A 273,481-nucleotide genomic window follows, 5' to 3' on the forward strand; every position below is an offset into this window, starting at 1 on the left:
GTTGTTTACTGGGATCTGATTGTTGGCAAAGAAGAGTAGGAGAGGCAGCAAGATGAATGGGATCACGGCTATATGAGATGTATTTATGGGCCTTCTGAATACCATCTAAGAGTAATAAAAAAAGCCCTCCTCTTACTCCTCCTCTAGACAGTCTTCAGAAGTTTTAAGCTCGGTGAGAAATGAGGGATTGTTTTAATTAACTTCCATCTATTCCAGGTGCCCTGTTCAAAGTGAATCATGTTGCATTTATGTCTCAGTCCATTAAAAATTACACCTGGGCTTCTGAATGCAATGTGTACACCCCCATCCTTTCCACTTCTCCCTCATGCATATTTTGCCTAAGAAAGGATTTTGGAGAGGAAAAAGGGATACAGCCTGCTGCATTAATAACATAAGAACGTGAAGTGAGCCTCTTGGATCAGGCCAATGGCCCACTCAGTCTGGCACCTTGTTCTCACAGCAGCGAACCAGACGTCTCTGGGAAGCATGCGAGCTGAACATCAGCACAACAGTCCTCTGCCCACCAGAGATTCCCAGCAAGTGTTATTCAGAGGAAAAACAACTGACAGTGGAGGTAGAATGCAGCCTATAATAACACTGGGATCTGTACTTTCACAAATAATAACTCTTTTGGCCCTCAATCATGTTCAGATTCCCATTCTGCCTGGGAGTCCTATAATAGCCAAATACAGGAAGTCCAAAAACAAACCAAGAGCTTTCCCACGTGGCTCGGGTTCAGGCACCTCGTTGAGGAAGTTCTGCATGGAGATAGTGTTCCCAGCCTCCATAGTCTAGGCCAGGGGTGAGCAAACATTTCCAGCAGGGGGCCGGTCCACTGTCCCTCAGACCTTGTGGCGGGCCGGACTATGTTTTGGAAAAAAATAATGAACGAATTCCTATGCCCCGCAAAGAACCCAGAGATGCATTTTAAATAAAAGCACACATTCTACTCATGTAAAAACATGCTGATTCCTGAACTGTCCGCGGGCAGGATTTAGAAGGCGATTGGGCCGGATCCGGCCCCTGGGCCTTAGTTTGCCTACCCATAGTCTAGGCCATTTGGAAGTATCCTTCAGTTTGGGACATATGATGGAAGGACCTCATCTCTTTGCCACCATCACAGCCTCCCCCAACCTGGTGCCCTCCACATGTTCTGGACTACAACTCCCACCAGGGCCATTAGGAAGGGATTGTGAAAGTTGTAGGCACTGTACTACTTCAACATGGTAAGGCTAGTCTAATTTCCCCTCTTCAGTACACATCTTCCCTGGTTTTTCATTTAAAGAGAGGGCAACAGGAATCAAGCTATCCCTGCAGCACTGCTCTCCTCCTCTCTTCCACACTTCGGTAAACCTGGATGAATATCACAGTATCACTTATTTACAAAGGCTAAAATCATGTTGTTGGAGGCATCTATATTTTTGATCATCCAGAGAAGCCCTAAGGCATCCTGATGCTGATACACAGGAGCCTTTTTTTGGCCAGCATATCTGTAGAAGATGCTTCTTTCCATGATCTCTTTCTTCCTTAAACTAAGCAAATGTTTGAGCCAGCATGCTGCTTGCTTGAGAAGAAAAGAGACCAGATGTTTTGGACTACAACTCCCATCAGCCCTAACCCCCGTCGGGGGCTGATGGGAGTCTGAAATATCTCGAGGGCACCAGGCTGGCAAAGGATGCATTCAGTACTAATAACTGGTGACTAGAGAGAACCTATTCCATGTACATGACCCTCCATTTATGTTCACTTTAGGATAGTCCCTGGCCCTATGCAGAGAAGCAAATAAGCGCACATGTTTATGGGTTTTTTTGTTTTAAACTCCACATTTATGTTTTTTCAACATCACAAAATCTAAGTGAAAAGAAAATGCCATGAGCATTCAAAGCAGCCCAGAGAGAATGTGGATTCCATGCATCACCACCTAGTAACGCCACCTCCGTTAGTCAATTACCAGGACTAATTAGGCTAATTACAGTCAGGTTCCTTCCAGTAGTTAGGTTAATTACACCTAGATGTTCCCTGTGGCCACCCATTCCCCAGCAATGAGAGATGGTCCATTGCTGTGTGTCAGTAGCAAAAGCCAGGGTGGGATGGAAGCAAGGCAGGTGGCCAGACATCTCTTTTGCTATGGTAATGCACAAAAAGGTGCAGTCGGACACCTTTCAGTATACTTCTGAACACTAGATGCTGGGGACAAATAAAAGGAGAAGCGTCATCACTACCTCCATGATCTGCTTCTGAGCTTCTAGAGGCATATGGTTGACAGCTATGGGAGAAAGAATGTTGGGCTCAGAGGGCAGATGCAACCCAGCAGTTCTTCTTTATTAATACATTTATATCCTACCAAGTGAGAAGTGAGAGCTGGACCACAAAGAAGGCTGATCGCCGAAGAATTGATGCTTTTGAATCATGGTGCTGGAGGAGACTCTTGAGAGTTCCATGGACTGCAAGGAGATCAAACCTCTCCATTCTTAAGGAAATCAGCCCTGAGTGCTCACTGGAAGGGCAGATTCTGAAGCTGAGGCTCCAATACTTTGGCCACCTCATGAGAAGAGAAGACTCCCTGGAAAAGACCCTGATGTTGGGAAAGATGGAGGGCACAAGGAGAAGGGGACGACAGAGGACGAGATGGTTGGACAGTGTTCTCGAAGCTACAAGCATGAGTTTGACTAAACTGTGGGAGGCAATGGAAGACAGGAATGCCTGGCATGCTCTGGTCCATGGGGTCATGAGTAGGACACGACTAAATGACTAAACAACAACAACATCCTGCCAAAGGAGCTCAAAGGAGCAGTCATGATTCCTGCCCACATTTTCTCTGTCAAACCTTGTGATGTTAAGCTGAAAGATCATTACTGGCCCACGGCCACACAGTGAGCTTTGTGAATAAGGGGAGATACCAGTCTGGGTTTCCCTAGTCCTAGTCCCACACTCGAACTCGTACTTCACACTGGGGTGCAGCATAGGAAGTGTTGCTCCACCATAGCACTGAACTGTGCAACCAGCTACACATTCCCCTGAGCTGGCTGGTGCCATTGCCAGCAGCCAAAGTAGAAAAACACACTTAAAAAAAAGAGAAAGATTTGATTTTTACTGTATATGGTCCCCTCTCCCCTTCACACTGCTTTGGAAACATTCATCGGGAAGTGGTTTACGGATCCTTAAATAAACAGACATTTAAGGGTACAGGTATTACGTTCACGCAACAGTAGTCCCCAGCCCTAAGAAGCAAATGTGAACGAAAGAAAAATGAAAGAGAAGCGGAAACAGCTTAAAAACAAATAATCCTGGGAACTTTCCTGTTCCCAGTTGCTGTCGAACCACTTTGATTTGTTTGTCTTCCAGTTGCACTGATGGGACTGGAGTGGGAAGAAATTTTGGAGCGTGTTGAAGTTTTGGCATAAATCATAGGCTTTCTTCTGCTGCCTCTTTGGTTGGAAAGTAAATGCGCCCCTGTTTCCTGGTGATCATCCAGGTGATAGCCTCTTTGGAATTCCACAGAAGGACCTTCTGTCCATGTGTAACAAATGATGGCTATAAAAGAAAGTGATCGCAGAGCTGATACAGGAGGAGGCATTTGTTTATATTCTTATAGTATGTATCTGATGGAATAGAAATTATCACTTAAAATTGACAAATGGAGAGGTACATTGTGGAGATGCCAGAATTCAGCGAGGGCTAAGCTGGCTGCGAACCTTTTCCTCCCCAGGAGATGTCCAGAAGGAATCAAACTGCCAAGACAGCTTCAGCTTAATGTTAGAGCAGGGCTACCAGGCACCTCGGAGAATAATAATCCTTTCAAGGCCCTGAAAAATTGCAGGCTGGATGATTTGGGAGCTTTTCACCTCAAACGCATTTGGTGCTTAGAAATATGCAAGGAATCATGAGATCCAGAAACTTGCACATGGCATGTGACGAATGCACACATTTGTGGAATGGATCGTTGCGGGAATGCTGCAATTAAAGCAAAACGAAAGCGGAGGTCAAGTATGAATGTGGCAAAGGAAGTTTGCTGAATTTGTCCTTCAAAAGGTGCAGGCTACGTTTTATATAATTGTGTACATCTTGTCTGATAAGCCACCACAGTACATGCTGAGCCAATCCTGTGTTGGCATAGAAACGTCTGTTCCCCAGGGCCTCTTTCTGAAAGGGCTGTGTCAGTCAGTCAACAGCAACCTTCACGTAAGAAACTTTGCTTTGCCCATAAAATTACGGGTTTATAACTCCCCCAGGCCAGCGAGAGGGAGAGAATCTAAACGGCTGTGTAAAAACAGTAATGTACTTATTCGGCAGTCTTTATTGATAGCATATTTTGAGAACCAGGGGGATTTTCAAGGTATGTTTTGAATGGAAACACCCGTGGCTTGTTTAAGTTCACTTTATGATTGGCTAGGAACAGTTTATGATTGGCTAGGAACTCGGCAACTGTTTCATGTAGTGTCTCGATTTCATGGATCTGATCTTGTTTCTTTCTTTGGGAAGTGGCAGAAAGGATTAGTATGGTCGGGGGGGGGGAATGGACTTTTGAAGATTCATTTAGTGGCAACCCCTAGTGGGTGATATCACCTAGTGGATGATATCTGTTAAGTCGTGGGTTGACATAGCAGCCGGCACAGCGATTTCTTCAAGTAGCTCTTTATTTTAGTAAGCTGGAATAGAACTGACTGCGAACAGCTCAGCCGGCCTGTATTTATAGGCAGCCGGCTGTCAACATTGTAACCACAACAGCCCAGAGTTCCCGCCTAAAATAACTGACGCGGACCTGAGTGAAAACTATCTACAGACCTGAGTGAAAACTATATACAGTATCCCCCTGTTGGCCCAGGGTGAAACTACACTACATAACACCCCTCCCCACCGAGATAAGGCGTTAGTTACAATCGTAATGGTTTCCTTATATACAGCAGTACGCGTAATGGTTCAATTAGGCACAAAAGCATATCGGTTACATTTCCCATACTTAGACCAACAGTGATACCTGTCCAACAACATAGTCCTTTAAATAAGTTGGGCGCTTGGAAACTCTGCCAGACCGCCGGGGACTGGTAGCCAAGTCCGGAGGGCCACACAGTTCTCGCTGAGGCTGTGGTGCGACCCTAGGTGGCGTTGGAACCAACTCCCCTGGATCCGCTGCTGTGGGTGGAGCCTCCGCAAGTGGAGTGGTCTGAGTCTGTTCTGAAACGGCTTGGTTCGGCTCCACGCTGGCAGTTTGCGAGGGAGGTGTAGGTGGGGCCTCGCCATCTGTACGTGTCTCTTCTGGAGCCGCAAGTGCAGTTGGGGGCACCTCGGTAGTGTCCAAGTCCCCAACCCTGCGCCTAAGCTGGTCTATGTGCCGTCGCCACAAGCGTCCGTCTTCGAGTGCCACCTGGTACGAGCGAGGTCCAGTGACTCCCACTACTGTGGCTGGCACCCAAGGGATGTCCCCCACATAGTTCCGGGCAAAGACCTGGTTTCCTGGGACAAATGACCGTGGTGCGTTGGCACAGCCTGGGGGTTCAGCCATGGCAAAGTCTGGGTGTAGCCGGTCGAGCGGTGACCTGAGGCGGCGGCCCATAAGCAGTTCAGCAGGACTCCTCCCTGTGGCCGCATGAGGGGTGATGTGTTGCACGAACAAGTATTCGGCGACCCGCTCATGCCAGTCTCCCCGGTCCAGGCGCGCCAGTGCCTCTTTTGTCGAGCGCACCATTCTTTCCGCTTGCCCGTTGCTGGATGGATGAAAGGGTGCCGTTAGGGCATGGCGGATGCCCAGTCCCAAAAGATACCGCTCAAACGTGCCTGACGTGAACTGCGGTCCGTTGTCAGAGACAAGGACATCAGGACACCCATGCGTTGCAAACAGGCCTCGCAGCACCCGGATGACAGCTTCGGTAGTGGTGGAGGGCATCAGGGCGACCTCCAGCCATTTGGAATAGGCATCCACCACTACCATAAAGGTCCGGCCGTGAAAGGGGCCAGCCAGATCAATGTGCACCCTCGACCAGGGTGTCTTTGGCGTCTCCCAGGTGTGTCCCTTAGCTGCCGGTGGTGCAGGCCTCGACTCCTGGCACGCTTGACAGGCGGACACCCAGGCAGTGATGGCATCGTCCATATTAGGCCACCAGACGTAACACCGAGCCAACGCCTTCATTTTGACAATTCCCGGGTGGCCAACGTGCAGAGCCTCCAGGACGCGCTGACGGAGTCCCTGGGGAATCACGACGCGGTCTCCCCACAGCAGACAGCCGCGATGAGCTGAGAGTTCATGTTGTCTGGTTGCGAAGGGCTGGAACTCTGATGCAAAAGGCCCTTGTGGCCACCCCCTCCACACCCAGTTGAGCACCCGGCTGATGGTGCGATCCTGGGCAGACGCGGAGGCCACAGTGGCAGCCGATACAGGCGCTGCCGGAAGATCCTCAATCAGAAGGAGCGATGAAGCTGGAGCCGGGTCTTCCACAAATGCTGGAAGAGGGCAACGGCTGAGGGCGTCGGCATGGCCCATCGATTTCCCCGGGCGATGGATGAGCCGGTAGTGGTAGGCAGCCAGGAAAACAGTCCATCGCAGCATGCGTGGTGAGAGGACCGGTGGAGTTGGACGATCACCGGCGAGGAGGCGCAGGAGTGGCTTGTGGTCAGTGATGAGGTCAAAAGTCCTGCCATAGAGGTATTCATGGAACCTCTTCACTCCAGCCACAAGTGCCAATGCCTCCTTGTCGAGCTGGCTGTAATTCCGTTCCGTCGGAGATAGTGTCCTGGAAAAGTAGGCGAGCGGTGCTTCTCTTCCATCTGGAAAACGGTGACTAAGGACAGCACCGATGCCAAAAGGTGAGGCGTCGCAGGCAAGGACCAGCGGCCTGGATTCACTGTACTGTACCAGCACACTGTCTGAAGAAAGGAGAGCCTTGACCGCGTTGAAGGCCGCCGTCTCCCGATGACCCCAGGCCCAAGGCATCTTAGTGCTAAGGAGTCGGTGAAGAGGCTCAGCCACTGTGGCTTTGTGGGGCAGGAACATGTTATAAAAGTTCAGCAGCCCCAGGAATGCCTGCAACTCCGTTTTGTTCTTTGGGGTGGGGGCCTGCTGGATAGCGCGGATCTTGGATGTGGTTGGATGAAGACCGGAGGCATCGATAAGATAGCCCAGGAACTCTACCTGTGGAACGGCGATCTGGCACTTCTCCCTCTTTACCTTGAGCCCGGCCTCCTGGAACCTGGTCAGCACGGCACGGAGGCGCTCGAACAGCTGCTGGTGTGAGTCTGCAGACACCAAGACGGCATCAAAATATGGTACCACGCCCGGAAGCCCTTGCAGGAGACGCTCCATAAGGCTTTGGAAGATGCCAGGAGCCACACTCACCCCGAACTGCAACCGGCGGCAACGGAATGCCCCCCGGTGGGTGACGATCGTCTGGGCTTCAGCAGTGGCATCATCGACTGGCAGTTGTTGATAGGCTTGGGCAAGGTCCAGCTTAGCGAAGACCTTACCCTCACCCAGGGAATGCAGCAGGTGTTGGACAACAGGAACCGGATAAGCGTGCTGCTGAAGTGCCTTGTTGATCGTGCACTTGTAGTCAGCGCAGATTCTCACCGACCCATCTGGCTTGACAGGCGTGACGATGGGGGTTTCCCACTTTGCATGGTCAACCGGCTCCAAAACTCCTTGGGCGATCAGTTTGTCCAGTTGTTCGTCCACCTTAGCCTTGAGAGCAAAGGGAACCCGGCGTGGCTTTAGCTTGATGGGGGCGACTTGTGGATCAAGGCTAAAGGAGATGGGCGTACCTGTATATTGGCCCAAGGTGCCGTCAAAAACCTCGGCAAAGTCTTTGACCAGACCCTCAGTCTCTGCGTTAGAGATGCAGTTGATGCCGGTGACTTCCAGGCCGAGGGCATCAAACCAGTCTAGCCCTAGGAGGCTTGGCCGCTGACCTTCGACCACCACCAACCGGAGCAGGCCCGAAAAATCCTTGAAGGCGATCCGGAACCGGCCAACGCCTACCACGGGAATGTCGTTTCCCTGGTAGTCTCTCAGGTGTACGCGGTGAGAGTCGAGTTGCCTTTTGGACACTCTGGGTACCAGTCTTTTGATGGTGCTCCATGACACGATGGACAGGGCAGACCCGGTGTCAATCTCCATGTCACATGGAGCTCCTTCAATGAGCACCGTGACGTTCAGCTTGCGTCGCGTAGGCGAGTCGGTTTGGCCAATCGTGGTTCCAGACGGGCAGCGGCAGTTGGTGAGAGCGAAACAACTTTCCTTGGCAGACTGGAGTGAAGACTTGGACTTGCGAGTCGATGAAGGGGGGGTGTCAGACGGAGCCGATCGGCAGACCTTAGCGATGTGGCCCCTTCTGGAACACTTCCTACAGATGGCGTCTCTGAATCGACACTTGGCACGGGAATGGTTGCCTCCGCAGCCAGCACATTCCGGTTGGCCCTTGGACTTCTGTTGGAACTTCCTGCGCTCCCGCTTTGTCTGGTGCACGTCATCGTCTTCACTGGAGGATGCCTCCTCACTGCTGGCCTCTTCATGATGCACCGGAACTGGCTCCCTAGCCAGACGCGGGCTGCTGGACTTGCGGATCTCCTGGGCGGAGCGTTCAGCAGCTTCTGAGGCCACAGCCTCCTCAATGGCTTTCTGTAGCGTGAGGTCTGGCTTGGCTAGGAGGCGCCGTTGCAGATGGATGTCCCGGACCCCGCAGACGATTCGATCCATCAGGGCATCGTCTAAGTCTCGGAACTCACAGTGCATTGCAGCCTGTCGCAGGGCGGTGGTGTAGTTGTTGATTGACTCCCCCTCTGCCTGGTTCCGGTGGTAGAACGCATGGCGGGCAGCAATCTTGGACGGCTTTGGTGCGTAGTGGTTGCGGAGCTTCTCTTGGATCGTGTCCCATGGTGTTGCCTGGACTGCTTCAGGCGCAACCAACGCTCGGGCCGTCTCAAACACCTCAGGCCCACAGAGGCTGAGGAATAGGCCCCGCTTCCGATCCTTTGATACTGCTGTCAGCTCGTTGGCTTGGAGGTAGCAGTCGAACCGAGCGAGGTAGGAGTCCCATGATTCAGAGGCTGGCGCAAACGGCGGTAGAGGCACAAGTGAAGCCATGATTCCGATGCCGGCGTGAAGGGCGATGGATGGAACACAGTGCTCTAGCCAGAACAGTCAGCTCTGAATTGGTTCTGCCCAGTGATTTCGCTCAGTGATTTCGCTCTGTGATTCAGCTCAGTGATTCAGCTCAGTTCAGAGGCTGGCCGCATCTGGCTGTGCTCTGATGTCCATCTATCCCACCTTCGTCGCCAGTGTTAAGTCGTGGGTTGACATAGCAGCCGGCACAGCGATTTCTTCAAGTAGCTCTTTATTTTAGTAAGCTGGAATAGAACTGACTGCGAACAGCTCAGCCGGCCTGTATTTATAGGCAGCCGGCTGTCAACATTGTAACCACAACAGCCCAGAATTCCTACCTAAAATAACTGACGCGGACCTGAGTGAAAACTATCTACAGACCTGAGTGAAAACTATATACAGTATCCCCCTGTTGGCCCAGGGTGAAACTACACTACATAACAATATCCAACATTAGTCAAAATCTGAGTAGACTCACTGAAATCAATGGACTCGTGAGCTGTTTGACAATGGGCCAGACTCCCATGAGAGGTGGTGGGATCTCCTTCCTTGGAAGTTTTTAAGCAGAGGTTGGATGGCTATCTGTCATGTATGATCTAGTTGAGATTCCTGCATTGCAGGGGTTAGACTAGATGACACTCAGGGTCCCTTCAAAATCTACAGTTCTACGATTCTGTGTCCCACTGGTTTCAGTGAGTCTGCTCCGACTGATGTTGACTATCACTCACTAAAGGTACAAAGATTGGTTTGAGCCCTTTTTATAGCCGATACTTCGTTATCAGAACGTTTTTAGCAAACATGCTGTAAGTGAATCTTTCAAGTCAGGACAAACAGTGGCAAATTAGAAAATGTGATTTAGCACATATGGGGGGCGGGAATTGATCAAAAGTTTTACTTTAAAATTTTGTATTAGAAATGGCATGCTCAGAACTGTCCTTTCTCTGCTGTGTCACACACTGACTACTATGTACAAAACACAGAATCATAGGATTGCAGGGGGCCTGAAAGTGAGATGAGTGCCGCAACCCCATAGTCCCCTTTGACTGGACTTAACCGTCCAGGGGTCCTTTACCTTTTACCTCTAGAGTAGGAAGAGACCCTGAGGACCATCAAGTCCAACCCCCTGAAATGCAGGAATATGCAGCTGTCCCATACAGGGATTGAACCCTCAACCTTGGCATTGTCAGCATCATGCTCTAACCAACTGAGCTAACCTACTGTGATGCAAGCACAGAAAAGCACAATAGCCTCCTAAGTGTGGAAAGGCAATTGAGATTCTGTTTGTACCTTATCATGGAAGAGCGGGGCCTGGATATCACGAGGAGTTACCATTCTGGAAGCACCCGTATATAGTAAAGGCAATAACGAAAGGCAGAACTTACGAGTCTGCTCATCGCTCAGTGACAACATCAAAGTTATTGATGTTCTTCATCGCAACATTGATCAATTTCCTGTGGATTGTTTTTATGTCTGCAACTTAGCAATGCAAATAATTAAGCAGTATATAAATGTCTTAAACAAATAAGTAACTAATTTAACTGCTGTGGTTTCCCAAATTCTTGGAAATTGTCATTTGGGTGATAGGAATATGCCGCGTGGGACCCTTATCAATCTCTCACCCACAAACTATTGTACCTGGGAGACAATAGTTGATGACTGTTGGAAAATCGTTGCAGGATAAAACTGCACCGGCAAAGCTTTCATTTTACCTCAGATGCTATATTTTGCCTTAGGATTTTAAAATAAATATAAAACGATAGACAATAAAAAGTAGAATAACCAAAACAATGAAAGACAATTACTAAAGAAATAAAGACTCTCACCGGCTACCATCAGTATATCCTTAGTTGGGGAATTGTGGTCAGTAAAAGCACTATCATGACAGCCACCATAATCACCACTACCCCTGGAGAGTCCAAAAATACGGCCAGCTGTGTGGATCCATCATATATACAGAAATACAGAAATATCCTGTCCCTCCAAACCGCATCAGTACATAGCATAATTCTGAAGTGATTAGAATCTGCACGACTGCAACCTAGATATAGTTCCTCAGGTGAGCTACGTTGAATTTCTGACTGCGCAAGTTCAACTTTTAGGGCACATGGCACTTGAAAGATCTACAGCCTTCAGCAGATGTGAACAGTCCTGCAAAGAAATGCTTCCATCTAAACTGTCAGCATGAAGCAGGAACCCCATCCAAGAAACAGAAAGATGTATCTGGCCTCTGCTTGATTGTTTTCCTCATTCTCTGAATTCCTCTATGGTAATCGGTCACAAGCAAAAGCCTCAGTAGCTCCGCATTCACTTGCCAGAGGGAGGAAGTTCCATTAATTAACTTTGTGCTCCAGCAGATGACATCAACGTTCCTGCTCTGAAAAAGAAAAGTTCCAGAGCTGCACTCCATTACAGCCCCACCTCCGCTGCACCATTGATTCTTAGTATATCAATAATCCATCTTTTCAACAGAGGCAGTTGTGATTCATTGACTGCTAATACATCATCGGGTAACTTACAAGCGCATGCAACTCAGCCCTGAGAAACCACAATGCATATGATCACACGCAAACCATAGTATACACAACCAGTAATCTGCATATGAAGAAACCCCTTATTTACTTTGCAGAATCAACCTGAAAGAGGGAGGTAGAGAGCCTCTCAATAGTTGAGGGCTCACCTTTGCTCCACCTTAGGAATAAGTGACAGCATAAACAGTAGAATTGCGATTATGCCAAGTGTCCAGAGGTGGACGAACCTGTGACAAAGACACAAATCTTTACGTGATTGACTAATTGCTTTTAATATAGTGAGCCATGTATTCTGCAGGGACAGGAGCCTAGGAACGCTTCAGGACTATACGTGCAATAGAGAAGTAACAAACAGAGCACATTGGTAGGTCTCCTGTCACCTTTCAGCATTTTGGAAAGAAATACAAAGGGAAACTTGAGCTGCAGTTCTGCGTAAAGTGCTGCCACCAGCTTTATTATAACCTCTTCCTGTCGCATTTTGGCTTTCCTTGAGGCATAGATGTAACAGGAAAGATTTCCTCAATGAACTCAGCACCTGAAACTTTCAACGTCAATGACTGAGAAAACCATTGAAAGTGATACCAATCTACTTAATGCTCTCGTGCTGGAGCAGGGCTGCTGAATGAGCAGCACACGGCCAGGAAAGCTGCCAAAAGCACAGGAAGAACGGACCTATAAACATATAGCTTGTATACTGTTTGTTTATTAGGCAAATTGCCATTTCGTTGGCCTCAGTGCAGTGCATATATATATATACCTCTTTCAAAAGGCCCATTAATAAAAACTTATTGAGTCGGATGGTAAAAGCATTAGCTGTTCAGCTTCCTCTCAATAGACAAAAGTGTGGGACACTGGACTCTCTCTCTCTCTCTCTCTCTCTCTCTCTATATATATATATATATATTCCTTGACATATTTTCAAATACTCCACCTAGATCTATTCAAAATTAGGGCAATCTAAAAGGGGGAGCACTTTCCACGAACATTCTCAGCAGTGTGAATAAGTCTCCCTCCCCTTTAAGAGTTATTTTTCATTTTTTTAAGTATTGTGCTGAAAGACTTAACTCAATCAAAGTGAGGGCAATCTGTGACCTGACTGGCTGGGATAACTCTTGTGATTATGCAGGAAGTGTTACCTTCACTCCTAAATTGCTTCTTTGTCCTCAGTGATATTGTCACATAGCCAAATTTGATTGGCTACATCCTGCTGTAATGTCATCTTGTTCATGACATCATCCCTGATTAGCTGGAATCGGTCTAGGGAGGAGAAAGGAGCTCTAACCAGGACATAAAGTAGTGCAAAAGTTATCCGTATTGAGGGGGAGCAATGACAATGAACAAGGGGTTGCCATTCTCCCTGCAAGGGTTATTTTCAACCCGGAACGTGAAAGTGGAGGCAAAGATTTGACGCAGGACTATTCTAAACAGAGGGTCTTTGGAACATTAAACTAACTGCAGGCAGTATGGAATACAGTGAAAGAAAACCTATTCCCTTTGTCAAATGGTTGCCACTGGGGAGATTACTTCCTCTATGCTACTGCTTTGGCTAGCTTTAGCGGGTGTGTTGTTTCCTCTTCGAAGAGGAAAAGAAGCTTTGAGTTCACTTCTTCAGTCAGGTCCATTTACCTACCCATGGCATCACCAGAGGGCAGTTTTTGAAGGCTCTTGCTTTGTCACTTTGGGGCAGTGGCGTAGCGTGGGTTGTCAGCACCCGGGGCAAGGCAAGTAATTTGCGCCCCCTAACCCGTGGATTTGCGCCCCTAACCCTAACCCCCAGATGTTGCGCCCGGTGCGGCCGGGGCCCCCTGCACCCCCCACGCTACGCCACTGCTTTGGGGCATAGTCATAACAGATGGGCAAATTTCCCCTTGCTCATTTTGAAAAGCATCCATTTCTCTGGACTATCTCAAAAGATTCTGAGAATAAGCTCAGGAAGTTCAGACTACTGCAAATCATATTCTGGGCCCTGCCTGAACATTGCTCCAGCCTAGGCTGTGGAGCTGGGGTCCCTGACACACCATATCCATTTGCTGCCATTCTAGGTGGAAATTAGGAACGAAGGATCACGTGACACTGATTCGCCTCTGCATGCCAGATTCTTGTCTGCCTCAGCTTTCCTGTTTCTAGAACTGAGGGCAAAAGCAGCAAACTTTGTAGACTTTCTGAACCTCATGCCAATAATTGAATGCAGACCAATATGGGCAGGACTTTATTGAAGTTCTACAAGCTGGTGCTCACAAGCTGACCACAGCTCACTGCAGCACATAAGAAGAGATCTGCTGGATCAGACCAAAGGCCCATGTAGTCCAGCATCCTTTTCTTTCAGTGGTCAACCAGATGTCTCAATGGGAGGACCACAAGCAAGAGGACCTGATTGCAACAGGGCTCTCTCCATTTGTGATACCCAGCGATGGGCATTTGGAGGCAAAGTGTCTCTCTTTCTGTATTTTCTTCTCATCCATTGTCAGATTTCTTTTAAATCTGGTTTTCCTCCAAGCTTCAGAGTGTGTTAAGTTAATTGCGGATCATTTCTCTTTGTCTCTTTAAAGACTGATCATATACTTTCTATAACCCACCCTTTCTGGGCCCTCTGTTACTCCCCTCTGTGCATTTATCACCATATTGTAGCTGCAGAGCACCTACAATGCAAAGTACCTAGGCTTGCAGCTTTGGCATAAGGCCACCTCACACACCCCCCGCCGCCCCCCACTGCTACTAAGAACACGCCAAGTGCATCGGGAATCAGCCAAAAGGACAGCAATAAAAATAATAGAGCTGGCACCATCTCTCCCTCCTCCTGCTTTGCCAGGGCTCCCTGAGCAGCATTTATTCATTGTTGTTAACAGGGATGGGGCCTCTTAGTCCCTCTGCAGTGCTTGGGAAATGTTCCCTCTATGTTATGTTAGGCTTTTATCTCACTCGCGAGCCGTTGCCTCCTTCTGTCATGAGTTTCATTGTTAAATCTCTGTGAGCAACCTAGACATTTTCCTCATTATTTCCCCTTTGTGGTGGTGGTGGGGAGAACCTTGGAATCTCACAGATTTTCTGCCCCTCACTCTTTTGCCCAGTAAGGTAAAGGTAAAGGTACCCCTGCCCGTACGGGCCAGTCTTGCCAGACTCTAGGGTTGTGTGCTCATCTCACTCTATAGGCCGGGAGCCAGCGCTGTCCGCAGACACTTCCGGGTCACGTGGCCAGCGCGACAAGCTGCATCTGGCGAGCCAGCACAGTACACGTAACGCCGTTTACCTTCCCGCTGGTAAGCGGTCCCTATTTATCTACTTGCACCCGAGGGTGCTTTCAAACTGCTAGGTTGGCAGGCGCTGGGACCAAACGACGGGAGCGCACCCTGCCGCAGGGATTCGAACCGCCGACCATGCGATCGGCAAGTCCTAGGCGCTGAGGTTTTACCCACAGCACCACCCGCGCCCCCCTTTTGCCCAGTATGAATGAACAAATCCAGCTGTGTAGGAAGGGCTATTTTTTTAAAAAAAGGGGCCTATATCCCCATAGTACTTGAGGGAGCTCAGTGTTGTTTATGTGGGGGGTTTTCTGCTCCTTCATTATTCCCAGAATAACTGGGCAAGGAAGGTTAGGCTGAGAGATAGTGACTGAAGCTCACCCAATGAGCTTCATGGTTGAACAGGCGTTTGAACATAGCTCTCTGTGGTGCTAGTGCATGACCTACAAATGTTGCAGACTACTACTCCCAACCTAAGAGCCTGCTGGATCAGGCCAGTAGCCCATCTAGTCCAGCATCCTGTCCTCATGGTAGCCAACCAGATGCCTGTCAGGCTTTGGGGGCTCGGCTTCCTCCCTGCTTAGCCATAGATAAGCCGTACAAAGAGAAAGCAGTCTCTTACCAGTAACAGAAATGTTTAATGAACGCAGCAAAAGAACAAGCAACCATTCTCAGAGTGCAGGTGTTCTCAATTAAGGTTCCTCCTACTTCCCTCTAGTCACTTCCGCCCTCTCATCTCCTAGCAACCTGATTTCTCAACCACTGAGTCTTTTGCAAAGTTACCTTATCTAATCTCCTAGCCTTGGGACTGAGAGGCTGCACATCTTCCACTTAGAGAGAGTCTGCTAGCTCACTCTCTTCCCGTTCTTCTTCTTGCTGTTCCCCTCCCAGTTCTGCCCAACTGTTGTCTTCTGAACTGTGCCCCTCAGCAAACCATTGTTCCAAATCAACACTACTCCACTGCTCCTGTGGAGTTTCAGGATCCTGGCCATGAACAGGGGGAGGGGGAAGCTCCCACCATTCCTCATCAGAGTTGTACTCTTCAGCCTGGTCTCTGACAATACCTGCGGCAAACATGCAAGCACGATCCAAGCACAACAGCACTCTCTCCTCCTGTGGCTCCCAGCAGCTATTATTCAGAAGCATTATGGCTGAAGTAGGTCAATGAAGAATGTTGGGGATGCAGCTCATCTTCAGCCCTGCTCTGCCTTGACCAAAGTATCCATTCCTTGACACTTATAACAGTCTTATTTGAGGTTGGTCAATGACATTATTAATCCTTTAAGTGCACAGAAGCTATGGCAGAAAGAGCAGGCACATAGCAAATAATAGTTTTGATTTCCATTTGCAAAACATCAATCATCAACTGCAACATCAGGTGTTGAAATGTGTGAAATTTTAGGGCAGCTTTTTCAACATCCAGTTTTCTCAAGGTGTACTGGGGACTTTTGGTGTATTTTGTAATCATCTGGTTATTTTCAAATGTACAGGTTGACCAGATGGGGAGCAAGCATGCAGGTTGCCAATGATGATGATGATAATAAAATTTTATTTATACCCTGCCCTCCCCAGCCAGGGCGGCTAACACCAGATATAAAAACAATTGATTGAAATACAGCTTAAAAAACAAGATTAAAATACAACATTAAAACATTAAAATAGTATCCTAACAACAAAAAAACCCAGCACCCTATAGCCCCTGAGCTATTTCTGTCCGTCAGATACCTTTTAACAACCTTCCTCCAGAAAATTCCGAAGTTTGCTGCTGTTGTGTCTGCCACTTACATTCAAACATCAAAAGCTGGTTTTAAATGGGCAGGGAATGCACAAAAGCTTGCAGTAGCCACCAGCCATCAAAATACATTAGGCAATGCAATACACTGTTGTTGCTCATCAAGTAGCAGGCTGTAGAAAAGCCTGGAGAGACGAATTCATTTTGCTTAATGAAAAATCACATTGTTGACAATACTTTCCAAAATGAGGCACTTCATACATTCAGCTCCAAACCAATGACTGATAAATCACTGGGTGATGGGACACGGAAAGATGTACATGTCATGATTCCAGGGTCAGACATCCCAGGTTCAGCAAATGAGGCTGTGACTTTAGAAGATGTGTCAGAGTGGAAAGAGGCATCAACACTGAATCCGGGTGGCCCCCATTTCCAAGAAGCACTCCACAGCCACAGTCTCCTACGAGTCCATGGCAGCTGAAGCAGGCAAAGTCCCTTTGACAACTATCTGACTTTTAAAAGACAGCATCAGATGGGCACAAGATATTGGTCGTCCCATAATGTTGGCAGAATGGGAAAGCTTTTGGAAAACAACTATGAATTTTACGGCATGTTACAATATTAAAGAGAACATGCTAAAGATGCAGTATAGATGGTATCTTACCCTGTCAAGGCTTTCCAGGATATATAAAAATATCGTGAGTAATGGTTGGAGGTGTGGGGAAAGTAATGGAGACATGTACCACATGTGGTGGACGTGTAGGAAAATAAGAGAATTCTGGGGCCTCGTCTATGATGAGCTGAAAAAAATCTTTGGAACAACATTCTTTAAAAAGCCAGAAGCATTTTTGTTAAGCATTGTTGGTAAAGATATCCTGAAAAACTTAAGAGAAATATTTCTATATGCTACGGCAGTGGCCTGAACACTAGCAGCAAAGAACTGGAAAGGGGGAAATGTTCCGACTATAATGGATTGGCAGAATAAGTTACAAGAATATGTGGAAATGGCGCAATTGACCAACAGCCTAAGGGGCAGTTCAAGACAAGAATTTGCACAAAAATGGGAGAAACACAAGAGATATGTACAAAAATATACCAATGGTTTTTCATCTATGGCAGCATTTGAATGACCTTGGATAAAGAAATATAGGAGAAATAAGATTAACGGTACAAATTGTTGTAATAATATTTTAGAGAATATATAAAGAATAGATTAATAATGGTAGGTACATTCACTATTAGAATAAAAGCATACAACGGGAATTGACGGGCAGTCCAAAGTTTTTATGATATTTTTTGTTAATAACTTTTGTTAATAACCACATAAAAGGTAGCATAAACACAGTTGAAGCTTAAGGTTCATAACTATGTAAGAAAAGACAAGTATATGTTTTGCGTGTGTGTGTGTCTATGATTGAAATCTCAATTTACTCTACTAGATGCACTATATATATGTAATGTATTGTAAGACTATTAATAAAGCTTGTTACATTGCAAAAAAAAAAAAAGACTTCTGAAGACATCTGAAGGCAGCCCTGTTTAGGCATGTTTTTAATGTCTGCTGTTTTATTCTGTTTTTAATCAGAATGGCTGGGGAAAACTAGCCGGATGGGTGGGGTATAAATAATATTTTTTTAAATTATTATAATATTATTATTATTATTCCCAGTGGAGGTGGTTAACCACTCAGAAAGCCCTACTTAGGTCTCAGGCAGGGGTTGTCTGTTGCTGAGGCAATGGTAAATGTAGCTTTACAGTCTGAGCTCTGCATGGAGCTGTCCAAGGTGCTTCCTGGAACTTTACCTTGCCTTACTGGAAACTGTACTTTGCCTCACAGTATACTGAGCTTTGGGATGCGGGTGGCGCTGTGGGTTAAACCCCGAATCCCCACAACAGGGTGAGCTCCCGTTGCCCGGTCCCAGCTCCTGCCAACCTAGCAGTTCGAAAGTACGTCAAAGTGCAGGTAGATAAATAGGTTCTGCTGTGGCAGGAAGGTAAACAGCGTTTCCGTGCGCTGCTCTGGTTCGCCAAAAGCGGCTTAGTCATGCTGGCCACATGACCCGGAAGCTGTACGCCGGCACCCTCGGCCAATAAAGCAAGATGAGTGCCGCAACCCCGGAGTCGGTCACGACGGAACCTAATGGTCAGGGGTCCCTTTACGTTTATATTGAGCTTTGCCTTGGCTGGCCTACTGAAGTCTTGTTTGGAACCCATCACCTGACTGAGACCACCATCTGGGACAGAACAGTATGTGAATGTACGAATCCTCTGTCCCAGAAATGGGAGCAGACTCCAGGAATTTTTATTCCCAAAGGCACCTCTCGAATTAGCTTCCCTGTCTTGCATCTCCAAACAGGCAATTATATCCACAGAATCCACAGCTCCACCTGCCTAGGCCACCCTACGCAGTGCAATGTTCTCTCTTTCTCCATGGCCTTGTCCACCTTCCTTCTTTCATCACCGCTTCCCTTTTGAATTTAGCCCTGTTCCCGTCATCAGCAGGTGAGCTCCGAAAGGGAGAAGCTAATTGCGCAATAAGTCAAGGTGGGTATCTTCTCCCCTCAACCCAACCTCCCCTCCCCCCTCCTGTCCATACAAGATTGATAATGAAACCGATACCTTTCGCCAGCGTAATTTTCATATTTAATGAGCGTGACTCAGAAACTATTACATTAATTAGTCAAATCCCACAAACCGTTAATAGTGCATGGTGTAATTAATATTGTATTCAATTAAAAGCTGACCCATTTCAGGTGCCTTCCCCTGGTTTGGGGGGAGGGGCTCTTTGGAAATGGCGTATGTCACAGTGCCCGGGGCCAATCCTTTCTCTTTCCTAGCAGCGGGTGAGGGAGGTATCCATCTTCTCCGTTTTGCTTCTGTGCTTCTTTTCTCCGCAAACATATGCTGGGTTCTTTCCCTCCCCATCTCTGAACGAGGCTGCTCTTGCTGTACAGACAACCTGCTTGCTGTGATTTATGGGGTAGGCCTGTACGGGGCTCACAGACTGGAAAATTTCCAGTTTACACAAGAATTCCCTGAAAAATGAGCTTGGCTAATTTATTTCTTTCATTAACAACTTCTAGCTGTGAGGTAATCTTTCGGGAACCCCCTTCTCCCCCTTCACAAACCAAAGCCCCACTTGCACCACTAACCCCCGACACACACACACACACACACACACCCTCAATACACACTCAAGATGTCTCTCAGGTAGTTATAAACAAAGCAATAGCGGATGAAACTTCCTTTACAAATGATGATGACAGGACAAACTAGGTCCTGAGCACAGTTTCATCTCTGAACATGAGCTTTGTGACCAAGGGATTCAAGCTTTCCTCATAAGCTTCTTATATACCACAAGGAAACACTGATATCCCAGACTTAAACACCACCTCATCCTTGGACAAAATGCGTGGTTTGAGCAAGTCACTTTCTCTCAGCCTAAGGGCTTTTTTAAAAAGCTGAAATTTTTGGGAAGGGGTCCAAAATGTTATGGAAGGGGCAATGTGTCCACAGGCCGTCCTTGGTGGCCTTGGAAGTAGACAGGAATATAAACATCCATATTTTGAGTAACCAGAAAGCAGGAAGGAAACTTGAGAGTTCTTGGTCATAGTGGACTTCACCCACTAATGCCTAAACTTATCAATATATGCAGCATCTGTTTTTGGATATGTGCACCAGCTTTTATACATAGTTATGCAACCCCCAAGCCAAGGAGATAAGTAACTATACAACTTTTAGAAGACTCCTGAAGGCAGCCCTGTATAGGGAAGTTTTTAATGTTTAATTATGGGGTGGGGGGTTGAAAAGAATATCTCAAAGAGAGGGGGGAGAGAAAGAAAATAAAATAAAAAGATTGACTTCCTTCGACCACTATACGGTTCCTATATCTCATATCTTGGTTGTCTGTAATCATTTTATACATTGTGGAGAGACAATTTGTTTACCTGTGGAGTTTTTAGTCTAGGCTAAGCCAATCATAATTTTGGGAACCTGCTTTCCTCATATAATTTGCAAAGACATCCCATTCTCTCCTGATTTCTTCACTTGGTTAACTTCTTACTAATTCTGATAGTTTTGCCGCTTTGAGATACTTGCTTAATTTTAATAACCATTCTTCTTTTGTTGGAATTGTGTTGCTTTTCCAGTATTTTGCAATCACAATCCTAGCGGCTGTTATTGCATATGGAAAGACTCTTTTATTATCTTTTGGGCTGTCTGTTGTGAAGATACAAACATTTTGATTTTTTTTTAAAGAATTAAACATCCTTAACATTTTAACTTTTGACAACTGAACATTTTAAACAATTTGACATACGTTTGTTAAAACATTTAAAACAAAGTTACAGTATGCAGCTTCAATTTTTTTATAATGTATTCTAAATGTTGTTTATGTAGTTATCATGTAGTTATCTGGTAGTTTTAAAACAGTAGCTTTTAAAATACACTTATTCCATTTTAATGTCATATTTTGTATGGATAGTATTTTATTGATTTCGATTTTAGCGATATTATTTATTCAGCTGCTCTGAAAAATATTTTCTGAAAGTGGTTTATCCATCTTGTAAGAAAGAACCGAATAAAGGTACCTCAGTATGACCTAGGCATAATGATTTATTTGTTTATAAATGCATGTTGCCTGCCTCTTTAGGTGAAAGAGACCTTTCAGTTGCTCTGCATCAAACAAGGGGTCATTTGAAAGTCCACAGTATGTTGCCATGGATGAGGGGTTTTATTTCACAGAGGATGCTCATTGATCACGAGAACAGATTTTAAAGTTTCCACTGCCTAGAACCTAAGTACTCTGCTGCCCAAGAGAACAATAGCCCCCTCCTGTGTGACATGAATAAGCTGAGCCAATGGCGCTCAAAGGGGTCGTAACTCCCTCCTTGCCATCCTGGGACCACTGTGACTTGAGGCAAAACGAGAGGCAGGGCTTTTCGTAATCACAGAGGAGGCAGAGGCGGAGGAAGAAAAAGTCAAAGTAAGGGAATCCAATGTTGGCATCACACCTCCAGTGTTACAGGCAGAACTGAATCACTTGTACCAGTCCGGGTGTTATCTTCAGCTTTGGCAAAAAGAGGTAAACAGCAGCACAAGTCACCATGTAGTTATTTTCTAAGTGTGAGCATGTGGCACGGGGTGGCAGAGCTCAAAGTGGACCAATATCCCATTATAAATTACATTCAAAACTGTATTGAAAATACACAACAATGAGACCTGTTCAGGGTGCCAGCCAGGCAGGAATACTCCCTTCCAAGACACTCCATTCCAGCCCACTTGTTTTCTACCCTCCCAATAGATTTCCAGCTTTCAGTTGCCTTATTGCAGTGATGGCAGACCTTTTAGAGACCGAGTGCCCAAACTGCAACCCAAAACCCACTTATTGATCGCAAAGTGCCAACATGGCAATTTAACCTGAATACTGAGGTTTTAGTTTAGAAAAAAAAAACCACACCAATACAGTGGTACCTTTGGTTACAAACACCTTGGGTTACAAACACTTTGGGTTACGGACCTGGAAGTAGTACCTCAGGTTAAGAACTTTACCTCAGGATGAGAACAGAAATCGCACGGCGGCGGCAGGGGGAGGTCCCATTAGCTAAAATGGTACCTCAGGTTAAGAACGGACCTCCAGAGCGAATGAAGTTCGTAACCAGAGGTACCACTGTACACAGATAGGCCTAAATGGAACATACAAAGAAAATCATCAAACCAAACATGTAGGGGCATATAACTTCTATTGTAGTGCCTACCTTTAAACTCCGCTAATGATATAATCCTGGGGGAAATTCCATCGGCCTCTACTGCCTATTCTTCTACAAAAGGAGGGCGACAGTGCATTAGACACACAGTTACGCTGGATGCTAAGCCTGGACTACACTGCTGGGTTATGGTCACATATGCTTATTCAGTTGCTCCCCTGCCAGTATGGGGAAAGGGACACAGGACTACACTAGTGGCCAAAATTGTGGAACCTTCTGGAAAAAGTGTATTTCCAATTAATGAAGGCTTATTGAGTCATTGGGCTGTTTGGGGGTTTGTTTTGAATTTTTGCGTCCTTATTCCCAGCGCCCCCCATATTTTTTCAAACTTCTGCAAATCCCGAGGTTCCACCAAGTCTACTTGCTGATACCTCTTTCTTGTGTTTATGTGGTGCTGCTATATGTAAGGACTTCTTGCTCCAGAACATTGCTAATGTGTCCAGAATGACCGAATACCTAAAGGCTCACTGTTTAGGGCTTGGTCTTCTGAACCTCAGCTTCGTCTGCCTATCTGCCTGTAATAAGTGTGGGGAATCTTTGACCCTCCAGATGTTGCTGAACCACAACTCTCACCAGCCCTAGCAAGCGTGGCCAAGCTCCCAAGGGCTGTCGCTGATCTTACCTGCCGAATCGGATCTGATTGGATGCTTGGAAAATCCAAAGAGAGATCTTGCTTAACTCAGCTCCAGTTCAGTGGGTAAGATAGGATATTTTGACGGCATCACAACAGAACAAGGAGAAAGCTCTCAGACCCAGGGGGATTAATTGGTACACAATATGATCAAAATATGGGTTAAGCAAAAGGGTGTGTGACCCCCACCATCTCTCCCATATGCCTTCACTTATGCATGCTTACACACAAGGTGGAGGCATATTTTCTTTCAGGTATGCCGGTTGCCCTGCCCTTCTTTTTAGCTGGAGCTTAAGTAGATCAGCGTCAAAGGAAAAGCACCCCCCCACACATTCTGCTCCATCAGGGAAGCCCTCTTGAATTATAAGGAGACACCATATGAATGTAAAGTTGTCAGTTTTACAGCTTCTTTCATCAAGAGCGAGAGAAAGCAGGAAGCGAATTAACCAGACTTCCTAAGCCAGGGGTAGGCAACCTAAGGCCCAGGGGCCGGATGTGGCCCAATCGCCTTCTCAGTCCGGCCCACTGATGGTCTGGGAATCAGCGTGGTTTTTACATGAGTAGAATGTGTCCTTTTATTTAAAATGCATCTCTGGGCTATTTGTGGGGCATAGTTTTTCGTTCATTTCCCCCCCCCAAAAAAAATAGTCCGGCCCACCACATAGTCTGCCCACAGCTGAAAAAGGTTGTTGACTCCTGTCCTAAGCTCTCAGTGGATGGTTTTCTCAAAAGTATTAAGAGAAAGGGTCTTTTTGTTTTTCTCCTTAATTCAAAGTTTTCAAGAGTTTAAAAAAATACAAGTTGATGAAGCTTGCCTTTTGCAAGAACAGATATCTGTATATTGCAGCATCTGCAAGCATTGGCAGGGGGGGGGGGCTCAACCTGTTCCCCAAATTAGGCCTGGTGATGCAACTGAAGTCTCAGCATTCCATGGGCTTGGCATTCTCTACAATATATGTGACTTCATTCCCCAGGTTTTGACTGTTAAGTGTAAAGATGTTCCATTTTCAGACTTTTCCAGTAATCAGTACACCTGAAGGAGTGTCTCCACCCCCATCATTCAGCCCGGACACTGAGGTCCAGCTCCAAGGGGTTGCTGGCAGTTCCCTTCCTGTGAGAAGTGAAGCTACAGGGAATCAGGCAGAGGGCCTTCTTGGTAGTGGTGCCCACCTTGTGGAACATCACATCAGATGTCAAGGAAATAAACAACTATCTGACTTTTAGAAGACATCTGAAGGCAGCCCTGTTTAGGGAGGTTTTTAATGTTTGATGTTTATTGTGCTTTTAATTCTGTTGGGAGCCACCCAGAGTGGCTGGGGAAACCCAGCGAGATGAGCAGGGTATAAATAATAAAGTAAATATAATAATAAACCCAGCCAGATGGGTGGGGTATTATTATTATTATTATTATTATTATTATTATTATTATTATTATTATTATTACTTCTACTACAACGTATACAGCACATTTTTAGCTTTCTGGGTATATTTTAGTTATACTTCTTGTCCTCCTCTTCTGGGGAGAGGCTTCAAAGTGTCTTCCCTTAAGATTTCAGGTTCCAATTCCAATTAAACTTTTTATGGCACTAGCCATTGGCCATGGCATCATTCAGAAGGAGAACAAACAACAACAACAATCATAAAAATCATTGGGCACAGACATACAATAAAACCACCGTCATGGCTACTAAAATTATTTGTAAGATTTCAGGTTGCATTTGAAGTATACTGAATATGCATGGGATGAATGTGGGGCCTACCACCATAATTCCACTTCCCCTGCGTATTCAGGGTATGGCACTGCACACCACTAAACCTCTGCATAGGGCTAGTCAGTCAGACACTAGGGTGGCCTGGTGTAAAAGCAGGCAGGTCCCCCACAACTTTAATAGCGCTGTAGAAGAGAGAGTGAATCAGCCTGTCACACCAAGCCGTACCTGCTGAGATTCTGTATTCTGTATTTAAAGATGAAAGAGCCCCGTCTGCTTTTGCATCTCCTCACCCTTGTCAGGTCTGAGCATCTGTGGCTTCTCCAACCCATGACACAGTTGAAAGAAATAACGGCTGCACTTACTTACTTTGAACCAGTGCCACTTTTTTTACCCAAGTAAACCTGGCTAAGATCAAGGTGAGGCAGTGTGAACTTGTTGAATTTTACTCAGCTGGAAATTGGATTGGAACTTGGCCAAGCAGGGGATTTTTTGGGAGGGGTGGGTGAGGAAGGGGGCGGGGCATCTTTCTGAATTGTTTTCTTCTTAGCTCAAAGGCCATGATAGTCCAAAGGCCAATTTTAAATTTACATGAAAGTTAATGACTTGGCCCATGCCAATGGATAGCGGCTGGTTTTCTGTCCTGGGGGAAATGGCATCCCCTAAAGGGAAACGTTCAGAACTGCAGGGCAGGCCGCATGCATATTCTAAAACCCATCGCACCAAAGAGCCATTTGCCAGATTAGGTCTTTTCCAGGCCGATGGCAAACCAGTCTGGTTGTGCCTGAGCCTCGTGTGTAGTCCAGGGGGAGAATTCAACGATATTTCACCCAAATGAGAAATGTTATTCTGCAGATTAAACCCACGCAGTGCCTGGTTTTGTCTTTATTTATGCCTTTCTATTTCCTTCTCTGCTGACATGGGTGCACATGCCGGGAAGCACTGAAGGACATAATTGGCGTTGTGAAAAATTATTGGGAAGCCAGGACGTTCCCTTGCAGTGATCCCCCCCTTCTCTTCCCCATCTGTCACCATCTAATGTGACAAAGTTTTTATCGGGCATTGAGGCAGAGGAGATTAAAAGTAAATACTGCAATCAGGAAGCAGCTGGGGGGAAAATGTAACACATTTCACACTAAGCTGAACAGCTCATCAACTTAGCCTTGTATATCTACAGCAGGCAGGCAAAAGGGAGAGGCCATGGGTTTTGGGGAGGCGGGGGTGGAAAGACAGCTTGAAAATGCTCCTCCACACCAGGAAGGCTGGAAATGGGTTACGTTTATACTATATAAACAGAGATCCCATTCACTTAACAGATGTTTGCTAAAGGGATCAGGCTGAAACCACCCCACCCCCTGCAATTCTCCCCTTTCTTTGATTAAGCAGCACTTTGGCTCCCAGGCTCTGATCCAGATCATGAAGGTACCTTGTTGTGACTGCTGGGAGCAGGGTGGTTGATGCTGAGCACAGTGGTTAATTCCCATGCAGCTGGCTCCAGTAATGTTGGAACAGTGGGAGGGGGTGGGGAGTTAGCAATGTTGCTCCTTGGTGATGTCCATGCAAAGTAGCAACTGCATCGCCAGACCTTCCCTTAATTAACTGGTTAAATTTGTATTCTGACCTTCCTGTCAAAGGAGCCCAGGGTGGCAAACAACAAAAGATAAAGCAAGAAACATCTTAAAAACAAGTCCAGTCTAGGTGCAGACTGCGGAAGATCTACGCTTAAAGGTTTGTTGGAAGACGACCGTCTTCAGTAGGCGCCAACAGGACCACAGAGGTGGAACCTGCCTAATATTTAAGGGGAGAGCATTCCAAAGGGCAGGTACCACAACACTAAAGGCCTGATTGGCTTTAGTGTTGGCTGGCAGGATGTCTAGAAGGAATGGGAGTCAAAAAATGATTGCCAAGTTTCCCTTGGTGTTGATGGCTGACACCCACCACCATAACTGGCTATAGTGAAAATAAAAAAAATCCTTCCAGTAGCACCTTAAAGACCAACTAAGTTAGTTCTTGGTATGAGCTTTCGTGTGCATGCACACTTCTGTGTATCTGAAGAAGTGTGCATGCACACGAAAGCTCATACCAAGAACTAACTTAGTTGGTCTTTAAGGTGCTACTGGAAGGAATTTTTTTATTTTGACTATGGCAGACCAACACGGCTACCTATCTGTAACTGGCTATAGTGAGATTGTGATTTGGCTAACATTGAGACGGGGAGCGAAGAGGTCAAGGTTAAGGTCTCATTAAGGATCCCCCTACTTAACAAACCTGTAGTTTAAGGACTGGTTGAGCTCCTTTAAAACCTGATCACATAATAAGGAACAAACTTCAAGCCAAGCTAGAGAGTATGAATTTCAGCAACTGAATGGTAAGTACTGGGAATTTCTATGACACAACTGCTCCTAAGCTCAATAAATCAAGCATCTGCATGGATCTGCTAGTTTAAAGCATTTTAAACTGTATGTAATAAAATATATGACATGAAAGAAGTAACATTTTCAATATTTTCAATGAAATGAATAATTCACATAGAACATAGGACAATGAAAGAAAGAACTAGGAAGTTGGACATTGTATATTAGGTGTAGATGCAACAAGTACTCTTGGCTTAAAAAGGAATGGGACGTGTATGTTAAGTGGATAATTACTTGATATCTGGGCATTGCCAAAACATGAAATGGCTTTTCCGAGAGGTACATATGGAAAAGTGCTGAGTGCCAGAAGAATGAAAAATTGCACACTGGTGATAGAGAACATCTGATTTACTGGAATAGGCAGTTAAAGGTGAACTTGTTTTTAATTGAGGAGAAGCAAAAGAGGTTGCTGAGCAAATGGCGTGGGCAACCCTGAATCTCTGCACTGAATCAGGGATGGGGAAGCTGTGGTCCTCCGGATGTTATTGGACTACAGCTCCCATCATCTTTGACCAATGGCCATGCTGGCTGGGAATGATGGGACTTGCCATTTGATGGCACCTGGAAAGCCACAGGTTCTCCGCTCCTGCATCCGATGGGTGGGGAATCTCAGGACTTTCTATCTCAGGACTTTGGGACTCTTACCAGGCTGGACCCTTCACCAGCTCTGCTCCACACTCTCCTCATTGACTTTGCCTGGCTGGAATTCATCTTTGAAGTGTGACAAAGCCTATTGCTTGCCTGGAAGAAGGATTATTTGCAGCTTGATCACTTGAGATCATCTGCAGGAGCATAACTGATTGTCCCCAGAGTTGGTGAGGCTCTTTTGACAGCAACAAGAAACTGAGCCTCTCCTGTTACTGGACCAGTCGTGTGGAATTCTCTGCCAACAGAGATTCTGCAGATACCTTCTGTTTTAATCTTTCAGCATCTCTTGAAAGCATTTCTGTTGTTGTTGTTTAGTCATGTCCGACTCTTCGTGACCCCATGGACCAGAGCACGCCAGGCACTCCTGTCTTCAGCATTTCTATACCACCAAGCTAATGCCAGTGAGTAAGAAAACTGTGAGGTTTTGTGTTTACAGGGTGTTTAAAGCTGTCTAGTTTAGAAGAACTACAGCGTGTGGACTCTCTCTTCACTCACACGCCAAGCATGCACTGTGCCCGCTCTGCTACGAGTCCAGGAATTGAGTTGCTGTGGAATGGAACCGGACCGGTCAAAAACATCATTCGGTAGTAATTGATTTCTGATTTTTAAAACTGTGTATTTTTTTATTATTGTATGGTTGTATGTACAACTGTTGTAACCTGCTCTGATTTTTTAAAAATTGTTTTTATTAAAGATTTTCTTTGGTTGCTCTGATTTTTTTTAATGAATAACAGTATATGAATAATTTTACCAATAAATAATAAAAAAGTGTGTGTATGAAAGCTTTGATTTCAGCATGGCTGAAATGTGGCCTACTGCAGAGGTAAGAGTCATAACCCTTGCTCCGCCCATGTTTGCCTCTGACCCCGCCCTCCATTGGCCTGTGGCCCCTGGAAGGTTGGCCATGGAGCTGAAAAATATCCTCCACTCCCAGTTTAAACAATACCCCCAGACCTCCATCATCCAGGTTTTGATTCTCCCTTATCCTTTTCCTATACCTATTCCTTCTTTCTATTGTACCTATGTGTCTTTTTTGCACTGGCATTATATTTTAAATATTATTTTAAAATATTAATAACTTGTATTAGTAGGTAGAAGAGAACCGAGATGTAAGCGAATATAAATTGAGATGTATTGTGTTTTTTACCCTGATGCAGCTCAGAGCCACGTGTTTCCCCATCTAAATCTCTGGCTGAGGAACTGCATGTGTGAATCGGTGCCATGTGTGTGTGGTTCATATTTGTATCCCAGTAGCTGGTGCTATGTGCTGTTTGGAGGGCTGGGTTTTCTCCCTCCTGTTCCTCCCTCCCCACCAAACAGATGACTTACTATGCAATTACTGGGTTTGGAAGAGAACGCTTTGCTCACACACTCAGTTGAATCAGAGCAAATCTATATTTGTATATACAGTACATATGTATATATAAAACTCATTTATTCATCCATTCATTTTTTTTACCCATGTAATTTAAAAATGCAATACAAATACAATGATGATGAGAGGCGATGTGGGGGACGGGGGAAGCACTGGGAAAATTAATAGTAGAGAAATGCATTTGGCTGTGAGGTTACATACTAAAGACTGCTGCAACAGGACAATTTTCTTATTCATTCATTTCCTCATCCCTATGCTTGCTACCTAAGGTGTCGACACTATTTTCAGCAAGTTTATGAGACCATTCTTATGTTTCTTCAGTTTGAGATACAGGATGTCTGTTTCTAATACATTTATTTTTACAAGGCTTCATGCTGGCAAGACTGAGAATAACTCCCTTGTTTTAAAATGAGATTAAAAAGCTTAACCCTGGATTTTGACAACTCAGTATGTATATTTGCAATATATAATTTTGTTGTTGTTGTAATTGTAAGTATTTGAAACTGTTCTTAATGCTGTATTTTAAATTGTTGTACCTACATAGAGACCTTTCATGAAGGATGGACAATAAATAAATAAATAAATAAATAAATAAATAAATAAATAAATAAGTAAGTGTACTAATTTCATGGCCTCTCCCTAATGACAACGATTTCCTGGATCTCTTTAGCAGATGAATTCAGTCTCTAGCTTCTTGCAAAAGCTCCTATAGAATGTTGCTGAGAACAACAGTTGTCTACTGTGGAAACAGAATGCTGGACGAGATGAATCCAGCAGGGCCCTGTCTATGTTTGTGTGTTCATACAGCTCTCCTGCCTTTATGTGCAACCCACAGAAAATCACAAGTTGCGATTTCCATCTTATACCTGTGACTTTGTGACAAATCCTTGTCAGTGTGAACATTTGTTACTGTATATTTGAAGGGTGATATACAAATTAAATAGGGATGCAGGTGGCGCTGTGGGTTAAACTACAGAGCCTAGGGCTTGCTGATCAGAAGGTCGGTGGTTCAAATCCCCGCGATGGGGTGAGCTCCCGCTGCTCGGTTCCTGCTCCTGCCAACCTAGCAGTTCGAAAGCACGTCAAAGTGCAAGTAGATAAATAGGTACCGCTCCGGCGGGAAGGTAAACTGCGTTTCCGTGCGCTGCTCTGGTTAGTCATGCTGGCCACATGACCCGGAAGCTGTACGCCGGCTCCCTCGGCCAATAAAGCGAGATGAGCACCACAACCCCAGAGTCGGCCACAACTGGACCTAATGGTCAGGAGTCCCTTTACCCTTTACCCTTTACCCCTTACCTTTATATAAATTAAATAAATTTCCCGTGTGGCACAATGGGTCAGTGCATCTCGCTGTTAACCAGAAGGTGGTTCAAAACCCACCCGGGGTGGCTATGGGCAGGATTCCTGCAGGACTAGATGACCCTCAGGGTGCCTTCCAACTCTATTGTCAGGGACTGGACTGAAGAGGAAGAGGAATGGTGGAGCCCCCCCCCCCTTCTCCTGTAGCTTGCAGAGAAGAGGAAGGCAGTCTCGAATTACAGCAGGCCTTTGAGGAAGAGGGCTTTGAGGGCTCAGAGACAGGTGAACAGCAGAGTTATGAGGAGAAGGAGGTGGGGAGGCAGAGCAGCTAGCTGACATGTAACTGGACAGCATAACCGACCCCTCTTCTCCCAAAACGTGGTGTTTGTTAAGGGTGCAAGAACAAAGAGCACAGAGGCAGTTGTCCACAGATGGACGACATAGAGGCCGGTGTTGTTGTTAAATGAGAAGGGGGTGAGGAGCTCAGTGCGAGAAACGCCATCATTGAGGAATTACCGTACTTCTTTGTCTTTCACCGTGATGACTGAAATACATCATAAGTAAGAACTTTCTTGTTTCCTCACTGCTTCTTGGTGCCATCGGGGGAGAGAGAGAATTCCTCACGCCTGACATCTACAGTTCTATAATTCAATTATTGTTTTTTCATTCATTAAGAGAGCCAATGTTGTGTAGCGTCAGACTAGTGTCAGACTAGGACCTGAGAGACCAGGGTGCAGATCTTCATTGGCTCCCAGGACGTTTCCAAGTACAGTTCAAAGTGTTGGTGCTGACCTTTAAAGCCCTAAATGGCCTCGGTCCTATATACCTGAAGGAGTGTCTCCACCCCCATCATCCAGCCCGGACACTGAGGTCCAGCTCTGAGGGCCTTCTGTCAAGTTCCCTCACTGCAAGAAGAGAGGTTACAGGGAACCAGGCAGAGGGCCTTCTCAGTAGTGGCGCCCGCCCTATGGAATGCCCTCCCAGCAGATGCCAAGGCAATAAACAACTATTTTACTTTTAAAAGACAACTGAAGGAGGCCCTGTTTAGGGATGTTTTTAATGTATGATGCTGTATTGTTTTTAATATTCAGTTGGAAGCTGCCCAGAATGGCTGGGGAAACCCAGCCAGATGGGCGGGGTATAAATAATAAATTATTATTATTATTATTATTATTATTATTATTATTATTATTATTAAAACTCAATGGGTAGCCTTGGGCCAGTCACTGCCTGCTAGCCTAACCTAGCAGTTGCTGAGATGATTAAGTGATGATGGGGAGAATCATGCATGCCACCTTGAGCTCTTTGGAGAAAATGATGGGATATAAATAAATGAATAGTATGACAGGGTTCAGTGGCAGGGCCCATATTCAAATTCCAGATAGCAGGACTGGGAAAGTCCTTTGCCTGAGAACTTGGAAAGATGCTATCACTCTTCTAGCCAGCATAGACAATCCGTGATTAGATGGAGCAGTGTCCTGGCTCAGTCTAAGTTCACATCATATATCCATAGGAAGCAGGCCATGTTGCTTTATTTAACAACTTCAGGGGACTGAACCACTGTGTCTAAGGTGTTCTGCCCAAGTGCAAATCTGAGGATCACTGCACATCAAATGTTCACCAGTGTGTAACCAACCTGCACAATCTGCATTATGCTGTTGGTTGGCTGCACAACAGATGCACAATCAGCTGACAGGATCTGCACCGCAGAGGCTGCAAATAATGTCATTACTGCTGCCCTGTGTTTGGGCATTAGTTTGTCTGACATGGTTCCTGTTTTTAGAAGGGTTAGGAGCACCTAAGCAGACACCTCATTCATCTCTGGAGATTGGACTTTGTCATCACAGTAGATTTGAAACGGGTCCTGAACACTGTCCTTTCAAATCGTGGCTTCACCACCCCCATCCTAATTCACATAAGGAACATATAAAGGGTGAATAGTTTTCTCTTAAAAGCTTACTTCTGGATAGCTGCATTATCAGTTGAATTTCCTTCTGTGGCTGTCCAGATGCACAGAATACAGTGCTTCTGCGCCTTTCCTTGTTTTGTACAAAACGTAGTTTTCTGAACTGGGATAATCTGAACTCTCTCAGTTTCAGTTTTGTGCCCATCATTGATGATTAAGGACCAGTTGCCCTTTTTGCTGCACGTTCTTGAATATTTGTGCTCATAATGCTATCAAGGAAGTCAATAGCAATCCTGTTTTTCAATACTATTTGCACCTCCAGAAGAAGTACAGTTTCATTTCCAATCAGCGCACATGTTGCGACTTCCTGCTGAAATCCTGGTAACTTTTTATACCACAAATGAACTGGTTTATATTCAGCCTGTATCTGTTCCACTGTAGCCCTTTGAGACAGCAACAATGTGGTAGCATTGTGGAAGCATTGCTGGATAACTAACAGAGCAGAATAAATCTATCACTAATACACTATTATTGTGTAAAGAACATGTTGCAGAATACACCTGCCCCCCCCCCAAAAAAAACCATTCGAGAGGGCCCTAAAGACAGTGCTAAAGTTGCAGGTGGGATGTCTTAGGTTCGAATCCTTTTCACCAATAAAGTTCAGCAGATGTACTCGGCAGTGCTCAAATTATTGTTTAGAAGACTACAGGGCAGGGGCGAAGGAAGAGGGGGCGGTGGGGGCAGGCCACCCCAGGTGTCACCACTGAGGGGGGTGACAAAATGCCGGGCGGCACTCACCGCGGGGCCTGCAATGCGCCTGAACCACGTGTCTCTCCTGGGAGTGACGCGGTGGCTTGGTTGCCCACAGGCTCCGCGCTGCCCCAAACGGTCTGCCCACCGCTTCCCCCTCAGCTGTAGGGTGGCTGCGTGGGAGGATGCAGGCAGACTCCCCAGTGGCCCCGCGGAGCATCCTTCCCTGGCTCACCCTGCTCCCGCGGGCAGCTGGTCCCACCCCTGGGCGCAGGGCATGCACACCGCCCAGGTGCCCAATCGGCTTGCTGCACCGCTGCTACAGGGAGTCATGATTTAGGTAGAGTTAGGAGACATCAGGGTGCAGGGGTGCTGACTTGGGCCCCAGATTATGGGTGCCCAGTGGCACCCGTGACGTAACGTGACATCATGACATCAGCGTGCCACAGCAGTGCTTCCGAGGCCTTACGAAGCCTTGGAGGTCACATCCGAGGCCTCACGAGACCTCTGACGTGACTTTCGGTAACACAATGGGATTTAGATGAGCTTATGGACTGGAGAATAAACTCCACTGTTTTCATAGTAAATCAATTTGTAAAGCGCTTTGGGATCTTTCAGGATGAAAGGTGCTATATAAATGCATGCCGTGACCATTCATCATTATTTAATATGAAATAGAGATACGCACTCTATCAAGCCAGCAGCAATAGGCTGAGGATCATGATTGCTTGCAAGCTCCAATCAGTCATTGGCTTCACAACACCATGCAGTGAAAATAAAATAGAAAAAGCCAGCAGATCATTCCAACCACTGTCGTCAATGGCCAGCCCTCCAAAATGCAAAGTTTTGGATCTGATGAACGAGCCTCATGGACTTTCACACAGATTCAGTTAAGTCTCTCTAAGCACAGAGACAGCAGTTAGTTTCACTGCCAAAAGTAACCTTAGGTAGCAGAGAAAGAGAATGTTATATCTAAATGTCTAGATAGATGGCTGGTGCATTTGCTTTAGATTAAGATGGAACATAGCACAGTGTGACCTGTCAGCTCCCTCATCTACCTTCCTGCATTAAAAGATGAGGTTGCCCATAATTTGCTCTATTACTTGCCAGCTGGGAGCAGGCTTTTGGTCTTCCCTGCTTTGAAGGCTGGGATGTTGGCCAGACTTTTAAAATACTCTTCAGGGGTTGTAGCTTAGTCACAGAATAAGTGGTACACACTCAACAGTCTATTAATTAACCTCTCAGGGAAACCTAAATGCATAAAAGATCTATGTTACATTCCGTCTCTGAAGTCGTTTTTTGCATGATAGATCTCAATGGGCTCACACAGCAAAAACAGCAGCAGAGTGGGGTGGATCTTTGGGTCATCTTCTTTGACTCATCATCTCCCTAGATTGGAAGCGACGCTATTCCAGGTCAAGGAAAACTTACATACTGTGCATTTCATAGCCATCACAGCCTGTTATCCATATATTTTATGCATGTAGCCATCCAAGATTTCTATTTCAGTGGGGACATTCTATTGCTACGGGATGTAATATGGGGCAGGATATAAATTTAACAAACCAACAAACTAACAAAGTCATAAGTATGAGCATGTGTTGAGCCATCCACGAGACCGATGTTCAATGCATCTAAATGTGTTGTGCCCAGAAGGCCTATGATGCAGTTACCTGGCTGGAGTTAAGCAGGTTTGGGTCTGGCCAGTGTCTGGATGGGAAACCAATAAGGTAGGTTGGCAGGAGCTGGGGCAGAGCAACAGGAGTTTACCCCATTGTGCAGATTCGAACCACCAACCTTCTGATTGACAAGCTAGTATGTTTCCAAGCACAATTCAAAGTGTTGGTGCTGACCTTTAAAGCCCTAAATGGCCTCAGCACAGTATACCTGAAGGGACATCTCCACCTCCATCGTTCAGCCCAGACACTGAGGTCCAGCTCCGAGGGCCTTCTGTCAAGTTCCCTCACTGTGAGAAGTAAGGTTGCAGGGAATCAGGCAGAGGGCCTTCTCAGTAGTGGAACCTGCCCTGTGGAATGTCCTCCCATCAGATGTCAAGGAAGAGAGCCCCTTTCCTTGTTCTCCTTGATGGCCTATCACCTAGGCTATCACCCCAGCAGGAAGCTAGCCTGGTTATGCCAGGAACTAGAAGCTTAAAAAAATTCCGAAACTAGAACTTTTAATGCTTGCTGGATCCAGGGATTAGAAGGGTCTTGGCATGCAGCCTAGCACTCCTCCCCTGCAAACCCATGAGACTATATTTCTATAGATCCAGCCAATGCCAATACTTCTAAGAACAGCAAGTAGTCCTAGTGCAAAAGGTGCAGAGTCAACACTATGCATTATCATCCTGATAGCTGAAGAGGAATATTTAACCCTGGGCAAGTTTCTGAAATAATTACACCATAAAGTGTTTATTGTGGTGGTGGTGTCGGATGTGTGTGTGAGGAATGATTTTAAAGGTTAGAAAGATGTTTGAAAGAAACACAGCCATGTTCAAATATATAAAAGGATGTCGCATAGAGGAGGGAGAAAGGTTGTTTTCTGCTGCTCCAGAGAAGCAGACACGGAGCAATGGATCCAAACTACAAGAAAGAAGATTCCACCTAAACATTAGGAAGAACTTCCTGACAGTAAGAGCTGTTTGACAGTGGAATTTGCTGCCAAGGAGTGTGGTGGAGTCTCCTTCTTTGGAGGTCTTTAAGAAGAGGCTTGACAACCATATGTCAGGAGTGCTCTGATGGTGTTTCCTGCTTGGCAGGGGGTTGGACTCAATGGCCCTTGTGGTCTCTTCCAACTCTATGATTCTATGATTCTATGATTCATTCCTTTCTTTGTCATTCCTTTCTTTGGGACACCTTTATCCACTGGCACTTGTACCACTGAAATGTGATTTCTCCTCTCTATAATTCTTTTCTTGGTACCTCAAGATTGTAATTAGTGCTTTACCCAGCAGTGATCAGTATCCTCTCCATCCACTTTTGATAAACTGATGAATTAGGGATTGCAGCTAATTATGTAGCTCTTTGATTAAATGATTAGCTAATGATCACACAATACTTTGGAAAGATTACAGTTTATGTAAGTGCAAAATAATATTGTATTAATCATTAATGTTAATATTATTTTCCATTTCAGTGGACCAAATCAATTTGTTTATACTGGGTGTGTTGAATCCTGGATATGATCTACATTTTTTGAAACAAAATATCAGTCCAAGGGAAAGTCAATATTTTTAAAAAATAAATTATTTTTGACTACGTCTATATATTCTGTTTTTATTTATCTCACCGTGCAATCTTTAAAAGGTCTTCAGGGCAATTTACATCTATTAAGAAAATAATATTAAAAAGTGTCAAATAGCCACCTCTTACCAACTAATTAAATCGGGGTGGGATACCTGTGCCTCTCTGATGTTGCAGAAGGAGAACTTGCATCATCCCTGACTATTGGCCACATTGACTGGGGGGCCACAGATTCCCCATCCCTGAATTAAATAAAACAAAAGCTGGAGAGAAAAATGCCACCATGCAAAGAAATAAAACAGATCAACATCAAAGAGCATCAAAGAGTGTCTGCTATACTTTTTGCTTTAAACCAAACTTTATTTCCAGAAGGTGAGTTAACCTTGAGCACATTGGATAAAATGGTGGAACATAATTGCAATGCAACACAATACAACACATATATAAATAAAATGTCCTGCCTCTGTGGTTGGGGGCAACAATGCTTCTGAATACCAGTTGCTGGAAACCATAGAAAGAATTAAGAGTTCTTGTGCTCAGGTCCTGCTTGCAGGTTTCCTACAGGCGTCTGGTTGGCCACTGTGAGAACAGGATGCTGAGTTAGATGCTGAGCCATGTTCTTCTGTGTAGTGATGGAGAGATCCATTAAAGTCTGTTCCATCCCAGTTCTACATGCCAGTGGTAGCAAGTCTCTCCTGTTCCATTTCCATGCAGATTCTAAAAGGAATGAATGGAGGAGGAGGAGGAGGAGGAAGAAGAAGAAGAAGAAGAAGAAGAGGAAGAGGAGGAGGAGGAGGAGGAAATGCTTGCAAGGTGGTTCAAAGGCTTCAGTGTTGCTTCTGTCCTTGTTTTAAAATCTTACCCCCCTTTTAAAAAAGCTCCATTCTCCATAAGTCTTTTAACCTCTTACAGCCTGGAGTGGCTAGTGCGCATCTTCACTAGAGGAGCAAGTCCTCTTGCGAGTGATGGGATTGGATGACCTTCTGCCACTGCCAGAGAGAATTGTATAGCAAATACATAGCTGCTGCCATGGGGGCAGCTGTGGGTGGCTGTAAGACTTCTGAAGACTGTGGTTTTTTGAAATTATATATATATATATATATATATATATATATATATATATATATATATATATGACAGAGACCAAAGCCCTTTGCTACCCTCATGAAGAAGCCCGTCAGACTGCTGATTCCAAAGTGGACGGATGATTTCATGAGCCACCCAGATCAAATTGGGCGACTCCACTTTGGAAGGTGAGCTTGGTGGATTCTTCCCCCATCCCTACTTTTGTGCAACTGAAATGTAGCCTACTATACAAAGTTAAGAGTTGCAACCAGTTCTCCACTTGCTTTCTCCTCTGTCCCCACCAAGCGCTGAAATGTGGCCCCAGGAAGCTTGTCCACAAGGCAATATGGCCCTCGGGATGAAAAATGCCTTACTTCTTTCACTACCTTAGGTTCTGGAATTCCTGCAGAGGCTACAATCGTATGATGTACTTCAGAACATTGTTGGTTTACGGCCTTCCCGCGTAGACGCAGCATGAGATCTTAGGCCTTTAAAGGACCGTCGTCAGTGTCCCAGCAAGCTGCTCCTTTAAGTTCTGTTCAGCGAAGTTTAGATGACCCTGAACTGTTAAGTCACCGCCTGTGCTGCTTTCACTCTTCTCCGACCGGAGGCCAGAGCTCTTTAGATGGTGCTTGACTGGTATCCTTTCGTCAGGATGGAGGAACCTGTGCTGTGCCTGTGTGAGACTGCCTGTCATTACAACACTAATGGAAATACTGCACGGATCACAACTCTCAATTAGCTCCTCAGGAGATTGCTGTGACAGCCAGTTACTAAACAGCAAGGTCTGGAGGAATGAATTAATTTGTAGTACAAGGCAGTTAGAGCCACAGTGCTAGTGACAAAACGAGACAGCAATAGACCTTGATTAGGCTCAGCCTGTGAGATGCAATCGGCTTGTTACCTGGGGAGATGGCCTTTCCCTCCTGCTGCATCCCACTAGGACTAAGAATGGTCTCGAGCCAGAAAGGAATATGTTTGGGGGCTTACCGCTCTGCACTTGGAATTCCAGTCTGCCTGAGGCTATCGGGCAGCCGTGCATTTTCATTTGACTCAGAGGAAACTAGCATTCTGCTGACTTGGAGCCAGGCTTGGCGAACAGTGTTCAGGGAGGATAGCTCTGCCTTCCTCTTGGTCTTCAAATGAAAGCTCTCTTTCTTATTAAATGCGCAGCACTTCTTGCTTCCCGGTGCCACGGGGCTGAAGGTTGCTGGGTTTTTTGTTGAGGAATCAGGAGTTGTGCGGACCAAGTAAATCTCTGGAAGACATTCACTGGATTGTTTGGATTATACATACCTCAGAATGCCTCATTTAATAGACTTAGGGTTGTTTTCAGCACAACACTAAGGCTAGCATTCTGTCAGTGTAGGGATTGTTCCTTGTGCAATGGAATCTTCTCCTCTTCTCTTGACTGCCCCTAAATCTATTCTGGAGGTTCCCCCAACCCTCCATAGCATATCTGGGGCTGGTGCTGGGCATATGCTGGGAGAGGGAGGGAAAAGTGCATAAAATGCATGTACTAACTGCATTCTATTAGTGGAAATTGCATGCAAAAATGTGTACCTGAGTCGAAACTGCATACAACAATGTGTTCATTAGGAGAAATTTGCACTAAGATGCTAGCAAGCTTCAGGCTTTTTCTTTCTTTCGTTCTTTTTTTACATCCAAAAATTGCTGAGGAAAGGTGTTAAGATGGCAAAACAAAAACCGACAGATTTGTCCATCCTTAGCTTTTGCCCTGGCTGTCATCCAAATCCAGACAACAGAGAAGCTTACTTGAAAGTAAAGAAGTCAACTTTCATTGTGGCAGTCTAATGGTGCAAACTCAGCAGCAAGGAAAGAGCGGAATCTAGTCCTGGTGCTCTTACAAGGCAGAGGAAAATGGCAGCAATAAATCCATTCCAAGAGCAAAGATCAAGGTTCAAGAGTCCAAGATCAGTAGGAAGGCTGCACTGGAACTGCAGGACTTGGAGATGGGCGCTTCTCTGAGGGGTGTTGAGTCTTCTTCCTTCTCTTGATGAACCACCTTCCCCTGGGAGAGATCACTGGATGTGTCGTTTCCTCCTCCGAACTCTTCTGCCCTGTCACAACAAGCTGTGCCACTGTGCAACCCCGCCCCCCGGCAGTCCACAGATTGGGAAGGGGCAGTCCTGAGTCTCCTGCCTCATCAGGTGTAGTAGACACATCTAAAAGTGGCAGGAGGGGGGCTTCATCAAATGGGCTCTGCTACAGACCCTCCCCTTCCTCATCCTCAGCTTCATGTGCCTCCCGCTCCTGATCAGAATCTGGGGCCTCAGGGAGAACCATGGCAGTTTTACCCTATGTTGGTGCAGCAAAATTGATTTGTGTGTGCATGCTCGACACATTTGATGGGGTGCGCATGGTGTTCCTGCTTGACAGGGAAATGTGCACAGCACAGCACTTTCTGAGCTTCTGTTCAGTAGTCTCCCCGAAGCCCATGATACTTCAGGGTTCAAGGGGTGAGGTGGCAGGCAGGAATATGGTATCTTCCCTGAAATTAAAATTGTTGTTGTGCTTTGGATATTAACTCCCCTGCTCCCCACAAAAATAAGCCAGGGATCTAGGCTAATATCTCTGTGATACTGAGGACTACAGACACCAGAGAAAGGAAAACACAGCAGAAGGAAGCAGGGAGTGTGGAAGAGAAGAAAACTGATAAATAAAAAAGGGGTTTAAAGCAGAGAGATTCTCCCCTGATTAGAATTCATGAACTCCATTCTTACATTAAGTCTATGTATGACACCTGGCCTTTAATGTGGAGCTGCCTACGGACATTAAAAATTAAAAGCAGAAGGTAGGATCCATCCATCTCGAGTGGCGCTGCTCCCCTCCTATCTGAGCTCTGCACAAAGCTATTACACATTGATAAATTATTTTGGGTAATAGCTGAGATATTACATTGTTTCTGAGTGAAGGTAAAATCTCTCCATGACATGGGCATTTATCAGGAGCGCATTTCATGCTATTTATTATGGCCGAGACGAGATCACAGCTGTGGGCAGAGCTGGCATATTGGGCTGATCCCTCCCCCCCCCCAGCCTCCCTTCCCTCTGTCAGGCGGATGATGGGATATTGATGGAGTTCATGACAACTTAATTATTAACTAAAGATATGCAGTTCACCTTTGTCGAGGGAGGGGGCACAGAGTGGTGTTTTCAGTATTTGTGTGTGCGTTTGTACACACCCCTTTTGGATATTCCTCCCTCTGTTCTTGCCTGGCGTTAAGCTACTGCATCGTTTTTTGGATCGGGGCACAAAAGGAAATAAACTGGGGACCCACACACACTTTGTTGAATGTGCAGAAACAGTCTTCTTTCTCACTCTTTTTCAACTGCTCATCTTCCACACCCCTTCCCCCATGGCTTAATTAGTGCAGTGTTTCCCAACCACTGTTCCGCGGCACACTAGTGTGCCGCGAGATGTTGCCTGGTGTGCCGCGGGAAAAATTAAAAAATTCGAAAGATAGCTTCATATCCGGAGAGGCGGCCTTCAGGCGAGTTTTAATTTTAATTTTCCTTCTCCCACTTAATGCCCCACGCTCGCCCGAGCAGCTTGCAGTCCTCGGTAACCACGGCGACCCGAGGGAGGGGAGGGAACAGGGAAGTCGAGGGCGGCGGCAAGCCACGATGACGTCAGTGGGCCGCGCCGCCTCGCCCTGGCACGGTGTGAGAGCCCCGGCTAGTGGCGCGAGCTTCGGAATAAGTGGGATCCGCGTGCGCGAGACCGAGATCGCGGGTAAGGAGCTCAGCCCTGGGCAGGAGGAAGCGGGGCCGCGCGTGCGGGCCACATCCCCACAGAGAGCGAGCCTCCCCCAGCCCACCACTCCGGGCAGGTCCACTCGCATGAGGGGGCGGCGATGGCGACGGCCGGCAGCTTGCCTGCAATGCCATCCCTCGAGCAGGCGAGGAGCCCGGAGGCTACCAGATGCGAGTCCTCTTTCCCACCCTGTTCGGGAGTCCAGAGCACTTGGTCGCATTCAGGATCTAGAGTGGGGAAGCGGGGCTTGTGTCTGGGCTGGACACATTGGGCTGCCTGTGCCGCTCAACCTGCAGGGAGAAATCAGGGTGGGAGTCACGACCGTGAGGCAGGGCTGCCAAGTGTGGCAGAAGAGGACACGGCCGTCGCACCTGTCCTTAGGTAGGAGCTTCTTCCGTGTCGACCTGCTGCCCTAAAGTCTTGGCTTTTTTCTTGGCTTTTTGGCGGTTGGCACAGAAGGAAGGCAAGGGGGAGGGGGAAAAATTGAAACTTACACTTTCGTGCGTCCCTCCCGGTGTGACGCTGCGCGCTGACGTCACGGGGCTGTAATGGTGGTGTGCCTCGAGATTTTTTTCATGAAACAAGTGTGCCTTTGCCCAAAAAAGGTTGGGAAACACTGAATTAGTGGATGGGTCAAAAGGGGACAACAAGTGTGCAGCTCTTTACCTACTTTGTTAATGGGTTCTGGGCAGCACAGTTTAAGAAGGATATTGACAAGCTGGAACATGTGCAGAGGAGGGCAGCCAAGAAGGGTGATGCCATCCACATGCTCATATGCTCAATGACAGAAAAAGTGCAAACATTTCATAGAGGATATGTTGTGCAGTTTGTTACTCCTCTCTCCCTCCTGTGTAGGATTGTTCAGGAAGGCTGTTGCTTGCACAATTTTTACGGAAGAAAAGGCAGGTTTGTTAATGCATATGAGGAACAAAGTTTGGGTGTTTTCGCTAACAGATACATCTTTTTGGAAGGATTCTTTTGCTACTGGCTGATGATTGCCAACCTTGTTTAGAAAATTCTTTCCCCAACATTCAAAAATATGCCCTGATGGGACGTGGGCAGAAAACAGGAGCTATCAATGGAAGACTTCATCTACAGCAGGGATGGCCCAATTTGGGCCTTCAGATGTTTTGGAACTACAACTCCTATCATCCCTAGCTAACAGGACCAGTGGTCAGGGATGATGGGAATTGTAGTCCGGAAATGCCTGGAGGGCCAAGTTTGGCCATGCCTGATCTACAGGGCTGAAATGCAATTCCAGAAAAATTCAAAATTGGGCAACATTCCAAGATTGAAATTCTGATTTTGCACATATCATTTTACTTCAAACTGTGTACAACTGCTTTAGCCTTTTTCCAAATCCATTTATTGTTTTTGATTTGGGCTGGTGTTAATTGTGAAATCTTTTTGTGGGGAAGGTCATAGCTCAGTGGGAGAACACATGCCTTGGAATGAAAAGTCCAGGACTGGGGGGAAAATCTCTGCCTCATATCCTGGGGAACCATTATCAGTCAGAGTAGACAGTATCAGGAAGTGGGGGTAGATGGACCCATGATCTGACAGTGTAAAGAAGCTGCATGAGGAATAATAATAATAATAATAATAATAATAATAATAATAATAATAATAATGCCCTGCCCATCTGACTGGGTTTCCCCAGCCACTCTGGGAGGCTTCCAACAGAATATTAAAATACAATAATCTATTAAAAATTAAAAGCTTCCCTAAACAGGGCTGCCTTCAGACGTCTTCTAAAAAACTGGTAGTTGTTTTTCCTCTTTGACATCTGGTGGGAGGGCGTTCTACAGGGCGGGTGCCACTACCGCGAAGGCCCTTTGCCTGGTTCCCTGTAACTTGGCTTCTTGCAGCGAGGGAACTGCCAGGAGGCCCTTGGCGCTGGACCTCAGCGTCCGGGAAGAATGATGGGGGTGGAGACGCTCCTTCAGGTATACTGGACTGAGGCCGTTTAGGGCTTTAAATGTCAGCACCAACACTTTGAATTGTGCTCAGAAACGTACTGGGAGCCAGTGTAGGTCTTAGACTATTGACCCATCTAGCCCATAATTGTCTGCTCTCTCACTGGCAGTGGCTCTCCTGGGTCTCAGGCAGAGGTTTCCCCCATCATCTGCTCCCCACTTCTGACTCCTTCTTCATGCAAAAGCACATACTCTGCCACTGAGCTATGGTCCCTCTCTAAATTGTGCCTTAGCTTTATAGTCCAACACTAAATACCACTGCATAACTATTAAAACTTTCAAATGCTGAATACCACTGCATGCCAAATATCCAATACCAGTGTTTGTTAAATACTTTGGGTGTGCCTGGCCTCAAGATTTGTCTTGCATTTGTGCTTAAAGTGTGTGTGTGTGTGTGTGCTCTGTGTGTATGTCGGGGTCTAATCTGTTTCTGAGTCACTCTGTGCTCTGTCCTTTTCAATTTGAGCCACTCTGTGTAAAACAAAGCTCTGTGTTCCCTATTCACTATTATGGGGGAATCTCAAATGCCCCTCTTTTGAGAGAAGCAGGCACAGGAGCCCCTCAAGAGTGGATCATGCTTTCTACTATAAATAAATAGGTCCAGGGGCTTTTGTGGGAGAAGTAAAAGGGATACACTTTCCTCCATCATCCATATTATCATTATTAGCTTTATATCTTTATTAGGCCAACTAAAATTCAAAAATCCATATTAATTTAATATTTTTGAGGGGGTGGAGCTAGAGAGAGGCTGTCTCTTGCTCTTTCATACCTTAACATAACTGAGAGATGGCAAAGCTGTGCATCTTCTTGCTTATGCATTATTATTATTTTTTTGAAAACAAACAAACATCCGAAGCTTCTTTTTTTATATAAGATATTTATTAAGATTTTTTTAACATATTACAATGAAAATGGAAAAAGAAAAAGAAAAATACAAAATAAAAACAGTTAAAAAAAACAGATTAATTTTCCGTTTTTTATTTTCCTCAAGCTTATTTCCCCGGACCTCCTCATACCTCCCTTTTTTGTATTCCACTTAGATTTATTAGTTCAGCAAATCCTTACCATTAAGCTTTTACCCATTTATAAGCCTTTTTTCATATTCTCTTAAAGCATTACAGCTGGAAACCCCTTAATTTCTGTCCAACATCATTCTAACATTCATTAATTTTACAATATTTCTGTAAATAATCTTTAAATTTCTTCCAATCTTCTTCCACCGACTAAGCATCAGAAGCTTCGTCTCTGACACTTGTTTGTGACAATCTGTTTCTCTCACTTTCTCATTTTTCCAAACTTAAGTTCAGTTCTCCACATTTCCACATCTTGGCTTGTGATTATTATTTCTAATAGTCAGTATTTTAAATAGTGACTATTAAAAATAATAATATTCAGTATTTAAAATATGAAGACAGGAGTGCCTGGCGTGCTCTGGTCCATGGGGTCACGAAGAGTCGGACACGACTAAACGACCAAACAACAAATTTAAAATATTTGTTAGTATTTTAGAGAAATTTTCTCTTCATATACACATTTCAGTATGAAATTCTGCCTAATAAATATATTTATTCCAAAGCAAGTTCCCCTAACATTATGCATTTTTGTATGCTATATTCACTAACACAGTGGTACATTGGTTTTCAAACATCTCCGCTGATGAATATTTCACTTTTTGAACACTGTAAACCTGGAAGTAAATGCTTCAGTTTTCGAACATGCCTCAAAAGTCGAACATGTCATGCAGCTTCCACTGAGTGCAAGATCCTGGGGCCTAGCTGTCGGCTATTGAGTTTTCGGTTTTCGAATGTTTCAGAACTCGGACGGTCTTCCGGAACGGATTATGTATGAAAACCAAGATACCACTTGTAATGGGTATGAGTTACTTGTGCGTAAACTGGTGCCTTTCTGGGCTAATTTGCCTTATTAAACCTTTCTGACTGCACAGCCCTTTCTCATCGTGGCTGCCTCAGTCGCTGGCAGAATCCGTCAGTGGGCGTTTCTTGAACCTCTTCCAACATAAAAGTTGTTTGACACCCAGTCTCCTCCTCCTCTCACTGCACGGGAGTCTTCTGCGTAGGGAAGGCATGGGTAGCGGAGGACCTGGGCTCTCCTCACTGATGTCCAGTGAAGAGTCTTGGAGCCCTCTCTCCGATTCCCCCATCTGCCCCCCTTTATCCCTGGTGTTGCACTGATTTGCTTCCCCCTCTACTGAGCTGTTTCTCCCCCTGCTGCTGGGTCCTTCACCAGCATCATCTGGGAGCCTCCCCTTTGCCTCTCGCTCCGATGTCAGTTCCCTGACACCACTGTATATGCATTGTTGTACATAATAGTTACCCAGAGAACTGCAAATTTCAAAGGCTCACAGAATTATCCTGTAGGGCAGAGGATGTACCTCAGTGCCAAACTAGACATATTTTTGTTTTCTATCTTTCTGCATCACACTGTGCTGGGAACACAGCATGAGGGTGAAGGGGGCTTAGCTCTTCCCTACTCCGTAAATCAGAACCGTCGCCACCCCACCCCTACAGCTAGGAACCTTGAGGGGAGGGCGGAGAAGGGTTGTCTCCAAAGCAGAGCCAGTGGAGTCCTGCTGTCTCAGCAGCTCTTCCATCTGAAGGAGCGTCTCCACCCCCATTGTTCTGAGGTCCAGCTCCGAGGGCCTTCTGGCGGTTCCCTCGCTGCGAGAAGCCAAATTACAGGGAACCAGGCAGAGAGCCTTCTCGGTAGTGGCACCCGCCCTGTGGAACACCCTCCCACCAGATGTCAAAGAGAAGAACAACTACCAGACTTTTAGAAGACATCTGAAGGCAGCCCTGTTTAGGGAAGCTTTTAATGTTTGATCCATTACTGTATTTTAATATTTTGTTGGAAGCCGCCCAGAGTGACTGGGGAAGCCCAGCCAGATGGATGGGGTATATTATTATTATTATTATTATTATTATTATTATTATTAATAATAATAATAATAATAATATCATCATCATCATCTCCTGTCCTCACATGTCCCACAATGTCATGGACTGGTTGAATGCAGAAGAATGGTAGGAGGAAGCAGTTGGGGAACTGCCAAGGGAAGAAGGCTGAGAGCCCAGGGATTGGTAGTGGGACAGTGCTGAGTGGTCAGAGCGAGAAGACTGGGAAGAGAAGGTGTTGGAAGCTGAGGAGGTAACAGGGCTTAGTGAGCTGGGAGAGCTGAAGCAGGAGGGTGGGAGGAGGGAGGCCAAGAGGCAGACATGAGTCAGGCGGGTGAAAAGTCATGGGTGTCTCTCCCTCCTGTTGCGACAAGCTCCCCTCCCCCTCTTGTCTCCCTGAACTAGAAGAGGCATGAAAAGGGTGGAGGAGAGATGGCAGAGGGCCTTCTCGGTAGTGGCGCCCACCTTGTGGAACGCCCTCCTGCCAGATGTCAAGGAACTAAACAACTACAGTGGTACCTCAGGTTAAGTACTTAATTCGTTCTGGAGGTCTGTTCTTAACCTGAAACTGTTCTTAACCTGAAGCACCACTTTAGCTAATGGGGCCTCCTGCTGCTGCTGCGCTGCCGCTGCATGATTTCTGTTCTTATTCTGAAGCAAAGTTCTTAATCTGAAGCACTATTTCTGGGTTAGTGGAGTCTGTAACCTGAAGTGTATGTAACCTGAAGCGTATGTAACCCGAGGTACCATTGTATCTGACTTTTAGAAGACATCTGAAGGCATCCCTGTTTAGGAAAGCTTTTAATGTCTGATGTTTTATTGTGCTTTTAATTCTGTTGGGAGCCACCCAGAGTGACTGGGGAAACCCAGCCAGATGAGCAGGGTATAAATAATAAAGTGTTGTTGTTGTTGTTGTTGTTGTTGTTGTTGTTGTTGTTGTTGTTGTTGTTGTTGTTGTTATGGCAACGTGCAGATACAGTCTCTGACTGCTTGGGGGAAAACCCTGGAGAGGAGGGGACTTAGGGAGCTGTGGGGAGGTGAGGAACTTCAGTCTCGGCAACTGCTACATGGGGGCAAGCCTTACCGGAGATGAGTGTTGTGCTAATTAGGCCCAATGCTTCTGGGTTGATTGTATCTTTGCTAATAAAAAGTTAATTCCAATTTGCACAGCGTGATTTACTGCTAGCTTGCTGCTCTCTCTCACACACACACAAACATTGATTTTTTTCCTGGAGGGTCTCCCCAAACCCCCGGGAGCTAATTTTGAGGGCACACAGGGGCCACAGGACAGAGGAGAGGAGGGGAAGTTCCATTCTGCTGAGTGGCTCCCTTGTGCTAGGACCCCAATTCCCCATTAGTGCCAATCAGGACTTTTCCTCTAAGACTCCTACCCATGCCCATGGGTGGTTGTTTCTGATGATGCTGGGAACAGAAGAGACAACCCCTGCCCCACCCTCACCCAGGAGAGGAGGGGCTAAGGGTTTTCAGAACTCCATGATCAACATGTGGTAAAGAGCGGGAGGAGGAGATGCTGCACATTCATTGTAACACATATGCTTTGTTAGCATAAACAGTTTGCAGCTCTCTCTTACTGTTGAGGATAGTCACAATCTTCCTTGTACAAAAATAAGGCATTATACTTTTGAATTTCATAAATATGCCAAGTCATACCATTTGATATGCTAACTAAGCTTCAAACGATGCATTTTGCATTCTATAGCAGTAAAGGAAGTTTAGGTTTCATAAGAAAGCAACTATGAGATCAGGGAGTAGCTATTACATATACATTTCAGTTTTCCCCTAAATGTTATTTTTTCCCCGGGGGGGGGGGACTGGTTCACTCCCCCTATGGCTTCAAAACTTCCTGAAATTTTACATCTCTAGCTGTGAAAGTGATACAAAGCTGAATTCCATGTTCCAGATAGTCAGATGGTAAGATTATTCAAAAGATCCCTTCCAGCTCCTAGGAATTTCTGACTTTTTAATTACTGATATAACCAGTATATATTGCTTCATTCTGGCATGACAACACCGACAAATACATTGCATGCTGACATGAATCGTCAACATGCATATTTATTCAGGCATCCTTTACATCTTTCTTGCATTGCATCACAGAGAGGGAGACCGTAAGCTTGGAATTCTTTGGAGAGATTCAAAAAAAGAGAGAGTTAACCTTACAGTAATTGTATGTGGGAGGAAGGAAGGAAGGCTGCACGACGGCAGCGGAGGAGTTCCCATAAAGCCATTGCCTCCGCTCAGGGAGCCTGCTATGGGGCAGTGGTCAGAGAGAAACAGAGGGAGAGAGAGAGATATCAAGTGTAGTAATCAGAATGAAAAATGGAGCTCCGGTTACTTTAAACAAGAGCTAATTTATCACAAGAACGAGTGGATAAGTAGCTGAGTTTCAGGCGTTCAGTAAGTTCCCCGTTCTGCTCCAAAAATTATTCCACCCCTGTCTCCATGCTCCCATAAATCATCCCCTTCTTCACTTCTGCTCCGATTACCAATTACTCCTGCCTACGACACGCTTTCCCCTGCCCAACACAATCTGATGGGGCCCTGCTTTTTAATTTTACAAATGCTTTCCTCTCCCCCTCCCCCAGCCTCCTTCTTGCCTTCTTTCCTCTTCCCCCTCCTCTTGTCTCTCCCCCCCCCATGTGGAGAGGTAGAGGGCAATCTCCCCCAATACCTCCCAAAAACTGGAGGAATGGTTATTTTTCTCTGTGCATGGACCCTTAAGTATACTAGATTGTTAGTGAAGGTTCCTTTCCCTCCTCAAGAGGGGAAGTTGACACGGCAGATCATCTGGTTGCAAGCATGCACTTTGGTTATGCAAAATGTGTGCACACGTGCTCTCTCTCTCTCACTCTCTTGCTCTCTCTCTTTCACACGCACATTTTGTATAGTTTGATCAGCAAAGAGGATTGCTTCAGTGACTGGCTACTCCAATCCCATAACATTTGTGCCTTGTTCCCACCTCTGTAGGTGAGGACTAAAAGAAGTGATGCAGTTGGATTCTGGCCAGAGAAAGGAAACGCCACCAGAAGTCTCTGTAAACTAAATGATGTCTAAAGAAGAAGAAAACACAATCCCAGTGGCTGGACTGAAAGGCAAGAGGTTTTTTTTCTCTTCTCATTGTTACAGCAAGAATCATCTTATGGGTGTTTTATGTGCCAGGATATTTTTATAAGGAAACAGAAAATAATTTTATTATCAGCAAAGGAATAAGAATAAACATTACCTTAGGACAAAGCCATGGAAAGTCAGTGAGGAAACATAGGGTCACAATGTAAATGTCAGGAGTGCTCTGATGGTGTTTCCTGCTTGGCAGGGGGTTGGACTCGATGGCCCTTGTGGTCTATTCCAACTCTATGATTCTATGATTCTATAAATTAAATAACTATTTGCTGCTCTTTAATGACATCCTAACACAGGTGCCCGAGGCAGCTGCCTTACTCTGCCTAATCTTGGAGGCATCCTGGTGCCTTTGCCTGAAGGATCTCTGCCTCCACTCAATATCTGCATTTGACTTTGAAATATGGGACCATCCCATATTATACAGGATGAGTAGCAACCCTAATAGGGGGCCCTGCACAACCCTACTTACAGATAACACACTCAGCTAATATAGTTTCCCCAATCTGAGGTCCTCCAGATGTTTGGCCAATGGTCAAGGCTGATGGGAGTTGTAGTCCAAAAATCTGAATCACTATTATGTTTCATGCACAAAAGCTCTTAATACATAGAATAAAATGTCCCTGTCCCAGTTCAGAATTTGTCCCAGAGAGTATCATTTCTCTCTTAGTTTCCTATTACCTGGTTCTTTCTTGGACTCTCCCAATTTTATTCCCTGCTACTAAGGAAACGGTGCAATCTTATATGCCTACCTAAAAGTAAGTCCTGCCAGGTTCAATGAGGCCGATTCTTCAGAATGGAGGTATAAAACTGTAGCCCAAATTAAAGAGGAAAGAGATCAAATAAGAAGAGGAATTGGTTGGGTCTTGCTCAGGTGACCCAGGGCTGGCGACATCATCACTGCGCGAGGAGAGCCTTTTCCGTATCAAGAGATCTCCAAGCTGCAGTAATGTTTCCTGCCACAGTCATTCTGTGTCTTGAAAACAAATCTCTGCAGGGAAGGTTATCTCAGGGGCTCTTTAACCAATCCCCTCGTGTGTCCATCACAGTGGGAGACCAATTAGGCAACCCCTTTCGCCTGCCTGAGCCTTGTTTGGAAGAGGGGAGAGGACGGAGTATTTTGGGTCTTATACAGATATGGAGAGTTACATTCACTCAGAAAGGTCTCTAAAGAGCAGCGTTGCTCTTTTTGGTGAGAGAGAGAGAGAGAGAGAGCGCGCGCATAGGATGGCAAACATGGTTACTCCTCTAGAAACAATTAGGAATGTATCAGTCAGTGCCTTATAGAATGAAAGTCAACAGCATGACCCACCCTAAGTGAAGCATTTTTTTGGGGGGGGTGAATACGCACAGAGCCAAACGTCAGGAGGAGATGAATGTTGTTACGGAAAAATCTGGGTGCGGGGTTACTCTGCCACCCAGCTCATCGGACTAAGTCCGTGGGTCCCTGCGGAAGAAAATGAGCTCAGCCGGACGCAGGAGCAAACTGCAGAAGATCCAAGTTTATTGCGCAACAGGTTCAAGGCGAGATTGAACCCAGAGAAAGGGGTGGCATGAACTTTTGAAATTTCCCTCCATATCCCAGAATACAGTGCATGAAACGTCACGAATACATTATGGGAAGGTTGGGTTTCACAAGTTACATCATGAATATACTTTACACGTCATGAATACATTATGAAAAGGTGGGATTACATTAATTAGCATTTTCGGATGAGGGAGGGGGGATATGCGGAGCGGGAAATATACATAGATACACATTTATTGAGTACCGGTGGTGGCAAGACAATGGGTCAGAGATATGCATCGTCTGCCACCTAATATTGCCTAGAGGGAAGGTTTGGCAAATTAAGAAGTTCCTGCGTACGTGACCTGCTGCTTCGGGGATTATGGAAGTAGGGATAGCATTATGGAGTCCACGGGGAACTGAGTTGAATGACACTGAGAGCGAAGAAATTGGAGTTACGGTTGATTTTATATCAATTTTTAAAGATTTCAATGATTTCAAACCCATTCTGTACTATAGGGCAAAAGCAGAAACAGAATGGATACATTGTAACAGGAGGTCTGTGATTGGCTAAAGCGGGGCCATAGGAATAAGCGGGGCCTCGGATGTTCCTAGAAGGAAGGGGGAAAGGAGCCCCCCCCTTCCGTTCCGTATCAGTCCCCCATTCGGAGATAGATTTGCATTAAAGTTCTGTAAGAACTTGCAAATCTTTTCTCCGCACCCTAAACCTCGGTGAATGGGATGTGTGGCTTTATGCAAACCTGAAAGGGACTTGCAAGCCATGCCTCTTACGGTCATTTGCAAGTATAGCAGTGCAGGTAGCTGCATATAGGGTATTATATAAAGAACACCTCTTGTATTTTGTTGCTAAATTAGTTGTGGCATTCTCAATAGTGTTTTATGCTTTACACCTAGCAGGAAGGTCTAATTGACTGAAAAAATGCAGTTGGCTTCCCCCCCCCCCCCCGCCATTTGTGTGTTCTCAGGTGTCAAGGTAGCTCTTCTGTGGTCTCACACTGACATAGTGCTACAGCAACACATCCTGTCTGTTGAATCCCCTCAGGGCTTTCATTTAACCATGTCGCCTGGCATTCACCATAGCTGGCACAGGTTTGGGCTAGTCGTGAGGGAGAGGTCTTCGCCTTGGCCTTTAACTATGGGATTCTATTATAGGCTGTGGTTTTGCACGCATGGGGGTTGCTCACTTGCACTTAAAGGACCAAAAGGCTAATTGCAGCCTGGATACACTTGCCCAATTCAAACTGAGTCCAATTTGAATTTATCTTGCCCCATGGTTCTCAACTCTTCAAACCAATCTGTTAAAAGAAAACCATTCTTAACAAGGGCAGTTGTCCAAATAAGTCAATTTAACTCTATAAGGGATCATTCCTGCTAAACCAAAGCATACGCACCTTCATGTACCTGGTGTTTTATGGATCCAGAAGCTTGTCCTTGGCAAAACGAGGTTTAACACATTTTAAAATGGATAGGGAAAGTTGGCGGTGGAACAATTAAATGTGGTTACAAGTTGATCTAAACATTGGACTACACAATAGTGTGAGCTATCAGAAAGTATAAAATGCATGAGAATTGGTGTGCAAGCAATAAGACATTAAACATAAAAATAATTACACAGAAAATAGCCCCCCTTTGTCAGGCCCACTCCCCTGGCAGTCTATATCCTTTGAAAGAGATAGCTGTGGGCACTTGAAAACTCTGGTGTCTTGTGATGACGGAAGAACTGAGTTGAGGGGTTGTTGCTGCTTTTCATCATTGCACATCTGTATAGGTGATATCCTGTAAGGGGCAGGGTTTTGGGGCTTAAAGACAGTTAGAAAAGGGAGGGGGCAAAAGGCAAAAAGGATGTCCTTCGGTTTCTGTTGGAAGCTGCAAATAATAAAAATCTTAGCGAATTAAGCGTTTCATTCATTCCAATATTATTATCACATTTTCCTATAACTACTGTTATTATCTGCCAAGTTCATTTGCTTTCCTTCACTTTGGAGAGAAAGAGAACTGTAAAAAATACAAAGGTTAAAAAATACAAAAGAAAGCAAAAAATTAGATTACCAGTTAGATGAAAACAAACTTGACACAAAGACATCAGATTTAGAAAAGAATTATTATTAAATATATTATCAAAACCACGCAGATTACTACTAGACTGAAAAAAAAAATGGGAAAACCATGGGGAAAAAACTTTAAATTCACCATGTGCTATTTGATAAAAGAACTTCATGAAACTGACTTTCAACATGTGATGAACATGTCCCCAAAGTAAAACACACACACACAAAATGACCTATGAGGAACCAAATAAATAAATGCTAAAACACACAATTAATAAGTAACCTGAAGTAATCTGTTTTGGCATTCTAACATCGCAAATGAAAATAAAATAGTGTTTCTTGATGTGACAACATCAACTGTAATGTTAATACTGGGAAATGAGTTAATACCAAGAAAATGAATGGCAATTTAAAGTTGTGCAGGTACCTTGCACTAGCCAAAATGACAGAATAAGAAATGCTCAGGCAAAAGGTAAACAAATACCATTCCACAAACAATGTTTGGTTGTGGAAGTCACTAATATAGCATGGATTCAGACTTGTTTCACAGAACAGAAAGAAAGTTGCTGTGGGAGGAAAAAGGGACAAACACTTTGTTACCGGGGTTCACATATCCTGTTAAAAGGGAAAATTATTTCATGTGAGAAGCTTGTCAGGAAATGCTGTTCCTAAAATTCCCATTGAGGGGGGGGGATGCTTTGATATTTACCTGTGAAAAGAATTTGGCATGTTAAGATTTGAAACCTGGAAGGCTCTTGGCTTTTGATGGGCTAGTTTTTGTTTGTTTGTTTGTTTGTTTTAAAAACCTTTTGTCTTACGTAGCCTCTGGAGCAAAGAAACATTTAGGGTGATTTCCCTCAATGGTTCAAAGTTTTTTGCATTTGGATAAATTTCTCTCTGTAGTTCTCGAAGAAACCTCCTCTCCCCCTTACAGTTCCCCCCTTCCTCTCTCTCTCTTCTTTAGCTAATCTGGCCTCTGTGCATGTGCAGAGTTCATGTCTCAGCAAACGTTTTATACTATTGAAATGTTGCATCCTTTGGCTAAATTACCATCCTTTGGCTAAATTACCATTTGAATAAGGGAAAGGAAGGGTAAGGAGTAGATTTTGAAAACAGGGTTTGATTTTAAACAAAAAAAGAGAAACTCAGCAATTTAGGTATTCACCAAAGCTAGCAATTTCAGCCCAAGCAAACTGAGACTGCTTCCTTTATGTACAGGAAAGGGCTAATATCCCTCTGGCCATTCGCGGAACAATCAACCGCTCTCTTATTTATGAGTAAAAATGGCCAGAGTTAGAATTCATAGGATTTTATTTTTATTTTTATTTTTTTAACTTCTCAGCCATTTCAGCCTTACCATTTGCAGACAAAAAAAAATATTATTATTATTATTAATATTATTATTATTTCCTGCCCTTTATTTACAGGAATGGTCAAGGCTAATTCTACTTGATTATTCATTTGTATGTGCTTAAACTTTGAGTAGACTTTTAAGTCTGATTTTTAAATAGTAGACAAAATGATAAACACTGTAATCACTCAAATGCTTGGTATTACCAGTTGGGCTTCACCTCTCACCTTTTAAAACTAAAGAGCAAAGCTAGGCTGAATTTCAACTCCATTACCACACCAGAATTTAAGAATTACCCTCCAATGCTTGCAGACACATGGTCTTCCACACAGCCACAAATTGGGAGAGTTGAAAGGGACCCTGGGGTCATCTAGTCCAACCCTCCAAAATATAGGGTTCACAGCGAGATTTCACAGCAAGATTTGTACTACCAAAGAGGCATACACATTTAAGTACAGATTTACAGCTGGGAAAGGAAACATCTATACTCCTGAGAGGATCTCTTATAAAGCACAGTTAAAGCTGCCCTAGATTTGATTTTTTTTTTTTTTAAAGGGAATACACAAGTGTTGCCCCCTCTCCTCTTTGCAGTTTCCTTTAAAGGAAGCTTACTCGGGAGTAAATTTACCTAGCACAGAAGTAAGAAGGGAGAAAACAACTGAAAGAGGCAGAGTGAAACAAGGGGGAGGGGGGGGCATTTTCTAACAAAGGAGGCCATGAAGTCTTATAGAGACTGATATCAGGAGCCTTACAATAACTCTTCTGTCCAACCAAATCAAAGTTAAAACTGGACTCAAATATTTTTTCTTAGAATGAACACCATACTTTTATAGGCATACGCTTAATGAAATACATACACTGCATTTTAGCTTGAGCGAGCAGTTGTGCTCAACTAGGCTTTTGCAGCAGAAACATTAGGTTATCATCACCTTCCAAAATAAGACTGTAGACTCACAATCTCAAAAGTTGGGGCAAAGCAAGAGGTGGGGTAAACATTTGCACACTTCATTCTCATCTTGTCTTATTTAGGACTGCTAAGATCCAGCATGGCTTCCTTAGATTTAAATTTTGAAGCAAGCTTGCAGTTTAAACTATGCACACTTAAGAAAGGCAGTCTGCCAGAGACAGAAGGAACAGACAACACACATAACAGACAACATGTAAACATACATATTCTCATATATGTATTAACAGACAACACACATAACAGACAACATGTAACATATAAACAGATATATTCTCATCCTTTAGTTGGTTATTGCAAGGAGTTGGGCCACTACCTCTGGCTTCATTAAGTGAAATTAGTAGGAAGGTCCCACATGGTTTTATGAGCCTCCTTGCCTCTTCAAACACACCACCAGTTAATCAAACTGGTAGGGCTCATAACGCTTGGTCGACTGGGTACCCCTTTATAGATGCATGCGTTGCGGTTGTTGCTTTTTTGCTTTTTCCTTTTTGGGGGGGGTGTCTGGGATAGAGAAGGGGGAAAGAGAGGGGTTGATTAGGATTGGTATGTCTAGGGGTTTGGTATGCTTAGTACAGGGACGTATAGTAAAGAGGAGAAGGGGCTTCTAGTTGCCTGGCAACTTCCTTAGTGGGTTTTAGAGAGCTCTAGCTATCCGGTTCCTTGCGTTCCCTTTTCTATTTCCTTATTTCCTATTTCCTTATTTCCTATAACCTGGGGTCTCTTTCCACTCTGCCGGTCCTGCCCAATTCCTCATGGGCTATCCCTCCTGGCAACCTCCTACCTATCGTCACATCTCAGGAAAAGGGGCCCTACTGGACGCCCGCGCCATGCAGTGCCAGATCGGGTGGTCCCTGGATAGAATTTCGAACTGAAAATCCCCCTTGCTTTTGGAAGCGGGCTCACGCACGATACACGTGTTACGTGGCACAGACCAGTGCGGCTGGGATTGGGATAGAAAGCAAGACCACTTCCCGCCCCCTTGCCGGGCGCTAGAGAAGTTCGGAAAGAGAGCTCCAACCCCTTGCTTTCAACTGGGATGTCCATTGCGGAGAGTCGGCTGTCTTTCAAGTCGGGTCTCTCCGTCTTACTTTCGGGCTCCCAATTGGTGCGGCTGGCTGGAGATTTTAAGGAAAAGAGAAAGAGCTCAGAACCCCCCTTTCGGGTTGAGCAGCGGTCCACGGTCTCTCTCACTAACCGGACCAAGAGAAAGGCAAGAAGGAGCGATAGAGAGGAGGACAGAGAATTCAGTTGCCAGGAGATTCCACCCCCTTCCCACCAGTGCACTGGATTTTCCTTTTTCCTTATACTCACGCGTCTTCTATGATGATCCCGGGATCGATGAATAAGCCGGCTGGATCCCTCTTTTGCTCCCCGGCTGAACTCCTAGGGCTTTCGATTACCGCCCAGAAGATGGCTGGGGGTCCAAAAGGATCTTCCCAGGCAAAATGGCCCGGAGCCGGCTGAAGATTTCGGGGCCCCCAGTCAGCAGCTTGGGAGAACCGCAGGCCCCACGTTGGGCGCCAACTGTTACGGAAAAATCTGGGTGCGGGGTTACTCTGCCACCCAGCTCATCGGACTAAGTCCGTGGGTCCCTGCGGAAGAAAATGAGCTCAGCCGGACGCAGGAGCAAACTGCAGAAGATCCAAGTTTATTGCGCAACAGGTTCAAGGCGAGATTGAACCCAGAGAAAGGGGTGGCATGAACTTTTGAAATTTCCCTCCATATCCCAGAATACAGTGCATGAAACGTCACGAATACATTATGGGAAGGTTGGGTTTCACAAGTTACATCATGAATATACTTTACACGTCATGAATACATTATGAAAAGGTGGGATTACATTAATTAGCATTTTCGGATGAGGGAGGGGGGATATGCGGAGCGGGAAATATACATAGATACACATTTATTGAGTACCGGTGGTGGCAAGACAATGGGTCAGAGATATGCATCGTCTGCCACCTAATATTGCCTAGAGGGAAGGTTTGGCAAATTAAGAAGTTCCTGCGTACGTGACCTGCCGCTTCGGGGATTATGGAAGTAGGGATAGCATTATGGAGTCCACGGGGAACTGAGTTGAATGACACTGAGAGCGAAGAAATTGGAGTTACGGTTGATTTTATATCAATTTTTAAAGATTTCAATGATTTCAAACCCATTCTGTACTATAGGGCAAAAGCAGAAACAGAATGGATACATTGTAACAGGAGGTCTGTGATTGGCTAAAGCGGGGCCATAGGAATAAGCGGGGCCTCGGATGTTCCTAGAAGGAAGGGGGAAAGGAGCCCCCCCCCTTCCGTTCCGTATCAATGTATATGCTTAAATCTCCCCAATTCCATTGAAATCAGTGGGATAGAAAATGTCATTTTTGGCTGGATTGCATTTTTGCAAAAGGCTCTTGAGGACATCTTGCTTTCCAGACAAATTCTTTCTTCGGTTTTCCCCACAGTACTTAAACCTCTGAATTAGACTGTAGTTTCCATGTTGTTCTAAGAGAATTACAGGAACAAAATAGAAAGGTAATCGTGCCTCTCTTTTTTGAGCCAGTATCTGTATGGTCTGGGTGTGAATTAGGGACGGGGAATTTTTCTTGACTCAGCTTTCATTTAATTGTTATCCTAACTCATTCCTGCTTTCTAAAACAATGCATGGATTGAAACACAGGCATCCCTGTCCTGAATTTTGCAATGCAGCTCTCCAGCCAATTAATGCGTGTTAAAATGCACATACCAGGGCAAACTGTGCATAAAAATGTGTATTTGGTGAATGAAAATAACATATAAAAATGCATTATTTTGAGGGGAATTCCTTTGTAAAATGTGTATATTACTCAAAATTACATACAAAGATGTGACTGACAGATGAACTCTGCCCTAAATGCTGCTGAATTTTGAAGGAAGGAAGGAAGGAAGGAAGGAAGGAAGGAAGGAAGGAAGGAAGGAAGGAAGGAAGGAACTGATGTAGAACTGCAGCTCTCCATCCCACATAACTAACTCAACAATTTTCACTCTGGAACTTTTAAGAGCAGTTTGCTTTGGGCAGGTGGGACTGTAGTTCATTGGGAAGCAGGGAGTCAAAGGTCCACCTGGATATGCATAAGCCCAGGGGAATCCTTAAAATAGCTCTTTCCATCTTGTGCCTGGAAGGGCATACTTAGATGGTCATCTCTATCTGGATGTGCAAGTAGATATGAAACAAGCCCCTTTCTGTTTTCCCGGAAATGCGGATGGGATGGTGCCCCCCCCTATCTGCTGCCTAAAGCCACTGTATGTCAGTATCTCATGCTGACAATTGCAGCTTCTAACTCCGATTTGTGCTTTACTTCTATTTCACGCTCCTGCTTGCTATTTTCATGGCTGATATTTAATTGCAATGTAACAATACAGCAGATTGAGGCATTTAAAACTTATTTTTTTAAAAAAGTTAAAATTGTAACCTGTCTTGAATGCCCAGGCAAAAAATGCAACATATAGATGGAATAAATAAATAAGCAAATAAAACTACTCATGTTACTAGATCCATGTGGCATTCTGGATCAAAGTATCAATATAATACACCTTGCAAGTTCACATACTTAATGTTATTACTGTGCCATTTATGCACAAACCTGAAGGGTTTTACTTATGTTATAAAATATCCACGGTCAAAGTTACAAAGCAAACTTTGAATGAAAACGTTGCTGTTGATGGTGATGTTACAAATATTGAATTCCAGCAAAATATTGTTTGAACTCTTTATTATGATTACCTATCTTGATCCTAGAAAATTAAGGAAGGAAAGAAATATAGGTGGTTTCCTTTGTGAAGTCATCAAGAGGATGAATTCTTTTACAGTGGTGCCCCGCAAGACAAATGCCTCGCAAGACGAAAAACTCACTAGACGAAAGGATTTATCGGTTTTGCGTTGCTTCACTGGACGAATTCCCCTATGGGCTTGCTTTGCAAGACGAAAACGTCTTGCGCTTTTTTTTTTAAAGCCGCTTGAAGAGGTGCAGTTGTGACGGTCCATGCTTCGCAAGACGAAAAACATCGCAAGACGAAAAGACTCGCGGAACGAATTATTTTCGTCTTGCGAGGCACACTGTACTTGTTATGTGAATATAGAAGTTGAATTTATCATGCTAAGAACCAGAGCATGAGACTCTTAATCTCAGGGTTGTAGGTTCAAGCCCCATGTTGGGCAAAAGATTCCAGCATCGCAGGGGGTTGGACTAGATGACCCTTGTGGTCCTTTCCACCTCTACAATTCTACAATTCTATGAACTGCAGGGAACAAAACTCTCCCTCCCAAGCTACTCCCTAAATCCATAGGATCCTCCTAAGGAGGTTAAGAGGTAGTGAATGGCCCAACTTCAGCTAGCGAGCTTCATGGCTGATGGGGGATTTAAACTCCCATCTTCCTGGGTCTAACCACTACACCACACTGTCTCTGACTTTCCATGAGCAGCCACAGACGTTGATGCTGGCCATAGCAGCGATCCTCATCCACTTCCCATATGAGCATGTATCCAGGGGAAACCAGGCCTGTTCACGTGGATCGGAAGAGCTGTCTTTTTAATTTATGCTTTATATTATGAATGGTAAACATTCTTGAGTGTTGTTGTTTTTCAAATCAAATTGTGTACTTATGCTGAAAGTTTTTATAATGAGATGCATTGTATAAATCAAAACATAAATCTTTATTTCTGACACTGTGCTCTTCACAGAACAAATAATTTGTTGGGCTAGTTTACCAGCTAATATAACAAATTACATTTACATCCTATATTTTCCTTTTGCCATTTAGAAAATTCATGGTAATCAGGGTTTTTGGATTTGTTTGTTTTTTAAGTTGTTGTAAATGTTCAAACTGGTTATCAACTTTTGTTCTAAAGTATAACTCACAAAAACTTAATTTAGTTTTTTTTCTAAGCAGTTTAGAGTTTCAGAATTGTGTAACAGTGTGTTGCAACTATGCCATAGGGGGAGGGCAGAGGGGCAGTGATCCTGGGCGCAAAATTCTGAGAAGGCCACAACCAGGTGTGGCTGGATAAGGAGCTTACAGATGAGCTGAGATTTAAGAAAGGCATATATAAGAAATGGGAGAAAAAGGAAATGATGAAGGAAGAGTATATGTTGCCAACATATGCAAAGAGAAGGTCAGGTGGGACAAAGCTCATAATGAGCTCAGAATTGCAAGAGAGGTTAAAAATAATAGTTTCTTTGGCTATGTCTGAAGCAAGAGGAAGAAAAAGCAAGTTGTAGGTCCTCCGTGTGGGGAACACAGAGAAATGATAATGGGTGACAGAGAGAAGATGGAACTGCTCGACACATACTAAGATTCTGTCTTCACCCAAAAGGAAAGCAGTGCTTAATCTGGTGATGACAGAATAAATGATGTAAGGAGGGAGCTGCAGCCAAGAAAGGAAAAGAGGGGGCAAGGGAACACCTAGCTACTTTAAAAAAATTCAGATCTCCAGGGTCTGGTGAGCTTCACCCAAAGGTACTAAAGGAGCTTGCAGATGTACTCTCAGGGCCTCTGTCTATAATACTTGAGAATTCTTGGAGAACAGGTGAGGTCCCTGCAGATTGGAGACAGGCAAATGTTGTCCCCATCTTCAAAAAGGAGGGGAAAGAAGACCCAGGTGACTACTGACCGGAGTTGGGTACGTTTAGCCTGGATTAAAGGAAAGAGAGAGGAGATATGATAGCCACCAGATCTCTAAAGGGCTGTGAAATGGAAGATGGTGCAAGCTTGTTTTCTCCTGCTCTGGAGGGTAGGACCTGAACCAATGGATTCAAGTTATAAGAAAGGAGATTCTGATTAACATCAGGAAGAACTTTCTGAAGGTAAGAGCTGTTCAACAGTGGAATGGACTCCCTTGGAAGGTAGGTGGTGAACTCTCTTGGAGCTTTTTAAGCAGAGGTTGAATAGTCACCTGTCATGTATGATCTAGGTGTGATTCCTACATTGCAGGAGGTTGGATTAGGTGACCTTGGGGTCCCTTCCAACCCTACAATTCTATGATTCTACAATTCTACTTTCCACTTTGAGTGTGAGGCCTAATTCACTTATGTTTGCTACCCTAGCCTATTCTTAGTGACAGATCTTTCAGCCATGCTACTGGCTACAGCAATCTGTTTGGGCGACTCAAGGAAAAGCAAGGAAGGTGTTGGTGTTGTGGAAGGAGTTCCCGTCTTCTGCCTGAGCCCTGCCCTCTCTCATTTCTCGCACTCTGGAATTCCACCTACTCCAGTTCCGAAAACACTTCGCAGACCCCCTTATCAGAATTCAGCATGGTAAAAAGCTGTTTTTAATCCTCCCCATATCTCCCTTATTTCTCCCCCTTGCCAAGCCGGCTGGGCTGTAATGTTTCCCTCCACGTAATCCATCACAGACACCATGTCGCTTGTGCAAATTAAAATGCACCTTGGAATAATAAAAAGGGGGCCTTCGCCCCCCCTTTCTTTTCCAGCAGCAGCACCTAAACACCATCCATTTGTCTCAGAGCAGGAATTCAAAGAAGTTAACCCCCTGCGTGCTTCCCTGGGAGGAAGGTGTGTGTGCCCACCTGATGAGGGGTCAGACAGTGTTGACCACACTCCAGCAGATTTGGACAAGTACGAGGCTACCACTATAAGCTAGGAATGAGCAACATAGCTGCTCTCCCTTTCAGTTGCTTCTGTGCTGGTCACTTAGCATAAAAGAAAGAGTCGACTATCACTTCACTTTAGTAGAATCATTAGCCATGCAGATTACTTTTCACAGTGCATTAAGTTGCACATGTAGCTCATATTCTTGGATCTCGATATGGACGCTGGACCTCTGCTGGTATGGCTGTTGGTATTTCTTAGATTTGGGGATGGGAGATTTGATCCAGTTCACACTTAAAGGTGAACCTGCCTGATTTTCAGTTCCCGAAACAACATGCCAACCAAAACAGAGCAATCCATTGGTTTTTGCAATGTTTGGATTTTGCAATGCAGTTTTCCAGTCAAGCCATTTGTATGAAAATGTGTATACTAGGGTAAAGCGAGCATTAAAATGCATAGTAAAGATCATGTACAAAATAGTATGCGCAATTGCTTTGCAAAAATTAGGCAAAATTTCATACAAAAATGTGTATATTAGGAGAAACCCGCACTAAAATGCTGATGAGTTCATGAAGATCTTTTTTTTTAATGCAAACTGATGCAGAAATGTGGGGAACTGAAGATTGGGAGAATGAGAAACCGAGAAGACCTGAAATTGACAGGGTCACACATGTCTACATATATCTGAAAAGCAGAGTTCTAGAGGGTTATATGAGCAGGCCAGCAGAGTGCATGTTAGAAATGTGGAGATATCACTGAAGTAGCATGGATAGGCTCTGAAGGCTAACATAGGGAGCAACCAGGTACAGAGCAGTAGGAGCAGGGGAGGGGTCATGTGCCTTTAAAGCAGGGCTGGCTGAAAAGGTGCTCCTTTTGCTGCTCAAGGTGAAGGACAAAATGGCAGCCTCTTCCATTCTGCATACAGATATCCACTGTATCAGTAGTTGAATCTTACTTATTTTATTTCTCACATTACTTAATATACCACTTAGCACTGAAGTCTCTAAATGGCACACAGAGTTAATATCAGTTAAAATTAGCCATAAAATCAGGGTGAGGTAGGGAACTTACTTAAAATGCCTGCTGAAATGAAAACAGCTTTCATTTGAGGCATTCACCACGAAGGTGGCTTGTCTGATCTCAGACAGAAGGAAGTCAACAGAGTTGGACCCCATCCAAGCTATTGGGGGGCACTAACAGTGCCTCCCCTGAAGTCACCAGGGATGAGGTGGGAATATAATGGATTAGGTGGTCTATAAGGTACCTTGGATCCAAGTTGTTAAGAGCCAGGTAAATGAATGGAAGAACCTTAAGCTTGGTCCAATAGCCTATGGGCAGCCGGTGCTTTTAAGCACTAGGGTTATGTGGTCCTGGTAGTCTGTCCCCACCAACAGTCTAACCAAAACATTTTGCTCCAGCTGGAACTTCTGGACCAGGCCTAAGGGTAGGCCTGTCTAGAGTGTTACAATTATCCTGAGGTACCATCACAGTGGCCGGGGGTGCGTCATGCAGGGGAAGTGGGGGCAAGTCCCACTGCAGAAGCAGAAGTTCTTCCGCTTCTGCATATATTTAGTTGAATATCACCCAATCAGTGTGCCTAAAAATGGGCTGAAGTCTACATCATGGGAGTTTAGCTGGGGTGACAGTGAACAGAGAGAGCCAGACCCAGTGTGGATTCCCATTATTTCTAATCATTTTTGGAAATGTAGAAATAACACAATCATTTCCAGAATTCTAATTAGGGCTAATGAAGAATAATGAGACTGTAACTGTTCCTTCTATATGTCCAACTGAAGCAAAATGCACAGCTATTTAATTCACATTAGCAGTGGCATTCTGGTAGGCAACACAGACTTAAATTCTTTTCTTATTGGAAGATTTATACAGGGATTCTCAGCATAGTCCGCAGATGGATTCTTCTGCACTGGTCCCATTCCCCAAAGCTTTTGGGGATTATGTTTACTGGGAAATGTGGCACAATTCCTTCTTTAGGGAAGGATTATGTACATATTCTCTACAAAGGGTGTGTGTGTGAGAGAGTGTGTGTAGATGTGCTCTCTGGGGTTTCAGGCAGAAGTCCTCCCCAGTCCTACATGGAATGGTTGAACCTGGGATCTTTCGCATGCAAGGCCTGTGTTCTCTTACTGAGCTCCCATTGAGTTCTACACAAATGATCAGGATCTGTTTGATACAGTGGTACCATGGGTTACAGACACTTCAGGTTACAGACTCTGCTAACCCAGAAATAGTATTTCAGGTTAAGAACTTTGCGTCAGGATGAGAACAGATATTGTGCGGTGGCAGCGGGAGGCCCAATTAGCTAAAGTGGTACCTCAGGTTAAGAGCAGTTTCAGGTTAAGAACAGACCTCCAGAACGAATTAAGTTCTTAACCCGAGGTACCACTGTACATCTACCCAAATATTCCAAATATCTGTCCAGATTCCCTCACAACCCTTACTCTACCTCCACATCCCTCACACACATGGGCTGTTTACCCAGGGGCAATCTTGCCCCTTGTCACCTATGCACACCTACTGCCCAGATTAGAAAGGCCTACCCGTAACCTGTATAGTTAAAGCCATGGTTTTCCCAGTAGTGATGTATGGAAGTGAGAGCTGGACCATTAAGAAGGCTGATCACCGAAGAATTGATGCTTTTGAATTATGGTGCTGGAGGAGACTCTTGAGAGTCCCATGGACTGCAAGAAGATCAAATGTATCCATTCTTAAGGAAATCAGCCCCGAGTGCTCATTGGAAGGACAGATCCTGAAGCTGAGGCTCCAATACTTTGGCCACCTCATGAGAAGAGAAGGCTCCCTGGAAAAGACCCTGATGTTTGGAAAGATTGAAGGGGACAACAGAGGACGAGATGGTAGGACAGTGTTCTCGAAGCTACAAACATGAGACTGACCAAACTGCGGGAGGCAGTGGAAGACAGGAGGGCCTGGCGTGCTCTGGTCCATGGGGTCACGAAGAGTCGGACACGACTAAACAACTAAACAACAACAACCCGTAACCTTGGATATTTACAAGGTTTCAGCCCTACACATACCAAACTGCCTGGGCACTGCAGGCACTATGCAAGCTTCTCGTTCAACAGAATACTAAATTATTTCTGGCTTTGACTAATTTGTCGTCAGAAGTCCTAGTGGACATGACTGCACCTTTGTTTTTCCATTGTCTAGAAGTTAGGTTCCTTTTCGCTTTAGTGGTCCTTTGTGGGTTTATTTCTTGGCCATTTAACAATAGTGATTTTTGCAGCCTCTCCAAGCTTATTTTCATTTAATATTCATGAGCTCTCCCGTTTCATGTGAGCAGAGCAAGCTTTTAGCCTTGACATTCTATCCTCTTTTTGTCTCCCCATGTGCCTCCAGACCCTTTGCAGCAGGCAGACAGTTATCTCGATAGCCTTTGGTACAGGACAGTGCCGTAGGTAGGCTCATTCAAGCCTCTGGTGTGATGTTATGCCAAGCAGGCCTGCCTCAGAAGATTCACATGGAAACAGGGGCTCCCATAAGATATTCCTGGCACTCCCACTGAGGTCAGCAGGAGGAGGCTCCTTTGTGGGTCCTGACCCCAGGCCAAGGTGTGATTAGTGGGGAGGCGAGAGAGGGCCTTCTCTCGCACCACCGATCCCTTGGAAACTCCCAGCCCTGGGAGATTCAATCGGCCATGTTGGGTTTATTTTATCAGTTGTGCTCACACCATGCATTTCAAGCACGTTTAAAGAATGTGACTTTCTCTCAAAGAGTCCCTGGAACTGTAGTTTAAGGGTGTTGGGAATTGTAGCCCTGTGAGGGGTAAACTACAGTTCCCAGGATTCTTGGGAGGAAGTCATGTGCCTGAAATGTGTGGCATGCACGCAGCTTTCCTTTAGTCTCTCAGTCTTGCTGCTGTTTTCTACATTTCTCCCTCTGCTCCTTTTGCATTTGTTTTATATTGTATTTTTAATCAACGTTGTTCAACATCTTGGTTGGTTTCTATCTTTAGAAGCAGCAAGTAGTATAAACGTTCTTATAAAACCAGATTAAGTATAAGTAAGTAAGTAAGTAAGTAAACAGGTGGGGCCAACGCTCTTTAGCACAACTAAACTCAGTGCAGTCTTTCACTCTATGCTGAGTGTCAGAGGTGATGAGCTCAACCCCCGTGGCTTCCAGGCAGATCTGAAACTACTCAGAGATAGATAGATAGATAGATAGATAGATAGATAGATAGATAGATTCTTTATTGTCATTACACTAGTGCAACATTGCACAAGTGCAACGAAATTGGATGCCATCCCTTAAAAACAACAAAAGCAAAACAACAACAACAACCAAACAAACCACCTTCCAACCACACCCACACCCACACCCATCAAACTCCCAGGTCTCACTATCGAGTTACAGCATTCAAAAAGGCCACAGCTCTTGGATAGAAACTGTTTTTCAGTCTATTTGTCCTTGACTTGATGTTTCTATACCTCCTGCCAGAAGGCAGTAGTGCAAACAGACTGTATCCCGGGTGAGATGGATCCTGCAGGATGTTGTTTGCTTTCCTAAGGCAACGGGAACCGTACAGTTCTTCCAAAGGTGGGAGAGGGTGACCAATAATCCTTTGGGCTGTGGTTATGACCTTCTGGAGCACCTTCCTCTCCCTAGCTGTACAACTGGAGAACCAAGCACAAATACAGTATGTAAGTATGCTCTCTATGGAGCCTCGGTAGAAGGACACCAGCAGTCTCTCACTCAGATTGTTCTTTTTTAAAAGTCTGAGGAAATAAATTCTCTGCTGGGCCTTCTTCACCAGAGCAGTGGTATTTGCGCTCCAAGTCATGCCCTGATCCATAGTCACTCCCAAAAACCTGAATTCCGCCACCCTCTCCACCCGTTCCCCGTTGATATACAAGGGCTGAATGTCCGCCTTTTTTCCCCTGTAATCCACCACCAATTCCTTGGTCTTAGCCGTATTAAGAGCCAGATTGTTCTCTCCACACCAAACACAGAGCCGCTCCACCTCGTCCCGATAGGCGGACTCATCCCCTCCTGAAATAAGCCCCACCACCGTAGTATCATCAGCAAACTTGATGATTTTGTTGCTGGAGTAGATGGCTGTACAGTCATACGTATAGAGAGCATAGAGCAGGGGACTCAACACGCAACCCTGTGGTGAGCCGGTGTTAAGGCTAAGGGCTGTGGACACATGTGACCCTACTCTAACCCTCTGAGAACGTTCTGACAAAAAATCCAAAACCCAGAGACAGGTGGAGTTGGGGAGTCCAATCGTCTCTAGCTTGGACACCAGTCTATGGGGGAGGATAGTGTTAAAAGCAGAGCTAAAATCCACAAACAGCAGCCTCACATAATTCCCCGGCTGCTCCAGATGGGACAGAGCAGCATGGAGAGTGGTGGTGATAGCGTTTTCTGTGGATCTATTTGCCCTGTATGCAAACTGGTAGTTGTCAAAAGTTGATGGAAGACAGGAAATAATATGACGGCGCACCAGTTTCTCAAAACACTTCATGATGATTGGAGTCAGTGCAACTGGTCTGTAGTCATTCAAACTACTGATTGTGGATTTCTTACTCAGAGGTAAGTAGAACTGTTCACTTTTGAGAGAGAAAGCCAATACGGTCCAGCAGATAAAAGACTGGTTTAGATCTAGACAATCTAGGCCCAGGGTTGTGCCATGATCTCACCTATGCCCTGTTTGTGCACCTCTGATCTGGATCTGAACCACACTCTCCCAGCACCTATTGAGTTATGATAGACTTGAAGGAAAAGCTGATCTAGATGCATGGGCAAGGAGGCTAAGGAAAGGGCTGCCAAGATGGGGCTCAATTTCCTGCGAAGAGCTGACACATTTACTATGCTGCACACATCCCAAATCAATTCCTTGACCTCTAGGTGGGTAGGAACATATGAAATGTATGAAGTTGCCTTATACGAGTCAGACCATTGGTGCATCTTGCTCAGTATTGTCTGCACTGGGGGCCTTTTCCTGAGTTGCTGGGGATTGAGCCTGTGGTCTTCTGAACACAAAAGTTTGTGGTCTATCACTGACTCATGTCTCGGCCACAGACAATGTGGTGGCTGCTTATAAATGGACTATGGGGCATCTCTTGGGAGGCTGTGCAGAGCCCAGCCACATGGTGAACATACTTTGGCCACATCCAGGTCATCTCCCTTTGGTTGTGAGCCTTTCCATGTGGCCAAATGTCTAAGCTGACCAGAGAGACAAGATCCCGACTTTGTTGTATGTGCCCTAGGATGAATTCACAAAGTTGCCCTCCCCCCCCCCCAGTCAGCTGCAGGTAGCCACCTTCCCCCCCAGTTTCAAGGGAAGCTGTGGAAGCTGCAGAATATGAATTGTCTCTGTCCAAAAGTGACTTGATATTCTGAGCTCTTTTGAAGCACAGTTCTGTCCTGGAACCAGATCTTGTTATGTGCCAACTTCATTGCTCTGACAGCATGAAGGATGCTTGGTTTTGTTCCTGCTGCTCTTGACATTCATCATCTTCTTGTAAAGCCAAAACCTTCTGCTTGCTCCTCACTAGTTTAATGTTCTCCTCCTCTCTCTTTGCCACCAGAGGCTTTTATGACCAGGAAGCAAAAAGTAAACAAAACGTCATGACAGATTTGGGGAAAGCTGTTTGGTACGCATGTAATTATGTCGCTTTTGCTGAATAATTTGCTGTCATCAGTAAGCAAGGACATCCCACTGCTCACTCTTAGCTCCAGATCATTTGAGAACAATTTAAAAATTGTTCCTTATTCATGCAGGAACTGGGAACACATATCTATATTTGTAATATTCCTCAGGAGTTAAGAAACTTTGTACTAAAATGTCAATCTTTCTAGCAGAAAATTCTGGGCGATCTCAAAGTGACTTGTCCCCCTGTTGTGGAGATGTATGACAGGAAGAAACTCAAAACATATTTTGGGGTGGGGGACAATATTAACCTCAATTCTGTATTGAGGTTGCTCGCTCAGCTGTGTGTCAGAGACTGGGCAGTGGAGGAGGAATGGTGGAGACTGCCTCCCCATCCTGACCCTTCCAGTGAGGAGGAAGAGGAAGACAGTATAGATTTACAACAGGGGTTTGTGGGAGGTCACAGCTCAGAGGCAGATGGGAAAAATTGGGAAATAATGGGAGAGGAGGAGCAGGCAGCTGGCTGACACGTTGTCACTAGAAAGCATTCCAGACCCATCATCTCCCAGAACATAGCAAGCCTTAGAAGTAGGGAGAGCAAAGAGCTCAAAGACAGAGGGCACTCAGCGGCACCCATAGAGGAGGTGATGATGATGACAAATGAGGAAGTGGAAGAGATGGGGGGCGGGTTGGAGATTCACTCGGGACAATGCCATTATCCAAGAGGCTGGGTTCTATAGCCTCTCTCTGTAAAGTCTGAAATAAAAAAGGACTGTAAGAAACTCTTCCTTGTCTTCCTTGTCCTGGGCAACCAGCCGGGAGCCACTGACAGCATCCTGAGTAAGGAACTGAGTAAGGTGTAAGGAACTTATAACCCACTTTAGCCTTATTTTGCTTCCCAATAAATATGATTGGTCTCACAGTCTTTCTTAGAAGGAAGCTGGCATATAATATTTTCTTATCTGAAGGAGGCAAATTGTGTCATCATAGTGCAAATACTCATCAGTTTCATCTGTCCTACCTTCTTGGTATGATATATCTGCGCCTGCTGCTCTTATCCTCTGAAACTTTTTGTTCTCCCTATTTTCCACTTCTCTTAATACCTTCCAAAGGAAACACAGAAGCAAGCACACTTGTAGGCTATCTGGGGAAAGGTCACTGAGATGGGACAGAAGGGAGTGTTATTCCTGTGCATACCAACTGTCCCTGTTCTCAATTAGCTGCTACACTATTGGCTGCCTGGAGATTTTAGGAACATGGGGAACTGTCTTATATTGAGTTATACCGTTGTTCTATCCCACTCTGCATTGTCTACCCCAAGGGTGGAGTATCTGTGGCCCTCCATATGGTGTATGACTACAACACCCAACATCCTTGACCATGCTAGCTGGGGCTGATGGGATTTGGAGTTTAGCAACAGTTGGAGGGGCATGGATTCCCCAGCCCTGGTTTTCATTGACTGGCAGTGGCTCTCCAATATTTCAGGCATGGTTCTCTCTCAGCCCTACCTGGAGATGCTGGGAATTTCATCTGGGACCTTCTGTATGCAAAGTAAATGCTCTACCACTGAGCTCCTTCCTTCCTTCCTTCCTTCCTTCCTTCCTTCCTTCCTTCCTTCCTCATCACACTTCTGCTTAAGCTCAAGGCAGCTTACAACAACTTCCAAAGAAGACAAGGGCTATCTATAGTTGATTTTTCAAAGAGTTAAATGCCCTGGGTAACAAGCAGAGAGGGAGGTATCAACAACCATACAGCTGGCCAGCATGAGCGTGTCTTCACTCCGAGTGTCACTTGAAAAAAAGGGGCTTCTGAAAGCATCTTTTGTCTTCTGATCCAGATGCCAACTTCTTCCCTTTGCTTCTGGGGCTGCTGGTAACAGCCTCTTATTACCCTTATTTATAGGGTGCCATAAACATTCAGAGCACTTTACAGACACATAAAAGGCAAGATTCCTGCTCTCAGAGGAGATGACAGTGTAACTCAGACATACAAGATAGATGCGGGATAATAATTCAAAGTGATGGGGTTGATGGGGAATACGCTGAATGGAGCCTGTGCATCCAAGTGCTTTGCATCAATGGAGAAGAAGAGTGAAATTATCTGGATCCATGAAAATAATAATAATAATAATACTGGGAACGTTCACAACAAAAGGGAGCTGCATGCCAAAGGATATGAAGTGTAAGAAGGTGACGAAAGAAATTGGATGGGAGGCCATGGAAGGTCCATCCTGGATGAAAGCAAAACCCATTCATCAGAGTGCCATCCAGCAGTCCCCCCCCCCCCTTAAAATACAAGTTGCAAACAGCAGTGCAGCTACATCTTGTGGCATCCATCCTCTGCGCCTGACCTCTTCCAGGGTGCACCTGATCATACTGGAGTGGGAAGTGCTGTGTCTTGCCCCTAGTGCAGCAATGGAGCATTTGGGGATATGACAGCCCGTGTGCAATATGGTTGTGGACAACGAGGAAAGTTCACAGGCTTGAGCAGTGACCAAAACAGTTTTTTAAAAAACATAATGTGCCCCCAAATTGTTAATAACAGTCCAATGGCTGAACCACGCTAGGCGTTTTCAGAAACGTTTATACCGGAGGTGGAATCTTTTGTAATACTATGTGGTGATACAGGAGAGAAGGAAAGTTGCTATGTTCAATAATAAGGAACGGCTGCATCTGAAACAAAGTGTTTGCATTGTATTCTATAAAGCCGAGTTGCCTTGAAACTGTGCTGAGGAACCTCAGGCCCAGGAACTAAAAGCAGGACAGAGCTCCAGGTGTCCCACCCAGGGCTGCTCCCTTCTTCCCACCTTGCCGAATATCAATCTTTCACAGGGCAGAGCTATCACCAGCCCATCAGTGCTGAAGACATTCTCTGTCGCTGGCATTAACTTGATTAGGGCAGCAAGGAGCAGCTTAAAAGGGAAAGCTCTTCCCCACGGTAGGCATTTGCATGTAGTGATTGATGCCGATGTGTCCTCTAAACACATCTACATTTTGCATTTTAAACAAAGCTATTGCAGCAGAACTGCTCTCTGTCAATCAGGGCAACAGACTTCAGTTTGCTCCTGCCTTCCTTTCTTGAAGGGAGTTTCCCTCGCCTCCAAAGAAGGAATGGTTCAATAGAATGGCAGGGGTCCTCTGAAAGTGACAAGGCAAAGCGACTTTGCATGATGTTGTAACACATTTGTTAAAGGGAGGATTCTCAAGGATGTGGGGACATCTGCTTTGATAATTGTAGAAGTGTAGAGTTGGAATGGATCCCAAGGGTCCAAACCACTTGCAATTTAGGAATCGCAGCTAAAGAATCTCTGAAAGGTGACCATCCAGCCTCTGTTTAAAAACCTCCAATGAAGGAAAGTCCACCATCTTCTGACGTAGTCCATTGTTGTTGCTGTTGTAGTTAATTTATTAATCACCTTCTAAACAACCATCTCAAAGTGATTTACACTAAAAATAATTTAAAGGAGTTGAAAATACACACAAAAATACATTTAAAACAAGACTAAAACCACACAAAGTAGACACCTGTGGCAAAGACCCATTTGTTCAGCTAGGAAAGGCGGTCACAACAAAATGTCTTCAATTGCTTCCAGAAAGTGCGGAGAATGGGCATGTGTGGTATCTTGAATACTATTCCACAGAACAGGAGCAGCCACACCAAAAGCCCTGCTGGAAATTACTGTGGAGAGGTCTTCTCAGATCTTTGGAACTTGCAAGAGGAACTCTCCTGGAGACTGCAGCGATCTACTGGATGTATAAGGGCCAAGTGGTCTCTCAAGTAACCTGGTCTGGAGCTGCGTAGGGCTTTATATTTTAGTGCACACACCTGTTAGCAGATTGGCAGCCAGTGCAAATCTCACAACAGAGTGTATTATGCTGGCAGTAGTTTCCCCGCAAAGGCAACCTGGGCGCCATGTTCTGCTGCAGCTGCAGCCTTTGAGCCAACTCCAAGGCACATGGAAGAGTAGCACTCTTATGACTAAAGGTGCATCTCAAGGATGCTTATGAAAAGGGAGACAGGATCAGACACAAGAGGCTGCAGAGGTGTTTAAGCAGTGCTTAAGCACCCGCCCTGTGGAACGCCCTCCCACCAGATGTCAAAGAGAAGAACAACTACCAGACTTTTAGAAGACATCTGAAGGCAGCCCTGTTTAGGCCCAGTATACCTGAAGGAGCATCTCCACCCCCGTCATTCTGCCCGGACACTGAGGTCCAGCACCAAGGGCCTTCTGGCGGTTCCATCACAGTGAGAAGCAAAGCTGCAGGGAACCAGGCAGAGGGCCTTCTCGGTAGTGGCACCACCCTATGGAATGCCCTCCCACCAGATGTCAAGGAAATAAATAACTATCTGACTTTTAGAAGACATCTGAAGGCAGCCCTGTTCAGGGAAGTTTTTAATGTGTGGCATTTTAATGTATTTTTAATCTTTGTTGGAAGCCGCCCAGAGTGGCTGGGGAGACCCAGCTAGATGGGTGGGGTACAAATAATAAATTATTATTATATTATTATTATTTAACAGACCACTGTATTTTAATACTTTGTTGGAATCTGCCCAGTGTGGCTGGGGAAACCCAGCCAGATGGGCAAGGTATAAATAATAAATTATTATTATTAAGCAGACGTTGCATGCATTGGCTTTCCTCCACACACACTTTTTTTAATCTCCTTGAATTTTTTCAGAAGCTTCCTTTTAAAAAAAGGAAGAACAGATTTGATGCTGGCTGTGAAGGGAACCATTTTTGAACCGTAGCCAAAAGCCACGGAGGGCACTTGTGTGCTGTTTGGTAAATTGTGTGGGACAGAGATGAGGTGAACAGAAAGGTCTCTGTCTTTAAAGAGTGGAGAATGCTGACAGGGCTAAGTAATGATAATAGTAATTTGTATTGCATTATCCACAAAGCAGCACAGTGACAAAGCCCCAATAAAGAATGTGTCATGGCAAGTGACATTCATCATTTGTCCCTGGCGGGCATTCTCCTCACACATGACTCTTTGCTGTGAAGCTGGAGTTTAATTTCCCCCAGGTGAAATTCATGGAGGCCTCCAATGGGTCACAGTTCTCTTGAAGCTTGCTTCTCCTTCCTTCCCTTCACTCCTGCTAAGGTGGTCATGTGTCCTCCTTCACAGAGGACAATCCTCTGTTTGAAAGAGTCTTGAAAACCTAAAAGGCTGCCCAGTCTCAGTCTGGCTTAACGATAATGAATCCCCATAAGGGAGAGGAGGTTGCAGGAGCATGTGGGGCATTTAGTTGAGAGAAAAGGCGATGATTAGGTGATGTGATAGAGGTTTGTAACATTATGCATGGCATGAAGAAAGAGGATGGAGAAAATGTTTTCTCCTTCTATCATAACATTTTGTTCAGAAAAGATACCAGTGGTATAATGGAAGGGAGCAAGTCCACACGCTTTAGCAGAACAGGGACGAGGGATCCAGCCTGTGCTGGATGGGGGGTAACTTCCCCTTAAGACACAGGTTTGCAGTTTGGGTGGTCTCTGCAATGGCCAGGCCTGCACTTGCACCATTAAAGCTCGTGTGCCAGCTTCACCTGTTCCTTGTGATTTCTGATTCAACAACAGTGGTGCAAGCCTTAGCTACACCCCGTTTGGAGTAGTGTAATGCACTCTACGTGGAGCTGCCTTTGAAAAGTGCTTAGAAACTTCAACTGGCTCAGCTGCAGCCAGATGGTTGACCAGGACGGGTTATAGGGAGCCTAGGATTCATTTGCTACAACCATCCCACTAGCTACTGGTCTGCTTCTGCTGCTGGGTATGCCCTATAAAGCCCTATATGGCTTAGGTCCAGCCTGTTCTCTCATACAAGGGTTTTGAGATCTTCAAGGGAGGCTCTTCTTTCAGCCCCACCACTCTCGTGGGCATGCTTGGTAGAGATGTGGGAGAGGGCCTTCTCAGTGGCTGATCCCTCTAGTGGCAGACTTCAGGCTCTCAAATTTCACCAGGGAGCACGACCCTAAAACTCCCTCTGCTCCCTCCCCTGGGAAGCTCAACTGGCTCCCTCCTTGTTGTCTTTCTACCAGCAAGTGAAGCCTTTATCCTTCTAACAGACTTTTGGGAACTGGCTGCTTTTAATGACGGGCCAGATGCCACGCTGGTTTTTGTTGTTGTGATTGTCTGTATGTTTTTAATAGATCTTTTATATATTTAAAGAGTTTTAATTCTATTAATGTTTACTTGTTTTAAATGATCCACCCCCACCAATGTCTTCAGCACTGCTTATTTTATCTGTAAGCTGCCTTGAATCCCTTGAATAAATAAACATAACGACAACTGTTGCATGACCCACCTTTAGAACGGTTGGATGAACTGAAAAAATGAAAAATATTCCTAAGATCAAGGGCTGCTTCTCATACTATAGTGGAAATCACTATTAACAGTAAAGTTAAAGCTTGATGTTACATTTTGGTCATCTATTAATTGGTGCCGTTTTGAACACCTGAATTATTATTATTATTATTATTATTATTATTATTATTAGGGCGGGTTATAACAATTTATTTTTTAAAAACACACACACACAAACACATATTGCAATCACAAGGATAGAATGGATACTGAAAACATACAGATGTCAAAGGCCAAGGAAAGTGTGTCTTCCATATTTGCTGAAAGCTGTATAGAAGTCGGATGCCCTGTGTGGGGATGGATCCTACCATTCCACGATTCCCTAGATAACTGCGTGTGGCTGTGACCTGGTAGAGCAAAGTAACAGGGGAAACCATCTTGGAAAGTTGAGGAGCTGCTGAAGGCTCCTTCTCCACCGCTCCCCACAGCGTTACCCAATGCTTGTGTGCCCCCACCAACCTTTGCTTTCATTCAAGCCTTTCTTAGCTGCAACCTGCTGGTCATGAGCAACTATCTCGTTTCTCAATCGTCTCCAGGAGGGAAGCCAACCTCCTTCTTGAAGGGCAACCAGACAAGGTTGTTCATCCTGCGTAGCTGCTTCCTGAAGTCAGCCCATCCGGTCTGGCCCAGCCTGGCTATATCTTGTCAGAATCTCTTTGATCCATACAAATTGCCGAGGCTGCTTCTCTTCCACTTCGCTGTCACCTGTGAAAACAATATTCCAAATCTGCCCGATAATCTTTTACCACCAAGGACACCATGGCTGCAGCGAGCAAAGGAGCCCCCTGACTAATGAATGGCCCAGGTTAGCTGGCTGGGAGACAAGCCACAAGTGTTCTGAGATGCACTGTTTTTCCCATATTATTTTATTTATCTCACAGGCCAGTGAAACATTTTGATGCGAAATCCAAACATCCCTAGGGGACCTACCTGCCATGAAAAGTCTCCCAGATTCTCAGGCTTTTAAAAATAAACTCCATCAATATTAATTTACTTCACTTGTTCATAAATTAGACACAGATCTTTGGCGACTCAAAGCATATTTTCGCCTGGGACAAAGCATATATTTAAAGGCTTCTGTTTTTTTTATTTTTAAGAGTCCTCGTAGTACAAAGAGGACAGACTATGAGAACACACAAGCAGTTTCTGTTAAAACATTCTGGCCCTGAATCACAAATCAATATATTTATGTTACCATGAGTGAAGATGGACCACCTCAAACAGACAAATGATGTCAGCTTTGACACCTAGGACAAAAACTCCTGCGCCGAAAGGATGGAGTGTTGTTATGCATTGTTTGCAACATGCACCAGGAGGCAGGAGGTGGTTTGCTCCACCCTCTTAAAAACTCTCTGCCCCTAAAGTACGGCTGTCACTGGACTTGATATGTGGAGAACCTTTTCCAGCTTCAGGGCCACATTCATTTCTATGCAACCTTCTGGGGGCCACATGCCAGTGTTGGGCATAAGTGGGTAGAGGAATGATGGATGCAATTTTTTACTTTGTACGGTAGACTAGCAGCTACACATGTGCTCACACAACCATCTTTCCTCTATGCAGGCAAGCAATACGCTTGTTAGACTTCCAGGACACATCCTGTCCAGTCAGAGGCTCTCAGGGATGGTGCAAAGCAGGACAGCTGAGGGATGTGGCATGGAGAGAGGCCTGTGATCTGTGGTGGGATGTGCTCAGAAAGGAGGAAGAGCTCCACTCTTTCCCAGAATTAGAATGTCCCTTTGCCTCTCCTTGCTTCCAATAGGCTGCATCCCACCCTGATATTTTGTCCGTCTCAGTGCTGAGAAGTGTGCTTCCTCCTCTTCCTCCTCTTTTCTGCCTTAACCTTTCCAAGGTGCCCTCCACCAGCCTCTTCCAGCCTTCTCTTCATCGCTGTGGGAAGTGCTGCTTTTCATACTCACAGGATCACTCACCAACCCACTGAAAGAGTCTGCTTATATTGGGAACATGCAGGTGGAAGCTATTGATTTCTCCATCCATTACTTATCACGTGAATTAATGCATGGAAGTGTTTCTTCTTCTCTCTTGCCCCACATTCCTGAGGATGCTTTTATCGTGTTCATGTAGACGGTCGTAGCTCGTTCGAAATCGTTTGCTTGTGTGTCACCAAGCAGAGAAGAAGCCCTTGAAAAAGTCTTCAATTACGAGCCGATTCTCTGTCTGGGACTGCAGGGTCATCACCAGTTTACATACTTTCCGATTAGCACCCATCTCTCTCTTTCTCGTTGTGTCTGCGTTAGGTATCTTCTAAAACCTTTTCTTGCGCTCCACACTCCCGGTAGGTGGTCCACAGCTGCTTTGAAGCAAAGACTTAAGGGGGGGGGAGATGAAAATGTGGAAAGCCATATATAAAAGCAGAGCATATTTTTCAATGCGCTCATACATTTCCCCTGCCACTGTGACAGTTCTGACAGCATACATTACACACAGCAATTCCATCTCCTGACATCGTACTAGTCAGCCCTCCATCCTCCTTGAGAAGCGTCTGGGATGAGCTACACTATGCGTAATTGCTCAAAGAACGGCTGCAGGACCTCTGAAGCTTGCCAGATGTCACTGACATAGGTGTCAAGGGGGGGGGGAGCCTTAAATTAAACATTGGCATTTGCCAGTCTTAAAGGCCTATGTTGACACTTGTATAGGTTTTTAAATCCCTGAAAAACCTACTTGTTGAGTGCCTAGGGATGGGTTAATCTGTCACTTTCTGTTTCACCCAGTTTCTCATTTTTCTCATATTAAATTCAGTTCTCCACATTTCCATACCATTTTGTGACTTTTTAAAAATTAGTCATCATGAAGCTTCATTAGCACTTTAGTGTAAATTCACCCAGTACAATTTCCCCCCAATACAATGGCAGCAGCAGGCGATCCATTGGGAGAGAGATCTGCCGCCCGCCTGGATCTTGCCCCTGAAGGCAGCTTCATATCACCTCATTTAAAAGCCAGCCCTGTATGTGGTTTATTTCCATCTTGTTACTCCCAAAATCTCAGGTACGGGACTTGAGAATTCTAATGTGTGTGTGTGTGTTGTGTTAGCCCTCGTTACATCTTGTTCTCAGCCAGCTTACTCACTGTGTAATGTTCAGGGAACATAGAGATGACATTGTAATTTCAAAATTATTTCCTGGGTATTGTTTTTTGCTGTTGTTAAAATGGCCAGACCCTCCCTAGAATATCTGGCACAGAAGTGGCTTCCGTGCATGTTATTATATTTGGGTTAATGTGTGTGCCTTTAATAATGTAAATGGTAATAAACATTATTTGCAGGATCGACTGACTTCAATATTAAAATTGAAGTGAATTTACAACTCTGAAAATGGAATTGTTGGAGATGATATAATCTGGCTTTAGATCATTTTCTGTCCAAAAATAACATTCTTCACCCTGGTAAGATTATTCATAACCTGCGTATTGCACTCGATTTAATTGACAGGCTGCGTAAATTACCCCCCTCATCTCCCCATGAAAACAACATTTATGTGATTTGTTTTTTTAACTCAGCTGTTAAATACAGGCTTTAGTTTCTATCAGTCGCTGCCAGTTTAGCTAAAGTGGTTTTCCTCTAGCTTTGCTCTTTCTTATCTGATCATTGCTCTCCCTTTATTGCTTCTGCATTGGAGACACATTTGTGTTACAATAAAGCTGCTGAAATCCAAAGACTACTCACTGAAGCAAAGGCTGTCAACAAATCCTTGGTTTTTGGCACAGAAAATTTTTGGGCTGGGGGAACTTTTCTCATCTGAAGAATAAAAACTAAAAAAAAAATCAACAACAGAAAGGTATTTTGCTTCTAGATACACTAGGTTTATGTTCCGAAAAGTGGTGCCTCTAGAATATTTTAATTTGTTCCCCTTTATTTTTGCTAATGTTAAAGAGGTATTTATTTATTTATTTTATATACAGCCCTATACCTGGAGGTCTCAGGGCGGTTCACAGAATAAGATGAGAACCCGTTCATCAGTCTTAGTAAGGCTGCAACTATAAACCCACTAGCCTCACTGAAATCAATAGGATTTACTTCAGAGTAGACATGTATAGGATTGTCCTGTAAAGGGCAAAAACAGAGAAAAATGGGTACTGGTTAATTTTGCCTACTCTTACATTGCTTCTGAAGGAAACTCATTAATAAATCCTTTGCAACTATGAGCTGTGCATATACAATATGTGTAGAGCACGACAGCCCAACTTAACTAAATATTGCCCTTGGGGGTTTTGTGTATCATATACACAAAACATTTCTACCTGACACCATGGGAGACTCTTGTGAAGCTTAAAGTTGATGGTATGATTTCTGTTGCAGGGGGTGGTTAGAACTAAAACTAATTGGATAGTTCAGATTTTGGGGAAATATAGTGGATTCTTCCTGCTGATTTGAGTGGAAATTCTACTATGAGATATTATCTGTGTGGACCTAACCCTCCACAGCTGATTTTGAAGGTGCACAGGGACCTTGTAAGGAAGAAGCAGATTTGTCGTGTGCCCCTGCCCCATATTTCCCCCGTAGTTCTCTGATTGTGCTTTTAATTGTAAGTGCGGTGTAATACGAAGCTTACATGTAGGCGTGACTTAATATAACTTTTTCATTAGCTGGTTTCTGTTTTTACTAGGGCCTGTGCCCCTACTTGCTACACTTGTCAACTCCACCAACCTCCATAGCCCAGTTGGTTAGATCATGGTGCTGACAATGCCAAGGTTGCAGGTTTGATCCCCATGTGGGCCAGCTGCCTATTCCAGCATTGCAGGGGGTTGGACTAGATGACCCTTAGGAACCCTTCCAACTCTACAATTCTATGATTCTAACTCCTTGCCCCTTTATTTACACTTCACATAAAAAGAAATCAGACCTCACCACACCTCTGCAGCTCATCTTGGGCCACCTGCCTGATCAGCTGCCTGCATCTGTGTCCTCTGGATCCCTCTTCCTCACTTCACCTGGGTTGCCCACCTGCCCACATCTCCCTCCTCCAGTTCCTTCCTCCTCACATCTCCTGGGCTTGCACCTCCGTTATCCAGATCTGTCCACTCCTCTCCTGGACCACAGACATCAACTGGATCCAGTTCCCCCTGGTTTATGGTCTGTGAGTAATCAGAGAGAAGGTAAACCACATAGGTTTTTGTGCTAGCCAAAACACAAGAGAGGCACTCTCTTTTTTTTATTTGTGCACATTTTTTTCTGTTCAGCAGGAGTTCTGGAGCATGTTGCAACTGGCATCCATTGTGGTTCATGCAGGTTTAGATGCACTATGGCTAGCAGCTGTAAAGGCTTGCCTCAGCCCTGACTGTTGTGGACCTATTGACACCATAGAGTTGTAAGATGGGGAGTGCTGAATATAATGTCCTTTTATCATTGTAAAAGGTGGACTCCTGATGTGGTTTCTACAACTAGAAAGCGATGGATTTCCCCCCAAGGTTTAGCTATTGATTAAAGCATTCAATAAATTTCAAGTTTTACAAAAAAAAAATCTGCAACGTGGCTAATGATATTTAAATCAAATACAATTTAAATCAAATATATACACTGCAAGTACCGAAAACATTTAACCCCCTGAAGCTGCCTTCAAATCAGATGTCATGCCAAGCCATGAGCCTGCCAGAACTTTGTAGTCTTGACCAGTTGCCAAAAAAGTCACAAGGACTGAAGTGTACCTTTCTGGGGAAGAGCTATGCAAGGTTTGTTCTACCACCAAAAAGGGTATCTGGGATCTAGATGCTTTGGAGCAGAGATGGGGAACCTGCAGCCCTACAGATGCTGTTGAGTTACACACACACACCCTCATTCCCAGCCATTGGCCATGCTGGATTTCTGTTGCTGTACATAAGGTGGAGCGGACCTGCAGAGCCCTGCTCCTTGCTGCTGCTTAATTGGATGGGTCTGGGGCAGAGCAGAGCAGCGGCAAAGTCGAAAGCATGTGAATTCACCCGCAGGAGTGTCAGGTTGGCAGCAACAGCCTCACAGGTGCAACCGTGTGGCTCAGGCATTGCTCCCATTCTGCCCTGTGTAGGTAAGCAACCATGGCCCAGGTATCAAGGAGTGGCTCTGTTCTACCGCACAAGCTGCTACTGAATTTAATGATTCTGTCTCTGTTGAGATTAATTGTAAATTTTGACCCAGGCCACATTCACACCATGTGTTTAAAGCTCTAGGACACCACTTTGAACGATCGTGGCTTCTCCTAAAGAATTATGGGAGCTGTGGTTTGCTAAGGGTGCTGAGAGCTGTTAGAAAATCCCCATTCCCCTCCCAGAGCTACAATTCCAAGAGTGGTTTAACAATTAATCTCACTTCCCAGGGAACTCTGGGGACAAACAACATAGCTCAGAACATGAGATTCTAAATCTCAGGGTTGGGGGTTTGAGCCCCACATTGGACAAAAGATCCCTGTGTCCCATCTAACTCTACAATTCTATGATTCTGTGTCAGGAGCGGGAGTCAGGCGCAAGTCGGTAATAAATCACAAGACATGAGTAAAGCTAACTCCTCATTCAAGGAAACAAATTCGACTCGGGGGCCAGGCCTAGTGAGCACAGGAACGCATCCCAGTAGATCTTTCCCCTCCTCACCAGGTCCTTCCCAAGCAATCTGAGACTATGTCACCATTTCTGTATTTGCTCTGCCCTCTTCATACCTCTGCTGGTTCTGGGAGACCAGGGTGGGAAGGGAGCTGGTTGCAGCAGGAGGGAGAGATTTCTTCAGCAACATCCCTCATCACTGCTTCTGGGGCCCCAGCCTGTTCAACCTCTGCTTCTGCCTCTGCTTCTGGGCTGCTCTTAGCCCCAGCTTCTTCCTCCCCCAGTCTGCTCTCTTCTCCCTCTGACCACTCATCATCATCCCAGCACCAGTCCCCTGACTCTGTGCCTTCTTCCCTTGGGGGGGTCCCCAGCTGGTATCTCCCACCACTCCTCTGCATCCAGCCAGTCCATGACATTCTATAATTCTAGCTCCCAGAATTCTTTGGGGAAGCTGTGACTGTTTAAAGCAGCATCATAGCGCTTTAAATGCAGGGTGAGACCTTACAAAATGTCTATTAGTTAGCGCTTCTGGCTTACTAACAGTAGCATAACTAGCTTTGCCTCATATTGCGTAATTATTGGACCCAAGGCACCTTTTGCTTTGGCCAAAAACCGTATTTCTCCTTGTTTAGCTTCATGGATTCATGGATCTGATCCATTGCTCATTTTCTTGGGATCTTCCATTGACATGCCATATGTTTGGATTCCATCACTGAAGACAACTGCTCCTTTTCTCTGAGCGGTTCTGTCATCTCCCTCTGAAAAACCTCAAGAGCATGTTCCTTTTTATTTTTCCTCCAAAAGAAGAGCTTGGGTGTTTGGGATGAAACCTAAGCATCATTTCCAGGAGATGATTATGCACTGCTGTGCTAACAAAATTCATGTTTGGGGTGCTTCTACACAAGAGCTCTTCAGTGCTGTTAAGACATTGCCTTTTTTTGCAAGTAGCAGGAAGCAGAATTAAAATTAGGGTTCCATACAGCTTTAGCTGTGCCCTTTCATATGGCCGAAGATGGTTCTATAATATCTTCTCACAAATAAGCTGCTCTCAGCCACTTACCTGGCTACTTCAGGTTTATTGCTTGCAGGTCTAGCTGGTTTTATTGTTTTCTTATTGCTCCCAGTGGGACAATTACTAAGTAATGTCTCCTTCAATAGGTGCTCTATGAATTGCTCCATGTTAATTTATTCTCCCATAAGGGAGTGGCCTTTGCTTTTGGTTACTGATTTCCTCATATCTTTTTTCTTAATTTAATTTTTCTTTTTTTCCATTTTAAAAAAGTAATGGGGGAAATAGGAAACCAGTAATTAAGCACATAACCCCACGGGGGAGGGGGTTCTGACGTGGAGCAATTTGCAGAGAGGCTATTCAAGGGGAAATTACAAGTCACCCAGCTAGGGTCAACAGGAAGCAATAAAATCAGCTGACCATACAAAGAGGAAGTGATTTGTTTACAGGCGCAGGAGCCTTGAAAAACATTGGTACTGCTTTGCTGGTACACATTGAACAGCCTCAATCTCCAATTATATTTTAATATTTTAAAACAATCACAAATCAGGTCTGGAAAAACATGGGAGGGCAGCACAGAAAGCAAGTGATGGGGGGGGAATATGGATGTTCTATAAAAAGTGGGTGAACAAAGGAGAGCAATTCCATAGAAAAGGGTTAGTGTGGAAGCATCTGTGGACTAGACAAAGTTAAAATGGAAGGGGAAGCACCCCACTTCAGAGGTTTGCCCCCAAATTCTAAAGAGCGACAAGGATGGGGGAAGAAAGGTAGTGCACACATTCTTGCTCCCTTTCCGATGTGTTTATTTTAACCCACAATGTGAATACAGTGGTACCTCGGGTTAAGAACTTAACTCGTTCTGGAGGTCTGTTCTTAAGCTGAAACTGTTCTTAACCTGAGGTACCACTTTAACTAATGGGGCCTCCTGCTGCTGCCGCGCCACGGCCACATGGTTTCTGTTCTCATCCTGAAGTAAAGTTCTTAACCCGAGCTACTATTTCTGGGTTAGCAGAGTCTGTAACCTGAAGCGTCTGTAACCTGAAGCATCTGTAACCTGAGGTACGACTGTACCTGGATGTACCATAGTGTAAAGCAAATCTCTCAGTGTGATAAGGTGAAGTGATGATTCGGAATACTCAATAAATGCAACCTCAACAGGATTTGTTTGTACATTTGTTTTATTTCTCAGTTTGTTCGAAATGACCTGTACCACAAGAATACGATTTATTTAATTAGTTATTTGACAGTTTTTTCTTTCTTTCAGGAGCAGATAATAGTTGAGTAGTTACTGTTTTATTTCACTCTTGGACTATGACACCCTGCATAGTTTTGCACAGGCTTTCCCATCTTTTCCCCTTTGCTTGTTTTTGGCTTCTCTTAACCATCAAGTCACCAGAGCAGGACTGGCTTTGGACCACATGACTGGCCAAAAAACCTCAGCCACATACATTCTTAGGGTTTCTTTCCTCCCTTTTTTGACAGCTGCTTTAGCATGGTTTCAAAATATGTGTTCGACATTTCTGAACACATGAGTCAGTCTGGTTATGTAGAGAGAAGAAAATAACGCCCCTTATTTGGCATGAACAATACTGTTGGGTTGTGGTTTTGCAGTTTCTTCATATTTTCACTTCAAAATAATGCCCGCTTTTTTCTCAGGTGCAAGGGGTGGTGGGTATCGCACCATTGATCTGAAGCGATTCCCGCCAACTTGGGTGTTTGCTTGCTGGTTGCACTAAAGGCCAGAGACTCCAGAAAGGAATGTGAATGCAAGCAGCATGTGTTGCCTCCATGGCTCAAAGGGAGGGTTGTATTTCAGAGCAGAAGACAGTGACCTATGTAAAGTTTTGGGAAGGAGAGAGTACACGGCAGGTTACAGGTAGGCACAGAAGTAGGGTGACACAGCTTCCTGGAAAGGGGGAGGTTGACAGATGTCATGCTTCTATTCTAGTGAAGGCACTTACCTGCATGCCTTGCCCTAAACTAATCCCGGGGTTAGCACTTGGGGACTTCATTACCTACTCCATGGAAGCTACTATTGTCTGAAGGCTTGCAGTTGTCAGAATCATTCTTGTACCAGTAGTTTGTACCTTACAAAATATTTGACTCCTATGTGCAGGACCGGATAATTGCTTAGTGCATGCTTGCACACACACACACACTTTCTGCTAGTTCCAAAGGCATGGAACCAGAGCTGTCCCCATATTGCTAAAATCTGAAGCTGGTCTGTGCTATCCACTCTCCCTATAAGATCTAAAGCATTACCAAGTTGCTGCTCTGGTTGATTGCTACTGTCTTCCTCAGATGTATGTTCTATTAAATTAATTGGAATATGTTGTCTCAGCCCCCTCTACGATTATGGACAGTATCCACATAATGCCTTCCACCTCCATGTGGATTTCCACGTGCACAGTGGGACTTTCCCCCCTCTTTGCACCATGCAACCTCCCAAAATCGGCTTTGGAGGGTTGGGAGAACCCCTGGAAGAGATTTAGGGGATCGGTGGTCAGAGGAGAGTGGAGAAGTCCCATTGTGCAACCAGAAATCCTGTACCTTTTCACTTAGTTTTTACCAGTCTTCTCCAACCTGGTGACATTCAGATGTTTTGGATTACAGTTCCCATCCTCCCTGAAAACTGGCCATTCTAGCTGGGGCTGATGGGAGTTGGAAACCCCAAAATCATCTGGATGGCATCAGATTGGGGAATGTTGGTTGAGAGTGATGCAGCTATATCTCTGATTGAACCAAAAAGGGCGCAGTGAGTCATGGACAAGCAGGCTCCACATTGCCTCTGACTTCAGAAAAAAATAAACACTGGTACAATATATCCTTGATTATGCAGAGGTGTGGGCAATGCCCTACTTGAGAGCTTACCAGAATGGCCACAATTGGAGACAAAAGACTGCACTAAATGGACCCTGGGTGTAACCCAGCAAGGCAGTGATTTTATGCTCCAGCAACATAAGATGACCTTAGGCTATTTGCAAATGAACAAAGTGGTAGTTTTACAAACATGGGAACAAGAAGCATTTGTTCCCGCATTTATTGCATTTACTGAGTCTTCACTTGTTTACTGCCCCAAAGTGGCAATGAAGGAAGGCTGCTTTAAATGAGCATGAAAATGCTCCTCCCAATAAGGACCCATGATTGAGGCCTGTAGTGCCAGGAACTCTTTTTCTGGCCTTTAGCACAGAAATCCCGCAACCATGCTTTGCAAAGGAAGACACAGGAACATAGGAAGTCTTGTGCAAATTCAGGTCTATTTGCCCGTAGCCCAATATTATCTACTTTGACGTGCAATGGGTCTCTAGGGTCTAAGCTGGGGGCCTTCCCCATCACCTGTGATCTGATCCTTTTCAACAGAGATGCCAATAAAGGAACTCAGGACCTTCTGCATGCCAAGCAGGCGCTCTGCCAGTGAGCTACGGTTGTCCCTTACATGTGATGGCTATTTTGGAGAAGAATGACAATGACTGTTAGTAGGATAAAGAAAGCTGGGGAGAGAGGAAGGCTACTCTGAGAAAAGGTGCATCCATCAAAATACTTTCCCCCATGAGTGGAAAAGAAGTAGGGAGCCATTTTGAGCAGAAAACTGGAGCTGTTTGTCATCCAAAAACAAAACTGTCAGGAGATTGTAAGTATGGTCCAGCCCCCAAATCAGTTGCCAACCGCAGGCGTCCGAAGGGAGCTTCATGATTACTGTGTTTATTTCTGTCGCATCCTTCATAGTCATGGAAGACCAGTTTAGCAATCTGCTAAATCCTACCCACTTTTTCCCTCTTCAAAAAAGAGGACCTTTGGATTAGCATCTGGATGAAGCACCACAGTGAATTAGTACAAAGTAAAGAAGTTGAGGCCTCTGTTCTGATTTACCTCAGGAAGCAGACAGGACACTGCCCAGCCCTCACTTGGCAAATGATATATATATATTTGCCATCTATACCTTTTATTGCTTTGGTTAGACCTATTTTCACATGTTGTTTTGACCACTCCCTTTGGAACTAAAATTCACTTGTATGGTCATCTTGGCTTCAATGCTGCTTCTGCAACAGTGGGTTTAACTCTTGAACTCACTGCTGGATCCCAAAATAACCATGAAAACAGACACACAAACACATCACCCTCCTGAAAAGCCACAAACCAGTCAAAGCCATCTGGACTTGTGGCTCTGTGGGACTGATGAGAAGAAAAGTAATTAATCTCTGAAAAGAGGGTTGGCAGGGGCCACGCTAACTTGGAAGCCATTATTTTTATAAATATAACCTAGAAACCTTACCTCCCCAATCCCTCAGTGGGGAGGGAGAAGCAGAGGCACTCTCTTACTTATCACTTCAAGCCTGCCATTCAAAACAGGTTTTGGCTCAATATAAGCCTTGTACCCTTGCCTCCCTTCAGTTACATTCAAGCTGGATTCAAGCAACTGACCTCAATGAGAGAGTTGCCACAGTGGGAAAGGAATGCGGAGGCAAAAATTAAGTATCTCCCCTGGGTTGTTTTAGTTCTCTTAACATGGCGCAAGCCCAACAGGTAAGTTCTTCTAATTCTTCTTCTCCCCTACCTCTCAGGGAATATATCCAATATTTGGATTTGGAGCTTGAAATCTATTGGTGAGGAAAGACTGGGAAATGCCCTGGTTTGGGATAACTTTTATTTTGGCCCACTCCCTGTGATTCCAGTGACCTCGGGCCATGTGGAGAAAGAAGGAAAGGAGGTAGAGGGTTTTCTTTTTCTTTTTAAATAGCACCACGTCTAGGAGGGTGAAGGGATGACTGAGTGACTACAGCCTTGGAACAACAACAGAAAGTATCCAGCTACTTCCCTCTGCATGTTCTCACACAACGAGATCTTCTCTCTCTTTCTCTCTCAAGGACATGTCTCCAGCTTCTCTAGTAACCACCACCGGGAATGTTATGACTGCACATGGGTAGGGGAAAGCCAGGTGCAAATATGCTGTACAATATCACAGGATATCTTACACAGTCAGGCCTGTCCTTCCCAATAAGGAGGGCCTCTATGTACATGTTTTCTGTGTAGCTTGAGCACAGGAGGCAGCCATTCTCGACTTAAGAGATCCCATGACGCTCCTCCCCAAACAGACCACCAGCACGTGGACCACAGAATTGAGGAAAGGGGTCAAGCTGTGGACCCACTGACGCCCAGATATATTTTTTAATCTCCTCTCACGCCACCATGCTATGAATGTTACAAACTCTTATTTTTCACCATTTTCTGCTTCAGTCCCCACGCCCCTTCTCTTAGGTCAAAGAAGATGGGAATGGGCTGCCCTGGATAGTGCAAACAGCATCACTCTTAGGGGCTCCAGACTCCCTTTGGCTCCCTCTGCAAGTGCAAGAGCTTGTTCTATAATTTTCCAGAAAGAAAGAAAGGAGGGGGGGAAGAGTGATGTTGATTAAAAGAGTTTCCTTCTCTGTACACAATAATCTTCAGATGGATGTACAGACTGGCGTGGCTGCCAGATGGATGTTAAATAATTCTTCCATAATAAATGATTGGAGATAAAAGCCAGCTGCCACCTCTGTTTGGTTAGCTCCATGGCCGCAACCTTGGCTTCCAGTTTGCTTCTTGGGCCCTGTCAGACCTTGGCTTCCAGCATTTCTAGGAAGAGTTTGTGCATGGGGACCTTGCCCTGCAGTTTGATGCTATAGAAGTGCTGCACAGCCTTGGCAGCTGTTTGCCGCAGGAGGGGAAGGGTGAGCAGCAGCTTCCCCGCACGCCGTGGTTCCTCATGACGCTGGCTCAGCTCATAATCCTGGAGAGCTTCGTGGAGAAGGTCTTGGAGTTTCTGCACTGCATCCATGTCCTCTATGTGCATTGAATCTGCAAAGAGACAACCTTTTATCATATGTGGTGGACCTGTCCCAAGGTGAAAGACTTCTGGGAAAAGATTTATAATGAATTGAAAAAAATGTTGAACTATACATTTATAAACAAACCAGAGGCCTTTCTTCTTGGAATAACAGGTTTGGAATTGCCCAAGAAAGATGTTAAATTATTTTTGTATGCCCAACTGCTGCTCATATTTTGTTAGCTAAAAAGTGGAAAACCCAAGAATTACCAACAGTAGAAGAATGGCAGATGAAGATGATGGACTTTTTGGAGCTAACCGACCTAACCAGAAAAGTCCGCAACCAGAAGGAGGAGGAATATCAGGAAGAATGGAATAAATTTAATGATTATTTAGTTAAATTTGTTAAGTTAAATTAACTGGAAATAGCTTGCAGATACTTAATAGCTTAGAATTTTATTTATGTTAAGTGATGAATTAATATGTTTAATTATATAAGGTGAAGATTTAAGGATGTTAATGTTTAAGTTAAATTTCATAAAAATTGGGATTTGGAAAACCGTTAAAAGGACATGGAATGAAATTCAACCAAGGGGAAGCGAGGAAGTCACTTAACAAAGTTAATAACTGTAATTTTCAAGAAGGCTATGATTTATGTTTGTTATGTTTGCTTGTCGTGTGTGTGTGTGTTTGTTTGTTTATAATATTGTGAAAACCAATAATATTTTTTTGGGGGGGGGAGAATCTGCAAAGAGACAAGGCAAAACAAACCAACCAGTGAAAAAGTGAGAGGGCAAATTTGCCTGTCCTTTAAGAAGAGCTGATGCACCCTTCTTATGCATATCACTGTCTTCTGAGGTGCGGTGTGAGAGGCAGCCTTCTCTGTGGCATCCACCACCTCCTAGATGGAACTTCCTGCCCTAGAGGTTAACACATATTCCACCAGCATTTGAGAACCTTTCTTTGTTTACAAGCCTTTGATTCTATTACTGTTTGTGGCTGCAATCTAATTCCACTTACCTGGGAGTAAGTCCCATTGCATTTTCCAGGACTTCTGAGTAGACATGGTTAGGATTGCACTGTAAGTTATGGGTTCTTGTATTTTTAGTTTGGGATCTTATGGTTCTTTCTAACGCAATTTTCAGTGTTGAGGCATTGGGGGGGGGGCTGTTTTTAATGTATCTATTTTTCATGATGGAATGTTTTTAGATAGGCCTCTCTACAATGTGCAGCTGCCACAAGCCAGGTTCAAGCACTGGCTCTGTATCACAGAGCCTTTTAGTGGCAGTTTTCCAAGATCACGGTAGCATTGGAGTTAGTAAAAAATGAAGTGAAGCAAACCACAATGCTGGTTAAATATGAAATTGCTACGACCCAGTGATCTGGAAGCTGTTTCGACAACTAGGGGGATATAAAAACTAAAGGAGGTGCTCAGAACATCCTTTCTACCTTGACCACTGTCAGACTGAACCAAAGGAATCATAAAGGAATGTTATCTCACTCTAGTAGTCTAGAAAGTCCCCATTTGGACCACATGTAAAGCTCATGAACCCAATGTCCAACCCTTTCTTTCAGTGAGCCTTTCAGTTGCATGGGCGATGGTGGCCAGACTCTCATGTCCATCCCAGATGGTAACCTTACCTGAATTGGCAAGAGCCAAGGCCTTGAGTGTCACAAACTCTTCCTTCTCCACCTTCAGCTTCTTATACCTGCGCACAAGCTGCAGGATGGCCAGGTAGAGCTCCAGCAGGCCCGTCAAGCGAGAATGTTCCTCATCCATGATGTAATCTTCAGCATAGACCAATTTATCCTCATAGGGTAACGAGCGGTAGACGATACCCAGGATGAGTATCTCCATCCATGCGCTCTGCAATAGGCTCATCTGGTCCCCCAGGGAAAGATTAGAAAAGCCTGGCAGGGCAAGAAGAGCAAGTCAACTTACGTACACAAGTAGGAGACGATGTTTTAGCACTGCCTGCTCCAAGCCCTGAAGCTCAGAAATCTGGCGGGGACTCTGTTAGGTCACCCAATGATGGAAACCTCAATATTCCCATGGGGAGCCCTTGGCCACAAACATTTAACCACAGTTCAAGGTAAAAAAAAAAAGCTCCTTTGACAAAGTGCTAAAAAAGGAAGAAGTGAAACTTTCAATCATTTCACTCACAGATGTGCCACATTTTAAGAGCCAGTTGCATTTGCAGTTCCACATGGTAAGCCACTTCCTATGTCAGGCATGGCCAAACTTGGCCCTCCAGATGTTTTGGGACTGCAGTTCCCATCATCCCTGACCACTGGTCCAGTTAGCTAGGGATGATAGGAGTTGTAGTCCCAAAACATCTAGAGGGCCAAGTTTGGCTATGCCTGTCCTATGTAGTTTGGGTGATTTTAACCATTCCATGACACACATGGATTTTGTAATGGAATACTTTTATTCATACAATCCCATTTGGAATCACCTTCAGCTTGCCACATTCCAAAGCTTCCCATTTGCTTTGGAAGCTGCACACATGATTGAAAGAAAGAGTAAAGACTCAGGTGTTTTATTTAAAAGGACTGATCTATGTAATTTAGGTGGAACAGCTGCCTAATAAACCATGTATACTATAAACAAATAAATGCTCTCCATGTATACTAAAAACAAATAAATGTAGAGCTGTGGATGTGTTTTCACACTTGCTGCCATAGAATAGCATTAAATACTGCCATGTGCCTGGCTATTAATGTTAGGCTTGCTTATACATCACACCAACAAGCTTTGTAGCATTTAATCACAAAAGTCCATTCACAATCCATTAAGTCCATTCAGGCTGCGAACAGAAGGACCCCCTCCATGAGTGCAACTCCCTTCCAAAAACAGAAGCTCATTCCCTTTACAGAAAAAAAGTTAAGATCCAAGTCAATTTTTCTTAACAATGGAACTCAATCCAGTTTTATAACATTGCCTCCACCAACCAGAGGATCATTAATGTTACCTTAGGACCCACAGGAACAAACAGCACCTATTCTGACATGAACACCAATTTGGGTACCAGGCAGACCAGACAATGAAAAGCCATGAATGAAAACTGAACAAATTAGAATTAGTAGTATTTATTGAGATCCCCACAACGGAGGAATGCTGTGCTTGAAAACTACATAGTAAGATCATGTGTGTTGGCAGGAATTTTTCTAGGTGGTGGTGGGAATGCAAAGTACATACTAAATGGGGGGGCCTGGCTAGTTTCTCACAAAAAAATAATAAAAAGAATAGTTCCTGTATGTTTTGCCTTATAACTCAGATTCCGCAAGTACTAGAAATGTACTCTCTCACTTCCTTTTTTTTAATGTGAAAACTGGGGATCTGGAGATTATGGTTCATCTGGAGGCAGAGCCACCTAGCCTGCCCACCTGCTCTCAAAACTGGAAAAGTCAGAAGGAATCTGGGAGATGAATAACATACAGTCCACACTGGAAAAATGAAATCAGGCATCACAGCTAGTGTGGGAAAGGAGGCCAGGAGATGGGCTTTGTTTCTGTGTGAAACATAAGTGTAAGAAAAGGCCACTTCCTATATCACAAACTTCTTAATGTGCCAAGGACAAATGTCTGTCTACAAGTGATTCAGACATGAGTAAGACACTGGGAGTAGTTTGGCATATGACTATCTGACTCACAAACAGACACAGGTATAAATTTCCCTCTGTTGCAACTTTACTCACAAGAATGTCATGGACATCTTACTTTTGCATGATGAAATTTTCCATTTTCACTCTTGAGATGCTCTTTCAAAATTAGCAGACTCACACAAGAGTCCTGAAGAAATGGGGGGAACTGTTCTTGCTGAGGGAGGGAGAGGATGAGAGTAGAAACACTACTGACAACTGAGCTTCTTCTCAGTATTTCCTGACTCTTCCTAGTCTGTCACAACACATACACATCCTATGTATAAAGAAAGCATGGAGACTCAACCTAGCCCAAAGTCTGCCTGCTCCTTCCACAAAGAGTGGTTTGTTTTCACACCTTGGTTACAACCAGGAATGGGGGATAAATTCATTTTGTTCATTTGGCTTAATGTGAACCTAGATAACACCATACTTTCCACACCAATACACAAATCGAAATGCAGTTATCCTTATAACTCACTCTTCAACAAATTTTGTGATGCAGTTCTCACAAAACATATATTAGGGAAAACTAAGCACAAAACTCTGCATGTGAGCTAAAATAGCACACAACAATGCCTTATATTAGGCTATTGCAAAAATTCATATACCGCTTGCAAAAACTGATAAATTAGGATAAGTGTACCCCAAAATGTGTTTGAGGTTTTAAGGGTTTGCAAACTGATGCAAACCGAATTTGAGATTGGGAAATTTAGAACATAACACTGACAGATTCATCTGTTCCTAGTAACAAACAGGGAGTTACCTAACATTTCTTGCCAAGTGTGTAAGAGATCATTCTGGTTCCTTTTTCTTCTTTCTGTGCAACTGCTTCACTGCTGCCCCACAGTTCTTCCTAAGCTCATTAACCTTTGACTCACAGATGCTCCAGTCCCTCTAGCTGTGATTTACGCTCAGCAGGATGCCTTTATTCCCAGAGTCCTTTGCTCTGGTACTCGTGCGCCTGCATCTGGGCCAAGGGAGCCAGTCACTGCAAGGATCATTTGATTTCTCTTGTTATCAACTTGGCAATTAACAAAAGAGCTGGTGATTGCTGTATTGACTGGTCGGGAGTTCCATTTTTCTGTCTCAGCTATCTCAGCCCAAGGAAGTGAGGGCAGAGGGATGGGTTAGTGGTATTTATTTATCACTACACCATGTTTTGTGTTTGTGTTGCCAGAGGAGGTAAGGGGTGATAATGGCACGGCAGTCCTTGGACATCCAATTTCCCTTATCAGGCCACTGAATAGAAAAGAGGCCGCAGGCCACATTAATTAACAGATACCAATCAGCTGTCACGTGTTGTGTGTGCGTGTGTGAGGCCTGATGGGTAGGAGGGAGAGATCGATAAAGCACTGGGGAGGAGTACCAGAAGAAATAAGAGGACAGCTGAAGAGGAGGCTGGGACATCAGGGACACGAGCTGCAAAACCAACCCTTCTTGGCAAGTCTGAAGTTGGAAAGGAGCTAGGCTAGGCAACTAGGTTGCAGTGCATTGCTGACCACAACCCAGTGCTTTGCCCTGTATATGTCTGAATAACAACAAGCTGCCCTTTTAGCAAGGGAGCTGTGCTCTTCTGTTGCTAATCCACATTTATGTAGCAAGAAAACTATGCTCACAAGTTCTTCTGGAGACCTGTAAACTATTCATCGCACTGACTTATTACGGTCAGTTCATTTATGCTTGACGATGTCCTAATGGAGGAAGGCGCTTCCATTCCATAACCGAGAACCATCAAAACGAAATAATAATCCAGCCACTTTAGCAGTTACAGAAAAAGCTCAATTTTTTCTGAGTCAGACAAGCAGACATTATTTGAAACAGTGTGAGAGATTAAACATCCCAACCACAACGGAACAAGCAGTGCATGAGGTATTTGATCTGGTATCTCAGGGCCTCTTCACTCATTACACTAGGGATTTTAAGTGTATGCCTGAAGTGTGCAGCGTGAATGTGACAAACACACACTTGAAAATGTGTTTCACACAGGTACGTGCAACAGAGAACTGTTGATAGTAGATCCCTGCCAAGTGTAGACACACTTCTATAATGGGCAAAGAACACCCTGCCACTCCAAGTTTACATCCTGAGCATTGTGCTCAACACTGTAGCTGCATCTCCGCGACGAAGCAAGAGCACTTTCTCACCAACTCTGTCCAGAGAGGATGGTGAAATCCTCTTTGTCAGATTCAGACCTGATAGCTGTCATTCATGTTGCATCTCCTTGATATCCAACTGGCTAATGCAAGGTGTTCTATAGGGGGCTGGCATCAAAATCTTCTCTTTTACAACAGAGGGAATTAAACAGTGGGATTCCTAATTCATCTGAGCAGAGAGCAGATCACATCCTGTGCAAGAAAATGCTATGCCCGCTGCAGATACCAGATTGTGAGCAAACAATGAAAGCACTGCAGTGCTGAGATCAACGTCCCCCAATCTGGTGTCCTGAAGGTGTTTTGGACCACAATGCCCATCAGACCCACGTGTTGGCTGAGGCTCGCTGATAGGTTCACAGCTCTTTCCCTCAGCATCACCAACAGGGTGGGTTCTTTCATAGACCACAAAGAGGGCTATGAATTCATGGGGTTTCAATTCTGGCTCAGCACTATTTGAGACCAGTGCTTTTAAGTTAGTAATAAATTATCTGGGATCAAGATAAACCTAGGTCTGTGGTTGACACCAGTTATTCAAGATGGTTTAAACCACAGCAAACTGTAAGAATGCCAACAGAGTAACTACTTGTGAAGGAGCTGTACCACTCAGGGGAAAGATCTTGGACTAGTAGTGGAAAGCTCACAGGAAAAAACGGTCAAATCAGTGTACTGTGGGAGTAAAAAAGGCAAATCCTGTGTTAGGAAGAATGAGTGATGAGAATTAAAGGAGCTGAAAATAAAATGATTGCTACAATAATGCTATTATGTGGTGGTGTAAATGGGTTTACAAAACTGCATGCAGATTGGTTTTCAAAAAGACACCATAGAGTTGGAAGGAGGAGGAGGAGAAGGGTTTGGATTTGATTTCCGGCTTTATCACTACCCTAAGGAGTCTCAAAGCGGCTAACAATCTCCTTTGCCTTCCTCCCCCACAACAAACACTCTGTGAGGTGAGTGGGGCTGAGAGACTTCAGAGAAGTGTGACTAGCCCAAGGTCACCCAGCAGCTGCATGTGGAGGAGCGGAGACACAAACCCGGTTCACCAGATTACAAGTCTACCGCTCTTAACCACTACACCACATTGGCTCTAAGGGATGGAATAAGGCAGCTAAAATGGCCAGAGGGTTAAAGCATTCTCCCTATAAGAAAGGCATATTTGGATGATCTGTTGTGTTTAGAAAAAGATGTCAAAGGGGACATATCCCAGGTCACCCAGTGAAAATGATTAGCTCTAGGCTCGGGTCATTTTTTTAAATGCATGCATAACCAGTTTATGGTGATGGCCACCAACTATGCATCTTTCTTAAAAATAAAAAAAATTAAACACACCAGAATATATAGACCTATAAATCTATGGCTCTAAACTAAAATGGAGATGGCTAGTATCTCTATCCCCCTTCATGGACAGTGTTCTCGAAGCTACCAGCATGAGTTTGACCAAACTGCGGGAGGCAGTGGAAGACAGGAGTGCCTGGCGTGCTCTGGTCCATGGGGTCACGAAGAGTCAGACACGACTAAGTGACTAAACAACAACAACAACAGTATCTCTATCATGCCCTGTTTGGAGGCATCTGAGAACTGATCCAAATGATGGCTGGAGTGGCTAACTTTCCAGCTCCATCAGGCACACATTCCAGAAACATGGAATCTGTCCTGTGAGAACAAGGGTGGGGAATCTGAAGTTCTCCAGATGTTGCTGAACTACAACCCCCATCATTCAGTCTTCACCACTGGCCATCTTGGCTGGAGGCCACAGATTCCTCCTCATCCATGTATTAGAAAATTGTTGCATGCCTCACATTGCTACAAATAAAGCACATTACTTCATCCTTTCTTACAGAGAAGCAAGCATAAGCTCCTCTTGGCAGTATCCCAACTGAACTTCACAGATTCCCTCTGAAACCTGTAGTATTTGTACCCATGGGTGTAGAAACCTATTCTTTTTTAGACATTTGGCAGCAGGAGCTACCAGAATCTTTAGAGAGAGGGGGAGAGAGAGAAGAGAGAGAGAGAAAACACATAATTTGTGGCAAGTGGAGTTCATAATCTGTTAATTTATTATCATCTCTGTCATCCTGGAGGGCCATTAGCAGCTGTAATAAAGAGAGATGTAATTATAGGATCTGAGGCCACTCTAGACACAGCTGCTGTCACTCCACTAGCCATATTTCATCCTGTTCAAAGCTCTCGTCTTCCCAGCAAGAGCAGCAGCAAAACAGTCACCCAAAGAGCCCCTGTCATCACCCCTCAACAGAAGTCTCCTCTTCCTGCAGGGAGACACAGTGATGGGGAACCACGGTACAGGTGATTAATGCAGGGGCTGGGTGTGAAGCAGGAAGAAAGGGGAGTCCTGTCCAGAGGAGAAGACAGCCTTGGTAGGGAAGTAATAATATTTGCTGAACACTATTAAAATGTATTCCCCCCCCCCCAATTGCTGAAGAGTGGCTTCAAGCTTAATTGGACCCATGTGCTGACACCACTGAGAGGGTCCTTGCACAGTTGGTTGTCTGAGGCAAGTTTAGGAATTAATGCAAACCTGAAAGTTGTGCATATGTACACACATACTCACAGCTTTCAGAAATTTCACTGGACGAAATCAACCTATTGCCTTAATATTCATAAACTGAGGATCTAACTATATTGTTACCCTTAGATCATTCTTCCTTTTCTATCATGCTGTCAACTTACTCTGGGCCTGTCCACACTCAGTATTATTTAGCTATTAATTCACACACCCCATTTGAATTAGCTTTGGGTTTGTCTGTGAGGAGCAACTTTGTGGACTTTTCCATTGCAAAATTTCCAAACGATGGGAAAGGATTTCACAAAATGGTACATCGGCACACTTTGCTTTGAGAAGTAGTGGGACAGGATGTGATCAAGTGCTCTCTGGGGCGGGGGGGGGGGGGGAATGCTCCACATCTTTCTAGACAAACAGACAGAAACGAAAGTGTGATTATATCTAACCTGCTTGGAAAATGTGGTATCTCCACAACAGCAGCTCTACCTAGTCAACAACTGTTTGGATTGTGCACTAAAAATGGGGAAGTACACTGACCTCACAAATGTTCTTGCAGGAAGGGCCTCATCAATATGGAGATGGTGGCCTGAGTATTAATAAGTTGTCGTCTGGTGTAGTTTGTTATTATCCTTCCTGTTAATTCTTCCCAGCTGCTGGGTTAGTGGAGCAATCCAGACAGAGTTTCCTTAATCAGCAGCATTACACCGTTTGTGCTGAATCAGGCCCTGGCAGATTGCGCAGCCAGTGAGTGGGGTAATCCCTGTTATGACAGGCCTCCTTCAAGAAGGGCACCACTGGGATTAAGATTTGCTGAGAAGCACTATCCAAAGACTGACCTCCTTTCCCAAGTACCCATCAGCTGGAGTTTTCTCAGTTCAAAGCTAAAGCTATAAGATAATCACAAGCATCTAAAGATACATTAATTTACACCAATAAATCAATAACTGCATTGGAATTCTGATTGAAAGCGAGGAGTCTGTTGTAAACTAGGAGTCCTCTCATAACCTCTATTTTCTATTGAACTCGGGTTCTCCTTGAGGCTGCTTCGCATGGTTAAAAGAGCAGCAAAAAAGCAGGTGTGTGTGTGTGTGTGTGTGTGTGTGTGTGTGTGTGTGTACTATTCCCACTTCAATTAGTTGCTTCTCGTAATGTGCAACAAGAGAGGTAGATCCCTCCAAGGCTGCTCACAGGTTAAAGATTCCCATTGCATTTTTATTCCATTTGCAAAATGTGGGGACTGAAGCTGCAAAATCTTGGGGGGGGGGGTTTACACACAAAATTTCAGAGCTCCTCATCAGGCAATGGCAGCTTCCCTGTTGAAAATGATAAACTAGTGCCCATGACTAGTCACTACAACCATTTTTTGCTACCCACCCTTAGCTTCTTACCTGGGATGTGCTTTGCCCAGCCAATGATCACAACCAGCTCTCTGTCTGCCAAATCACAGAGCGTGGTCAGAGCTTTGATGTCGCTCTCCGGCATGGTAGGGTCAGGCATAGCATAAATCTTTTCCGGCTCTGCCACCAACAAGTGGGAGACGATCTTGGTCACTGCAAATTCCAAAGCAGAAATCAGTATGTGCATCTGACGAACCTATGCAAGTAGCTTAAAACTCCACTGTCTGAAATAAAGGTGAGATTATTTTTGCTTGGGAATGCCAGGTATGTAGGAAGCTGGCTCCTGCCTGATCATACTGTTTGTTCCTCTAGCACAGTATTGCCTTCTCGGAGTTGTGAACAGCTCTCCAGAGACCATGGCGGAGGTCTTTCTCATCACATGCTACCTGCTCCTTTTTAAACTGGAGACCCCAGGGATTGAACCTGCAACCTTTTGCATGCAAGGCATATGCTCAACCACTGAGCTATGATCAGTCCCTGATCCTATCATAGATATTTACATGTGTTAATTACTGATATACCTAAGCATCCTTTGGCAAGATATAAGTTTCCATTCTGAACACACTGCATATTTCAACTGATAATTGTTTTACCATGTATTCTGGCTAATTAATACTGATAGGAAGCTCTCATATGGACATTCTGGCTTTAATAAATGGGGAATCTTCTGACATGGGGGGAAATGCAGGGAAAACGGCTTAAGGAAACACCCCTCTGGAAATTAAAATAAACTACAGTCTATTTCTCATGTCTGCTTCAAATATTTTCCCAACTTTCTATTGTAAAATACAGATTTTTGGAAAGTGAAATGGCTCTTAGGGTGTTTGAGTCCACTGGTACATTAATGGAGGGGACCTCATCCTGTTCTGAGCACTCTCTAGAACAGGGGTCAGCAACCTTTTTCAGCTGTGGGCCGGTCCACCATCCCTCAGACCATGTGGTGGGCCAGGCTATATTTTGGGGAAAAAATATGAATGAATTCCTATGCCCCACAAATAACCCAGAGACAAATGCTTTGTGTCACTGGGAGGGCGGGAATTCTGTATTGATTTGCTATGGATGTTTGTATGTGATGCCAATAAAAGGTTTGATGATGATGAAATAACCTAGAGATGCATTTTAAATTAAAGCAAACATTCTACTCGTGTAAAAACGCCAGGCAGGCCCCACAAATAACCCAGAGATGCATTTTAAATAAAAGGACACATTCTACTCATGTAAAAACACGCTGATTCCCAGACCACCCATGGGCCAGATTGAGAAGGCGATTGGGCCACCTACCCCTGCTCTAGAACATGCAGCTGATCACTGTTGCTGCAGGACCAGCACAGATGGTGCAGTCTGTGTGGCTTGGCTGAACTCTGACAGAAGGTACTCTTAGTGGGAAGGATGATATATCTTTTCCAGGGATAGTTTCTCCACCTCAAACCAAAGTGCTAGTAGCTGGGCAGACATTAGAATAAGATCTATGAGCAATGAAACAAGACCTTCCAGAGAACTAAGAACCTTTACCATTTTTGCTTAGGTGTGCACCAAAGATGTCTTAAGTGTAAGGTATCAAAGCAAAAAGCACAGGTATCATACAGGTATAGGCACCAGGGAATCTGATAGGCTAAATCTCCCCCACTGAGTTCAGACTCAGTGGCAAGCTCAGGATTTTCTCTGAATAATAAAAATAAAAATAATAAATAATAAAAATAATTTATTTATACCCTGCCCATCTGGCTGGGCTTCCCGAGCCACTCTGGGCGGCTTCCAACAAAATATTAAAATACAGTAATGCATCAAACATTAAAAGCTTCCCTAAACAGGGCTGCCTTCAGATGTCTTCTAAAAGTCTGGTAGTCATTGTCTTTGACATCTGGTGGGAGGGTGTTCCACAGGGCGGGTGCCACTACCGAGAAGGCCCTCTGCCTGGTTCCCTAGTGAGGGAACCGCCAGAAGGCCCTTGACGCTGGACCATGTGTCAAATGCCCCAGTAATAGATTCTACGATGAATAGAGATCTACGATGAATAGGTGGTCAGGCAGCTAGCAGGATCCTGCAAAGCTGGAGAACATCATGGTGAGATGGGTAGGCCACCATCTTCACCTGCAAGCTGTCTCTTGTAGATTTAGGGAAAGGCCAGGTGTTCCCTTAAACCACGTATCTGAACCCTCGGTTTCAGTTTCAGAAAAGTCTCAGAGGACACTAACTCATGCGGCTCCCTAATTAAGACAGCTGGGAACTGGTTTCCTAAGAAGAACACTCAGGGAGAGCAGCACAATAACACAATCCACAGCACTATGTTAGGGGAAAGGAAATGGAGGGCTTGCCCCAGGCAACAGAGTGTGATACCGGCACTTACATGGCTTTTTGGCTGGAGGAGGAATCTGTAAGCTCAAATAAGTGCTGCTCTCGGAATCCAATCTCCTTTTGTACTTTTGACGGCCTCCGCGAACTCGATCCAGACGGACCCCTGTAGGCAAAAGAGGAAGGAAATCTTAAGGCTTTTTTTTTTTTTAGTGGAATCAGGTATGTTTCCTTATTCTTAACAGGTATATTTGTATGCACATGCACTCCTATTGATTCCTATGCATGTGGGCTGCAGTTCTAACTACGCATCCTAGGGAGTAAGCCTCACCGAGCCCAATGGGATTTACTTCTGAGTAGGCGTGTTTAGGATTGCACTGCCAATGAAGAGAAAAACTGATAAGAGAAATTGACTGATGGAACAATCCCTCCTGGAAGTGGGGCAGATAGGATAGAACGAGATGTCCATTCACCCAATTCTGTCTGGCTGTGCCAGTGGCGGGGGGGGGGGATAACCATCCAATAACATCACATATGCAAATCATGATGGATGCTTAATAAATAGGATGTCTGCAGGAGCCCTTAGAATGAAACTTTTCATTTACTCAGTTTCTGCATTCTCACCAGGAATGGGTGGATCTGTCAATTTTGGTTTGTCTCAGTTTTTCAGTTTCCCATTCTTACATTCAGTTTTCCACATGGGTTTTTTAAAACAACAACAACAACAAATCCTCATGAAAATTCATCAGCATTCTAACACAAGTTTCTCCCCATTCACATCTTTCTGTATGCAATTTTACCTAATATACACATTCCTGCAAATCACTCCCCCCCCCCCCTAATATAATGCATTTTTGTATGCTCTCTTCACTAAACAGGTGCATTTATAGACACCCTTTATCCTGCTATGTGCATTTTTATACAATTACTTGGCTGGGGAACGGTGTTGAAAATTCAGAGAAGGATGGCTGTGTTTCGGTTTGCGTTTTGTTTCGGTAAGTACAAATTAGGTGGGTTTGCTTTAACAAAATCTAATTTCTCCCTCATCTGTAGCCACCAGCAATTGGCCTGATGTGAGTCTGTCGGCTGCGCCAACCTGGAAATGGCATGTGGGGGCAGGAGGAGACGTTATTTTCCAGTGCAACCGGTGGGACTCCAGACGCAGCAGTTGCTCCACTACTCTGTTAAATCCTGCTGCCACCCACCAGGAATTTGGATTGCTCTGTGAAATATCTTTCTTAAAATATACACAGATATCCCTTCTGCCCCACCCAACTGATAAAAAAGGGACAAAAACAAACAATGCACTTTTAAACATCAGAGCTTCTTCCCTTTTCACCCTCCTATTAGCATCTCAACCCAGTGAGGTAGAAATGTTTCTATAGTGTTTGTTAAATATTATCCAAGCAAATAGAATGACAGGCAAGACCCAGTTCCCAGGAAACCAACCTGACTAGCATTGAATAACCCAACACTATACAGGCAGCCTGTCCTCATTAGTACCTTTGGAATAACTGCACTCTCCAAGAATATTCTCCCAAATCATGCACTGAAGATCTCGGCCAAGATCAAATGAGCTAATGGGTTACAGCAAAGTGTTGTTGGTGTTGTTTATGCATATGAACACCACTTATCCACAACTTTACCAGCACAATGAATTGGATGCTCATTTGTACACTCTAAACTGTTTTGAGGTGTGTGTTTGTGTTTACACTCTAGTGGTATTTAAAATTTGGGAAATAAATGAATAAATTCATTGTAAAAACCCTTAGGGCCCTCACACCCTGGTCAGGGTCAAAGAAGTGTGCAGACATTCACTCTCCCTTTGCACCCACTGAATCTATGTTATTTATTCCCTAACATTTACCGTATATACCATTTGAATATAAAAGAAAACAACCTCCCAGTGGTTTACAAATATGTGGGAAGGGGTTAAAGTGGGATTGAGTCCAGTGGCCATGCCCACCACTGTCATGTGTTTGGCATTGGTGTGAAATGGGACTTATTGACTTTGCACCCTTTTGCACTAATATTGAGCCTTCAGTGCTAGGGGCATGGCCAGCTAATGCTCTGGCATTGGGGGGCATGGCCTATATGCATGGCCCTGCTTCTCCCCACATCTTCACTGGACGAGTGAGGTGGGAATGCCTGTAGGGCGAGATGTACACTGGTGTACACTGGAACGCCAGTGAAACTAATTTCCACTGCAAGTCCCAAGTGTGTAGTAACAGGGCATTTAGGTATAGCAAAAGGGAAAAGGTGAGGAACCAGTGGAGGGAGGTATGCTATTTTTACCAAGCAGAATCATGCACATATAAGCGTGTTGTCCTCGGTGCTTGGCTAGGAAGGTGGCTGCACAGGTTGCAAAGGTATTAGGCACCCTCAATCAGATTAGAGAAACACAAAAGGACTTAAGTGCATTAAAAGAGATAAGCAAGAGAGAGGGAGAGAGGGAGATGCAAGGAGATTTACCCTCCATCCCTCTTTTCCTTGCTGAGTAGATATGTCTATTCATCCAAGGACATTAGCTCGTTAATTTCAAAGGAGAGACTCTGTTCTCCTCCTGTCCCTCCATCCTGTTTGACACTCCTTCAGGCAAGCACTTTAAATAAGGTCACAGTTGTTGTTTCATCCAAACAGTCATCATCATGGCCAGCGTTAAAGAGACAGTGTGTGCAGACTAAAACCTCCCGCTCAGCTGTCGCTGTCGCTATGCAGAGGAATCACTATGTGCAAACCTCACCATTTATTATTATTATTATTATTATTATTATTATTATTATTATTATTATTATTATTATTATTATTGAATTAAAACCCCACCCATCTGGTTGGGTTTCCCCAGCCACTCTGGGTGGCTTATAGCACATAAAACTGTAAAACATTTATATGCTGAACCTACAATGTAAAAGACACCGACGTGAGATCCCTGCTCCAAAGAGCTTACAATCTCTGCAGAAACGAAAGGCAACACAATCCAGCAGCTAGGAGGTAATGTTTGGCAGGGCCCTGAGCTGTTTCATAAGTTGCTCTCAGAACAGTGAAAAGAAGAAACTTCTTTTGCTAATGCACATGAGAAAGGAACGGGAGAGAAACATGGGCTGTGCGAATTTTCTAGAAATGATGCAAGCACATTGATTTGGGGATGAATGAGGTGCTGCTTGGTGGCCTGGGAGGTGGAATAAGCTGCGCTGGCTGGCGACTGGGGCCAAAGCTCTGTGGCCTGCCCTCGCCACTGAATGCAGGGCAGCTGCTCCTCCCCCCCTGCTGTGTCCAGTGTGGCAACTTCTGAGGAGAAATGCCCCCCTGAAAGGCAGGGAAAGGGTCAGCCAAGGCCATGAGCCTCCAAAGGTGGCGTGAAGCAGCTTGTTTTCCTTCGCTACCAGCCATTGGAGTGGGGCCACTGAACTCCTCTATCTAGGCTCCTCTGCCCTAGGCTTTTTGGTGGGAACAAGGCTGCGGTGTCATCCTCACACCCAGCTAAAGGTACCCAAAAGAAGAAGAAGAAGAGGAGGAGGAGGAGGAGGGGGAGTTTGGATTTGATATCCCGCTTTATCACTACCTGAAGGAGTCTCAAAGCGGCTAACATTTTCCTTTCCCTTCCTCCCCCACAACAAACACTCTGTGAGCTGAGAGACTTCAAAGAAGTGTGACTGGCCCAAGGTCACCCAGCAGCTGCATGTGGAGGAGCGGGGAAGCGAACCCGGTTCCCCTGATTACGAGACTACTGCTCTTAACCACTACACCACACTGGCTCCGCCCCCCTACAATTAAAAAATAAATAAATATTGGTGATTGTGGAGGAGAGGAGAAAAGAACTGAAAGTAGGGGGGAGCTAAAGGTGAAAAAATTGGTTTTTTAAAAAAGTTCTAACTTGGTTAGAAAAAGTTCTAACTGCAGGAGCCTGATCTATCGACTCATAAGCTGAGCAAGAGGTTCTATGCTTTGCCTGTTTAATCCTGTGGGAGGCGCCATTCCAATGGGGGGCAATATCACCTAACCTCATGTAAACAGGATGATCAATAGTATACACCATGCTTTCCTGTATAGCTTGGGGGCCTGGCAAACACTGAATGAGGACACCTGCAACCTGCAAAAATGAGTGGGTGCAAATGGCTTAATTTTTCCAAGCCTCAGAGCCCTATCTGCCCTTCAGAACCCCTTTGCCCAAGCTGCAAGAAAAATGCGTTCAATGCTTCTAAGAAAGCCCAGTTGGTGGGATTTGCATCCATAAAGAGGAAATGGTAGGGATGGGGGTGACGAAAACAAAACAAAAAAATCAGTTCTGAGGCTTGAACAGAAATGGAAGTAGAATGCATATGCTGAGATTTGCAAGATACATGAGGATATCAATCACAAATTAAGTTACAGTAATTATTCTGCATTTCACGCCGGCTACTTGAGTCTGAGCTTTGACAGCATTGCAGTGACAGCACTAAATGAAAGTGCCCTATAGAAGGCAGACAAAGACGATGAGGGAAAACACAGCACATGTGAGTCATACTGTCCAAATCAGTCTAGTTAAAGTTCCTTAACAACACAGTCAGGTCACCTGCAGCTGCAGAAGGTTCGCTGCTGTCTGAGATGGGGAGTTGTGAGTAGACGTTAAAGGTCTCTAGTGCGCCTTGGTTGCTTCACTAGACTGAGAAGCTATCCCCTCATTGCACCATGAAGCAGTTCCAGTTTTGGTTTAGGACTGCTTATTTGGGGGAGTGGAGTTACCTAACATACCAAGTTGTCTTACCCTGTTCCAGTTCGCTTACTTGCCGATTTAAAACAAAACAAAAACCCAACTCCTCAATGGTCGTTTGTGTGAAGCAGTACATGGGCATGCATTAAAAGAATATAGGCAGAGAATGAAATGCTAGACTTTCCTCTGGGAAAGATGACAACAGCGTGTGCGACTCTGTGTCTGTGTTGTGTGAAGCAATAGTGAGTATAGAGCTGAGGCAAAATTTCTCATAAGAGTTTTTTCAGAAAAAAAATTCTCAACATTTTCTTTTCCGGGCTCTTTCCCTAAGAGGGCCATATTGCTGAATATTCTCCACCATTTATGTGCTGGGTTACCATCTCCCTGCAACCGCGTGACTGAACAACACTAGGTTTGGGACTTTGTGCGGGATGCAAAATGGCTGCTGGACAGTCAGCAGTTTTGAACTGCTGGTGACATTTTTGTAGGGCAAATATGTCCCCCCCCCCCAATGTAAAGGTAAAGGGACCCCTGACTGTTAGGTCCAGTCGTGCCCGACTCTGGGGTTGCGGCGCTCATCTCGCTTTATTGGCTGAGGGTTAGCCGGCGTACAGCTTCCAGGTCATGTGGCCAGCATGACTAAGCCGCTTCTGGTGAACCAGAGCAGCACACGGTTTACCTTCCCGCTGGAGCGGTACCTATTTATCTTTGATGTGCTTTTGAACTGCTAGGTTGGCAGGAGCAGGGACCGAGCAACGGGAGCTCACCCCATCGTGGGGATTCAAACCGCCAACCTTCTGATCGGCAAGTCCTAGGCTCTGTGGTTTAACCCACAGCGCCACCCGCATCCTCCCCCACCCCAGTGTATCGTTACCCAAAGAATGGCTTTTGAAGGCAGGTGAACGTAATGTAATGCAGCTTCCCAACCTGCTTGCTGACCCTATTTGGGAAAAGCTGCAAATAATTTTCCTTCTCCTTGTAGTGTTTTCACTTTTTGCTTTCTTACTATTAACTTTCTTTTCTGGGAAAAAAAGGACTTTTGATGCACTTCACCGGTGTGGGGGCAGAGTCACGGTGGCTTCAGATTCAGCCTTACCTCCTGTCTTGACTAAAGCTGTCAGTTTTCTAATCATCCTGTTGGTGCCACTCATGTTCCAGAAGTCCTTCGAACAGAGCTGTGCCAGCACCAGCCCTCTGCAGTATGAGAGCCATTCTACTGATCTGTTTGCTCTCTCTGCCTTTCTCCAGCGCAACCCTGCCAAGAGACATCTGTCCAACAAGTTTGAGATCAGATGTCCCCTCACTGACTTGATAACATCAGGCTTGGGAGGTTTTTTTCTTAATGGAAGGCAAATAATTCCAGCTTCAGAGCCCCCCCCCCCCCTACATGCTGGATGTAGGCCCAGTCTGTCGGAAGTAAAAATAGCCGAGTGTGCAGAGGAGGTAGCACAAGCAATCAAGTTTAGTTTCTTTTTTCTTACACGGAGACTAAAAATACCTCTAAAAGCTCCATGAAGCAAAGCCCTAGACAGTGGGAAATGCAGCCCATTTGCTGTCATATGGAATTTGCAGGCTATGCATCCTTTTCAGTTGAGTCCCTTGGCAGGGTAGGTCTCCTGACTTTCCATTCTGTATTTGATCCTTGGGGCACCACGTACCCGTACGTCTGCCTGCATTTCTGCATGTATGTGTCCATATTTAAGAGTTTTTCTGCATGGCCAGTTTAAGGAGTCCCCGTCACCCCAACTGTTCACAACTTATTGCATCTTACTGCATTTACTCATCCCTGTGCTTTTTACCACAAGGGTGTGTCTGGCTGCTTTGAAGATAGGAAGCCGAGTTCTGTTACATAGCAATGCTTGTTACTGTGAAACACCCTGCTCTGTTTTTAATGTCTTGGTGCATATGTGGGCATGGGGGTATGTGTGCATGCCCACAAACATATATGCCCCCCCCCCTAAATAGACCTGAAAGTTTGCTGCTCAGAATAAAAAAAATATTAAAAAAGAAAGTTTGCTGATCACAATCTGCTACCTTATTATTTCACACGGTATGGCCAACCCTGCTACATCCCCAGTGCCAGGCTATTTCCTACCATTAAAATCCACACTGCTATGCAGAGCACCATAAAAGCATTCACCAGAAGCAGCATTTTATTATCATAATAGCCAAAAGAGAGAATGCACATGTAGGTTATCAATTAAGTCCGAAGAATCATACCATTTCCAGGGTGCAAGACCACCTATTGTCTGGAAGTGCCCTAACACAGGGACTGGGAGCCTCGGGCCTGAGGGCCAAATTAGGGCCCCCAGGCCTCCCCTTTTGGCCCCACAAGGCTGTTTTTCAAAAACCATGCCCATTTGCCCCACACCTGTTCTCAGAAAGCAGGATTGAACCCCCCATGCATCAGCTGATGAGTAAAGAGTTCAATCCTACTTGGCCATTATCTCCCCCTACCTGCACAGGCCAACTTTGACAGCTGGGTGGGACCACCCACATGCCAATCATTTGACATCATTATGACATCAGCTGATTGACAGGTGAGTGGTCTGCCAGGGAAAAAATATTCCCCATCCCTGCCCTAAAAAAACCAGATTGCTATAAGAGAGAGGATGCAGTGCAGCAAATCCTACATTAAGCATCTGGGACATTGGAAATGGTTTAATAGTAATCAAATTTGTTCTTAAAACTAGCGCTGAATAGTACATTTCCAGCTCGTATCAGTTTTGCATGTTCATTCACAAATCCAATTAATCTGCAAATGTTTTCTTAATCCACAAAATATGTCTCTGTGTATACATTTCTAAACATTTCATCCCAAAATATGCATTTTTAATTTATATTGATACACTTTTTTAGTCAATGGGTATATAGCAAAATTAAGAGACGTGCAACCTTCTAATGATAATTAGATAACTCTGACCAACACTTCAGTCTGGGAAGTGATGAGGCCAGTTTGCATCAGAATTCACGGAAACCTAATTCCTCAAGCATCTCTCCTGAATACATATCAGCATTGTTACAAACACAAAAAAACACAAATTGTTTTTCAAAGCGCAATTGTCCTTCAGTGAGAGAACTTTCCTCCATGTGCTTTGTTCACCTGAAGTATGCAGAAACGTGGTATTTCTGGCACGGGTAGAAGCAGAATACTCTATAAATACAAAGCCATTAAACCCCATGCAGCCGCAACCTGATCAGGGCCGCCTTTTAATTTCCTGACATGAGCTGGCCACTAACCCAATTACCCAGAATCCCCGGAGGAGTCCTCATCCTTCCCAGGAAGCACAAAGAGAAAGTGCAAGCATATTGCATGGATGTCAGCAGAGCTTTCACTGAAATCAAATATCTTTCAGAAAATGCACAGAATGGAAGGGGGGGTTGGGGGAGGGGGGGATCCCAGGGAACACTTGAGAAGCAGGGGGCACTTCTCAAACGGTTGTGCTCCACCGAAAGATACTTAAAGAGAAAGCAAGAGAGACAAAAATAACCCATTCAAATTAATTCTTTATTGTTTTAGCTAGCTGCTTGGATTACAGCAGTCAGTATAACAGAAGTGGATTTAGAGTACTAGAGTATGCTGTTTTCTGTTTAGTTGGAGTGTAAGAGAAAGGAATTACACCTTTTTTTTACTGACACTGGTCCTCTCTGCCTCTAAGAACAATGTCAATCAAAATCTGATGATCTCCTTCTACAATAGAAAGTGTCCTTTCATACTGCATCACGGTGTGGTACGCTGTTTTAACATCAACTGATAGGAAGTGCCTACAGAGGGTGGTGAACACAGCACAAGATATTATGGGCTGTCCCGTGAATCCGCTGGATGAAATAGCAGAAGAACGTTGCCTCAGGAGAGTGAGGAAAATTCTCAGGGATGATTCACCCCCTGGCCGGCACTTTCTTGATCTCCTGCCCTCAGGCAGAAGATACAGAAGCATGATTAGTCGCACCAACAGGGTAAAGAACAGCTTCTATCCGTGGGCTGTTAGGCTGCTGAATGAAAGGATAACAACAGGGTGGGTGGGTGTCAGTAAACGAGGGGAATTAAGACTAAGAGAGCTGAGTGAGGGGTGTTCGTGTAATCTCACTGTATACAAATTGTACAAGTGACAATAAAGTATTTCAATTTCAATTCAAGAACTATACGGCATGCAGACGTTGAGCAGCTGAAGCAGATTCTAGCAAGGAGGTGTGGTCAATGGGAAAGCATCCCCAATGAAATTAAGCCTTTTGATGCAGGTGTTAAATCAGAGGGGCCTTGCAAGAGAATGTGTTACAGTGACAGACCCTCCAAGTGACCCTATTTTCCAGGGATAGTACCAGATTTACAGAAGCAGTCCCACTTTTTTTATTTGATCCTGGAATGTCCTGCTTTCCCTTAGGTCGGACGTCTGCATTTTCATTGGAGAAATGTCGGAGGGTATGCAGTGAGCTGTGTTTACAATCTGCTCGATGGAAGAAGGAAATTTCTTGGAGGCCGGAATGAAGGACCTCCTTCGCTGGAGGTATTTAAGCAGAGGCGGAATGGCCATCTATGAGGGATGCTGTAATTGCACCCTGCACAGTGCAGTGTTGGAACAGATGGCCGTTGAGGTCCCTTAAAACTCTAAAATTATATTGTTAGAGTAGGAGTGGAAGTCTATTGGAGGGTGGAATTCTGGGAAGGAGCAGCTGGGATTTGCTAGTTAAAGCAGTTAGCAGGTTTGGGATTAGGGTAGAAGGAAAATGGGGTTCTTAGTATCATGGATGTTAGAGAAAAGTGGATTAGCTGTGATCACAGAAGTGGTTAATACATTATTTCTCTTAGTTTTGAATTATTTTTGTAAATTCTTGTTGCCTAAGCAGCTTGCCTTGTAATCTCGGGTTCATGAGTGGATTGTTGTTGAGTTTTATCTTGTAGAAATATCAAGAGAGAGAAAGGAAATATATTCACTCTCAAATTAAGCTTAATACAGCTAACCTCTTCTCTTGGCCTTTTTAACCCTGTCCTCTTCTGCTAGCTTTTCCTCTTAGTTTGGTGTTTTCTAATCGGCTTCTGCTCACGTGGTTAGATATTTGTTCCTCTCCATTTCCTATGCTTTATTCCTATCTCTGGGAGAGTAAAAAAAAAAAAAAGATTTTGAAAGATGAAGAACCTGGTAACTTGTATTGTTAACACTGCTTGCTAACACAATGAGATAAAGGTAATGGAAATATTATTCGAGTTTCTATGCAATTCAGGGTGGGGGGCAGGTTCACAGGAAAGGAACTCAAACATGACCTCAAGTCAAGTGTTTTGATGTGAAACGTAGCAGAAATATTGTTTAGGAAATTCTGAAATACAAATGAATCGGACTTTAGACAGGTCATTATTTAAGAGTAATGATCCAAGACGTTGTTTAAAATTAGAGATTATTGCTCATGATGAGTTTAAGGTGTACAGATATTAAAACCAGTTCAAGGAAAATTTAAGGACACCTTAACCCCTTGCATCATCCTGACTTCCTCTCTTCTGTTTTGATACATGTTCAGAAAGATGATTTGGATAAGACTTTTTAAAGAAAGGCTATACTGTACTCTTGAGAGTCTTTAGAAAGCTTTTGCTTATTACCACTATGTCACTACTGTTGTTTTGTACATTTAATAATTTATAGTTTTTACAATTATTTATAGCCTGCCTTTCAGGATTTAAGTCCTTATTTAAGCCATTTATAGACAGCTTTCTATCAACAGTTCTTGAAGCAGTATCCAAGTACATAAGTATACAATAAGCACAATCTCTACTACTATTAAAGAAAAAAAAAGAAAACCAAAGCACACAGATATTGAGACTTTTAACAATAATTGTGTTGTCAATATCAAGACTTTTAATGATAATTGCATCAATATAAAATTATTAAATGTTTATGCATATATGTGTCCACCTAAACAGGAAAGAATAGTCAGTTTTTTTAAAAAGCCCCTGGATCTACTTTCTCACAAGGCTATCAGCAACCTTAGTCTGAAAAAAACAAATGGGAAATTCCTTGAGAATTTTTTTTATTATTTTTTGCCATGCGTTTCTGTCACAGTGATTCCTCTTTTGCTGCCTCTATTTCTTGTTTCTCAGAGGTCTTTGCATGCCTGCTACCCTTCAGCCCTTCCCAAAGAAAGGCTTTTCCCTGGAGGGAAAATGACAACAGGATTCATTCTACTGATCGCACAGGCTAAACATAACCAGCCAGTGTTTAGCTGTGTGTGTGTGTGTGCTAAGCTCTGCCCATGCCTGCTAACCCAAACCACCCGAGTTGCCTAATGCAGAGTAAATGGACAAAACGGCATTTTTCTGCACCAACGCTTTGTAATGTCACAATCGCAAGAGAATGACCTCAGTGCATGATCAGAAACATGCAATTTGATCTAAGAAAGCCTTATTCAAAGAATTCACATTTGAAATACGACCTCGCTTACTGTCATTTTCAGTCTCTCGTCTCCCTGCCCGCCCCGCAAACAGATAAAATACTAGTCGAGTTTGAAGAGCCAAACAACTCTATTGTGTTCCAATTTGCAAGATTCCAACTTTCAGCACTCTTTGAAATATTTCCTACAGGGTGAGTTTCATATTTTAGAATTCTAAGAATATTATTATTATTATTATTATTATTATTATTATTATTATTATTCCCATCAAAATATCTCAGGGCAGTTTGCAAGAAAAAAGAGAGCTATATATTTATTAAAATAACATTACAAAGTCTTCCCTTGATTTTACCAATTCAGACTGTAGGAGGACTTCCCTCTCTAGTTATACCTATGCAGCCAATCAAAGAGAAAGGTCCTAGGCTATGCCTGTTCCTGATGTGCTGGTTTTTTCCATATTCAAGGAGGGCACTGTTGCTGCTTTTAACATGGGGGACATTCAAAAATATCACCCTCCACTTGGCAGTCTGAAATGCTGTCTACCAAAGGATTTTGCTGGATTTGTAGCTCAGTTTTAAGGTTTTCCGTTCCTAGTCTAGACTGATACTATCACCATGTATCAGATATATATGTATATAAAAAGGTAATGGTACCCCTAACCATTAGATCCAGTCACGGACGACTCTGGGGTTGCAGCACTCATCTCACTCTATAGGCCAAGGGAGCCAGCGTTTGTCCGCAGACAGCTTCTGGGTCATGTGGCCAGCATGACTAAGCCGCTTCTGGCGAACCAGAGCAGTGCACGGAAACGCTGTTTACCTTCCCGCTGGAGCGGTACCTATTTATCTACTTGCACTTGACGTGCTTTTAAACTGCTAGGTGGGCAGGAGCAGGGACTGAGCAACGGGATCTCACCCCGTCACGGGAATTCGAACCGCCAACCTTCTGTTCGGCAAGCCCTAGGCTCTGTGGTTTAGACCACAGCGTCACCCGCGTCCCTATATATGTATATACGGTACCAATTAATTTCTAGGCAAAGGTATCTTTAAGACATAAAGACTAGCCAGGATGCCATTTACCGTATCTGGCCCTCGGAGCCATCACTACATGCAATAGTGGAAGCTAGGGTGGGGCTATCTGACCTGGCAGATGTGTTACTGATGCTTTCCTGTGAGGGAAAGGGGAGGCAAGGCAGTGGGGAGATCAGTGCCATATGAATGTTCCAGCGGAGCCAATAGAGTGTTTCTGCTTACAGTCTCCTTGCCTTTCCCCTCTCCCTCCCAATAAGCAGCAGCGACTCCACCACCAGGCGGTCAGGTAAGTCCCGCCCCACAACTAGTTGACTATTTGTCAACCAATGCTGAACTAGAATTGTACAACTTAAGATGCCAATGGAAGCACCAGCCCCATAGCCATGTTGAGCTGCAGATCCCAACCTTTGACACCAAATGGATGCAACAGTGGCAAATCCTTGTAGGAATGAAGATGGTTAACTACAGGTAAGAAAGCTGGCATGTTAAACACGTGTGCGCTGGGCTTATATATCAGGTTTGACATGGAAAGTTTCCCACACTGTGTTTTATCCACATGCTGTAGTGAGTTTCCACTCTGCAGTGTCATGAGGGAAGAATCTGAGATGGCCCGGCGCACATGCATTCCCTGAGTTGCACTGCATTGATTAGGGCTCTCTTAGGCAAAGTGGCCAGGATATCTGAGAAACCTATTGATTGCTCACTCTGCTCCCTTCCTGCCTCTGTTTCTCAATCGCTTTCTGCATTGCCATAACAAACCCCCAGTGCTGGGTACATCACAAGGATAGTCTTTCACAGTCTTTAAGGATTCATTTGGAGCCTTCCTCTCCACCTCCTCCTCCCCCCCCCCCCCCGTCACCGTAACCTGACAAAGACAGTCTCTATTTCTGGCAAATCTTGCCTTTTGGGTTTGTGCCCACAAGGTCTTCTTAGGCTGCAGTCTGATCCCTGCTTACTGGGTTGTAAGACCCACTGAATTCAACAGGACTTAGTTCTGAGCAGACATAGTTAGGATTGCACCATTAGTGTGTGAGCTCTATCACACAGTTCCTAACCAAAGTCCTACCTAAAGATGAAGAAGGAAGCTTCTTGGGTGGGGAAAGGGACTGCAGGGACTAGACTACTGCTCACTTCTTCTTCCTTCCCCAAAGCCCTTGCAACTCATCTGAGGCTCAGGAGTGCGTACAGCCATTGTCAGATGGGCTTCAGACAGACAGCAAGGGTCTTTCAGCTTGTAGTCAGCAACAGTCAACAAACTGTGCCAGTAAGTTTGAGGGAGAAGCAGATGTTTGCTGATGCCAAACAGAAGAGAAGCTAGAGGCAGGTGCCTGGAAATATCCAGCAAACTTGTTTAGAGACTTTTTGGAGTAATGTTGAGTCATGATTTCAGTAACTACTGGATTCGTTAGACACGCAAGCTCCAAATAAATCTAACTGCGCTATGATGGCAAAAATGACCTTACAGTAACTTCAAAAAAAGACAACTCCCAATTATATTATTTAGCTCTGGGCACTTCGGAGATGACATTGTGCTCAGCTGGACTCTATTTTTAGTCTGTGTGAAAATGCCCCAAAGAACAAAACACCAAACAGGGAATCTCGTTATCCCTTTGTTAAGAAGATCTGTGTTTTCACTGGGATTTTCACCAGAACTTTATAGTAAGTGACTGGTAATGGGTTACAAGAGAAAATCAAGATTTTAAAAACTAGAAAATAAGAAGAGAGCTATCTTCTATAACTTCCAGAATTGTTACAGTCTGATGTGATCCTAACGTCTCTAGAGATGGCAAAAGCACATTGTATCTCTTTCAAAACAGCAAGCAGTGGAGAATTGTTTAATGTGGTATTTGGAAGTGTTGGTGATAGGTGACAATATGACGAATGGGATCCCGGAAGGAGAAAAATATTACTTTGAATATCAAGGCTCTCTTCTGATCAGTATGAGGTGCTTCTCAAGGGAAGCACTTGGAACTTGTAAGGTTGACCTGGATATAATACTAGAAAAATGTGCACTTGGGAACAACCCTGCCTTGACTGGGAGATTAAATGGATGATCTAAGAGAGCCAGAGGTAGGAAGAGCCAATGAACCCTTCATAAACTAAAATCCCCAGCCAATTCTGCATCTCTGTGCTGAAAGTCAAACAATTTTGGATTTGTTCTTCCTAGAAAATTGCTGACTCCTTGGAGATTAAATACCACAAAACTATTTTTTTTTTTTTTTGGCCTTTATTGGGCTTTTTAAAGCCATTGTATTGACTGAATTCCTTTTCTTCTGCAAATAATATTACTGCAGATAATAATAGTAATAACAATGCTACAATGATTGTTGCTAGTAGTTGCATACTTTATAGCAGTTACAGATGGGTAGCCGTGTTGGTCTGCCATAGTCAAAATAAAAAAATTCCTTCCTGTAGCACCTTAAAGACCAACTAAGTTAGTTCTAGGTATAAGCTTTCGTGTGCATGCACACTTCTTCTTCATGTGTATCTGAAGAAGTGTGCATGCACACGAAAGCTTATACCAAGAACTAACTTAGTTGGTCTTTAAGGTGCTACAGGAAGGAATACTTTATAGCAGTAACAATAGTTCATGGCTTCCTGCATACAGATGTATATTATCATAGGATGGAAGTATAAATGATCACGACAAACAGCAGCAATCCAAGGTCCTGGCAACAGGCACGTCCTGAATCACTACTATTAATGGTTGCACATATAATATGATTACATGTTCAATTAAAGCAGTGTGCCTTTGGAGCAGTGTAATCTAAACTTCAGTGCTGCAAAGCCCATATGAGATAAAGAACTGGACCCTAAGTGGATGCTGGAATGAATGTGGTTTGAAGCTGTAAAGGAAAAGAGCAAATCAGAGTAAGTAAAATGGAAGAATCCAAGGGACCGAGAGAGAGTTCATCTTTCCCGGCTTCCGAGGGACAACACATCGCTAGGTCACTCCACCACCTTCAAAGCAGGCTAATTTCTCTCTCTGAATCCATCACCATCCTAATCTAAAAGCAAGGTCACGAAGGGTCACAGGCCTGAGCTCACCAATGTCAGGAGAGCTCCAGTCGAGAGAGAGTGAGCGAGAGGCAGAAATTTAACCTCAGATAACATCTGTCAATCAAAGGGCAAAACAGGGTTTAAATCTACATTACTAACAGCACTAGCTTTTTATCACTCTTGCAACACCTCAGAGGAAAGCACTATGGCTTCCAATTCATCTCTGGCTTCCACAGATGGCAGCCTGCCTGCTTTGGCTGAAATGTGCTGGGCTGGAGCACTCTCCAGTGCTGATATCCTTTCCGTGTGGGTTAGGCTGTGAGGCAGCTGTGCTTTTCCAAGTACATCGATGCAGAGAGTTACAAGTGCTACATTTCCTCCCTCCCCCCCCCCAGCCTTCCATTCTGGAGGGAGCCCAGGGAAATGAAGCTTTGAAGCCAATCCATAAGAATGTGTTTAATTGCCATTGAATTCCCAGTGGCGCACCTTGAATGGATGGATGGAGGGGGCGGGAGGAGAGGAGCACAAGGGGATGAGCCAAGCACTGTTCAGACAACACTGAGAAGATCAATAGGTGGGGTGAGATGGTGGGCTGAGCACTGCAGGGCAAAGGAGACCACCTGCACAGGGACAAAGGCCTCTCTCCAGCCAGGGATGTTTATCTCCTCTCAGAACAAATGGACTATGATCAAACTTTCTTCCCAGTCGTGCCTAGGGGTGTGTGTGTGTGTGTGTGTGTGTGTGTGTGTGTGTGAGAGAGAGAGAGAGAGAGAGAGAGAGAGAGAGAGAGAGAGAGAATTTGATTCAGTTTGCACTGGAAGGCGAACCAGCATAACACACACTTTCTGAAACAATACAAGAACCGAAACACAACCACCTTTCAAAATTCACACTTCTCCAGGTTTTGTAATGCAGTTCTCCAGTCAAGCAATGTGTACCAAAAGGCATGTAACGGAGTTTGTGTGTGCATAAAAATGCATGTCTTAGAGCAGGTGGAGACATACAAAAATGCATTCTATGAGGGGGAAATACTTGGCGAAAATGTTTATAGTAGGTGAGATTTGCATTACAAGGCAAATAAGTTTTCACAAGGACTAAAAAAAACCCCACCAACTGATATAGGACTGAAATGGATAGGTTTACTCAACCCTTCTCATTCCAACCCCACATTCTTCTGCAAACACACCAATGTTCAGTGCACAGTTCTGTTTTTACATGTATGGGATCTTATAGCTTGTAGCATGCCACTTCCGTAAATGTTTCTTATAAAATAAATGTGTACAAATAAATGGGGAATGAAAGGAATAGATTCTTCAGCCATTTTTAAGTGCCTATAAACCTATAAAGAAAGCGAAAGGGAATGCCACTGCTCAGATGACTCCCCCCCCCTTTTTTTAAGGAAAAGGCATTTTTCACGCGTGGAAAATAAGCCAAGTGCAACCCCTCTGAGGAGGGTTTCCAACGGAACAAAATATCAATACAAACAGCACAATAGACTAAAAAAGACAGCAGCATATTGCGTTGGGAGCCATGGCACCATCTGCATGTATCCATCAGTGTCAGAGTCTTACATTCTCACCCAAATGTCATCTTCTAAGTCCCTTCTCTGGGTACTTCCACATTCTGAGATTAGGCAGGCCACAGAGAAATATTGTATTTTTTTCAGGTGTGGTACCCAAACTGTGGAATGCGCTCCTCAGATTGGACTGGGGAATCTTAAGTTTTTCCAGTGCTGGGCAAATACCCTTTTATTTGCCAAAGCACCTCAAAACACATTTCCCTTTTTTGTGGAAGCTGACCTAGGAGGTCTGAAATCAAAGGCTGGGACACCAACTCTTTGAAACAAACGAGCGAAACATGCATAACTGCAGCTAAGTCTTTATGCATTTTTCACACCTGACTGTGGTGTGTTAGTTTTCGATTTGCCTGCTTTTAACATTTTCAGTCAGGTCAGGAACAGAATTTCACTTTAACACAACCGGCATGTCATTGTGTTCCTCCCCTTGGTCACTCAGAATTCGAACCAACTCCAGCTGCTTCCTCCTTCACATCCAAAGCATAACCTGGCCTCAGTCAGAGAGAGGTGAGGGTTTCTAGGGGTTGGCAAACCGACAGAAGTCATGCGCCCGGCTCGCCTTACCTTCTTTCAGCATCCCCACTTTGAGGCATTTCATGAAGCGACACGCCTGGCAGGATTTGCGCCTCCGTTTTGTGATTTCACACTCATTGGTTGCTGGGCAGCTGTATTCAATGTTCCCTGCAAAGACAAAGAGCGGCTCACTAAGGACCAGCACCAAATAGAAGAGAAGATGACTGCAGGGTATTATGCCCCCAGAAGTGTTCTTCAAACAACAAAAAAGGAATCTCTGCTTTGACCAGTGCCATTGTTACACGAGCCCTTCTACAAATTGGGCAGGTGTATCACTTTTGATTTCTCACTTGTTTCTCGTTTTTCCAGTCCTAAATTTAATTCTCTGCTTTGCCACATCAGTTTGCAGGTTCTTCTTATGAAAAGGAAAAGTCCCCATTATTTCTAAAATGCATATGTTTGTATGCACTTTCGTCTAATATGCACATTTCTGCAAAGCAATTTCCCCTAATATCATGCATCCTCGCATGCCATTTTCGCATTTTTATGCATGCATTTTATCCCAGTATGTGTGTGTTTGTACACATTACTTGGCCGGAGAACTGCACTGTAAAATTCAAAAAAGTGCAAATTTGAAGGATGGCTGTTTTTCGGTTCTCGTATTTTTTCAGGAAATGCAAATTAGGTTGTACATGAAAACTGAATCAAATTTCTTTCCCACCCCTTGTTCCTGCAAATAAGGCTTACAATCTACATTTAAAAAATGAAGGGAGGTGGTCAGAAGTTTATAAATTCATGAATAGTGAAGGTGAGGTGGCAGAGGAAGAACAGTGAAGATGAAGATTCTAGAAAAGATTTCTTGCAGATACGGTTCTGACATTACCCTTTCACATATATGCAGAAACACACACACACGACATGTCTTTTCAAAGTACTTATTTATGCATAGAGGGAGGAAATGTACTGAGATGACCTTAAACAAGTCACCATCCTGCAGTCTTAGTACATCATCTCTTAACTTTAGATAATCTTTCTTACATGGTCCATACTGGAATGAATGAAGCTGGGTTGAGATATGACTTGGAGCATAGGGCCGCTATTAAAAGCAACTGCACCCTGCCATTCAGTTTTTGGCAAAAATGTGGTGCAACATCACATAGTTCCTCATCCCTTGCGCCACATCATTGGCTGATGCTGGAGAATGCAGGAAAGCATATGGCATGATGATATAATGTCAGGCATTTCCTTAATGACATACAAGGAGAGGAGGAAAAACTTCAATATGGGTTGCCATTTTGGGCAGCGGCCCCATTACAGGCATAGCTTCTGGTTCTGAAATGAGCTAAGGACTGAAAATCACATTGAAATTGCTACTTGTTTTTTAAAAGAATAATTATCACGCTGCCAAAACAGCAGGATGAACTAGTTAACTCCTGGGGCTTATTAAGGAACACAGTAACCCCTAGCGATGCTGACTCTGAGCCTTACAAAAGGGTTTCACCTTCAGAGTGTTATCTTTTAAGACCCACATCCTGACAGTCAACACCAACGTGAGGCAGTTTCATTTCTCTGGTGCCCTTCTGCATGCTCACACAGCCCTGCCACCACATGGTTAGATTCAGGAGCTCGGAGTGCGGTACCAGCTGCTTCCATTCAGTCTATACCGTGGCATTGCACAGCGCCTGAATTTCAATAGCCAAGGAAGTATCAAATATCTCTAAAAGCTGGAAATTGAAATTCAAGCTTGATCTCTAGTTAACAAATGAACTGCAGTAGCAAGGCAGGTACAGCCAGCCAGCCACAGAATCCCTGCTTTTCTGCAGTGCCTCCCCTCACCCAAACACACACACACACAAGAATCAAAGAATTATAGAATCATGGAATTGCAGAGTTGGAAGGGACCTGGAAAGCACAGCAGGTTTGTCTGTTTTGCATTCCTTTATTTAAATAACCCATTTCTCACTTTCAAATGCAAGGGTACAATTCCTTCAGAGCAAACCTACAGTTTTATCCATCTTCAGGTAACAAACAAACAAACAAACAAACAAACAAACAAACAAACAAACAAATCTGGTGTCAAGAATCAGCCAGCAATGTTACTTTGTGACCTGCACATCCTTTTATCAAACTTTGTACCAAGTCACAAAGAAAAAACTGTTCCGGTGCATTCATGTTGTCCCTGACTAAAAGGGAGGAACTATGAAAGTATCGCCGATAAACCTTAATGCCATCAGATCACCTTGTATTGTGTATTGGTAGTAAGAGCAATGTGATGCAATGAATGGGTGCAGATAGGCTTAAGCAGCAAAACCCCTCTTTCTCTCTTCTTTAGAGAAGAGCACAGGTAAAAGAAGGTAGCAGTCAACCTCATTCAAGATAACCAGCTCTCTTCAAAATTTAGCAAAGTTCTCTGCTCTGTTGTTGTTGTTGTTGTTTTATTCCTCCCCACCCCCACCTCCCACAACTTTCCCAATTTCTTTTATGGGTCCTGAGGCTGCCTGCCAACAGGACAGAACCACTCACGCTGCCTTGCAATTTCTGTAAGTGCCCTGTGATAAAGTGATGAGATTAACTCATTGGGATTCCAACAGCCTTCCCACCAGCTGGCAGTCATGCTGCCACTTCAGTCACTGTGGACTTGGGGCGATCTGGCAGCTGAAAGAGTTCCAGGGTGTCTTCAGAAGCCAGAGGAGGAACCTGCGCATGCCAGTGAGCAGCAGCGAAAGATGCACACATGCATGCATGCTCACACATGTGTGCAAGAGTATGCTTTGAGCGTGTCACTCATCCTATTTGACCAAGCATAATTGAGGGAAATGGCTTCAAAGAGTGGGCTAGCTAGGAGATCCAGGGCTTGAACTGGGACATAATCTTGAAAACAACCCAGGACTTTGTGTGCTAAGATCTCAGAGCCCTCTTTGGCCCAGAAGAGAACAGAGATATGCAACATCAGCAGTCTTGGGGGTTGACAGACAGCATGCGGCCCCTGGATTGGCCAGGGTTGCTATAAATATTGAGAGCTCAACCTTTTATCCTTTCCCTGTGAACAAGAGCAGAAACTGCATCCTGCTATTTTCTAGCTCCCATTCCCAGAATTCAGGAGTAGAGGACTGGGGATCGTATCAGCATCCTCAGACAGATGCCAGGACACCTGCATCTCAGCAGAACCTACTGCCGATGCCCACTCTGTCCCATCTGCACCGTCCATATGGGAGGTGCCTGCCTTTTAAAACTACCCCTAATTTGCATTGCTCTGTGGTATTGTGGAAAACATTGTTTATTATTATTCTGCATTGCCTTTGTTCTGACTGTAAGCCATATTGTAGCAGTCAGAAAGATGGAGCGTTCTATAGGAGTGTGCATCAGTTCAAGGTGGGTCGCAAATAACAAGGCGAGTTGGAATCCATACAGGCACACAATCAAGTTTGATTAGCAGCCCCCCTAATGTCTTGTGCCGCTCTGTAATTTCTGTACCTCCTGTATTTCTATGTTTCTTTAAGGCATTGGGATTTGCAAGAAGTGAGGCTGTACAAAATGCCTGCCAAGCACCCAGGAGCTCTGGATTTTGTTGTAGTTGTTAAAGCACAGAAGCAGACTATTTTTAAAACAAGATGAAAGCTTCATTTAAGGTTGTTGTGTGTGTGGTTGTTTTTTTTAAAAAAATAAAACCCTACATTGCGCTGTTTTAACAAAACAAAACAAAAAAGAGCTCTTTGGAACTCTCCAGACAACATTTTGGACAGCCTCACATTTTAAGGTCTACTGGAAGAAACAAACAAGGAATAGGATGGAAAGGAAAGGAAAGGAAAGGAAAGGAAAGGAAAGGCTGGTGTGAAGCTTCAACATTGGGTTTTTTTTAGCGTACTACAAACAAGACACACTCCGGAGGGTCTCCCAGGCTTGTAAATTTCATCCGTTTTGGCCAAAAGAGGAAAAAACGTATAGTCCATTTTTGGATTTCCCATTCTGCTGAATGGAGAACACAGAGCCTCATTTTACACAGAATGGATTGGAACCCAAATTACAGAATCAACATGAAGAGAGCAAAGAACAATCCAGAAACAGATGGATTTTCTTTTAATGCACAAACGCAGATGCAAGCTGAAGCTTGGGGCCTATTTTCACTCCTTAATGTGAGAAAATAAAATAAATGAAATGAAAGATGGTCCATTCCCCATAATTCTGTAGAGAGAGGCTACACTGGGGGCTTTGTGATTAACTAAAATAGAAGTACTCTATCCCACAACCACTCAGCACAGAGCACTGTGCTGCAGTCATTTTCAGAGTGGTCCACCAGAAAGCCCTTCTCTGGAAGAGGGAGAGGCTCAAACTTATTCTCCTTGTGGAGAACATATACATCAGGTCTAACTTTGGACCAGCTACCCTGCCCCCCACCCCACCCTAACAGAAACCCACAAGGAGCATTCTGTACCCTTTTTACATCCTCTGATTCAAAAGTTCTCTTTCTGTCAGGACTGAACAGCACTTGGCTGCTGCTGCAGAAGCACACGGCTATTTTTGATGTACGTTCAACAACTGTTACAGTGAAGTGACTGCCAGCTATTGTTAGGAGGCATTTCCTGGTTCTGTAGCATCGGCTGATGAATAATATTACCATAACTCTGTATTAATGCATCTTCTGTCATTCGCCCCCCGACACACACATTTTGAAGTGGTAATAGGTGCTAAGGGATATACAGACTGAATATAAATGAGAACCTCGAGGGTGTCCAATGATCCTATCTCACAGGATTGCTAACATGTTAACAGCTGAAAGCCATGGAAATCGACAGTAGCCCTTCTTTGTAAAGTTGCCGAGCATGACTTCACTGTCACAAGCAAAAATAAGGGTCAACCCATAATAACAATCAAACATGACAAGCATGAGGATGCCCTTACTTTAAATGAACAAGGCCCTGGAAGTCTCAGGGTTGAAAGAGATGTGACACAGGAGATCTGTGTTCAAATCTTCCCCCAACCCCCCTTAAAGCAGCCATTGGAGGCTCCAGTTTTGATCAGAGCAGTGGCAGGAGGGCAGGGCAGCGCTGATATATTTTTATTGTATAGCAGTATACAAATATTTTTATAAATAAATAAATTCAGTGCCTGTCACGGAATCATAGAATTGTAGAGTTGGAAGAGTCTAGGATCATCTAGAATGGTCTAGTCCAGCCTTTCTCAACCTGTGGGTCCCCAGATGTTGTTGAACTACAACTCCCATTACCCCTAGCTAGCAAGGCCAGAGCTCAGGGATGATGGGAGTTCTAGTCCAACAACATCTGGGGACCCACAGGTTGAGAACCACTGATCTAGTCCAACCCCCTGCAATGCTGGAATTTCAAATATAGCATCCATGACAGATGGCCATCCAACCTCTCCTTAAAAACCTCCAATGAAAGAGAGTCCACCACCTTTCCAAGGGAATCCTTTCCACTCTTATGGTCAGAAAGTTCTTCCTGATGTTTAGTCAGAATCTCCTTTCCTGTCACTTGAAGCCATTGGTCTGGGTCCTACCCTCCACAGCAGGAGAAAACAAGCTTGCTCCATCTCGCATGTGACAGCCCTTTAGATATATGCAGGTGGCTACCATTTCTCCTCTCTGTCTCCTCTTATCTGGGCTAAACACACCCAGTTCCCTCAACCGTTCCTCATAGGGCTTGATTTCCAGACCCTTTCCAGCTTATCCATATCCTTCTTAAACTGTGGTGCCCAGAACTGGATACAATACACCAGGTGTGGTCTGACCAAGGCAGAATAAAGTGGGACTATTACTTCCCTTAATCGGGACATTATACTTCTGCTGATGCAGCCTAGAAGATCCTTTTCACATGTACACTGCTTGCTACTGACCCAAATGGTAAGGATTGCAAAGCATTTGATTTTTCACTTGGGTACCCTGCAGTCTGATTCCACATTCACCAAAAGTCTCAACTGTCAGCTCTCACCCTTTTATACAAACATAACACACCCCAGATCTTATTTCAGTTACTGGGAAACATACAACAACAGCTTCTGCTTGCAAACCAAAGAACCCATTTTGTCACATTGCTTGCATCCCTTCTCCCAGGCCCCATACCTTGAATTGTCCTCTTGAAGAAGGCTTTGCATGCTTCACAGGACGCCACTCCATAATGGTACCCGGATGCAATGTCCCCGCACACTAGGCACAGCCTCTTGGGGATGGCGTTCAGCATATACTCGCACTTGGTGGGCGAGTCTTCCATGATGGCGCTGGCGCAGTCGTCGTACCGTTTGCGGCAGGGCCCTCCGCCAATCCCCGCACTGCTGAACATGGGTGGTGAATCCAGGCCATTGGGGTGGCCACCTATAGTGATGCCATAGCCACCGCTGGCGTCGGATGAACCACTTGGGCTGTGGTGGCTGATGGCGTCGATGCCGGAAGATGGGCTGGATGGCTCAGTCTTGATGAAGGATCCACAACTGGAGGTGAGGTGCCGCTCATCTGTGGACATTCTGCCTAACAGCCTGTGGGTAGGAAGCACAGGAACCTATTAGCTGATGGGGACACACACACACACACATGGAACTGGAACAGAATCTGCTTCAACATTTGATTGCTAAAAAGTATTTTCCCAAAAGAAACCAGAGTCCTTTTTGTTGGGGATAATTCAGACTGAAATTCCCAGGTGTCAAAAAAGGTTGTTTATGTATGCCACGAGTGCAGCCCATGTTTCGTTAGCCCAAAAATGGAAAATGAACAAGGTCCCAACTAAAGAAGAATGGCAATTTAAGCTGACGGAATATGCGCAGCTTGCAGACTTAACATATAGAATAAGCGAAGAAGAAGAATGTACGTTTAGAGAAGATTGGAAAACGTCTGTTGAATATATGGGAAATAATTGTGCGCAGCTAAAAACGCTGGCAGCATTAAGATAAATTCAACAGTGTAAATAAGTTTTGATGGATCCAATAATGGAATGCTGAATGGTATAGTTTTTTGTAAAATATGCAGGGATTCATGATATGTAAAATGAACCATGGAAAGAGAAGAAGGGAAGTCATTGATATCTTAAGGATGTAAAAATGAGTATTTTAAATTGTATAACAGAAAATTTTATATATGTATATGTGTGTGTGTGTGTGTGTGAGAGAGAGAGAGAGAGAGAGAGAGAGAGAATGTATTTCAACATTTGAAATCATGCATTGAAATATAGTGTGTTTAACATTTACTCATTTATACATACATTCACCACTACCATGATGGTTATGCTAGGTAACTTGGTTTTATTTCTTCAAAAAATATCCCAAAAACAGATGTGTGGGTTTTTTTCTTGATGCTGAAGCCACAGAGCCACTCAGAAGCTTTCAGAATCTGCCTTGGGACAAACTTCTTGTCGTTTTAATTTACAATTTTTATTCAGTGGGATGCCTTCTTAGTAACTTAATCAAACTTAGAAACATGAGAACCTTTTCTGAGTCACCCCGGTTTACTTCACAATTCACAGTGCACACAGAGCTGATGAACACTGCTAGTACATATATTTCAACCAATCTGGGTATTGTTGGGTACTTCCATCATTACCCATTTCCCACAGTATATCTGTGCGTATATTATAATAATTATTAATTGGTTTAGATGCAACTAACTTATCTCGCTAGTGGACGGCCACGCAAGGAGATCTCCTAGAGCAACAACGCATTCCCCTCTTCTCCTCCTCCATATGCCCTCTTTTCCCCCAAATACGCTGGGGGGTGTTGGGAAAGGAAACCCAGAATAATGTGACGGGGGGAGACTGTTCCATCAGGCAAGCAGACATGCTTCAGTGATGGAGCAATCCCCTTAGTGTTACATTGAATTCCACCCATTAAATTCCTATCCTGCCCTTCATCCCAGGGTGATGTACCTGGAAATGGTTGGATGAACCAAATGTTCTGTTGACATCAGAATGGAAATTTTGATAATTGCCATGATTAATGTTTAGGAGTCTCAAAACCAGATATGTGAACAGTTGTAGTGACAGACACTGGGCATACGGAAAACTTTGCTGCAACTGGGAAAATGCTGTAAAAAATGAGAATTTTGCACTATAGAAGCCACTGGTCTTTTTTAAAAAGAATAATCTTCAGACTATAGTGATCATTCTAGCTAATTGTGGGTCTTCCTTCTGAGGAATTATTAAAGCATTTGGGGCCTTTTTTATTTTTAAAAAGAGGGACATTAAAGAAGTTTCTAAAATTAAGAAGGGTGCAGAGAGAGTGAATAGAGCAAAACCCTCGTATAGCCCCAGAACCACCAAAATTAATTCACCATATGAAAACGATTAGTACAGTAGTAGATTCAGGACAGACCAAAAAAAAAGTGATTCTTTACACAATGCATAATTAACATATAGAATGCATTGGAACACGATGTGACGGTCACTTGCTCAGATTGCTTTATCATTGTTTGTGTTGATAGTTAAATAAAGCCTCCATATTCCAAAGCAGCATGCTTTAAAATAAAGATGAGGACAAACAAGGGAGGGCTGTTGCATGCATGCCTGGCTTGCCAACTTTCTAGACGCATGAGATTCGCCAATCTAGATGACAACTGGCCTAATCTGCTGAAGGTTTTCTCATGCTCTTAGGTTGTTTCTTTGAGGTTTCAACTGCACTATTCACCATCTATCCAATAAAATTTCCACAGTTGCTGTTTTTTGAATGCCATTACATATTTGTTCTTCTGTTGACCCAATTCAGAATTATTGCAAGTATTCAAAAGACACCTGAAATCTAAAACAGCAAAGTCTTGTGGACATTATACAAGGGCAAAGTTTTCCTATTTGTCTTAGGATACATCCACCATGAGGAAACATTTTTCTTGGCTCTAGCTGAGGAATGTGAAAGGGGAAGAGATTTGATCCAATTCTCCTGTGACCTGGCAAGGGAAACTATTACTATTCCTGGCCCCACATAATAGGCTCAGAGGTTCTAAACATTGTGTTCTTTTCGTGTGTTTTTTTTTAAAAAGGTCATTTCCTAAAGCCCCTTATAGGACTATAAGATCATTGCTACTCTCTGGATCTTCTCCAAATGGTCTCATGCATTTCCTGAACTGAGGTGCCCAGATAAGAACGCAGACCCTGAAACACGGACGGGGCAGAGGAGTGGAGTGAGAGGCTGCTTCCTAAATATGAAGCCCAAACAGTTCTCTATACGGCTTAACATGCCATTTGCTCTCTGAGCCATGTATCACATTGCAGATTGATATCACTGGATAGCCATTCTTCCCCTCAGATTTCTCTCAGCAGGGTATATTAGCCACTTTGCAGCTATTATATCCATTAGCTTCTGCAATCCTTCCTACTACTTAGAAACTCATGGGTGGGATCTAAATGGCTGTGTGCAGAAGTTCTCTGCGGCAGAAGGAGTTTCTCAGGCACAAGCCTCACTTTTTAGCAGTGCAGCCAGAAAAAACTCCCCAAAAGTCAATGAAGTTTTCAGAAAATGTTCCACTGCACTGTGCATTGGAATGGGAAATTAGGAAAGCCCAAGGCGTGCTCACTCACATAGAAGCTTGTGCATGCGGCTCTTTGGATTTCTGTGTGTGTGTTTGTGAAGTTCTATTACCTACGATGAATTTCTCATAAACATTCACAACGTTTTTTCTCTCTCTAAAAAGCTCTGGCACTACTTAAAAAGCAGCGGCTGCTTTCTCTGTCTGTGGCCAGTGATGGTTTGTCTGTTTGATGATGAGGATGATGTGTCGCTTACTACAAAAAAATAATCTCAAAGTGATTTACATTTTTAAACACACACACCTTACAATGCCAAATTAAAATACATCAAAAGTCTTTTTTTAATTAACTGCTCAAATAATTTCTATCAATAAGTATCAATCAGACTTCAGATGTTCAGCTCTTAACCAAGTTTTGGGCCATATACCATCTTCCGGGGCTATTGCATCATGTTCCAAACCACAGACCTTGCATGAGACCTGGCAGTCAAGGGATTAATAGTATTTAATAGTCATGATGCTGCCACTAAATTCAGAAGTATATGACTTGACTTCTTAGAGCTCTTTGAATGCTTATTTTATTTTATTACAGTTTGGGTTTGCTCACCACATTTCCCCTTCTCCCCCTCCTTCGCTTCTTCTCTGTCCCTCCCTCCCTCCCTCCCTTCTTCCCTCCCTCCCTCCCTCCTCTTCTTCTTCCCTGAAAAGCAATAACTACACGGCTTAATTTCACAGACGTTGCTCGTAGATCCTAAATTCAAATCTCTTAATGACTGCAGCTGATCTACTCTGATGTCACCAAAAGCACTTTAGCCAAGAGTACACTACTAGGTCCAAGCTAATATTTCAACAAAAGGAGTAGGGCAGGTAGTAAGAAAACTTTATGGGGGAAATGAAAACACAGGTGTGGCACTCATACCTATTATAGAATCACAGAATCATTGAGTTGGAAGGGACCCCAAGGGTCATCTAGTCCAACCCCCTGAAATGCAGGAATCTGAGTGCAGAACCTGACATTTATCCCTATTGATTTTACATTTTGTTCCTGAAGTTGTTTGCAAAGATAAAAGGACCCATCGCTGATTCCTAGTGGTCCGTGGTGCAGCAATAAAACTGCCAGCCCATTTGCAAAGCTAAGCAAGGTCTGGGATGGTTTCAAATTGGATGGGAGTCTGTGTGCTAAGATTTCTTCACGGCAGAGGGTTGAACCTTGGGGTCCCATCCAATTCTATGATTCTAAGTTACATTATGCTCCGCTTTTCCATTTTCTCATTATCCTCTGTGAGCTGGCCACCTACAAACATCAACATTTGCATCCACATTCAGCTCATTTAATTTCCCTAACAAGATGTGCATAGCTGGTGAATGTGTGAGTAATGTCCAAGAAGCAGTTTATACACTACGGTACTTTCCCTTTGACCACTTACTACCTAATCACATCATGAAAAGCTATATATACATTTTAATGAACACATTAATCTTGATTCTTCACGATGCTCAGTTTGTCCAACCTCAAAATCCCACTGATTTTGCCTTAAAACAACTTTTTGGTTATTTTATTTATCTATTAAATTTCTTAGATGCTTTTCTCACCAAGCAGCTCAAAGCAAATTACATTAAAGCCAACAATAAAAAACTAAAAACACAGCAATACAAATAAATACTAAAAACACAGCTAAACAAAGTTTCCAAATGAGCCCATTTTGACAGTGGATCAGAAGTTGTTGTTGCTGCTGCTGCTGTTATTAAACACAGACACAGAACAGTAGGTCTCAGGGCAGGTTACAATTTAAAATTCAGAATTAAAAACAGTTAAAACTGTGCATCAGATCCTTTCACTTTATTAATATATATCCCATACAATACTTTTGTAAGTGGAACCCTCTGTCCTCTTGCTAAACCCTCATTTTGGCTATTCCTACCTAATGTCTTTTAGCTACTCTCACCTCAATCAATTTTCTAAATAGCCAAAGCTTTGTTATTACTGAGGAAAATCCTTTTAAAATATAAGATGGGGAATTAAATTCATTTTAATCCTTGTTTCTGTTCTATTAACATTTCAGAAGTATTTTCTCACTGAGCATGAGGACTAGATTTTTTTTTTAATCTATGGAATTCCCATGATCCCAACATGATCTCATAAACTGCACATATGCAGCCCAGTGGCATGCCACCTATGGGACAGGTATTGCCCAAACCAGTTTTAAAAAGATGGCATGCAATTTTGAATTAAATATACTCCTTTCTACTTTGACTTGGAAAAATTACTATAGCATTTCCCAGGCAGTTTCCACCAGAAAGCATATAAGCTGTTTGTTTTTCACAGATGCTTATTGTGGAATAATGTACGTACATATTCACAATAAAATACTTGCTGCATTTAGAAAAAATATTGGTGCCTTTATATACACATAACTTAATCTGTGTGGGTTACGTAGAGTGTAAGAATATGGTTTTGGGTGCTTAAAGGCTCTACCGGCAAAGATATTTGAGTCTTTGCCTTCATTGACCATGCAGATTGGCACACCAATCACAAAAGAGTCACTTGAAAATCAGCTTGTATTGAAACGTTAGGCAAAAACTATTCCCCTATGCTGGATTGAAATAAATATTTTTCTTTATTTCTTGTCCTCCTGACGGGACGATTTTGTAGCCTGAGGGAGGCTTGTTCCTTTTTGATGGAACTTTTTTTTTTTTTGTATGTTTGTACTTGTGGTACTTGTAGTATACTGTAATCTGTGCATTTTTTCTTAATAAAAATTTAATTATTTAAAAAAAAAAAGAAATAAATATTTGTTTAACCTCCGAGCTTCAGTTCAGGATAAAGAAATACTCCCTCTAACTTGGGGAGCATTCAGCTATGTTAGAGTAGACCCATTAATTAACATGATTAAGTTAGGTCTATTAATTTCACTCTGAGTAAAACCTACTTGAATACCACCCAAAGGCTATAGATTATGTAATCTGGAATAAATTGTAATGGCTGCTAAAATGTATAAACAAAGGAAACTTGGAAACATAAATAAAATAAAGATTGACCTTTTAAAAAGTTCAGCCCTTACAATGAAGGTAGACGCAGTGAAGTTCTGGAAAAGAAACCAATGCAGCAAGGAAGGAGAGGGGTTAGCAAAATATAAATTGGGGTGGTGATTAAAGATATCATTATAATTTTCTGGTTATGAGTTGTAGACCTGTTAGCACAGAGGAAACCAGGCAGTAAGTTTGCATTGTCTTGCTTGATGGAAAGTACCATGGACAGCTCTGACTGTGTGCTCATTTCAATGCAATCCATAACACAGCATAATGCGAATAGGAAGCATTTGATAGTTCTTTGCTGCATTTTTTGCAGCATTTTTTGTTGTTTGCTTAAGAATCAATTAATTAAATTGATTATGCATTATTGGCAATATAGGCAATTGCTTAATTGCTTTGCAGCAAGTTTGTCTTGCTGTGGATCAATTAGCAAGACTGATTAAAACAAGAGTTGATAAAAATTAGTATTTTCTGAAAATATGCCTAGAGGGGGAATTTATAGAACATAAAAAAGCTAAAGGAGAGTCTTTTGAGGGGGAAATGTATTTTTCTTCCACACAACCACTTTGCAAAGGATCAAAAAATTAAGAAGGGCCCTATTCTGTGTAGATCCTGAATAAGTCTCTACCAGTGAGGAACAGATATCGTTAGGAGTGAAGTAGGTATTTTATGCATTTAAATTGTGCCGTAATCTGAAGAATTCAAATTTTGGCCTGTGGAATTTTTTAAAACTTCATCTCTTTAAATAGCTCCCCCCAGTCCTCCATCTTACATCTTGCACTGCTTTTGAAACAGCACTCAAGATCAATAACCATTTGCCAGTGGTGTTGGGTCTGCAGTTTGAGACCGATGAGTATAAACCTTCTTTGGGTGCATGGAACAAGTTATGTAGTGGATCCCAGCCTTTGATTTTGTTCTTTGCTCTATCTGAATTTCCTATTTCATCAGAGCACGTAAGGAAAGTCTGTTGTATGGGTTCATCTATCTTGGCATTTTGTTTCCAGCTGTGGCCAGCCAGGTGCTTTGCAAGCAACAACCCACTACAGCATAAATCGAGAAACAACATCAATCAATCTAAAGAATGCAATAAACCCAGGTTCATAGGGCCAAAAGTACAGTGACATTTGAACCAGGGAACCAGACCAATCCACCACGTTTTGCCTCCTCCACACTGTGCACCAGCTCTCTTACGACACTTCTCTCCTCTGCCTTTTACAAATCTTCCTGTGAGCAAAGAATGAATAAATCGCTTCATTTCAAACAGGAGAGCTGTTTTAGATTTTGGTTCTCTGGCTTCCTTCGAACCAATAGCAATACTTAGAAATTTTGTGTTATTTATTTGCGTAATTTGAATCCTGACCTTAAAAAACTCTGTGAGGGTGGCTTACACATAGTATAGCAGAAACAGTAACAGTAAAACACAGTTTTAAGCAAATTACCAAGGTTGTAATGCAAAATCATAAGGCAATATCAAAGACCTCAAATACAAATTTATAATTCCAATGATTTTTAAAAAATCTCTGCCTGTTGCTGAAATAACAGCGGTAGATGCCCTGTGAGCAGAGATTTTTTTCCCTAGAAAAATAGGAGCCAGGACTCATCATGAAGTTGTTACAGTATGTGTCACACTTCTTAACAACAACCAAAGAGGTGGCCTTGTGTACCCTCTTGGGGAGACAGGTGAAGTAATGCCAGTATACTGGAAGAAGCAAAGATCACCAGTGTGAAAGCAATGATTCTTCAACATCAACTTCTTTGGACTGGTCATGTTGTGCAGATGCCTGATGATCGTCTTCCAAACCAACTAGTCTATTCCGAACTTAAAAATAGAAAGCATAATGCTGGTGGTCAACAAAAGAGGTTTAAAGACGCTCTCAAGACAAATCTTTTAAAAATGTAGTATAAACACTGACAACTGGGAAACACTGACCTGCAAGCACTCCACTTGGAGAACAGCCTTTACCAAAGGTGTCATGGACTTTGAAGACACTCAAACACAGGACGCAAGGGAGAAACATGCTAAGAAGAAGGCACACTTGGCAAATCCACATCGTGATCAACTCCCACCCAGAAACCAATGTCCCCACTGTGGAAGGACGTGTGGATCCAGAATTGGCCTCCACAGTCACTTACAGATTCATTGTTCAAACCGTATTTATGGAAGACAAATCTTACTCGGCTACGTGTGATTGCCAAAGAAGAAGACCCCCTTTTAAAAAAGCATGGCCTGTGAGCCTCTTTTAACAGAACATTTCATAATTGGTGGTGCTACCACTGAAAAGGCCTTATCTGTGGTTGCCACCGACAAGATCTTGCAAAAAGGCCCTGACAATGACTGTGAACAGACTTGCTTACAGAGGCAGCAAAACTATAGTGGAACTATAGCTCAGAGGAAGATTACATGTTTTGAATGCAGAAAGTTTCTATCCCTAGTGAATCCAGCACAAAGGGTTTCAGATATCAGGCTGTGAGAAATAGCTCAACCTGAGACATCTTCCAGCTGAAGTAGTCGGTCCTGGACCAATTGCCTGAGTGAGCCCAAGGCAGCTTCATGTGTTCACTTCAACCTGAGTTAAAATTGAGCAAGTGCTGTAGAGGCTCTTCCATAGCCTCAAAAAGCTACACAGATTGAGATCTGAATTGCTCAAGAGCACTAAATGATAGATCAACAACATCACTGTTGTTGTTATTTATTAAATTCACACCAAAGCCTCTAAGTAATGTTGTTAAACACACCCGACATAATCAGCTATGAAATAAACACAAGGGAAGCAGCCACAGCAAAGCAAATGTGTTGTACTGTTGTACTGTTTTATTGTTGTTAGCCGCCCTGAGCCTGGCTTCGGCTGGGGAGGGCGGGATACAAATAGAATTTATTATTATTATTATTATTATTATTATTATTATTATTATAAATAGAACAAATGGCTCTCATTCAGAACCCCAGTTCTTTTCATGCCAAGCTTTGCTTTGAATCTAACTTCTATCACAACTTCTTTGATGGTCTGTTCATTACGTGTGTGCACACTATAGGCATCTTGCTGTAGGGTTTGCCATCAGGTTATGGAAAGTTTATGTCCAAAGTAAAAGGTGGGGTAGATTGGAACTGTAAAAACCAGGAGTACCCAGTCAGTGCTCCCCAACCTGGAAAGCCTGTCTCGAGACAGGGCTCCAGAGGGCAGTTTTGCTGGCAGCCCGAGGAGAACTGGGTTATATTAGGTCTATTGATGTGGAAGTTGGCTGAGACCCAGTTCTTCCAAATGAATCGAAGAAATTGATTTTTTTTCTTTCCCATGGAGGAGATGGGGAGATTCAATTCCAGGCTCTGCTGTGAAGGGGTGGGGGTAGCAGATACTTGGGTCCAGACTTCTGAACAAAAATATATTCAGTAGATTAAAAACAGACGTTCCCCCCTCCTTTCAGGGGTGCCAACTTGAATAAAATGTGGGGGTTTGGGGGGGGGCTTGGTAGATTGGGGAAATGCTGCGGACATAGTGTACCTTGGTTTCAGTAAGGCTTTTGACAAAGTCCCCACAATATTTTCATGGGGTTCTGAAATGAGACCCCCAAAATGTTTTCCTATTCAGAGTGAGAGCAATGCTGTTCTAGGAAACATTGCTGTCACTCTGAACTGGCTTCAGTTGGCCCTCAGTGGTACTGTCATAACGCTAAATCTGACTGACTTTGTAGCATGGCGATGTCATCCCATTATATTCTGTTGGCTAGGGGTATCAGCCATGTGATTGACTGAGGAAAACACAGCAATAAGAAGCAAACACAACAGCACCATAACAGCAGTAACAGTGAGGGGAAAGAATAGCAGAGAGATATGACAAATAGGAACATTTGCGTACCTTGTGGGATTCTTTGAGAACTATTCCACTCACACACAAAAGTTGCACTTTTAGCCGAAAATGCAGAAGGGACAAACTTTTGGCACAGCCCTAGAATCCAACACCATCTATAAGATCAATAGAAAGCTGCCAGTCCTGGATGACAAATTGCAATCTAATTCAGTGCATCTTATGGCATGGAAAGTAATGATAGGCAATTAGTTCTTTTCAATTAGAGTTTGTTATCCGTGATTTTTCTGGATGTATTAATATGAAGAAGTGTGAAAAGGAAGACTGGGGGTTTGACTGTGCACACAGGACCATATAGATATATCTGAGCCAGATTCAAAACAGTCATGCACAAATGGGAGGAATGACAGCAACTAAAGACTAGAGATGGGGGGAAATGAAGTCACACAAAAATGTCTAGTGAGGGCACGTTAAAAGCAGAGATTCCAGAATGAAATGCACCAATATATCTGCAGAGTGAGCTCACATCTGGGATGGAATAAGCAGCTACATAGCAGCTCTGAAATTATCTTAACATCATTTAACTATACCCACACAACCCCCAGGCATGCATACTCCTTGAAGCTGAACCCCCCCAAAAAAATATTTGTTTGAGGGGGGCCAGGCCCCCTCAATGTTCATCATCGGAGGAGCAGGGAATTCAGCAGCAGCACAGCTTCATTGATAGCTCCTCCTCCTACCACAGAGGGGAAGGAGGTTGGAAGCAGCCCCTTGCCCATGGTGGTGGCATGAGGAGGAGGAAGAGGAGCCACTGGCCACTGGAGCTGTGCTGCCGTCACATTCCTAGCTCCTCCAACCAGGCGCGACGTCCGGATGTCAACATCCTAGCAAGGTGACGTCCTGGCATGATGTCGTCATGCTCCCAATGCCCTGATGTAACGTCATGGTGTCACATGTGTCCGTCCCCCCCAATTGCACATACAAGATGTCACCTCTGACAACACCTGTAACCTCTCTATGGAGTTCACCTATTTTAAATAATGTGCATTAAATACAGAATGCCTATAGCCCCATCCATTAAAACAATTAACTGTATGCCAGAAGGTACATTTTCAACACCTATTTTAACATGTCCAGCTTAAGTGGTCATTTCCAATGCTATTTCCCCCCACCGCAAAGGCTTTCACTGAGAATGTACAATGTAGGGCTATACAACACATCCTGTTTTCGGACATTTGAAATGTATATGACCTGTATTCAACTAAATAGTTGTGTTAGCCCAACAACTTTTAGCTGTGCAATGTAACTTACCTGCCCCCTCCCAGTACACATCATGCACATCACCTAAATTTGCTCAGATTGGGGAGGGGCAGGGGGAAGATACATTGTGAAGCTAAAAGGTCTTGTGTTAGCAAGACTACTTAGTTGAACGCCACTTTATCTTATCAGTAACAGACCATCCACACAACCACTTCTGTGTGTGTGTGTGTGTGTGTGTTGTTTGTTTGTTTCTAGGGGCAGCATTTTGAATTTAATATGGAAATGGTGAAGTAGACAAATTTGTGCTTTGCCAGATCCTCAGCACTAATTTAACACATCCCTGCAAATGTCTTTAAAAGGCTTAAGAAAATCCAGCAGGATTTTCTTCTGCACAAGCTTCACCAAAATGCCACTACCTGTTTAACTCCCATTCATCTCAATGTATCTACTCATTTTTAGCATTCATATTCTAGGCCTTCACCACAAAGTCAAAGGTCTGGTCACAATATAATTCAAAGTATATGATGAGTAATTCTGAAACATATATCTTCATAAAACTTGTTGCCATCAACACCCCATCCATTCCAAAATACCTCAAATTTCTGAAAGCAAAACAGGCAGTAGTATACTCACATCATCCAAAGGCCTGGTGAAATGTTTTCACCAGATCAAAGCAGGGGCTCAAGGAGGAGAGTGTTCAAAACTGAGGTGCCACTGCCAAGAAGACTCTAAATATGAATCCCAGCCAACCGAACATCTACTACTAATGGTATATCTAATATGGCATGTGCAACAGATCTAAAATCATAGCCATGATTATACTGAAAGAGGCACTCTTTGAAGTAGGTAGGCTCCAATTTGTCTATAGCTTTATGTGTCAGATGATGCTTGAATTCAATTTGGTGACAACTTGCTTGACACAACATGGTCTAACCTCCCTGCAAACAAACTGGGATGAATGCTCAAGAACAGCATCTCTGGCAGTGACCTGTGACAGCTTGATTGTTTTGGAGTCCATGGGTGCTACAAGTTGTTGGTTTTGTCCCTGCTGCTACAAGACTCCCTAAAATAATTTTAAGTGGCTCAGAAGTCCTGAAAGAGAATAAAATCCCTCTCCTTTTCCAGGTACATTTATTACACCAAAAGGGGAGTAAGGTAAGTCAATGAGAAGAAAGCAAGTTATGAAGTTTATGTTGCATATAAAACGGATGTGATCAAAATGACTAGTGAAGTAAATTATTCCAGCAACAGCATTCTAAACAGAGCTAAGCAGGTCAAGGTGGGAATGGGGAAGGCCCGTGAAAAGAAGATTAATCAATAATCAAGATGGGGAAAGAGCAAGACTTTGATCCAGAGCAGCGTGCAGATAGCTCTGAGTCCAGTAAGCCCCTTTGCTGCTGTTGTTTCTTACTCTCCATCCCACACAGCAAGCTGCAATAAAAGTTGAGAGATCATCTGAGGCAGTTTGCGTTGTGATATGGCAAAGAAGAATTTCTATCAGCCACAGTGGACCCAGGCAGGCCACTTTCCATGCCTAAAGTGGCTTGCTAGATTGTGGCCCAACGCATTAACCAAGGTCTTGGCAATAGAAATAATAAATAGCAAAATCCATTATTAATCCTTCATTTATTTTAACATGCTTTATCCAAGGACTGATGACCAAACTTAGATGTGACATCAGAAATGCATGAATACATGGGGATGGGCGGGGTGAGTGGGAAGAAAATGAAAAGCCTCTACATGGGGGATTTTGGATCAGGCCCAAGTCAGAGGGGAAGGCGTTTTTCCACTTTCACCCATGTGGGTTCCCCAGTACAAACCAGGCTCCCTATAAGCCAGAGGGGGAAACAGACAGGTGAACTACCAAAACTGTATGCCTAAGCGACTGAGCAGGTGATCAGTGATAATGGAAGAATTCTTAGGAGGGGCAATAATAAAGATTCTGGCTTTTACATATTGAGCTAGAGCTGACAATCTAATCTGAGATTTCTAAAAGCAAATTAGAAGTCTGAACTTGAAAAACACGTCGAAGAACAGATATGAACAGAAATAATTGGGTATCAACAGCACCCTGAAAACCATGCAACTGGACATAGTTGTATGGTGAGGGGGAAAGGTGAGTCCAAGGGCTCAGACTTCAGGAGAGGGTGGCAAAATGTTGTTGTTGTTGTTTAGTCGTGTCCGACTCTTCGTGACCCCATGGACCATAGCACGCCAGGCACTCTTATCTTCCACTGCCTCCCACAGTTTGGTCAAACTCATGCTGGTAGCTTTGAGAACACTGTCCAACCATCTTGTCCTCTGCCATCCCCTTCTCCTTGTGCCCTCAATATTTCCCAACATCAGCGTCTTTTCCAGGGAGTCTTCTCTTCTCATGAGGTGGCCAAAATATTGGAGCCTCAGCTTCACGATCTGTCCTTCCAGTGAGCACTCAGGGCTGATTTCCTTAAGAATGGAGAGGTTTGATCTTCTTGCAGTCCATGGGACTCTCAAGAGTCTCCTCCAGCACCATAATTCAAAAGCATCAATTCTTTGGCGATCAGCCTTCTTTATGGTTCATCTCTCACTTCCATACATCACTACTGGGAAAACCGTAGTTTTAACTATACAGACCTTTGTTGGCAAGGTGATGTCTCTGCTAGGCTATGTCAATTTTCCATTTTGGGGCAGTTTGTTCATGCAAATCCCAAAAATCTGCAATCCATACCATCCAGACCTTGAAACTCTTTTAAAAGAATACACACACACACACACACACACACACACACACACACACACACAATGATCCATCAGGAACTATGATGACTATATTACTTACAAAGCCCTATCACATTAGAACACCTTTATAACGAGCAAAGAAAATCCTTGACAGACACCCTTGTCAAATGGCCCCCCAAACCTGAGCCCTGCCTCTCCTGGGGATGCAAGAAGGGAAGCAATTCCCTCATGTGGTTTTACAGACACATCTAGGATTGGATTCAATGGTCTATTTAAAGGGATGTTTGCTTTCCTGTTGCTAAATGTGGAAACGAACATGCCGCCCTTGGTGAAAGCTATTAGGAAGACGGCTGCCACCGACAAGGAAAAGAGAAGGGGGGGAGCATGTTTTGGAGACACCCCCCACCCTGCGCACCCCACCCTCCTCCTCCTGCATGTCCTCCCTGCTGTGTGCGTTCCGCTTGCCCTTGGAATGCTATCACTTATTATCACACTGACTTCTCCAGATGGGGCATTTTGGCTATTGATCTGATAAATAAACAGCCTGCTCGCTCGATCAAAATGTTATTTTGCATTTCAATTACTGTTCACTAATGCAACCTTCATCCCGCCAAGAGCGCTGCTGGCAATGACACTCGACCTGGCACAGGCGCTGCGAGCAAACTCAGCGGCAGTGCCTGCTGCAAACACCTAACAGGATTACCACCCTCCATTAGGTGCATGGGAGAAGGAGAGATGGGAGACAACGGTCCTGCAAGGGAAGCGGACAGACGTAGGCAGAAAGGAAAGCATGGCGGAGCATGATAGGATCAAGAAAGAGGTCACACATGCGCACGGAGCAAGGTTTGGCCTGGCTAACTGGATTGCTCACTGGGCCCCTGGTGGGTAACCCTGAAGTTGGATCGAGCCCAGTGCCCAAGATTTCAATGGTATAAGGACTGGAAATCAATTTGTGGTGATGGACCATCAATATAAATATTGAAACAGAGAAGGTGGTCTGCTGCTGCTGCTGCTGCTTTCTCCCCTCATGCTATTTTGGGAAGAGAAGGATTCTTTTAAATGTTAACTATATTCCTTCACCTCTCCTACCATCATCACTGGCTCAGCCACAGGACTAATTCTGCTATTGCTGGGTGGGTTTTCATAGTAGGAAGCGGGGTGGCTGCAGGACGAAGATACATCCTGCTCTGCCTGCTAACGTCTTGGCTATCGAAATGCATGACTTTGAGGACCCTGCTTGAAAAGAGACACTAGTTAAACAAACTTTCTGGGGACACAGAGCACGCTAGCTGGAAACCCTGGGAAAGTGGTTCCCAACAACAATTGTCCTGTGGAACACAGAAAGGCCATATAAATGCCCAAAGCTGCCCATATGTACTTACAGTGAGTCAGCTAGGCCACACTGCTCCAAATTTTTGAATCGTTCTTTTGAAGTCTTTCCATTGACTTCAAGGTTCAACGTTTCAAAAGCTGAAAACAAAACAACTTGACAGTGGACTGTTTGGTTTTGTTCTTTCACGTGAACGTTGCCAGGGTTGAAAATCACTATAAAAATGTTTTACAAACAAAAAAACCATAAGAAGGACACCCAGCAACTCATCACACAGCACACTCTGATCAGTTAGGATCTGCAAAGGTCCTCTGACTCTCCTCTCTTGCAGTTATTGATTTTTATTTATTCTTTTTTTTAAAAAAGTTCTGTTATTATTTTATCACACTGTGTCTTGCAACAATTAAAGGTCACGTCATAAAAATCAATAAAACAGAACCTCCTACCCCCCCCCAAAAAAAAATACAAATAAATGACAGCCAAAGAGGATAATGCCAGTTGTAAGGCATTCTGGAAAGTCCTGGAAGGCTAAACGAAATAAAAGCCTTGTGTTGCTTCTTTGAAATAAGTATTGAGGACTGGGAAGCCTAACTGTGTTGCTTGCCCATCCTTAAGGATTCTAATGTTGCTGGAGGCTTTTGGAGCTGCAGTTTCCACCCTCCCCCACATTCTTTCAAGTGTCCTTGCCCTATAAACCCTGCCCTCCTCTCCAAGCTTCCTGGGCCCCCATGTGGGGTCAGGTTCCTCACTTTCTAAAGCCAAGGAAAAGAAATGTCACTCAAGTTTGGGAGAGAAGAAGTCTGTTAAATAACTATAACCTTGAAGTCACTGGGGAGATGCTGGTGCTTACTCAAGGACAGTCCTGGGGATAGTGTAATTAAGGGTGCATCAAAGAGAAGTTTTATTTGATTACGATCTTTACTTTAGACCGTGGTCCCAGGTGCCTCATGTGGAGACAGGAATATAGAAATGTCATACTCCTGAAACATAGCCTGATATCAGAAACCACTGAAGTTTGCATGCTACCATCTTTTCTTCTTCTTCTTCTTCTTCTTCTTCTTCTTCTTCTTCTTCTTCTTCTTGAAAAATCCCACTTATATAAATAGAATATCAGATACACACAATAGCTGACAATGCAACTAATAAGACATACATATCAAGAGAGCGGGGTGGAGTTTCCATGAAAGAAGGCAAGAGAGATGATCCCCCGAGAAAAAAAAGGAAAGGACTCATCTGCATCTTAATGGATTGTAGGTGACAACGGCCTGGAGATGCCAATAGGTCATTTATTGAGAAACACATAAAGGTTTGGTTTTCTGCGCCACAAAGTAGGACCCAAACCAATGGATTCCAATTACAAGAAAGGAGATTCCAACTAACGGTTAGGAAGAAATTTCTGATTCAACAGTGGAACACAATGCCCTGGAAGGTGGTGGGCTCTCCATCCTTGGAGGTTTAATGTACATCTGTCAGTGTGTGTTTTTTAAGCTGTGATTGCAGGGGGTTGGACTAGATGACCCTTGGGGTCTCTTCCAACTCTAAAATTCTATGAATCTGTGGTTGCCAGTGCCCTCCAAGTTGGATCTCCACTAGAAATCTTTTTTTCAGGTTCTTGGTGTCTCCCAGGGTTGCAAGTGTAAGCAAGTGGGCAACTGCAATTCAGCATGAGAAATGTGATTAGCAAAACCATTTGCCTGATGTAATCTGTGGATTATAAAACTCAAGGTTGCTCCAGCAATGAAGGGACTCACACCAAATCTCCATGTACTGCAAGACTATATCCTTACAAAGCTTCAAGTCAGCAACTTATTCTTAGCCCAGGGATAAGGAAACTTTTGCTTTTTTTCTGCAGGCCAAATGCAGCCCTCCGAGCCTCTCTATTCAGCCATCAAGACTCTCCCTGGGCCACAGCCCTAAGCCACACCTACTCTCCCTTGGCCACACCCTTCAGCAGCCCTGCTCTGTGTTCAAGTGGTTTTGCCTGGCTGGAATGTGTCCTTGAAGTGTGGTAATGCCTCTTGGATGGAGGATGAATATATGCAGTTGAGTGGGAATGCAGTGTGTGGCTTTTGCATGCCTAGAATGTACCCTACTGTACAAAGTAGGAGTTGCATCCATTGCTCTACCCACCACTGGCATGTGCCCTCTGGAAATCTGTGTGCGAGGAAATGCAGCCCTCAATCTGATAAAGGTTTCTCATGTCTGCCTTATATAAAAAACATCAAGTGTTAATTTCTGTCTCTACACACATGCACACAGAAGCCAAGGGATGTGACTGTACTATAAATATTCAACCCCATCTCTTCAGGCAAATTTTTTCCCTTTGTTATGAAACTTGAAAATCACAATGGGTTATTTTGGGTGCTGCTCTAGAAACTGAACACAACTGGGGGGGATGCCGGAGTAATTGCTAGCGTTGTCTCCCATTTCATAGAAGTATATATTTCTCTGCAAGTCATGATGCCATGGGACACCAGAGACAAAGAAGTATCTGACACCAACCTAAAAATCTGGACTTTGCAGGGTGGGGGTGTTTCTCTTATTTGAAAGTACTAATTAGCAAAGATTGTATTTGCGCCTGACATCTGCTTCTCTCCTATAGGCCAAGTCAGGGTTGTTGGGTTGTGTGTTGTTGTTGTTTTACTGATTATCAAAGTTAGGAAACTGTTGATAAGCTAAGAGTTAAAAATAAACAAAGCCATAGGAAATTGTCACATTACATAAATGAAATTCTCGGTATAATACAGTGAACTGAGTGAGATCAATATGATGTGTGAAGACAGAGAATCTATAAACCCACAACCGTCAGCCTCGACTACCGCATAGATCCCAACTGTTACTGCCACTGATGCGATCTGTACCTTGAGCCCAGCTTCTTGAGGCTAAAAGGCATTTACAGTCAAAGGTTAATGCTGTATTTACCTACCTCTTACACTTCTAAGATTCTAAAATGGGTAGATTTCCACAGTTCATTCTGGACCAGCAGCTTTTAATAAATGAATGTAGGGAAGTGATTGCAACACATGCTCAAGAAAGAAAAGCTGTCCAATATCTTACGCTGGACCCTTGGTACCACTCACTCTGGAATATAGCTATAACAGAGAAGATTACACATAATTTGAGGTTTTGACAAGGGCTAGAACCTCCAGAAGCTTTTCATATGATTTGGCGTGTTTTTATGACATCTACAATGGAACCCTCATTTGTGGTTCGAGGACCCGACCCCCGCGATGTGAAATAAATACACAAGGACACGTGATATAAGGTTAATAGGCAAGAAAAGGCCACAACTTTATTGATTACAGCAGTGAAAAGGTATTGGCTTAGGCATTGGATGTCTAAAACAAGGGGGTTTGTTCACCAGTAGGTGGAGCCTGTTGATGCTAATCCAACTATAGGCTCTCCCCTGATGTCACCGGGGGTCGTGCCATGGCCTCCAGCCAAGCAGGCATCGGACAGAGTACAAGACCACCAGATTCTTTTAACGGAATACCCAAAAATTGAAGGCATAGGCGATGGCCACACCCAGCCCTTCGACACACAACACATTATTCCAATGCCTAACCTACCCACCAATACCACAAAAAGTTGTGACGATTGCTACGAGGTAGGCGAAAAAACCAAAAAGCCTAATGCCAAATGGAAAAATTCCTACCAGGCCCACTAGACAACCAGGGCGACCAACCTAAGGTCCATAGCAAGGCCAAAGAACAAAGACCCTGAGCTAAAAGGGAGTGGAGGGTGGGTGACTCGCGACAAGAGGACGGAGAAGAATGAGGCCGAGGAGAGCCAAAAGGCTGCTGAACACGCCCCCTCGAAGGCACCTGGTTGGATGCCTGGCGAGGGGGCGTGGGCACCAGCCAGATGAGAGGAGGAGGCAGGGGGCTAATGCCCCCTGCTAGGGGCGGTGCTCGGGCTCCCGCCCACAACCACTCCCCTCTCTTCCAGGGAGGAGAGTCTTTTCAAAACAACCCTTGTCGTAAGCCCAGAAAATCTGGATCTATACTTGATAATCAGATAACGCTGATAGTCTTCACTTGGACTTTGATATTTTAACCTATGTGCAACTATACCCATTCTATGTGCCTATTTTATAGTTTTGCCTTTTCCTCTTTTAATATACATCTGTTATTATAACTGTTCTTTCTTTTATATGCATTATAAAATGAAATTAAATACATTTTTAAAAAAGCTAACCCCAAAACAACTCCAAGTAGGAAACACTGCCTGCTGCTTCTCTGGCCTTCAGGGAAACAGCTCTAATCATGTTCAGAACCCATGTATGATTCTGATAGGCTAACTCTGCTGCCACATAAGCAGTCCTGACTCCTCCTGTATCTGCTATAGTGGTTGTGCCAGACGGGCTCTTACCGACAGATGGACTATGGCATAAGAGCTTTCCTACTAGGGCTGACTTCCTTGCAGCCCAATCAGTCACATGGTTTTTCTGCTTGGAGACACCTGGGAGGGACCTCTTTGCCACAGCGATGCTTTCAGGTTGGAATTAGCTGAACAGTGCAGAGAGCCGATTGGTCAGAGAACAGGAGATTGACAGGAAATAGTGGGTGCCTTTGAGGAAATGTAAAAAATCACTTGACATTTTCAGTGAGAGAGCTGTGCTCTAGCGGCTTGGTGAATCTGCCTCCACTGCCTGGATCTCCAGTGATGCTATGGGCAGATGAGGCACACCAATGGAAGTGCTCCTTGGATTAGAAGGCAGGCACATTTGTAGTCCAAATGCCAGAGAAATTAGAACTCCCTGCAACTGATGCTTGAGAACTTTGGGTCACAAACATAGGGATACCATATAGTTCACCCTAACTGGGAGAAGGAGGCTTGGATTTGCAGCCAGAACAAGGGTGCATTCCCTCTACTATAAAACAATCAGCTACAAAGATCTTCCAAAGCACATTCCCCTGGAAACTAATGAACACCAGTGTCTGTGGCAAAAGGCTGAGATTTAAATCATGCCGATAATTTGTACTGGAGTTTGTTATAAAGAATGTACATAGATACCATGGCATCACACAGATGGAAGGGACCCTACAGATCAATCTTATTTTTCTTCCATTATCTTTCCGCTACTCTATCTTCGCATGCCCATTACACATCTTGCAAGACTCTTCTGACCCCAGCTGCTTACATTTTCTGTTGTTATGCTCCATCCTCATCAGCTTCAGACAGAGTTTGTACCTGAGCCCTCTAGTGTTCTGACCTCATCTGCAGTGCACTGATTCAGCACTTTAGGTTTCTATCTATACATTTGCGCTGTATACAAAAATTGACCAATTTGGAAACATCGCACAGCTCCAAATTCAGATGGGTAAGAAAGAAACTCAAACATATGATTCAGACTGGATCAGAATGACCTTAAAATAAGCAAACGGTAGCATAGAAGCCATAGGAATTCAAGAGTTTGCTGCATACTGTGGCCATAAACGTGCATGAAATAAACACACGTGACATGAGAACTAAACATGATGTTAAATGCACCTTTGCATGTACAGGTTTTTTAAAAACAGAAACACTGTTGTTGTTGTTGTTGTTGTTGTTGTTGTTGTTGTTGTTGTTGTTGTTGCCAAAATCAGCATCATTTATCTGCCCTACACACGAAGGTCCAAGGGCCGGTCACAACAATTTAAAATACATCATTAAAAATAGTTTGACACAAATCACAATCTCAGGAATAGGTAGGTAATAAAAGCAGGCAGGATAAGAATGAATTCTCAATGAATGTCACTCGGCATAAGGGGCATCTCCCCCCATCTCCCCCCATCATGGTGTGCCTATAATGGTGTGCTCCTTATACTGTATATGGTTGCCGTTCACTTAACAGTGTGCAAAGGGATAAAAAGAGAGCTGTGTTTAAGGATACCGCTGCACTGTATCACAGCAAAGACAAAAACTACCCTCTACTCCAGACACTGAACATCCTGGCCCTCACTGGCAACAGTTCCGTAATACTGCATGTCCCAATGTATCTGTATGTGCAATATTGCACAGAGATACATTGCTGGACCCTATTAGGAGTCTTTTTAAAGAGCTCTTTGCCTATCATAAGGATGGGCATTTTGCTACTGTTCCGAAAAGTGAGCCATGAAACAGAAGACACAACTGATTTAAAATGAGAATGCATAAGGAGGATGTGCCTTTGTCAGAGGCATTTCAACAGAGGGTGGATAGCAGCCTACAAGAGATGCTACAGCTGTGGAATTTCTCCTGCGTCAATAGAGGTCGGGGACTAGATGACATCTGAGGCCCCTTCCAGCTTTATGAATTTATAAAATCATCCATATAGTGTCACTGGAACGTTTGCATTGGTTTCTGCTGGCTTCATATTGACTTGCAAATATTGACCTGGACATTAGAGGCTCTTTAATGCACAGTTGACTGAAATCTCTTCCCAGTTTGCTTCACCCATGTTATCTCCTACAAAAATAATAGAGCAGTGAATTTTACACTCTGCTTAAGGAAGGATTGTTTGAGACTCTAAAATTATTTTATTTAGCCCACCACAACCATTTTAGAGTATTTGATACAGTGTTCTGATTTTCTGTGTCATTTGACTGACTGAAAGGTGATGGAAGCAGCACCCTGGTTTGCATTCATTAACATGAATACTTGCATTGACTTCAGCGCAGTTCCTGAGAAGATGGAAAGCAGTTAATTAAATAGATTTTTAGCCTGACTTGGAGAGGGGGGGTGCCAACACTAAAAACAAGGTTTGGTCAAACTCTTACACAAAATACCTGTTAACTCACTAAAATATGCTTTCAGGATTTCAATTAAACCAAACCTGTCTAACCACAACTGTTAAAAGAGATCCTAAATTAAAAGAGTTCATAGCACTTCCAGAAAACACTCAGTCTCAAACTTTGGTGCGTCTCAGAGGAAGGGAACTCTTCAGTTGCCCTTCTCATACAAACATAGGGCTCCTCCAAACGACCTATTTACTCAGCATTCATTTTGGTTTGCTTGCACAGAGATTATGTGGAGTTTAGATTATATCTGGTCCTCATTGAGCACTCATCCTGATTTGCTTACAGGGTGTTTATACATCTTCATGCTAGTGATTCATTCATCCCTCACTTTTCAATGCATTTCCCCATTGGTTTGCTAACTGTAAAAGGTTTCTTGGGGTTTTTTAAAACCAAATTTAGCCCAAAAAAAGCCTTTTAATTGCACAAACCCAGAGTTACAGTACTGTATGTGCTTCAATCCCTTCCACAAAATCCTGACTGTCTGGAGATGTCCATAGTCTGCACATTCAAGAGGGTCTTCTTAAAATTACATGATCAAATGTAAGGGTCTCCAAGGTATTTAAGGGATTTATAAAATCAGCAGCTTTAATTGTGCCCAGAAGATAGAAGTGAACCAGTGAAGATGCTACAGCCCCCACGTTCTGACCAAATGCCCATCAATGTCATTTTAGTGCAATCATAACAGGAATCTAGGTATAACATTATTATGACATGAATGATCCTTGCTAGATATGAACTGGCTATAGCAACTGGAAGATTGTTCAAAGTCATGTTCTAAAGTTCATGACTGAGGACTTAACACCATACAAATATTTCATTTTGCTAATGCTAATTTTGCTGTTTCTATTTCTGGGGAATCTGCAAACGTGCTAAACTTCCCTCCTCTTATAGGACCACACAGTACAGAACCAGAATTCAAGGCAAAGCAGGTGGTGTCGGGCAAACTGTCTGTGCAAATATTCAGAACAACCTGGAAGAATAATCAATACAGAAAACTCTTACAAGGATGTAAAGGAAACATCATTTCAGGATGGCCCACAAGGTGAAAGAAAGCCAGGACTGCACAACTGGACTGAATGCAAGAAACCACCGCAAGTGTCCTACAGATGCAATTGCCACTCAAATGAAGTGATTCTTGTCACAGCGAAGCCTTCTGAAGGTTGGATATTTGGTTAAGTTTCAGTCATCTGACAATGAATTTGGTTCTATCTAATACCAACCTAAAACTCAAAACTGTCAAGTTTCCTTAATTCTAGATGAGAGGGGCTCACCCTGGTAGCTTTATTGAAATAGATAATCCTGGTTTACTTTCTCATCCCTGATTAGTGCCATTGGTTACAGTTACTTCGTGGTTGGGGCACTGAGCAAGAGTTCAGAACCTAGATGCTTCCAGAGGGTGTTTATACATCTTCATGCTAGTGATTCATTGAGCCATTTAACTTGAGCCATTTTAATATATTGAGACAAAAACCACAGCCTTGTAGCACCTTAGTGACTAAGGCTGTGCACACGTCCCTGTTTGCTCTGCATCCAGTGTGCTCCCACCACTGGTTTGGGAAATAGTACACACATGGTGCTAGCCACAATACACATCTATCCTGTAGTTTCTTGGGAAATACTGCATTTTGATGTGTTTTCCCTAAAACCAGCTTCAATCCAAATTGAGAAAAATGACACCTGGGCTCCATTTTAATCTGGTAATATGTGCACAGCCAACCACATTTATTCATGCATAAAAACTTATGCCAGAATGAATCTGAAACTCTTGAAGGTATTGCAAGACTTTCCGTTGTTGTTCAGACTTTACCTTGCCATCTACTTCCTTTCCTCTTTCCCTGGACTGTGAGGTCTTCCTTCCCTTGAAAATCAAAGAAGATGGAAGCAATGTATGCCCTTCAAAAGATGACCTTATCATCCCAACCATCCTTTTCCCCTTTCCCTGGACTGTGAGGTCTCCCTCCCTTTGAAAATCAAAGAAGATGTAATAGAGAAGGAGTCAAGGTGTTAGGTTATGAGGTGTAGAGTATCCTGTCGGATCACAGCTTATTTTAATCAATCGACTCAAAAAATAGCAGCAAGGAGTAATTATTAATAATCAAGGAAAATTGGATTATTTCTCTGCAGTGCGGTGCTGACTGGATAGAGATGTAGGTGCAGAACTAAAGTTCATTGGTGCAATCCACAGAAGTAAAAGAGCTGACTGCTGCAGTTTGCCAGGGAATGTGGGAAGGAGGAAATTCACTAAACACAGCATGTCATAACCTACCAAACACAGAATTATGTGTGCTTGCCACCAAATACTTTGCAGGTGAAATACCTTTGAGTCTATGGATGAGTTCTGAAGCATATGAATTTGCCTTATATCAGACTATCTGTCCATGTAGCCCAGTGTTACCTATGGCAACATTGATGGGCAGCAACTTCCAAGGGCCTTAGGCAAAGGTATTTCCAAAGACTACAACCCTAAACTGAATACAGGATTTATCTTTCAAATTTCTGCATAGACAATCACTAAGATATTGCTTGAGTCTGATATAATATTTTGAGACAACTCTTTCAAAAAAAAACATTGTGAGGTACTGTTTGTGTGGGATAAAAAAGCAAAGATTTATTTAAGAGAAGATATACATATAAAAGTATCAGCCTGACAGGCTTGTTTGTTTAAGATTTCCTTTCTCTAAGAGGATGTGAATTTTGCAAGAGTTGATTAGCACTTTTATAGCCCTTGCGGAAGAGGACTTTTGGTCTGGGAGGTGAAGGCTGAACACTTCTCATACCATGGGCCTAAAACCCAGGTGCGGTGTCTCTCTTCAAAGGAAAGTTAAGAAATACCCAGCAAAAAGTACTCCACTTGCCATTTCAGGAAATTATTCTATATTCTTTTGATGTGTTCCCCTTTGCCTGCAACCAAGCAGGGGCGTAGGAAGGGGGAAGCGGCCCACCCTGGGTGTCATCCTTGGAGGGGAGTCACAAAATGGCACAACGCAGGGGTCAGCACTTACTGCGGGGCCTGGGCTGCAGAGCGCCTGAGTCATGCGTCTCTCCTGGGAGTGACATGGTGGCATGGAGCCCCACGCTGCCCAAAACGGCAGTGTGGGGCTTGCATCCGCCAGGTGGACTCCATGGACAGCTCACTGCACCCCACCCCAGGCGGATCGCCATGGCGCCCCCATGCGCGGATCACTTCGGCACCCCCATGGGTGGCTCGCCCCGGCCCCCCCACTCTGGGTGCTGCTAGGCCCCTGCAACCAAGTCCACATTTCCCACAATATTTTTTTTAATGCAATTCTTCATTATTTTGGAATGATGCAATTCTAATACAATTCTTCGTTATTCTGGAAGGCCAGAATATCATGCTAGGGCTGCTAGCCTGGAGCTAGCACAAATAAGGGGGTAGCCCCTCGTTCTTTAACCATCATTATCTGGCTAAGTCCCAAGTTTAAGAATATGACAAGAATTCCACTAGTTCTGCTGTACAGGCCCCAAAGATGTTCTTTGTCTGACTGCCACTAATTTCACTGGGGCTGTTTCTCAGGGGATTGTACTTGTCATCAATTTTAAAAGGAAAGGAGAGAGAGGCCTACTGAACAAAGGGTATCCCTATTTTGTTCAGCAATGAGAATGATCAACCAAACTGTATAATCAGCCTGCATAATACAGTATCAGGGAGTTCAGCTACTTTCCCGTGTTCACAATTGTTCATCAGTGATGACATCACTTCAGGTTCAACCTTTTGACAGGTCCATCAGTGACCTAAGAGAGTTTTTAAAAATCAAAGCAGCTCCCCCACCACCGCCCTAAGGAAAATCTGCACAAGGGCCACAGGAGAAATATACCATTTTGTAATTAACGTTTCAGTTGGTGAAAGCCGTGTGTATATGCTGTTCTTTACATATAAATAGAATGGAAGTAAAACAGTTACAGAAAATGCTTAATACACAGCACAATGACTGCCCCTTATTTGCCTGGGGTGGGAAGGGTTAATCCTGCTTTGAGGCTCACTTTGTTGGCTATTATTTGCATAGGTCTGGCAGTCAATCAAGCTTCTGCTTTCATGTTGTTCCTTTTTCTTTTTCACCCTGGGAACTATTGCAGCAATATCGTGCCGGGATCTTGGTTTAACTCTGAAATTCTCTATCAAGCAGACCTCTCCCCCCTCCACAGCCCCCACTCCCAAAAGGGGCCTTCTGAGCTCGTTTTGCTAATGTATTCTCAAACCAAATTAGGGGCTCTGACTCTCGGTGAAGTTCGTGAGTTAGTTGCCACGATGCACTGAATTAAAGATACCATCTCGGACTCAAATCAGATTAGCGCCCACACACACACATGCAAAAGCCCAGTTTCTAATCAATTTTATAAAGGGCCATCAGCAGAGATACACTAATGGTATTGAGCCGAGATCTTTAAACTAAGTCTTCGCGAAGACTGCAGAGATAAAACATACACTGTAATAAAGAGAGAGCTCTTTGCTGCTCCCTGGCCACTGAGATCCCAATGCACATGGGGAAAGCACTTCAAAACACCACACTGCTCTTCTTGACACCAAAACATTACTGCTCCGATCTTACACACAGAGAGACAAACACTTTTGTTCTCCAGTCAGATCCCTAGGACTCCCACACCCCACTTTCCTTTACAGACTGAATCACAATACATCCAACATACTAGAATTTAAGTTGATATAGGAACAACTACTCCCAAAATTAAAAGACGCCTGCTTCTTGGGAGAAAAAAAAGTAATGACAAACCTAGACAGCATCTTAAAAAGCAGAGACATCACCTTGCCAACAAAGGTTCGTATAGTTAAAGCCATGGTTTTCCCAGTAGTGATGTATGGAAGTGAGAGCTGGACCATAAAGAAGGCTGATCACCCAAGAATTGGTGCTTTTGAATTGTGGTGCTGGAGGAGACTCTTGAGAGTCCCATGGACTGCAAGAAGATCAAACCTCTCCATTCTTAAAGAAATCAGCCCTGAGTGCTCACTGGAAGGAGAGATCCTGAAGCTGAGGCTCAAATGCTTTGGCCACCTCATGAGAAGAGAAGACTCCCTGGAAAAGACCCTGATTTTGGGAAATATTGAGGGCACAAGGAGAAGGAGACGACAGAGGATGAGATGGTTGTTCAGTGTTCTCAAAGCTACCAGCATGAGTTTGACCAAACTGTGGGAGGCAGTGGAAGACAGGAGTGCCTGGCGTGCTCTGGTCCATGGGGTCACGAAGAGTCAGACAGGACTCAACAACTAAACAACAACAACTCCCAGAACAGTGCCTCTGCTTGGATCAGCCAAGCTTCCCAATGCAATCTTCGATCTTACAAGTAAGATTTTAAAGGTGGGTGTTCAAGAAGGTTTTGAAAGGAAAAATAAATACTGCTGAAAGAGGGTCTGGGGTCTAACATAAGAATATTAGAACAGGATCAGGCCAGTGGCCCATCTAATCCAGCAGAGGCACCAGGTTGCCCGCAAGATGTAACAATGTGCACGTGATGGAGGAGGCCAAGCACTTTGGAGGAGCCAGTCAATGCACGCAGGGCAACCTCAAGATTCAGGGGCCCCGGTTCCCTTAAAACAAATATGGGGCAGAGGTGCCTTCAGCCCCCTAAAGTTGGCACACCTGTATTCCAGTATCCTGTTCTCACAGTGGCCAAATTCCCACAGTTTCCAGAAACTGGAAGCATAGCGTCTCCGACTGTAGAAGCAGATTATAACTATCATGCCTAGCAGCCACTGTCAGCCTTATCCTCCGTGATTTTGTCTAACCCTCTTCTATAGTCATTCTGAAGTCAGAATTCCCTGTCTGCAGAGCTGAGGTAATATAAAGATGGTAAAGAAAATGACTTGTTGTGTTAATTAGCTAAAATCTGTCAAGGCCTGTGGTTACACAGAGGAATACCTGGGGTAAAGAAGTAAAAGAGGAGCCGGGGCCAGCTTCACTATTAGACAAAGAGAGCCAATGTGGTGTGGTGATAAGTGTGTCGGGCTACGGCCTGGGAAACAAGGGTTCAAGTCTCCATTCAGCCCTGAAGCCCGCTTGGTAATCATGGGCCAGCCATCTTCCCTCAGCCTCACCTACTGCACAGGGTTGTTGTGAGAATAAAATAAATGGAGAGCAGGAGAACAATGTGATCTCTGGAGGAAAGACACAAATGTAATAATAAATATCTTGTTATTAATTTGGGGGTGGTTCTAAACGACCTCGGAGGAGCCCCTATAATGCACTGACTCTAATTATAAGGCGAGACTGCTAAAATGGCCCATCTGATTGGACAAATCTAGCCTGACTGAATTCTTAATGCTATGGAGATGAGCTGTTGCACCTCCTTGTCAATGGCCAGCAAATCTCTGAATGAGCTAGAAAGGCATGAAGCTGACCAGCTCCTATTTGTCTTCCTGCTGACCAAGGGGAAGAAGTGAAGTCAACTTGCAGTTCTGGCATCTGAATGAATCATACAGGGAGGAGAGCACAGAGGACTGGCTTGCTTTCTATAAGAAATTGTAATGGTTCTGCTGATTCCCCTGGAAATCTGATGAGGAGAAATGAACACCAGAGAAACAGGAAGGCGGGCTCATTCCATCAGCTTTTCTCAAAGCCCAGCTCCATCAAGGACCCCCTACTTCTGAACTACACAAACTGGTCATTAAAATAACAACTCTTTCAGATCTGGTGCCTTTGTCTGATTTCCTGCTCCCTCTTCCCTCCCTGACACTTTTCCTGTGTGTGTTATGTTCAGATTATAAACCTGCAGGCAGGGATTGCCTTGTTCTAATTGACTCTGGTGGAATCTACACACATATAAAAAAATGCTGTGAAAACGGTTTTTTAAAAAAACGTTTTGAAAAATATATTGAATTTGCCATAGCTCGCCGTCACCATCTAGTGTCACTTTACAACACACTTAAAACATTTTAATTGCAGCTGTATAGCTGAGTCTTCTGTGAGCCTTTTGGACTGAAAAGCAGGCTACAAGTCCTATAAAAAAGTAAAATAAAATAAGGTGGGGTGTTCAATGCTGTGGATCTCCATCTATGCTCAGCCAGTGTAAATAAACTGCTTATCACAAAATGCCAAAAATCCTCCAGTGACCTCACTCTGCGGGAAACGAAACCTGGGCACATGTGACAACCCCTGGAGTTCTTGCTGCTTGGAGAATTGGGATGCACGCAACAATATAAGATTTAGTCTGGCATGCTTCTATATCGTCTCATTCTAATCTCTCCTTTCTCTCCCTCTCATACCACATTCCAAACTGCAGCAGAGATTTCTTGTGCATCATCACTATTCAGCACTGAGCAAGGAGAAATAGATTAAAGGCTCCCTCTGGGGTAAGATTCAAATGAGAATCCGAGGTCCTAACTGGATCTGATGATGGCAGACACATTTCTTTCCACATGTCCATTCTGTTAAGTGAAAGGAGTCCCCCCCCCCCAACTTTAGCTCTAAAAGGGTCACACAGAAGAGGGGTCCTCACCCCCACCCCAGCTTCTGTCCACTCAATTTGATGCTCTCGGTTCCAGTATTGGAGCTGGGAAGTGGGGGGGGGGGAGCTGCTGGAGCAGCCAACTGCAGAGATGTTTGCACCCCCAAAATGCTTTTCTTTTACTGTAATACAGGGAAAGTGTGGCCCTACAGATGTTGCATGACTACAAGTCCCATCATCCTACCCATTGGTCATGGTGGCAAAGTCTCAGGAGCTGGAGTCAAACATATAGAGGATCACAGGTCTCCTAGATGTTCGCTAAGACACACCCATCCATCCCAAATACCTGTTATGGACATCTGTAAGTTATAGCTTGGTCACATTTGCTATAGTCCTGAGTTTCTGTTAATTACTGGAAGCTTTCTATTTCTGAATCTTTATTTTTCCCCCAGGGGTATACATTTTTATTATTTTTTAAGTCAAATAAATGTCTATCGCTGTTTCCATTCCTGATACTTAATGGATTTCTAAAGGGAAAATAATAATGATTATCCATCTGCATGCATATGCAAGCATTATGTATACATATGTCTAGCTACAAGTGTCATACTTCTGAGTAGATATATACAGGATTGAATAGTAAGTCCTTCTGGATTCAGTCAGGCTTAGTGTATAAAGCTGTATGGGACAGCAACCTTAATAACATTCTATGAAAGGGAGGGATGAAGTAATATAATGGAAGCCTTGACATTTGGCACCAAAAAGCAGCTTTCCAATAATCAGGCTGGAAGCATGACAATCTTTAGGGCAGTCTATAGCTTTGGACAGAGACACAGCCCCCAAATAGTCACCCAAGTTCTGCTCTCTGTGGAAGAGGCAGGAAAAAAGCAACCTCTCTTTCACAGAGAGTGAAGACTTCGGCAAAAGTGAGTAGCAGGATTCATCAAAGCACTGGCTCTCAGAGGCTGCAGCACTGTGGACTGCTCAAGGAGAACAATGTGCTGCTCCAACAAAGGTTTGAGGTGAACTGAGGCCTTATAAGCCTCTGCTTCCAGTCCATCCTTCTCAGACTCTGCCACCTTCACCTTCCTTGAAGAATAAAGGTTCTTACATGGGCTGGAACCAAGTGCCTCTTATCTTCTCTGTGGGCTCCTGACACTGGTGTGCTGCCTGCACAGTTTAGACGGAGCAGCTGTGTGGGAAGCTATCATCTTCTCAGGTTCAGGGAGAAGTGCTTGTGGGGGTTCTGGTCCCAGATCTGGGCGTTCTGGTTTTTCAGCCTGCTGTTTGCTATCTATAGACACAGCACCAGTAGACTCAGGCTCAGTGTCTGTAGGCCGGCTCAGTTTCCTAGCCAGCAGCTTGGTAGTCTCAGATATGGCCAGCTCATCCCAGACTTGGTATTAGATGTGGGGCAAACAACCCTTTTAGCTGCAGCCTTCATTTCCATATTAATCTGTGATAGAAATCTGTTGCTTGGATGAAACAGTAAAATCTGCTATGATTAAATGGGCACAGGATGATGGACATAATATTATGTTTGCTGACTGGGAACAGTTGTGGACCACCGGTATGAAATTTACGGCATGTAATGCCTTAAGGGAGAATATTATGAAAATGATATATAGGTGGTGCATGACCCCAGTCAAGCTTGCAAAAATCTACCATTTGCCTGATAACAAATGTTGGAAATGTAAAGAAACTGAAGGTACATTCTTTCACCTTTGGTGGACGTGCCCAAAGATTAAGGCATTCTGGGAAATGATATATAATGAACTGAAAAAGGTATTTAAATATACCTTTCTGAAGAAACCAGAGGCCTTTCTCGTGGGCATGGTCGGCCAATTGGTGCCAAAGAAAGACAGAACATTTTTTATGTACGCAACAACGGCAGCAAGGATACTTATCGCAAAGTACTGGAAGACACAAGATCTACCCACCTTGGAAGAATGGCAGATGAAGGTGATAGACTACATGGGACTGGCAGAAATGACTGGCAGAATCCGAGACCAGGAAAGAGAGACGGCGGAAGAAGATTGGAAGAAATTTAAGGACTATCTTGGGAAATATTATAAAATTAGCGAATGTTAGAATGATGTTGGATAAAAAGAAGTTAAGTGGTTACCAGCTGTAATGATTAAGATAATTGGGGGGGGGAGAAAGGTGTAAAATTAAGTGTAAATTAAGGGTGAGGATTTGCTGAATGAATAATTTGAATTGGAATACAAAAAGGGGAGGTATGAGGAGGTCAGAGAAATAAGTTAAAAGAAAATAAGTGAATGAAATCATATGTGTTTTTATTTTTGTATTTTTGTTTTCTGCTTTTTTTGTATACCCTCTGAAAAGTTAATAAATATATTTTTTTAAAAAAAGAAATCTGTTGCTTGTGTGTGCTCATATCGCTGCACAGTTGTAATGAGCCTCCTTTGTTGATGAAAGAGTTTTCACCACTGATAAACTCCCAGAAAAATGATAGAATGCCTCTTAAGAATGGACTGTAGAGATATAAATGAAAGCAGAAATGAAGCACGCAGAAACAGATGGCCAAATGAGAAAGGGATAAGGAGTCTAGAACTTCGTTGCATTCTGATTCCATTCTGTTTTGAAGGTATGCTTGTTCTACAATAGCTGAGCTGAATGGAATTGTCTTTGCCTGCATTCCTAGTAGTCAAGATCCTTCCTCTCTGGGCAGATTTCAGGCCTCCTGCCGTGGTGCAGTTTTACGGCAATCATATATGAGGAAGATGATGCCAGCTTTCAATGCTATTAACCTTTCCAGCTTAATGAAATGGTTTTATTGGCTGCAATGGTGGTGAGAAAACCTTTGGCTCCAGCAGGTTCCTGTGAATGGGTTATCAAGGCCATGCAGTCTTGTTTTATTTGCAGGCTGCTCCTAATCAGTGCCAGACCTGAAAGGAGCAGGAACTGCCAGCCTCAGTCTCATGCTCCTATTGATCCAGGGGAGGAGAGGTGGCTGGAGTCAACCTCTTTGGACGGCTGTGCCACATACAAAGTCTTCCAGGAATGTAACCCTAGCAAAAGGAGCACATTATCCATAGGCTCTAAGAGAAAGGGATGTCTAAGAAGAGCACATGAAGCCAAGGATGGGGCAAAAGACTGAATCCTCGACTCTAAGATAAGGATATATCAATATTTAGGGCACAATATCAATCATATATATCCTGGAGTCCGAAGGCAGTTTCTTACAATGTTTCTCTAGACCAGTGTTTCCCAAAGTTGGGTCTCGAGCTATTTTTTGGACTACAATTCCCATCACTCCTGACCACTGGTCCTGCTAGCTAGGGATTATGGGAGTTGTAGTTCAAAAACAGCTGGAGACCCGAGTTTGGAAAACACTGGTCTAGACAAATATGGCTACCACAGCAGACAGCTTTGATACTCTTTCATTAAACTGATGTGCTCCAACAAAGGACTGTGACACATTCTTCCCACCTCAATCAGTTTCGCTTCAACAAGTCTTCTGTCTGCCTCTGTATATCCTTTATATATCCCATGAAAGCTCTCCCAATAGTCTGATTAGTCCAGGGATGGAGAATATGTGGTTGCAGGGATCTAGTTCTCATCAGCCCCAGCCATGGTCAATGGTAAGTATTGAAGGGAAGTGGAGTTCAACAACATCTGGGAGAGCCACAAAGTCCCCATCTTCAAGCTAACAGCAGCCTCGTGAGCTTTTCTGCCCCATGCCTCATAATCACCCTGATCACATAGGCAGAGGGTGAGAATGTTTATAAGGAGATGCTGCTTTGGGCTTACTCAAGGACCATGCAACTCTCTGGCTGAGCTTGGAAGGTTTCTCCTTGTGACGAAACGAGACAAGCCAACAAGAAATCTGTGTAGACTATTTTTCTCCATGGGTCAAAAAGCTGATTTGGAAAATGATATGGAAGGGGGGGGGCAAAGGCTCAGTGCCCAATCGAAAATGGAGAAGTCACTAGCTTTATTTGTCCTTGAAAAACATAGGAAATTCAATCACAGATTTTCTGCTGTTTTGTCCTCTTGGGCATCCTCGAGATTGCATAGCTTCTTCTTCATCCATGTTCCATTAGCGTTGGCTAGGGATTGCACAAGTCTTTCAGCTGAGGCCACAGTGCTTGCTGGGCCTGCCCCTTTTGCTTGGGGACTCCATGTTTCCCTTGGAAATAAGACAAATCTTTGAAGATGGGGTTACCAAAGGTCAGTAAGGGGAGGGGGGAAGAGCTTTTCAACACTATACAAAGCCAAAACGAAGAAAGTAGATTTGGCTTCAGTCTATTAGAAACAAAGAACGAGCAATTTTTGTTTCCTGGGGAGAAGTTTCAAAATAGCAAACTGAGCTCAAACGAAAGAACTTTCCATTAGGAAGAAAGGATGGGTCCAAACGTTAGGTGTTAATTTTCTCCTTCCATGATGCTGTGTCTGATCTGTTGGGATGGTTTCAAATGTTACTTTTATGCTTCATGCAAGCATCCCAAGTGCTCCTGGAAACATGTACACGTATGTGCATGTACTGTGTGTAAATCAGGCGATAGAATCACGGTGTGTAGAAAACCTACCCGGCAATCATGGAAGTTGCTGTTAGCCAATCATCGTGAGATATTCAGCAGCCACAATCCAATACAGAATTAAGTGCACTTAAGCCTATTGTGTTGGACTGTGGCCAGTAAGTTTGCATAAGGAACTGTGTATCAGGAAACGGACAGCATAACTTGTGTGAACTGGAAATCTGAACCATTCTTTAGATAAACTAAAATCAGCTGACATATATTAATTTATATTTCTTTTTTTAATGTATAAGCCATGCTTTCATCCAAAGATGTCTTTCACAGCAGTATACATAAGAATTTAAAATCTACAATGCAGTATTAAAACGATATCAAACAGAAATATAATGAAATTGAGAGGGGGAAAACTATTTCTACCAGCTGATAATTTTAAATGCCTGGGTAATTAAAAAAAGGAGACAGGATTTTCTCAATCAACTTTTCAAGAATAAATGCCTAGCCTTTTATAGCCTGGGAATCTTTCTTACTTTGTCTTATTAGCTTTCACAAAATCACTCAGAATTTCCAGCATGATATCTAGACCACCCAAGGTGCTTCTACTGTGCCTTTCAATCTAAGTTATTCCATCCTCTTATTAAATGCTAGTAGTTGAGCTTCAAATGCTAAATATTCACAATATTCGGTTGCCTTTGCTTTAGCAATCTTTCAGAGGTGATAAATATGCCAAAGACACAAACACAGTTCCCATGCCCTAAGCTTCAACATGAAGACCCTTCTGGGAGTTCTCTCCCAAAAACAAGTCTTTAAAACTGTGGGGGATATTGTTGCACATCGCCCCAATGTCCTGGCAATGCAATAGTCCAGGGGTTCCAAGCGCTCACATAAGGTTCATGCTTCCTCTGGAAATGAGAGAGACTGCGGTGTTTTTATGATATATGGTTTATTTACACATATATACAACCTGAGCCTATGATGGAGGGGTTCACAGCATTAGCACCCCAAGAGGGCCTTGCTTTCCCCCAGAGCTGCAGCCTTGGATTCAAACATAAATCAGTCATGGCTCTCTCTGTTCCCAGCTTGCTGCTTTGCTTCTAGCTCATATCATTTCAAACTCTGTGCTCCCAACCCTAGCTTTGTCTTTCTAACTAGAAAGGAGATGGAAAGAGGACTTAGACCTACAGGTTTACACATATTATATGAGCCCTTAAAAGAAAGTAAGATGGTGCTTCATCAAGGGAAAAAAGGGCAGAAAGGTACTTTATTTTTATTAAAATTATGTCCAAAAGTATTCATTATTTTAGCTGATCAAAGTAAAACACTAGAAATTACATTTTCAAAATTAGAGAATGAACCACAAAGTAAAGTTTCTAGCCCATATTTCTGCTTTCTGTGCCGATTTGGTTGATGTTACTTTTATATCTCATCTTTGGGGCAGAACATATTTCTTCTGTCTTTTTCTAGCAGTATAAAGAATTGGTGAGCCCATAGTCATAGGGATTACTGGTGTGTGTGTGTGTGTGTGTGTGTGTGTGTGTGTGTGTGTGCGCGCGCGCTAATATAAATATCTAATGGCAATACATTAAACATGCACCTACACCATTCAGTATAGTTTCAAGTCTCTGGTTTGGTGTTCTGATTGGTTATTTCAGAAAGGTTATAGGGGCAGCGTATGCTTAGGCTTGCTTTTGACAGCAAATCATATATCTGTGTGTATCCCACTTGATTTTTAATTGGACATTTTATTATGCCTTTGGGATGGAGCAGGCTAAAAGGTCAATCAAAATAATCACATAAGTATAAGTATAAATAATAGGAGTCTGGTGGAGGAATTAAGGAATCCACTGCAAATAGTATGCTAAGAATTAGGATAATGGTGCACTAGCAGAAACAATGCTTTTTTCTGGGGGTACGCAGGGGTATGCATACCCCTAAACATTTTGTGAATCTTTGTACTTTTGTCCATTTAATGTATTTATTTTCCCCGATTTGAACTATAAAATGGTGATTTTCTTGAGTCAAAATGATACTACCCCTAAACATATTTTTTTTGGGGGGGGAGCACTGGGCAGAAACATAGGGGAAAGACTGAGATATGTATGGGGGGGGAAGTCCCATCTCATTCCCCCTCCAGATTTTTCAGAAAACATGAGATATTCGGATAATCAGAAGCCCAGCTGTTTACATATTGTGACATTCCACACTCAACAACAAGATTTCTCAAACTTGAGCCTCCAGCTGTTTCTGGGCTACAGTTCCCATCATCCCTGACCACTGGTCCTGCTAGCTAGGGATGATGGGAGTTGTAGCCCAAAAACAGCTGGAGACCCAAGTTTGTTTGGCAAACCCTGATCTGCAACATACACAAAATGAACTCAGGCAGCCCTGAAATTTGGATAGCCAAAGTTTACAAAATGCCTAAACAGAAGCTCCTATAGGTTGAGAATAAAATTGGTAGCCAATATGTTGAGAGAATCAGCTCACTTGATGTGTGCCTGCCACTGGCTCAAGGTATCAGAACCTCACATTCATGAGCACTAAATTCATGAACACTAAATTCACACATTAAAAAAAAACAACCACCACAAGCTATTTTACAATGATTAGTTAGTTCCCATATGTAATATTTAAAATCAGACCTGGCTTATACTGACACCACAGGAACTTCTAATAGCTTGTTCATGTATGTGTGTGGGAAGGAGTATTATGGACTCCTCTCTTTTTAAATCATTTCATTTTCCAAACTTCCTCCTGCTTCTACTATTATAGAGGAGAGCTCCATCTAACAGAGGCAAGAAGGATGCCTTTGACATTTGACAGTTCTGACGTAATTAAGCTTTGCTTACATTGCCCTGCCTCTTGCACTGAATGCCCACTTATATCCACTGGGCATACCCACTTGGAACGTGTCCAGAGGAGGGCAACCAAAATGGTCAAAGGCCTGGAAACGATGCCTTATGAGGAACGGCTAAGGGAGCTGGGCATGTTTAGCCTGGAGAAGAGGAGGTTAAGGGGTGATCAAATATATAAAAGGATGTCACATAGAGGAGGGAGAAAGGTTGTTTTCTGCTGCTCCAGAGAAGCGGACATGGAGCAATGGATCCAAACTACAAGAAAGAAGATTCCACCTAAACATTAGGAAGAACTTCCTGACAGTAAGAGCTGTTCGACAGTGGAATTTGCTGCCAAGGAGTGTGGTGGAGTCTCCTTCTTTGGAGGTCTTTAAGCAGAGGCTTGACAACCATATGTCAGGAGTGCTCTGATGGTGTTTCCTGCTTGGCAGGGGGTTGGACTCGATGGCCCTTGTGGTCTCTTCCAACTCTATGATTCTATCTGAGCTGCCCATGCCTTCTTGGTTGAAAAGGGAAAAAAGAATAATGCAAGAATAGTTCGTATTTTTAGTAGAACTGCGGGCAAAAACTTGATCCTCATTGAGTTTAAGGAATGAGAGGGCAATTAGAGGGAAAAAATCTATACAGACAAGCTCAACATCAAGATTTTCAGAAAATTTCATCAATAACACACCTTAAGAAGAGAGGTGAGAAGGAAGGGGCTTCTAATGAAAGTGCCAGCCCTTATATAAACTGAATACTGAATAACTTCACACCACACCACTCCCATGCTAGAAACAAAAGATTGATGAATTATATAATGTGTTTTCATTGTTATTAATTTTACTGAGTGCTGCTATTTGGTGCCTCCTGGAATCCAACTTGCCCTTTTGGTCACGCAAGGATATTAACTGCGCTGCCGGAAACAATGTTCTGTCCTTGCTTGCTGAATAATCAAGCAACTGCAAGTACTGTATTCACAAAACTGAAAGGGCCTCGGAGCATCTGTGCAGGCAGAACCCTCAAAGTTTGCCAGCTTCCACACTCAAAGTATTGACCTTCCATATTCTATTGCACCCATATGTACTCATATGTCTGAAAATGTGCAAAGTTCTTTCCACAACTCTTTTAAACCTTCCCTAGATGACATAGGTTAGGAAACAATCCTCTGATGCTTTGTAGAAAACCCCTTGCCCTTCTGCTCTTATACCTACAATCTTATTCAGGTGGAAGTTGTTACAGAAAGTACCGCAGCCAAAGTACTTTACAGTATATCCGATTCAAACATACAGGAAATAACACATGGTTCGGTTGTCTCAGAAGTGCACCATTTCATAATGCAGATGGGGGAACCCTACAAATAAATGCTCCTCCACATCAAAAATTGACTTCATGTCAGGGAGAGAGAAGGCTAGGGCAGGCTAGGCCAGATCCCTTCCCTATGGTGCATTGGCTTTCCACACACAATATACTTTTTTTTGGGGGGGGGGAGAAGCATTCAAAATTGGAACCTCCCATTTATATTCTAAAATAAAGACTACAATCATGCACCACTGAATGTTCACTTGTGAATCATTTACGGGACCGCCTCTCCTGGTATGCCCCGCAGAGGACCTTAAGGTCCACAAATAACAACATTTTGGAGGTCCCAGGTCGCAAGATGGTTAGATTGGTCTCAACTAGGGCCAGGGCCTTTTCAGTACTGGCCCCGACTTGGTGGAAATCTCTGTCACAAGAGACTAGGGCCCTGCAGGATTTGACATCTTTCTGCAGGGCCTGCAAGACAGAGCTGTTCTGCCTGGCCTTTGGTTTGGACTCAGTCTGACCCTTATGTTTCCCTCCCCTTATGGTTTTGATTTATGGGCTACTATTAAATTGAGGCTGCATTTTAAATTGCATTTTAACCCATATTTTAATAAATTTGTGGGGGTTTTTCCTGTTATGTTTTAATTGTAATTTTACTGGTGTTAGCTGCCCTGAGCCAGGCTCTGGCCAGGGAGGGCGGGGTATAAATAAAAATTTATTATTATATTATTATTGATCTCAGCCAATCAGGGAGCACACAGTGCGCATGAAGTCATATTGTTATATAGCCAATCTGATTTCTTTATTATAATTACTGTTATTTACCCGCCTTTCATCTGAAAACTCTCAGGGCGAGCTACAACGTTAAAACACAGTACCAAGAACGGTTTAAAACAACTTACGATGGGTGAGACCTAAAAATAGACACTTCAAGTGTCAAAAGCTAGGGTAAAGATATACACATTCAGCATTCTCCAGAAGCTATATAATGAAGGTGGAGAGGTTGTCACAGAAATGGCCCTTTCCTAGGCCAATACCACCCAAACTTCTGAGGGCAGAGAAACTACCATGACTGCCCCCTTCTCCACCAATCTTAGCACCCAGGAGGGTCTGTAGGGAAGGAGGCGGTATCTCAGGTATTTGGTGTTACCTTCCTATTTTCCCAACACATACCAGATCCTTGTTCAGTTTAAAGCAACACCTGTCCCTTTAATCTGCCTACCCCACAACCCAAACTATTGCCATCTGCTTCTGTTTTGGAAATTGTAAACTGGAAGCCTAGTTCTCCTTGGAACAACTTTATATACAGTTTGTAAAATGCATCCTGTGGTATGAAGCAATTGACAGGCTTCAAAAAAAAAGGGCAAAACAAGCATTGGGTTTTCAACCATTATACATGTTCCTCAGTCCACCACCATCCTTCTTCACATGCCACAAGAGTGAGCATGGCATACCGCTTAATTGAGGAATGCACAATTAAGCAATTAATGGTTTCTTGCTTAAGTGAAGAATGCACAATGCCTTTTAATTCCCATTCTCCTTCAGACCCTTGACAGGAGTGATTATCAGCTTCCATCCATCACAGGCACCAACGTCTGCCTCCCCTTGTAGCCTCCAACTTCTTATGCAAAGCATTCAAAAGCCTTCAGTTCTATGCAAATGTTATTTCTTTGCATCTGGTTCATATGCTGCCTAGGATTAGTCGCCGGGGAACTTGACTAGAGTTTCTGCTGCAAAGGCAGCAACTCAAAACCAAGGGGGCAGGTAGCCTACATCTCTCGACATCATCTTTCATAGTCATTTTCATACCAGACTCCATTTAGTGGCGCTATATAAAATGTTATGAATATGAAATCCAGATGTGGAGTTTCTCTTTAAAGCCCCGTTATATCATACCCAAGACTGATAGAATCAAAGATTTTGAGAGAGTCCTTGTAGACTACCCAGTCCTTTTCCCTTGCTTGATACAAGAAACACAAAGCTTGAATGCCTCTAAAATATGCTCTCCAGTCTCAGCTTGAAGCTCTCCAGCAAGGAAGAGCCTGCCACACCTCTAGGCAATTGGATTCATTGCCAAGCTTCTCTTATACTCTAGGGTCGTGGTGGAAAGACTGCAGAACAGTGGTAGAGCATCTGTCTTACATACAGAAGATCCCAGTTTCAATCCCTGGCATTTCCTGGTAGAGCTGGAAGAGACTCCTACCAAAAACTCTGGAGAACAACTTCCAGACAATACTGAGCTAGGTGGACCAAATGGTCTGACCTGGTATAGTATAGCTGCCTATGTCTTATGACGCTCCAGATGTTTCTGACTACAAATTCCATCATCCCAAACCACTAGTCAAAATGGCTGGGCTGGTGGGAGTTGGAGTCTGTCAACATCTGGAGGTCCACAAGTTCCCATCACTGCACAAGGTAATTTATTTCATTAACAATCTGTTCTTCCCCTAATAATAGTCAACTGAAATCTATCCTCCAGTAGGGTAAGCCCTTTAGATCTATTCTTGTCCTTTTGGGTGGTAGACAAGAAGTCTGTGCCCTTTCCTTTGTGGCCACCTTTCAGGCATTTGAGGGGAGCTATTGTGTCACCCGCCTTCTTCTCTTCTCCATAACCCGTTCCATCAGCCTGTCCTCACAGGTCCTGCTTTCTGTAGCTCTGACTGTCTTCACTGCCCTTCTCTGAACTTGCTGAAATTTGGTAATGCTTCTTAAAATGCTGTAGCAGAACAGACAAGGCACAGACCTCCCGATGAGGTTTGGTTGGCTCAGAATAATGTTTCACTTGTGCTTGACTACAGTCCCAAGACCCTATTCATATATTCTACCACCAAGCCAGGCCTCCCACACCCAACATCTGTGCATTTTACTTTAATTCTTGCATAAATAATTGGTCAGTGTTGGCCCAATTTTTCATTTTGTCCAGGTAGTATTGACCCCTCCCCCCATCTTCTGAGGTGTCAGCCATCCCTCCTTCCCAGTTTAGGGTCACAATGACCTCGTCTTAGCCTTTGAGTGAACTTGCCCTCTGCTAGGGGTTTCTTCTTTGCTGCCAGCTTCCAGTTCTTGTTCTGTGTCTGGTGTGTAATTCTGCTTCTGAGCCCTTTACTCATCTCAGATGTGTGTGTGTGCGTTTTAAAATCCCAATAATAATCATCTTTGCAACTTCAGCGAGTTCACACTTCATCTCCTCTCACACCTCATTTGGCATTTTTGTCCTTTGTGCATTTTACCAGTGCAAACTACTCCCTGGTTACTACTCTGGAGCTTCCTCCCAAACACTCCAAATTACTCCCAAAGAGCTAAAGGAATCGTTTCATGCACTGGAAGCATGAAACCTTAACTCAGAAGGAAGCAGCTGGTGATTTGAGTCAATAAATGCACCTGGCAGGGTTTTGCAAAAGTGATTATCTTGTGCTTCTAGCTGTTGGCATAAGGAGTGTGCAACTAGTGGTTCCGGGGCAATTGCTGGCCACCGAATTATGCCACCTGCCCTCCCCATCTCTCTTGTCCTTGTTTGCCTAGAAGCTAAACAAGGTTGTGGAAAGGGAGGCCATGTAGTCACTTCAAGCTCTGGGAATTTGAGACGATAATAATAAGGGGTTGTTCCCTCCCCCCCTCAGAATAACCACCCAAGAAAATATGTTGCATTTAAATTGATTTGATTTTACCCATTTGTGAGCCCTTCAGTCAACCCTTTAGGGTGAAAAACAGCAGCAGCAACAACAACAACAACAACCATTAAAACCAGCATAAAATAAAAACAAAGAAAAATCTAAAAGACTGTCCTATTTTTAAAAGGCAGGTTTAAAACATCCCACCCACTCCACAGATAAATAAGAGCCAAAGGTCCAATGAAAAAGAAATGTCTTTGCCTGGTGCCTAAAGCTACGCAAGGATAGCACCACAGAGCCATCGCTGAAAAAGCCTGGTTTCATGTTGCCACTCTCTGAACCTCCCATGAAGGGTCACACCAAGAAGGGCCTCAGATGACAATCGCAGGGTCTGGGTTGGCTCATATGGACAGAGGTGGTCTTTAAAGTATTGGGGCCCTGAGCCACACAAGTCTTTATAGGTCAAAACCAGCACTCTGAATTGGACCTGGAAACTAACTGATAGACAGTGTTGTCGAGACCAGGATTGGTGTTACGTGCTCAGACTGTTTTACCCCGGTGAGCAACCTGGCTACTGAATTCTGCGCCAGCTGCAGTTTCCGAATCACCTTCCAAGACAGCCCCACATAGAATGCATTGCAGTAATCTAACCTAATGGTTACCAGAGCGTAGACAAGTTAGCCTACCCCTGTCAAGAAAGGGATGTAGCTAGGCAAGCAGCTGAAGCCTATTGAAGGCACTCCACACCACCAAGACCACCTGACCCTCAAGTGAGTGTCTTGGATCCAGACCCCAAGCTACATAGCTGCTCCTCCAGAGGAAGTGTGCCCCCATCAAAAGCAGGCCACCTACCATCTGTCCAGTCTAGGAAACTGCTCACTAACAGCTCCTCAGTCTTATCTAATTGAGCTTCTGATAAGTCCATAAGTCTCTCATCCAGTCCACAGTCCATTACTGAACCAAGCACATACACAACAACACACCTGCAGATGTAAAGGAGAGGTAGAGCTGTATGTTAACAGCATGAGGCTGACAAGATACTCCAAGACTCTGGATTAAAGTGTATGCAACAGATTTTCAATTCCCCATGGTTCCACATGTTTGCTCCCCCCCCCTTTTTCTTCAAGTTTTCATGAAAATCGCCAGCATTTTAGTGCAGATTTCTCCTAACACATATTTTGTGTGCTTAACATACACATTTTTTGCAAAACAAGTTTGCCTGATATAATGCACTAAAATGAATATCTGAAGGGCACTTTACCCTAGTATATGTATTTTTGTACATATTACTTGGCTGGAGAACTGCTCTGCAAAATTCAGAGACGTGCGAATTTCAAAGGAATGCTTTTGTTTTTGTCTGTGTTTGTTTTGAAAAGTGTAAATTAAGTCGGTTCACCTTCAAATGCTACATGTATCAAATTTCTTTCCCCAACCCTAGCTGGGAGCCATCATGGAGCCCAGAAAATGTACCAGGATGCTAAATGCTTGTGCTGGGTCTGGTAATCACGAGGGTTAGAAAGTTTTCGTTCTTACAGTTAGTAATATCAAGCGTCAATATCCTATGCAGAAAAAAGGTATGAATGAAAATTCATCAGCATTTTAGTGTGGAGTTATCCTAAGACACACATTTCTGTATGAAATTTTGCCAAATATACACATTTTTTTTCAAAACCATTCCCCCTAATGTAGTGCAATGTTGTGTGTTGTTTTCACTATCATGTGCATTTTAAAGCACACTTTGCCCTGGCTTACACATTTTATTTTGCCCCTTCTCTGTCTGAAGGATCGCATGGTGAAATTTGAAGCAGTACAAATTTTGAAGGATGGTTGTGTCCCAGTTCGTGCATTCTTTCAGAAAGTGAAAATTAGGTGGGCTTGCTTTTAAATGCTAACTGAATCAAATTTCTTCCCCATCCCTTTCCCCAAGTTTATCTGATCTCTCCCAACCCCTATATAAAGCAGTTTGGTCCATTTGTTATGTGGCAATCAGCTAACTTCTGTGCTCAAAAGCATCTGAAATTCAGTCTTGAACTTCTGAAGCTTTTCTTTTTAATCACAGTTTATTTCCCATTGTAAAAAGCAAGAAATTCAAGCACGCTATTATAACCCTTATAATGAAGTTGAATGAGAGGCATGGCCATGTACACATAGCAGAAAATTGACATGTTTTCCTGCCTGTTTTAAAAGAAAAAAAAATTTCCAAAGAAAATGAAACTTGCAATGAAAATAAATTTTAAAATGAAATATTATGTGCCAATTCACAGCAATAGTATGCAAATAACTGAATGATCCAATAACTTGTTTCAAAACTACTTACATACGGGAAAGATAAAGAAGAACTTAATGTAAAAAAAATGAAACCCTGCTGAGCTCTCTAATGAGGTTTAGAAATTGAAAGCTATTTAAAAATTGGTGCAGACCACAAATTCGACAATTTGCAAATGTAAGGATATCGTAGCTGTGGTCATTCGTGTACATAAATCTGTTTTTCAGTCCAATTCAAACAACTTCCCAAATCGCTTTCTGATATTTATCTACCCACTTTATGAAGTCCATCCTCACTTGTGAATGATTAGACCCGGCCATACATTTGTAAAATCAGAGCTCTGCACAATGAATAATGTAGAGAAACCAAGAATGGCATGACTGAAGGAAAGTTAAGCGTTTAAAATCTCGCTGATTTTAATTGAAGAGATATAGGCTGCAATTCTGCACGAACTTGCCTGGGAAAATGCCCCATTGAATTTACTTCTGAGTAATATGAACTTACTTCTGAGCAATATGCATAGGATTGCAGCATAAAGTCTCCCGCTAAAATCAATGGGACTTAAAAGTTACTAATTTGGGGTGGATCTTGCCCTTTTTTAATCCCAGGGCCACAAATTTATTGGAGGCAGAAAATGACTTCCACTATAAAATAGTTAACATTCAGTACATCAATGGGCAGCATTGAACATTTCTTCATTTCCTATACAAACAGAGTGAAAACTAGACAAAAGGACCTAGGCAGAATAAAAGAAATAAAGTCATATTTGTCTAGCATTATAAAAACATAATGTGAAAGCAACACACATTAAATAATAAATTGTGGTTTTGGAAACAGCAATAGACATAGAAGGCAGAATCTGAAACATAGGGATGCAATTAATAGAGGATAAAACACAGAAATTGAGTGTTTAGAATAGAGGAAAAAACAGTTACGACATTGCAGTAGGGACATGTCTGCCAAAAAGAAAGGGGAAAAAAGAAGTTGCAGTCCTATAAACGCATACTTGGGAGTAAACTCCACTGAGTAATGTGGGATTTACTTCTGAGTAAACACATATAGGATTGCACTGAAGTTGCCTGCCAAGGGAATCTTGTCATTCAGTGAAGATGAAGATTTCTCCATGTGGGATTATAGCACTGTGTTGCAAACTGAAACTGAAGCACCAAAAGCTATGAAGTGATATACCTGGCCCATAAGGCAAGATTAAGGCTGAACTGTTATATTATATGGATTAAATGATGAGCTTAAAGCAATAGTGGTAGAGGCATTTTTAAAAAATATATAGAAAAGAAAAACACCAAATATGATAGAAAAAGGTAGAAATATTTGTAGAACGGGGTTAATTTAATTGCAAGATAAATTTTATGGCTGGAAAAGGAATGAGGGAGGCTAATCATTGATCCTATGAAAAGGAGTCTAGATAGACTACTGGAATGTACTCTGTTTATTCTGCAATACAGCTGCCTATACAGAGCAGCAACTAGTATTGATGGCTATATAGCCGTGTCTGCCCTAACTGGACAAAATGAGATTGCACCAATTAGAAAACATCCTTCAGGACAGAATCCTGAGATAGCAAAGAGAAGCCCGTTAGAGAATCTGATCTGTATGCTCATCTCAAGCACTGCAAAAATTGTGCCTGAGAAAGGGATTAAACAATCATCAAAGTATGGCAGAGGAATTTGTATTTTGCCTTTCAAACCACAATGTAATTTCATTACCTCTCAGGATTACATCTGTAAAAAGAATACCATGGCTGACCCTCCAGTGCAATGCAACAGCGACCATGCCTCTTTGCTCTGCCGAAAACCATGTGCTGCTAAAGTGTTAACCGAGTCCTGTAGGGGGCTGTCGAGTTCTTCCGCGTTTACATTCTGTGGCTGCCACAGCACATGGACCCAAAAAGCCTGCAGAGCTATTTGGAGGAGGATTGCAATGATGCTAAACTGAGCTAGTCAAAGACTTTGTCACACCTCCTCTGTAAAAGAGCATGTCTGCTTCACGCTAAACAGATAAGTAGACACATCTTCCTGGATAGCCAGTTCCACATTTTTCCATTAAGGCTTCATGGAACCCAAGCTTACATTACATTTGCAATGACCAAGGTGGGGTTTTTTTAAAGGCTTGCATTGCTCTGGGACACAAAATGCTTCCATTAATTACACTCTATTAATGAGTACCATGCAGCACAATCCTATGAATGTATACTCAGAAGTAAGTACAACTGTGCTCGATGGTACGTACTCCCAGGAAAGTGTTATGGCCGCAATCCTAAGATACATAGGTGACTACCTATGTACACCTATAAGTAACACCAATGAACACAGTGAGCCTTAGGTAAAGGGACCCCTGACCATTAGGTCCAGTCATGACCGACTCTGGGGTTGCGGCACTCATCTCGCTTTATTGGCCGAGGGAGCTGGCGTACAGCTTCCAGGTCACGTGGCCAGCATGACTAAGCCGCTTCTGGAGAACCAGAGCAGCGCACGGAAACGGCGTTTACCTTCCTGCGGGAGCAGTACCTATTTATCTACTTGCACTTTGACGTGCGTTCGAACTGCTAGGTGGGCAGGAGCTGGGACCGAGCAACGGGAGCTCACCCCGTCACGGGGATTTGAACCGCTGACCTTCTGATCGGCAAGTCCTAGGCTCTGTGGTTTAACCCACAGCGCCACCCACGAAAGTGAGCCTTAGTTCTGAATAAAAATGTGCAATACTATCATGTTAACTCCCCCATCCCTTTGCATTACCAGGTAAACTGAATGAAAAAAGTTGACTGGAATGGCTTCCTGTCTACATGAACAGAAGTTGCAACACATGTACCAGATTAAAAGGTGTTCTAACTTTTAGTGCCCCTTGGTCTTAAAAGCAAAACAGATTTTTCTTGCAGTGCCATACCCAGCGTCATCATTCTGTCTTCATTTTCCTTCCCAATCTATATAACATAATCTGATGTTGACAGACTGCTCTTGACTGGGCAGTGACAGATAAAACAGAGCTCCCCATATGCCTCAGTCGTCTTCACAGCCTGATCACTAGGACTACTTGTCCGAATAACAGCTGAGCGCAAACTCTGCTCTTAACCCTCAGTAAATGTGCAACTTTTGCCTGTGGATTGTAATAATAATAATGCAGCACATCAGTTGGCATGATGCTTTAAATACAAGAGGACTGGCCTCGGCTCTAAGCAGTTTATAATTTTAAATTACCACAGGAGAACAAGAACGGAACAGAAGTGGAGGCAGGGATAAAGAGGGGGAAATGTGTATATGACTCGTGTCACACCTATTTTGGTTCGGTTACAGTAGGACATATTATGCAAAAACCGTATTATAATCAACATTTCATTAAAAATCAAATTAATGGATCAAATTGCTTTTGTTTGATTAAAGCAGTGTTTCTAAATAATCAGGAGGATTTCTTAAAATGGCTAATTATTTTTAATGTGCTTTTTAACAAAAAAATAAATAAAGGGTGGCCAGTTCCACGTTAGAAGAGGTGCTGGTTTTATTTACGTATATCTCTCACACTTACACAAAGATGTAGGACCTCTTCGAAAATGGTGGATGTTGTGATACAACTATGCAAAATCAAAGAAACAAAGACTGGAATCCAGCTGGAAGGGCCTTTGCTCCAGTAGATGCCTCCATCAACAAAAGAGGAGGGAGGAGATTTCCCTGTCCAACTTGAAGCCCCCTCAGGTTGAAAGCGTTTAGGGAGAACCTCCAAATCAGGGTGTGCTGGAGAAATGGGAAATCCACAAAAAGTCACCTCTCCTTCTTTTCCATTAATGGAGGTGCCTGTTGAATCAGATTTTGTCCATAGCTAAAAAACCACTAAATCAGATTCCACTTTTAAGAAAAAAACAGCTTTATTTGTTTGTAAATTTATGCAAAATCAGCTAAGCAATTAATTAAAACTCATAGAATTGACTATGAACAGCCCTGACTATAATAAATAAGTATAAAAGTAATCCCAAATATGAATATTATATCTTCTAAAAAATTCGTTGCACTGAAAGTCAGTGTGAATATTTCATAGATCTAACACGTCAGAGCTTTTTGAAGTTTCTATTCTGTGTTTGCGCAAAAATTTAAAGTGTTCGTGTTTTGATTCCAATCTGCTGTAACCTCAAAATAGCAGGTTCATTACATTTCCCCCAAGCTGAGCAAAGTAGGCAAAACAGCACACTGAACAACACTACCACATCATAAGAAACTGCTTTATACTTAACCAGACAATTGGTCCATCTTGCCCATTAGCATCAACGCTGACTGGAACAGGCTCTCCAAGTTTTGAGAAACCCTATCCAGGGACTGAACCTGGGACCTTCCAGATGCAAAGCAGATGTTCTACCACTGAGATATCTTAGTGGTGGATCTAGCTGATACTTCAGCTAAACAAAAGACCCAACCCAGGAGATGGTTTTACAGTTTTGAATCCATGTGCTCTCTGAACAGAGGTGTGGGGATAGAGATGAAACTTGTGGGAAAGCGTGGCTTTTGGTCACCTGACATCGTAAGCCTGGCTGAAAGCAAATTAATAGAATAAACAGCGATGGTTTGTCAACAGCAGATAAGGAACCTGATAAGGGACACATCACAGGGGTATGTGATCTGGAGCAGGGGTAGGGAACTTGTGGCCCTCAAGACATTGTGAAAGTACAACTCTCAACATGTTGGCCATGCTGATTTGGGATTATGGAAATTATGGAAACTTCTCGGGGTCCACAGGGTTCCCATCTCTGCCTTGCAGTCATGAGGAGAAGAATCCTCTCCTAAAAACTGAGATGGTCAGACGGGCTCAGCAACAGCAATAAATGAATAAATAGCAGCCAAGGCACCTCTGTTATACAAAGCACCCATCACACAGGAGGAAATAACAAGTATTCCAAAGGCTGGGATAGCCTGACTTAAAATTACCTTTAGTATTTATGTACTGAACCATAACCTCACCAGGGCAGGAACCGATGTGAATAAATGTGCATAGCGTATGGAACTGAAAACAGTGTTGGCGAACGAACATCCAAATCTCCATCTGGCTTTCAATGGAAAGTAATAATCTAAATCCCTTTGAAAAGCTCTATCCAACTAATGAGCAACAGTAGCAAGAACTGCTCTCATTCAAATGTGCTTTGTAACCATCGCTTTACCTTCCAAATGCTTTCGAATGAAGTGAATTATCTCTGAAGGGACTCAGAACTTGTAACAGACACTAGCTGTGTGACCTCTGTTAATCCACCCAATATTAGGCTCGTTAGTCATCAGGATAACAACTGTATTTTGCAAATCAGGCACTGTTATCAGATAGACCAGCAAGACCCTATACAATGTCTAATAGTCCAACAACATCGGCACCAAGATATATAACTGCTTCTATACAAAAACCTCTCTTCTAATCCCTCTTAAACTCAACAAGACTGATTGGTTTTTATTATTCATGAATTAATTTTTAACACTTGGGCCAACAAGGGAATTGAATCTATACAATTTTGCACAGACTGAGGCAAAGAAGCTTCACTCTGACAGAGAGAAAGAAACAGTCTGATTCTCTCATTCTTCAATCGACAATTAAATAGTGTTTACTCTATTTCCCTTAAATTCCTACATGCGAGTTGAAAAGAAAAGTGAATCAATGCAAGATTGCTTGGGTATATGTATTTCTCATATTTATTCCTCAGATATATATATGGATCAAACATATTTTGTGAACAAATGCAGTATTAAGGCTCAACTGCACTGGTTCTTTAAAGACAGGAAAGTATTTTCAGAAGATGAGGAACTCTCAGATCAGTAAGAAAGGGGAGCAGCCATGGATATCTTTTTTTGCAGATGCTTTCTGCAATATTAGTCTGAGAACTAGAACTGCGAAAAAGGAAACTATCTGTTATTTTAAAAGAATAGTTGATGTTTTATAAGTTTTAAAAAGAGAAAAGTTGTTTGATGCAATTAAGTGTTTTCAAGAGCAATCTTTTGTGATGGCTTCTAGGGGAGAGGCATACAGTCCTGAATTTCTCATATTGTAATAAACACTGAATGTACAATACCCTAAAATACCCCTTCCACAAAGTTCTTGAAGAGCCTGCATGAAACATACATGAAACTAGAGAATGATAAATCCATAGAATCAACCTGCTTGATTGTTGCCAGACTAAGGCAGTGATTTGTTAATGCTTTGTAACAAGGCAGAAAAAGTGATGTCTGCTTCTGCAACATGCTGCTTGCTCTCCTGCTCTGTTTGCTCCACATCAAACTATATCTTCCAATAAGCCATATGAGCACTGTATTTACATTTTACATTACTGTGCATTTCTGTTATCTTTATACAATAATCTTTGACGTTTCACAAGCATCGACACAGAACTACCTTTTAAGGGAGATAAGATTAAGTTTATTCTATTGCTACAGACTGATATGCTTAGAGATACAGATGGTGATAAATGTAGACTGCAGGTACAGATTTAAAAGTACATTCATGCTGTATGTAGAAGGATATACATATAGCATAGGAATACTTCTGTGTACTAAATATGCACCTATACTGTGCGTAGTTCACACTGATTTACATATATATTGATTCTCACATGTACTATATGTGTGTAAACGTAGCACAGATAAGCCTTTGCATATATACACACATTACTCAGGCTTACGAGTGCAACTGAAAACAGATTCCTTTCTATCACCTATGCAATGCCTGCATGAGAAGAAAGGTACAGCCACATGAACATTTATTCTATAGCTATGTCGTCCATTACCCTTTATTTAAAGTAACACCTGAATGCACCGATTGCTACCTTTCTCAAAAGGGTGCATTGCTACAACCTGTTAATGCAGGATCTACTACTAGAGAGAAGTCAAGGCAAGCCTTTCTAAAGGGTATTGGGACATCAGCCGAAGAAGCCCAGCCTGGGGTTATCTTTGTGCCTGGAAGGAAGGTTGTGACAAGCAACACCTTCTCCCCCTGCCTCTGGTCCCAGGTTAGACTGCATTGCAGACTACCCTGACTCCGATGTCACCGCATAACAAACCAGGTAGCAACACAAAGGCCCCCTTCCTTGCAGATACCTCTTTTTGACAAAGCAAGACTTGTATGCCAAGCTGACTGCTAAAGTGTGGCAGGCAATGGGCATTAAGGTTTTAGGTTTCACCAGATCTGCTGCCGCAGCACAAATGCCCCTGCAATTCTCCCCACCACCACCCATCCTCCCTGAGTTACTAAAAAAGTAAGTGGCATAAAAATAGAAGCACTTGAGATGTTGAATGAAGTGGTAAGAGGAGAGGGGTGGCAAAAGGACAGAAGTATTTGGAAAAGGATAATATGGGTGGTGGTAGCTTATAAAGATTTTGAATGGAGATGTGCCTCAGCTATTTATCATCAACATTTGATGTTAATTTGAAGTAATTTCCACATATTAAATGCATAATGTGTTTATAGCAATCAAAAGCAAAGACCCTGTAACTCAGATGTCATTTTGTATCAGAGCGTGTTTTTGCTTTTTTGTTTGTTTTTAAGAGGTGGGAAATCTGCAGAGTATCTCAGGAATAAGCCCCCGCTACTAATCCAATGACTGTCCTAGAAAATGTGAAGACCTGTTCTCTCCTGAAATGAATATCCAGATTCTTAACAGCCATCTACGCAGATAAATAATCAACAATTATAGGTAACTGGCATTCGCTTACATTTCAAAATGAGTAAAAAATTATTTGCATAAAGACCATCTTGCAAAGCCATTGGCTGAAGAGACCTATAAAGTGACATGTATAGCAGTAAAAGGATATGTCCTTGGTCTCTGGGGCACACTTAAAGAATATTATAAAATCTATTTTACCGATAAAATTATATTTATGTCCTTTACCTCCCCCTGTATTTTTACAGGAAAGAAGCAACAGTATTTCAAACAGTAGTTCTCCTATATAATACCAAACCAAACCTTTTTTAAAAACATACTTTTTACCCTATGCTTGGCTAAGCAAAACAATATGCGCTCAGGTACCATAAACAATGAGTGCTCCGTTTCAACAGAAAGGTGTTTTAAAGGGTAAGAGTGCAAGAGTAAAACTTGAATTACAAAAGAAAAAGAAATTCCCCCCAAAATTAATGTCCACTGATGGGAATTCGGGTTTTATATGTATACATAGGGTGGTAGTCAGCTAGAACAGCTCAGTTAAAGTATATACTGTCAGCCCAGAAGACGGATAAAAGACCATCTCCTTCGTCACCACAGAAGATGCTCCCAGCTGGAGGTCTTGAACACTACCCAACTGTTATTTGATGCATACAAGGCATATGAAAATAGTTTTAGTTGAACAAGAGAGGAACATGTGGGCACAAGGATATGTCCCAATTTTGGGAGCCTGCCTGTGGTGTTTCCCTTTCCTCCCAGCCACCCCATAAACAGGATGCAATAATTAGGGAGATACCCTAGAAATCAACGCCTCACCGGCAATGCAGAATCGGACAAGATACGCCGCCTCTCTCTATTCTCAATCCATTCCCTTTCACACTAAAAAACAAAACAAAAACAGCTTGGTCATGGCATGTTACTGCAACTTAAATACTGCACACAAAAGGGACAAAAAAGAACCTCTAGCATGACAAAATTTGCATGAGAAAGCAAACACCTCCTGGACATGCACACACTCAAAGTTTGTGAATTTCTGAATGGACTCTGTGTCTGCTGTTTGCACGACACTCCGGAGGCAGGAATATTATTTGCAGATTGATAAAATTAGCAGGGAACTTGGACGTTTAGGGGAGGTGATCCCCAAAAAATCTAAACATGGAGATTTCTCCCTGGGGAGTGAGAAAGTGAACTCAACACGGTAGACGCAGGGAAGACAATAGAGCAAAGGAAGGGACAAAATCAGTCACAAAGCTATCACAAGTTGCGCGACCACATTGTGCCACCTGCTCTTCGCAGTTTGCCCGTGCAAAGTACAACCGGATAATTAAGAGCAATGCTGTCTGCGACGCTCATGAGGACCAAGCAGCTCAGCAAACTAGTATATGTTAGCACATTCTTCTTTCACACGGGGAAAAAAACGTAATTCTTTCTGGAGAGAGCTCGGAGCACAGGGAACACTAAGAGCAGAAATCTATGAGCAGCAGATATGCCCAGACAAAAATGCCGAGTTGGCACGGGTTAAACAGTGCACACCATTCCTGTTTGGCTAACACAGGGTCAAGTCATGTGCAGCGAAAGTTTCAACTCCTTAATCCCCCAGAGCTTGTTTGCTAATTACATTTGCAATTACAAACATGACAAAGATATTATTCTGCAGTGCTTTCCACTTCAAGCAGGCGCACTTTCCCTAACAGATAGTCACCTCCAGCAGCACACAGCTCACAAGTGCTTCTTGACAGACAAAATAACTGGCACTTCAGCTGTAAAGGCCACTTTGTGGGCAGTCCAAGTGGAAAGAGGAGGCAGGAAAGAGCTTTTGAGACAGGAGGCCAAGCCAGGGCAGAGAAGGGAGAAAAATTAACTTGTAAGAGCTCCATAAAAATTATTCTCCAGAAATGAAGCTCTCCCCCCCCCCTTTCAAGTCTCTGTCGGGGGTTTATAAATTGCAAAATTCACCCCAACTGATACAATTTCAAGTTGAACTTTAATGTGCTTTTCTGTCTTACATCAAAACCTGCTAGCTGTGTGGAAATAAAGCATACTCACCCCCCACCCCGGTTAATTTCTAGATTTGGTCGTGAATGGCATTTGTTATGTTGACCTATCCCTAAACCAATTCATTAATATCTACAGCATCTTTAGTTTCACGCTTTGTAAGAGGTTACTGTGGGACGCCTGTGCTGTGTGTGTGTCTTTGACACTTCCTAGATAATGTAACTATTTCCCCACCTGTTCATATGTATAGAAATAAAAATAATAAAATCGTTATTGAGCAGCTGTCAAACGAAGCGTGCCAATCTCACTTTTAGCGTGAACTTAATATGTTTACTCAGAGGTATGTTCCACTGAGATCAGCGGAGCTTACTCTTTAGTAAGCATCCTTGGGATTGCAGCATATTTAAAGGAAGTTGAAGGAGCATCTAAGTGTCTCCAGAGTGCCATAAGGTTCCACCCACAACAGGGTTACCACGACCATTTATCAACCCCAGTGTGGTAGTAGGCACAGAACAGAGAAGGGAGAGCTATAAGCATTTCTGGCTTATTCTGCTTTTGCTATTTCTTTCTGTATGTAAATGCATCACAAACATTTAGACATGCTTATGAGATATTTAGTATGACTGCATTCGTGAAATGTGGTTACATAACAGTTTAAATCTATACTCTTCTCTTCCCCCCCCCCCCAATCTTGGAAGTGGTTGTATATCCGGAACAAAAACATTTCAGATCTTTAGAGTTATGGCACATATGGAATTTCTTACTGGAGGGATTAAATAAATGCGGATGTGAAAGACATGTCACACAAACAAAAACTTTAAAATGAGAGAACAGTAGAGAGCGTGGGAGTGGATCAGAAATTTAAAGAGAGAGGATTTCAAGTACCATATTCTCCCAGAAAAATAATAATAACCACGGTGAAATTTCTGTCACAGCAACTTTCTCTGACGCAATTCCTCCAAAGTCTTGTCCCTCTCAGGCTAAACACAATATCTATTGATTGCTTCCAATCAATGCAATGAAAATATCCCTGTCCCGCTGCATTTCCTTCCCTGAAATATTAATAATAAATTGATCTTTCCATAATTTTCAATAATTGATATGAAAAAGTAGGACCTGAAAGACAGGCAGAAGAAAGGCTAACATTTTCTTTTCACATTCAAGACTAGCCTGGCTCTTGAAAAGGGGACCCAGCGACACAATAGGAAATCTGTTCAAGGGACAAGCTAAGTCCCGTTGCTTTGCATTACAGCTTCTTCTTGAATTAATTTGTCAGTAAGAAAATAGACACACAGAGCAACAACTCCCTATTGTAGGTACACAAGAGCGCCCAGAGCACTTACAGCTTCATTCAGTCTCTCTGTTTAGAATTTTCCCCCCAATTCACAAATCTGGAGAGAAGGTGAAAAGAGCAACCACTCCTCACTCTAGATTTCCAGGAGTGCCTAGAACTAAAGTCGCTTCATTCAGCTTTTCTGACAATACAGAAGGAAATGCACTTCAGCAATCCTTCAGAATCTAAGTCACATTTCTTTGGCCTGTAAATAAGGATCAACAGAATCAAATGCAAAATATAATAATTATCCCCAGTTTATTTGAATACTGAATGGAATCATACTGATTCCTCTAAATCTGGGTTTCCATGTTCACAGGTGAAATTATTATTTTGCACTTTCTTTTGCAGCTGATAACTCATTTATTGGGCCGACATTTCTGCATTTTTATTTAACCTGTCAAAGAAAGCATTTTTAACAGGCACACCTGACAGAATATTGCTGTACTCCAAAGTGACATTTTTTTTCATAATGTGCTAACCTTGGTCTATTCTATTATTCCATACACACTATTGATTAGGAATGGCAAAAGATATCGTCCTACAACATCTGAGGCTATAGCTGAAAGGAAACAAGGAGGGAGAAATCACTTCTCATCTTGGGCTGTGACATTAATGCTAAAGCAAACAAAAAGTGCTGAATTTCACTTCAAGGGATATTCTAGGTGTTGACAATTACAGTCTGAAATGTAAGCATGATGTACACGCATAGATACATGCACAGATGTAGCTGGACCTCATACATATTTATGCACACATACAGATCTATATTACACAACTGCTGTACTGCAGACAAGCAGCACTGGTACAGTTTGACTAATTTTGTGGACTTTACCTGCCTTGACCTGAAAGAGACAAACTGCAGATTCATTTATACAGCTGGTAGTTTTTTTGTTTTTTGGGGGGGGGGCTTTTTTTTTGTATGCTTGCTTGCTAACCCTACTCTTACAAAAAGTTTCAGTTTGCATCTTGTTCTCCATGTTACATTCAGGCAGGTAGATTTTTCTAACATATATTGGAATTGCTCCAATATATATATACGGAGATGAAATTAGCAAAAGGATATAGAAATGCTTGAAGTCAAGCTACCAGGGGCAAGATCCTAAGCTTCATGAAGGATACTGCTAACACTTCTTTTCAATTCCCTGTTGAAGGGCTCACATTTGAACTTTCCTAACCCCAGTAAGGTGAAATGCCATGTCCTGAGTGAATAGATGCTGATTTCTTCAGCTCAGTCAGGCCCTGGTGAGAGTCACTGTAGGACAGGATTTGAACTCCGTGGTATGTACTGAGTCCACAGTCCCGAGACCTGCATGGAATACTTCTCTGCCACATCTGCTACTTTCTCAATATTAAAACATGTATACTGCAAGTTCCAAATCAGTGTTTGGAACATATAAGGGGAACCAACCACTAGCTGCAGCCATACTCATTTTTTATAATCAAATGGCTTTGCAAAATAAGAATAGCTCCTTTTCAATATTATGAATTAATATGTGCTTCTTGCTTATTTAAAAATAGCAACAATAGCCATTACAGAAAAGGACCGGCTTTCAAATAATTGTGCAAATTATCTAAGTGACCAGCATTCAAGGTGGGAACTTGCAACACATGTGCAGACAAATGATTTTTTAAATGCTCTTATAAAATAATCCATACAAATATTTACATATCATTTTAAAAAATGCTGCTACAAACACGTGCATACCCCAGATGAATTACCATTTGCACAACCGTAGCTGGCCTTGACTTACACCTTTGCTGTATTATGCAACAAATATGTAAATGAAAACAGAAATGGGATGCAGAAATAATTAGACCGTGTTTTTCAGAATGCCTTTTACCCTGCACTTTCTCCAGTTACCAGTGTCTTCTAAATCCATTTTTAATGCAGTTTATGAAAATCCTCCGGACCTTATATGGCACACAATCCTTCAACATCAACAACAAAAGAAGTTCCATGCCAACTCAGAAAAAAACCACTTCTGCCAAGTCTGATAGGACTATATTTAGTAACATGAAGAACAGTGTACCTCTTCTGCCCATCCATTCCGTTCTAGGAAATCCACCTGGTCCACTTTTGTACCTTTAATTGGAAACCAAGTTAAAACTGAAGCAGGAAAATTGCACCAGGCTCACAGCCCTGTTGGTTACTTTCTATCAAATTTTGCAAGCCATTAAAAACAGAATATGTTAAGTACTTCATTTTGGTTTTCTTCCTGAGTCTGCAACCACCCTTCTTGTTCTACAAGTAGGTTGGATGTGAACAACAACAAAAAGTTAGGAGGAAAAGCACAAAACCAGAGGCTACAAAACCATAAAAGCCTTCTTTTGAAAAGAGACCACACTTCACTTTTTAAGCTTGCAGTTTTTAGTAAAATAAATGGTATTTGATTCTATTTTATTCTGAATCCACTGTTTTATGAAAATAAAATTTGGAGGAGAGAATGATAATTTTATAATATAATTTTATTATTTAAACCTCGCCAATCTGGCTGGGTTTCCCCAGCCATTCTTGGGCGACTGGGGAACTTTACTTTTAAATAGTTCTGTAGGAGAGATTAGCATAGACCAAAGTGCTATGAAAAGCATGAACCAACAAAATTAGAAATTTTCGTATACAAATATATATATATATCACTAGAGGAGATGAGGAATGACAGAAGGATTGACAGCTGCTCAGGAAAAAAAGAGATGAGGAAAAAAAGAGATCCAATGAAACAGAGTAGGGAATGATTGTTTTCAAAGAAATTATAGCCCTTTTATATTTCTTTTTCTAATGTGTAGCTTTTTTAACTATGCCCTATCCATCCGGGATGACAGGACAGCGGAGGTCTTTCCCCCTCTGGGCAGCGCACGGTGCTTTCAGGCGCTTCATGCAGACCAAAGCACAAACACACACAAAAGGGGGACTTGGCTGCTTCCTTCGCAGCTGATTTATCAGAAGAGGAGAAGCGGGCTGGAGAACGCATCGCGCAAGAGGAGCGGACGCAAATGACAAGCGAAGCCCGTTCACTTTCCAAAGTTCCACGCAAGGCGCGCAGCTTTTATTTGCTTAACAGGAAGCGCAGGCAAAGCATCACCGCTGCATCGTACAAAGGAAAAACAAGAGCACCAGCAGCTGACGATCTGCCTGTCATCATCAGTCCCAGCTTGGGATGCTTGCTCCGGTCCACTCACAACATCCCTACACTGGCTTCCCTGTGAACAGAAGGGTCGCCTTCTCTGGGGAACTTCAGATGGAATACAATTTTTTTTAAAAAAATAGCTCCCAATAGCCACAGAAATATATTTATGCATATATGCATATATATATATATATATATATATATATATATATATATATATATGAGTGCGCATGGTACGCTTTGGTGCACATACATCTCTGAGTTAATACAGCCGCATAAAACTTTTACAGTAAAGCAAAAAGGCCACACCTTTCCAACGTTTGTCAATCTACATGCCTGGGAAACAAGAGAAAGAAGTTTTACGATCGTTAAAGCCGCGCCAGTTGAAGCCACCCTAAGCTAGTTGCTTTCCACGGCAAACCTCTTGGGGTTTTTTTACGGCAGCCCCACTGTCTAGGCATCTCTCCAAAGGGAGAGTTGCATCCTTCCTGCTTGTTAAGAGAGGCGCAAGCTATTTACACCATGATGCACAGCACACACACGCGCGCAAAAAAAAAAAAAAAAAAACACTTTGGCACATATTGTAGCCAGGAGGTGGTGCAGGTGTGATGAGAGATCTGCATGCAATTGGGGGGGGGGGCAGAGAGGCTTGAGAGAAAGTTAAAATAATTCCTTCTCCCCTTTCCAACTCAAACGCATCTGGCTTCCGCTCGCTCTCCTGCAAGAGTCCAAAAGGAGGAGGGGGAAAGAAAACACACACACACACACACCCCGCCTGCAAGCAGCATCCGCAAGAAAGAGAAGAAAGCAAGGAGGGCACCTACTGGTTGTGGTAGCTGAGAGGGTCTGAGATGCAAAGTTCGGAAATGTCCATCAGTTCTGTTTTAGCATTCCCAGTTGGCAGAAGGGGGTGGGGGGAGCGACTAGATCACACCGAGGAGAAAGGGAGCGAGAGGGGGAAAGGGGAAAGCGCCCGAGGCAAACTCGGGGAAATGACCAGACTCGGGGAAAGGAGGGGAAAAGGAAAGCGAGCGGGAGAGAAGCAGAAGACGGAAGGCGCCGGGACAGAGAGCAGGACAGGCAGCCCGGGAGGGAGAGCTCAGCGCTTCGCCCATCCACACGCTCCCGCTCATCCAATCACACTGAAGCGAGCCGAGAGCAGCCAGGCGGCAGAGGCGGCCCAGGCGCCGGAGATTTAGATGCCACTAACCCCCCCACTGTCGCTTTAAGACGGGCCGACTGGTGAATATGGCACGGCTGCTATTGGCTGCCTCTCAGGGGCTGGACTTGGAGTGACAGAGCGGCGGCGGCGGGCGGGGGCGAGAGGGAGAGTCTGCGAGGGGAGCGCCGGAGGGAGGGCAGCGCGAGGGCGACTCGCAGCAGACCCGCACGTGGCCAAACAGCCGCCGCAGAAGCCGGGAAGCTCGCTTGCTTTCGCGCGCGCGCGCTGCCGGAGGACTGGCGGGTTGGAGCGGGGGCGGCGCGGGCGACCTTCACACTCATTCCCACGCGAGGAGAGAGCGGGGCGAGGAGAGAGGGAGGCGGGCGGGCGGGCGGCGGACGGAGCGAGGAGGGACCTCGCGGCCGGCTCTGAGGGGCGCGCGCGCGTGTTTGGAGCGGCCGCGTGTAGCTGCTGTCGCCGCGTCCCGCCCGCCTCAGAGGCTGCCACTCGCTCCTTTCCCCGCCGGTTGACAGGGAAAGAGGCGCTTCAGTGCCAATGGCTGCTGCAAACGGCGCGGGTCGGACGCCTGCCTGTGTGGCTCCTTGCTTTTCTCTTTCTTTCTTTCTTTCTTTCTTTCTTTCTTTCTTTCTTTCTTTCTTTCTTTCTTTCTTTCTTTCTCAATTTCCTCAAAGGCAATTATAAAATGATCCTGGAGGGAGCGGGACTCTGAGCCAAAAGGGAAAGGGAAAGGGGTGTGAGAGAGAGAAGGCAGCGTTGGCATTGAAGCTAAGCAGTTCGCAGCATAGACACTGACAGAGAGGAAACGAATCCTCACAGAGCCTGATCCTGGCTGACCTCCTCCTCCCCCCCCCCCCCCCGCCGCCTTTCTGGCAAGGGACGAGGTCAGTCTCCGTCCTGCAACTTTTGGAAATAACTTGCAGGACGCGCCTCCGTCACACGCACACGTTCTCTCTCACACACAGAAACAAACGCACAGCCGCCCCCCCCCCCCACAGTGGCTGGCCAGCCTGGCGCGCGCACGCGCGTGGCTGCCAATCTGACAGCTCTTTATCAGCCCATTAGCGAAGCTCTCGGTTTCCTAAGCGCCGCTTATCCCAGAATGGTGCCTCGCGCCTTGTTAGCCGCAGATCGTGGAAACGGCCAGCGTTGAAACGTTTTTATTGGGGAGGGGGCGGTTTTGAGCGGGGAGGGGGAACACAAAACAGAAGAGGGCAGACTTAAGCGCCAGATTCGGTCTCTTTAAAACGTACAAACAGCAGCAACAAAAAAGGCACAAACCTAAAAAGACTCTCACGCACAACGTTCTGTAAAGCGCAGAGGCAAAGTTCGTGGCTCTGAATGCAAAGTTGGCATCTCATATGGGAATTACGTTGTCAGGTGTATACTGAAAATGAAACCCGCTGTAAAAACATCAGCAGGGAAACTGCCCGAGCCAAAGGACAAGTTTCCCCCGCCCCTCCCAGTTTCATGTACAGAAGCCAACTGGAATGGCAGCTGAATCTTATTTCGACAGTGGTGATGGGGCAGCATGTCCCCCATCCCTAAGGGTTTGTGCTTGGGTGGAGAAGAGGGGGGCAGGGCAGACATGCAGCAAGCCCACCCCCATCTCAGGATCCGCCATTTGAAGGTGGCGGCCTCACTGCCTAACGGTAGAGCTGGTTCTGTCACGCACTCTACCACTGAACTGCATCCCCTCCTGCTGAGGACTACATACGTGCACAGGATTGTGCTGGCATCCACAAAGTTGTAACATTAAATATGACACCCACCAAGTGACCTTGAGCAAGTTGTGCGGATTGACCTCTTGCAAGCAATCATTTCCCATGCACTTGCATGGAAGTGTTTCCAAAAGCCATTCCACAGCTGCAAAATGTTGTGTCAGAAACACCTCTCTGATAAACCTACATTCACGACCTACCAAAGGTTCAGTTTTAGGTAAATATATGGTGTACATTTAAGAGATGTAGTAATATGGGTTTACCAAAGGGGGGTGGGCAGCAGCAGCCACCATGTTTGTTCAAAGTTGCAAATACGTAACAGATTGTCTCATCCTCCTGCACCAAGTCAAGAAAACAAGTTGGGGAGAGGTTGAATGCTTGGCAGTGGAATCATATGTCTACTCCGAAGTAAGACCCCCTTCAGGACAAGTCTTCACATCTCAAGAAGACTGTAAACTCTTCCCCAAGCTGTAAAAACAAACATAAAGGCATTCTTGCAACCTCTGAACAGCACTGTACCATGGCGGATAGGGAGGTGGGCAGGTGGGGAAATGGTATATTTATGATTTCTTCCAGTTGTACTTTGTTATTTCTTGCATAACTAATAAAAGAAAAGAAATAAGGCTTCCTGAATTCAGTTTACTCCTACGTAAGTGAGTATGGGAGTGCAGTCTGTAAACATTCAGCTAGTTTCTTCCATATCATTTGTTGAGCCACATGAACTTGAGACTAAAAACGGGACAAATTAGTGGACTGACAGGCCAGCTGATGTGAATAATTTCAACTCCGTGGAAGTCATTGACTGTATCTAGTTATGATGATGCAACTGGTTTGGGGTTAAAATGCACACAGAGACTCAACTGGGCACTGGATTTATGTTGGAGGAGCATACGTTGCCCTGAATATAATCACACTGAGACTTCTGAATTTAGGAAAATAAGAAATCTATGTTTATTGCAGGAAGTACAAGTGTGATAGGAAAGATCTTAGTTTTAACTAAGTAAGGAGGAGATGCAAAGAGCCATGCTTGCTCTTTCATCTCAGCAGGAGAGTCACAAAAAGATGTTTCCTCTCCAGAGTCCCAAGGTAATGAAAAAGAAAAAGGAAGTAGCAAGTGATTTCAGCAACCCTGAGAGCATTAGTATAGCACCTGAGGGAAGGTAAGCACAGGTTTGTTCAGAAAGGACAGTCTAGGAAACTTGAAGGTTCCTCCCTCCAGCTATTATTTCCCATGCAGACCCATCAGGCTCCGGTGCTAGCTGACTGCATTTCAGCACTTCCAACAATCACTTGATATAGAATACATTTAGCATTGCATCCAACATAGTCAAATTAAAACCTATTGAAATCAATGGCTCTACGTTACTCAGATTCGTGGCTAACCACAGCTCATGGATTTCAGTCGGTTCACTCTGAGTATGGCTTCATTTTGAATCCGGTAAGCTCACAACTTACATGCATTTAAGCCAGTGTGGTGTAGTGGTTAAGAGCGGTAGTCTCGTAATCTGGGGAACCGGGTTCACGTCTCCGCTCCTCCACATGAGGCTGCTGGGTGACCTTGGGCCAGTCACACTTCTGTGAAGTCTCTCAGCCCCACTCACCTCACAGAGTGTTTGTTGTGGGGGAGGAAGGGAAAGGAGAATGTTAGCCGCTTTGAGACTCCTTAAAGGGAGTGAAAGGCGGGATATCAAATCCAAACTCTTCTTCTTCTTGTGTGCATTCAGCTTTACATACTTGGCAAAAAAAAAATCAATAAAAAGGGGGCAGGTGTCCAGGGGGAAAAGACTTTGGCAATTACACCCACCACAGCACCCAATGTGTTTTGAAGCATGATTTTGGCTTTCGGTGTAATCCCCAGTATGTAAATTCCACTTAAGTTGCATGCTTACTGTGCCACATTTATGACATCACATGATTTAAGGTGGGTGTGTTTGTGGTGCTTCAACCATTTCTCTCTGCTTCCCCCACCCCCTGCTTTTGCTGCTCATTGTCAAGGAAGAAGGAGGATTGCAAAGAAGAAAGACATGCACAATGTGTGTGTGTTTTGAAGCAAGAGTGCGGCATACAACTTAAATATTAACTTCTGGGCATTTACAGTAAGGTGCATGAGGAGGGAAAGGAAAATTAAAAGCAGATTGGAGGTTGGTGTGAAACATAAGCCTGAAGACCGAAGACCACTGTCAATGCTACAAGACCAGAAGTGTCAATGGCACCCTATCATTGAACTTGTATGTAAACAAAACTGAACAAATAAGGATTTAAGAGCATAACATATTCTCGACTATGCAAATATAGTCGATGATGTGGAACTCATCAAACAATACTCCAAACTGCAGGAGGGGGGGGGGAATCAAACAGGAGTTTCTCTTTTGCACATAAATCTCACTTTAGCTCATGCGAAGTCTGCAGCTGAAAGTCATAATAAACTGTGACAGGAACTAGCTGCAGCAAACCTTAGGATTGCATGCTGCCTCTCTCCCCTCTCCTACTCCAGCACAGCCACAAGCAGATCAAGCTGCAGTTAATCTTGACTGTGCTTTGCTTGAACAAACTACTTTCATAACCCCTGGTTTAAAGTTGGCTTGTTTCAAACAAACCATGGTTAATGTCAGGGAACTGACATCGGAGCAGAGGGGAGAGGCGGTACTTCCCGATTCTGCAGAAGAAGGAACAAGTAAGGGTAGAGAGAGAACGTCATCTGGGGAAGAATGTCCAGGTGACACCAGGAAGAAGGAAGAGGGGGAAAGCATCTTGGAGGAGAGGCTCCGAGACTCTGGCACTGAAGGCAGTGAAGAGAGTGGAGGGCCACCCCTGGGCACGCCCACTCTGTGCAGAAGGGTTTCGCGCAGAGAGGGGAGGCGGAGATTATCCGTCAAGGAGCTTCTATGCTGGAGGAAATTTAGAAGACGCCCACTCACGGATTCGTCGAGCGACTGAGCAGCAGCAGCACCCAGGCTGCTCAGTCAGGGAAAGACACAACCCACCCCTAAGCAGTTTGGAACCGCTAGAGGTTTACACACAAGCAACCCCAATTCCCGTGACAGTTAAAATCAGGGCTTTTTTCCCCCAGTTGGAACTCAGTTCTGGCACCTGTCAGGTGGGCATCATTGCCTTTATAAGAGAACAAGGAAAGTGTTTGTGATGAGTTCCGGCACCTCTTTTTCTAGAAAAATAGCACTGGTTAAGATTCACTGGTTCAGATGAAACAACAAGCTGTGGTTAATGAAGATTGGGCACGAAAAGTTTGGTTCCCTCCTTGTGGCTGTGCTGAAGGAAGTGAGGAGTGCATGAGCCTTCGTACCTGTCAGATCCAAAGAGTTGTATCTAATACTGCGCAGACGAAGTGCTGCTCATGCAACAGGACTGGCCTGCTCCGGAGAGTTCCCCAATACTCTGGAGCAGGTTTTGAGGGTGCCCATGGGGGTGGGCTGCAGGGAGAAAAAGAGGAAGAGGAAGGTCCACTGCACAAGCAGCAGGGTGTTGCATGAGTGGCACTACATACAACCCAAATGCAGTGTGTCTCAAAGACAGAGGGAATAATATGATAATTTGTACATCATGAAGGCTGTTAAAGAAGCAAGGTTATATTAATCACTGTTCCTTGTAAATTTCCTCTTTTGCTGTCTTTGTGGGAGGCTAAACTATTAGTAAGCTCAATTAAAATATGTGAATGCCTAAACAAAGGAAATGGTGTATTGTCGATTGATGGAACTTGCTTCATTGAAGGAAATGAGAAATGAGAAAGTGAACTGATGTCTTGTGAAGGGGCATGAGGCCCATTCCACACATTTACATTTGGACATTCTGCCTTCTGGATTACATTTTTGCGATTAATATGCATCTCCAAGGGAATATAAGGGAGATCCAACAACCCTCTACATGGAGACAACCAGCTTGTGGACAAAGAACAACAGGAATGTGTCCCCTGCCCCTTGGCATCCATGCATCCAGCATATTCAGCCTATAAATGTATGTGTGTGTGTAAACCAGGCTTCCTCAACCTCAGCCCTCCAGATGTTTCTGGTCTACAACTCCCATGATCCCTAGCTAGCAGGACCAGTGGTCAAGGATGATGGGAATTGTAGTCCCAAAACATCTGGAGGGCCGAGTTTGAGGAAGCCTGGTGTAAACTCATGCCCCATTGCCTTATATTCAGGTCATTGCAAGCATTTCATCATCTGGCGATAAGCACAAACCTGGAATCCCCAAGTAAGGAGAGGAGCTGTCAGTGGAAGCCAGCAAATGCTCCTACTGTTCCTCTTCTCAAAATCACAACCTCCTAAGGCTAATTTACATTTAATGCCACCGCCACCACAACACTGAAGCTTTGTTGCATGCATTTGCCTACTTTGCTCCTTGCAGAATGCAGCTTTCAGAATACAGATAGGATATCAGCTATACAAAGCATTTTTTAAGAAAAGATAAAGCAACAGCAACCCCCTACCAACAGTTAATAAGCCAGCAGGAAAACATAGTCAGTTCAGAACATTGCCACCAGGACAACAATTAACCATTAGAACTAGGGAATAAGTGGGATCTGTTGGCAGTGCCCCCTTACATGATACTCCATCCCATCCCTGCTCCTCCAAAGTCCCACCACCATTCACAGCCATTGAGCATGCTCACTGCTCATTGGACTGTTTGGATGTGGGTTGTCTCCCTAGGATTCTTTCTATATATATTCTTATTTGGCGATCACTCGTAGCCAAGTAAGATTGTCTTCCATAAACACGGTTTTAACAATGCGTCCGTAGGTGACTGTGGAGGCCAATTCTGGATCCTCACGTCCTTCCACAGTGGGGACATTGGTTTCCAGATGGGAGCTGATCACAGTGTGGATTTGCCAAGCGTGCCTTCCTCTTAGCACGTTTCTATACACACACACACACACACATTTGTACTTCTGCAAACCTCAGGGTTCCCCTGAGCATTCTAGTACCTTCTTCATGTTTCTCTGTAGCCCCACTTTGGCAGCAATCTTTCAGCAGCGCAGCCACCCGCTTAATCCACTATTAGAAGGAATGATTGTTCCTAGCTGCTCTGGATCAGCCAGCTTTTCATTACAAGCTGCAAGGATCTGTTTGTGAGTGCATGTTGATGACTGTACTTGGCTAGGCATGCTGCTGTGTGCATGACAGTGTGGATACTGGAGAGGGTGCTGACTGCCAGTAATTGGAAACAGTTCCTTGGCATTGAAGCTACCCAGATACCCAATCCTTACAGTAAATAAAAACGGGTACCACTATGTTAACCCAAAGCGACTGATGGCACTGTATTCTGGTGTGGATACAGTGGTAATTTGACAGCAGCTGTACACAATGTTACAAAGCTAGCAGAACTGCCACAGATTTGAAGACTCAGCCTGTTTATTAAAATGTATAAGCCACACGTTCATCCAAAAGTGGCTTTCAGAGTGGTAGATTTTGAAAGACTGCAAGTACAATGTAACCAACAAAACAATGAAATCAAGTGAGTCCTCTAGTCACCTAATGATACCATAAGTATAAGTGGCTGGGCAAAGAAAAAAACATTTCAAGCTGGCACTGGGGGAGAAATACAGTGTTGGTGTCCAACAGACCTCCCTCAGAGACGCATTCTGCTGTTGGGGCACCACAACAAAGAAGGCCCTTTCTTTGTACATCCATAATGCACTGCTCTTAAAGATGGAGCATGGAGAACAAACCCCTCTGATCTTAATGCACAGAAAGGAGGGCGTGCTTTCCAGATGTTTAGCCCCAAACTATTTGGACCTTTAAAGGCAAGCACCAGCACCTTGAATTGGGCTCAACAGCAAACATGGTTCAGCATGAAATCTCTGGAATGGCCATGACTGGGACAAATACTAGGAGAGACTGCTTCTGCTTGGTCAACCAAACAATACTTCCTGCTTCTTGCTCTTTGGGCTCTGGCTTCAGCTCAGGCCTTGAGTTGAAGGCTTCTGAGCTTGAAACCAGCCCCATGACTAGACATGAGTATGGCTACCCACAGCCCTGGTCTGGAAATGAATGGGGAAGCCCTTGCAAGCTCCCCATACGCTCAGTACAAGGAATCACAGCACTGAGGTTTGTCTCTGCTAGAGGAATTATTTTGGCCCATAATCCATTCCAGGATTATTGGGTTGCAGTTCCCTCAAAAGCATCACCTCACAAAGTATTCGTATGGCAATCTGTAACAGGACTGACCCTGCCATATAGGATGGGGGAGAAGAGAGGACATGGGTGAATGTGCCCCACAGCTCACATCATCTTATGCCACTTTACTGAACCTCCAAGATATTGAATTTTAAGGCAGGTGCTGGTTTCCAACAGCTGGAGTTTTTAATGTGGGGTTTTAACTTTTATCAGGGCCTAGTAGAGTGAGCCATGGAGCCACCAGATTGGCTGGCACAGACTTCATGTGGCCTAATTAACTGATAACGGTAACACAATGGAGGTTTGTGCTCAGATAATGGACTCTTGCTGACAGAGAAATGCCCATGCAAAAAAGAGAGGAGGATTTCTGAAAAGGCTTGACAGAACCATTTCTGGAACAAAAAAAAAATTAATATTATTTTATAGTCGGTGTAAAAGGACAAACAGGACTTTTTCTTTTTCTGGAGGAGCTGCTTCCTTCTTTTGGTAGGGGATTTCTACATTTATCATCTTGGACACCCTGGTAGCCACTCAGAAACAGTAGCTTGTTCTGCAGCTTTGGGGCATGAGAATTTCTCATGTTCTTGGTTTGGCACTATGCTGCCAAATCTGAACTTGGTGAGAAGATTCCTGGGGAAAGGCTGGACGTCCTCTTCTGCCATAGAGGGACAACCTGCATTTGTCCTAAGGGCTCATAGGGCTGTTAGCAAGTGGACGGTCTGAATAATCAAATGTGATCTCTGGGGGGAAATCACACAAACACATGCTAGCTAAAGGTAAAGGGACCCCTGACCATTAGGTCCAGTCGTGCCTGACTCTGGGGTTGCGGCGCTCATCTTGCTTTATTGGCCAAGGGAGCCGGCGTACAGCTTCCGGGTCATGTGGCCAGCATGACTAAGACGCTTCTGGCGAACCAGAGCAGCACATGGAAACACCGTTTACCTTCCCACTGGAGCGGTACCTATCTATCTACTAGCACTTTGATGTGCTTTCGAACTGCTAGGTTGGCAGGAGCAGGGACCGAGCAACAGGAGCTCACCCCGTCACGGGGATTCGAACCGCCGACCTTCTGATTGGCAAGTCCTGGGCTCTGTGGTTTAACCCACAGCGCCACCCGCGTCCCTACATGTTAGCTACTCCAGCTCTAATAGAACAAATTACTATGAATCCCTTCATTCTTCCTCTCACCAGGAAGCTCCTTCCAGCAATGAGATCCATACACATTTTTACCCTACCATGCAGAACCAATTGTATCCAGCAGAAAACAATCATGCTGGGGTATAAGCCCTCACTGCCTTGGTCCCCACTCTCTGGTTTGCCCTCCAGACCCAAACTATCAGTCCATGCCTCTCAGTTTTCAGTAAAATGCTCCAAAATAGAGGAACAATGGAGGTACTGCAAGAGGAGGAAGCAAGCAAACAGTGGAGCCAAGTATTAATGTAGGCACTGAGAAAGTCCAGAAAGCTAATTTGTACAAATTAGATCTCTGATTTAATTAATTGATCATACCAATTAATCAACAAATGCTTTCAGCTTTAATACAGACATATCAGGAAAGGGGAGGAAAGCATAGATTTTTGGATTTCATCCTAGCAAATCATCCATATGTGTCAAGAAAAAAAAATTGGTTGAGCTGCTGGATGCACAGCAAAGTTGGACAGTTCCAGTCAATAGCACTCATCGTCACCCCATATCTGCTGACAGACAAACATTTTAAAAATGGTGGAAACAGGACCACAGCATATTGCCAGGCCCATGGGAGAAAGACCTACAGATGTAAAAAGGTCAAGAAAAGAGCAGATGTCCCATTAGGTCCCATTTCAATCAAAGAGCACAACAAGGAACTGAAGAAGCTATTATTCTTATTTTTAACCTTGTAACAGTTTGACTTCACCCCAAAGGCATACTCCACCATTGTCTCCTGAGGCAGACGGATGCCTACATCATCATCATCATCATCATCATCCAAACACAGAATCAAGAATGCCAAGATCTTCCTCCTTTCCTAAGATCCGTTTCTGTCCCCTTAGGGCAGCCTTCAACAACTCAGTACATTCCAGATGTTTTGGACTACAACTCCCATCAGCCCCAGCCAGCACGTTGCATAGCAACCTGCTAAGCAATAATCTTTATGTGGTTGTTGTTGTTGTTTTAAAAAAGGAGGCCCACCAATTAGATCTGCAGTTGTAAGACTTGAAACACCTTGCAATGTTCAAAATGGCGCATAAACATCTTCCCCTGCTGCCAAACCAAACTAAATCTCACCTGCTAAACAATGTTAAACGTCCATAATTTAGAACTTTCCTTTGTTAGATTTAGCTGCCAAACCCCTAAGGGAGCATCCAAGTTGCTGAAATATTTGCCATTGGCAGACCGTGCCGTGATTTATTCACTGCTTGTCCATTTTAAATGCTTTCTATTGATAGTTTGTTGTGGTCCTTTGGATGCAAATAAATGTGCCACTGGTCGTAATGACACTGACAAGAGAGCCCACCCACTTTGTTAGTTCTTTGCATGACTTGTAAGGTTTACAGCCCTTTACCTTGAGGTATCTTTGCCTTGAGGTAGAGGGCAATTGGCACCTTTCTCCAGGGTTGAAAGGACTGCTTATTTTATTTATCTGGATGTTATGCTCACCTAACAAGCAACCTCCAGCTCTCAAATGCATCTGAATTTCCAGAGTGATTGCCTTGTATCCCACATCAGCAGGGTCTTCCAGTGAAAGTACTCTTTCAACCATATTACACTTTTCATCAGTACTCAGGCCCAAAACTGGTAACATTCCCTTCACTTCTGCAACAAACAGGACTTCTGCGGGTGGTGGAACTACCAAATCCCATCCACCTCATATGCATTTGACCAAACGGTTCTGAAGGGAACACCTGTGGTCCATTTCCACCCCTGCCTTGTTACCCAGCAACATAATAACATAATACATGTACGTGACCTCAGGGGTGAACCCAGGTGTTGGCTAGGTTGGCCTCCAGCCAAGGGTGCAGGCACAGGGGACACAAAACTCATGGCTCTCAACTCTGGAGTGACTAAGAGCTCACCTGTCCATCTGCACAGTCCCCAGGATCTCCTCCGCCACTCTGGGCAGCTAGGCAAGGTGCACAAGCTCCTCTGGAGGTTGTGCTCAGTGGAGGAATCTGGTTGCTGGCATGGGCTGTCACAGCAGAGTGGGCAAGAGTTGCAGGAGGAGGGAGGGAGGGAGATGGACTGAAGAAGAGGAGAAAGAAGAGGAGGGAAGGCAGAGCAGAGCAGACCCAAATGGCCATGGAGGAAGTCACTGGTGGAGCGTGAAAGCTGATAAAAAGCAAGCATTTTGAGTTTCTGGTCCACGGTCCCTCTGAGCTTTGGAGCCACTGATACAGCTCCAAGCGTGCAAGGGAGCCTAGGTAAGCCTCTGCATGCCCTACGTGTATGTTCTGTACCCATGATGCATCAGAAACAGAGAGAGGCTGCTGTGCTAGAGAGCGATTCTTCCCCCCAGTGCTACAGTAAACATGGCAACATCACACTGATATTAGAACCCTTTTACCAATTCAAAAGGACGCAGGTGGCGCTGTGGGTTAAACCACTGAGCCTAGGGCTTGCCGATCAGAAGGTTGGCGGTTTGAATCCCCACGACGGGGTGAGCTCCCGTTGCTCGGTCCCTGCTCCTGCCAACCTAGCAGTTTGAAAGCACGTCAAAGTGCAAGTTGATAAATAGGTACCACTCCGGCGGGAAGGTAAACAGCGTTTCCGTGAGCTGCTCTGGCTCGCCAGAAGCGGCTTAGTCATGCTGGCCACATGACCTGGAAGCTGTACGCCAGCTCCCTCAGCCAATAAAGCGGGATGAGCACCGAAACCCCAGAGTCGGTCACGACTGGACCTAATGGTCAGGGGTCCCTTTACCTTTACCTTACCAATTCAAAGGCACATTAGCAGCAGGATTCAAATGAAAGGGAGCAAAGGCCACATTTTCCCCTCCTCACTGGTGTGAAGCAATGATTTTCACATCCCTGCTTTCACACACACACACAGAGGGGGGGCATTATACCATTCTCAGATACGATAGACTGAGAAATTGACTTTACGCTCTCCCCCGCCCACCCTCCAATTCTTTAATGACTAAGCAATTTTTCGATGGATTAATTTTTGACTTTTTAACTTTTATCAGAAAATAATGGCCAGCTTCCCACTGAGCTGACAGAATGACTGGCAGAAATTTCATTTAGTATAATATACATGAGAAGCTGGAATTCATGCCAAGCGGGCTTGATTGCACCGTTTGATAACACAATACTGCATGCGAATAAAGGGAACTAAAGCAGCCTGAAGAGACCTAGGTCTCTCTCTATATATTTTAGGCCCTATGGAAAATTCTCAGAGCAAAGGCAGCGCTATCATGGAAACATGGTGCAATTCTGAAGAACAGCTTAAATAATAATAACAACAACAACAACAACAACAACAACAACAATACGAAAAAATCCCATACAGCAAACCAGGTAGAAAATGGCACCAGGTAAAATAGAAGTATTATATAGAAGGAAATGATGAAAGCCAAGGAAGAGGTTAAACTCAGAGTTGTTCTATGCATTGCACACCATATGGTAGAATTTTGGGCTGTAGCACTGCAGACTGCAAGTGGGAGGAGTCATCGTTTTTAATCCTCCCCTGCATGTAGCAGATCAGAGAGAAACATACAGAGAGCCCAGACTCATTCTGATGCTAGTTTACTACATGCAATGTGTGTAGCAGACAAGCATTAAATGGAGGAGCAGACGGAGACTCTCCATCTGCTTGCAGTCTGAAGAAGGATGCTACAGAATTCTTCCACAACCATCTCCGGTGTGTAGAATGGCTCCCAGTGGTTTATCTCTACACATTTTTGTACCTTGTTAGGCTTTAGCTGAAACGTTTGCTGCTTCTCAAAGCAGTGTCCCAACCTGCCTTATTTGATTGCTAACACTGTTTAGCCTTTGTAAACAAAAAACCCCAGAGCTAATAACGCCCATGAATCATGAACAGTTATTCCACTATTATTTTCCAAAGTAGTGCTGGTAATTTAGAGGTCAGCGCTGTGGGCTAAACCACAGAGCCTTGGGCTTGCCGATTAGAAGGTCAGCGGTTCGCATGACAGGGTAAGCTCCCGTTGATCGGTCCCTGCTCCTGCCCACCTAGCAGTTCGAAAGCACGTCAAAGTGCAAGTAGATAAATAGGTACCGCTCTGGTGGGAAGGTAAACAGCATTTCCCTACACTGCTCTGGTTTCGCCAGAAGCGGCTTAGTCATGCTGGCCACATGACCCGAAAGCTGTCTGCAGACAAATGCTGGCTCCCTCGGCCTATACAGCGAAATGAGCGCACAACCCCAGAGTCGTCCACGACTGGACCTAATGGTCAGGGGTACCTTTACCTTATCGTCTACTTTAAGAGCATTTTATTTTATATTATTTTCAGGTTGCATTAATTTACCCTTATCGGGGATGAATTTCGTTGTTGATGTCAAACCAATGTGTTTTCTTCTTGCCCTTTGGCTCGGCCACAGTCTGCTAGGCTGCGCAAGGCAGAGGAAGTGTCGTAGAAATGAACGGCCGTTGTGCGAGAGCTGCAGCCACTCCCATTCATTCCAATGGGCCTTGCTTCTTAATGAACTACGCAGCCTTCTGTAAGGCACTCTAGGAGATAAGATAAAACGTTATCGCATCTCTTCATTTAACACAAATAAATTAAAAGCCTGGTTAATCGATAGTCCTTGTTTGTGCAGCGCTTGCCATTCTGCTCTTGCTGGGTGCCTTTTCTGAGCCTCTGCTAGATTTGCCATATCTAGAATGACACAGTCATAGGGTTTGAAGGGTTCTCAAAAGTCACCCAGGCCAACCTGCTGCTGATGCATGAAACCCACTGCTGCAACATCTCTGGTATGGGACCACCCTATCTTGCTTCAATGCAATGCAGTTCCATTGCAGCCTAACAACTTTGCCTCAACACATGCAAGAATGATGCAATGAAAGAGCAGGCACCAGGGCAAGGAAAGGGGACCCGGGCTTCATTCACAACAAAATGTACAGCTTTGGTTGTGGATAGAGGTACAGTCAAAACTACTCAAGGCCCTGGTACCTTCTCTACATTAAAGGCTGGACGTTTCAGTGCTGGGAAATGCAATACAGGATCTTGCAGTGAATGGCGGGGAAACCCATGGTAGTAAATAGTACTAGTAATAGCACTTTGAAGATATGTGGATTGTAAACAAAACAGAAATGGGTAACTTCTGCCTTTATAAACCTGTCATCTTGAAAAGTCCTCGACCTCAATGAAAAGGTCCTTCGATATTCTCCCAGGCCTGAAACACAACACGGATATTTCCGCAGTACAGCACAACAATGCAAGCACATTGCAGCCAGCCAGATGATGTAAAACAATGCACAGAACATCAAATTCTAACCCTATGAGCATCTCTAATATATTCAGTTCATGGCAACTGTGCTGCCTCTACACACATATTTCTGGTCCAATCTGTTTAGATGTTGTGCAGAAGCCAGTGACCTACCACACATCATTTCATTTCTCTATTCCAATGTAGACGAAGAAGCAATTCTTCAAATGAGTAAGGAGAGAAGAGGACTACTTGGCTCCCCCATGGCTACCACTGCCCATGTTCACCCCTTTCTCACAAAGCAGCAGTCATGCTACAATCCTTTCTTCCTTTCACTCGCCAGCTTTCTGTGCTGAGAGACTGGAGTGGGAGCAAGAGATCCCTGGGGGAAGGTAAGGGTAGAGGCAATGCCTGAATCAGCACACGATACAATACTGTCTCTTCCTACTTTGATCTCCCTGTCCAGTATAACCACAGGAAAGATGCCAGTTCCTGGAATATTTTGATGTTGCAAACTCTTTGGTGCAGGTTACCGTATTTTTCGCTCTATAACACGCACCCGACCATAACACGCACATAGTTTTTAGAGGAGGAAAATCCGTAAGCATGCCACCCGTAGGCATTCCCTCCATAACACGCACAGACATTTCCCCTTACTTTCTAGGAGGAAAAAAGTGTGTGTTATGGTGCAAAAAATATGGTATGTCTTTCGTGCAATGCACATATGCCGATAATATCATCTACCCTTAGGGAACTTTTAGAAGACATCTGAAGGCAGCCCTGTTTAGAGAAGCTTTTAATGTTTGATAGACTACTGTATTTTAATATTTTGTTGGAAGCCACCCAGAGTGGCTGGGGAAACCCAGCCAGATGGGCGGGGTATAAATAAATTATTATTATTATTATTATTATTATTATTATTATTATTATTATTGAATAGTGTGTTGTCTAACTGCATTTCTCAGCAGCAGTGCTTTATGGCAGAATTCAGCTCAAGCAGACTTTGTCTCCCAGTCAAAACACTTTCTCTATCCCCATCGCAAGGCCACAGTGAGCAAGCTCGACCGAAAGATTTTTTTTAAAAAATTGCAGCAGTCTACATGTTTATCCTGGATTTTCCAGATAGTTTTTCTAATCAAGCACCAAAATGTCTCAGATTGTTTATCTCGGTGCCACAACATGGTGCCTCCAGATCGTCACTATTTCATGGGATGGATTCAAGTGCATACCATAACTTTAAGTTTGTGCAATTAAAGTGGATTGAAGTGCTCTGTTGCCCTTGCACAACAAATACACTTTTGAAAAACCAAATGGACTTTTCGTGGCAAGGAAAATGAAGAGGAATTGCACTGAAAAGCGTGGGATGGATGAATGATTGATGGAAAGACATTATAAAAATTCCTTAAGATCAGGTCTTAAGAAAATCTGAACGGATCACTCCATGTCAGTCAGGCCTCTCAGATAGAGCAGGGCAGGGATGCTCACATACAAAATGTTGGTACAATTCCAAATTTATGCACAGACTCCTTGATCACCCCTTTGATTGGCTGTTGATACAAACCTCAGTTGTGCATCTATTTTTTATTTTATTTTTTAAACCTAAATCACTGCAGGAAAGGGATGCTTGCCTTAAGCCTTGGGGATGAGGCAGGCTACATATCTAAATAAATAATTCTGACAAAAGAGTGAGGGGGCTCAGAGCCCTCCATCCTATTCCCAGATCTATCATTTTACTGAATGAGCAGTTTAGGACAAGTCACTTAACCTCTCAGCGCCTTCACAGGGAAATGAGCGTTTTAATGCTGCCCTCGCAGCACATGGTGAGGGTTAATTAATTAATACTTGTATAGTGAGTAAAGCTGTCTCTGAATGACGGGCGATGATATATGTTACATGCTGAAATACCCAGGGGAGGGGGACACGCACTGTGCAAGAACGCGTTCCCTGGATGCCGCCGGGCGATGCCAGAGCCTTGTGCCCGAACCGAACAGCTTCCTTTTGTAGCGGCTCAGCACACCCCTGAGATGCCAACCCCAGCAAAACCCCAAAGGGTCACCAAAAGAACAAGACCACCAAGGGAGCAGCGAGAAGGGAGGGAGCGAGAGAACAAAGAACAGCCGCCGCAGGAGCAGCAGCACTATCCAAAAAGACATGGCAGGAAGGGAGGGGAAGGGAAGAATCCTGAAAAGCACTTCGACAATGAACGCAGGATTAAGACCATTCTGTGGGGATGCAGTGCAGAGCCAGCTCCTATTATTGGTGGCTACAAGAATGCAGGAGAGAGTGGCTTAGGCCAAAGTCTCACAGACCTGGTACACAAGCAACTCTTGCGGGGCCTTTTTTTTCCTTACGGATCCAGTGAAGCTGTGAACAATTCAAGATGTGTGCCTGAGGTCGCATCCACATCATGTATCTAAAGCACATTGTAAGCGTAGGGCTTCCCCCAAAGAATCATGGGAACTCTCAGTTGTTAAGGGTGCTGGGAATTGTAGTTCTGTGAGGGGGTGAACTACAGCTCCCAGGATTATTTAGAGGGAGCCACGGGCGTCAAATATATTGTGCGCATGTGACCTTAGATCCCTTGCACAGGATGCAAGAACACAACTCTGCATAGCCACACACAAACTGGGACGTGTCCCACATCTGGTGCTCTGTTGCAAAGGAGTCTGGAAGTGGATCTCTTGCAAACACTCACAAGCACAACAGGCAGCAAAACATCCTTGGCCAGCCAAATCCCACAGCACGGAGGTGGGTATCTTTCTTCAGTTACAACAGCTTTTATCCCACTCTTCTTCCACGATGCTCAGGACAGCGCACAAGTTTCTGCACTCTTTCCATTTTATCCCGTAAGGGAGAGACTGACTCAAGGTCACCCAGCTGGCTTCATGGCTGAGTGAGATTTGAGGCTGGGGGTCCTTAGTCCTGGGCCAATACTCCAACCACTACATTGAAGCAGCTGTTTCTTTTCACCCATGAAATCGCCAGTCAGGAACAGCCCGGGGCATTTTCCTGCCTGAGATGAAAGACAAGATGGTGGCCACCATGCCATACAGTATCTTTCTGTGTATAAGACTAGTTTTTTTCCCTAAAAAATAATGTCAAAAATTAGGGGGCATCTTATACTTAGATACATCCCCTCCAATTTTCTTAAATCTGAGTCCCCCAAAATAGGGAGCATCTTATAGATGGAAAAATACAGTATATATAGAAGTTAATTGGGTAGATGGTTGGATTTTACTTCAGTAGTGGTGGCTGACAGGCCAGCATCCTCCAAAGGGCAGCAGGATAGCTTGTGGATGGACACAGAATAGGCTTCGTGGTACCTTCAGCTCTGTCTTCATCATTGCTCCTTTCACCCTAGGATCTGTCACCTGAGGTGGCCACACCACTCTGTCTAATAGTAGGGCCAGTCAAAACAAATATCTATCTATCATCTATCAATCTATCTATTCATCCATCCATCTATCATCTATCTATCTGTCTGTCTGTCTGTCTATCTATCAATCATCTATATCTATCTATCTATCTATCTATCTATCTATCTATCTATCTATCTATCATCTATCATCTATCATCTATCATCTATCATCTATCATCTATCTATATCTATCTATCTATCTATCTATCTATCTATCTATCTATCTATCTACCTATCATCTATCTATATCTATCTATCTATCTATCTATCTATCTATCTATCTCTATCATTTTTAAAGGTGATAGAACTACAGATATGCAATTGTTGTTGTTGTTTCTCCAGGGAGAAAGGGAGGAATTGAATGATCGTACTGAGAGAGACTTCGGTTTTTTTAAACAACAACAACATTTTTAAGGCAAGCTGATCACCCAGGACAGCTCACTCTTCTTTGGCCTGATTAAGAGAGACAGAAGAGATCATTTACTTGTGGAGCTCTTTCTACTCTCCTGGGACAACCCTTTTTGCTCAGAAAGGTTCGGGAGGCTGTGGTGGGTTGGTGGCAAGCACACTTGGAAATCTTCTCCATTTCCACATCCAAGGTCTCCGAGGGGTTAGGGAAGGTTCATGCCCAGAATGTTCATAATACCATACAGAATGTATAAATGCCCTAAGGGCAGAGACGGCTATGGAGAACATCAAGGTGGCCCCCTGGGGAGCAAAAAACAACAACATTGATTACCCTCGGAAGGAGCCAAATACTTTTCATTGAATTCCCTTGGGAAGGAGGGCTTTTCTGCTTGCAAGTAGAGAAGATAGATCAAGGTTCTCTAGGGATTGGGGGAGTGTTTAGCAAGCTGATGTAGTAAGAAGGAGGAGGACTCCAGCAGAAGAACCAGGGGGTGATGTTCAGAGCAGGGCAATTCAAATCTACAATAGCAGAAACAGAGTTTGGATTTATCAGCTCTGACTTATTTGAAAGTATAACTATAAACCATATTTGCACTCTGGGAAAACCTAACAAGTCACACTTGTGTGATGAGGTTTTCATGAAGGTACATGTGTGTGTGTGTGTGTGTGTGTGTGTGTGTGTGTGTGTGTGTTTTGAGAGAGGGAGAGAGAGGTTCCAATTTACCCTTGAAAATTCTGCTCTTTGCTCTGCAACATCCTACAATTTCTCCAAATCGGTAGCACACCAGACGTTATTCTGTAAAATTAGGCACATCAGCTGAGCAAATCTGCAAATTTTACAGGTTGCTTCAGGGTTGCCTTTTTTAAAGGCATGCACATACTCAGGTCATCCCTGTAGCAATGTAGCTATAATAATCAAGACCATTTCCATGTGAGTACAAGTCAGATCCAATGTACTGTTAGTGGGCATTAGCTTGTGTAATTGGGTTTTTCCTTCCTCTCTTCCCCGCTACAGCCACCTTTGGCTTCCTTAAAAAGGTAAAGGGAACCCTGATCATTAGGTAGAGTCGTGACCAACTCTGGGGTTGCGGCGCTCATCTCGCTCTATTGGCCGAGGGAGCCAGCGTACAGCTTCCGGGTCATGTGGCTAGCATGACTAAGCCACTTCTGGCGAACCAGAGCAGCACACGGAAACGCTATTTACCTCCCCACTGGAGCGCTACCTATTTATCTACTTGCACTTTGACGTGCTTTCAAACTGCTAGGTTGGCAGGAGCAGGGACCGAGCAATGGGAGTTCACCCCATCGCGGGGATTCGAACCGCCAACCTTCTGATCGGCAAGTCCTAGGCTCTGTGGTTTAACCCGCAGTGCCACCCGCATCCCTTTGGCTTCCTTGGATGAGCCTGAATTCCAGTATTAAGAGAAAGGGAGAGAAACTACTCTCTGTCCACTTTCACCACACTAAGCATAATTTTATACACCTCTATCATGCCATCCTCTTATTTGCCTTTTGTTCCTAAACTAAAAAAAACCCCAAATATTGCAACTTTTTCTTGTAGGTAAGTAGCTTTAGCTCCTTTAGCTCCCTGATCATTTTGGCTTACATTTTCTGCACCTTTCCCAGCAAGCCGATTCCAAAATTGAGCCAAAAGGAACCCACTCCTCCCTAATTATAATACACTCTGCCATCAAACCTAACTGAATGTAAATGAAAAAAGGGTCTGGAACACACACACCCCTGAACTAGAACACAGCACATAGTACTAGAGCATGGCTGGATTGACAGCAGCTTGCAGCCAGGAAGGAACAAAGAGCATCTATCTTTCCACTTTAAAAAGTTAGAGTGGTGTTCTGCAGGACCTGGGAGAGCTCCCATGGTTAAGCAGATGCAGCTCTTTCCATACTCCAAGAAGGCGCAAACTTTGGGCAATGTGGTAAGGTATTCAAAGTGGTAGTGAAGTGGCTTACAGAGGGTATCTTCAACCTTTTCAGACCCAGAACCCACTTCTAACTTATGAAAATGCTCCCCAAATGCATGTTTATTTTTATTTTTTTACCATATATTTGCATTGTGGTGGTGCTCCTGCCATGACCCAACTTGCATTGGGCCATAGCCCACTAGTGAGTCCCAACCCACCAGTGGCCTAAAGATGTACAACATAATGCCCCACAAGTTTCATATTTTTGCCTTTACCAGAGGGACTTTTGGCATATAAGCAGTTCTGAGTGACTGGTGAGGTGGCTCTGATGTCTTACACAGTGACTCACTGATTCAGAGACTGCCAAGACCTGCTCATCATTTCCAGAGACGTCTATGGGCAGTTTGTCTTCCTGCACAACTATTTCCAGTACACCTGAAGAACTCCAGGGCAGAAAATTCTGCCTTAATGGTCCCTATTGGCTTCCCAGAGGCCTTCAGTGCTATTCATGGTCATCTTCATCCTAAATCTGCATAAGATCCAAGACAGCAGAAATGTGATCAGAAAGACTATGCATGCTTTTTGCTACTTGTGTTTGCATGTCTCCTAGAGTCATTTTTTATGAGTAATGTGACTAATAAATAGCAGCAGCAGCAACAACAACAACAAAACAATTTGCTCAAGTCAAACCTGCTGGTTTAGCCCCGGATCTTACAGTATTGTAGCTAATGAAACATGTTAACTAATGAAGGTTGAGGCAGGCAGGCAAAGACTATCCCACTCAGTCTATTTAATCCACTTAAAAGAAAGAGAAGGGAAACCTGAGCTGAATTTCTGTATGCCAAGGAGGGGACTATACTGCCATCAGCATATGTGAAAACAACCAAAATCAGATTAGTGTGAGGTATTTGTTAATGCCAAACGTATCCCTTCTTAAGGAAATCAGCCCTGAGTGCTCACTGGAAGGACAGATCGTGAGGCTGAGGCTCCAGTACTTTGGCCACCTCATGAGAAGAGAAGACTCCCTGGAAAAGACCCTGATGTTGGGAAAGATGGAGGGCACAAGGAGAAGGGGACGACAGAGGACGAGATGGTTGGACAGTGTTCTCGAAGCTACCAGCATGAGTTTGACCAAACTGCAGGAGGCAGTGGAAGACAGGCTGGCCTGGCGTGCTCTGGTCCATGGGGTCACGAAGAGTCGGACACGACTAAACGACTAAACAACAACAACAATTTGTTAATGCCAAGGGTGGGCGGTGAGGGAGAAAGAAGATCTCATTGGAAAACTGGTGTCCCTAGAAAAACACAAAGGAGTTTCCATTCTGACTTTACTTCAGAACTTGTATGATTTTGAATTCTGAATTTCCGGGTTATCATGAGGGATGATTCTGTGTTTATGACTGAATTATGCATGTGCAGTTTAGAATTATCACAAGCAATAACCTCCATGCAGGGTTCCTGCAGATTTCATCCTGCGTGAAGTGGCTGTCAGGTGAAAAAGATATAACCCAATAAGATCTTGGTATGCTCCCTGGAATAACCTCTGGACAATGAGCTGCTGTCAGACTGCAGGACACCGACATCATACTGCACCAAACGTACATTTCTGAAGGAAAATGCAAAGTTTGGAAAAGGGGTGTTTTTAGAAGCAAGAAGACCCAATAAGTATGCAGACAAGATTGGGACTGTACCCTACAATCTTCCATTTTCCATGTTCGTGCCTTCCAGATTCCACTCCATCCTCTCCACCTAGGGAAGAAACCCCCCCCCCCAAGTGTACCGTGATGTTTGCAAATTAAAAGCCAGAGGAAGCCAACCTAAATATACTAAACCTGTATTGCTGCGAATCTCGCCTGCTAGTCATGGGGAAGGTGTGTGGGTGTCCTTGACCACTAGAGGGCGCTCCCCATCTCAAAGACAGTGTCAATGTCACACAGGGAGCTCACGAAATAACAGAGACAGTTAAGAAAAACCCTTATTTCCAGCAGTTGGAGAAATACGAGCAGAGAAAAATTAGAATATGAATAATAAATAAATCCGGTCATCTATGTCTCCCCATCCCCAGCTGAACCCCACACAAGCAAAAGCTCTTTGTCCCGTATGCCCTCTGCAGCCTGCCTACTCAGCCAGGTGATTTCCAAATCACTTTTATTCTTTCCACCTTGATCTGGAATCCAAAGCGGCAAGCAAACATTTTCTGCTTGACAGATCTGTACAAGAGAGAGAGAGAGAGAGAGAGAGAGAGAGAGAGAGAGAGAGAGAGACGCCCATTCAGTGGGGAACTCCTGCCCTCAAAACAAGGAGACTGCTGCAAGGCCCAGCAGACTGATCCCACAACCATAACTCCCATTAACATGCTTCTCCTCACACCTTGCTCCCCCACACAGTAAGACAGTCCAGGGGGCTTCTTAAAGCAGGATTTACTTATTTATTTATTTATACATACATACATACATACATACATACATACATACATACCCCACCCATCTGGCTGGGTTTCTGCCCAGCAGAATATTAAAAACACGATAAAACATCAAACATCAAAAACTTCCCTAAACAGGGCTGCCTTCAGGTGTTTTCTAAAAGTCAAGTAGTTGTTTATTTCCTTGACATCCGATGGGAGGGTGTTCCACAAGGCAGGTGCCAATACCAAGAAGGCCCTCTGCTTGGTTCCCGGTAACTTCACTTCTCGCAATGAGGGACCTCAGTGTCCGGGCAGAACAATGGGGGTGGAGATGCCCTTTCAGGGATACAGTGGTACCTCAGGTTAAGAACTTAATTCGTTCTGGAGGTCCGTTCTTAACCTGAAACTGTTCTTAACCTGAAGCACCGCTTTAGCTAATGGGGCCTCTTACTGCCTCTGCACCGCCGTCGCGCGATTTCTGTTCTCATCCTGAAGCAAAGTTCTTAACCCAAGGTACTATTTCTGGGTTAGCGGAGTCTGTAACCTGAAGCGTCTGTAACCAGAGCTACCACTGTACTGGGCTGAGGCAATTTAGGGCTTTAAAGGTCAGCACCAATGCTTTGAATTGTGCTTGGAAACGTGCTCGGAAATTATGTGACCTTCCAGGCGTTTTGGGGACTCCAAGCACACAGTTAAACTATGGAACTCACTGCCACAGGAGGCAGTGATGGCCACCAACTTTAAAAGAGGACTAGGCAATTTCATGGAAGACATGGCTATCAGTGTCTACCAGCCACAATGGCTCTGCTTTGCTTCCAGAGTGCTCAAATCCTGCTTGTGGATTTCCCACAGGCGTCTGGTGGGCCACTGTGTTAACAGGATGCTGGACTCGATGGGCCCTTGGCTTGCTCCAGCAGCCTCTTCTGGTGGTCTTTGGTTCTTAACTCTCACCTGCCCCAGCCAGCATGGCCAATGGGGAGAGATGATGGGAGTTGTAGTCCAGCAACACCACAGGTTCCCCATTTCTGTTTTAAAGGTTGCCTTCAGTAGTGAAGAGAAGAGCACTGGAAAAGTATGCTGCCACATGCAGTGCCTGTTTACCTTACAAATACACTCAGTGAAAATTGGGGGACAGACCATGCAACCAGATAGACAATACTAATCTTTACTGCAGAATCGGTTTCTTCAGAATCCCAAAGCAATCATAGAATCATAGAATCATAGAATCATAGAGCTGGAATAGACCACAAGGGCCATCGAGTCCAACCCCCTGTCAAGCAGGAAACACCATCAGAGCACTCCTGACATATGGTTGTCAAGCCTCTGCTTAAAGACCTCCAAAGTAGGAGACTCCACCACACTCCTTGGCAGCAAATTCCACTGTCGAACAGCTCTTACTGTCAGGAAGTTCTTCCTAATGTTTAGGTGGAATCTTCTTTCTTGTACTTTGGATCCATTGCTCCGTGTCCGCTTCTCTGGAGCAGCAGAAAACAACCTTTCTCCCTCCTCTATGTGACATCCTTTTATATATTTGAACATGGCTATCATATCACCCCTTAACCTCCTCTTCTCCAGGCTAAACATGCCCAGCTCCCTTAGACGTTCCTCATAAGGCATCGTTTCCAGGCCTTTGACCATTTTGGTTGCCCTCCTCTGGACACGTTCCAGTTTGTCAGTGTCCTTCTTGAACTGTGGTGCCCAGAACTGGACACAGTACTCCAGGTGAGGTCTGACCAGAGCAGAATACAGTGGCACTATTACTTCCCTTGATCTAGATGCTACACTCCTATTGATGCAGCCCAGAATTGCATTGGCTTTTTTAGCTGCCGCGTCACACTGTTGGCTCATGTCAAGTTTGTGGTCAACCAAGACTCCTAGATCCTTTTCATTCATGAGATGTCTGTGTGTGTATAAGACAGACCCTATATTGATACTTTAAATATTTCTAATCTATTGGGAAGGGGGGGACCCCTTAAACATAAAATGCAAAACCCTAGAGGTGTGCCCTCCTCTGTCCATTATATGGATTTTACATGCTGTGATAACTGAACCCAAGTTCCAAAAGGTTTCTATTGTCTCAATCAGCATTGAACACTCTAAGGCTACAATCCTATACACACAGATTTACCTTGGAGTAAGCGGGTGGTGCTGTGGGTAAAACCTCAGTGCCTAGGACTTGCTGATCGTATGGTCGGCGGTTCGAATCCCCGCGGCGGGGTGAGCTCCCATCGTTCGGTCCCAGCTCCTGCCCACCTAGCAGTTCGAAAGCACCCTTAAGTGCAAGTAGATAAATAGGTACTGCTTTATAGCGGGAAGGTAAACAGCGTTTCTGTGCGCTGCGCTGGTGCTAGCTCGCCAGAGCAGCTTCGTCACGCTGGCCACGTGACCCGGAAGTGTCTTTGGACAGCGCTGGCTCCCGGCCTCTTAAGCAAGATGAGCATGCAACCCAGAGTCAGTCATGACTGGCCCGTACGGGCAGGGGTACCTTTACCTTTACCTAAGCTCCATTAAGCTTAATTATTCTTACTTCTGAGCTGACATGCCTAGGATTGGCCTGTCGTTCACCCATTATTTCCACCTACACGCCCCCCCCCCCACTTTTGTTCTGCATGTGTCAGGAAATAACACATAAACATAATAATGAATAAGTCATGAAATTTGTATCATTGCTAGGGTGGCTGCAGCTGCTGACTTCTGCTTAAGGCTGCAGGCAACTTTGATCTGCTGTTCATTTTGCATATTTAAGAAAGTAAGGGGTAGCTGGACAAAATGCAAATGGCATTACAAGTATTCTTTAAAATAAAAATTCAGTATGGATGGGTCACTGGATATGAAACTGTTTGTCTACACCCACCGCTGACACTGCTCTGACATAGCAAAAACCCAGAAACTAGCAGCTGTATGGTCTTTGGCTGTTTGATAATGAAAACTAAGCTACTCTGCCTATTTCCTTAGTTGTGCTGGTGGCCAGACCATTAAGAGCTAAATTTGTGGCTCAAATTGGAATGTTGTGGTTTTACTTTCTGTTTTGTTGTTGCTTATAGCTAAACAAGTAAAATTATTACCTACCTACCAAAAGAAGGGTGTCAAAATGTTTCAACCGATATATAATAGGAATCACAGATTCAGGTAATGGTGTGATGATTCTTCAGAAGCTACTGTAAGTGTGGCCACTTCACTGGTTTGGCATACTCATGGTGACAATATTTATTACATAAGGCACACCTTTATTTTGAAGATAAACTCGTGGTAGGGTCCTGATCCTAAATGAACTCCTGATCGAGTTTCCTGCATTCAATGCCCCTCTCCCATTTGCCTTAAAAGCAAGAATATACAGTTTAATTTGTCCCTAAGTGGCATAAACCATTAAATGAGTTTATGCAGCATGTACGCATGTCAAGGGCCCATATCCCTTGGCTTCCATGTGACACTTTACTCCATGTTAATCATCCTAATAAAGTTACGAAGTTTGAAGAAGTAACCATAGCAAATGCTCTTTAACAATACAGCACTTTTAATTTTCAATATATTCAAAAGTAGGTTTTGAAGCATGCTGTAACACACTCCTGAAATTTCTCTCATTTCCCTGGAACGGTGATCTGAAACGATACCCCAGAGTCTAGATTCTGGCAGTGGGGAGCTGCTTTGAGGTACTATATTAACTTGTGCAGTGCGGGAAGGGAAGCAAATCTGAAACGAGTCCCCATGCATACAACTGTATGTGCTTAGGGCTTCTTTGTGGAATCAGGACACTGGTTTTCCGGGGGGGTCCAGTTGTTCTGAGAGCTGGAAATAAAGGGTAGAGCAGGCATTCCCAAACTCAGCCCTCCAGCTGTTTTGGGACTACAATTCCCATCATCCCTAGCTGACAGGACCAGTGGTCAGGGATGATGGGAATTGTAGTCCCAAAACAGCTGGAGGGCCGAGTTTGGGAGTGCCTGGGGTAGAGCATTAGACTCCTAATCTCAGAGCTGTGGGTTTGAGCCCCACGTTGGGCAAAAGATTCCTGCATAGAGAAGAAGAAGAGTTTGGACTTGATATCCTGCTTTATCACTCCCCTTAAGGAGTCTCAAAGCGGCTAACAATCTCCTTTCCCTTCCTCCCCCACAACAAACACTCTGTGAGGTGAGTGGGGCTGAGAGACTTCAAAGAAGTGTGACTGGCCCAAGGTCACCCAGCAGCTGCATGTGGAGGAGCGGAGACGCGAACCCGGTTCACCAGATTATGAGTCCACTACTCTTAACCACTACACCATGCTGGCTCTCACACCATGCTGGGGTTGGACTAGATGACTCTTGTGGTCCCTTCCAACTCTATGATTCGATGTTATTCAATGAATATCAGAAAACCAAACTGCTGCATAGTCTTTAAGGCCCTAATATTTTACTGCACCCCTCCCCCTAATTTAACACAACCAATTATATATTAAATAAACTGTTGTGTTTTCAAAGTCTATCACATTTTAAGTCTTGCACTCGGCCATATGCAGTAAAAACTACATCTTGGGGGGGGATACGGAATAAAATGGGAGTTATCTAAAAGTTCCCTGTGCAAAGCAATTACCATAGCAAAGATCTGTATTGGTTCTCACTTTTAGCCTAGATATACTGGCTGGCTAATTAAGGTTCTATGCTAAACAAGTTACCAGAATATAGCCCCATGCAATTAGTTGATATGCATCTCTATGGGACTGGGATGGGCCCCAGTAGCAGTTAGACACATGAACAGATTAAGCAATTAATTGATATGCGCCTGTGTGGAAGACAGGATGTATTGGACTCAAGCAGATTTTGTTATTTGCATTATGGGATATACAGCTATAGACATTGCAAGAGAAGGTGTAGTCGTTCAGGATGCCCAGAGTTGTTTTGCTTCTGTTATGTTGCGATCACATTACTGCCATAGGAATTACATCCGCTGTCTGGTCAAGAACTCTGCAAGAGAACATGACAAAGTACATGCATTTTTCATGCGGTGTGTTACACTCTCGAGCGTACGAGACTGGCAAACACATGTACAAAGCTTGGCCAGGAGCAGCAACAAAAAGCAACGCTGATCCACGAGGCCAAAAGGCTGCAGGAAGTTTGCAAATCTGCCGCCTCAAGCAGCTGCAACTTGTCGCAAACCAGTAATAGGTGGCAGCCAACAGAAAGAACAATCTTCCCAAGAACGCAATCCTCAGAATGAAACCAGAGTGACAAATCTTATTTACAGCAGTGTCCCTGGTGCCTTTTTTCTAGCCGTATGCAGTGCCAGCACCTTCCCCCACCCCTGTCCAAATCAGAGCTTTGCACCTCTGTGGCGTTTGCCCACCTAGGTGTGTGACATCATAATAGGTTCATAAGGAAAGGGTTAACTAATTGTAAAATGACTAACCAATGGGAACCGAAGGGGCAGAGTTAACTGTGTATAAGGTTTAAGCACAGAGGTGTGTTTTGTTTTTGTTTTTGTTGTTGTTGTTGTTGTTTTTGAGGAGTTAGAGTTAGGGTGGTTGAGAAGACAGTCCGGAGTTAGAAGAGACCGAGAAGATAAGTCTGTCAGGTTGGCTAGTCTGGAGTGAGAGAATTTGTTAAGAGGAGTCAGTCAAACAGTTGAGATAATCAGTCAGAAGGTATTAGGAAGGTATAGGCCGGTAAAGAAACTAAAGTTAAGATACTGACAGGAATATTATCTGAGAAACCATAAACTTGTTAAAGTTTGTAAAATAAACTGGTTTGGGGTTTTTTTGTTCACTTTTAACAACTGACTGGACTCGGTGTTTTACCAGAGAGTAACGGGCTGGTGGCAGCGGGGAAGCGAGCACAGTGGTGGCACAGGGATCAATAGATCATTAAACGTCCAGGGACCCTGTGTGATCGCCACAGCCTCCTTCTCACAGCAGCTTCCTGACCAGTTTTGGGAAGGAGGCAGGAGCAGGGGCATAGCGCAAGCGGGGACAGGGCACCCTACCCCTCCCCTTGCCGCTGCTTGGTGGGGGCAGGGGGTGGAGGGTGAAGAGAACCCTTCATGCCCTGTGCCTGCCTGGCATGCAAGCGCCCGCCCGTCAGCAGTGGGGACTGGGTGAGCGCAGAAGGCTCCCTCCATGCTCATCCAACATGGAGGGTTGGCATGGAGGGATAGTAAGCTGGTGAGCAGGCCCTTGCGCAAGCAGGGGGTGTGGAGGGTGAAGAGTACCCTCTGTGCTTGGTCTCCACCAAGCATTTACAATTGGCAGGCATTTATATTGAAGAAGAAGAAGAGTTTGGATTTGATATCCCACTTTATCACTCCCCTAAGGAGTCTCAAAGCGGCTAACAATCTCCTTTCCCTTCCTCCCCCACAACAAACACTCTGTGAGGTGAGTGGGGCTGAGAGACTTCAGAGAAGTGTGACTAGCCCAAGGTCACCCAGCAGCTGCATGTGGAGAAGTGGAGACGCGAACCCGGTTCACCAGATTACAAGTCCACCACTCTTAACCACTACACCACACTGGCTCCCTATATTGAGCCCTCCAGCTAAATATAAATGCCTGCCACTTACGCCATTTAAGATGGATGCAGTCATCTGAGAAAGAAGGCAGCAGCATAAATAAAACATGCATCTTTTGGGGTTAGGGTTTGGATATTCATTGCCATAAACTTGCCTTGCCTGCAAGTTGCCACCAAGCACCCAGGTGATGCAAAAGTAAAGGCCTCCCTTTTGAGGAAATCTTCCCATAAAGGATTAAGACGGGAAAGAGGAGTCTACATAGTCAACATTAGCATGTGATGCTGGCATGAGTGGGGGGGGGAAGCATAATGTTTAAGAGTGTATCCCCAGGTGATGTTATTCCCAGCAAAGAGTAAATAAGACAGTGGAACTTGATTCATGAGGGCTGACAGGAAATCTATAGCAGGTGGGCTCTATAATCTGCTCGCTACCGTGTGGCAAAATGGAAAGACAACCGTCCAATTATCAAGTCCTGCTGCTCCTGGGAACATCCAGCATTCTGCAGATCAGCTGGAGCTGAAGAGAAGCAGAGGGGAGCACCTGGCTGCATGCTGAAATCCTAGTTCTAGGCTAGAGCCAGCTGCAGGAGCAATCTGTAGAACTAGCAACCAATAGATGTGCCGAGGCTGCATTTCAGAACAATTTCCTGCTCACAGCTCCTCCTCATATTTTGCTCTAGGCCTACCTGCACAGTACAGTGGTACCTCAGGTTACATATGCTTCAGGTTACATACGCTTCAGGTTACAGACTCTGCTAACCCAGAAATAGTGCTTCAGGTTAAGAACCTTGCTTCAGGATGAGAACAGAAATTGTGCTCCGGTGGCACGGCAGCAGCAGGAGGCTCCATTAGCTAAAGTGGTGCTTCAGGTTAAGAACAGTTTCAGGTTAAGTACGGACCTCCGGAATGAATTAAGTACTTAACCTGAGGTACCACTGTATGTTATTTACTGGAGCAACAGAGAGAAGGAATGTATGATGAACTGAGCCTATATTCGCCACTGGGTAAAGGAGTGTTCTGGCCACGACAAAAAGGTATATTTTTAAAAAAATAATGTAAATGTCCAGGCTCTAGCATATTTGCTCATTGAACTGACGGGCAGGCAACCCTCAATTTGATCTTAAGTGGTGTGAGATGTAAGTGCTGCCGAACCTACTGGGTACAGCGGCCGCAGTGCTATCAAATTCAACTTATTTGGCTAACGCAGCCACATTTGACTTCCAAAGAGGAAGTGTCTCAGCAGTGAAGGAACTGGTAAAAATGAAGTTGCAAAGGAAAGCCAAGGGGGGCGGATCTCTTCAGAATGCTTGGAAGTTGTTCAAAACCACAACGATAGAAGCTCAGCTAGAATGTATACTGCACATAAGGAAAGGGGACACCGTGGCCAAGAAGCAGAGGCAGGGATGCTGCGAGAGGCAAGAAGGCTTCCTTCAGAAAATGGAAGTTAAGTCCAAGAGGGGATGCCAGCTTGAATAAAATATTGGGGGAGGAACGGTAAGCCCTGCCCTGCTTAATTAATCACAAGGTGACAGCACACACATACAATTTGAAAGGCAATGCCCATCAACTTTGGGGAGCCCGGCCCCCTCAAATGTTTTATTGAGGGGCCAAAGACCCCTCGGCCCCTAGGAATTGGCTCCTTGGGACCAAAAGGAGGAGGACAAAATTGAGGATATAAAAGAATATAAACTTTGCGGGGGAAATGCAGGCAGACAATAAGGAATGCAGGGGGGGGGAATCAATGAATATATTGCTAAAAGCATTGAGAGCAAAAGTGGAAAACCTTTAAATTCATTAGAATCCAGAAACCGGCTAGGGAAGTGATTGGAGGATAAGGAGATTGCAGAGAAGCTAAATTAAGATGCAGGACAGATCCTTGGGTCTGAACTAAACTTTCTCAGGAAGGGAGTCTGAGGAACTGAGACAAATAGTGGGGACAAGAGATGAAGTTCTGGAAAGAGATTAAAAATTAAATTAAAAATGGACAAATCACCAGGTCCTGAGGCCACCCACCCAAGTCTGGCATCCGTGTACGGTAAGTGTGAAATTGCTGACTTTCTAACCAAAATATATAGCGCCCCTCCTGATTTTTGTGCTGGAAAAGCCAAAAGCCATCAAACATGGTACTAACTAAACATCTCCAGTAAAGATTGTAATATATGCACATATACTGGCCAGTCCAGATAACATTTCCCACAGGGAGGGGGGGGAGGCACATATGTAGATAGTACAATCAAAAAGCATACCAGTGTACCAGACTTTCTGCTTTAATATCTCTATTTTTAAAGGTTTCCTGCACTAAGGAGAAAAAGCTCTAGTCCCATTTGCCTCTGTTTGTATCCCAAACTGAATCTTCCAGACCACTTCCGACACCACCCCCCACCCAACCCTGAATTCCTGCCTTTAAATGACCCATGAATATAGAGGTGATTGGTCCCGTCTTCCTTCTGGGCTGTAGGGATGCCAAAATGGCAAAGTACCCATGAATTTCCCATGGAGCTATGGGAGACGTCTGAGCTTTTGCAGCGCAAGGATATTCTGGGTGTTGCTGTCCTTTCTCTAAGACCTCCCACCCACTCCCCACTCCCCCCGCAACCCCACTACTTGTTATCTGTCAGTAAACAGTAATTAAAGATGGGGCCTGTTTGATAAAGCTCCTGCCCGCCTTCACATAGTGTGCCCTCTCGGACGTGTCTAATTAAAATCCTGATGAGAAGATGAAGAAATCCCAGCAGCCCGGCATCTGCCGACTCTCCCCGCACTCAGCCTCTTCATTACCAGCGACGAGGCAGAGAGATATAAAGGACCCCAGGAAACACTCTGACAGACCAATCGATATGGCCTTTTGTGGAATTTGACGGGCCATTCTGGGCTGCCTTTTCAACAGTGTGGGACAAGAAGGTTACCACAGCACAGGGACTAACAGGCGAAAAGTCCCAGCAATCAGGCCCAATTGTTCCTGCTTCCGGCGACCAGGCCCCAGGGGCATCTCCTAAAGCAAACTCGGGGAGCTCATCCCAAGTTCTTGCACCAACTGTTCCTCAGTATTATCAATACCTCATCAGGCCAACTCATGCCACTGTTACCATGGCGTAAATGCCATACCTTCCAATACGACGTGGCCCAAATCCAGGATGCCATCTTCCAGGTCCCCATTCCCGTGTGAGTCACGTGACCTACACAAAATCACACACACCCCAAAAAGTGCTTTTTGTGGGCACAGCACTCCAAAATGCATATGCAGCCCGAAATCATGTGATATCATGGCAGCCATTTTGGCCACTTTTACCTCGTGAGAAAAAACAGGATGTCCCATTTCTTCTTGGTACAATTGATGGGTATGTAATGCTCTCCATGTATCTGTAGCCCTCTCGTATGTTGGTGGATTCAGGACAGACTAAAGAAAGCACTTCTTCACATAGTGCATAGTGATAGCTGTCAACTTTTCCCTTTTCTTGCGAGGAATCCTATTTGGAATAAGGGAATTTCCCTTTAAAAAGGGAAAATGTTGACAGCTATGTACATAAATAAACTATGGAACTGGCTCCCAGAGGAGCCAGGGACGGCCACCATCTTGAATGGCTTCGAAAGAGGATTGGACAAGTTAATGGAGGACAAGGCTATCAGTGCCTACTAGCTGGGAATCACAGGTGGGAAGAGTGCTCTCATGCTCATGTCCTGCTTGGGGGCTTCCCATAGGCATCCAGTTGGCCACTGTGTGTGCCCAGGATGCTGCATGAAATGGGCCATGGGCCTGATCCAGCAGGATCTTCTTACATTCTTATCTGTGGCTCAAATAGTTATTGAGTACCTGCCAAATCATGTAGACATCACAATGTGACAAGAGTTGTTACAGGGTCAGGTTCCCACCCCCAATAGGTTCCTAGGGCAGCTTACAAAAAAGTTAAGAATATGAATGTTCTTAAAAGAATATGAATATTCTTAAAAGAAAATGAATATTCTTCAAAACAACGCAAAAACAAATTAACAAAGCATAATAGAAGACAGGAGTGCCTGGTGTGCTGTGGTCCATGGGGTCACGAAGAGTCAGACATGACTAAACGACTAAACAACAACAATATAAAAGTATGATTATGAAAAGCAGTCAGTAGAGTAGCATTAATTCAACGTACAGAAGATGAAAAGGGGGGGGGGGTAAAAAGCCCTTTTGCTGGTGCCAACATGACCTAAGGAGAGCATTCCACAGTTGTGGTGTTCCCACAGAGTAGGCCACTCTCTGTGCCTTGGATCATGGCGGCATCTGAAGAATGGCCACAAACTCAGCCTATAAGGAACTGCAGGATTTGAACCTCAATTTGCAAGATCAACAGTAACTGGGATGGTTCTGAAACTTTCCTAAGGTAAGTTCTAAGGGCCTATAAGGGAACCGCTCTCAGGTGATGGCCTGAGACCCACTGCAAGTAATGTACTCAATATTTGGCCCTTTGGATCCAGATCAGAAACAGCCTGCATTAAGGCCAGAGGTAGAAACGGTGAAGACTCACAAGCTTGCAATCAAGTGGAATATGCACTCAGCTGCTTGGCCAGATTCCTCTATATCTGCACAAATTCAACAAACTTTAGCAAGCTAGGAAGGAGCACTGGGCATGCATGTGCCTTGCTTGGCAATCCCCTCCCTTTCTTCTTCCATGGGTCACCTTCACCATGCCAATCTCTGTCAGCTTGAAACAACAGCAATGGATCCAAACTACAAGAAAGAAGATTCCACCTAAACATTAGGAAGAACTTCCTGACAGTAAGAGCTGTTCGACAGTGGAATTTGCTGCCAAGGAGTGTGGTGGAGTCTCCTTCTTTGGAGGTCTTTAAGCAGAGGCTTGACAACCATATGTCAGGAGTGCTCTGATGGTGTTTCCTGCTTGGCAGGGGGTTGGACTCGATGGCCCTTGTGGTCTATTCCAACTCTATGATTCTATGAACAGTGACCCATTACATATGCAACACATAAAAAGGTAAAGGGACCCCTGACCATTAGGTCCAGTCGTGGCCGACTCTGGGGTTGCGGCGCTCATCTCGCTTTGTTGGCCGAGGGAGCCGGCATACAGCTTCCGGGTCATGTGGCCAGCATGACTAAGCCACTTCTGGTGAACCAGAGCAGTGCACAGAAACGCCGTTTACCTTCCCATCGGAGCGGTACCTATTTATCTACTTGCACTTTGACGTGCTTTCGAACTGCTAGTTGGCAGGAGCAGGGACCGAGCAACTGGAGCTCACCCAATCATGTGGTTTAATGTTAGTTTACTAACTGGGTTCTTAAACCATGATTTGAACATGGTTTAAGATTGTAGCTTCCTTTCGTCTTCCCTTCAACCCTGGTTAGCTTAAACTACAGTTTTCTGTTATACCCCAAAACAGGGAACTCTGGGTTACTGTCAGCTTAGTAGCCAATACACATTCAAACCATGGTTTAAGATCCCAGTTAGATCCCACTAATGTTACACATATGTAACTGAATTTCAAGGAGACTTCTGAATGTAGCTACGCTCAGGAACCTAGATTTCCCATGAATGTGCAGCTCGCTCGCAGGAGTTTAACAGTGCAAGGAAAAGAACATTCTGTTTCCTACATGGCAATTATAATCAGTAAATGTCTGCTATTATAGCAGTGCTATAATATGAATTTAGCAGTCAAGTGCAAAGTTCCTACAGAGGTGAAATGGAACAAGCCATGGCCAATGAGAAAGGAACCTGGGGGTGGGGAGGGGGTAGGAGGGGAGAGATGGGGGTCAGCTCGCTGCTTTAAAACCACCAATCCTCATTTCCCCAGCAGGAGGCACCGAAGGGACAAAACTGGGATGTTGACGGAGCACAGCCATCCGTCGTACCTGCAATTTGATGGAATGACACAAGGCTGCTGCAGCTAATAAATAGAAGTAATTTGATTAGCTTCCTCTAACTAGTGATAAGATCCTGACAAACCCTTTTTAATGCATTTCTGGAGCAAGATGAAATTGTTTCATTTGGGAAGCAACTCCCCCTCCCCCCGTTTCCCAGGGGGAGCCGCCTCCGAGCTCCTTTAGTGAAAGGTAAAAATATGCCAATCATTAATGAGGAGAGAATTACAGAGACTTTAATGCAATCAGAAAAGAGGAGCCCTGAGGCAGCTAGGGAATAAAACCTGCCCTTAAATCAGAGGCAGATTCTGCAGGAGCACAGAATCAGAGGAGCAGCATTCTCTCCTACATAGCAAGGCGAATAACAGCACCAGCAGAAACTCACACATGATATCAGCAACTTATTGTATTCTAGACAGGTGTAAGAGAAACAAGAGGTATTTCGTACCCACACATTGAACACCAATCTGTTACGCAACGTGTACTGACTCCCATTTAAAAATGGCAGCAGATTTTTTTAAAAAAACAAACAAACCAGATCCATTTCGACACAAAACTCCACTCTTTTCTGCTAGGACATTTATTTATGACAACAGCAACACAAAGTATTTATGCAAGGCAACACTTTTGTAATGTTCAAAGTGCTTCATATCCATCACCTCGTTAACCTTTTCAAGAACCCGTAAGGTAAGTCAGTATAACTATCACTCCCAAAAATTGAAGATTTGGGGCAAGATTGAGGCTGGCAGATACTAGAATGCACAAAATTATCCAACAGGCTAATAGTTGAGGTGGAATTTGAACCAAAGGCTTTTTGGCTTCATGATATTAGCCTCTAAGATATTTTAGCGCCTCAAGTGTAATCTGCCACAAAATGTTGCAGTGTGAAGTACTTCTGCTCTGCTCAGAATTCTAGCCATTCCATTCTATTCCATCCATTCCCTCCCCAGTTTTACACACACACACACACAGAGAGAGAGAGAGAGAGAGAGAGAGAGAGAGAGAGAGAGAGAGAGAGTCAGCAAGCATTCCTTGGCCGCTGAGTATGCTCAGTCCTCACTGGCCTGTTTGGGGGATTTCCACCCCTTAGGGTTCCCCCCCCTAAATATTCTTTGTACATCTGCAAATGCTGGGATTCCCCCCCCCCCAGCCTGCTGAGACCTCCCTCATGTTCAGAGACAATGCAACTTTGGCTACATAAACAACAGCTCTCACAACCTGTACATTGAACTATACACACATATATGCATAGACAAAACATGTGGCGATTTGATTTTAAATGCTCAAAGACAGACTATTTGACCATGGCATATACATTACTTCTGACTCCCCTTTCACCATTTGATGCGCTCCATCAGCTGCATACTAAAAACCCCATTCAGAGCCTCAAATCAGCTCTCACCTGCTGAAAGTTGTGTCGGTAAAAGTGTAGCCATTTGTCTGCTTTCCACACTCCTTATTAGACTCTTTAGTCTACACACACCACAGTGGAGCTGCCATGAAGTGACACAAACCCCGTGGCTCTGCACCAGCTGCCACATAATCCACCACTGCTGGGACACTGTGCCACATTCCTGATATTTAGTGCTATTTCTTGACATTTCCCAACTGATCAGGCAGCCGACTAGTTGAAGAGGCTTGGGGTGGAGCATGAGTTCTGTGCTCCTCTTAAAGGAAATACAGCGTTCACATAATTTTTATACTCATTAGAAAACCAACGAGCAATTGTATTCCTGGACTATAACTGACATTTTTAAAGGTATGGCTAAAACTCCAAATATCAAGGTCATGGAAGGGGGGGAAAGCATAAAAGCTTTTATCCTACCACAGTCTCTGGCATTTGTTTTCCTCTAACAAGACTATCTCATTTCATTCTATTTAATTATTATTTAGATTTCTTAGTCGCCTATTAACCTAGTTCTAGTCACTTAGCTTTTACGCATTTACAGTCTTTCGATGCAAAACGTTTCCAGGGCCGTCTGCAGTGGAACATACACTAAAAATCTGAAACAATAATAAGAAAACAGCTGCAGAATAAAAACTGCAGGATTTTGTTTAGAAATTAAAAGCCGGGAGGTATAAAAAGGTACAGTGGTACCTTGGGTTACACACGCTTCAGGTTACATATGCTTCAGGTTACAGACTCCACTAACCCAGAAATAGTGCTTCAGGTTAAGAACTTTGCTTCAGGATGAGAACAGAAATCGTGCTCCGACGGTGCGGCGGCAGCAGGAGGCCCCATTAGCTAAAGTGGTGCTTCAGGTTAAGAACAGTTTCAGGTTAAGAACGGATCTCCGGAACGAATTAAGTACTTAACCTGAGGTACCACAGTATTTCCCCAGCCACCAAAAAGATAGCAGGCAAGGCTCCCTGATTAGAGCTTTCTGTAGAGGGGAGGCCTTTGAGCCCAAGTGGTTCAAAAGAAAGTGTCCTACTGAATAAATCTACTGTCAAGTTCTTAGCTGGCCTTAGAGCCACAGACCACTGGCGCAAAAGGAGTAGCGTTTCTGTCTCTTTACCTGGCCCAGCTTCAGCTGTCTGTGCTCATGCAGAACCTACTGAAAAAGGAACAAGGGGTTGATAAAAAATCAATGGAGACTATGGAGAACTCACAGGATGGAAGAGAGAAGTGAAGATTCTAACGCTACTGGACAAACATTGACTACCAGGCTGCGTCACTGCAGTAAATATTGCAAGACTGTCATTTTTGACAGTGGGGGAGCCTGACTAGATTTGGGGGGAATGATCGAATTCCTACGCCCCACAAATAACCCAGAGATGCTTTTTAAATAAAAGGACACATTCTACTCATGTAAAAACACCAGGCAGGCCCCACAAATAACCTAGAGATGCATTTTAAATAAAAGGACACATTCTACTCATATAAAAACACTGATTCCCGGTCCATCCACGGGCCAGATTGAGAAGGCGATTGGGCCGGATCCGGCCCCCAGGCCTTAGTTTGTCTACCCATGGTCTAAAGTTCTTTCCGTGCCCTGAATAAATTATTCTTACGAATATAGTGAACCGCCTTGTATATTGAGTCAAACCATTGTTCCCTCGAGCTTGGTATGCTTCCAACACCACCAGTGAGGAATCTTCACCCCACAGACCTAATTTCCTGTACACGGACAGAAAAAAGTACAAAATTCAAAAAGCACTCACTTTTTTTATTCAGAGGAAGAATGTGCTCCTGATTGTTCCTTCGCAGCTCCAACTTGAATTCAAGCCAGAGGTGCAAAGGGATGTTTTTCCCATTCTTTCCTTTGAAGTCAAGTCACCTGACATCATGGTGACATCAAGGGTTCTCTCTAAGTTCTACTCAGAGAGGACCCATTGATATTACTGAAACTAAGTAAGTCGTGTTCATTTATTTCAATGGATCTACTCTGAGCATGACTAGTCTTGGCTGTCACCTGGTGATTAATAGGTAAGTGACTTTGCCCACCTCTCAAAGTGGTCCATGGCAGAATGAGGGGAATCCAGGAATCAGACCCATCCCTGGTTTACAATGACCAGCAATGGTTCTCCAGGGTTTCAAACAGGGCCATTTCCAGGTAGGGCTGAGGGAGAACCATGCCTGAAGCCCTGGAGAGCCACGGCCAATAAGTGTGGACAATACTGAGCTAGATGGACCAACCATTGGCTAGAACACGGTGCATTTCAGAAACACGGCGGATTCTAGATTCTACGCCATTTCACCTTAGAACACAGTTTCCCTGCAGCTGCAGAGGTACGAGGTGCGTCACACTCCACAGCCCTACACACAAAGCTGCTTCATCGTAAATGACTCCTCATTCTGGTTTGTTATGATTAAAAATGCTCGTCTTCCTGCGAGGCCTTGGAGTGGAACCCAGCTGGAAATTGAATCATTAATATTCCCTCTCCTGTCCATTGCTACGATTTCTTACCTTTTCACAAGCAATTGCTACTAGCGCAACAGTTTATGCTCTAAAATGAAAGGAGGGGAAAGCAGCTTGAGGTCCTAGCTGTCTGCCCATGAGAGCCAGCGTGGTGGACTCGTAATCTGGGGAACTGGGTTCGCTTCCCTGCTCCTCCACATGCAGCTGCTGGGTGACCTTGGGCCAGTCACACTTCTCCGAAGTCTCTCAGCCCCACTCACCTCACAGAGTGTTTGTTGTGGGGGAGGAAGGGAAAGGAGATTGTTAGCCGCTTTGAGACTCCTTAAGGAGAGTGAAAGGCAAGATATCAAGTCCAAACTCCTCCTCCTCCTCCTCCTCTTCTTCTTCTTCTTCTTCTTCTTCTTCTTCTTCTTCTTCTTCTTCTTCTCAGCAGTTCTAGCCATGACTAGGGATGGATGGATCTGTCAATTTCTGTTCTCTCACTTTCTCATTTTTTCAATCTTAAATTCAGTTCTCTGAGTTTCTGCAGTAATTTGCAATTTTTGAAAAATACATCTTCATAAAAAATTGTCTTCATTTTAGTTACAGTGGTACCTCGTGTTACGTACTGTCTCCCTTACGAATGTTTCAGGTTACGCAGTCGGCTAACCCGGAAGTAGATGCCCCTTGTTGCAAACTTTGCTCCAAGATGCAAGTGGAAGTCGCTCTCCGGCGGCGCAGCAGCATGAGGAGGCCCCATTAGCGAAAGCGCACCTCATGTTACGAGCAGTTTCTGGTTACGAATGGACCTCCAGAACAGATTAAGTACACAACACTAGGTACCATTGTAATTTCTCCTAATTAAAAAAATGTATGCAATTTTCCCTGAGCAATTTTCCTAAATTTTGCATGTCATTTTCACGAATATATATTATGCATTTAAGTTCACAGTTTAGCCTACTATATGCATATAATGTGGTATATATTTCTACAAATAAATGCATCTTTGTACATTACTGGACTGGAGAACGGCAATGCAAAATCTGGAGATGTGTGAATTTCAAAAGGATGGCCATGATTCAGTTTGTGTACTGTTTTGGAATCTGTGGATTTTGTAGATTCACCTTTAAATGTGAAAATAATTGAATTTATCCTGCATCCCTAGTCATGATGACCGCCAGGAGGCAGCACCAATCTCTATCCTAATGTTTCCCATCATGCACTTCACATACCTAGTTTATTCATCAGAAGAGACTTTGAAATACCCAGCAGGCCTCAAGCTCTCCAGGTCAGTTCTTGAACACTGGCCACACAATACTCATTCCACACTTGTAGGAAATCATTGTTTTAGTGTGGCAGCACCTACACTTTGGAAATCCCTGCCTACTGACATTAAGCTAATGTTGCCATATTTCAAAAAGTAAAAACCAGGACATTCAAAAGCTGTTGAACTTATTTTAGGAAGACCCCAAAATTGTTCAGCTTTTTAAAAATGGAACCCTCAAAATTGTTGAGTTGTGGTTTTTTTGTGTTTTTCACAAAAACACCCCAAAATCAAAGATTCCCTGTAATGTCCAGGAAATCCTGGATGTATGGCAGCCCTAATTAAGCAAGCACCTTCACTGTATTCTTTTTGGCAAGTATGTCCAGACACGTTGTTGTTGTTGTTGTTGTTGTTGTTGTTGTTGTTGTTGTTGTTGTTGTTGTTTAATCTCTTTTTTGGTTCTTTTCAAATGTGTTTCATTGCTTGTTTTCAGCTGTTTTTATTGATCATGTTCACATTTCTTGCAAACTGCTTAGAAGTTTTTCTACAGTAAAGTGGCATATAAATTTTGTTAAAGAAATAAAATAAACAGTATGCCCACCCTACACATTGAGAAAAGTCTACCGAAAAGGGGGCGCTCAAGGTCAGACGGGTTGAGTCAATCAACCATGTTGAGCACCAAGTATATAAGTCCCGGGGGAGGAAGAGACAACATTTGCACTTAAGTTTGCGTTTGCCAAAGGAGATGTTTTACCTTGCACTGAAAGGAATAGTTCTCAGTCTCTTCTGGTCTAGTCTTCCTAAGGCATGGAGTGGTGTCAGCCATGCACCCTCCAAATCACCTGATCCTGCCCTTAGTTGGCTTCACCATCTCAGGTGCCTGACATCCTCACCAGATCTTTTCCCCACATTGATTCCAACCTTAGGAAATATTAAATTAGCTGGAGACCTGGCCAATGGTAAACTATAGCTAACCACAGCATCGCCGTGCAATTCAACGCCAAAGTAGACATGATGGTGGCAGTTCCATGGATTTAAACATGACACTATCCCAATTGTGTAGAATTCGGGAGATGGGATTTGATTCTAATCATCAAAACATAAGGAGCACCTGAGTGACAGGAAGGACACTAAAGAGTAGATAGGGGTACTTCCTCAAAATATTTCCTTCTAGCCCATTTTGCTCTTCCAGCCTTCAGAGAACAGGATGTGAAGGTTCCATACAGCATGAATTAAATACCTGCTCACCTAATAATTGTCCTTACCGCTCATTTGTCATCTCCAACTAGTTTTCCTAGAGTTACTCCTTGAGGGTGAGTAGTGCAAAAAATAAATTCCCCTGCAGCTTATTTACCAAAGCGCTTTTCTCCTCATCTGAGCTCTGATGCCCCAAGTGACTATGGTTGTACTTGGAGAAACATGTCGCAGAAAGAAGAAGCAGAGACCTTCAGGGCCCATCCGACCACAAGGCAGAGCGGGGAAGCCATTTTAGGCAGCTGGTTTTGGATTTCACGAGAGTTCTTTCGTTTATTGCTGTTGCATTTTAACTCCCAGGGTGAGGCACTTGTGGTATTTTCTATCTCAGGTGCCAAAATAATCAACATTAGGAATACAGTTTCCTGCAATGGAATAACACTTCTTCCCACTCCTAGGGAGCTGCCTTATCAAAAGTCAGGTCCATGCATTGCCCACACTGATAGCTCTTCCACTGAGTTATGGCTTTCTCTCTGCCAGAAGCAGAGATGCCCAGCGATGGCAGCAAATCAGCATTTTAAAAATTCTGGCAAAGTGCCTGAGCATCTGAGCACAGCCCCAATGTATTTTAATGCTCTCTCGCCATAGCTTCAACTTCATTATCCTGCTCATGCTGGGGCAACGGCTATTATTACGCGCCCTGACAGGTCGGAGAGGGAACCTGTTAATATTAAACCTCTGGATCTCAGTCGCTGCTGCTGCTGTTGGGTTTCACAATGGAAGTTAACAAAAGCTCACCTGGAATGGTCTCCCATTCCTAGCTAATTATTCCCATCTCACCTGAACCCTGGCTGGGCTCCCACTTTCCCCCATGTCCTTAGCTAGCACCGGTTGGCTCACTTCTCCCACTCTGCCCACCCCTCCCCCCGCCCGCCCCACTCCCCAAGGACAAGCAAAGTTATTACAATAATGAATTAGCCAGGCTGCTTACTGCTGCCAGTGGCGAAGGCAATTATCCCACTCTGCGTCCCCAGCCACTGCTCAGCTCCCTCATAAAGAGAGGCTTTTGGGGCTGCTTTGTGCTTTGATTGGAAATGAAGAGATTGCTAATTAGGGAACCCCTGCTGGGACCAGGCTGGCAGGAACAATGGCAAAATGGACAGAGCACCGAGTCCATTTCAGGAAGTGGGGGAAGGATCGGGGAATTTGCATGCCTCCGTAATGCAGTGCATCCACACGCACACCATAAACAATAGGGGAGACAATTTTATAGAGCTTTTCACCTTTTAAAGCATGCTAATTTGTTTATGGGGAGGCTATAATTTGCCATGTGTTTGCATAGGTCAGTGCCTATTGTTTCAGTGCAAAATGCACACACACACATACACACGCACACAATATCAACCTGAACCACATTCTCTTGAAATACATCTCCCCCACATAGCTCAGCTTCTATCCCCATCACGACTCCTGCTGAATAGCATTTCTTCTATCTAGGGTTCACAGGATGTCTTCTGCACATAATCCTGCAAAGGATGTCTGGCCACAACTGGTCTTCCTTTTGGACAACCAAACAACTCAACAAGGTCTCATCGCTTCAGGTGTTTAGGAAACCGCTGAAGACATGCAATTTTATTTGTTTTATCCTTGAGATGTGCTCTTCTGATGCCTTTTGATACAGTTGCATTTCAGTATTTTTTAAGCAGAACGTTTATAGTTTATTTTTAATGGTGTTATTGTTGTGCTGCGTTGTATTTTAATTGTATGATGCCTTGGGAGGGGTTTATCACTTACAGACAACATAAGCATGTTTACTATTTATTTAAAGTAATCCTAGTAGTGCTCTCTCTGACGCATTGTGGGATATGATGGGTAAGAAGCAGAGAACTTGCTGCAGAGGAGACAACTTTGCCTTGTGAGTGGAGGAAGTCATGTTGCTGGGTGACTTTCTTGTTTAAAGTAAACATTTAAAAACACTGCTAGATATGAGCTCCAGAACTGGATAAAGGAATCAAGGGCAAGACCACATATGAGATGAGTTGGTTTTCTATTTTTTCTGGGCAGTCATAGAAATCAGGGAGACTTGTTTCCTACTTTTATTTGTCAATTAAAAGAAGGCTACAGTGTGCTTACAAGGGAGCAGGGAGCTGTCAAATGATGGTGACAATGTCACAAAATGCTGCAGACATGTGTGGGACATTGAGTTAAATCTTTTCTGCTGTCATCAAGGCACTATCTGACAAGGGTCCATGCAGCCACATTCAACAAAACAATCTCAACAGTTATGGCTGCATAATAGGGCAGGGTGGGGAGAACTTTGCAAATTATTTGTTGCAAAATATTGTCACCTGGGTGCTAAGAAATGCAACATTGCTGCAACAGACGCATAACATGGTGAACTGCATACTGCAAGTAAGGAATAACAACTCTGCATGTCTGATGCAAAAGAGAGGAGGAAAGGGGGAGAGAGAGAGATCGTGCGGCAAAGCTCATGAAGCCTTGATCTCCCATTTGATCAGTTTTCCCCAGGCCAAAACTGGACAATGTCAAGAAAACTAGCAATCTTATAATTTAGTTTAGACCTCCTCTGCACAATAACATTAAGGGCTTTGAAAGTATTGCAGTTCTTTAATACGTGTGGTCTAAACCATTACTATTTTCGGAACTGAACAATCCAGAGCGAATGTCCACTGTAATGGTTTCATGACTAGTTTGGCAAGTTCCCCCAAATGCTACCAAGCTCTGCCGTGGAACCATTAGGCTGCATCCTGGCCCAGAATGCTCTGATCCCTGGCATGTGCAGGAAGGTCAGTGTTTTGCTCTGTTTGAAAACTGAATTGAAACCATAGGGTAGATTTGCAGCATTGTCGTAGGGCGTTTTTGCTTAGCAATTTATTGTGGACTTGGTGCTGCTCAGGCTTCACACGTTAATTGCAGCATCCACATCAAAATGCCGTCCCATATTTCCCACCCCCAATTAAATCTGGATTTAGCATTTCTGCAGCGTGAGGAAGGGATATACTTATCAGATTTGCTTTTTTTAAAAAAATCACTAAATAGGGAAATAATATGAAGCAGAGTTTTTATGAGGACATCATCACATTGACAAAGCTTCACAAAAACTGCATGCATTGAGCAGCACCCTGTCCACACTAAATGGTCATGTGGAAGTGCACCTAAGTCTAAAAGTCTTGCTTTTCTAAAAAATAAAAATAAAAAGTTGCTACTCACAGAACAACTGTGGTGATTATTCAAATAAACATATATGTGATGTTATGAGCACTTAGTAAAAGCGCTATTAAACAGCATAGACCTTCCTTCAATAAAAGTATTGCTCTCCATTATATCAGTGCTCCACAGCCTCCTTTGGCTGTCTTCCCTTGTAGATACTATGGCTGAATTTCTTCTATAAAGCTCTAAAGACCTCAGGTCACACTTCACACACGCCCTTCCAAATTCCAGTAGCTTTGTACACTTAGGAACATAGCAGCATATAGGAAGAGCCCTTCTGGATGAATCCAAAAGCCCATTTAGTCTAGCATCCTGTTCTCACTTTAGCCAACCAGATCCTTATGGTCATGATGCAATATTGCAAAACAATCCTGCACTTACACACATTTTTAGACTTCTTTCACGTTGATTATTTTTTTTTCTAATTGTTGCTCTCTGAATGAACTTACTAGCTGTAACATTAAGATCAATCTCCTGAGATATCTGCTTATCTCTGTGACGAAGAGCCATACGATTGAGCCTTCCTTATCCCATGATTGACCACAGAAAGGTCTTTATCCTATGAAGGCATGAGAATTACTGTCTGGTGTACAGGAAGAAACAGGAATGGTAAGGCTTATTCTGATAAGCATTGGCAATTCTGGTGGTAGCTCACACAGACGTTCTCCTTATTCCTCACTCAGAAGATCAAACACATGTATTTATTTTAGAAAGATACAGAGCCTACATCTTCAGAGGCATGAGTCAAGAATCTGTCCGGGGGACATACAGTCAGTTCAGTGTGGTGAGAGAGCCAGTGTGTTGTAGTGGTTAAGAGCGGTAGTCTCATAATCTGGGGAACCGGGTTCACGTCTCTGCTCCTCCACATGCAGCTGCTGGGTGACCTTGGGCCAGTCACACTTCTCTGAAGTCTCTCAGCCCCACTCACCTCACAGAGTGTTTGTTGTGGGGGAGGAAGGGAAAGGAGAATATTAGCCGCTTTGAGACTCCTTAAAGGGAGTGAAAGGCAGGATATCAAATCCAAACTCTTCTTCTCCTTCTCCTCCTCCTCCTCCTCCTTCCACTTCTTCTTCTTCTTCTTCTTCTTCTTCTTCTTCTTCTTCTTCTTCTTCTTCTTCTTCAATTTCCTAGCCATTCAGTTACAGATCTTAAAGTCATTAAGCTCAGGGTCCCCACTTGTCCCTAGAAAAACAGGATTGCCCTGTTTTTGGACAAAAGTGTCCCCTGTCCTGTTTGGACTTCAAACAGGGTGCCTTTCCCCCCGTATTCGAGCTTGGCCAGCCCAAAATGGTGGTTGCATTGCTGTTGATGTGGCTGACAAGCCCGGCCTGAGCGACAATAGAGAGAAGGGAAAAGGACAACCTCCTCTCCCTCCCTTGCTTTCTCCTTCCTTCCCTCTCACTAGTGCTCTACCTCAGCTGCCGCCTGCCAGTCTAGCATGGTGCAGGTCCGCCACTACTTGGCCCCCTCTGCCACCCCAACCGGACCTCTCCTCCTCCCTCCTCCACGCTTGAATCTCTTCGGATGCCAGCATGTGTGAGAGGCTGGAGCTGAGGCTCACATCACCCATGGGAGCCAGTTGTTCTCCCCGGCTCCTGCCCATCTACATGAGCCAAGGTGAGGAACGGAGCCAGGGTGTTCAGGGTGGTGGGAGGCCAAATGCAGGGAACCCTTCCCCCTCCACAAAGGGGGGAGGATTTGATGTCATGAGAGTGTGTGCCGCCCCCCAATCCCCACCTCAACCTGTCCCAATCTGTCCTGTATTTTGCCCAACCAAAGGTGGCAACCCTATTAGGAACACACAAGCTTAATTTTAAAACCATCTCAAGATGGCACATGATAAGACTAAAAAGAATAGTGAAAGGCCAGATACTTTTACATCAGTAAGTTTCAGCAGCAGAATTGGGGAACATTTTTATCTTCCTGTCCATTCACTTGCAGGTGTGTTTTTTTCTTCTTCATTCAGAAGGGTGAATATGAAATTGATTCAGTTATAGCATCATGGATGCCTTCGTTTGGTAAATGCATGGTTGTAGTCTCTGAGCCAGTGGTGAATGCTGTGCACTAACTTGGATTCTGAGCAATGGATGGGGTTCAAAGGAGTGGCAATTTGCTTTTCACTTCAGATTCTTAACCAAGTATCCTATAGGTGAGTGTGAACACATTTGGGGGGCAATTCTCAACAATTGTGAAGTGCCATTCCCACAAGCAAAATTCAGAGTAATGCCATCCAGATTTTATATACAGTGGTACCTCGGGTTACATGCGCTTCAAGTTACATATTCTTCAGGTTACAGACTCCGCTAACCCAGAAATAGTGCTTCAGGTTAAAAACTTTGCTTCAGGATGAGAACAGAAATTGTGCTCTGACAGCGCGGCAGCAGCAGGAGGCCCCATTAGCAAAAGTGGTGCTTCAGGTTAAGAACAGTTTTAAGCTAAGTACGGACCTCCGGAACGAATTAAGTGCTTTTTGAACACACTGTTTTTAAATTCCACCTTAAAAACAATAGACATTCAAAACAAACAAACTACAAATAAACTCTCTTAATTAAGTTTATGGGGCACAACTGCAATCCTGTGCATGGTTACCTGTCAAACTCTTCTTGCATATGGTCCCTCCAGTGCAGCGTAGTGGTTAGGTGTCCGACTAAGACTTGGGAGATCAGGGTTCAAATCCCCACTTGGCCATAAATCTCACTGAGTGACTTTGGGCCAGTCACTGCCTCTTGTTGTGAGGATTAAATGGGAAGAGGGAGCATCATGTACAACATCTTGAACTCCTTAGATAAAATGTGGGATAGCAATGCAACAAATAAATAATGAAACAGCTCTGATTTCCAACTATACAATAACTGCAAAAATCACCACATGTAAGAAAGACGTTTAACTCAAACATGATGGAGATAGAAAACCAGGCACAGGGAAAAGCTGGAAGTACAGAGCAGTCTTCACCAACCTGGTGCCCTTGAGACATTTTTCATTATGACTCCCCTCAACCCCAGTAAGCACAGCAATGCTGGCTAGGGATGGTGGACATATAGTCCAAAGTATCTGGACGATGAACAGACAGGAGTGGGAAGAAACTAAAAACTTTGTGCAGGAGAAAGCGAGGAAACAAGGAGATAAGAAGAGAAATAATAGAGATCTTCCAAAGTAAGGTTCATATGACTCAACAAAATTCCAAGCAGGCAGTGGGTGTGATGACTTCAAATTACAAACGCACTGTGGCTACGACTCTCTTGGAGTGTGAAGCCTTATGGAAACATTAGGCTTATAGGAAAGTGAGTGCAGGCTTCCTCTTTCACACCTTGGTAATCTAGTCCATAGGGGACGCAGGTGGCGCTGTGGGTTAAACCACAGAGTCAGGACTTGCCGATCAGAAGGTCGGTGGTTCGAATCCCCGCGACAGGGTGAGCTCCCATTGCTCGGTCCCTGCTCCTGCCAACCTAGCAGTTTGAAAGCACGTCAAAGTGCAAGTAGATAAATAGGTACCACTCCGGCAGGAAGGTAAACGGCGTTTCCGTGCGCTGCTCTGGTTCACCAGAAGCGGCTTAGTCATGCTGGCCACATGACCTGGAAGCTGTACGCCGGCTCCCTCGGCCAATAAAGCGAGATGAGCGCCGGAACCCCAGAGTCAGCCACGACTGGATCTAATGGTCAGAGGTCCCTTTACCTAGTCCATAGTAATGAAGAAAATACATGCCTTGTGAAGAAAAATATATAAATTGCAGAATTTTCATTAAAGCTGCATCTCTCTCTCTCTGGCTCAAAGCACAAACTCTAACAAATGGAAAGCTCAGTAGAGTAGAGGGAAGTGTTTTTGCTTCTTGAAGCTACTGGAAAAGCCATTGGACTATAAAGTTGCTCAAGGGATACCAGAATTATGCTGACAACACAGGAAGGTGACATTGAAACCAAGAGGAAGCTCTTTTCCCCGGGTCCTTTGGTCTTTCCAAGTGAAAATTCATCCCCAGCCCCCTCTGCCCGAACGTCATTTTGCTGTTTTTGTGACTCTTCCAGGGAGCTTCAACAGAACTGATAGGAGTCGCTTCCAAATGGCAATTCCATCTTTTGTCCATTACAGTCGCTGCAGACAACAGCTTCGCAAAGGGAATTGTATGATGGGCTATCCTTGTGTATTGAAAGATAAGATTCCCCAACCCTTACTCCGCTTCACTGACTGCCACTTGTGGGGACTGTGTAACGCAACATGCAATATTGCAACACATTTTGGCGTACACCACAGGGGGGAAGGCAGGAAGGAGTAGGAGATGCAAGTTGGGCATAATTTGAAGTTCCAGCTGCTACTACAGAAGGCTCATTAGGACAGGTTTGGCAGACATGGCCAACAGGCAAATATGCCCAAGTTTAGCACATTCAACTTGCCTTAGTGTTTGGACTGGACCTAAAAGTACAGGAGTGGGAAACCTGTGGACTTTCAGGTGTTTCTAGACTGCAACTCTAATACAGTGGTACCTCGGGTTACATACGCTTCAGGTTACAAACGCTTCAGATTACAGACTCCGCTAACCCAGAAATAGTGCTTCAGGTTAAGAACTTTATTTCAGGATAAGAACAGAAATCGTGCTCCGGCGGTGCGGCAGCAGCAGGAGGCCCCATTAGCTAAAGTGGTGCTTCAGGTTAAGAACAGTTTCAGGTTAAGAATGGACCTCCGGAATGAATTAAGTACTTAACCCGAGGTACCACTGTAATCCCTGACAATTGTCCACACTTGTCAGGGGTTGATGGGAGCTGGAATCCTGCAACACCTGGACGACCAATGGCACTCCCATCAATCATCCTGAGTTGCTTTGCTGCACAGTATATCTTACTTTGCAGTCCTATACACACTGGCCTGGGAGTAAACTCCCTTGAATTCACTGGAACTCCCTTTTAAGTAAACATAGGATTGTGCTATAAGTGTAGAAATTCATACTTGTAATAGATTTAATACAGTGGTGCCCCGCAAGACGAATGCCTCACAAGGCGAAAAACTCGCTAGACGAAAGGGTTTTTCGGTTTTGCGTTGCTTCGCTAGACGAATTTCCCTATGGGCTTGCTTCGCAAGACGAAAACGTCTTGTGCTTTTTTCTTAAAGCCGCTTGAAGAGGCGCAGTTGCGACACACCGTGCTTCGCAAGACGAAAAACATCGCAAGACGAAAAGACTTGCGGAATGAATTATTTTCGTCTTGCAAGGCTAGTAGGGCTCCATGTGATACACTACTTAAAAAAAAGCCTTAAGAGCTTATACTCCAGTTAGATATCTACACACACACAACAATTTCAGGGATAATCTTTCAGTAAATGAGAGCATGGACCCATTTGAAAGGATCTGTAAGATTTCAAAACAGGAAATATTACTTTCTTCAATTCTCAAGAAGGAAATATCAGATTTAAAAAAAAAATAGAATCTTTTCAGCTTGAGTGTTTCTCAAGATAAACACCAGCAGCAGACCATTTGAGTGCACCTTTATGGTATATTTTTCACAATTTGCATTTATACACAGCTGCAGAGTGGGGGAAAGCATGCTTTGCTAGACAGTACTGTAGGAAATTTTACAACCAAACACCAAAATAAATCCCTGCACTTGCAAAAAAAAGGAATAGAAGTAACAAGAGAAAAAGAGTATGCTGTGTAGTACCAGGGAAATTAGTGAGAGAAGAGTCCAAGGAGATCTACTAAGGGGGATTGGCTGCTGCTCACGTAGATAGCAAGAAAACTAGGAAGGTGGTATTAATTCAGAATATCTGTTGGTGAACACTTAGTAATGTTGAGATTCAGTGACAGGAGGTACGCATTGATTTGATCGACGTCTTGCTTCCGCATTTCAGTGACGGAATTAGCTGTTGTGTGAGTGACTCTTCTTGAAGCACATAGCAGGTACAAGGAGCCCAATCCAGATTGAGAACTGAAGTGACCTGCTTCTGTTTCAGTCATCGGTGAAGAGACTTAACAGCCATATTTAATTCTATCATTGCCCACTAATACATGACCCGTATGTGAGAGGGAGGAGGGAGTGTTAACATTCTGGCTCCTCCCCCAAAACAGTGGTCTCTGATCCAGATTGCCTGCTATCTGTTTTGGAAGGAGGCGGCATAGGGGAAGTGGTGATCAAGAGTAGAACCACATCAGGGGCAAAGTCCCCACAACATTGCTTTCTTAGTGTGATTGTCTTATTGCTGTTTGGGGTGGGGGGCACTCTTGCGCTACAGTGCAACAAGAGTGGGACTAAATACATATACATATGGTGACCATTTCACGCAGGGGCTCTGTTCCCAGCCCCCACACATGTCAGTGGAACATGCATAAGCATGCCCTGCCCCCATTGCACCCTGTTCCACCCCCTTTCTGCTCTCTTCCAGGTCCAAACAGAATTAGGTGTCAGTGATCACACATCAAGTGGATGTGCCTAAAATGGTCACCGCCTAAATATATAAATTTAGTGTGTGTGTATACACACACACACACACACACACACACACACACACACACATATACCTGGAACATTTGTGATATAAAAAGTTACAGGATTTCAGGAGGATGTTATGGGAAATTCACTGATTGGAAATTAAGCATTACATCCACCCTGAAACTTCTGTAGCTGCAAACGGTATTGGAAGTAGGGTCATAGATAACTGTCCCAGTAGCATCATGAACACAAATCACCATGAATGCTCAATAAGAAGGACATGTGGAGGGGCTCTGAGACCTCAGCAAAGGGGGCCAGAGAAGGATGGAGACCTCGTAGCACTCTAGATCTTGTGGGACTTCAACTGCCATCAGCCCAAGCCAGCATTGCCATTGTTCAGGGATTATGGGAATTGGAGTCTACATATAGGAGGGCCAAAGGTTTGCAGATTTGCAGCCCCCTACGCTCGCCCTCAATCTGCTTCAGAGTATTGGGGGACCCTCAGGAATAGTGTGAGGAGCATTTGGGTTTGCAGAAGAGAAAGGGAATTGGCGAAAATAGCCTTCTATGGTTTTCCCAGTAGTGATGTATAGAAGTGAAAGCTGGACCATAAAGAAAGCTGATCACCGAAGAATTGATGCTTTTGAATTATGGTGCTGAAGGAGACTCTTGAGAGTCCCATGAACTGCAAGAAGATCAAACCCATCCATTCTTAAGGAAATCAGCCCTGAGTGCTCACTGGAAGGACAGATCCTGAAGCTGAGGCTCCAATACTTTGGCCACCTCATGAGAAGAGAAGACTCCCTGGAAAAGACCCTGATGTTGGGAAAGATGGAGGTCACAAGGAGAAGGGGACAACAGAGGGTGAGATGGCTGCACAGTGTTCTCGAAGCTACTAACATGAGTTTGACCAAACTGCGGGAGGCAGTGTAAAACAGGAGTGCCTGGCGTGCTCTGGTCCATGGGGTCATGAAGAATCGGACACGACTAAACGACTAAACAACAAGCCTTCTACCTGTGGAAGCATCCAGATATCAGAGCAGGAACCTCTCTCGGGGGGAATCTGACACACTTCCACAAACAGAAGCAGTCCTTCTATTCACAGAACAACCAGTCTAATTCCAACCCATAGGTTCAGCTCTATAAACTGGTCACACTGGCACTTCTGGAATGATACAATCTGGGAGATTCCAGCTGTTACTGATCCCAAGAGACCCCAGCATCATAGATAGGAAGGGGTTGTCCAATGAACATGCAAGATCAGTAGAATACAGCTGTATGTCCACCAAGCACAGTCCACGTTGTGAAAGCCAACTCATCACCAAACCACCACATGCTGAAGTGGTTGTGAAATTCTCCTCAAGTAACACATTACGTGCATCTTACAAAAGTAGCACAATTTATGGCTAGCTGTTCAATTGCTTATGAAAAGGGAGTTGGCAAGAAGTCAAAGATGATAACCAAAACGAGTGCCTTGAAAAAGAAGTGCAGAGCTATTTCAAAGCCAGCAGAGAAGCAACCCTCCTTCTCATGCGTTCACCATTTAAATGATCGTTTATTTGTAGCTTCTGCCAGATTTTCACAGTTCATACCATGAACATTTTGCCCATCTGCAGGGAAACTGTTTGGAAGCCTCCCCTGACTTTGTTTTAAATATCTCACGGCATCATCCATTTTAACACTGCCAGATGATTATTCTCCCTCACCGTCCCCACCCCCTTCTACAGAACTGAAGTTGTACAGCAGTTGAAAATGCTAATGGCTTAACTGGTTTCATTTTTTTTTCCACAGCAGCCCTGAGGGGGTTTAACTCTTTCCACTGCCTTGAGATCCTGCTTTTGGAGTTCAATGTTTAACTCGCGCTGGGAGACTCATAAATATTCGGAGTCACTCTCTCCCTCTCTGTTTGATTAGGAAATGAGCCTTTAACTCAATGTAATCCCCAAGCCATTAACAAAAAAGACCTCAACAGCTCCACTATTAGAATTTCACTTCTAACCCACAGAGGATTGAATTAGATTAACATAACTACCAGCAATCTGAGTTTATTTTCTGTGCCAGAAAGAAATGTGTTTTCCAGAAAAAGAAAAAGGAGGGGTTGATAAAAAGATGGAGAGCATAATGTAATGTAGAAATTGAGAGATGATAAAAAGTCAGTCTGAAAAGATAAAAGAAGGAAACTAAATAAGCACAATCTCTTTAAAAAAAACAAAACCCAACAACAACTGGGCTGGTAAGGCCTTATTTACTTATTTTATCATGTGAATGGTTTATAATTTAAGTAAAACTAGTTGTTTCTTCTCACTTTCCAAGCATCAGTTCCATCACCTGAGGCTCCCAGGCATATATTCCTGGCAGATGCATTCCACACACCTGTACAAGAGCCTACTTGGCACACAGCATTTATGAAGTGATGAAATAAAATAAAAGAAGAAGGGGGTGGTGGTAACGTGGTCAGACAACATAGCATCCCTTGTAACTTTGCAAGCATAGATAAGTCACACAGGGCTGAGCATGGTATGCCCTCTCTCAAAAATCCCAAAAGACTTCATCTGAGAAACAAATTCTGATGTGTTGCTGGTGCAAGTTAAAGAAGCAGGAACAAATTAATAGCATCATACCTTTCGCTTACTATATCAGAGTTCCCCCATTATCTATAAACTAACTACCCAAACATAGGAAAGAAGAGCATTCCATATTCTGCTAACAGCAGCTGATGTTTGGGTCGGCGGGGGGGGGGGATATATATTTTGGCTAAACAAGATGGAACACACAGATACAAATAGGGGAAATCCAACTACTTTTCATACATATTCCAAACATGTTGAAGAAGAAAAGGAAAGAGGAGGAGGAGAAGTAGAATGGATGTTTGCAAGCATGTGATGAAAAGAGGCATCATAGAAGTTTGAATGTTTTGTGGGAAAGAGATCAGGGTTACAATTCTAAACCTGCTAAATGTACACTAGTCCATAAAAATATTGACTGTAATGGGACTAAGGGCACATAAAGGGGTACTGGGGTATAATTTGTGCATTTATTGAGAATGCAAAACCACTCCTTTCTCCACTAATTTGCAAGAGGATCTAATACATTAGTTTTCATGGAAAATCTGGCCTCTGCTCACACAACTGAAGAATGAAATACAGAAAACAAGGAAGGAATGCATGGACTTAATGTAAAGCCAACATAAACTAGATTTACAGAGAGCAAAGTCATTTGATTTCTAAGCACAAAAGTTACAACAAATGCAAATTAAGTATTTTATGAAGTTGCTGTCTTGCTTGTTTTCAGAGGAATTCTTTTCCAAATACATCTTGAGTTTAAATGGTCATCGGAAACATTTTGAACTTGTGTTCCATTACATTAAATCAGAAGTTACATTTACCCCATTTGATTGTGCCAACAACCGGAGGGTTTTATGCTGCCGGTCACAAACTTTTCAGGAACATGTTTGCTTTTTCTTACACCAAACTATAAAATGCATTTGTAAGCTACAGAATTTTGCAAATTGTGTAACTTTTGTACAGCAAAAGGAAACAGCTTTGTGGTATACATTCACTCAAAAAGATTGCTTTCAAAACAGATTCCCCTCATCTAACCACATAATAACTACTATCAATCATTTCATTACATTTTATGCAAACCATCTCTACGCTTAAAGTAAAGAAAATAATTTTTCTCAAATGTATTTTACAACTGTAATTCATTTCATGGAACTAAATTCAAAACATTAACTCAATTCTCTCAACAAAAAGTTGCCAGATCAATTTTTGAGATCATTTTAAAGTAAGACAAAATAAAAGACTGAGAAGCTAAACGGTATAATCTTTATGAGGTGGGGAAGATGATATTAAAAGGAACAACTAAGAAGATGCATTAATAAAGAATTTTGTTTAGGACCAAAATGACAAATTTCTGCACTGGAACTATACAATAATATACTCATTGGTTTGCCAAAATAAAACCCAAAATTGCATGAAGAACAAATACTAATTACTGATTTTCTTAGCACTTTTTACAGTTTATGATAATCCACATTTTTGCTATTACTAGAGACAAGCTGCAAAGGGGTGTTTTTGTCTGTGGAATGCCTCAAGGCTAGCTTCTAAATACTAATCATAAATACAAGGCATTGACCAGACTGACACCGATATCACTAAACTGTCTTCCCCAAGTCATCTGTGTTTCTTTGGTCACAGTCGAGACATTCTATACTAACTAGGTAACATTTTTTAAACACACACACACTGAAATCTCAGAGGCAAAAAGCATTCCATAATACCCTTTTTTCCACATGGGTGCATTAATGAACACTTGTACCAAAGTTTCCCGTGAATAGTTTTAGGTGCAAAAAAAATATGTCTGTGTTGTTGAACTTTCCCTATATTCAGACCTGATATCAGTGCTAGGAGCACAGAAGAACTCTCACCTTGACAAGCCCTTAAACAGAGTTACGCTGTTGTGCGCTGGCTTTCTTGCAGCAGCAGTGTTACAACTCTTTGCACTCTCTAAACAATACTATCTAGCACAAACTTTCATTTGTTTGCTTTGGGATGAAAAACACCTCATGATTAAATGGCATTTGTTTCCCGTGCCGAAATAAACTTGCCAGCCTTCCTCAAAAAATGTGAAAACAGACTTCACACACACACACATTTTAGTTCAGCTAAAATACGTGCTCCCATAATTTCAAGTCCAAATAAAAGGACTGATGCAAGGGAAGGGGGAGCCAATTCCCCCAATAAAAGGTGGGAAATTAGGTACTTACATGATTCAGGTTGAGAGGTGAACCTCAGGGCCAGGGTAGGATTTCCTTTGCCCCCTTCCCAGGTGTTTCTAATTGCTGATTAAATATCTTTTGGTTCCGCTCGCACTAGCCGGGAGTCCCCTCTGCGTCTCTGTGTCTCTTTGTGACTAAGGACACAGTACTCTGAGTCCCAACCTATAAATAGATTCCAGCTCCGTGATTGATATAACAGGCAGCTGACAAGGGAAAAAAAATAAGCAGGTCTTAGGCATAGCAGCAAAAGCTGCTCCACAATGCATACAGGGAGGACGCCCCGTAGCCACCCATAGGCACAGCAAAGGGAGAGTGTGCAGCAATTGCTTCCGCAGCAGCGTTACAGCAACTTGAAACAAGGGAAGCGAAAAGAACAAAATCCAATATATGAATAACACAAAAGGACCAGCCAATATCAGAGTCCTCTAAGTCTCAGGCTAAGGCCCCAGATACAGTCGGCGTACGCTTTCCAAATTGTGTGCGTACCAATTCCAGGCCCAGCTCTGAAAAGTTTCTTTTCCCAGAACTGTCTTGAGATAGATACCTGGTCCTGCCAAAGTAAGGCAGGATGCTTTGCACGACCAAAGACGAGAGGTTTTCTCTTTCCAGAGCACCAGCTCAGAAAACACAGCCAGGGTATTGCTAACATTTTCTCCTCATAAAAGATTTCCCAGCCTAAAGCGTTTTCTAGCCTCGGTTCGGCATCCTTTGCTTTTGGAAAAACTTTTACGGATTCCGTTATTTTGTTCCAAGCGTGTCCAGGGAAACATCATAACCCAAAGTTCGAGGTGGCTGAGCTACTGGAGGGCCCAGTGACAGGGGGCTTTCTGAATGACCTGGCAAATCCTTGAGGATGAACTATGTGAGGCAGATTCAGGTAGGTAGCCGTGTTGGTCTGACGCAGTCAAAATATATAAAAAAATAGTCCAGTAGCACCTTAGAGACCAACTAAGTTTGTTCTTGGTATAAGCTTTCATGTGCATGCACACTTCTTCAGATAGTATGTGAGGCAAGGGGAGAGATACTCAACCTTGGTGTCTACTAGCCACCCATATTCTTTTGCTGCCCCTAATTTTATTGACTGTATTCAAGCTGGTTGCAAAAGAAAGAGAAATTGAATTGGTTGGGAGCTGCAAAAAACCCGGTTTTGAAAGTCTTTTTCAGGTTTCTGAAATGAGAACTCAGGAGAATATGCCACATTCACTTTGGGAACACAGGAGTTTAATGTGGATTTGAAGTTTCATGTGCCTTGTCCACATGAGCATAGCTCGCATTTCCATCTAAGTGGCAGCCCACAGTTTTTAATCTGGGGAAAGGGGGGAGTAAAACCAATATAAAATTACTCAACTGGGAGTGTAGTGGAGTGCATTATGAGTTTCCATCTATCACCACACCCTCTACTTCCATTTTGCTTCTGTCTGCCCATAGGAAAGGATGCCGGTTCCTGGTATTTTTTTCAATTTTTAAAACAGTTCTTTTGTGCAAAACAGCTGTATTAAAAATAAAATTTGCCACAGAGAATGCCCTCTCCCAGGACATATACACACCCCAAACAAAAACCAAGATTTACCAATGGTTTTTTTCCCAGGTATCACTTATTCCAGAATTCTGAGTACAGTATGTATATGGTGCAGTGGGCCAGCACTAATCACGTGACCTCCCGTTGGTCATATTGCTTCTGCTTCCTGGGAAGTGGAGGGGGAGTGGCACAGAGGTGAAGTCAGCACAGTGCAAGCACATCAGCAGAGCCAATCCCTCCAGTACATTTGCACCATGCCAACCTCACTGCCCCTCCGCCTCTAGCTCCTGGTAAGAAGCAGCAATGGAACCAATCAGAGGGCAGGTGAGTGGCCACACCCTGGTGAAAGTTCTGGTTGCTGCCCCACACTCTAACTTCAGCACTTTTACAATGGAACTGTAGCAGAGCTAGTGAATGATGAATGGTCGCTATAGAAAGCCTTGGAAATCTGCAACTAGCACAGTGAAGGATAAGTGTGGTTTACTATGTTCTTGTCCTGCCACAACCCTTCTTGTTTGGGACCATTGTTCACTGGATGGTCCCAGTTTCAATCCCAGGCATCTCCAGGTATGGCTTGGAAAGACTTCTGCCTAAAACCCTAAGAAACCGCTGCCAAGGGAGGGTGGAGAAACTCATTTTGCTTCACACTTTCCGAAACAATACAGGACAGAAAATGCAGCTGTCCTTCCCAAGTCACCCTTCTCTGAATTTTGCAATGCAGTTCTCCAATGCAGGTATCAAGGGAAAGTGTGCATAATGATTAGGGAATATAAATAAATAAATTCAGAAGTTAGTGAAAATAGCATACAAGCATGCCTTGTATTAGGGGAAATTGCTCGCAAAAATGTGCTTTGCTTCTGTGTTCATCTCGTGATTTTTAGTTGCTTTGTTACATTAGAATACTGGATGATTTGAATATTGTATCCTAGGTTCCTAGAAGCTGTGAAATCAGAGACTAACAAATATAGTTAATTACAACAACCCCCAAAGGAATTTTTCTAGACTCTCATTCCCCCCCCCCCTTACTACCAGTAGGTAACATCCACTTAGATGCAGTGCTAGAACTAGTACTATCTGGCACCTGTAACAATGTCAGTTCTGCAGATTAAAGTGGTCAAGAGCATATACAGTAGTACCTCGGGTTACATATGCTTCAGGTTACATACGCTTCAGGTTACAGACTCCGCTAACTCAGAAATATTACCTCGGGTTAAGAACTTTGCTTCAGGATAAGAACAGAAATGGTGCTCTGGCGGCGCGGCGTTTGCAGGAGGCCCCATTAGTTAAAGTGGTACTTCAGGTTAAGAACAGTTTCAGGTTAAGAACAGACCTCCGGAGCGAATTAAGTACTTAACCCGAGGTACCACTGTATGCAGTAAGGTGACCCTGCAAGTTAGCTAGTCCGAAACTGTCAGGGGCTTGCTATACTAATAGTAATACCTTGAACTTGTTTCGTAGCAGTTCGGCAGCCAGTGCAGATCTTTGAGCAGAAGTGCTCTATACTGTCAGGGTCTCACTCCTGTCAGCAGCCAGGCAGCAGCATTCTGCACTAACTGCAGTTTCCAGATTGAGCCCAATGGAAGCCCTATATAGTGCATTGCTATAATCCAGTTCTAAAGTCACTACTATGGTAGCCAAGCTCTCTTAAGTCCAGGGTTGGCGATAGCCAAGGCCGACCCAAGGCATGTTGCCACCTGAGGCGAACCGCAAAACGGTTCCACCGCTGCTGCCCCCACCACCAGGGAAGAAGGGGTGGATGAAGATCTACATGGGGATCTGCTGTCCCTGTGGAGCCAGTTGCATCACCTTGCCTCATGGGTGGGCCAGCCCTAGCCATAGCTATCGTACCACTAGCAGTTGGTAAAAGGCATTCCTAGCCACTGAGGATACCTGGCAGTGGCATGTGGTGAATTTTTTTTGTTTCAGAACATAGCCAGCTTGTGAGCACGACTGGGGGGGGGGGTGATGCACATGTGAGCCTCACACCTCCCTCCGTAAGCCATGCAGAAGCTTCCCAGGCACTGACAAGGAGATACCAGGCCTCTGACAAAATGCTGGAGCCCTGCTGCCTCCTTCCCAAAGCCTGCTCCTCCGGGGGAGTGAAACCCCATCCAGGACAGGTGCTTAACCAATTTATTTGATGAAGGAACTGCTCACTTCCCTCTTGCCAGTATTCATGCTCAGCTTATTTTCCTTCCTGTATCCCACCACTGCATCCAGGCACCATTCCGGGGCCCTTAGAGTCTCTCCTCATTCAGACGTTCTGGAGAAATAGAGCTATCATCAGTGACCTGACGGCACCTTGTCCCCAAACTCACTGCTGCTCCCTGTTCCCCATGAATCTGCTGCCTGAGGCAATACCTCATCTTGGTTAGGGGTAGGGCTGGCCCTGTGGGGAAGTTGTGCTATTCTGTTTAAACAACAACCCATCATGTACAGTGCTATATAAATAACGACACCATATACTTTCTTGAAGCAATAAGCCAAAGGTTCGTGAAAGATATCCCCCTTTAACCTAGGACCGAGCACAGTCTTCACAAATTCGGGATTGTATTTTAGAACCTTGTGACGAAGAAGCACCGCTTCATTCCAAGTGGAAAGCCCCTGGCATCCAGGAGGCAGGATGGGAAATGGCTAGAAAGGGTGCAAGACTGATAAATCACAGAAAAGAGACGAGAAAATAAAAAGATCACAACGAAGCAGAGTTATTAATAAAAACCCAAACAAGCAACCTGTAGATTGGTAAATCCTCACATATTGTCATTTGAATATCCAGTCTCCAGTGTTGTCGTGTGCTTCAGTGCAGGTGTACATTAAAGCACATTTGACTTTTGACATTTGACATCCCCCAAAGAATTCTGGGAATTGCATTTTTTTAAGGGTTCTGGGCATGTGCATGAGTAAAGATTTGTGTTTTAGTAAAAAAATATTCTTCATCAGTTTCCATAATATTGAAGAAGAAGGGGGGGGGATCATATTTTCCAATACAGCCCCAGGTGCAAGCAAGGACACAGAAAGCACAGATGAAACTTTAAAGTATATCTGGAAAGGAAAATTGAAGCTTTTCATTTCCAAATCAAGTTGAAAGCATCAGGAAGTCTAGACTCAGCTTGCACTATTAAAACAGACAGGTCAAAATGTTGAAACTCCAAGGGCTGCATCAAGACATGTAGCCATTGTGTTTTGTGGTTTTAAAAAAATCCTGGCTTACAAGCGCCTTTGCTAATTTAAAAGAGTCCAGCATGCATTCTCATGCATGTAGGAAAAGTCTAACCAGACCTCTTAGCATTATATTTGGATGTCTTCATATGAGAACCGCTTCATGTACTAGATTGTTGGTACATGCACCCCTGTGAATAGCGCACACATGTTTGTAGCAGTGTATCATGGTGTGGCACATGTCAGGGAGCAGGGAGTGATTGCAGCTGCCTGTTGAACATACATTCAATTGCAAATTTGAGTTTCACTCTCCATAATGTGTGAAATGGCCCCAATATACTATTTATTTACTCTTCTAGCATTTACTGATTGAAAAGTGCATTTAGAGAACACTCCATATACAAAGTCAAGCTAAAGGTAAAGGGACCCCTGACCATTAGGTCCAGTCGTGGCCAACTCTGAGGTTGCGGCACTCAGCTTGCTTTATTGGCCGAGGGAGCCGGCGTACAGCTTCCGGGTCATGTGGCCAGCATGACTAAGTTGCTTCTGGCAAACCAGAGCAGCACACGGAAGTGCCGTTTACCTTCCCGCCAGAGTGGTACCTATTTATCTACTTGCACTTTGAGGTGCTTTCGAACTGCTAGGTTGGCAGGAGCTGGGACGGAGCAACAGGAGCTCATCCCGTCGTGGGGATTCGAACCGCCGACCTTCTGATCGGCAAGCCCTAGGCTCTGTGGTTTAACCCACAGCGCCACCCGTGTCCTATATACAAAGAACGTTCCTGTAAAATACAGTATATTTACTGTATAGAAATAATATTAACCTTTACACAAATTTGAATAGTTTGAACATGGAGATACCTTTGAAACAAGATTGTATTGGGAGTGGGCATAAGGGATGTTCTTTTATTGGTATAACTAACTATGTACCATAAGCTCCTGTTAACACTTCATGATGCCTCCTCACACCTCCCAAATGCATTTGATCACGTTCATTAAGTTTGGAAGCTGTCCAGTCTTTGACACTTGAACTTTATCAGTTTGATTATTTTAACTTCTTATAGCCCACTTTGTCTTTCAAGTAAGCCAGGGGGCAAACAGCAAAATCTTGAAAACAATATGTCGGACTATAAGACAATCAACAGATGTTTGGGTTACCCAGTTATGGGAGTCTTGGGAGCTATGGGAGTATCTGCTTTATATTCTATTTCCTTGTCTGCCACAGTCACACTGAAGAATGTGGTACAACTGCATCTGGAATACTGTGTATAATGCTCAAAAAGTGTACTGTGCAATTGGAAGAGGTTCAGAAAGGAGCAACCAAAATGAGCGGGGGGGGTGTGGCTCCTCTACGAGGAAAGGTTGCAGCATTTGGGACTTAGGGAAAATGTGCATAATGGGTGGTTTGCAAAATTATGCATGGCATGCTTTAAGCGGGTAGAGAAAAGTTGTTTGAACTGATAACACTAGAACTTGTGGCCTTCCACCGAAGCTGAGTGTTGGAAGATTCAGGGCAGATAAAAGAAAGTACTCCTTCATGCAGCACACAGTTAAATTATGGAAATTGTTCCCACAGGAGGCAGTGATGGCCACAAAATTCAGATGGATTTAAAAGAGGATTGGACAAAGTCGAAAGTCTCTTGGTGGCTACTAACCACGTTGGTTATTCTCTCCCTCCACAGCTGGAGGCAGCAATGCTTCTGAATACCAGTTGCTGGACGCCACGGGAGGGAGGGGAGAGCCCCCTTGTGATCAGGTGATACTCCCTGGTTTCCCACAGGGATCTGGCTGGCCACTGTGAGAACAGGATGCTGGACTAGATGGGCCATTGGTGTGATCCAGCAGGATCTTCTTGTAATCCCCCTCCCCCTTTAAAGGTGACTGATTCTTTCACCTATTCAATTTGAGTTACTGAAGTCTTCATTACACACAACTAGGGACTGCAGCACCTTTGGTAAACTATTTGCAGGTAGGTAGCCGTGTTGGTCTGCTGTAGTCAAAACAAAATTTTAAAAATTCCTTCCGGTAGCACCTTAGAGACCAACTAAGTTAGCTATTGGTATGAGCTTTCGTGTGCATGCACACTTCTTCAGATGCACACTTCTTCAGATACCAAGTGTGCATGCACACGAAAGCTCCTACCAATAACTAACTTAGTTGGTCTCTAAGGTGCTACTGGAAGCCATTTTTTAATTTTGTTTTGGCAAACTATGTTTGCTTCCAGGTGAACCTGTTTATTGAGCATTCATCCCAATTTATTTGGACAAAGTTTGCAGGGTGGTTAGATGACAACAACAGCTATTTATTGAGCATTAATTCTGATTTGTTTGAGAGAAGGTTACACAATGGTTACTTGTTTGCTTTACAGTGGTACCTCTGGATGCGAACGGGATCCGTTCTGGAGCCCTGTTCACATCCTGAGTAGAATGCAACCCGTGACTACGCGTCTGTGCGCTCGCGGGCCGTGTTACGCCACTTCTGCGCATGCGCATGACGTCATTTTGAGCGTCTGCGCATACGCAAGCGGCGAAACCCAGAAGTAACACGTTCCGTTACTTCCAGGTCACCACAGAGAGTAACCTGAAAACGCTCAACCTGAAGCATATTTAACCCGAGGTATGACTATATTACCATTTCTTCACCATAAGGTCCCAGCATGGGTCATACAGCATTAGAAAAATACAATTTTAAAAACGGTTTAAAACACGTTCAAGTTACGAGAATAGCATGGGGGTCTTGAAAACATATATATCTCAAGGATCAAAGCAAATGTTATCTCACACTTTTTAGTGCGTTTTTGCATCACTTTCCTCACTGCAGAAAAGTGCAATTTAGCGGGGAAATGCGTTTGTTGAGCGAGGCCGCCAAATCACCCTTATTCATTGCAACCTGAATTTGCTGTCATGTGATTGAATCCCACCCCAAAATAGCCAGAGTCTGGAAGCACCCTACGACTCCAAGTAACATGCTGGAATTTTCCTATCTTCGGCCTGCGTAAGACCAGATGGCATCTTGCCTGGCAGCAATTTTTTCCTGGCTCCTGACCAAATGAAAAAGGCCAAGAAGGCAGGAGTGGGCATGGCTCATGAGACCTCAGGCAAAGGAACAGAGAGGCAGAAAAACCTGTAATTACTGGGATGAGGCCCTTCCTTCCCTCTTCCTTTCTAAGAAAAAGACAAGTTTCATCCATGTTGATCTAACAAGAGCTTATGAATATTGCTCCACATCTCACTGGGACGTCTTAATACTATCTTTTTCAGTACAGTGGTACCTCTGATTGTGAACGGGATCCGTTCTGGAGGCCAGTTCACAACCTGAAAAGAACGCAACCCGCGTCTGCATGTCTGCGCATGTGCAGGTCGCTATTCACCGCTTCTGCACATGTGCATGATGTCATTTTGCGCATCTGCGCTTGCGCGAGCAGTGAAACCCAGAAGTAACCCTTTCCGGTACTTCTGGGTTGCCACGGGACGCAACCTGAAAATGTGCAACCTGAAGCAAACGTAACATGAGGTATGACTGTATTGTCCTAACTTCCCAAAATGTACATATTAACATGGTACTGGGCAGGAGTCAGGGTTCTCATGACTCTCCCATGACCAAGGTGGTCCTTGGTGGACCTTATTTCATTCCACTTTATGATAATTTCTTTTACACTCACATGTACCTTGTGGCTATGCTTGCAGTAAACTAGCCTGACAGTGCCTTGCATCTGCACACACACACACACACACACACACCCCATTAAGAATATTCACAATCACATTCACACTTGCACTTAACACCCCCTACGCACTATTTTTCACTAGTGCAGGAGGAGGCATCCATAGTGTACCTCAGATGTGTTTAAGGTCAGGCTCAGAAAAGGGATCTGGTTTCATGTTCTCAGTAACCTTGGAGATGTGGAGAAGGGGGGGGTGGGAAGGCAGCGTGTCTTGGGTACTTTTTATTCTTTTAAGCAAACAGCTATTGTAATAAGGAGCACGCAAAGTCTGATAGCAGGATAAAAAGTGGAAAGATAAAGAGATTGAAAGTTTAACCAATTCTGATGCCAGTGCAAATAAGGGAAAAAAGTGAGCAGCCAGACACAGTTTCCTTGTACAATCTCAAAGTAAATTTCATTGGAAGAAGTAATAAAATTAGTGTCGGAGATGGGTAAAACTTCAGATCAAAACTTCCCCCCAGCATGAAGATGCAGAGTGATGGTTTAGTAGTCCATTAGGAAACAGGCCACCTTCTGAATTCCAGCTTGGCTTACTTCCACTTTATTTACTATGATATCTATATAGTGCTTTCTACGTACTTGCAATGTGGGTAGTTGACTGAATGGAATACCATCATGTAGTCAGCTGACCTATACAGGAGTTTCGTGTACAGTGACGTAGCGTGGGGGTGCAGGGGGGGCCGGCCGCACCGGGCGCAACATCTGGGGGTTAGGGTTAGGGGGCACAAATCCACGGGTTAGGGGGCGCAAATTACTTGCCTTGCCCCGGGTGCTGACAACCCACGCTACGCCACTGTTCGTGTAACCCAGTCAGCTGATCCACAGAAATATCATCTGGCCAGGTCATAGAGAAGAGCTTTCCCTCGCCTTTTTTAACAGAAAAGGTGATGGAAGAAACCAGTGGGTTTTTTCCTGGGGGGGGGGGGACGCAGGGGTACACATACCCCTAAACATGTTGTGAATCTAAGTTTGACCTCATTGAGGGGCAGTATTTCGATATGAGTAGGAAAATGAGAGTACCCCTAAACATTTTAATTTTTTTAGAAAAAAAAGCACTGGAAGTAACAAGATAACAAGTTAACTCCAGATAAATTAACATGTGCCTACGGGACCGCCTCTCCTGGTATGCCCCGCGGAGGACCTTAAGGTCCACAGATGACAACATTTTGGAGGTCCCAAGTTGCAAGGTGGTTAGATTGGTCTCAACTAGGGCCAGGGCCTTTTCAGTACTGGCCCCGACTTGGTGGAATGCTCTGTCACAAGAGACTAGGGCCCTGCGGGACTTGACATCTTTCCACAGGGCCTGCAAGACAGAGCTGTTCCACCTGGCCTTTGGTTTGACACAGTCTGACCCTTATGCTTCCCTCCCATTATGGTTTTGATCTATGAGCTACTTTTAAAATGAAGCTGTATTTTAAATTGCATTTTAACCTGTATTTTAAATTGGTTTTTTCCCCCTATTATGTTTTTACTATAATTTTTTACTGGTGTTAGTCACCCTGAGTCCGGCTCTGGCTGGGGAGGGCGGGGTGTAAATAAAATCTATTATTAATATTATTATTATGAGATGTATTAATGTTCCATGGCCACACAGCTTGTGTTTGGTGTTGAATTTAAATTCAACCCTGAATGGAAGCCCCTCAGCCAAGGAGCAATCCAGCAGAGGTAGATTTAGGGCAGTGTAATCAGTTCTGCCATACTGGGCACCAATCCTAGGGGGCGCCACAGGGCATTGCAACGATGACAGAGTGAATTGAGCAGAATGGAAGGCAAGAAGCAGGGGGACACCAAATTCTGGCCTTGCAGAGGTTGCCCCTGAAATTTGAAAGACCGAAGTCTGCCTCTGAATCAGGGCTGCACAGCTTAAAGTGTTCGCTTTTTGGATCTGGCCTGTCAGGCAAAAGTGATGTCTCACTCCTGGTTTAGAATGAATGTGCCCAAACTAGAATGGGCCGTTTGTCTACTTCTGTTCCAAAAGCTAAAGTTCTATGCAATAAATAAATAAATATTCCATGTGAAAACATTGAAACAAACCCAAATTACTTTCTGCAACTGGGCCAATCTGCATACCCTTGTTCCCTTTGGAAAAGCCTGCACATATATTTTTAGGTAACCCACTTACTCAGTAGTTACCCCTTGTGTGAAATGATTTCTGACATCTTTATACTCATGTTTTAAAACCTGCTCTTCATATTTCTTTCCCATATTTCTTTCCCATATTTCTTTCCCATATTTCTTTTTTTGCCACAATCAGCCTGTCTTTCCCCCCACTCATCTGCCCATTGCCAAGAATTTCAAATCAAACAGGATCAATGCTCTACTGCAAAGATTAGCCAATGTGGCGACTTCCCGGTGTTGCTGGACTCCAGCTCAGTCCCAGCCAGTATGGCCAATGGTCAGAAGCGATGAGAGTTGTAGTCCAGCAACATGTGAAGGGCACCATGTTGGCTACCCCTGAATCACAATGACATTAGCTTCCTTGGCCATGTCTTTCTGTTTCTGGAAAAGACAAAAAACAGTCCTCCTTAGCTGTTATTTTGTTAAAGAAGAGTTTGAAGAAGAGTTTGGATTTGATATCCCGCCTTTCACTCCCCTTCAGGAGTCTCAAAGCGGCTAACAATCTCCTTTCCCTTCCTCCCCCCCAACAAACACTCTGTGAGGTGAGTGGGGCTGAGAGACTTCAAAGAAGTGTGACTGGCCCAAGGTCACCCAGCAGCTGCATGTGGAGGAGCAGAGACACGAACCCGGTTCACCAGATTACAAGTCCACCGCTCTTAACCACTACACCATGCTGGCTCTGAAATTTAAGTCCAGCCTCAGGACAGGTGTAGCTGTAAGGTCCACTGGGGGGGGGGGACTAGCATGTGTTGAAAAGGATGCATTTCATCAAATCAAAGTAGTACAAAAGTCTCGGAAGCAAGTAGTTCAAACAAGTATGAGCTGACTCATACTTTGCGCAGCAATCATGTTTGCTACAATTAGGACGTTTCCATGCTTACCTTTTGCCCAGCTCTTTCCAGGCACAGGTCTGCGCTTAAAAGATCAGATTCAGAGTGTTTATTTCTTCATTCATTTGTTTGAACTGGAGCTTCCCCCACAGAAACCCATTTTTTAGCACTTGATCAGAGCAAACGTCAATTTGGGTTTTCAGCAGATTGCCACTGAGCTTTAAGGAGCAGGTTTTTGTGGTGGGGACAGGACTCCAGGGTGCTCAGACAGTGCCTGGAAGAGTGGAAGAATGGTCAGTGCGGATAGGTCCTACACTTCAGGGTCAAGGTGGCATGTAACCATGGCATGCAACCATTACAAAGTGTGCACTCTGCCCACACGTCTACGGGGGGGGGGGGGCGTGCGTGTGTGTTATAAATTCTTTTGTTGCAACACAAACACACACAAAAATAAAAATAAAATAATGTAAACTTAAAAAGAAAATACAAATACCAATGCAAATACAGATACAAATACAAAACAAATGGTGAACACTTAATCATATTTCAGTTCTTATTTTCTTCTAATTGACTTCCTTCATCCTCAACACGGGTCTGCTTTCATCTTTGATAATCTGTTTCCTTCTCCTTTCGTTTTTTCTACTTTTCTTTCTTAGGCTTTTACACCACAAATTGTTTTGCAAAAGTTAATCAAAACAAGTCCAGGTATTAATTTGAGGGCACTGCTTCTTAAGATAATCTCTATATTTTCCCCATTCCTTTTGAATTTTTTTTTTAGATTCAGGAAGTTTTTTGGGACAGAACAGATAAAAGCCTTGCTTTTGCAAAATTGCTTACATCAGCTTACATTAAGAAGACATCAATAGAAGACACCCAAATGTCCAGACAGGCATGTCCAGTTGATGTTTATAAGAAATGTGCTCAAAAAGTAGCAAAGGCAGTGAGGTCCTCAGACCGTTGCACAATAGACAGGGGGTGTTTGTTTGTTTGTTTGTTTGTTTTAACCCTCACATAAAACCCTGTGAATTCCAATTGACCAGAGGTGATTATGGGCAAGATAGATACAAGTGTACTATGGAAAGTGATGGCTTGCTCAAACCATTCAGAAATAGACTGGAAAGGGAAGTTGCTGAATTGCAACTTATTACCAAACTTAAAACCATGGAGAGACCTGGTCTGAATAGAGACGTTGGATTCTTATCTCATTATACATGATAAAGCTATTTTTAGCCATCTCACCCCTTGCTTTTTCCTGTAAGACCAATTGCAGTCATCAACAGGTTTACCACACTTATCAGCCAAGCACCCATTCCCACCACCCTTCTGAGTAATACCCCTCCCCAACCTCTTGCTATATATAAGGGTCTGGTGACTTCTGTTTCAGTGTAGCTGAAGAAGTGTGCATGCACACGAAAGCTCATACCAAGAACAAACTTAGTTGGTCTCTAAGGTGCTACTGGAAGGAATTTTTTAAAATTTTGTTTCGACTACGGCAGACCAACGCGGCTACCTACCTATGTTCAAACCATGTTCAACTCGCAAGTTCTTCTGTCTCCATGACATTTTCATCTTCATCTTTTTCTCTTTTCTCGAGCACCTGCCTTTCCTCTATCTTAAGCTGTTATTCTAGATGAGAAGGCTTATTTCAGCTTCTCTCTTTATGCTAACATTTATTCCTTAGATCTGTTCTTCCTACTACTCTCCTCCCCACCCCCTTCATGCCTCTGCTAGTTTCTCTGCTCCCATCTCTCTTTCCTCCTCCTTTTATTTTGACCCACAAGCCGATCTTCTTGCATGTCAAAGGCAGTGGGAAGTAACCTAATTAATAGTCATTTGATAGACTAACCACCCCTGCTGTCCCACCGGCAATTCAGCAATCTGCTCTGCAGTCAGGGAAATATATCTATGCTCATTAATAAAAACTAAGGGAATTTTGGGACAAAAGAAGCTGGGAATCCCATGTAGGTGCATGCTTTTCATTGCAGAGCTAACAATAGCACTCCACACTTCCCATCTCTATGTTCATAGCTTATTTCAGTAGTACAGCTGTTTATCTTGGTTTCTAGTCCTAAGAACAGCATTACGAAGATCAGGACTTATATTTATTTGACTGAAAAATCCAGCACAGGTTTTTTCCCCTCTCTCTTTCTCTTTCCTACATTAGATTTATTCAATTTACTCATTGCTTCCCACTAACAAGTCCCACAGCAATTTACAAGCACAGCAAAACAGCAAAATAATAAAATCACAAACATGATTAAAAACAGATTTAGCAGGTAAGTGGTCATAACTGCCCTCAGGCACAGAAGGGCTATCAGATGGAGTGCATTGCTGCAGTTGTGGAACTTGGCACCAGCTGTGTCCATCCTATTCCTCTCCTCTCCTCTCCTCATCTTGTGACTGCGGACTTACTGGTGACCAAAGCAAAACCCAGAACTGCTGCCACAGAGGGGAAAGAGATCAGTCTGAACCATCTCTTAAACTAAATCTCATTACTCCTCTGCCCAAAGCTCTCCATATTAAATGATGGGAGCTTAGCTCTTGTCTGCTATGTGGGGGGAAATGACCATTCTGGGGTTTAAGTGCCAGGTACCGGGACACGGGTGGCGCTGTGGGTTAAACCACAGAGACTAGGACTTGCCGATCAGAAGGTTGGCAGTTCGAATCCCCGTGACTGGGTGAGCTCCCATTGCTCGGTCCCTGCTCCTGCCAACCTAGCAGTTCGAAGGCACGTCAAAGTGCAAGTAGATAAATAGGTACCGCTCCGGCGGGAAGGTAAACGGCGTTTCCGTGCGCTGCTCCCGTTTGCCAGAAGCGGCTTAGTCATGCTGGCCACATGACCCGGAAGCTCCCTCGGCCAATAAAGCAAGATGAGCGCCACAACCCCAGAGTCAGCCACGAATGGACCTAGTCTTAACTTTTAGCATTACCACAGTTATTGTAGTTTCGAAAGAGCTGGTGTTATCCCTTGCTTTGTAATTACAATACAGGCATGGGGAACCAGTGTTGTTGGACTACAGTTCCCATCATCCATTACTATTAGCCATGTTGGCTGGGGTGATGGGAGCTGAAGTCCAGCTACATTTGGGGGGCCACAGGTTCCCCATCCATGTTTCTAACTACAAAGGACAACATCTCCCATCCTGACTGATGCTCTTTGACCATATCATTAAGAAACATAGTGTTATGAAGGAAATTGAGTTTTATAGAGTACTCTGACTCATTCATGTTCCCTTTCCCTAAAACAGGAAAAACAGAAATGAGCAGCAGAAGAAAGGATAGACCTGGAATCTGAGAAGACTATTCAGCCACACCTGGCTCTTACTAGGAAACACTAGAAAATGTGTGTCATTGAACTCACTTGGCACCACATGCCCTAAAGATGTAATTCTGCCCCCCCCCCCAAAAAAAAAGCTTATAAGAGAAGAAATATTATTATAGTGACAGCACTCACCCTCAGTTAATCTGACCCATGGGTAGGCAATCTAAGGCCCAGAGGCCGGATCCGGCCCAATCGCCTTCTAAATCCAGCCCGCGGACGGTCCAGGAATCAGCGTGTTTTTATATGAGTAGAATGTGTCCTTTTATTTAAAATGCATCTCTGGGTTATTTGTGGGGCATAGGAATTCATTCATTTCCCCCAAAAAATATAGTCTGGCCCCCCACAAGATCTGAGGGACAGTGGACCGGCCCCCTGCTGAAAAAGTTTGCTGACCCGTGGTCCAATACACTGGAATAGCAACAAAAAAATAAAACAGCATTCCATCTTGGACACAAATCAAGATCTGTATCTACCCATAGATTGCCGAAGAATTGATGCTTTTGAATTATGGTGCTGGAGGAGACTCTTGAGAGTCCCATGGACTGTAAGAAGATCAAACCTATCCATTCTTAAGGAAATCAGCCCTGAGTGCTCACTGGAAGGACAGATCCTGAAGCTGAGGCTCCAATACTTTGGCCACCTCATGAGAAGAGAAGACTCCCTGGAAAAGACCCTGATGTTGGGAAAGATGGAGGGCACAAGGAGAAGAGGACGACAGAGGACGAGATGGTTGGATAGTGTTCTTGAAGCTACCAGCATGAGTTTGACCAAACAGCGGGAGGCAGTGGAAGACAGGAGTGCCTGGCGTGCTCTGGTCCATGGGGTCACGAAGAGTCGGACACGACTGAACGACTAAACAACAACAACATCTACCCATATGTTTTACAAAATGTATCTACAGGAGAATAAGCACCTAGTGTTGATGTTTGGAGGATTTTAAAAGGTCATCTCTATAGGACCCGCCATTCTAGTGTATCTCATAACATTGCAAGCAATGGCAGACTTCCTAGAAAATGTGATTTCCTTGTTTTCTCTATCTCTGTGACTGACCACTTACTCCTGCCACTAAATAGTTAGTTCCAGAAGTCCAGGGTCCTGGACAGAACAAATAATAGATATGCTTCCTGCCCAATAGGTTGGAAACCTAATTTGCTACCTGCAGTGTAAATGCACCTGCCCAAGTACTGCAAATAAGTTTGCTTCACATCATTTTACCTTAAAGCACTTCAACATAAAGCTAGTCTGTCGGCTATTAACCACATCCCATTTGTCACACCTTCCAGTGTTTTTCTTCAAACTTTGGTTTTTTCCCCTACATGGGTTGCAGTTTCAGCACTTCCTGATCTTCTTTTTCCTGTCCTCTCACTTCCCTGGTTACCTTTCCCCACGGACCGCATCCTCTCTCGCCTTCCCAGTGCTCTAACCCTACCCCAAAATGCTTGTACCTCATCTCAGTACACAATGTATTTATCACATGGTGAAGTCTCTCATCTACCACATAAGGCCCTGTCCACAATGAATGGAGAAAAGGCCAAGGGAAGGAATTAAGGGAGAATTTAGAGGAAGGTAAGAGAGAAAGATGGAGACAGAGGAGTGGGTATAGAAAGGGGAGAGAGAGGGGCCATAAATTCCCTTCTAATTCCAAATAATTCCGATTACACGGATGAGTAGTTTTCAATCAGAAAGATAATCTCAAAGATAGATGGCAGGATAATTGCTCGTCGGCGCGACGTAAATATTGTGTCGTTTCTATTAATCTCAGCGAATCGGGTGTCAGAGTTGTCACTCATTCATCAAAACAAATTAAAAAAAACATATTAAAAAGAGAGAGATGCCGGGAGGAGGAGGGGGAATGTGTATCCAACCAACAGTGAGAGGGCCTATTGCTCAGTAATGAATGTTGCTTACATGCTATTTGTATTTTTTATTTTAGAAGAGCCTGGAGGTAACCAAGGCTGTAGGTCTTTATTAACCTTCCTATTGGAATAGAAACAGCCACAGAAGAGGGGAATGAGCCACTGCAGAGCAGCACAATGGTTGCTGCAAGTGAAGAAAAGATGGGGACGAGGCCAATTATGAGCACTTGCACTGAAGACCTTAGCGGTGCCACCAAATCGGGATAAGAGGCTTTTGGGGATCCCAGGGGGGAAACCCTCAAGGGCCATTCACAAGAGTGATAACTGAGCAGGGGACACGGAAATGCCTAAAAGGATAATTAAGGAAGGGCAAAACGGGCTGGGCTGGCCTTAGCATGAAACAACACCGAGCCACTGTTTCAGACTACAGATTCCCGAAGGGAGTGCTGTTTTCCTGGCCTTTGATTCCCATTTCTTTGTATTATTAATGAAAAGAAATATTCCAGCCAAAAGCAGGGAGAGGTGCCATTTTGAATGTTGCCTCACATGCATAATTGTCTAGAGAGACCTGGCATTGAGGAAGGAATACTCAATAAAAGTGGGGGAAGGCTCAAAGGAGCTGATTCAAAGTAATTTTTCAGTATAAAGAAATATAGAGGTGTGATGGATACTGAGTTTGAACTGGATCATCTCTGTCGATTTCCCTTATGCAAGCCAAATTGGCCACTCTGCTTAGAATTAACATTGGTTATCTTGTGTACATATGTGCTTCTCTCCATAGATATAGGGATAGGGAAGTTTTAGCCGCTCTATTTGTAGTGTTTGCCCTATCATTCATCAGAAACCACCATTCAACTCCTTAAGGAATAGATTGCATCACACTGCCCAATGTACAATTGTAGCTAATGAAATCAAACAATGATGTCACCATTACAAACTGACCCAGGTGGCTGATCTCATCCTTCCTTCTTTGTTCAAGGGGGGAAACGCAACAAAATGAGTGTTTCTACTATTGCTTGAAGGGAAGACATGCAACAAGGATGTGTGCTTGCCTTTGCATTGCTATTCAGAAGTAAATTTATGAAGGTAGACAACAGCTGCAACCCTACACATGGGAGTAAGCCACATTAAAGGCCGTTGAACTTGCTTCCAAGTACATATGCTGAGGGTTGTGCGACATGATAGGCTGTTAAGTGAACAATTGCGTGGACAGCACAAGGTCTTCTTGCAAAGTGACAGCCATTCAGTGTTAGAGGGGACTCTTCTTCTTGAGAAAGAGTGAGCTTTGCTTCAGGAAGAGCATTCCCATTGGGTCATAGGTGCTCAGGGTTGGGATGAAAACATAGACCCCAAAGTTCAAACAACTCTCGTTCATTTCAGCTTTACTGTCAGTTCCAAGAGTGTCTTTGTCAATTCATTTCTCAGTGGCTGTTAAAAGTTGGTCTACTTGTCACATCAGAAGTGGTTGCATGTTGACCAGAGTTGACATCCCCCCTCCACTCTTGTTTAACATCAGTTTCTGTTTCTAGAGTGATTTCGGATGCATGGAGCAGAAAATGAAAGATACTGTTATACAGTGGTACCTCGGGTTAAGTACTTAATTTGTTCCGGAGGTCCGTACTTAACCTGAAACTGTTCTTAACCTGAAGCACCACTTTAGCTAATGGGGCCTCCTGCTGCCGCCGCGCCACCGGAGCACAAGTTCTGTTCTCAGCCTGAAGCAAAGTTCTTAACCTGAAGCACTATTCCTGGATTAGCGGAGACTGTAACCTGAAGTGTATGTAACCTGAAGCGCATGTAACCCGAGGTACCACTGTATACTATTTTAAAGCATTTGAACGCTATTCATTTAAGAGGCTATGCAGTATTCTGAGATATGGAACCAAACTGCAGATGAGCACTGTATTTCACTAAGGACCTGAGAAAGCCCAGTTGACTTTGCTCCCTAAATAAATCTGAAAACAAACGGTAATATTGTATTCCCAGGTGTTTTGGCTTTTCTGGTCATTCAAAAGTATTTGTCCACTAGAATTTCTTTTTGGTGGGGGGGTGGATCTCAAGGAACAATCGGCGATGCCAAGGTATTCCCACATCATCTTACCTGATGTGGATCCAACAATATACCTGAAGCCAAGGCCAGTTTTTCCCCCCACCTAGTTCCATCACTAATTCTCCTTCTAAACCCTTTGGGAAGGAAGGAAACCTGTCCCAGGTGCACTTCCAACCTATCAATCCTGCAAGCAACGCAATATCCGCTGGGGAATTTCAGCTGTCATTGTGCCTCTGGTCTTATCTCACCGTCTCCTGGTTTGCCCACTGCCCGGTGAAATGTCATTTCTTTCTCTCTTTCTTCCAAGATGGAAGTGAACTTGTGTGCCTGGCATGGGGGCTGACAGACATGAGCTGAAGGGCTGTCAAGGACCCTCTGAAAAATTACCAGGCTGCCCTGTGTCAGATTTCGGGGTCTAACACTGCAGCTTTCTGTCTGCTCTGCAGCCAGCTCTAAATGGAGCCTTTGATGAAGAGCCAGGGAGCTGTCATCAAGGGTTGGCCTCCAAGGCTAAACTCCGCAGGTATAAACACCTGGAAAGCATGTGCCAAGCCATGGAGAATAGCAGTGGCATTGTAAACCCTGGTGCTTCATGAGACCCCCTTCTGCAACCCAAAATGGGGACCAGTACATGGGCTGATGAATGCAGCATGAGAGAAAAGTCTTAGATCTAAGGGGGAAGAAACCGTCCCCATTTCTACCAGATTTCACATACCAGGGAGGAAAAGAATCATGAAACTTGGATTGCATTTCTGTACCATTTGGCACTTTTGTCATCCCGTTCTGTAATGCAGAGACTGCTTAAACAGCCACTGTGACTATTGTTGATTCGGCAACAAGTTTCCGCATGAATATTTGAGGCTATCACCTGCTGGGTCCACCTTGTCCTTTATTGTCTACTCCGATGGGTGGCAATTCTCCAAGAGACGTCTCAACCCTGCTCTGCAATCTTTTAACTAATCCCAGGAACTGAACCTTGCTCATACTCTCCCATCAAGCTAAGGGCTCTCAAGATTTCTCATTTGGGGGGGGGGGAGACTTTGCCACTAATCCAAAAAAGCATCAGATGTGAATCCAAGTCACTGGCCGTAGCCAAGCAGACTGCAACTGTATGAGCTCCACATACTGCTTTTCACACCAAGCCGCCAAGTAGCAGTCAACCACGCTTAGACATGTCAAAGTTTGGAAGGGTTAAACAGATGAGCAATTAGCCATTTCATTGAAAGGACCCCTTTTTTTGGAAATCTGCAGTTTGCCACTCATTCTGTGTTATCCAACAGCCATTACCCCCAACTAGGTCAAGAAATAGCCACAAGACTAATATCACTTGGCCAGACGATCCACCTATTTCACCTTGAAAAGGCAACATTGGAAACCTGTAGCTGCTGTAAATATGGATTTGCAAGCTGCGCTGCAACGATAGAGATGCTTTACCTCTCCAGATGTTGTTTCCCTTGATCTCTCATCAGCCCCAGCCTGCATGACCAAATGACAGGAATACATATATATTTACATACATAATTTTTTGTATGCTGCCTTTCTTTAGTTCAAACCACTCTCAATCAAGGTGGCTTAGAATGTGAAAAGATACATAACTATAAGATGACAAAAGTAATCATATTCCTGCATTGCTAGGGGGTTGGACTAGATGACCCTTGGTGTCCCTTCCAACTCTACAATTCTGTGATTCTATGAATCTAATAAATAAAACTTTAAAAGATTCACTATGGGAGCTGTCATCCAACACATCTGGCCACTCCATGTGTCAGCTGTTATGCCTTTCCTAGTGCAACAGTAGTCCACGTAATGCTTTTTACTTTAGTTTTATACTTTATACCTCTAATGAAAATATTTTTCTCTGTTTCTAAAATCAATGCTTCATATAAGCCAATTTTTCTATTTGGTGTGGGACCTTTGCACCCATGCTTAACCGCAAGCTTATGCTTAGTTAGAATTACTGAAATGGCTGAAGAATAGGCTGAAGAATAAAAACAGAAAGGGATTCCAAGCCCAAGGTAAAAATGTCATAGATACGAGTGGCAACTGCTCCTAATACTATTCCATATTTCAGCAGCTGTGTCATGGACTGGTCAATTTATGCTGGAACCGGCACACAAGCAGGTCACACTTTTTTTTCTGTTGTCTTCGTGTATAACCCTGCAATGCTGGACAAAGCACTCCCATCATAAATTGGATATTACCACATTTATAAACCAGCTCTATGAAACATGCCCTTGTGCCTGCATGGAAATATTCTATTAAAAATGTGGCACACAATATTTGCAACAAGCCAATGTCCACAGGATGTTTGACGAGAGCTCCCATTTATCTGAAAGGGGAGTTTCTGTGTTCCGCAATTATCTTTCTGGCTTCTCCTGGGGTCCCTGTCCTCTACTACCTTTTCTGCATCCTGACTTTAACAAACCTTTCGTCTCACATGTAAACCAGGATGACTGCAATCAAAATAATGGATATTTAGCCAGTTTAGGCAAATGTGATTACACAGTTTATTCAAAATGTGGAAGCTGGACATTTTGGTATGGCATCTCTGATTTAGGTAAATATTGTTTACTAAGATCTTGTGAGCATAGTTCTATTTTTTCCCCCAGTGATCACCCTAATACCATTTTCCATAGCGTGTCAAGCACATTTGCTGTGTTTTAATCCCCGAGCCTCTTTCAGTCTATATTTCTTTTCTCCACTTCTTCTCTTCATTAAACATGTGGGTTTCACAATGATTTTCTTCCCCCATCATGTGGTGTTGTTGTTGTGTTATCCAGGCTGAGTGCAATTTTATTTCTTCCTCATTTTTTAATCTGTTCAAGGCCGTCTGCATTATTGCTGTTTCCTCACTTGTGTTTGGAACACTCCCAATTAAGTATCGTCTGCAGATTTAATTAATGGACTGTTTACCTCCTCTTCCAGAGCACTAATGAAGAGGATTAATCACACCAGACCTACCATGGATGCCTTCCCCACCTCATTGGATCACCCTCCCAGCATCTCAGTAAGTTCCTATTATAATTTACTGCAGAGGAGATAGCAGGAACAGTCCAAAAAGACCTTCCACGTCCCATTGCTAGGATTCTCTTAGGGCTGTTGGGCAAGTGATCTGTCCTCATAACAGCCCTTTCTCCAGGATCTTAATTCTAATGAATTAAAACAGGGCTCTTGAATACAACAGGGAATGCTGTTTACGAGGCTCTCATATCCTACAAATTAACAAACACACACACACACACACACCAAAAATGATAATCTAGTTCAATTTGGACTTTACTAATCTGTAGCCATTTGTGTGGTCTACTTCTTTCTTCAGAGTTAAGGATATAACGATAACAACAAGAACAAGAACAACAGTATATTGTCCTTCATCAAAAGATCACGGGGTGGTTCACAATACAAAAATACAAAATGAGAACAAAACAAATGCAGGAGGAAAGGGAACCAGTGTTTTACAATACTGGCACATAAGGATAACATGTCTACACATAATAAAACAAAAACAAACCAATAACTCCCTCAAACACATTTAATAGCCCATAGAATATTAACCAGCCAAAAACCCGTTTACAGAGACATGTTTTTGCCTAGCGCCTAAAGATATGTAATGAAGGTGCCAGGCAAGCCTCCCTGGGGAGAGCATTCCACAAATGGGGAGCCACCACAGAAAAAGTCCTGGTTTGGCAGCAGACTTGGGCTCAGACTTTAAGAAAACAAACCATGGCACGGTGGAGTGCCTGAACAGAGCCACTGAGAGAAAAGCTAGTGTTCTTTTACTTGTGGAAGCTGCTAAGGGGCTGAAATTGCATTAGAAGCAGTACGGCCTGCATAGCATGCTCACTTCACAAAGGCAGTTCCAGGGAGTTGTCTTAATCCCCCTCCCTCCTTGGCATCTGAGCAGGTGCTTCCCTCTAGGGTAGCAGCTGCCATCTATATTTTTCTGAAATTTAATGTGCCAGGAATTCCAGTTGTGACACATTGTGGATAAAACAACATATCTCCTCCTCAAAAACAAAACGCCCCACACAGTAGCCATGTTTTAGTGTCTGTAGCCATCTTTGTTTTTACCCACAATGCACCATGAGGGACTCAGGCAGCATGGTGCCCCATGTTGTTGCCCCCAGTGGAGGGGGCCCTGGCATTTGCCCAATGAAGCTGTGTGGTTGTACTGGGTCTTTGGCTTCATACCTTTTCAGAAAAATCATTATTTTTTTAAAAAAAATTCTTTCTACCTAGTGAATGCTTCCATTCTGAGAAACATCCAACTATGAGTGAGGGGCATGTGGAAATCAAAAAATAAATGAAACTGCCCTTTCCCCATCTGTGGGTGAAAACAGAGAACACACAAGAATGTTAACTGGGGGCAGCAGGACTTGCCTGAGGCCACAGCACTTGGGCGCTGACAAGTGAACTGACAAAACAAAGCAACATCTGACACCCACATGAAACCTGCCTCGCTTGCCCTCAGGCCAACCTCATAACAAAACAGATTCTCCCATTGGACAGCCCTTTCCCCCCTCTTTTTCTCCGCCTGGCCCTTATCAGGCCGACGATGGAATTATCTCTCCAGGCTTCTTACAAGGAGGAAGTGCCTGCAGAGAGCTCTCAACATCCAGAGGAACTCGGCAGCTTTGGTTACGATTGTTCCGCTTAAGCACCCTGTTGGTCATTAATCACAGTGCTGACAGGTACAGCTTCAGAATTGTGGGGTAGATGCTCACAAGATTCTTTGGCCAAGGACCTGCTAGGGCCACAGAGAGATCCGGGCCAAATTTATCTCAGGTTTGTGAGAGCAGTAAAGGAAGCTACTTGACAGCCCCGGGTGCCCAGGAGTTAGATCAGTGAAAGGGCTACCAGCATTACAAAAGCAGGGCAAAATAGATCCATCAAATCCATCGATCATTTTTTAAGCCCATAGCACACTACAACTCAGACTACAAAACCAGAAGTCCAAAAACATTTTGTGTGTGTGCACGCGTGTGTAAACGGCATTGATGTATGATCTTTTGGACTAGGATATTTTAAGTAAGGCTATGGATTTGAAAATGATGCTGAAAAAATGTTTGGCATTACAGTATACAGTGGTACCTTGGGTTAAGTACTTAATTCGTTCCGGAGGTCCGTTCTTAACCTGAAATTGTTCTTAACCTGAAGCACCACTTTAGCTAATGCGGCCTCCTGCTGCTGCCGCGCCTCCGGAGCACGATTTCTGTTCTCATCCTGAAGCAAAGTTCTTAACCTGAAGCATTATTTCTGGGTTAGCAGAGTCTGTAACCTGAAGCGTATGTAACCTGAAGCATGTGTAACCTGAGGTACCATTGTATAGCTATGCTGGATTTTTAGTGAATAAAAATGGAATTTGTATTTTGACATAATAAAAAGGAACATTTTATTTGTAAAAACACACTTAAAAACCCTAAACAAAAATGCCTCCTTCTCCATCCACCCCGATACAATGTGTTAGATTCCTCTTTTCAGATTTGCTCAGAGATGTGGCATTAAGGCAGCTGTCAGGGGTTTAGGAGCAGAGGCACGGGCAAGGGAGGAAACAGAGAGCGAAGGGGAGGAGGCAGAAGAAAAGATGAGTGATGACGACGACCCGAGATCTCCTAGTCTTTCCAGTGAATCAGAGGATTCACAGAAAGGAGCACCAGTGGCCAGGGCAAGGGGGGAGTCTAGGGGGGCACCCCAGGAAGATAGAGCCAGAGGGGACTCAGGGGGGAGCAGCTGGAAATCGGGACCAGCGTCACCGCCAGGAAGCAGGGAAGAGGAAAGGAGCCAGGGGGGAAGCGCTGGCAGCTCACCACAGGAGGGAGGGCATGAGTCAGGAGTGGCCACACCTCCATCGGGGAGCGAAGAAACGGTTAAGAGGAAAGTGGAAGGTTGGGCGCGCGCGCCAAGTTCAAATGCAGAGGAAGGCGGCGCAGTAAGCAGCCCCGAAAGGGAACCAGGTCCTAAAGCCCGGCGCAAGGAGGCAGGAGGGTCCGGGTCAGCGTCAGAAGAATCCCGGAAGGAAGAAGCCCCGGGGGGTAGAGGGACCCAGAGGAGGACAGTCAGGCGGAAAAGGTGGAGCAAGGCTAGGATATTAAGTTGGTGCACACGGGGCGGAGACTCAGACGGAGCTTCGCCGATCTAGCTACTAGACGTAGAGTTGCGCACAGCAGCGTGAGAATGGAAACTGTAATTCAATAAAGACTTTTACTTAATGATCGCTGGCTAGCGTGATCCTCTGTGAGCTAGGATCTTCAAGCAGCTCTGACAGCAGCAAACATTGCCAACCCCAAAACAACTAACAAAGCAGATCAATCCATTAGGTTTTTAATAAATGGATGATTAGATCATCCAGAGAATTTGGCCAAAATGGTTATCACTGCTTCATTTCTTACAGATACAAAGTGGGTTGGGGATGAAATTGACTTTAATGGAGCTACTTTGATTAACATTATACTATACTGAGCACCAGTAGAATTGGGTTGAAGGAAAAAAGATAGAGGATAACTTACAAATTCGTTTCAACAAGAATCCAACTTCACTGTATGTTTGTATTAATAATTCCCAACTCTTAACAATCACTGAAGTAGAAGGTGAAGCTTCATAACTCCAGGTCAGCTGAAGGATGTTACAATCTCAGCCAGGGTGTGAAGCTCCACACAAGCCTGCCGATGGAATGGTTATCAGTGTATGACTGATGCAGAGTTCGCTTTTCTTGGTGGTACAGAATTTGTCATGGAATAGACGAAGCCAGGTTCTAATTTGGTAGAGGGAAAACATGAGACTTGGAAGGAGAGAGACACTCCCTTTCTTGAGAAAACTTTGGGGATTAGGCCAGAGTAGTGTGAAAACCGGTAGACTCAGAAAGAGTTGTGCTATGAAGCCATTCAACAACAATTAAAATAGTGAATATCAGACTGCTGCTTTAAGATTTGTACCTCTTCCCCACACAGTCTCTGCCCCTGTTTCCTTTCCTGCAGTACCACCTGCAGGGAGTGGCTTCGAATGAAGGCAAAGCACTTACACCATTTCCAACTTTGGGAAATGGAGTGGGATCAAAAAGTCTGTGTAAATTTACAGGGCAATGGGCTTCCTTCGTGCAACTCCGTCTTCCAGCAAGCAGCACCCCAGTCTGTCTGCTTGTACTATCTGATTACCATTTCATACATCCCCCTTTCTCTAGCTCCAAGACCCAAGGGTGAAAGGTCATTGCCTGATCCACTGAACCACCCAGTCTCTGGATCGCAATGTTAACAAATCATCATTTATCTTTGTTACTATAGCAAGGGGAAACAGGCCCCCAAAGATCACATCTGTTGGGATAACCTATTGATTTGTGTCATATTCCACCCAATCCCTATTTTATTCTTGTTGAAGCAGGGGTCAGGATGGGTTAAAATGACTCTCTCAGTCTGAGGTGTAGGGATGGAGGAATTTTAAAGCCAGACTTCTACTCGATGAAGGCTACAGAATAGTGCCACATTGGTGGCTCATATCAATTAACACAGCGGTTCTCAAACTATTTTTCCCCTCTGGGTCAAACTTTCAGAATAAAAATTTGCTCACACCACACTGAATTTTTTTATAGAAATACATTGTTAAACAAAAAGAAGTTTGATTTATAACATAGAACACAGATACTTTATAATACGATCATGGGATATCCAGAAAATATCAAACAAAGCAGCTACGTAAGAAGATGAAACATTCCCAAAATATAATTATAAGCGAGTCTTCTCCAATGCTCTGTTTGAATGGCAATTCTGGATCACAGCTAGGATTGTCCTCAGTATAAGTTGGTCTCATTTTGAAGATACCTATCCATATTCTAGGGGACGCGGGTACCACTCCAGCAGGAAGGTAACGGCGTTTCCGTGCGCTGCTCTGGTTCGCCAGAAGCGGTTTAGTCATGCTGGCCACATGACCCAGAAGCTGTATATAAAGCGAGATGAGTGCCACAACCCCAGAGTCGGTCACAACTGGACCTAATGGTCAGGGATCCCTTTACATATTCCCTTTCCATATTCTGCAAATAATAATAAAAATATTTTGATACTATGCTATACTGAAATGTTTAAATGTTTCTTTGATTGTCCCTAAATCTTTCCAGCACACTTGCCCTCCTCTCCTGCCACACCAGTGTGATGTGCCATGCCCTTTGAGAACCACTGAATGAACACGTGCTTTCAGTTTTAGTGCAATTCAAGGTGATGTGTGTGACTACCAGAATAGTTTCTTCCCCTTCATAATATTTTGTGATTACAGCAAAATCCACAGAAAGGGGTGAGGGAGGTTGTACGCAAGAAGACCAGATTTCATTGTGAGACCTCCTTGTTGTTACCTGCTCTTTTTGAAGCAGTATGCTTGATTTTCACAACCACAGCCTTTTGGATAAGTGAGGTTATAATGATATGCTCTACATGGGACTGTCCTTGAAGACTATTCAGAAACTGCAGCTAACGCCAGTCTGTTGATGGATGGGTGTAGGTTGCCAAGAAATCTATTTTACTTTTCCTGAAATTTACCCATTTGTGATTAGACCATTTCCAGGCCCAATTCATGGTGGTGATGGTTTTGATCTTGGATGTGAATTAAAGATAAACTGCTATGACCATTTGATTTATTTTCCACCTTTCAAACCAGAAAGATTTCCAAGGTGGCTTACTTAAAATAGCCATGGGCCAGTTCACAGGAGCATCTGTTGTTTTCTCCATGCAATTATGTTCTCAAGTACATTTATTTAGCAAAATTTACATACCGTTTGATTGTAACAATAAAACCTCTGAGCAGTTTACAAGAAACATTAAAATTGTCAATAAAAATGGTTAAAAATTAAAAACATTTAACGATGATTAAAATCAACAGCAGCTTAAAAAAAGAAAAGAAAGATTAAAGCGTGTCCACATCTGGGTGTCTGGATAGTAAGGGTAAAGGGGACCCCTGACCATTAGGTCCAGTCATGACTAACTCTGGGGTTGCAGAGCTCATCTCGCTTTATTTATAGCTTCTGGGTCATGTGGCCAGCATGACTAAGCTGCTTCTGCTGAACCAGAGTAGCACACAGAAACGCTGTTTACCTTCCCGCTGGAGCGGTACCTATTTATCTACTTGCACTTTGACGTGCTTTCAAACTGCTAGGTTGGCAGGAGCAGGGACCGAGCAACAGGAGCTCACCCCGTCGCGGGGATTCGAACCGCCGACCTTCCGATCGGCAAGTCCTAGGCTCTGTGGTTTAACCCACAGCGCCACCTGCATCCCTGTGTGTCTGGATAGGTTTGCCTCAATGAAAATGTTTTGAAAAGGTTTCTGCCCAATGTCAATAGGCAAGGAGTTCCAAAGTGTAGATACTGCCACACTAAAAGATCAGTTTCTTACAATGGCAGACCAAGTATTATGTGGCACCTGAAATAGTGTCCGTTCTGCTTAGGGTCAGATAGGATTGGCTTCAGCTGTAGAACTGCACCATGAGTCTTCCAACCACTCGCTGGCCCATGAAGAAGAAGAAGAAGAAGAAGAAGAAGAAGAAGAAGAAGAAGAAGAAGAAGAGGAGTTTGGATTTGATATCCCACCTTTCACTCCCTTTAAGGAGTCTCAAAGCAGCTAACAATCTGCTTTCCCTTCCTCCCCCACAACAAACACTCTGTGAGGTGAGTGGGGCTGAGAGACTTCAGAGAAGTGTGACTAGCCCAAGGTCACCCAGCAGCTGCATGTGGAGGAGCAGAGACACGAACCCGGTTCCCCAGATTACGAGTCTATTGCTCTTAACCACTACACCACATTGGCTCTGGGAATTGTCTGAAGAACCATGATGCAGCCACAGTTATGGAGAGAATTCTGTATTGCTGTACCCTCCAACATTTCTCTGATGAAAATAGGAACATCCTATTATTATTATTATTATTATTATTATTATTATTATTATTATATCCCGCCTATCTGACTGGGTTACCCCAGTCACTCTGGGTGGGTTCCAACATATAAAAAATAATAATAGATTAAACATTTTTTTAAAAAAAACTTCCCTATACAGATATCTACTAAAGGTTGTATAGCTACTTATTTCCTTGGCTTGGGGGTGGCATAACTCCATATTCTCCAACATTTCTCCAACGAAAATAGGGATGTCCTAAAGGAAAGCAGGACAGTCAGGGATCAAATCAGAAACCAGCATGGCTTCTGTAAATCCGGGACTGTCCTTGGAAAACAGGGACACTTGGAGGGTCTCTGTATTGCTATAGTAAAAAATAAAAGTTAACTAGTTCATTCCTGCAGCGCCGACATGACCCTAGAAGAGCCAATCAAGATGTACACACAGAAATGTCAAAGAAAAAATGCTTCAGCAGTAAAATCCTTCCAGGCAGACAAGCTCTGGTGGCCCTGACCAATGGTCAGAAGATTTAAGACGGCTGAGGGAGAAGCACCTGGAAGTCAGGTGCTCCAAGAGTTAACTGCTGACAGGCCTGGATGCTTATTTACAGGTTAGGGAGAAAACACCAAGAATGGGAAGGAGGAAGAGGAGTCGTGTGCAGGAGGCAGCAGAGACCAATCACAGCTGAGCTTCTGGGCTTTCACTCTGTCGTCCCCCTCCCTCCCTCCCTCACCCCCCCCCCCCGCCTCCCCTCCGGTGGTTCTGCGGGCGATTACTCCGAAGCACCCAGCCATACCAAAATCAATAAACAATTTCAACGCAGCCCAGGGAACTTTGCCACACTTAATAAAAGTCTCCAGTCACAGTTATGGCTTCATTTCACCTTAACGTCTTCTTTAACTGTCCCTTCTTTTCAAGATCAATTAGAGACATGTGCAAAGAGAATCAAACAAAAACAAAGCACAAGGTCAAATCAGCAGCCGGGACACACTCTCCTCTCCCACCCCCCCCACCCCCCATGATAGCACATCTCAGGGAAAATGTGGGGATCTGGCACACCAGGCACACGGCTTGCCATGGCACTAAATACACATAAAAAGAGAGCCAGCAATATGAATGATGGCAATGGACAATAAACAAGGAGAGCTATACCAGCCGGATTCAAGTATGTGGGCTCCTGTATCTTTGTCGTGCAGAAGAGGAAATACAGACACTTAACAGCTTTGAGGCACTGGGACATGAGAGGTGCTTCCAGTCCAAATTCCTTTTGCAATACACAACTTTAAAAGGACCGTGTCCTCCTCTGGCTCTGGACCGTTTGAAATTCTCAACACAGAATCAACCAGAAAGCTCTGTAACCATGAAAAAGTATGGGAGAGTCACTTACACATTGCCAGAAACAAGGAAATGCAACACACACACACAGAGCACATACATCAACAGTGATTTGCATGAATTGTACATATGCTAATTCATATATTTCATCTCTCTATTATTTTAGAAATATATAAGGACAACCATACTTCTCACCACAGAGGGAGTGAACTGTGCCCATGTGTTCTGGGTGCCTGCTCAAACCGCTGTCTAGTTGTAATGTTTTATCTCTTCTGGAAAGTAGGATATTCTAATGAACAGAAGGAAACCTCACGGCATCTCCCATGAATAGACAAGTTTAGCATCCATGGTAGTTGGTGCCCGGTGCCCAATGCCCAATAAACTCTTGAACCAGTGGCCAAGACCACCTCAGGATGCTGTTCTCTGAAAAATTGGCATTAAAATCTGACAGCTAAGACATGGTTACTTCTCTCCCTGCCAAAATCCACAGCTGAGTTTCCTCTCTGTCGCCCTGCCCAAAACCTACTCCTTAACCTCACACCTTAATAATAATAATAATTTTGTTATTTATATGCCACCCATCTGACTGGGCTGCCCCAGACACTCTGGGCAGCTTCCAACAAAGTATTAAAATACAAAAAAATAATCTCAAACTTTAGAAACCTCCCAGTACAAGGCTGCCTTCAGATGTCTTCTAAAAGTCAGATAGTTGTTTATTTCCTTGACATCTGATGGGAGAGTGTTGCACAGGGCGGGCACCAATACTGAGAAGGCCCTCTTCTTGGTTCCCTGTAACCTCACTTCTTGCAATGAGGGAAGCGCCAGAAGGTCCTCAGAGCTGGATCTCAGTGTCCGAGCTGAACAATGGGGAAGGGAGCCCTTTGATATACTCCAACCCATTTAAATGGCCACAGGTTAAGAATACGTCTCCCCCCCCCTCCATAACTAAGAGGTAGAGATGGAAGATTGACAGAGAAGCTGAGGGAAGTCCAAAAAGAGAGAATTTGTTTGTCAAAGATTGGATAAAATTGTATATTTGTGTTGTAAATCAATAAAAATTATTAAAAAAAAGAATACGTCTCCCCAACGCTCACATACCCCATGTCTACAATAACTAGCTATAAAGGACCACTACTTCTCCCCAGGTTGTGCATTCTTTGGAATACTTGAACGGGCCTTTTCTCCATGATCCATGAGAGAAAGTGGCTTTCCTAAAGCCACTTTGTGAATATGCTTAAAGCTTCTTGGCTGAACTGGAGATATTGGCTTGCATCCAATATAGTGCTAAGAAGCCACTGCATCAGTGCGAGGACTTCCAATTGCTCAATGGGACTTCTCCCCCCCCCCACTCCACCCTGTGCCCTCCCCAGATCTGCTGCAGAGGATTGTGGGGAAACCCCATAACTGATTTAGGGAGGCACAGTGGGGAAGAGAGGAGGGGAAAGCCCTGTTGCAAAATCCCTTGTGCCAACAGGGAGGTTACTTAATGTTACACTGGATACAACTCACACATCACAAGCCTTAGCTATCATACAGCGTCATGTTGACAAGTAGCATCCTCAGCTTTCGGCTATTTCTATGTAATGTCTGAATCAGCAGATGCCATGCATGACTTCAAGAGGTGTCTGGATGTAGGGCTAGTTTGGATGAGAGTCAGTAAACAAAGTGAATCTAGATAAGATAGAAAGTCAGTTGGGGGGGTCGGGTCTCCAAGGTCCAGGAATTGGGAAGCTTGCCTGCTTTGAATGGAGTCGCACTCCTCCTGAAGGAGCAGATTCGTAGTTTGGGGGGTGCTACTAGATCCATTATTGTCACTTGAGGTTCAAGTAAATTCTCTTGATATAGAATACCACCATCCAATGCTATCTGAGGAACTGGGATTTAAGGCCAGGCTATATGCTGGTTCATACAATTATCCTAATATTTGTATATGCGGGGAGGGAGACCTGTTTCAACTCGAGGGCCAGTTCCATTATGCTCAACCTCCTGGCGGCTGCATAGCCATAGTGGGCAGGGTCAAAGGCAAAAGTGGGCCAAACAATGTTTAAAGGTAAAGGGTAAAGGGGCCCCTGACCATTAGGTCCAGTCATGACCGACTCTGGGGTTGCGGCGCTCATCTCACTTTATTGGCCGAGGGAGCCGGCGTACAGCTTCCGGGTCATGTGGCCAGCATGACTAAGCCACTTCTGGTGAACCAGAGCAGCGCACGGAAACGCCGTTTACCTTCCCGCCAGAGTGGTCCCTATTTATCTACTTGCACTTTGGACGTGCTTTCAAACTGCTAGGTTGGCAGGAGCAGGGACCAAGCAACGGGAACTCACCCCATCGCGGGGATTCGAACCGCCGACCTTCTGATCAGCAAGTCCTAGGCTCTGTGGTTTAACCCATAACGCCACCCGCGTCCCTAAGCAATGTTTACAATCCAGCTATTCAAAGGTTGGAGGTTTACACAAATATGTGCACAAACCTCTCCATCCCACTTCCAAGCAAGCAAGAGGCATGGTCACAGTTGGAGGGCACATTCCAGTCACGCAAAATCATTCAAGGAGGGAATGTCCTCTGGGAGGGAGTGTGTTCTGGTGAGAGCCCCAAAACCCAAATAAAGAGGCCTAGAGGGGCCTGAGGTTCCCTCTATGCATGCATACACACACCCACACCCACACCCACACCCACACCCTGTGTCTGTGGTACAAACAAGGCTCAGAGGCAAGAGGTGAGGACAGTCATTATTCAGGCAAGTTCACACATTTGGCAGTTCTAATTCAGTTGAGAGATACATCATAAGAACTGAAGTATTTCAGAGCAGGTTATGCAAACTTGCACCAGTGAAGCCCTCATCATTTGAGTTGCCTCTGGGAACATTATGATCACCGATACATTTGAGAACAAAGCAGAAACTAATAGAGTGTTAAATATTTCCAATTGAAAAGGGCCTGGATGGCTGGGAGAAGATTGTGTGCCTTAGTGCAAGCCTTCAGCAAGAACAATTATTTTCCTACCTTCAATATTTTACAACTATTGAAGGCTTGGGAGTGGAGCAGGAAGAGAGACCGAGAGCTTTATCCTTTCAACTCCAATGTTTCCAGAATTAACATTGTAGGAAATTCTACAATGCCCTCTCTTTTACAAGATCCAGTCTGAGCTGTTGTTGTTTTTAAAGGCATTTAAACCTGACCCCTTCACCAAAAAGGTTCTGAGCCACTTGCACAAATCAGTCCTAAGACTTTCCCTGCCCTCCTGCTCTATGATCTAAAAAGACATGATACACAAGGAAAAAGGAACAGGAGGGAGGGAGGAAAAGCAAGCTCAAGCACAAATTCTTACCGTTGCAGCACTGATTGGAAGTTCACTGATGTGAACATATGAGTAGAGAGGAGGGAGAGCAAATACATTTTATACTTCAGTTGGATGCAAAAGCAAAGCATGGAATGTTTATCTTTTTAAACTATTCAACAGGGTTATTCAAAATTTATGGTTTGCTGGTGAGCTTTACAGCTGCTTGATACTACCCCATTTATCCCTTCTTCTTCTTCTTCTTCTTCTTCTTCTTCTTCTTCTTCTTCGATCACTCGTAGCCGAGTAAGATTGTCTTCCATAAACACGGTTTGAAGAATGCATCCGTAAGTGACTGTGGAGGCCAATTCTGGATCCACACGTCCTTCCACAGTGGGGACATTGGTTTCCGGGCCGGAGTTAATCATGGTGTGGATTTGCCAAGCATACCTTCCTCTTAGCACGTTTCTCCCTTGCATCCTGAGTTCGAGTGTCTTCAAAGCCCATGACACCTTGGGTAAAGGCTGTTCTCCAACTGGAGCGCTCGCAGGCCAGTGTTTCCCAGTTGTCAGTGTTTGTACTACATTTTTTTAGATTTGCCTTGAGACAGTCTTTAAACCTCTCTTGTTGACCACCAGCATTACGCTTTCCATTTTTAAGTTCGGAATAGAGTAGTTGCTTTGGAAGACGATCATCAGGCATCCGCACATGATCAGTCCAATGAAGTTGATGTTGAAGAATCATTGCTTCAGCACTGGTGATCTTTGCTTCTTCCAGTACACTGATATTAGTTCGCCTGTCTTCCCAAGTGATGTGTAAAATTTTTCGGAGACACCGCTGATGGAATCTTTCAAGGAGTTGGAGATGGCATATAAGTGGTCCATGTTTCACAAGCATATAGCAAGGTTGGTAGTACAATAGCTTTGTAAACCAGCATTTTGGTTTCCCTGTGAATATCCCAGTCCTCAAACACTCTGCACTTCAATCGGGAGAAAGCCGCACTCACAGATCTCAGGTGATGGATTTCAGCATCAATGTTGGCCCTTGTGGAAAGATAAACTGCCTAGGTAGGAGAAGTGATCAACATTTTCCAACGTTACACCACTGAGTTGGATTTGTGGCGCTGCAGAGGGGTTATTTTGTACTTGTTGGTGCAGCACTTTGGTTTTTTGGATGTTGAGTGATAGGCCAAGCTTTTTGTAAGCTTCTGCAAAGATATTTAGGATGGTTTGGATTTCATATGTGAATCATTTGCCATGGAAAATCCCATTTAACAATAAAACCATATATAAGTAGAAGCTTCTTTAAACAGGTACAAATAAAGACTAGGATAAAAAAATAATCCACCAAAAAGCCTTTTTGGAAGCGGAAACTACACAAGTGGAATACAATATTCCTTTGGTGAGAACTGTGAAGTTCCAAAAAGGAACCATATACTCTGGTTCCATATATATACTCTCACAGTTTAGTATTCTCAGGTTGTTGCTCAGCATCTCAGGGTGTTTCCCTTATTTGCCCCCATATAGCCCCCCACTGTATCCAGAGACTGATCCCAGGCTTGCACAGATACCTGATTCAGGTCTCACCAAGAAATAGAGCTGGGTGTCATCAACATACTGATGGCACTTTGCTCCACATCTCCTAATGGCCATTCATACTAAATGGAAGTAGGGACAAGATGTACCCTATGGGACACATAATGCAATTGCCAGGGACCTGACAGGCAGTCTCTTGATGCTGTGTAACAAACCATGAAAATAGGAATATGACCACTGAAGGACAGCACCCCCAGTTCCCATTTCACAGAGTTGGTCCGGGGTACCATAGATAGACATCAAAGGCTACTGAGAGATCAGGAGTAACTGCTGCCAGCATGCAACACTCCCTAGTGTAACTACACATCCACCACATCTTGGACATATCTGATCACACATCCCAGGCTAGCTCTAATCAGCCAAGATTGCAGAAAATTGAAGAGTAAGAAAACGTCTTTCCATTCATCTCACTGGCTGGAAGAAGAAGAAGGAGGAGGAGGAGGAGAAGGAGGAGGAGGAGAAGGAGGAGGAGGAGGAGGAGGTGGAGGAGGAGGAGGAGGAGAAGAAGAAGAAGAAGAAGAAGAAGAAGAAGAAGAAGAAGAAGAAGAAGAAGAAGAAGAAGAAGAATCTTAGCCTGTAATGCTATGCAAACTAAACTGGCAGTAAGCCCAGCTGAACGCAGTAGGACTTACTGCTGGGGGGACAACAGATTGTGTGTCTACTAGGCGAACTCTTCTTGATTCTGCAGCACAGAGGA

The 273,481-nt window shown here is 44.0% G+C and overlaps 1 protein-coding gene across 4 annotated transcripts; it reads right to left on the reverse strand.

Moving 5' to 3' along the window:
- Positions 1–83,345: 83,345 nt before the first annotated feature.
- Positions 83,346–238,418, reverse strand: ESRRB (estrogen related receptor beta). Of its 4 annotated transcripts, XM_083502713.1 has the most exons (8): positions 238,131–238,418; positions 175,918–175,980; positions 123,258–123,667; positions 117,233–117,349; positions 100,049–100,159; positions 97,693–97,854; positions 89,631–89,900; positions 83,346–88,021 (listed from the first exon to the last, which is right to left on the reverse strand). In XM_083502713.1, exons 3-8 carry the CDS (start codon positions 123,652–123,654, stop codon positions 87,777–87,779), a joined length of 1,302 nt encoding a protein of 433 aa, XP_083358839.1. In that variant the 5' UTR covers positions 123,655–123,667; positions 175,918–175,980; positions 238,131–238,418; the 3' UTR covers positions 83,346–87,776. The 4 variants fall into 4 exon arrangements, with proteins under 4 accessions (XP_083358839.1, XP_083358838.1, XP_083358837.1 ...); XM_083502712.1 differs by lacking the exon at positions 175,918–175,980; XM_083502711.1 differs by lacking the exons at positions 175,918–175,980; positions 238,131–238,418 and adding an exon at positions 182,382–182,725.
- Positions 238,419–273,481: the final 35,063 nt, after the last annotated feature.

This window comes from Podarcis liolepis (assembly GCF_965112155.1).
Source record: "Podarcis liolepis genome assembly, chromosome: 1".
NCBI lineage: Eukaryota > Metazoa > Chordata > Lepidosauria > Squamata > Lacertidae > Podarcis > Podarcis liolepis.

Excerpts from the sequence above, each read along its gene's own strand:
- ESRRB (XM_083502711.1), bottom strand. The coding sequence starts at position 182,431 with ATGGACATTTCCGAACTTTGCATCTCAGACCCTCTCAGCTACCACAAC. Across the intron at positions 117,350-123,257 it reads CTTCAAGAGGACAATTCAAG|GGAACATTGAATACAGCTGC; the intron begins GTATGGGGCCTG and ends TTGTCTTTGCAG. Across the intron at positions 100,160-117,232 it reads AGTGGGGATGCTGAAAGAAG|GGGTCCGTCTGGATCGAGTT; the intron begins GTAAGGCGAGCC and ends TTTTGCCTACAG.